Raw genomic sequence first — 288,358 nt, forward strand, 5'->3', positions numbered from 1 at the left:
GAAAAGACGGGGGACATTATGCTAAGGAGGAGAAAAGGAAACAAAGAGATATCTGCAACCCCAGGCATGGTAAAAGACAGGAAATACCATTGGAGAGCACAACACATTGTCAATCACTCTTCTATTACAGGTTCCTGTGATAATCCCCCACTGAGCTGGATCTCTGTGAGTAACCAGTGGAAGTGGAGGATCACATTTCATGATTATGTCTTTGAAATGTGGATCTGTATATAGATCCACATTTCAAAGACATAATCATGAAATGTGATGCTCTAAGTAACTACGGAATGAGGGACTGTAGACAGATTTGGTGAGAGACAGTCATGTGCTATCTTACTGTTTACATGTGTTTACATATGGCTGATATAAAGACAGTGATGTTTGATCTTCCGTTGTGAATGGTGATCAATTCCCCCCTCTCTCAGCCCCGAACACCTATTTACAGTTGAATGAGCATGCCTGGAGGATGTCCTGAGGATATCGTGCCTCGTCTGTTGATTGTAAATTCCTATGTTATTGTAATGTATATAGTAGGCCAATAGGCCTCTCCCATTGATGTCTCCGATGTTCTATTGTTGGGATGCTATTTACGGACAAGAACAGCAATGCATTCTTTGCGTTAGGCCTGTGATGGGCACAATTCTCTTGTGTGTCCATGACACACATAGCGTTAGACTTGGTGGTTAAACTTCCATTCGTTTACAGGTTGTTTATTTTGTATCTATCTTTGAAACTATTAAATGTTAATGGTTAATTTGTTGATACTCTCATTCTTCCTATGTGCCTCAATGTGATGTTGTGCACTACATAAAGGTTCTGTTAAAACAGCACAACATAATCGTGACCAGGTTATCACATAGAGTTCACATCATGTGTAAACTCCTCACAATTAATTTTAACTCACGCATGGTCATAGCATATTGGAATTCTTACTGTAACGTTAGGATCCGCTATGATTGAGTGTCTGTCACACAGTGATGAGCATATTAATATCAATCATTATTAGTCATAACATATCTTTTGGAGTCAGATATAACGTACTGTAATGTTAACTCGTGTTAGTTGGTCATGTGACCACTAGTGTGTAGTGAGTCCGCTTTATCATGTCCATAACCGTCTGAAGTTTAGTGGGGAATACATGTAGGTTCTTTATTCCCAGCAAACATTTGATGTTAAATCAATAACTTTAACATCAACACACCAGGCACATATATGGCTGATATGTCTGGGGAATATGTGTATTAATGTCTTTGGATCAATAAAGATAATTGCATGTTTGGGTTAATGATGTATGACTGGATTGTGGTAGAAAGGAGACGTGTGTGGGTGGGTGTGTGTATGAGAGCTGAGTTGTTAGGGCTGGTGTAAAGGAGCATGCTTAGCGTAGGATGTTTGACTGGGTGTGGGTGGAGGCTATAGAATATACGTATGGGGAATATGATGCACAGACATACACCATACTGTATAACTACAGCAGTTGGTAGCCACCACTCACTGAGAGTCCCATCTGTTGGGTGACGATCCGAATGACTTGGTCAGCATCATCCTTATTGTCCACATTCACAGTTGCCTATATTGAAGTAAAACATAAACAATGTTAAAAAAATAAAAAATAAATTTGAACAGATTGCATCAACAAAACAAAAAATATTCATTTAGGGAAAATAATGAAAGGATTATTCCAGTATTAGTAGTGATAGCTGAGCAAATACTAGTTCTTACCATTGCACTGTTTCCAATGTCCATTTGAACAACTTTCATGTTGACATTACAAGGATATTCCACTTCTTTGGATTTATCGATGTGCCTGTGACACAGTACAGAAAGAACATACAGTACTCTGTGGAAAACATGTACACTATACACTGTATCAACTCTGGCGTCACATTTGTACATAGTTTTGTTTAGCTGTGCGGGTTAATATTATTGTATTGTGCCAGGGGGAATTGTACCATGTAGTACAATTAGGTGTAGGTGTATTGTGTATGGTATTTCATGCCTTACCATTGTAAAGCTGAAAGCCACTTCTCTTTTGCCTGTGACGAGCTTACAGGAAAGAAAAAAATGTCCTCTGTAACACATTTTTATGTACACCTCACAACTGAGCATTCAAATGGGTTGGGGTTAGGGTTAGGGTCAGGGTTAGTACTGTATGATGTACTGTATGATATTAGCTTTACTAAGAAATGTCTCTACAGGGAGAGATGACATCATGTACTTGGGCAACAAGATGTCGTATAAACCATCTTATGGCGGTCTAACTAAATGGTAATTCTATGCATCTGTAATATTGTAAATATAGAATGTCTAAAGGTAGAGAGGAGAGACAACTATGAAATACCCAAGAGTCACCACGTAGTTGGTGATTGGCCATCCAATGACGAAGGAGTTCTTTGAGCTCAGTTTCCTTTCTGCAACCTCCTCCATGCAGGAGGCCAACCACATTTCACACAGCCTCACCCTCTCCTTCAGTTTGAGGCTTGAGGAAGACCTGGTTAACAGAGAAAATGCAATGACAGTTATTGGCACCAATCCACAAAGAAAACAGTCCATTTTGTGATTTCTAAATGTCACTCTGTACTTTCAGGGCAAAACCAATATGTCACTGTGAGATGCTATTTCCATTCACAGTGAAGGTGGACATTCTTGTCAGAGTGCAGCCACTTTGATCACTCACTTTGATTTAGCGATGATGAGTTTGTCGCTGAAGAGGAAGAGGTGTCTCTCCTGGGTCTGGAGGCCAGTGCTGAGCTGCACACGCTCCTCCAGGACACATTCTGAGCTGTGGGATATCAGACTCTGGATCAGCCCTGCTCTTTGGGATGAGACTGGGACACCATCCCTAGAGATAAAAACCACACCACGAAGAGGGTATCAGAACAGCGTATGAGTTGCTATGATATCAGTGCAGAGTCAGCCTCTCCATCAAGTCCTCTTCAAAGAGAATGTATGGGCTGGGATGGTATCACATGGTATGGTATGGCATATGGGGACAAAGAACATTTTCGGGTGAAAAGCCTAGAAGGAGTCTTCAATCTCTTGATAGTGTCAATCATGAAATATGTATAAAATAATATCTTTTAGACTAAAAATAGCTACTTGAAAATGAAAGCTACAGTTTGTGGGCCCTGTAATGTTGCCTCTGAGATGGAAAGAAAATATCAGTGGATATCAAGTTGATGTGACATTAATGACAGTAAAGGTTGTTATGGAACCAGTAAACAGTGTGCTGTAAATATACAGGTGTTTTTCCAATTATGATAATCTTGCATAACTGTACAGTACGTCATTTTAAAAGCTGCAAAAACTGCTATCTATAAGAACCCCTCTATTTACTCTCGCTCAAAAGGCTATCCAAGTTTCGACACTTACAGTAATTGATTCTAGCACCTCAGTACATTGCTGAATGCCTTCATTTGTGTGTCACTGGGAGACAGAACTAAGGACATCCTGTAGAGGCAATCCAGGCATAAAGAATGAAGTGTGGATCAGTATTCCTCTGTTTCTTAAATGGTTTTAAAGTAAAAGTTGAAAAGGTAGACAGAGACTAAATTCTTTTAGTTATTTGCAAGGGCTGAACCGAGATGGCAAGAGCCCCACAGGCCATATTTCACAGGGGTTGTTTATGTTACCCTGCACTATTTAGCTGCTGTTACCATGATAGAGCAGCTCTGAGGCCAAATAAAGGCAGGAATTCCTTGGAGATGGCAGCGCTACAGACCTTGGGACTGTAGTGTGCCGTGTTATGCGTCATTGAGGCTGTGAGCTTGAGCAGGGCTAGGGGGAGAGAGGAGGGTCAAACACTGAAAAATGATAGCCACCGCAGTTCAAGGGCAGAGTAAACATCATCGGCTGAAGCTAAAAGGATATAATTGAGAAAAGACAAATCGGTGCACAGAATTCTTTCATTTCGCATCCACACATTTATACCTGTAAGAGTATATATTTCTGATCCGGTGCTTTCCCTGAAAAGATGAGTCAGAGGCCTGTACAAAGCTGACAGGAGTAGGAATGTGTTACACCGCAGTACAATAACAGTTGGTGGAAACAATTTAAATATTGGTTTTCCTGTCAGATGTTCCATAACTTGACAGTCTGAAATCACAAGTCACGGACGTGAGAGAAATGAGGTTGTTGATACAAACAGCATGAGCAAAGAAGTGTGTGACAAAACACGGGCAGAGGGAGAGATGAGGAACCAGCACTTAATCTGCCTGACCTGTTGTGGCCCTTTGGTTTGCTGAAAGCCTTCGTGATGGCTGACTGGCCCGAATGTCTTCGTTGAAGTGTTGTCTTCATTTTCTGTAAATAGACATTGATTCTCCCATTAGAAATCAGCGCTTTTTCACTGCTTGCAATATTAATATTATTATTTTGAAGCTATTTTGAAGCATTGATTGTTTAAAAAGTCTCCAATGACAACCAAAAAACATAAAGAATCCTCAGAGTGTGTCACGATAAATTGAGAGTCATCGGCTACTAAGCTCTTTAAAGCATTATGTCATCAAAATCTATGGGTACAGTATATATGATTAATTAAAAATAACTGGCTACAGGAAAGAAGTAGCATCTTTAAATAGCTGATTATTTCAAGTGAAAATATCACATTTGTTGAAATCAAAATCTTAAAAGCTCTTTAGAAGTTCGATAGAGACTGGTTAGTCTGTTTACATACAGTGCCTTCAGAAAGTGCCTTCAGACCCCTTCACTTTTTCCACTTTTTGTTGTGTTATAGACTCCATTTAAAATGGATTAAATGAAAGAATTTGCCATCAATCAATTTGCCATCAATCAACATACAATACCCCAGAATGACAAAGCGAAAACAGGTTTTTAGAAATTTCAGTAAATTTATTAAAATTGAAATACAGAAATACCTCATGTGCATAAGTATTCAGACCCTTTGCTATGACACTCTTAAAATGAGCTAAAATGTAAAAATGTCATCAACAAATCACTTAATAAGTTGAATTGAGTCCATCTTAATGCAAGGATAATAGTTCATGTAATTTTGGAATTAATATCTTAGTTTTTATAGGGTCTCTGATTTGCATAGGAATCAATTACACACTGTGTGGATCAGGTTGTCATTACAAACTGAGCAAATGGAGAGGAACAAAACTGCTCAAGAATGTGAGCCTGAGGCCTGGGGAGACTTACAAAAATCTACAAAGATGAATGGTGGAGAGGAAAAAGGACAGTCAATGGGACAACAAAGTCACTCTACAAAATTGGTCGATAACCAAGTGGTTAGCTAATTTGAATAGTGTCATAGCAAAGGGTATGAATACTTATGTACATGAGTTATTTCTGTATTTCAATTTTAATAAATTTACTGGAATTTTCAAAAAACGTGTTTACGCTTTGTCACTCTGGGGTATTATGTGTGGATTGATGGCAAATTATTTTAAGTTAATCCATTTAAAATTGAGTCTATAACACAACAAAATGTGGAAAAAGTGAGTCTGAATACTTTCCGATGGCACTGTACATAGTCAGCCATTTCTTTTTCACCCTCTCAGTGTCTCATAGCACAGTTTTGGAAAAAGGCATATGGATTGGTACATCTGTTTCCTGCTTGTGTTGGGCAGCTGTGGAGAAGAGGAAGCCCACTCCATCCCGTCAGTATTATTAACCTATGGTGATAGAGCAACGGAAGGCTGCAGGGTCTCCAAAATAAACTCAAATGATCACAACATCAATCTTTGTGGTCCGATCCATCAGTCATTTACCTCAATGCAATGCAACCAATCTGAAGTTTTTATTTTAATTTTATTCTCTATTCTCTAACATATATGCATTTGCCTCGGGGGCACTTGGGCTAATCCTCTTGGGGAACATCCTTCGATCCTAAGGCACAGTCAAGAGCTTTACAGTGAAGACAAAGATCCCTGCAGAGTGGTAATTCCATTTAGTGACTCCATCTGAGCATTGACGGGTGACACTTCTACCACTAAACAAAATAAACATGAGGTAATATAGTTGTTGTTGATATCAAAATACGAGCATAATTTACCTCATGTGTTATTACACAGCACCATTGCTCTGTGTGCAAACAAAATGGAATACAAATAAGTCCATGCAGCACTGTTAGAACTGTATGAGTTCATACCACACAATATATCAATATTTGTTGTAATGTTCCAATGAGTCTCATGTACTAGACATCAACACCTTATATGGTAGGAGTTGATGTTTCTTTTAATTATTTGAAATGCAAAATGTAATGACTATAATATGTGCCAATCATATGAAGTTGTGCAGACCAACAGCTTGTTACTTCATTGTATTCAACTCATCATATAGAAAGGTATCTGCAGCTGCCAGTATGGTTCATGTCTTTATTGTCATAATTTGAGCAGACAGCCCAATTATTAATTTTTCAATAATAATATATACATTTTTAATATGTTTTTATTTTTTAGACAGAATTATGAATGCAGGTGCATGCCTGCATTATTCACACCAACACATGCATGTGCAAACAACTTGAACTGAGAACACACAGTGCCATGACAATTTATGATAATAAATCATAATGGGTACTTGCCTTTTCTTTTTCTGGAATCCTTGACTCATCGCTGTTTACTTTGGAGTGGGGGCCAACACTTTGTTGAGGGGTCATTGTAGGCTCAGCAAATTACAAACAAAAATCAACATACTGTAATGTCCCGGTGCACTGCAGTGCTGCTATCCTATGCCACAGAGGAAAAGGATTTTTCCAAACTTTTCTCAGAGAACGTTTCTCAGAGAGAGATAGTGAGCAATCACAGCCAGTTGATGTTACCAAATAATGGGTTTGTGCTAAAAGCACTTTACAGTGGTACTGCCAGAGGCACCCTTTTCCTGCCTACTCCCAAATCCCATTGCTCTCTAGGTTGGGCCTCTTTCCTCCTCCCTGACTAAATAAGGATATTCCAGCCCCGTCTCCTCAAACAGTAGCCCCTGTGCAGCACACTTAGGAAAATGGTATGGACCTTCTCAGGTTACAGTTCATTCCCAAGTCTTCACCCAGGGGGCACTAAGGAGTGTGTTGTCTTTAACAGTGAAACTGACCTCCTCCTGGTACTGGAGGTTTGTGCAATTTGAAGTGCCAGCAATGGAACTACAGAATACATAGTTGTAGTTTACATTTTACATTTACATTTATGGCATTTAGCAGATGCCTTTATCCAAAGCGAATTACAACAAATACATTTGTCCAAGTAAGTGAATCATCTATCCATCAGTCATCATAAGAAAAAGTAAGAAAAAGAGCCCTGGGGCATCCCAGTGGTGTGTCGAATGCAGCAGACAGATGCAGAAGAATGAGAACAGAGGAGAGGGAGGAAGCTCAAGCAGAGTGGAGGGCCTCCGTGACAGTAAGGAGAGCAGTCTCAGTGGAGTGCCCAGCCTTGCTCATTCCTGCTCAGAGAGGAATTGATTATGGTGGTAAGGAATGGAAGGTCTTTGGAGATGGATTGGAGAAAGGGGGAGGGGATAGGATCGAGGTGGCAGGTGGTTGCTAATACATTTGGGATTCAGTGGTGAAGCCTGTTCTTCAGTCTAAGTAAGTTTGTTTAATCTTGTTTAAATTCAGTGTGTTGTTGGTAGCTTGTGTATTTTGCTGTGGCTATCCTGCCTTAAGCTCTGGGACATAGTTTCTATTGAAAGCCATCTGTTTTAAACCAATTGCTGTCAATCTCCAGTGGGAGGGTCAGGAGGCTGTCACAGAGGCTGTCGCTCTACGACCGTCACGATAGAAATGCAGATTCTGTAATTGCTGATGACTAGCAGGGTAGCAGCCCCTCCCACCTAACGATCAGTTAATGACCAGACAGGTGTCACCACTCAATCCCAAATGTATTAGTCCTGGTTCAAGGTGAGCAGGAGTTAAAATAACTTGCAGAATAGGCCCTCCCACTGGAGATTAACAGCAATTGACACAGTAAAATACAGCAAAGTTACCAGCAACACACTGACTTTAAACAAGATTAAATTAACTTACTTAAACTGGAGAACAGGCTTCACCACTCAATCCTAAATGTATTCGTTTATAAACTAAACAACCTTAAAGGAACATTTCACTGATTGTCACCACGACTCAACAAGTTATTAGTGGTCTTTGTTGTCTAAATAGCTAAGAAAAATTAAATAATTTAAACAAAGAAGTGAGAAAATAGCCAATTATTGGACCAGGAAGTAATATGTCCAAATGATTAAGTCCTACGTGTCCAGCTACGGGAGTGTGTCTAAGATAAGATGCATGTTTGTAAACACAATTGATAGATTTATGTGCTAGCATGGTGCTTATTGATGTAAACAAACCAGGCAGTTGCTAATTCGGAAATGATAACTTCACTCTTCCTTGATTTAAAAAAAAACATGTGATTACCCCCAAATACGCCACTCAGGGTAAAATATTCAAACTAGCGATACCTAGTTTTTGATCTACAAAGCTGTTTTCACATGCTCACAAGTTCGTAAGGTTATCTGGACAATGATTTTAAGGTCACAAATCTGTGAAGTGTCCCTTAAGGGCTGGTTTCCCGGACACAACCAAGACTAAAAAGCATCTTTGATGGAGATTCTCCATTGAAAATACGGTAAGATTTAGGTCAGAGCTTGGCATAATTTGTGTCCAGAAACCACTTAAAACGGTATAAAAAATATGTAACAGGATATTTACAATAAAGCTAACAAGTCTAATGCATTATGTTGTGTTGTCATAAGCACATTTGCCCGTCTTATCATATCTTAGTACCATCATGATAATCATCTATCATCAGCCATTTTGAGTAAATAGTTACTCAAATTTACGACCCTAGGTATAGGTAGCTTAGAATTAATTTATCCTAGACACTACTTAACTGACTACACACCCCAGAGCCTAGACACTAATTAATTGACTACACACCCCAGAGCCTTGGCATTACATAACTGACTACACACCCCAGAGCCTTGGCATTACATAACTGACTACACTTCCCAGAGTCTAGACACTACATAACTGACTACACTTCCCAGAGTCTAGACACTACTTAACTGACTACACATTGTGTACATAGTGTAATATATGTCTAGTTCACCACCTTTCATTTGAATAAAATGGAACAACAATGCAGGAACTGTCCAACCCAGGGATAATCAACACTGCAGGTTGGAGGACTCAACTGAGCACACTCTGGGGCTTGACACACACGCTGACATAATTAATTTCCACATTAATACTGCACTCACGCAGTCAGGGAATGCTAGCTTAGTCAGCCTATGTTAAGCTGACTGGTTTTTTAACACAACACAGCACCCTCTAAAACTGTGTGTTGATACACAAGTTGCAGACCCATAATACTCACAATATTTTAACCAAAATGCATATATATTTATATTTTATGTTCATAAGAGGATTCCAATCATTTGAGCAAATTTAAGGTAAAAAAGTGTGAAAATCTGTTGCTAACTGTCTGGAGTGTGGAGGCACATGCAGTGCCACCTTGAGGATAAGCTTTGAATAACGTAATGTTGATAACATGACATGTTAGGTGTTCAAGAATTTCTCAAGTACGTAATTATAATTGGTGGATTTCAGTAGAGTTAGCAAAATATCTAATACCATAATTGTATTCTTTCATTTCATGTTCCTTTCAACCCATTGAGAGAATAAGTGGAAATTGGGGATGATGAAAGGGCCATGATGAGACAGATTGGGATGTTTTAATTGGGATAATTAAACATTGGGGGGGATTTTCAGAAACAGGATCTGCCCTGTGTGCTGCCTCTACTAGTTAAAGGCACAGTGGCCAGTTGATTTTCTTTCCTTTCACAGACCCACAAAAAAGCCTGAAAAATACAGTAGATGAAAACTATATGTTGCTTTTTTTTTATTGATTCCCATTCACTGATTCATGCTCTCTGAATGCCTCCAAAATGAAGACATGTACCCTTTCACACACATATTTTAAATGCTGGAAAGGCTGAATATAGTTGTTCCACCAACGGGGCGTCAGGACAGTGAAAAGCTGTGACCGAGTAGAGCGACTGCTGCATCCACGCAGAGGCGGCGGTGCCAGGCGGCCAGCCGAGGTGGAAGAGCGGAGTGATCAGGCAGGGGTTTGGGGGCTGACCATTGCTTGCAAGTACGGAGGGGCTGTTCCCTTTGCCGCCCGGTAGGCGAGCACCAGGGTCTTGAATCTGATGCGAGCTGCTACCGGGAACCAGTGAAGCTGTGAAATGGATAGCCGTAACCACTGGTCAGAAGTAATGAGTAGATGCCTGCATCGCTCTCTGCTTCGCTAACACCTGTTACCTGGCATCATGTTCAGTGTGAAAGGGGTTTTAGTTGGCTATAAAATACATGTGCCAAACTTTCACATTTGCATGTGACAAAACATCTGCATGCTGTAGGGATTGGTGACAGTGAGCATCATATCTGTAGAGTAACTGATTTGTAATGTATTAAGAAGTTCATTATTGATGCTGTTAAAAACATGATCAACCACCTGTCTCTCTTGAGCAATCTCCTCTTCCAACAACAGCAAAGAGAGGTTGTGGTTTGGTACTTGCCTAATAATTTCAGGGAGAAACCCGAACACTAAGGTGTTGAAACTATAGTTCCACAATATGGTTACCCTGGCTTGAGACTTGAGCCATTACTAATCACTATCATATTCTTACTTAGAGAGGTTCGGCATCAACTGCCATATCCTGATTATAGACTAGACTACAGTATGTACAGTATGTGAGGCTCTCATGTTTTATTCATAATATATCCCTGTTCCCTCATTATTATTCATCTCGCCTAATTAATTCAAATCTGAAGTGGCATGATGGAGTTCCCATTATCATTAGAGTTGATTACTAAGCACTATCAGTGAAATCATGGCTAATTGGTGTATTTCCTGTGTGCCACTACAGCATACAAACAGTTGTATTATTACTTTAGTGAGTATTAGCCGTAGATTTGATTACCATCTGTAGCAGCTTATACTGCTACTGGCAATAGAGGACTATGGTTTGTCTTTATGGGCCTGGGATTTATTAACATCCATAAACAATTATATTAGCTTGCTTTACCACTCTGGTGATGCTAATTATGGGCACTTTTTGCAGAAATATTGATCAACCTGTAGGGGCGGTTTCCCGAGCCGAGGCAGGGCTAGGCCTAGTGACAGAGTGATTTCTGAAACAACGCTTAACTTCTGATTGCTTAGTTGTAGACTATGGAGTCCTTCACTAAAATAAGTAAGAATTAATCAATGTTCTGTATGAGGTTGCTTCAAAAACAAGGGATGAAACACAAATTGCAATTGTTTGTCATAGGGAGCACTGGGACAATCTGTCACATGACACATTGGGGTGGTCTCACAAGTGAAGTTTAAGCTAAGTCAAGAGTAGGCCGAGCAATGGAGGGAGATGAAAAGAAAATGTTCACAATTGTTCATTTGAAATAAAGAAAACTCAAAGCTAACTGTGTAAAACACTGAAAAAAATAATCTGCATGACTCTTCAAAAGAAGCCAAGTAAAAGAAACCCGGAACTACAGTTGGCATGAATTCAACACAAAGGTAAAAGCAGATTACAATGGTTGCCCTCTGTGGTGTTCCCAACATTGCCATTGACTGCCATTGACTGCACTAACCTTAAAGTTAAAGTTAAACCTACCTCCGTCAAGGTCTAATTTAAACCCTAAATTAGTTCTGTATTAGCTCAAACGTTGCACTTTTAAACTGGACTTGTTAAAATTGCATCAGAATTAACCCCTAAAAGCGCAATTTAGTCTAGGATTAGGATCTGTGTCTGGGAAGCCAAGGCGCCTTGGTTTTAGGGTTAGGGTTATAATAATATTTAGAGATGGTGCATCATTTACTGACTTGGTTGGTTTTGGTCTGAGTGTCTGTTTGGGTCTCCTTTTCCAAAGCAGATTTTGGTCTTGGGATCTCGATAGAGTCTTGATTGGTTTCAAGGGCTCTGGCTTTGGTCTGGGTCTCACTGCATCTCTGATTTACCATTATGTTCATTTATGGTTCTTGTAACAGTCATTTATGTTGTTGTTTTGTTTGGCTTGTTTATTCAGCACTTAACAAAGTACTATAGTATGCTGATCTAATTATTTTTCGACAAAAAAACAATGTATCCAATCAACAGTGTCTTGAATAACAGGGCCTTTTTTATTTGCTTTAACTACATACCGTTTTAAGAAAGGGAAGTGAGTGGTATGAGGAAGTGTTTTTTTTTTCTTTTAGGTTAACTGAATTTTCACACTCACACACCCTGTGAAATGAAGCCCTCAGCACATCGAGGCATTTCTGACATATCCACCCCCTCTTACTTTATCAGAGATGAAAAAGTGCTTCAACATTACCAATCTTTGCCGTTACATGAACTCAACTCATGTTGTATATTGAAGATTCAAGATTATTCAAATGTATAATCATGCTATCATTTAAGCGATTGCAGGGAAACAAACAGCTTCAAGTCACCCGCTTTGATTATAACCTGTTATTTGGCTCACCATAATTTTGTATTGCAAAGATAATTACTACGTGCAGTTTTGCCTCTGACATGTTAACATAAACATTTTATAAATAGGCTAACCAGGATAGTACACATTGTAGTGTTGAGCATCAGGCAAGAATCATACAGTTTTGAATGATTTTTCAAACATGCTGCTGGGCTGCTTGGATAACGAGCCAAGGGAAAGGCTAGAAGAAACACGGTGTGACATGGGAGTGAATTAGCAATCAAGCCTCAGTGGTGTGGAAATGAATATGGATCTGTGAAAAACAACAAATTAGCAAAAAAAGATGACTAATGAACTAAAAAAAACTGACTAATGATAGTCAGAACAGTTATGATTAACGATGACAAGGTATCATGCGATGTGCAGAAGGTCTGTGCTCAGTTTCAAACTGCCATCAGCAGCATTTCACAACATGACATGTTGTCACTTTGGTTACAGATATTTCCTGCTAGCTGGCCTTGCAGCTATCTTCCTCATTTGAACTTCCTCTTTGTCATGTCGAGGCTTATTAATGACCAGACGCTTTGTCAGATGTACAGTATCGTCAGCGCTGTCGCCAGCTCTTGTTTGGTCAAAAGAGAACGACCACAGAGGTACAGTATGATGTTATTTCTACATACATGTAAAGGGTCTTTATTACTATTTTATTTGTTGTTTTATATTGTTATATATCTGCCTTAGATGTAAATGTCTGCAGAGAAATCATATTTTTTTGATAAGCATTACACACTTGCCCTGTCTTTTTATTCAACAGGTGCACCATCAATGCCTTCAACTGTGAGAGCAGGCCCCCCACTTAGTGTATTTGACAAGCTGAGTTGGACACTCAGTATGACAGGGTGTCAGTTTGTCAAATACCCCAAGTGAGGGGTCACTTGTCTACTGAGCATTCTCCTCGGCACTGGCTAGGGATCTCTCCTCAAGCCTTCAGTGACCTTTCACTGGCAACCAGGGTGATCTCCCGGAACACTGAAGAACCCCTGTGCACTATGATGAGTAACACCGTTAGATCCAGCAATGCAACAATGTTGCAATGTTAGGCTTCAATGTCTTTAAGTGATGTAAGTGCGTATTATATTGCACATAAAAGTCATGCGTGTCATAACATATGCACAAACAAATGTAAATGTGTAACATAATCTGTGTTAATTGAGGTTTGCTGTTTTACTCGGCTAAATGTTATGCGATAACAACTGGATAACAGTTTATTTGTATGAATTAGATCAAATCACTGGGGACAAGGCTGAAATATACGGCATTTACTGTAACTTTAAATCCACATTTGCATATTATGACTGGAATTATTCCGATTTGTAATGACGTCTGGTGATTGATCATGAGGTCACTAGCATACACTGTATACTGTGTAAGGACCGATGGACAGAAAAAGGAAAATAATGAAATAATGGGATTCTAACACACTTTTCATGGGGTTACAAAGTGTACTGTGTTGGGTGGGTGAGTCCATCCACTGCCGATGAGAAGCAACCACTAGGTTCCTATTGGCTATCATAGTGAGGGATCGTGCAAATGTAGAGCTGGGTATGATGAGATGGTGACAGTGTCAGGGGGCATACTAGGAATGTATCTATAGTGCAGACATGATATTCAATACAACTCTAAAGAACAGTTGGACATAAGAGTATAGTACTGATATGTTGCTTGTGTAACGTACTTGCGGGTCATATATATTTGCATATTAAACAATCTGACATTCGATGTTTCTGTAAGATATCACGATTTATCTGTTTGTCCCACATGTCTTCCTGTACGCACAGAGACACATGGGCCTGAGTAAAAGCGGATATGTGTGCTATCTTGTGATTAGATAGCAGTGAGTAACTCACTGAACAGGCTAAAAATGAACACTGAGCATTCACCCTCCATGCAGCAAGACTGCATTTCAGTTTTGATCAACAAACAGTCAACAGCATGGTCCTAAAGAAGACTCTGCATGGTAGTGTGTCTACATTCATCACTATTCAATCTATTTCTTCCACATTGGGTAGGCCACTTGTGATAACCTATGGTATATTATTCAATATTAGTACACTACTGACAAATAAACAAGCAAAGAATTGCTTAATGAACCAAAATTTAAACTTGAACTTAACAGTATGTGCTCTGCTGGTGTCCATTTCGGGTTTTATGTCTAAAAAATTTACTTAATGAGTTTGAATTTGTGGTCACCCCTTCTAAAATGAATGTAAACATCCCAAAGAACTTTTGTGCCAAATTTGGCACTTTTATCCCCCTTTTACATTCCTTTTTTAAAGGTAATTCATGCAGTAGTTAGCAACGTCTGAATGGTTTACAAGTCAATTTCTGGTGTTTAAATCTTCCACATTGTGTAGATCACTTGATAAGTAATGGTATACTATTGAATAATGTTACAGTACTAATAAACAAGCAAAACATTGCTTATTGAACTAAAATTGTGACATCACCTTCTTGAACTTACTGTGTGTGCTGTATAGGCGGCCATCTTGAGTTTTATGCCCCAAAAATTGACTTAATGAGTCTGGACACCCCTTCTGAAATGGATTTATACATCCCAAAGAACATTTGTACCAAATGTGGTTCTTTTTTCCCCGCCTCGTAACTATGTCATCCTTTGTCGACATAAGGAACCGGACTATGAACACCATTCCACAGCACAGCATCTGTCCTATATTATGAGATAGCGATAGGACATTGCATTCAAAAAGGCCGTTTTTCCTATCATAATTCCCCCGCCGGTATGACGGGAAATCCGACTCGTTTCCAGGTTTTGATAGTGCGCAATTATCAGAAGTATGAGTATGGTACTTAATGGATGTTTTCGGGTGCAATTTAGATAATATGCATTTGTATTTATGGTTCGTAAATTAGGTAGAATTTAGCTAATATGTGTTTGTATCGAGCTAGCTTTATGTAATGTAGAGAATAACTAAAGTATTTATCCAATTAAACATTAGGCGCTGTTCAACTCGATCATTAAAATGAAATCACAAGAGTACATTTTCACGCCGAGTTGGATTTATGCATATGCACTTGTTGAGGTTTTGAGTTATTTTTGCCTAAAATCTTGTCATCAGGAAATTAAATGAAATTAAATAAATTGGATTTAAATCTGAAGATTGACTTGGCCAGTCAAGAACTTTTTGGCCCTGAAAACTCCCTAGTCGCTATGGCAGTATGTTTTGGGTCATTGTCTTACTGTATGATGAAGCGCCATCCAATGAATTTTGAGGCATTTGCTTGTATTTGAGCAGACAAAATGTTTCTGTACACTGCAGAATACATTCTGCTGCTGCAGTCAGAAGTTGCCTCAATTAAGACAAGGTAACCAGTTCTAGTGGCAGCTATAAATGACCTAACATTAACATCCCCTTCGCCATGTTTCACAGAAGAGGTGGTATGCTGTAAATCACGGGCAGATCCTTTTTTCTCCAAACTTTCCACTTGCCTCTGGTACATGATAATATTAATCTTATCTTTCCAGACCTCTGCAGGCTTTTTAGGTACTTTTTAGCAAACTGTAACCTGACCATCCTTTTGACCACTATACTAGGACACTAGTCACTAGTGACTAGTGGTTTGCACCTTGCAGTGAAGCCTCTGTAGTTCGGCTGGTGACATATTCTGCAGATGGTGGTCTCTGACACATTCACGCCTACCTCCTGGAGAGTGTTCCTGATCAGTGGGACAGTTTTTTTTTTCTTTTCTTAATTATAGTGAGCATTCTTAGGGAATCCACTGGAGGCCTACCAGCCCGTTTGTGATTGCTGAGCTCACCAGTGCTTTTCTTTCTTTCTTTTTAATGATGTTCCAAACTGTTGATTTTAGATTTTTCAGCCTTGACTTTCATTGACACCACTTTGGTCCTCATGTTGACAGACACCAATAGCAGATTCCAAAGTCAAATGCAAAGCCTAGAATCAATACTTGACAGCTCCCTTATGCCTGCACAAATAATGTAATGGAACACACCTGACTTACCAGAAACACCTGTCAAGCCAATTGTCCATTACTTTTGGGTACCCTGAAATGGACTATGCATAAAAAGTGTTTTTCTGAATGGTGAAACCAGTATGTACACAAATAAAAGCTGAGAAGCTTCACAGTAATTGTTTGATTTAAAGTAAAAAAAATATATAAATTAAATATTAAATATTGAGATTTTCTGTTTTACTAGGCAGTGTAGAGTGTAGAGCCGAAAGAAGAAAAAGGCTTCACTGTCCCATTATTTATGCAGGACACTATATATCAATGGGGACACAACAAACAACAAGTTAGATCTTAGAATACATTACACACATTTAAGTTGAAAGTACATTATTTTCTCCTGCTATAGAAAATACAACCACTCTGTATGGACACTTGGTGGGTTAACTATTCAGCATGATATAGTTCATCCACGAAGTCCATGCTACGAGTCAGCTGCCCCTGCCAATCACAGCAAGAAAGAGCCTCATTCAAGGTTTCATTCCACCAGTTTATGTTTAAGCAGGTATTTGTTGCTCGTTAGAATAGAATCATTATTGAAGGGTGGCAGATCTTACTATGGAAATTGGCTAAAGATTAATTAGATCAGATACACTATCTAGCTTGTCCCAAATCAATCAAACAATCAATCATATGTATGTGTAGGCTGTAGCTCTTTTTAAAGAACAAACAATAAAAGAACAAACAATATAAACAATAAATACAATATAAACAATATGAAGTCACACCCAACCATAGAACCCCAAATCAATGATTAATTTTATAGAACCTACCTAAGAGTATCGCCATAGATACATTTACGAGTTTATGGGACGAGAAGGAAAAATACAAAGAAAGATAGATGGATAGAATCTGTATTCCAAACAGAAATACTTCTGTAAGGCATTTCAGTCCCCTCTGGGCTCTCATTCAGAAAGGATAGGACTAGTGAAATTGCACTTGAATATCATCGCAATTTTCAGTGTCGAAAACCACGTTGATCTTTTTTTTAACTACAATGTTAGAAATACGAATGTCCACGAACAGATCTGCATTTAGAGTCAAAAGACCAGTGACCAATCGCCTTGGGCGTTACGTGTTGTGAAGCGACAGTACATCTAGGTATGAGCAGTCACACCATCATTTCGTCAATGAAGGAGTGTACCTAGTCTATCACCCTCCTGCAACAGGTATCCGTGTATTTGGAAAGATGTATAGAATTAATAGTTCAGCATACTTTTTCACCAGTTTCTTACTGTCAAATCATTCTTCGTTTTGGAATTTTTCCCTTGATGAAGGAATGTACGCCAACGGAACTAAACATGGGACAGAATCACAAAACTCAACCATAAAGGCAGTTCTAATTTTTGCTTATTCAGTCATCATCGTAATTTCACTTTTTGGAAATATTGTGGTTTGCCACGTTGTAATAAAAAACAAGCGGATGCATTCTGTTACAAGTTTGTTTATAATGAATTTGGCGGTGGCTGACTTAATGATTACTCTCCTGAACACGCCTTTTACCCTGGTAAGTTAGGCTCCGCTGAAAAAGCACACTACTTGTACTGTAATTTTGTGAATATGTTGTCCCAATTGTCAAGAACGTAATGTCTTAAATTGCGCACATACTACATCCAGTATGATTCGCTGACGCATCCTATAATCAACTAGATCTTTCATAGCGCTGTCATTAGGCTAATTGTTGCACCTACACTGATGGAAGCATAGCTGCCGACATTTGTAATGCAATTTGTTTACTCATTTATGTGCGCGTCATTTGTGCCATAATTAACATTTAAATTTAAAAAATCCAGTTTGTATTTTAATTTTCATGTTCGAGTATACCAAATTGAAAATGAAAATCCAAGTTCACTTGATTTCTTTTTTATGTCCTGCCAGATTGAAAAAGATAAAACATAAATCAATGTCCACATTTGTAATGGATTTTTCCAGTTGTAATCGTATGATTTGTGACAAAAAGAAAAAGAATGTTCAATTTGACAATGTTTTTCTTTACACCTACACAATTCAAAAGCAAATCCTAATTGGGAAAACCTATAGCAATAGTCCCAATTGCGATTTCAATTATCCTGACCACAACTAAAACCACTTCCCAATCTCCTTTTGGGTTTTCATTTGGGCAGTTTGACTACTCAGTCACATGCTGGGAGGTGGGTCTCATGGTGCTGATGGTCTTGGAAGTGTTATCTGATGCCCTGGGTGGGCCAGCGTGGCCCTGGGTGACCCAGCGTGGCCCTGGGTGACCCAGCGTGGGCTGGGTCTCAGCTGTGCCATCTGGCTGGTTGGGTCGTATGCTGCCCGGTGTTCTGAGCCTGAGGGATAGAAGCCATGAAGTACCCGGAGGGCAGGGCATGCTAGTAGAGGTTGACGGGGTTGGGCACTGCCTGCTTGCTGGCCTTCCTTTCCATGTACTGGTTGGTGAGGGAAACCTAGCGGAGGCTTGCTCGCTACAATGCGCCCGTTCATCTCTGTTCGTCTCTGTCAGCAGAGGGATGCTGGGTGGTATGGCTGCTTGTGTTTGAGATCAGTATGCCATTCAACCTTCTCCTGGACGCGGCTTCCTGTTGAATTCCTTCCAGTTCATCCTGTTCATCAGCCAGGTTTTGGGGCTACGTGCTCTCTCTGCAGACCCCGGCTGCCTCTGTATTTGCTAGCTACCTACTTCCTGCCTTCAACAAACCCACCCTACCCACGAAACTCCCGCCCACAGTGATTGATTGACAGATCAAACTGTAGAGAGCAAAAATGTAAAGCCAAAAGGAGATTGAGATGTGGTTTTATGGTGCATTCAGCTGGTTCTTGGGAACTCGTAGCTCACAGTTGGTGAAGTCATAACTACCACATGAATGCATTCGAGTGCTTTTAAAGTTGGAACAATTCTTCAACCAATGAGATTGTAGCTACAATGCCCTGTGTAAGTAATGGGACAGTGAAGCATTTTTTCTTCTTTTAGCTCTAAACTCCAGTAGTTTGGATTTGAAATCAAACAATTACTATGAGGTTAGAGTAGAGATTCAACTTCAACTTTTATTTGATGGCATTTATGTACAAATTGGTTTCACCATTTAGAAATAACACTTTTTATACATAGTCCCCGTCATTTAAGGGCACCAAAAGTAATGGAACAATTGGCTTGACGGGTTTTTGGTTAGATACGTGTGTTCCGTCAGATCATTTGTGTAGGCATAACTGTCAATGTCTAGTAGGCTTTGTGTTTTCCTTTGGAGTCTGCTATTGATGTCTGTCAACATAACTGAACCAGAACCAAAGAGATGTCAATGAAAGAGGTGTCATTATTACGCTGACAAATATGAAAAAAACCGATCAGAAACATAGCCAGCACCCTAGGCTAGCCAAAATCAAGAGTAAGGTTTGGAGAAAAAAGGATCTGGCCAGGATTTACAGCCTACCACCTCATCTGTGAAACATGGTGGAGGGGATGTTATGGTTTGGGCATGTATAGCTGCCACTAGAACTTGCTAACTTGTCTTAATTGATGATGTTGACCGCAGCAGCAGAATGTATAATGTACAGAAACATCTTGTCTGCTCGAGTATAAGCAAATGCCTCCAAATTCATTGGATGGCACTTCATCATAGAGTAAGACAATGACCCAAAACATACTGCCATAACAACTAGGGAGTTTTTCAGGGCCAAAAAGTGGAAAATTGTTGACTGGCCAAGTCAAACTTCAGATTTCAATCCAATTGAACATGCATTTAATTTCCTGAAGATTTTAGGCAAAAGACCTCAAAACAAACAACAGCTGAAGAATATCTGCATTACAAGCCTGGCAGAGCATCACCAGAGAAGATACCCAGCGTCTCGTGGGGTCAATTGGTCACAGACTGGTAGTTATTGCATGCAAAGCATTGTCGACCAAATACTAAACATGAGTGCTTAATTTGGACATTATATACTTAAAAGCAGCCAAGTTGATGCTCCTCCATAGCATTCAACAGTGTGAATATTGCACTGGCTATGAGAGTAAGTTTTTGAGTGGTTGTTATTCTTTCTTACCATCATCTGGTTGGGGTTCGCTATGTCCGATCATTCTGAACCCGACCACCTGAACCTGAACACCTTTTCGGCAAGGAAACCAAAGAAGGCCAACCAGACTCACCGACAGCAGTTTTCGACTGCTATGCTGCCGTTAAAGTCGAAGGAAGGGAAAGGACTAGATCCAGGAGGGTCATCCTGAGTGAAGCAGGAACTGGGGGTCAGCCACGGACACATAGTCTTAGATTTCACATAATGCTAGAATGACCTCTGTCTGATCCAGAATGCAAAGGTTAATTCGTCTCTGCACTTAAGAAGATGCAGGGGGACACCAGCAGGTTTGATAAGCCATGGGCTCCCTTCCATATTGTATACTTGTATGTTGTGGTCGTTTTGCTCCAGGCAGGGAGCTACACAGAGCAGAGCCATCCAATTACACCAAGCTTAAATGTATAACCATTTTCATGAAGTAAAGGGTTAAACTGATGTAAGTGTCCTGACTGAAATGCCCTTAGATAAAATCTGACAATCTATACTTTAACTTCATACTAATTGTTTAATTTCAAATCCAAACCTATGGAGTATAGAGCCAAAAGAAGAAAAAATGCTTTACTGTCCCATTACCTACGCAGGGCACTGTAAATGGTTGTGTTAATATTAACAAACAAACAAACAAACATACGATAAACATATGTGTGATTGCTAACAATATGTTAAAATTGTATAGAAAGATGAAACTTAACATTTGTACCATTTACTGTTGAAATCAGTTTTCTGATGAGAAGGTGAAAGGTTAGGGTGGATAGGCCTACGTCACAACTCGGGGATCATCATTATGGTCTGAGTTTCCTTGGACCGACTTGGAGCATCGTTCTAGTGGTTCCCACTAAGGAACTCGTATGTCTGAGTTTCCGACAGCAGCCAAATGCACTATTAGTTGTGACAGGATAATGTGTGAGGAATTTAAATTGCAATTGGGAGTATTGCTACTGTTTTAAGGACACAGCAGAGAGTGGGATTCAATGCAAATGCAAATAGCCAAACCTGAGGGAGGGCATTTTTCAATGAGGCAAGGTTATATCTGGCAGGGCATAGAAAAATACACCTGTTTGCATACACAAACATGAATTAATGCATGAGAAATTCATGGTCAATGTTGATGTTTGGCCGATGCCTGTGCCTTGTCCTTGTCATGTGGTTATGTCTTCATTAGAATGTCTTTGATTATCCAAGCTATGATGCCATATTGTAAGTGAAGACTACCACTTCTTTTGTTTCATGTTAGGAAGTGTTTTCCTTGAAATCCTGAGGTAATTGCGTTATGTGTTTGATGGGTTATTTTTTTTTCAGGCCAGATTCGTGACCAGTACCTGGGTCTTTGGGAAGCCCATGTGTCATGTCAGTCGATTCGCCCAGTACTGTTCAGTTCATGTGTCAGTACTGACCCTGGTGGCCATCGCCCTGGACCGACATCAAGTAATTCCTTGATTTACATTCACTTACAGGGTACAACAAGACACACAGTATCTTGAATTACCTCTGTAGCCTACTGCTCTACAGCGACACCATGGCTTCAATCATGAAATATGCTTTTTTTGCAGGTTGTCATGCACCCTATGAAGCAGCGAATATCTACATTTCGTGGCGTGATATGTATCGTTGTGATCTGGGTGACGGCCTCCTGTTTCTCTTTACCTCATGCCATATATCAGAAGCTCTTGGGCTTTGACTTTGGGTAAGTGTCATTAGACTTTACTGCGGTGTATTCCATCTTTTCAGCTGCCTATATATTATTGAATAATCAAACTTCTTATTTTTATCCGTGCCTCATAATTCAAGTGATCTGCAATACTTGTTATTCCTTAGCTGTAGACATGGAATCACCTCTCTTGATTTCCGAGTTTCATAAAATCCCATTACAGTCGTCAATTCATACGGGACGCAGCCTCTTATCTTGAAGTACTACTTTCTGATATGAAACAGCTACTAGTAATCTGTTTTTCTCTCAGTCACAGAAAGGTCCGGATGGTGTGTCTGCCCAGCTTTCCAAAGCCATCGGATGTGTTCTGGAAGTATTTGGACCTGGCTACATTTTTCCTCCTCTATTTGTTGCCACTGTTTATGATCTCTGTTGCGTATATCATTGTAGCCAAGAAGCTGTGGATGCGCAATGCTATCGGGGATGTTACCATGGCCCAATATGTCGCCCACAGGCGGAAGAAGAAGATGACTCTGAAGATGTTGATGTTGGTGGTGGTTGTGTTTGCTGTGTGTTGGTTCCCTTTGAACTGTTATGTGATCCTTGTCTCCAGCAAGTCCATTGACACGAACAACGGCCTCTATTTCGCCTTCCACTGGTTTGCTATGAGCAGCACATGCTACAACCCCTTCATTTACTGCTGGCTAAATGATAGCTTCCGGGCAGAGCTCAAATCCCTGCCAGTCATTTGCCGTGCAAAGGCAGCAGCTAATCCCTGCTGAAGTATTGCATTTCCATAAAACCATCATGTATCCATCATACTGGGGGTTGGATATATCAATGTTCAGGTGGTGTGCAATCATAATAACATGATGTGTTACTTAGGTCATACTATTCATGCTTTTCAGTTAGGCATTGCATTGTCATAGTGTAGTTGACATTTCATAGCAAAGGAAAAGAATGGAGGAACACAACAGACAAATATGCCATAAGATGAGAGGCAAGTAATCATGTTCAACTGAAAACATATCAGATGTGATTAGACCCAGCACTCAAGGACCGTTGACTCAATTAAATCAGATATGATTTATTCTTTATAATTACATATAACAGAAGTACTAGAAGAGATGTACCCATGACATACAGTAGGCTCTCCGTGGAATAATTAGATTCAAGATTAGATTCAACTTTATTGTCATTGTGCAGAGTACAAGTACAGAGACAACGAAATGCAGTTAGCGTCTAACCAGAAGTGCAAAATAGCAGAAAGTGCAATGAACAGTATTTACAGGTAGTGCAATATATGATCAGTAGTAGTGCAGTATAATATAGTATAATATAAGCAGTATAATATAGCAGTGCAGTATAGCAGTATGTGAGTAGCAGTAGCATTATAGCAGAATAATTAGTTACAGTATGAGCAGTGTAGCAGCATATGAGCTGTATGGGTAATACAGTCTAGCAGTATATATGTATTAACAGTAACTAACAGTAACATGAGGTAGATGCAGAATAAACATAAATATGGAATGCCGTATAAACAGTATAAACAAGTATGTACAGTATGTGCAGTAGTATTAAGAAAATATAGGATATGTGCATTATGTGCATTATGAACAGTATGAACAGGTATGTACAGAAGAGCAGTGGTATTGAGTAAGAGCAGGGGAGGGGAGTGATAGTGCAATAGTGCAATTGTCCGGGTGGGGGGGGGGGGGGGGGGGGGGTTGCGGGGGTAGTAGGTTGTCAGGTAGGTGTAGTGTTCAAGTTCAGCAGGGTGACAGCCGCAGGGAAGAAGCTGCCTCTGAACCTACTGGTTCGGGTGCGGAGAGACCTGTAGCGCCTCCCGGAGGGGAGTGGGGTGAAAAGTCTATGGTTGGGGTGAGAGATGTCCTTGACGATGCTGCGTGCCTTACGCAAGCATCGTTTGCCCTGGACAGCCTCGATGGAGGGGAGTGAGGAACCGGTGATGCGTTGGGCAGTTTTCACCACCCTCTGCAGTGCTTTCCGGTCCGATGCCGAGCAGTTGCCATACCATACTGTGACACAGTTGGTAAGGATACTCTCGATGGTGCAGCGGTAGAAGTTCACCAGGATCTGAGGAGATAGATGGACCTTCTTTAGTCTCCTCAGGAAGAAGAGACGCTGGTGAGCCTTCTTTATCAGGGTGGAGGTGTTGAGGGTCCAGGAGAGGTCCTCAGAGATGTGGACACCCAGAAACTTGAAGCTGGTGACTCGCTCCACCTCAGTCCCGTTGATGAGGATGGATAACAACTCAAACCTGAGTGAATTTACTGAGAAAGGTATTTGTCATTATTTCAGTGAATCACACGACTGCGAAGTGTGGCTCCGAATCAGAAATGTGTGGTGTGCAAGCACCGGGGGGGAGTTGCTGTGGGAGATGATTGATGTGAGGTAAAGGCCAGAGTGTTCCCCAATCTTTGTATTTGGTCCACCAGACATTCTGTTTGGTCCACCAGACATTCTGTTTGGTCCACCAGACATTCTGAGCATATTGGGTTGAAGTGTTTTGGAACAAGATTACATTTATCCTAGACACTGCATAACTGACTTTACACCCCAGACCCCCAGAGGGAAGTGTTGCTTTGGAGTCCTGTCCTGTCAAATGCACTTCCTGCCTGAAGAATATAAAAGAGAGGGGTGTGGCCTGGGCCCTCACTCTCTCTTCGAAGATACTGTATCTCTAGTTTGGCTGAAAGACCAACATTGGACATTGATGGACTAGAAATGTGGGACACCAGTCCCTTCAGTAGTTTTGTTATATACAGTGTCCTGCGTAAGTAATGTGACAGTGAAGCATTTTTTTCTTCTTTTGGCTCTACACTCTAAAAGTTTGGATTTTAAATCAAACAATTACTAATAGGTAGGGAAAGTAGAGATTATCAGCTTTTATTTGATGGTATTTGTGTACATATTGGTTTGACAACACTTTTTATACAAAGTCCCCCTATTTCAGGGAACCATAAATAATGGGACAAATTCATATAGTGTCCTAATTAAGCACTCATGTTTAGTATTTGGTCAACAGTCTTTTGGTCAACAATCATTGCATGCAATAACTGCCTGAAGTCTGCCAGGCCTGTACTGCAGCCATCTTTAGTTGTTGTTTGTTTTGAGGTCTTTTTGTAGAAAATCTTATCATCAGGAAATGAATGCATATTCAGTTGGATTTAAATCTGAAGACTAACTTGGCCAGGCAAGAACTTTCCACTTTTTGGCCCTAAAAAACTCCCAAATTGATATGGCAGTATGTTTTGGGTCATTGTCTTACTGTATGATGAGTACCTAAAAAGTACCTGCAGAACAGCTGTCACGTTCCAGTTCCAGTTCCAGTGTCACGTTTAATTTGAACTTGCTTTTGAGGGTTTCATTAATCCTTTCAAGGTTTTCGGTTATATTATTTAACACAGAAGTCAATGAAATGAAAGTTGTGGAAATACAGTACTAGTCAAAAGTTTGGACACACCTTCTCATTCAATGGTTTTTCTTTATTTTTATTATTTTTTACATTGTAGATTAATATTGAAGACATCAAAACTATGAAGGAACACATATGGAATTATGTAGTAAACAAACAAGTGTTAAACAAACCAGAATATGTTTTATATTTTAGATTCTTCAAAGTAGCCACCTTTTGCTTTGATGACAGCTTTGCACACTCTTGGCATTCTCTCAATCAGCTTCATGAGGTAGTCACCTGGAATGGTTTTCCAACAGTCTTGAAGGAGTTCCCAGAGGTGCTGAGCACTTGTTGGCTGCTTTGCCTTCACTCTGCGGTCCAACTCATCCCAACCATCTCAATTGGGTTTAGGTCGGGTGATTGTGGAGGCCAGGTCATCTGACACAGCACTCCATCACTCTCCTTCTTGGTCAAATAGCCTTTACATAGCCTGGAGGTGTGTTTGGGGTCATTGTCCTGTTGAAAAACAAATGATGGTCCCACTAAGGGCAACCCAGATGGGATGGCATGTCGCTGCAGAATGCTGTGGTAGCCAAGCTGGTTAAGTGTGCCTTGAATTTTGAATAAATCACCAACAGTGTCACCAGCAAAGCACCATCACACCTCCTCCTCCATGCTTCACGGTGGGAACCACACATGTAGAAACCATCCGCTCACCTTTTCTGTGTCTCACAAAGACACGGCAGGTGGAACCAAAAATCTCAAATTTGGACTCATCAGACCAAAGTACAGATTTCCACTCGTCTAATGTCCATTCCTTGTGTTTCTTGGCCCAAGCAATTTTCTTCTTCTTGTTGTTCTTCCTCAGTAGTGGCTTCTTTGCAGTAATTCGACCATGAAGGCCTGATTCACGCAGTCTCCTCTGAACAGTTGACATTGAGATGTGTCTGCTACTTGAACTCTGTGAAGCATTTATGTGGGCTCTAATCTGAGGTGCTGTTAATTTGCGGTTTCTGAGGCTGGTAACTCTAATGAATTTATCCTCTGCAGCAGAGGTAACTCTTGGTCTTCCTTTCCTGGGGTGGTCCTCATGAGAGCCAGTTTCATCATAGCGTTTGATGGTTTTCGCGACTGCACTTGAGGATACATTCAAAGTTCTTGAAATTTTCCGGATTGACTGACCTTCATGTCTTAAAGTAATGATGGACTGTCGTTTCTCTTTACTTAGCTGAGTGGTTCTTGCCATAATATGGATTAGAACAGTAGTCGAATAGGGCTATTCACTGTATAGAACTGTGTACCAACCCTACCTCTGCACAACACAACTGATGGTCTCAAACACATTAAGAAGGCAAGAAATTCCACAAATTAACTCTTGACAAGGCACACCTGTTAATTGAAAACCATTCCAGGTGACTACCTCATGAATCTGAGAGAATGCCAGAAGTGTGCAAAGCTGTCATCAAAGCAAAAGGTGGCTACTTTGAAGAGTCTAAAATATAAAACATATTCTGGTTTGTTTAACACTTTTTTGTTTACTACATAATTCCATATGTGTTCTTTCATAGTGTTGATGTCTTCAGTATTAATCTACAATGTAGAAAATCTTTTTTTTTTTTTTTTAAATAAAGAAAAACCATTGAATGAGAAGGTGTGTCCAAACTTTTGACTGGTACTGTATCTCATAATGTTGAGAGAATCGGTTCTTGATTTAGCAGGACCGCATTAGAGATAACATGAGTCCGAGAGAAAATGTGGCTAGGGCGTTCAGGTTCTGCAGTTTGTGAGGATGATGCACTTGCTTGGCCTTGTTCTGAAAATATAATAATACTTTTTTAATACAGAGTGATTGTTAATTGAAATAACAGCAAAGAAGCCTATAGACTACCACAGGTAGAAAAAAAAGTTATATGTATAAATTCATTTTAAGGCTTTTATACAGTAGATCTCCAATGAGCTATTTGCCACATAGTGAATGAGCTATTTGTACAGGCAGAGAGTAAACCCAGGAATGCTCTCAGAAGTCCTTGTACGAAAAATCCTTTGATGTCGTTTGTGTCAATTTGAACGTTCATTTGATGTACATTGTATATTTCTGTTCATGTGTTCTCCAACAAGCCCTACAAGACGACACACATCAATAATGCAAAATGTACCTTCGGCAACTGGTGTGTCTGTAAATGCATCGCTGGTGGGCGCTTGAGTCTCTGATCACTGTCTGTGTCGGGGGCTTCAGAAAATGATGCACCTGGAGCTGCATTGCTGTCAAGTTGAATCTAATCTAAGTTGAGCGTTTGACTGGACACCTCTCAGTGCCACCTCTCCAATTATTTCTTGAATTCTTAGGTCTAATTGCGAGGCCGCCACCTCCTCCTGTCCTCATCCAGGTCCTCCTCCAGTTGTCATCATGGAGCGCTTCGCTTGGGTAATGAGGTTGTTTTTTGCTTCCATGTTCATGTCAAACCAGTTTCTTTTAAGTTCAGTTACTGCGCGTCCCTCTGCTGACACGGCATTTACAGCATCACAAATGTTGCTGGGTTTTTGATTTTCCTGTAACGCCAGTACTGACGCTCTGGAAAATCCCATGTTTACTTTGTTTAAGTTTATTTAACAGTACGTCGATTTCACTACTGCTGAAGTTCTTCTTCTTAAAGCCTTTTTTTGGTGGCATCTCTCCAATTCTTGGGCATTCTTGGGCATGTGCCAGAGTATTTGCACACGGCACAACACCTGCCCTTATATAGTCAATTTCCTGTATATGCAAATATACTTGGCCAAATAAAAGAATTCTGATTCTGATTCTGTTTAGGGGGCGTTACCTATGCTAATAACAAACAATCGTGTACAGAAATGTCTTGTTTGCTCGAGTACGTTTTGGAAGCAAATGCCTCCAAATTCACTGGATGGTGCTTCATCATACAGTAAGACAATGACCCAAAACATACTGCCATAGCAACTAAGAAGCCTGATGGTAAGATTTGAGTCAAAAAGACCTCAAAACAAACAACAACTGAAGATGGCTGCAGTACAGGCCTGGGAGAGCATCACCAGAGAAGATACCTAGGAACTGGTGGGATCAATGGGTGGCAGAATTCAGGCAGTTATTGCATGCAATGATTGTTGACCAAAGGACTGTTGACCAAATACTAAACATGAGTGCTTAATTATGACACTATATGAATCCATCCCATTATTTATGTTTCCCTGAAATAGAGGGACTTTGTATAAAAAAAACTGTCATTGCTAAATGATGAAACCAATATGTACACAAATACCATTAGTTATTGCATGCAAAGGATTGACTATGTATAAAAAGTATTACTCATGCATTGGCACTGCATTTGGCAGGTTTTGTTGTTATTTCTTGCCAGTGTTTCATTTGCATTTAAATGACACTGTATACAGTATGAGCATCTGTGGTGTGAGTCATGTTGAGCAGCTTGCCGTCTGTGCCACATAGTGAATGAGCTATTTGTACAGGCAGAGAGTAAACCCAGGAATGCTCTCAGAAGTCCTTGTACGAAAAAAATCCTTTGATGTCGTTTGTGTCAATTTTAACGTTAATTTGATGTACATTGTATATTTCTGTTCATGTGTTCTCCAACAAGCCCTCCAAGACGACACACATCAATACTGCAGCGTTATACAGGTGGTGTTATAGAGGTGGTGTAACAGGTGGTGTTATACAGGTGGTGTAAAAGGTGGTGTTTTTGACCAATGGTTTTATAAAATCCTAGAAAAAAAGATCTCCCTCATCCTTCTTACACCACCTGGTGGAGGATTTTGGAAGCTCCCTCACATTCGAATGCAGTCTTATTTAATGATGTAACAGAGCAAAGAATAACCTTCTTCAATCAAACATAACAGAGTGCACAATTATGTCCCTCTAAACAGTTCTTTATAATATTCTTTGTCCATCTGATTTATCCTTTGTCTATTTTGACCATGGATTGTGACGCTTTCAGAGCAGATTTTGTGACTAGTACTTGGAAAGTCAATAAAAAATGATGAGAAAACTCCAGCATTATAAATAAGATCATTTATTGTTGTACAATGTTTACACCTTGCACACATTGTTCTGTCAAAAACAGAAGGCCTACAGTTATACAGTGGTTCTACAAATAAAATGTCAGCTGTACGACAGTAGTGAACAGTTGTATTGCAGAAATACATCAACTTGCTATACAGTACATGTTTTGAGTTCAAATGTGTGTAAATGACCATGTTTTCCTCATTTGTGAAATCTTTAATGGCTTTTCACTAAAACCATATGATAAATCATAACACTGTACCAAAATAATCTATCTGACAATAAGGAATGATATATTCATCAAAGCACCAACATCTGACTGGGAAAAAAACAACACTGATTAAAAGTCATACTAATTCAATATGAAATACTTATTTTACAGTACTTAAAGAAAATTGACACATGCATCATTTTGATGCATGACAAACAAAAATAAATGTAACATAATGTCATATTTACATTCAGACAAAAAAAAACATTTTCATCTGTTCAGAGTAAGAAACTAATATTTACAAATCCGCACCTGAGAGTTTGAGCAGTTAGTTCAAGTTTTGGTTAAGTATGTATACTGATCATAAACTTCCCGAGCTTGGCCCTCTTGGCTGTGTCGTTAGAAGTGTTGTTAGCATTAACAGTTAGCATGTGCAGCCTGTGCCTGGCGCTGGGTTTGGCTCTGCATGGCGTATTCACACAGCAGGCGCAGGGTGTCAAGTCTCTGCAGGAGGTGGAAGGTGTGGAGCAGGTCAGGCACTGTCAGCAGGGTGTAGGAGGAAAGGTACTGAAACACATACTCAAACCCACACAGGCCTTTCAGAACCTCCCTTGGTATGTCAAGCTTCAGCGCCACCTGCTGGTAGTTCTGCACTCCTGGGGAAGTTGGGTCTAACTTCAGAGCCAGACTCCACCAGGGCCTGTGGCAGCCGTGCTAGATTAACACCTGGACATATGAAGTGCCAATGGGCCGATGATGCCATTAGAGCAGGTAACCAGAGCTGTACACAGAGCTGTGTACTAGGCACAGATCGCACCATAGGTACGTTATTGTTCCTCTCCAAGCTATATTACAAAATGCTGAACATTTATTTTAATTTGTTACTAACATTGAGCAAGAAAACACTGGACCACACACCATGTCTGTGAATTTTAAGAGGTAGGTGTGTGGGTTACTAAGAAAGCTTACAGGTACCAATATTGTCATCATTTCTATCTCAGAACTTGTCAATTATAAAGGGAAGGGAATTTTCCCCTCTACTCGAATATTTTGCCAGTGCTGCCAAATGCCTCAAGGCACAATGATTGTCTGTTTCGTCATGTGGCCTGTAGAACAGATAGGCATTGTAGATTTGACTTTGTCTTGGCCAGAATGGAAAAAATAATACAATTTATGGCTCTATTTCGGTTGAGCTAAAATGGACGTCTACAGAAAATGACTGAAACTGCTATACTGCCAGAAGCAGTGAAGATTGATAGCAAGCTCCATTATCTCATATCTCATGTTCGAAATTAATTATAGCTGCATACAGTACGTTGACTGCATTGGCAACTACAAGTGTACAGGCTTATAAGCTTTTGAAGTCTAGTCAAATAAAGAATGGCCTCGTCAAATTCAACATTTTCTTGCTTTGTGGAGTCAAAAATGTTCTTCTTAATGAGTGAAGCTGCCAAGCTGCCAAATTTGTTGTGTTTTACTAATAAAACGTAAAATGACAAGTGGGAAATATGAAATGTGTAAAGAGGCATGTCTTCATCACACTTTTAAGGTACAGTAAGGAACATTTGTTGCAGATTCCTTACATACAGTTTTGTCTTGAGTGTTGACTCTATGGTACATGATATAATGTAAACAGATTAGATCTCATAAGACCACACAGTCTTTAGTTTAAGCCAGGCTAACACATTTTTGCAAAATAAGCTTTTGCTTACAAATGGTATGTAACGGCCAATGCTCTCCAAGGAACGTTCTTTATCATGCGATCTTATTTCTTGATTCCTCCTGATTTATCATTTAGCACTATTTTTAAGCTAAAATCTACATACTGGACCTTTAAGGCTAACACCATATTGCTAAATAAGCCTTTGCTCATGGGTGTGGGGAGGTTTGCCCCTGTCTGTCCAATCAGGTAATTTCTTGACAATTTTTCTGTCTATTTAGGGGACCCACATAGCTCCCCCAGAGGCGTTCCATATAGTCACTTTTAAACTCTTGAATATCAAGGGAGGATATTAACAAAATATTAACAAGGACATGACACCGCATATTTCCAAGTTTCCTTCTCTCAATTTCATCCCAGATGTTCATGTTATTATGACATCCTATGAGTAAATACAAAATCATTCAGCAATAACTGGATTTCAATATTTCACATGAAATAAAACAATCCATTAGTTGCAGCATATTAACCATAGCATATTAATATAAAACCATATGCTTTTGATTTCACTTGATAGTGATCTGAACAGTGAAATCAAGGTGACATTTGCCTGCCTGACTGCAACTTAAGATGTCTTTGGTAAGCAGTTGCTTCATGAGCATCAAGTAGGACTATTTCTAGCGCCTAGTCTCGCTCTCTGCTGAGGAGGTCCTGTGTGTGTGAGGAACAGGTGATGTAGCCCTGTCTTCCCAACTGTAATTACCTCGTGACTACTTCTAAGACTGCTGCTGCTGGGCTGTTGATGGCTGCTCCAGCACCTGTCAGCTCCATCCTCCAGACACCAGCCGGACTCCTTCATTGTTGTCCCGACCCATTTACAGAGGTTCCGTCCCTAATCTCTGACAATGGGGCCATCTCCAGGCTCATGGAGCTGTAGTGAGGGTTTATGGGACAGTGGAGGTCCAATCCTGAGGCTGTAATGCTGTGGAGGTCCAGCTCAGTGCACTCGACAGGGACATGATGATGGCTCTGCTGCTGCTCAGAGGCACAGTAATCCTCACTGCCCTGCCAGGACCCCGCCACAGACTCCCCAGTGTCCAGAGGTAATGCAGGGGGCTCTACTGTGAGGTCCCCGCTGTCTGGTGATGGTGGCTCAGAGGACATCTGAGAGACAAACCCAGAGGGGCAGTTACTGCAGGTTGAGTTTCGCACAAGGGGCTGGGTCTCTAGCATTTGGCTATGATCCAGAGGTCCAGGGTCCGGGTTTACGGAAATGAACCCTGGAAGGACAAACATCTCCACACTGGACGACTGTCTGGTAGAGGAGTCTTGAGAGGTGAAGTTATCACATGGACCTGTGAGATGACAGGATACTAGAGTGTTATATAGTACCCCCAAAACCCTACAGGCACAGACATTCGCAAATTCAATAAATATAAATTATTTACGGAGCCTTTTTCACTGTGTTACACCCATTTCACTGAAAGGTTGATGAACATTTTTCATAAATTGTGGCGCTGCTCTGATAATTACCTGCGCCTCGGCCTTCCTGCTCCGGGGTCAGTGTGACCCTGCTCACGGTGGATGTTGCCATCTCCATGTCACCCTGACTTGTGCTTCGAAGATCCAGGCATCCTTTCAGGGAGAAATCATTAATGAGTTGAAAGCACAGTTTGAAGAGGATTACTTGTACTCGGCGTGCCTACCATAAAAGTGCTTCCGACAAACACACTACCAGAACTCACATTATTACTATTTCTGTGATTGTGTGAGCATTGAATTTCATTGTCTCACGCACTAACACTTTATTAAAGGGTAGATTTGTATGTAGATGGGCAGATACCTTTCAACATTTTCCTGAGTAGGGTATATCTGAAGCATGTAAACATGACTACTGAGAGAATGATTGCCATGGTGGCAAGAGCTACACAGATGGTGGTAGCAACAGCAACATCTGGGGTTGGACTTTCTGGGCTCCAGACTTCCACATCAACTTCTCCAATTCCTGCAAAACACACACATTGAGGTTTTTTTTTTTACTTAACAAAAATAAATAAAAAAATGTTTACACCTGCGCCTCACAGGAGGCTCCAATATCCTACCGCCAGCAGCCAAGCAGCGTTTGCCACTGTGTACATGTTTTGATTAAAATGAAAAAAAATTAGAGCCCAATACAGCATCTGAGGGTAGTAGCAACTCCTCCAAGAGGCCAGACAGAGTGTTTGGTCTTAAGTGAGCAACTCTAAGTGTTTCAACTTGTCTTTACTTTTCTCTAGGGTCTCCTGTGGAGACTGTGACTGCAGAAGACCCTACATATTCAGATACAAAACTGTCCTCTCACACAATGAACCTTTTCATTCTCTAGCGTTGAGCCATGTTTTGTTTTCTGTTGTCTGTGTAGTGCTATTTATTGCCGATGCGCTCACCCAAAAATACATTTTGTTATTGTTAGGCCTACTATAAGAGCATACCCCCTACTCTCAGTGGCGACGTTTCAGCTGAAATTATGCGCTAAAATTCATTATCAGAATTTGGACAGAAGGTCTGAGAGCTCTCTTCCAGGAAAATGTAGTCTTCTGTAAGGGCATTTCATGCAATTCTACATAGTTTTAAGCAGCATTTTTAATCAGCAGTTAGATCGCTACCAAGCCATAACACTGGGAAAACCCCTGTTTACCCACCAGTGTCAATCAAGTCCCTGAACACGTTTATTTACGGATAGGCATTATTAATTGTATTTGGACTGTATGGTCTGTCATTCAAAAACTATTAATAGGAATTGTAAACAGAAATATTTATACAAGCTCCATTCATCATCCATAAAGTGCCGCGCAAGCAGAATGGGATAGTTGGCTAGGATAGAATACATGATATAGAAAAACCAGAGCTAGACTACAAACACGGATAATTAACTACAAACGTGGATAATTAACTTTTACTGCAATAATCAGTGGTTATTTCTCATAGCAATAAGCCAAGCTTTTCTGAGACTTACGGCTGCAGGGCTGCTCAGCGGCGGAGGAGGGACTACATGGCATGCACTCCAAGTCCTGCAGACCATCCACCCGGGTCTTACTGTAAAATCTGATCAGATAAGGCGGAAGCAGACAAAAGTCAGAGGCAGTTGAACAAGTAGACAAGCTCCACCTGTTGCAGATAAATAACGTTCACAGATAAGATGCACTGTCAAGTCTCAAGTTACGTATAAAGCAGGGGAGGCTAGTGGAGGTAGAAATCGGAGGACAGGCCCATTGTAATGCATAGAATGGAATGAGGAATGGTAGTGTTTGAGACCATTCCTCATTCCATTCCATGCATTACAATGAGCCCGTCCTCCGATTTCTACTTCCACCAGCCTCATCTGGTGTAAAGATGACTGATTGATGCAAATGGAATGAAATCATGTACAAACCCTGGTAAACACTCCCCACAAACAGTGTTTCTCCTAGAGTTGCAGGGGGACTTCTGGCGCCTGTTTAAATGTTTACACGACTGGCAAAATCTGCAGTTGTGATGATCCCAAATCTCTTTATAAGTCTTGACACTGCAAGGGACACAATAGGCCGATCGCCCCCTTCCATAACCACAGTCCTGGCCGGAAACATAAGGATAAGTATTCAGTACGAATTTGAAACAGAAACATGTCTCAGGCTTCTTGAACTATTGAAAACTACTTTTTAGTGAAATTGTGACCTGACAGTTATAGAACAAAACATTAAAATAGTATAAAGATTAGTCTGGAAGTCTGGATTACAAAGTACTGTACATACATGACAGGTTCCCCCTCTAGAGAGTGCTGGGGTTATTTCAGGTCATGGTGAAACCACTTCTGGCAGGGTCTCTTACAACAAATGTGAAGATCCGTTCCGCTTGCCAAGTGGACTTAGGTGAACTCAGAACCAAGCTCACTGCCAGTGGGATTCTTTTTCAGTGAGATCGCCACAGTCAAAACAAACTGGTGGCTTCATAGTAATCGCAAATCTGGAACTGTATTAGTTTGTATTGTTGCTCAACTGAGCTGATATAGTACATGGCTGCACTGGACAAGTCATGTGAATCAGTGTCTGTGGACATGGGTGAGGGGTGCCTGTTTCAAATGGGTGTCAGGGATGATCTTATGATCTTGTATAGTACTTTTTATGACATCATCATTAAATACAAACTAAAAAATGGTCACTTTCATGGTATTGACAGATAATTCAGGCAATGTAAACATTTGTAGAATATCCCTTTCTAGTGGCCTTTAATTGTGAAATAACTGTTACATACAGTTGTGGAGTTGAGCACAATATATCCTCAAGTGGAACAGGCCCTGTTCCCCATTACTTGAATAATAACAAAAAAGCGATTACCAGTATGCCCATTAGGCCTACCATGTAATGACAGTACAAGGCCATTCATAAACTACGACGTGAATAACATGTTACTACGATATTATCCCGATGTGACAACAAAGGCCTAAGAAAATGTGATGTCAAGTGTAAGCCCATGTCTAACTAAAAGCTTTTAGGAGTGCCCACCCATCAAATTGCCTGTGAAGCACCATAGCGCCTGTTTTTTTTGTCCTCAAATACACCTAGACAAGTCTCTCAGAAAATATTCCTCTATAATTGCCTCACCTCTGACAGTTCTAGACCTGGTCCACATAGCAGACAGGGATGACAGCCTCCATTGTAACGGTACTGGCTTTCTGAACAATCCATCGGCACAATGTATGAACACCTAGAGAACAATAATTAATATAATTGTAGCTTTGGTAAAGCTGTATGTACTGCCCCCTTTTCACCTCAGTTTATCATACAATATATCAGATCATTTTTTATAAATGTTAATTGAGTAAACATGTTTAATGTATGAAAAATGTAATATTGAAAATTGTCAGTACCACATCAAATTGCATCATAGCCTCCATACAAAATTAAGTGCAGTTTGTGTGCAAGTTTAATCATTTTCAATGTCCTATCACTTGATGTCACTAAAGTGCAGTATAATCTAATCAAAGGCTTTTATTTCATATGTTACTAACTGTAGCCTAAACTGTTTTATTAATGTATGTTGGAAATCAAGCATAGCCCCAAATCTATTTTACTGATGTGTGGATAACATTGATATATGTGATTCAAGTTAATTGTTACCTTGACATGGAATAATTTGGGATGATGAATTGCTGTAAACTACACGTAGAGGCTTATCATCAAATTGTTAAGCCACCAAAATAATGATTTTAGAAATTGCCTTTGCAATCACCAAATGTTTAATCTAGAAAAAGCATGGAAAGCTTCTTTGAATGTTGATGGAGAGGTAAATCTCAAACATGACGTAAAAACACAGTAATCATGCAATACTTTCTCGAACTTTTAACACACATGATAATGCTGGGCATGTTTCATGAAATACCACAAAGCGAAAAAGTGTGGATGGACATTTAACTGACAATATGACCATGACGCACACTGCTACGAGACATGTGATATAACGCAAAACAGACACACCTACTACCCTATTGTCACACTGAAATACTCAAAAGCAAAACTGTTATATTACAGTACCTTAATTGATCAATTTTCCGGAGATACAGAGCACACCTTTTTTAAGTCGGTATTACGAACTTGCGGTAATTGTGCAGCACATCAGACTCAGTGCTACGTCATCAGACCAGACATGCCCTGACATGTCCCACAGGCTGCGACCACAACCAACATCAATAATGAGCACACTCAGTTGTGCGTGCCTAATATACCACTTCGTATTTATCAAAGTAGTCCTGGGATATTAGCCTAATTACATAATCAACACATCTATCTATCTATTTATCTACAGTATTTATCTTTCCATGTGTAGGGGGTTGATAAAAACGTGGAGGTGGAGGGTTTCTAGTGCCAACCAATATCCTACTGACTTTGAGCCACCATACAGGTGGTATGGTGGCTCAAAATCACTATTCACTATACTGCATGCTACTGTATAAGTCTTGAAATTACCCAAACAATTTGCCATACTTGCGTTTCCCATGCAATCATAAAAGAACTGGATTGAATTCGGGACGTGTGGCCCGAAACACAAACTCCCCATGTCAACTTTTGATACTTTCCCCAGTGCACTTTCAGAAAGTGACATTCATTGTTTACTACTAGATTCCATGCAGTGCCAGTCTGACCTGATTACTGCTTGAAACAAGTTATCTATTTCCAAGCAAAGCATTGTTCAGTCTACATAGGCCGACTTATCATCGTTCACAAAGGACAAAGGAGTAATCAAAGGTCAGAGTGTGGGATGATTCATATTACACCCACTTTCACACAGTCCTCCACAGACCCCCCCCCCATAACAAACTTTGGGGTACAGAAAATACATCAATCTCTTCCCCCTGAGATTATGTAAATTGTGGCTATGTGGCAGCACTGAATCTACCTTTTATGTAATTGGTTTATTAGTATTGATTGTGTGCTTTTAAAACCTTAATGGATGATTTATTTTTTTATACCAAGCTGATGAGAGAGAATTTCTCATCATCAACAAATTCCATTTGAAATGTTATCTTGAGAGAACATGGGGACATAATCTTCTGATTTTAGACAAATCGTTTCATGGAAGTTATGGGAAGCAGCATATTGTTTTCCATTGATATGAATGTTTTAGTTGTTGGACAGGTGTTGTTATGTTTTTGTGAGAACTAGAGAGTTCCATCAGACAAGGAAACAAAGATCCCTAACCCTAACCCTAACCCTGCACAATCAACATTAGCCTACACTTAAACGTCATTTGTTAAAATGGGAAGGTTCAATCAGTAAGACAGTTGATTCATACACATTCTCAACTATGCTTTGGTGAATCCCTGCCACTCATTGCATTGTTCCACTCTCTTCACCCAAACTACAAAATCACATATTTGGTTCCTTACGATGAAAGGAGTCTATGGACACGGACAGACTTCAATCCACACATTGGTTCTGTTTATTTGGGCACAGTCACTAACCGCTAACTGATGGCATTTTTTAGTTCGTGTTCCCTAAATTAGAATGTTTTAAATGACCAAATCACCCCAAATTCTCTGAGAAAACTCAATTACTTCATGTAAATATAATAAAACTTCATGTAAATGACTTTCATAAAACATCTTCTTTTGCTTTTAGGTTTTCAAACTACTTCAATCTAGACATGAACTGTCACCCATTGCGCCAACAGCTCCATGTCTTGTCTGCTGTCTTGTACTTGTTTCATTTAACCATGGATTATTTCATTTTGTTTCCCACCAAAGGACACTTACGTATAATACATATGTAGCCATATGTTGCTAAGTCTGCTAAGAAGCATCTCAATCCAACCATGAACATAAGCAAACTAGGGCTGGCCAATTCTGGCCATTTTAACCATGCATCAAAACGTTGTCTGAGTCACTTGGGAAGGAATCTTGAGTGCTAGCAGAAAGCAGTCAATGGTCTTTCACCCAGTACTGTGTACTTGAAGCACTCGTTTTTGTTCCAGTGGGAGCTGGGCCTCTGAAGGCCATGAATGACTGCCAAACACAGACAGGCGGACACAGAAATGCTTAAGATAAGAACCCCGACTGAAACATTTACCACCTGCAGCCAAAGTGGAAATAGTCATGTTTTTTTTTTAAACGCTTTTGTCACTTGCCCCAGTAGCCTCGTTCCAGTTCATCCTCTGCTCCTCATTGTGACAGGAGCTTCAGCACCACAAGAAAAACAATGCATTAGTTGGAACATGGGACATAGTTAGTCGTAGTTGCATGAAGACTTGAAAACATGCTTTGTGTCATGCTGTTCCAAAAGTATAAAAACAGATCATGAATCTCTAATATCTAAGTTAGATTGGAAGGAAAAAAAACTACATTTCATCTCTGAGCTGTGTGGTTCCGCAATCATCCACTGGCGCATTGAACACTTTGACCATCGAAGCGGTTGGTAAATGTTTGTGTGTTCCATCTGGCTACATTCCCCATATTCTTGTAGCTCCATTGCAGACAATGGTTGGCACAAATGTATTTGCACCCTTACACATCAGACATGTTTGATGTGGCTTGGCAGGAATCACACAAAGTTCTGTGGCATATCCCACTTGTTTCTCCTTTGACATGGAGTGGGTGATGGATGGCTACTGGTGGTGGGTGTTAATCTTTAATCTCAGAGCATGGCAGAACCATGGCAGGGCCTAACTGAGGAGGGATGGTGGTGGTGGACCACTAACTACGCACTGCACTGCCTCTTAAGATCAGCCAAACACATGTGCCCTCTGTAACTAGCCCCTGTGTGGTGACCTGTTATACTTGCACCATGATTGGAACTGAGGAAAACTTTAGTAGCCTATTGAACATGCATTTCATTTCCTGATGATAAGATTTCAGGCAAAAATACCTCAAAACAAACAACAACTGAAGATGGCTGCAGTACAGGCCTGGCAGAGCATCACCAGAGAAGTTGCCCAGCGTCTGGTGGGGTCAGTGGGTCGCAGACTTCAGGCAGTTATTGCATGCAAAGGATTGTCCACCAAGTACAAAACATGAGTGCTTATTTTGGACATTTGATAAATCTTCCCTATTACTTTTGGGTACCCTAAAATAGAGGGACTATGCATAAAAACTGGTTTAATTTCTGAATGGTGGAAACCAATATATACACAAATACCATTAAATAAAAGCTGAGAATCTCTACTTTAACCGCATATTAATTGTTTGATTTAAATCCAAACTTTTGGAGTGCAGAGCCAAAAGAAGAAAAACATTTTCACTGTCCCATCACATATGCAGGGCACTGTACAATGACAATTCCCAGAGGAGCTGACCATTTGATCTGAAGTGACCTATATGTGATGAAATTCAAAAGGAGCAAGAAAAAAGCCACACAAGCCTGAACTACTGAGCAATAGACATACACTCACAGAGCACTTTATTAGGAACACCTGTACACTTTCTCATGGTGGAGGCGGTGTAATGGAGTGGGGAATGTTTTCTTGGCATTCTTTGGGCCCGTTAATACCAGCCTATTTGAGTATTGTTGCTGACCATGTGCATCCCTTCATGGCCACAATTTACCATCTTCTAATGGCTACTTCCAGCATGATAATGCACCATGTCACAAAGCAAAAGTCGTCTCAAACTGGTTTCATGAACATGACAATAAGTTCAGTGTTATTCAGTGGCCTTCCCAGTCACCGGATCTGAATCCAATAGAACACCTTTGGGATGTGGTAGAAAGGGAGATTCACAGCTTGAAAGTGCACCTGAAAAATCTGCAGGAATTGCGTGATGCAATCATGTCATCATGGACCAGAATCTCAAAGGAATGTTTCCAACATCTTGTGGAATCAATGCCACAAAGAAATGAGGCTGTTTTGAGAGCAAAGGGAGGCCCTACCCAGTATTAGTATAATGTTCCTAATAAAAGTACAAAAGCTCATTCACCAAAATTAGGATAGAAACAGGTGTAGAAAATACTTTCCCTGCTGTTTTCAAATATGTACAGTACCAGTCAAAAGTTTGGACACACCTTCTCATTCAATGGTTTTTCTTTATTTTTTATTATTTTCTACATTGTAGATTAATATTGAAGACATCAAAAAGTTCTGTAGTAAACATACATAATTATGTAGTAAACAAAAAAGGTGTTAAACAAACCAGAATATGTTTTATATTTTAGATTCTTCAAAGTAGCCACCTTTTGCTTTGATGACAGCTTTGCACACTCTTGGCAAGTTTGTGTCCAAACTTTTGACTGGTACTGTATGTGTATACTCTAGTACTCAGGAATCACGTTCAAAGGTAGGCCAAAATATCATGCTGGACAATATGGAATGTCTCACATGTATATGGATGACAGATTAACACTGTGTTTAACCCAGTTTAACCCACTGAACCCTGGTGGGTTTGTCATTGATATGTATGTGCACTGCGACTCACTCTACAAAGCCCTGATACTGCCAGAATATAATTTTCCCTTTTGAAAACGATATTTAAAGAGGAAGCTACTATCAATGAGCAAAAATGTTGGATTAAAGTCAGAGCCATAGATGGAAAAACTATTTATTACTAATTTCTCTGTTTGTAACCTTGAAAAAAAAAATGGCCTAATGTTTTAGCCTTGGCATTTCTCCTCTTGGAAACCTTGCCCTTTTCCTCCCTCCCTCTCCCACACATTCACTCCTTTCCCCTTCACCCTCTTTCAGCTGGCTGCAGCCTTACAGCATAGAACAACAATCACAGATCAATATTTATTTCATAATACTGTACATGTCAAATGTTTCATAATGATCTACTGTATATTTCGGTAGATACCCTTAAGACACAATGTTTTTGATGCAATGTTTGAATAACAATTGCGTTATAGAATATACTTTCACAGAGAATCTGCCTCGGTGATGTTGACACCTACATCAGAGAGAAAAGTATGCCTTTGAATCGAGTGTAGTTTAAAGAGTTACTTTTGGCTATTCTACCTTGAGACAGTAATGTGTTTTGGAACATGGAAAATTATGAAGAATCTTTAGAAGGGAGGATATCAGTACAGAGATGGCACCAGAGTAGTCCTAATACCTTATCTTCAACACTGTGAGATGTGCATCCTATCTACTAGGATCATTTTAGATATAAAACAGACAGTGAAACAGGGAAGAGTCTTTGGAATTATCTGTTGCCAATGAGAAAAAGTCACGAGGTGAAAATCATGAGCAGTGTTCATGGAACGTGACCACATCCAACACCATGAAGTCAGAAACAAAGCACATGTTTTCATAAACAGACACTTTCCATTTCAGACAACCTGTAATTCTGACAACACCAGTCATGTAGTGCAGCATGGAGAGCTGCTCTCGTGGTGGGAGCAACATCAACATCTGTACAATTAAATTCCTTGATCATTGAGAGCTGGAAGGGCAAGTTGTGGGCGCATAATGAGCCATTTTTGTTAACAGCCAAACACAGAGAACTCCCTTCCTCAAATTCCATTAGTAACTTCAATGGTTAGTTTTAACTGGCCACATGTTGAGTCTCTACATACTGTACAAATAACAGAGTTATGTTGTGAAGTACCAATCATCCATGTTCAAACATGACCTTGTAAATCAAATACACCTGCATTACAGTATGTAATATGAGCTCTAGAACAAGCCTTTGTGAGCAGTTCATTGGCTATTCAAAGCATTACGGTCAAGGTTATAATGAAAATAATATAATTAGGTAGCTAGGGGAGAGAAAACAGGGATGGAAAGACAGAGACATGCCTATGTGACATGGAAGACCCAAGTGTCTACCATTTGGCCAAGAGGACATCCTCAAGATTTGAAGTATCATGCAGGTTCAGTAAGGCAAGGCAAGGCAAGGCAAGGCAAGGAGGATGCACTTTTTTTTCTCACTTTCGCTGATCATGTCACATGTTCTTGGGACAAGCTATATGAGCCAGTTCATGTTAGTTCCCCTATAGCTTGAGCAGTCGTTCGCGCTGCCTGTTCGTTTGAGTTTACTCTTACCGTCACCTGGTTTGGTTTCTTGTTAGCTGGTTAGGTAACTTCGTCATACACTTGTGAGAGTATGCTATCCAATTGGTTGCATTTTCGTCCTACTTTTTTCTAACTCCTCTAGTCTTTCTTGACGGCCACACTGTTCAAACTACTCTGATTATGGTACTCCTCAGCCAAGTTTTGAGCCTTTTCAGGGCACTAGACTTTGCTCTGCTTCAGCAGAAGAAGGCACAACAAGAAGAAGTCTCACCAGAGTTTCTACTTTGGTGAAGAGTGCACAGACTTCAGGCAGCAGGCTTCTGAGTATGCTTGCTGCTTCACTGGTGTTGCTGTACTCATACTGCAGTTTAAACATGGCCAACTGCGCCTCAAGTGAACTACAATTCAGCTATGGGTATTGGCTTATAATATCCTCCATCTGTCCAGTGAGGAGTACTTTATCCAACTTTAGCATCTGTACTCGCCACTTCCTTGTGTTCCCTCAGGGAAAGGTTAGATCAACTGGACGTCAGCTGCATCCAGCACTTTGTAATACTCTGCTCTGTAGTGGTCTTCTGCGGTAGCTGGGACAAAAACTATGGCATTGCCTGTAAAATGCTTAGGTGGTTTCCTGATGTGAGGCCTCTTGATTAGTTCAATACTGTCAGTGGCTGCCACATATACCCAATGAAACCCTGTCATCTGACCTCTTCGCCTTCAATGTTTTCTTAACACAATCCACTGCTGCCAGCATGTCTGTAACAGTTCCAGTTCTACTCTGGAGTGAGCGATTGAGGCACTCAAGTTCATTTAGGATTTCGGTGGCAATGAGAAGCCCAAGCACTGTGTGCCCCTTCTGGAAATGCTGCAGCAGCCCTCTTGCTGTTGTTACTGCGTCAGTGGAGCCAGCTCCCATCTCTTCCAGACTGAGCAACACAGCCTTGTATTGCTGTAAGACGGCTTCAATAGCTGGTTTTCTAACAAGCCACCGGGTGGGGCACAGCGGCTTTAGTATTTTAACATTTCCCTCTTCCGATGTTGCAATGTCCTTGAAAATTACTCTGTAGTTACCCGACTTGTGAAAGAAGACACCGAGTCTCTGTACCAAATCCAAGGCATCGGATACCACAGTGGAGGAGCTGCAGGCTGACTGAGTGACTACGTTCCGATGAGGACCAAAGTGCACATAAACGGCAAGAGGTTGTTGCTCTTTGATGAGTGCTTGAACACCTCTTTTTCGGCCAGACATGTTTGCAGCTCTGTCGTAGGTCTGCCCACGGAGACAGGACAGAGGTAAGTTCAACCTTTGGAGGACATCAGTAGCCATCCGAGCCAACCGATTCACACCTGTTGTTGAAGACCGACAAAATCTTCATGGGGGATGAGATCATGATCCACATAACGGATACATATTGCTTCCTGCTCCACTCCTGCCACATCCTCTGTACCATCAATGATGATGGAGTACTGGAGAGTAGGTAAGCTCCGCACAGTATTTGCCATCTCTGTTACGATTGCGTGGGACAGGATGCTCAAAATCTCATTTTGAATTTGAGGGCTTACAAAATCCTTTGCACGTGTTTTGAGCCATTGCTTTGGTACCTCATTCTTCTGATCTGAGCCACAGAAGATGCCTCAAATTCCCTTCATGGGTCTTGTGGCCACAGAGAGGCATACCCTGTCGTGCAAGGTATTTAACAGAAGCCACTATTTTGAGCAGGCATAACCTTGCTTCCTCTTGCTGCTTTGCCTTTGCTGAAGATAGTTAGTGTTTCTACAATTTTTGCTTGATATGTGTGTTGTTACTGATACTGTGTGCTTGACAGTTTTCATGTGATGAGAAGTTCTCCAATGCTTTCTTCCAGTTCCTAACGCCAGGCTTGGTCTACACTTTCGGAGAGAGGACGGGTCTGCATTTTGTACGCTTGGCATGCAATAGAAACAAAACACACCCCTTACACTGGGGCAGTAGTGAAGCCATGGATACTGCCTGAAAATCTATCCTGGAATTTAAGTGTCTTCTTTGCAAGACCACAATGGTTCTACTGTCTGGCTGATTTGGCTTGGTGAATACTTGTAGCTCTGCCTGGCTCACACTAACCAGCTCTGCACCTCACTCTCGTCTGTCTACTCCTGCCTGTTCTTCCTAGAAAAACCCCAAATCAAAAACGCTAGATGTGCCTGTGAAACTGTCCTGAGAACTTCCCTTATGAATGGTATAATCATAGCCATTGGAGAGAGAGCCAAGTCCTTGTCATTGACCATAAAAAATAGTCTGAAAAAAGAATGACTGCAGTACTGTGTTTCGAAAGCAGGGGGCAGTGTTGAGAATTGTCGATCTCATGGCAATTAGCTAGCTTCATCACTCACCTCAGAATCAATCCTTCTGCCCCTACAATCTCTTTCACTGTGTCCTGCCCCTGACTCAGCCTCACTCTCAGCCTGCTGGATTTGTATAACAAAAGAGGAATTATAATAAAGATTGACTCAATACATTCCCTAACTTGAACTTGCCTAATCATTTAGTCCTATAGCTAGCTAGCTACCTAGCTAACATTACCTAATAGAGCAATACTGACCATCAAACAGTGATAACTTACTTTTCTTTTCTTTGTCAAGAAACTACGAATGTCCATGATTATTTAGAAGGAGGACATACTGACCTAGCCTGGAGACAGTGAAAGAAGGGACTGATCAGAAGACGAACGTTAAACCAAAAGGAAAACCCACTGCCTTCAGCGTTAGCAACAGGCTGCAAGACCAACCGAAGCTCACCTGTCACAAATAGAATTTGAAACATGTAAAAGAAACATGTAAAGAAAACATTACTTTGGGAGGACACTTACTAAGACACTGTGTTTGGTGAAACAACCCACCTGCAAACTAAACAGCGAGCGACCTTCTGGACCCAGACGAAGCAGGAGCCAAAAAACATTTATGTCACTGCAAGCAAGGTAACAGTGAAAACCTGGTATGGATTTTCAGAGAGGTGGATAAACTCACTCAATGCAAGTGGAACGGATTCATCTGACACTTGCTGATTAGGAATGGATAATCACTTGTTTCACAATCATTCTCAAACACTCTAATTCTGATAAGAAAAGAAGAGAAATTCCCATTTCTATATCTCAAACTAATCTTTCAAACTAATCTTCTTTCTTCCATGTTCTCGATATTTGCATGGTCGACCATGGGCAAGTCTACCGAACCATGTTCATAACAGAGGAGGGAAACCCATGACCCGAGGATTTGCTGCTCGTCTCCGGGTACCTGTGCCCCGGACGTATACACACCTTTACTCCTTCCACTTTGGCGCGGCGACCTCAGCAGCTTCAAAACCAATGACATATCAACTGCCACTTTGATGAAGACTGGTCGATGGTCCTCAGCTGCTTATGAACGTTACATTAGGTTGAATTCAGTAGAAATTGTTAAAGCTCAAAAGGCGCTGAGTAATTTTGTTTAGAACGCATGGCAATGGTGCAATAGTTTCGGTACAGTGTATACATCAAGTATGTGATGAAAAGTTATTCTAGCTAGCGGTGGTTGGGCCTGATTTGCGTTGTGGTAGAATGACCAGCAGATTTAGTTTCTATTATTGGTGGGTTCGTAGACGTGCTTGTTTCTAGTGTTGTACAGTGTTATTTGGGATATAGCTTAGTGTAGGTCACATAATGCTAGAATGACCCCCGTCTGATCCAGGTTGGTCAAGCCTGTCCCTGCACATGCGTAAAAAATAAGAATTCCCGTCCCCGCACAAGTGCGGGGGGACACCAGGTGGGTCACCCTGCTAAGCAGGTACCGGTTGTCAAATCGGACACACATTTTTAGTTTCACATAATGCTAGAATGACCCCCGTCTGATCCAGGTCGAAAAAGACTACTCCCGTCTCCGCACGCGTGCGGGGGGACACCAGGTGGGTCACCTGTACTGGCATGCGGGGGGACACCAGGTGGGTCACCTGTACTGGCATGCGGGGGGACACCAGGTGGGTCACCTGTACTGGCGTGCGGGGGGACACCAGGTGGGTCACCTGTACTGGCGTGCGGGGGGACACCAGGTGGGTCACCTGTACTGGCGTGCGGGGGGACACCAGGTGGGTCACCTGTACTGGCATGCGGGGGGACACCAGGTGGGTCACCTGTACTGGCGTGCGGGGGGACACCAGGTGGGTCACCTGTACTGGCGTGCGGGGGGACACCAGGTGGGTCACCTGTACTGGCATGCGGGGGGACACCAGGTGGGTCACCTGTACTGGCTTAGATCAGACACATAGTCTAGTGATATTGGATGGTTCTGCTCTTTTGGGGGTTAGAAGTTTATGGGCTCCCCGCTATGCATATTATATTGTATTATAATGTTGTTTACTTCAGTGGGGAGCTATATCAGAGTGGAACCATCCCCTCACATTTACATAAACAATTTAAGTGTCCTGACTGAACCAAGGATGACATCTAAGTTTATGTCTCTGGCAGGGCTACCTCATCACAAGAGCAAGATTCCAAATCACCTCCTCTACATTCATCCCCTTTGACCACCACTGAAAGACCCAACTGGGTCATGGCAAATATCGGATCATATTCTATTCTATATTCTATTTCAATTGTCATTTGTAAATACTTATTGATAACAAGTGAAACATCTACCTGGTCAGTTTTATATTTTTGAAGGGACAATAACTGTGTATAAATAGAAGATCCATGCAATTCTGTCCATTCTACGATGATGGGCATTGTAATGTAGTTCGGGATAAGCAGAGACAGCGACAATCAACTTCTCTGTGTCCTCAATTTTCGTCGTAACTTGGGTGAACAGATCTCCAGACGGATGACAGCTAGACTGAAGCCCTCACATGTGGGTCATCGTGCAGAGAAGTTTCGCACTCATTTAAATAATATTCAAACAGATTCAACATTTTTCATCACGACGCACAGCCTACTTCACTCGCGCACAACCCCGTCATGCACTATATCGGCTTGTGTGTCTTTCATAGACAATGAATGGAGGCGATATATCGCCCATTCGAAAATGGATCTGGTGGATTTGGCCCGTTGCTAGCGCCTTTCCCCCATTGTTTTCAATGAAAAGGACGCGTTTTGCGTGCTTCTCCACCTAAACGGCGAGCCTCGCTCTGGACACCATCATATTGAATTGTGTTCAACTTTTGTTTGAGCGCCACGCATCAATGTCACTTTGGGCCAAGACACCAATTAAATGAACAGAGGGGCGGACAAACAAACACTTCACAACAAGATGGCGGCTACTTCAGTGGAAAAGCAAGATGTCTTCCACTTTATTTCTTTCTGAAATAAATATACACTCTTTTTGTATGAAACAAACACTCTCTAAATGTATTTTACTAGCAAATATGCCTACGAAGTTTGAGTTAGCATAACCTAATCGTTGCTACCTACCTTGCCACCGAAAGCACTGTATCAGGTAGCCTAGCAACAGTCGCGTTTTTCTCCACTTCCTCTGAAGGCCGCTGTTTCACGTACAGAAGCGACTTTTTGAAGCCAAAGCGTGTTTTTGGACACAGCCTTAATGCAACTAATATTTGGAGAAATAAACGCAAATCTGTAAGAAGCAAGACTGATAATGAATCAAATAAGCACTACAGGTTCCGGTAACTTTTCTGTCTGCAGTTGTAGACCTAACAAATTTGGAATCATTTTGTGAGTGAAGTCTGTTATGCAGCATAATTTAATCAGCATAATTTTGAATTAGCTAACGAATCCAATTATTATTATTATTTTTTTTAAATCTTCCTTTCTTCTAGCATTGTGACTGCCAATAGCAGCTGGTCCTAGCAATAAATTATTTTTTCTTATGATGACTGATGGATAGATGATTCACTTACTTAGTCAAATGTATTTGTTGTTGCATAAAGTAATGAAATAAATAAGTCATCGAAATGTCAATTATTTGAAGTAGCCTATACCTGCATGACATCAACAATTGTGTAAACACTCTTTTTTTCTCGTTGCATAGGAAAATAGACTCAAAGCATAAAACTATGCTGCTTCAAGCGAGCTTCTCTTTGCAGACGTGCCGCTTCTGTATGCGGTCTAACATGTCTCATAGATCACCGTGAGTTGTTAAACTGCACCCACTTGCCTACTGTACTAGTAGCAGTAGGTTCAAATCAACCATACATATGATGAATGAATGCAGTTAGAATCCCCAATCGTAAGTACAGTTATCCTCAATTCTCAACCAATACAATCAGTTGTCAGATTAAAATCATGTATTTTCTGAGATCAAACTGGTATATTCCCTTATGAAAAAAAGGCCATATTCCATAAGACCGTAGACGAAAAGGCCATACTCCGTAAGGCCACAGACGAAAAGACCATACTCTGTGAGGCCACAGACGAAAAGACCATACTCTGTGAGGCCACAGACGAAAAGACCATACTCCGTAAGGCCAAAGACAAAAAGGCTACACTCTGTTAGGCCATAAACAAAAAGGCTACACTCTGTTAGGGTACGAACAGTAAATACTTCCTCTGGTGCTGATCATGGTGAAATCATGTTAAGATAATGTCCTGACACCTGCATCTTGAACATCTCCAGATCCATGTGGTATGAGGGGAAAGGATGAATGCCCCAGAGGGTGACTTTTGAGAACAGAATTAAAAAAGTAATAGTAGTATATTATCCAACATGCTTCTGGCAGGCTAATGAGCACCGCTCTTGGAAAGCGGAGTTCCCTAAGGGGATTTGGTCAAAAAGTAAATAAGAGGGGGTAAAATCATTCATACTCATTCTGCATCCCAATGTTCCACCTTTTTTCCACGCAGAGTTCCATGTGGAACTAAAAATAAATGGATTTGTGTAAAATGTCTAACCCTAACCCATGCGTACATCAGTTCTTTGCTCCATGTTAAATCCATGTGAGGGAGTGCACACTTCCTAAAAAAGGTGGAGAATTAGGAAGGCGCATTGGATGCACAACATGCTTTATGCGGGCATTGCCCCTTTTTCACTGATGGTTGCAACAGTCTCCTAGCAAAACATGCATGCCGAAATAATAGTACAAGGCAACTGTAGCGTGCGCATCTGCACGCTTCCACAAAGCAATACTTAAAAATGATTGAAAGAAACGCTACGTTAGCTTCTGTAGCCCTCTGCTGGTTGCTATTGCCTGATGCGTGCATGCACACACGCTTACCCGGTACTGTAAATACTGTGCAGGCACACGTATCCTAAAAGTGACTGGCCAAGATGGTTGAAGTAAGTATAAGGCCTAGATGTCTTGAAAACAGCCTCCACAAGTGACAATGTCATACCACGCATAGGGTGGGCCTGGAAATGCAAACGTTTGGCTTTTAAATAAAAGTATAGTTTGAACTAACAAGATTCACAGGATGTCCCTCAGGACAGGTTAAAAGGAAAAGCACAATGGCAAAGGACAGCAGGGACTGTCTCAAGGCATGATTCCATGATGTCCATCAAACAGCCAGCATGCATTATAAGGTATCGTTCTTTCATAGAAGCACACGTAGCTTTTCCTATTGATGTTTCATGGTTTATATTAGGATATAGATTTTAAGTCCATTTTACATTTACATTTTAGTAATTTAGCAGACACTTTTATGCAAAGCGACTTACAATAAGTACATTTGTCTAAAGTAGGGGAATCAACAGTTATCATAAAACTTTCAATAAGGACAAGTGCCATTGGCAGTCACGGTGCTAGATAAAGGACGAAAGTCAACAGCATACTGTATCAAACATGTGTTCACTGTATCTCATCAGGAAACAAAAAGATTCACACAAAAGCTTTTCATAGCATTCACACTTTCATAGATTTTCTATTACACAAAGAAATTGTAATTCACAGATGAAAGCCCTTCTTGATCCAGTGGTATCATCATGAGTACTCCCCATTGGATTATTGCCTGTTTTATCTTCTGCACAAATGAGCAGAACCCCCTGTTCTTACCTTTCATTGAACAAAGCGGAGGAGGACTATAAATATTTATAATAATAATAATATATATTAGGGCTATTAATTATTCACCTTACCACAACAATGATATCTGAAAAATCAAGATTCAGTAAAGACCCACACTCTGTGATTATTGATAAATCTTATTATTGTCCCCTGGTGTGGTCAGTAGACAATACAGTACTGGACATGTGAACAGGCACAGCGTGTCAGAATGCACAACAATAGAAGCTGATGTTAGTTTTCATGGGAGCCATGCAGTATATTAGAAATAATAGAAAGACTGTAAATGACCTTGTAAAGTCTTGTTTCATAAGAAAAAAACAATCTCCCTCAAAACTCAATGAAAAGGGAACAATAGTACCAAATTCGTAGACAAAAGAGGATTAAACCAAAACACAACATTTTGTGGTCCACATCATCTTACTGTAACTTTGGTCCACACCAAAAATGTAACTATTCCCTCTTGGGTAATACTGTTGGTTAAGTTGAATCCTGACTTGGCATGGGTAGAATGGGAGATAGCCTTGCTAAGTCTGCAGACAGCCTTGAGTAATAACACTTGTAGGTTCAATGTTCTGTTTCAAGGCTGTCTTTCATCAGACCTGTGGTGGTGTGTGTGTGTGTGTGTGTGTGTGTGTGTGTGTGTGTGTGTCTTATCCCCTATTGCTGTTACGATAAATCAGGTAGGGAGAGACTACAGGTCGGGGACTCTTGATGGTTGCATAAACCCAACCTGCTCCTGAATCCTAATCCAACACTGAACTCATCCAACACACACACACACACACACACACACACACACACACACACACACACACACACACACACACACACACACTCTCACTCTCTTCTGTTAGGTAATATAGATGATACACCTCTATCAAGATGCTATGCCAAAGAGGAACGCATACACACAATGTATTGTAGAACGAGTGAAGGTCATCCTTCCTGTGTTGTTGGCTCTTCATGGACCTTGTTATGACTGGATAGTTACCTCAATGCAGCTTTAATACAACTTCAATGCTGACTCAATTAATTACAGTTAATTGATGACATTTAATTAGAATTGGCGTGTTATGGTAACTCTTCTCAGATTGAGGTGTGAATTGATTGGACACAATTTTCTAATTGGATGATATAGTGTAAATCTGCATATTTAGTCTGTATTAGCCTTGACACAAGGTTGTGTCTGGGTTCAGGGGTTAGGATTGGTGCTATATAACATCAAGACTACTTTACCTGACAATCTGTGTGTGTCTCTCTCTGTCTCTGTCTCTGTCTCTATGTGTGTGTGTGTGTGTGTGTGTGTGTGTGTGTGTGTGTGTGTGTGTGTGTGTGTGTGTGTGTCTGTCTGTCTGTCTGTCTGCCTGCCTCTCTCTCTCTCTCTCTCTCTCTCTCTCTCTCTCTCTCTATCTACTTAATAGATACACCAACAGCAGGGGATTCTTCAAATAAAGTGTAACTGAAAAATGTATTGAAAAATTGAAAGACTGAGATAATAGTATGTTAGTACATTATTGGTAGAAGTTATTACAATAACTTGTATTGTTCTAACTAGAAGTTATTACAAGTTATTTACTCAGCATCTATATATTACATTATTAGCAAGTTATTACATTATTGGTTTTTATTACATTATAAATGTACAATGTATTATATTATTAACAGTTATTACATTATTAGCTAATGTTAAAAGCTGCATTAAAGTATAGTTGAGTAAGTCTGCACCTTTCTTAAGTTGGATTGGTGTGTCTATCTCAAAAACGTGTCTATCTCAAAAACGTATTAAGAAGCACCATTGCAAGCGTATTGGAAAAATTTCAGTTAATACAACTATAAATGCTTAATATCTTAAATATAATATAATAATATCTTATAATTGTAAAAAAAAAAAAAAAAAAATGCTGCATCCAAGCAACGTAAGTAAGGCCAGCCTTACATTGTAAAGTAAGTTTAGGCTGTCTCAATTAAAATATAAAAGAGCAGTAGCATCCGAAAGTGTACCCAATCTATGGACACCATTGAAACCTATGATGCTAATTTAAATGCTTAGAGTCAGAAAGAGTTGAATTAGTATCAAAACGTTGCATTCAGTTTGAAGGGAAGTCAGTCTGCACATTTCAAAGTTGTATTAGGAGGTCTATCTTAAAGATGATAAGGTAGATTGGATTTTAAAATGTGTGTGCATGAAATGTGTGCCTGTATGTGTGTGTGTGTGTGCGTGTGTGTGTGCGTGCGTGTGTGTGCGTGGTGCAGTGACCATTAGGCTCCCACTTTATATCAAAGGTGCAATTTGCTATTTCCCGAGTGGGCACTCAAACTAAACAGAAAGTTAATAACAACAATAATAATACAACTATTACATTAAACCTAGCAGTTGTTGGCCAGCACTTCAGAACAGAAGATACCCACTATTATGTTCACACTTCACAGATTTGATAATCTATTCACAACATCCCTGCTGGAGTTTTACTGTTAGATCTGAAATAATATGACGTACAAAAAAACAGCAAACAGGTTTCACATAAGTGATTAACAGTGTGTGTGTCATTTAATCGTTTTAATGACCCTAAATTTTGAAATGTTAAATATGTTTCACTGTCTAACTAATATATTTTGAATGACTGGCTTTAATCCAAGGAATGTATTATTTAGTCAGGAGGGAAAGGTGCCAAACTCACAGGTTGGCGGCAGAAAGACGCTCAAGGTTTTTGGAAGCGAACTTCGTCCTGCGCAAACTAGCAGCAAACTAAAGCAGCGTGGAGCACTAGTGGATAGACCATCACTTAGTTGTTTGACGATTTATGAAGGGACTTTATTCGTACGTAGGATAGTCTAATTCAACTTGAATTTGAACGTACAGTTGCTGATGGCGTTTCAGTGAACTTCCTGGCAGCGCTTCTCCGCAACGCACTTATCAGATTCGACACAGAAGGTGAGACTCCTCGAATCTTACCACCGCGCACCCTCAAGTCAAAGTCTAACAGCCAAGATATAGCCAGTCGACTTCACAATTCATCACGAATGGACAACTTTCATTTTTTCCTTGGTGGATGGTGAACGCAAATCGGACATGTGAAAGGTTACAGCGCTTTACCACGAATTGCCTATATTCATTGACTTTTTAGTTTATTGCCTCAGCAAAATGTCTATCTAAAATCTATTGATGAAACAAATTCAATTGTCTTTTAAATAAGCCTGTAAGCTATCATTTGAGTACATAGTCAATATATTACACATAGTTAATATCTTACAAACTTCTGACGCAAAATATTATATATATTTTTAGTTTTTTGTTATCAGTGTACTTATAATTCTTATTGATGATTTTGATCAATTTCGTAAAAGGCTTTCTCCTAAACTCTTACAGCCTATCACCGTAAATACCGAGTTGGGACTATGGACATTCCGGTCGGGTTAGGAGGAGTTTGTGACTCCCCTAACATGGTTTTTCGCGGACCTTACCAAAACGTCTTTCATAACGTGCGAGTTGCGCTACCGAGTAATACGACAGACATAGAAAGCTTGGACTTTCCAAGTTCAAAGTACAGTTTCTTACAGAATAAACACCCCTGGGAGATGCGCCAAACTAACCGACTATCACCCCGCAAAGAAATATGGCCAGGTACGCTCCGCAGCTCTGATACCGAAGTGAGGGACAGCGACAGCGTCAGCTACACCAGAACACTTGAAGCGGAGGAAAGTCGTATCCATTTTGCTAAGAGCTCAACAGCAAGGAAAAGCAGGTTCAACGAATCAGACCATGCAGACGCGAATAGTTACGGATCCTGTCGGTCTGGACCGCAAGTGTGCCACACGGAACGACAGTGCTGTCAACCAGCTGTGCCCCATCACGGACAGGACCTAAGTACTCACAGTGACTGTGTGGCCAACAGTTGCTCTAATTCCAACTGCACCACCATCTCAGAAACTGCAAGAGAGCTTTGCAAAGCTGTCTCTGTGTCGCTGGGACTGACCATGGACCCGACCGAGACCAGTGACCTGGGACCTCATCACGCACCATCCGTCGCCAATGACCAAACTCAAGGAAACTATTTGTTTGAGGTTCCTCTGTTGAATTGTTCTGAAACCGGATCAAGCGTCTCTTTCACAGAATACAAGTGCTCTATGGATCGCCATGGCAGATCACTCCAGAGCGATAAACAACTAGTGGAGATGTTCAAAAGTTCCCCCGTCAACGACATGCCAGAGGAGGCACCGACCCTGCAGCATCTCGGCCTCCCACATCCATCCTCCGAGGAGCAGGAGTTTGGACTGGATGAAAAGATTGACGACTTAACTAGAAAAGAAATAGGCCATTCAGTGACTACAGATGGAGGCTCTGCCTCTTGTACTTTTGATCGACTGTTGCCAGAAAACCTTACACACTTCACCCCAGACAACGGCACCTCTCGTCCGTGTTACAAACCACTGGCACATGTCAGTGACATGAGAGAGACTATGGAGGACAAATATGCTGACTACTTACAACAACAGTACAGCGTCAAGATCAAGTCTGAGTCCATTCATGCTGACCACGCCGGGACGCCATGGGGGATGCAATATAGGTACAATGAAAATGACAACACACCATATGGACCATCCAGACAGGCGATGAATCCATACGGCTCAGGACCAGAGCCTACGTTCATCTGCAACCCGTATGAGTATGAGAGAGGCGGGGGTCTGGTCCGTCGAGACCGGCCGGACCAGTGGTACCCGGGTGGGGTGCTAGGAAGGATGCCCTATCCCAACTCCAGCTGCGTGAAAAATGAAGTTGGTGACTGGCTGGATTACAGTGAAGTCAGGTAAGATCTAGGTTCACAGTGAACGTTTTCCCCTCAAGTGTTTAGAATTAAATATACATATGAATCTATGTTATTGATTCTCTTAATACAAATATTTGTCCACAAATATAGGCCTACCACAGAACGAAAGACTGTTTGTGCAATGTTGGTCACTTTCAAAATCCTGTATGATTTAGCCTGTGTATGAATGGAAGTCATTAGTGCAGAGAAAAGGTGTTTTGAAAACTAGAATAAATCAGTTGTCCTATTTCACAAACGGTAACATAAAATTCGTCAAAAAATAAATAAAAAAAAGTAATTGGCATGTTAATCTTTTCATGTCCAAATTTTTTTTTAGCCAATCCAAAATGCGAATACACGTTTTCTATCTTTATACTGGGCATCTGCGTGTGTGGTTGTGAAAAGTATACAGTAGCAGTGTGTGCTTGTTTTTGTGTAACATTAAAAGCACTCTACATTTCAACAGTTTAGAGACCATGGATGTAATTGAATTTGTATTCCTAGAGGAAGAGCAAAGTTTCTTGCGTCAATCACCTTTATATCCTCACGTTAACCGTCCTGGCAGGGGTTCCCATCCTTGCACAGCCTCTCCGCACAGGGATTTTACAGTCAAGGCAACTCAAACTATTTATTTTGGCACCGCTAATGTTGGTACAGTAGGAAGTGGTCTTGCAGACCTACCTGGTCATCCATTTGTATATTGTGTAACTATTTTCACCAGGAGTCTTAGTCTTACCAGAAAACCTTTACACACGAACACACCTTTGTGTGTTACACACACAGTACACCACTACCACTTTGCACATTTTCTAATACCTGTTAATTTCAAGGTTTTTTCATAGTTTTCTCAGTTCCCGTAGCCAGCAAAATAAAAGCTATTTAACCATGTTTATAAATTGTCTATGAACATGGTCATACATACAGTATAGAACTGTGGACCCCTATTCAGTCTCATCTGAGGATGAGTAGAAAACAATACTCTTCCTGTGCCATGAGAACGCATATTAATACCTTGTTACTTCTCATGTTTGAGTTCAGGCTCATATGCAGTTTAATTTATTTTTGTTGAGTATGTTAGATGAGATGTACGGTAATTACATATAATTAGAAAATACATCTGTGACTCATCATCTCGTACAGTATACAGTAGAATCCATTATGATGCTTGTGAAACAATAGAGTATGATACTATGATGGTTTGGCATTGTTATGATAAGCTCCAATCATGATATTAATATAATTTTTGTTGATAATTGTTTTTACAACATTAGAAAATTAGATGTGTATCTACATATTATGGTGCGTATTATTCAGACAAATCCAGCAACTGTAGATTGGCATTCCTCTGTAGCCTGAAACTCACTGTCATCTAACATCTAAAAAGGTTTAGACATGAGACATATTCTGGAACAGTTCTCAAATTCATTCAGTGTCAAATACAGAGACAAAAGAGAGAGAGAGAGAGAAGTGAGATGTTGACCTCATTTCACCTCACTGTGCCTTTTCTTATTAGACAACATTCATCCCCATAATTCTGCAGATTACTATTAACAAGATGTTTGCAAGATACTGTATGACCCATGTAAATACAAGCAATACGTAAAGATTTACAGCCTAGTCTGTCTATGGCTGGTCTATTCTTATTTTCCATACAAAATGTCATAGGTCAATGTTGAAACTACATTAATGTCATGAGACAGAGAAGCCGGTTTTGCATGAAGTAACGATGGTGAGCCCCTTTATTGTCCGTTTGATGGCAGCCTCACAGTGTCCATACTACTTGTCATGCTTTCCAATACCCTAGCCCTACATGGAGGGTCATGGAAATTACATTTTAACGTGGTCTGGTGTATCCACATATCTGAGTCCAGAGTACAGTTGTTCATCGTATTGCCCCATAGACAAATACATCTTAAATTGTTCTATTGGAAAATGTTCTACTGTGCCTCTCCGTTAATATGCATTAGCTGTATTTCAATCGGATAACATTTGGATCACATACGCACGCACACACAAATACACACACACACACACACACACACACACACACACACACACACACAAACACCATATTGAGTTCATCACCATTAATCACCATTCATCTTGAGTCGTTAAATTATTGTTCATTTTACGATTTGTGAAACGTGACTTTAGTAGTCTTGGCTATGGTGTACACTGTACAGCAGTGCTGCTGGACTTGTCTGACTGCCGTCGTGTTATGGGGATGTTACAGGCAGATTCAACAATTCTCTTCAACTTATTTTGTCATTTGTACTTAGGTACCTACAAGAGATGTTGGTCAGTACATTGCAAGAACAATTATTTTCCTGTTAAGAATATTGCCCCCAAAAACTCCAAACAGTAAATGAAATTCTTAAAGTGCTGAAGAGTAAGATAAGCCTTTCAAAGTCTTAAGTCCTATGCAAGGGGTCAATTAAGTTGTCCATTTCTTTTATAGCAACTAAGCACTGTCTGTTGCATAAATAGATTTTTGGCTTACTCAGCAGTCACGGAAACCTAACACCTTTATGTTTGGGTCTGCTCCTCACCTTTAGCTGTTAACACATTGTCATGAGAGGCTTATTTGCATATTTTACACTATTAATGATGTTGTTCATGTAAAACTGTCTCTGGAGTATCTTATAGTTGTCACCCAGGCTGCATAGTGGCTATACGTTCCAGTTTCAACATGAAAATAAGACATTTAGTACATTCATTACTTTCTATTGATTAGTATACAGTACACCACATTTTTTATGTCACAGGGTGGTTATATGCTGATGTTGTGGCTTAGTTGCAGATATTATATGTTATGAAAATGCTTTCAAAGTGCTAAAAAAAAGCATACACAAATACGCAGTATTTTATTCATCTAGTAATGAAAAACTCATAATTGCTTTCATCGTCTGCTCAACACATGCAATCAGGCAACATTTTGTTTTGAAATGTCACATGGTTCTCAAGGCAGGATGTCATAAGAAGTTGTTTATTGCTAATTGCAATGTCGTTAGTGCACCCAATGCCTTAGTATGCCCGTTACTGCATGTGTGTTGATTCCATTCATCCCCAATCAGTGTAGAATTATTAATCCCTGTGGTATTTCATCAGAATTCTCCCACTGTAAACCTTTAATCATCTTTACCGTAGTGGTGTCTCTCCTATGCCCCGCCCTCCCCCCACTGAATTAATAGTGGGCTTCTGCCTTATATCTTACATCCCTCTTGTCCTATTTGGCTGTCCCTTCCCTGGTCCCATGACTCATTACTGTGTTGTAAAACAAATAAATAAAAAAGGATAAATACAAGCAGGCACTTTGTGTCTGGCAAGGTTGTTTTGAATTTGTTGGTGTGTGTGTGTGTGTGCGTGTGTGTTTACCTTTCTGTGTGTTTACCATTGTGTGTGTGTGTGTGTGTGTGTGTGTGTGTGTGTTTGTTAGGTGTGTGTGTGCGTGTGTGATCCTGCTGTTGTATTACAGCGAAGAACAAGTAAAAAATTTTTTTTTATAATTAACGGAAAAGCACAGTAAAACATTTGACAAGAATAGAACAATTTAATATTTATGTGTGTACGTGTCCATGTGCGTACGTGTCCATGTGCTCTCATTTTAAGGACAAACAGCTGGATGCACTAATGGTCAGTAATCTCCACTGCTGATGTTGATGCACTAATTCATTTACTTCCTAAGTGAGGAGGTGAACCAGAGATTCTAAATTACCTCTCTGAATCGCACCCCAAGAGCTCAAGTGCTATGCTAATAACAACTCAGATGTCAAAATCGCACACCACTCACAGTGCAAAATATTATCTAGATTCCAAGGTCTAAAATGTCTGAGTGTGTTACTATAAGAGTTGTTTAAGATCTCGAATGGCTATTAGCTCAATTTGGCTTATGATCTGAGCTTGCTATATCTGGCTAGTTTTACAAGGCTAACAATTCACTCCAGCTTATATCAAATTCATAATACCTTCCTTAGCTTATGTGCAGTGCTCATCTGTCTATATTTACATGCTGTCTGCTTATTTGCAGAGCAAGAACTTTCATTCAGTGGAATTGGGTGACATGGCAAGTCTGTGTCAGAGGTCAGACTGTTTCCTCTCCAACATAATAAATGTGTACTTGTTATACATGTATTTGTTTTTATACTTTTATGATCTACTATACTGTAAGGCTGTTTACCTGTGCCATGGCATACCTATTTATATCCATATCCAGGAAATGACATCAACATATGCCGAGTTGTGCTATCATAATTTTCATAAATTAATTTTTTTAGTATCAGCGTTGTCCCAGAAAAGCTCCTCTCACCTAAGCTGTCATAGTGGAGAGGATGTTGCTCCTCCACTGGAACTCTTGTTTGGAATACATACTGTTTCCCTAATATGGCAGAAGACATATCCTTCCCTGTGCTGATTTTATTGTTAATTTCAGTAACAATAAAATGACTTACTTCTATTAGTGATTCATATTTAATTATGATTTATGATTGACCAGACCCATCCACCACGTTTATTATTATTTAATTATCAGAATGGAGCTCCAGTCATATGTATATATAGTCATTACACTGTGAATGACAACACTGAACACTTAGAGTTGACTGTCCTGCTTGGTTAGAAGATTGGTCCTTGTCTTTGTCCCTCCTGGCACTGCTGTTCACACCTTTCTCACACTCTCCGAAGTCATCACACCCCCTCTGGCCTGCTCTAATGGGAAATCAGACAAATCCTTCACCCGGTGAGGGTTTCACTCTGAAAACTGTGAATCGGAGGAGGGAAGGTGAAAATTATTCAATAACGAGGATCTGTGAATCGAACAAGCTTCTTCTTCTTTTTTTTTCTTTTTTTTCTTATTATTTCTATATAACCTCAGTACGGGAGGGGATACATTTGATGATAATAGTAGTATTGCATCAGGTGAGGCCTCAATATTAGGTATCCAAATTGCCACCCTGAATTACATTTAGTTTTGATCGTGGACTAAATGAAGACCTGCTGGTCCAGATTGAGTGTTGGTTTCTGTGTCTGTGTTAGGTGTTGAGTGTCATTTTGCCTGTTTGCTTAAATGTCACCATGTTTATTTTTAGCAGAAGAACAACTTGCTTAAGCAATGCGCCTTGCATAAATTCATACTTAATCTGAGCCATTGCTCTGTAGTTGTCATATAGATGAATTTAGCTCAGCTGTTACAAGGTGATCATTTTGATGGATCTGAGTGATTACATACATAGTCTTGGATTTGTTATTGATTTCACTTCAATAAGAAATTTAAATGACACTTGCTTTTTCTATAAAGGGTAAAAGTACCTATGATGACCTTAAAATGTCCTTAAGCATTAAATTCATGGTCACCACTGTTAAAAAGCTCAGCAGAGTGTAGCTCAGCAGCACAAGGAACAGGCTGAAATGAAGCTTTTCTGACCTTGTTGGAGGCTAGAGGGACTAAAGGAGCACATGCAGTGTCTTTCCCCACCTGAATCCTGCTGTGCTGTTTTTTATGTTTGTAATGTTTCTGAAAACGTCCCTATGTTTGACTTGAAGGTTCGAGGGCGGCAGAGAGCACATGTTCCCCATGGAGTTCTTCTTCCCGCCCCAGAGGACTTGCCTGATCTGTGCCGACGAGGCATCCGGATGTCACTACGGTGCTCTCACCTGCGGAAGCTGCAAGGTGTTCTTCAAGAGAGCAGCAGAAGGTACACGTAAGAGATGAACCACGCAGAATGCCATCCCAGCACACTGGACACAGAGTGGAGAGAGCATCAGGGGTGTATTACACACTCACCAGCCACTCATTCTCTCTGGAAACATGTTTTTGTTTTTGTTCACATTTATTTGATACACACAAGGCCATTTTACAGATTAAAACTGAAATATGTGGATATTTATAGTGCAAGGAAAAAAGAGCATCACTTCAGCATGAACATGTTTTTTTAATTTACTACAGTCAGTCATACTCTGATTATTAGGGCTCTGTGATCTCTGTTTAGGAAAACAGAAATACCTGTGCGCCAGCAGAAACGACTGCACCATTGATAAGCTGAGAAGGAAAAACTGCCCATCCTGTCGACTGAGGAAGTGTTTCGAGGCTGGTATGACCCTGGGAGGTAAGACAGATCTACTGTCTCTAGTCAGTGTTACCCCTTGATTTAGGGCCATGTCAACACTTTGATATTCACAATATTACTTTCGAAAATATCACCACACACAATAATATTGTTCATTGCTGAAGTGTGGTGGAGGCATGGCAGCTAAACTGCAGTGTATGGCTGGTGTGAAACAAGTATACCAGTATACATGTTTTCACAGCTAGGTGTGCTTTGCCATGCAAAAAGCAAGATACTGTACATAGTTATGCACATATCTGGAGTTTTATGTACTTGTACCGAAAGATTGTGTGTTAGAGAACAATATCACAAAATGCAAAAGATTTCACAATATGGTCCAAATATCACGATATTCCCCTAATCACAAATTATTTAAAATGGCTAGCTTTTACCAACCCCTATTTCTTCAATTTACAGCTATTTTCTTCCTCCATCATTGATATAAAATGTTTTACTGTATAGTATGTGTATTTACATACATACTGTACAGCACAGCATATGACTCCTGCACATTTTCCATTTGCCACAATGGAATAGGAAACTCTTAAATTAAAGGGTTAACTTAGTGCAGGTGATTTTCGAAAAACTGTCTTGAGTACTTGATTTTCTGCTAATGTTGCCTCCTTGTATTACACATCTCAGCCTGCTCTCTTCAATCGCAGCATCACAATGGGGACGACTACTGCTAATCAAGCCCCAGGCTGTGCGGCTAGGCAATTTAGACCTATTCCATTCACTTGGAACATATTAGGGCCTCCAAAGATGGACATGTGGTGGACTATTTTTAGTTAGTGTTCAATTTCCACTCTCCTCCATTTTCTCATTCTGTTAACAGTGAAAATTTTACAGAGAAGCACAGAAGTGACATGAGACATGTGAATTAAAGGAGCAGAAATGCTGGTAATTTAGCCACCAGCCGCTGACAAGCCCACAGGGGGAAGATGCCATATAATGCTGTGATTGTCAGTGAAAAGGCCCCCCCCCCATCGCGGACGTTGTTAAAAAGAGCCCTCTTTCCCTCAGACTCTCCTCTCATAGATATTTAATGTGCTCTCTGCACTTTCCTTCAGGTAAGTTTGTGACAGTAATTTCGGAAGCTCAGACTAAAGCCTCAGATATGAGAGGTTCACCTCTGATTATGGAATAATAATAATACATTAGTTGGATTTGTTATTCCTCCAAAACTGAAGGGAAAAGTTGAGAACAGAATTCCAGATTTCTTTTTTATCCTCGGAATGTGAATTACACCCTTAAATAGAACATGGACATGGCAGTTCGTTTTACAGATCCACTTATGTTAGCTATTTCATTTTGTAGAGGTATGATGAAAAAAAGGAAAGTATTGAGAATATCGTAGAATAACCCGGTGACCTTTCCTTGCTCCTAACCTTTTCATATGCAGATGTGGAAGAAACCACATGTCATACAGAGACAGGATAGTAGACTCCCTGAGTTGGTAGAGGCCTATCGTAATCAACCCTGGGAAGGCTAAAGTAGGAGTTGAAGGTAATTACACCAACTCCAGAAATATTAGAGATGTGCCCCCGCCGCCCCCCACTCCACGCCCGCCTTCCCTCCTCTTGCAAAAAACTCATTAGGACTTCAACTTGAGACTTAAAATCTTTTCCCATATTCTGTCTCTGCTTTAAACACTCCGCTCTGCATTTGCCTTAGTAAAGGACAATTAAAACTCAGGAGCAGTATTGACCAACGTTTGTGGGGAGAGTGTACTACATATTGAAGTGGCTTGAGCTGCAGCCGACAGCTTATTTGATTCACTATGCAGGGAGGAGAACAATGAGGTAATTGATATAACAAGTAGTCTATCATTAACTTCAAGGCATACAGTATACTAGGGTGATTCAGGTTATGCATTAACACTAGAAGCCCCAGGCCCTCGTTACTAACCAAAGTACCCAGAGTGACATCTGGAGACCTCCATTTGTTGACTTTAGTGTAACATTGTGATCTTTGAATTAGATCAATACCATGCAAAGCATAATGAACTGGTTGTGCTTAGTCAGGACTTAAGAATCATTAGAACACCACACATTTAAACTGAAAATAATAATAAGCTGTCCAACACAAACAAGTGATGCTATGTAATGTCATCTGGCCATCACACAGGAATATGTATCTTATGGAGTTGATTCAAGGAATCAATCCCAACTCTGATTGAACTCTGATCAACCCTAAATACTGTCAATCTACCTTTATATGTGCCACATAGTATTAGGCTGTGTTATGGAAGGAAACACATCTCCTGACATGATCGCTATGTTAAGGTCACCTGCATTTGGACACTAAGCACACGCTGTACCCTTTGTGCAAACCAATGCTCAAAACATGACAACAAAATCAAATCATTTTAACCAGAGGGAGTTCGAGCACAATCCATGACCATCAATTTCACATTTACTGTACAGTATTTGTACGTATGGATCTGAAATAGCATGTCTACAGCTCATCTCCTCACTTGAATAATTCTGTCAAGAATTAATAAATTAGTACACTGTCTTTATTGCTTTATTGCTTGCTGAGTGAGTAACAGAGAGCATGAGCTCATGACTTGTATGGGTTCTTTTGTTTGTGTTGGCATCAATTCAAGGGGGTGTGGATTTAAAGGGCAGCCCACCCTGACCTATTTACTAGGTGTTGTGTAAAGATCAGTGCCAAGATAAGATACCCACATTTTGTATATTATCTCAGAATCCTGGATGGAATTTTTTATTATTTTTCTCTATCTGTCTGAATTACCTGAAAGGTTATTTCTTAAATCCAAAATAGAACTATTATGATTTGCCTGCATATAATGACTCAGTCTCTTATTAAGACAATTTTAATCTACATTCAAATTGAGACACAGATGAACAAAAGGTTTAGGACCAACTTAAAACAAATGCCAACTTTAAAGCTAAATAAAGCCTTATTGAATACCTCCGTAGATGCTTCACAAATCATCATGTGGCATGTACAGTAGCCTATGCTATGGGTACTGTTAGAGAAGAGTGATTTGTGACAAGAGGTTTCCTTACAATTAAACAGTGCTGCTTATGACGACGTGCAACGTGGCCTGAAATCATGCCTAGAACGTGTTTAGCGTTAAACTGGATCCATTTGTCATTGCCTAAGGCTACTGTGTTTGATAAACAGATAATTAAGACAGTTCACAATAGGCTTCAATGGGCGCCGTTAAAACACAATTAGACCAAACACATTCAGTCATGGAGTGTTCTCTGATTGGCCAGTCAAGCCCTCACGACACCCAAGACGAGACAAGACGAGACAGTCCTACAACCCTAATGATGTAGCTAAAGTTTTCTTTGCTAGCTAGCCAGATTTCCCTAATAGAATTCTATCTGAGCTATTTGATAGAATTCTTTAAAGATACACTACGAAACTTTTGTCAAAAAAAATATTTTTTTTGCTTGAATGTTGCAGTGAAATTACAGGCAATAATTACAACACTGTAAAAAATACAGTTATTTTATTTCCGCTGTAAATTATAGCATGAAGGTGCTTCCATGCGACATGTCATGCCCTCGGTGCCTGCCAAGTGTAACCTTATCACATTGCTTACTTTATGCACTGTTGCCATGCTACTACCCAGCGTTTCCATGGCCACTTAGAAGCCTACTGTAGGTTCCAGTCCCCACTCGTACTCCTTACCAAGTATCCTTCACAACTGGCATCTTCATTCTATTAATTATCCTTCACAATTGGTAGATTCTCATCTGTAGACTCTTTGGGTCTGCTAGCAATGCAGCTGTCATGAAATCTGACACTAAATGCAATGTCATTTGTCATCCCTTGTCCTGCTTCTGCATTTATCTTAAATGCATCTGCAGCCATCATGGTACTGTTCGAGAGATGTATCTTTCTTTCCTGTGACTGGATTTCTTTGGCTGGCAAGATGATTAAAAAGTTGTCTTATGATGGCAGGCCTGTACATGCGCTTAATTTATGTCATAATTAAGATGACTTTGCCTCTCTTTCAAAGGGGCCTCAAAGTTCAAACTATTACCTATTACAATTTCTGTCAAAAGTTAATTTCATACAAATGTGATATATTAATGTAGGTTCCCCTTGTTGCTTTTATGAGCACAGGCCCAGAATAGAATAGATATCTAGATAGATATCTATTCATAAAAGCGACATGCCAACCTAGAGTTGGAATAGTTGACTTTAGGTCCAGTATGGGAGTGGTCGTACTGGAATAGCCTATCCAGCCCAGGGGATCAATCGTTCGTCTGGCGGGAACGCCGCAAAAGCTAATGGCCACTCGTGGTACCGTTGTAGAGTTAGAGTCATATTGTTCCTGGCCCAAAAATTAGCTCTTTTATAGCCCAGATCGGACGATAAAATAATTTCTCTTACTTCCAATAAACGTCATATGTAAGAGTCTGAGCCAGCCTAGGGCGGGAACGCGCAAGGATTCTATCGAGCATGAGCGAGGCGCTGAGAACACGCATGGAAACCTCGTGAACCACGCTAGACTTCGGCGCGTTGCATTCAGACGTGTTGCAGCAATTGAACACTAACACTGAAGTACATACAATCACATTATGTGTGCAGTATAGGCCAGTGCATCATTCCGTTATATAGTCTCAATAATAGTGGTAACATGTAGCATTATTTAAGCCTTATTTAACACATCAAATAAGACAATTTGTGTTTATTGACCAATCAGGACTTGGATATAACTGAACACCACTTTACAGATTAACACAGTCATTTTGTACGTAGTTATTACAAACTCAAATGTCATGATCATCATTTGCATAACATAACTGGTTATTGAGAGATTTTCATTGGTTGAAACAGATGGTAGAATCACTGTAGCTGAATGAAACGCGCTAGCTCTCAAAACAATAATCATAACCTTCGCCCTCGTCCTCACTTTTTCTTGCAAATCTTGGATAGTGTGTTATCTGATTGCATTCATTTTTAGGATGCGTTAGCCAGCCAAATTAGTAAACTCAGTAGCTAGCTAGCTAGATTACCTCAGGGCAAATCCAGACGATGGATTTACACCAGGGGTGTTCAACCTTTTTTGAACCAAGATCTACTTTTAAAGTTGTCAGTCTGCCGAGATCTACCAGTCCAAATAGGGAGCCTTAGCCATTACTGAACAGCCCTACTGTTACGAACCCAGCTCGCTAAGGGATAGGGAAATAACATAACCAAGGTTAAGGTAAAATAAATTTATTTTTATTTAACAAAAGAACTCAGGGTGTCTTCCTGGTTTCAGACAATGTTTACACTAAATCAAACTATAACAGAAAAGGCCTATGGGCGCTGTTTAAATCAAAGTAATAAATATTACAAAAAGAGCTCTTACTAAAAGGTGAGCTATGGGCTAACTGCCTAACTGAAAACAGAACCCTCGCTGCCTGAACCAGATCGGATCCCCGCTCCAATCAGGAACCGCTGACAACCAGGAAGTGGACGGAGCCTGCTGGACACACACATAAGAAAACAAACCTAAATAGACAGCATTCACCTACACCTACCTACGCATTTAATATGCACAAAACAAACAGAAAAGTCATCCAGATATATCTGGATAAAAGGTAGTTTTCTAAGTTGGAAAAGTGGAAATAGATGTATTTCTCTACGTTTAACCATCATAGTGAAATACAGTTTTACTGCCGCTGTTACTTAAAAATCCCATTCTTTCATACAGGCTAGAGCTGTTATGCATGCAGCCTCATACTAAGGGGCATTCCTTCCTTCAAGGGCCTGCTAAGCCTGGGATCTATGTGGAAGCAGAGTGAGGATGGCATTATAAGCCTTAGCATTATAGAGTCCTTATCCTTCTGATGTGTCCTGCTGAGCCGAACCAAAGTTGTGACCTGAGGTAGATGCACAGGAAAACTCTTCTGTCACTGTAGAATTTAAAAAATAAAAATAACTTAGAGGATGATGTCTTCCATTAACCCCCCAGCCATCCCATTCAGTATTGAATGTTTCATCCTGTTTTCCTATAGGTTATTGATCTGAAGGTTATGAAGCACATTTGAACTCTCTGCCACTCACACCCCCACACAGGTGCCATGGCTGTGGAGACAGCAATAACAGGGTGAACCTAGAACTCCTCTCCTCCAGAGTGTTGGCCTTATCTGGTAGGAAATAATGAGATTGAGTGAATGGTGGGTTATATACTTGTCTAGACACTGACTGTAGTTATAGGATTGGTTAAGGCACAGATTGTTTGCGATATCAGGCAACTTGATTAGCAGGGTGTAATTATTTCACTCGATTTCACTCAGTGCAGGAGATGTATCACTTCGGTTGGAAAAGAGTGGAAGGCATAGGACTTGTTTAGTTGGTAAGTGGAGGGTGTCAAGAGTCAAACATCTGCCATGAGCTGAACAGAAAAACTCCCATCTCCAACCTCCTCTGGAAATGAAGTTGTAGTTTTGTTGCCAGTAAAAGAAAGATCCTTATTTTTGAAATATCCTGTCTGTGAGAAGACACAATGATTCTGTTTCCTTAGCAGTTGTATATAGTTTGGGTGGTTATTTATTGTTGGTGCCAATTTTGTGTGGAGACATCAAGGATATATACCATTTTTGTATTATATAAAGGATATACTGTACCGTATACCACTCTGTCCGCAAATTGTAGAGGCCATAATAGTTCCTTGCATTAGAGGGATTTTCTAATATATTGAAAAAGGGCAGTTTTGTGATGTGTATGTCAGAGGTCCGGTTTTTATGGAACCAACTTAGAAAAGAACATTATGAACTGCATGATTATTAAGAGATGTTTTTCCACCAGATGAGGCTCATATGGTTAAGTGTATTTTGTAATGGCATATAACCCAAAGTGATTTCAGAACTGAAATGGATGTTCCATGAAAACATTCTCCACATGCGTAGTTGCTTTCTGGTAGGTATGTATATGATCTTACTGAACATTCATTTCAGTTCTGTAATCACTATGGATAACACAACAAAAAAAGAGGGGACTGGAACAGTGCGGTCTGTTAATATACAGCTGCAATTGAAATAATACTCAATTACAAAATACACTTCCACATATGAGCCTCATCTGGTGGTACACAATGAAATAGTTTCTAAATGATTTACAGAGAATTTCTCTCTCCTTTCTGTACAGTCTGTATTTATTTGATTTGATGAAGGAGGCCTGACATTTTATCTGGGATGCTTAGCCTCCTGTGCCAAAATAGACTGAATATTTACATTGTATTATCAGAGTACAAATTCATCATATTTCAGTTGTAGTATTTCATTGTAAAAGCCAGAGTGGAGACTTGCTGCATTGGTCTGTGTAAGATAGTGTTGGTGAAATTGATCCTATTAACTTGCTTGTAGTAACATTGAGGTTTACAATACTTTTAGGTTTACAATAGGTCTTAATTTGTCCTCCATATAAAGGCAATGTTTTACTTTGTTTCCTGTGTTCTGTTTATTTCCCTGATAGTTAATGATGCTCTCATCTCAAGCTTCATTGCAGATCTACAGTATACATGCTTTAGCCTGCTCCTTTGCCGTGCCATATCCACCACAGAGGAGTTGGCAAAAACACAAACAAATGTATAATGCATCACAACAGGTGTCCTCCAACTTCATATTTACCCCTACAACTGTGTGTTGTAAGAATGCTCAACTTTTGGTCTTTTAATCCATACAAAGTGGAAGTTTGTGTTTTGGCACATTAACAAAGGTCTCTCTCAAACCCACAAGACATTGCCAGGACCAGAAGCACCAAATCCTGTCTTATGTTTTTATCATAACACAGTGACTAATCTTGGCATCTAAATAACTGTAACAGTTTAAAACTTTTGTCCGAGAGTACCATGACAATTCCACCACAATCTTAATGGACATTACTGAAGTATCTTAATTACTTTCAGATATTTGGCAGGTTTTAACTAGCCTTTTCCAGATCTGTATGTGCTTTAGCCTACTCCTTTGACTACATACATTGTCAAGCCAATGTCATCTTTGGCAAAGCAGTTGGCTAAGCACGTTTGCTGTACTGTATATCTGGGACCAGGCTGTGTTTTAACAGCTACACCAAATGTACCAAAAACACAGAAGTTAAGCCCACTTGTTGGAATGGTCAAATGTTTTGTCATAACTCTATTCATCTACCATACTCAGTTTGTCCTTCACCTTCTGTTTGCATGAAGCACGTAAGCTGAAGAAGATTGGCCAGCTGAAGACCCCGGAGGAGGATGCTCCCACCCAGGGCCCTACTGATGCCATCCAATGCATTTCTCCCAAATCTGGCCTTAGCTTTCACTCCCAGCTGGTGTTCCTCAACATCCTAGAGTCTATCGAGCCAGAGGTGGTGAATGCAGGACATGACCACGGCCAGCCAGATTCAGCCGCCGCACTGCTCACCAGCCTCAATGAACTGGGGGAGAGACAGCTGGTCAAAGTGGTCAAGTGGGCCAAAGGCCTGCCAGGTACGGTACCGTACTGGAGGCAGGAGAGCTGGATTATTACTCAGGAATGGGATAAGTAGCCTTTTTAAAAGTTGAAGTTTACAGCGCCCTCCATAAGTATTGGAAAGAGGAAGCATTTTGTCTTCTTTTAGCTCAATACTAAATCAAACAACTGCTATGTGGTCAAAGTAGAGATTCTCAGCTCTAATTCAATTTGGGTTTTTTCAGATTTCAGTGAAGCCTCTGTAGTTTGGCTGGTGACGTATTCTGTGGATGGTAGTCACTGACACATTCACGCCTGCCTCCTGGAGAGTGTTCCTGATCAGTGAGACAGTTGTTTGGGTTTTTCTTAATTACAGTATGGCGAGCATTCTTCGGTCATCCACTGTAGAAGTCTTCCTTGGCCTACCAGCCCATTTGCAATTGGTGAGCTCACCAGTGCTTTCTTTCCTTTTTAATGATGTTATTAACTGTTGATTTTGGCATGCCAATGGTTTTGGCTAGGTTTCGGTTTCGGCTATGTTTTGGTTTCCTTGACTTTCATTGATGTCTCTTTGGTCCTCATGTTGACAGACACCAATAGCATACACCAAAGGCAAATGCAAAGCCTAGAATCAATTCTAGACATTGGCATGTCTCTTAGGCCTACACAAATTATGTGACGGAACACACCTGAGTAACCAGAAACACCTGTCAAACCACTTTTCCAATACTTGTAGTGCCCTGAAATTGGGGGACTATGTATAAAGGGTTGTTATTTTCCAATCTGAAAAAGGAAAACATTGAATTAAAGCAGAGAATCTCTACTTTAACCTCATAGTAATTGTTTGATTTAAAATCCAAACTGTTGGAGTATAGAGCGAAAAGAAGACAAAATGCTTCCTCTTTCCAATACTTATGGAGGGCATTGTATGATAGATTTTGTCAGTTAAAAAGGATGTCTACTGAACAAGTAGATGAATGAATTGCAATGAATTGTAGCTCCCTGCCACTTTTTTGGTAAACAGCTGAGGGATGGTGCTGGAGAAATGTCAATTTCATAGACAGAGCTTTGGATGCAAGAACTGACCATCCAAAATGATAGTTTTAACCATGTTTTGAAACTACAGTATGTTTAGAATTGCATTATTAACCAACAATATAACAAGCTTATATTTTGGGTTCTGAGTAAGACAGTTGAACTAAGCTCACAAGACATTTATATGTGTATATATATTTATAAGAATATAATATATTCTACAAGAATCAATGGCCATATATCATTCAGGTTTTCGGAATCTTCACGTGGACGACCAGATGACTGTCATTCAACATTCGTGGATGGGGGTGATGGTGTTCGCCTTGGGATGGAGATCCTACAAGAACGTCAATGGCAGAATGCTCTACTTTGCTCCTGACCTTGTATTCAATGAGTATGTGCAGGTGTAAGATACTGAATTCAATTATCTCCGCTGAATTATCTTATTACCACCAGGGCGGCTGACACACTGTTGTCCCCATTACGTTTGTAGAGATTTCCTCTAGTGAATTAGCAGTTGGCTGTCACAAGCACGACAGATGCCAATTTCTCAGTCTCTCACTCTCTCTCTCTCTCTCTTGTACCCTCACAATATGTCTAGAATTTCATGTGCACAAAGGCTTACAGGCTGGCTTTCAGTAACATTTATATTTCATTTTCTTACGTTCTTTTGTCACGTAGAAAGTTTAGAGGAAGATTATTTTTCCCCTAGTTCTATTCCGTATGGTGCAGATGTCAGGAGGAATACCGATATTAGATATAATATTAATCTAAAATATCAGAACTGAATATAAATGCTCAGAAAGTCATTACTGAGAAAATTGTGGGGATATGAATACATTGCTTTGGGGAAATTAATAGATTAATAGATTTTTGGTAATATCATTCTATAACTGGAACTTCCTTAAAATAATGTATTTATGTAAGCACTGTTAGTGCTGTAAGAATGTAAGAACTTCAGCCTTTAGAAGCCTCACATTTTTCCACTGGATGTGAAAGGTGCAAATAAACTTGGAGTAGAGCAGGAGCAATAAGGAATGTTTATGCAACCGACTAAAAATATCCCAAGAAATAGAATTCCATTTAACCTGTTAATGTGAAATTAATTGTGTGTCATGTAGTGGCCCATTCAGTCCTATCGTTGTGTTTCATCAGCCTGTATAGGAAGTCACAGGTTACAACATGTATACGAATATGGTCATATTGATGGAGAAAATAAATTCTCCTCACAGGGGAGGCTAGTGGAGGTAGAAATCATAAAACGGGCTCATTGTAATACATGGAATGGAATAGGGCCTGACGGGCTCAACGTAATACATGGAATAGAGTAATATATCCGATTTCTGCCTCCACAACCTTCTCTTAATGTATTCCCCCTAGAGTCTTGTTCTCCCCTTTACCTTTAATTTGCTCATTGTCATTACACCATTGCTCAGCGTAACCCTCACCGCCCCCGTCTCTCCCCCAGCCATCGGATGCACATCTCCAGCATGTACGAGCACTGCGTACGGATGAGACACCTCTCCCAGGAGTTTGTCCTGCTGCAGATCACTCAGGAGGAATTCCTCTGTATGAAGGCTCTGCTCCTCTTCAGCATCAGTGAGTGGTTTGCTGTACACTGCCCTGAGAGGTCCATTTACAAACTCTACATGTCATGACACATGCATTTTCACCAGATTTACTTAGTAGTTTTTTTTCTCCCTCAATGATAGCAACGATAGCTGTACTGTCCTATGCAGTATACATTGAAAACAATGTATGATAACCCTTAACATTAAGCTATACCTGTGTGGAAACACTATACCTGTGTGGAAACACCTAGTACCACCTAGTTGTATTAACATGCTGTTAAAAAGAAACATTTGAAAATGTATTTTTATCGCACAAGAGTGATAACAAATACTCACTATTCCACTTGTGTAATAAAAACTCAACGTTACTACTGTATGCTGTCACGAAGCAATCACTTAAGTGCAGTACTGTAGCAACATGTTAATGAAGTGATATTACTATAGTACTATATTACTCTATTATTATAGTACATAATTACTATACAGGTATATGAGTATGAGGAGCATGAGATTTCAAATAACTTTTTTTGCCAAGACCCATCCCCATGTAAGAAGTGTCAGGGCAGCAGAAGAGATTCAATATACAGTACCAGTCAAAAGTTTGGACACACCTTCTCATTCAATGGTTTTTCTTTATTTTTTTTAAAATTATTTTCTACATTGTAGATTAATATTGAAGACATCAAAACTATGAAGGAACACATATGGAATTATGTAGTAAACAAAAAAGTGTTAAACAAACCAGAATATGTTTTATATTTTAGATTCTTCAAAGTAGCCACTTTTTGCTTTGATGACAGCTTTGCACACTCTTGGCAACGTGTGTCCAAACTTTTTTTGACTGGTACTGTATATTCATTATATTTTGGAAAACCACGTTTCTTATCTCTGTTTCAGTTCCAGTCGAGGGTCTTAAGAGTCAGAAGTACTTTGATGAACTGCGCTTGACCTACATCAATGAACTGGATCGCCTGATTAACTATGGGAGGAAGTCCAATTGCTCTCAGAGGTTCTATCAATTGACCCGTCTCATGGATTCCCTCCAACCGGTGAGACACTGTATGGATTGTCAATATCCTGATTTGAATTGTTCTGCTCTCATAAGAATCAAATCTACCTGATTACTTGGAATGTAGATTACTTGATCTCAGCCTCATATTAATTATCTCCAGCACCATTCAGTACCAGTGCCTACATATGTGAAAACAGCGATTTTCTACATTCTGTCATAGAAAAGTTATGAAGAAAAAGTCCTATGATGTCATTGGAGGTAATTCAACAAATAATGAATAAGTCACTTTCAAAAAACACAGCTGCAAACACCCTCCCCCTTGGAAATGTTTGGGAATCAGTAAATTTGTTTTTAAATTACCTCCTGACATCATTTTCTTAGGACTTTTTGTTTGTTTGTTTTTATACTACAGAAGACGTAGAAAATCATCGTTTTCACGTATATACAGTTGACACTGTTACGGTGCTGAAGATAATGAATATGAGTTTATTGGTTAAAAGTGAAGTGTCCTTTTAAATTGCATTGTTACATTTGTAATATTTAATATTTTTTATGAAAGCAAAATATTCAAAGAAATGCTTACCATGTAATTTGAATAAAAAAACATAATCAAAAAAATATGACAGAAATTCAACTTGTCTTTTCTCTCTTCTCTACGCATCTCTCCAATCCCAGATCGTGAGGAAACTCCAACAGTTTACGTTTGACCTGTTCGTCCAGGCCCAGTCTCTCCCCACTAAGGTCAGCTTTCCAGAGATGATTGCTGAGATAATCTCAGTCCATGTGCCAAAGATCCTGGCAGGCTACGCTAAGCCAATCCTGTTTCACAAGTAGCAGGATCCGCTGTCATGCCAAGAAAATCTGATCCCATCCAAGCTGCTTTGATGTACTTCAGCTAAGGCCCCTGCTACGTCCGTCTCTCTCCTCTATTTTATTTTTTAAACCAATAGCTCAATGTTCCATCTTAAAATCATTACATCATTACAGTGGTTTTGCCGGTTATCAGAAATAATTGAGATCATTTTCTCAAATCGGCAGCAAGGTTTTAGCATTTATCTCAAGAGTTACAAGGTGTCACCTTGTTGACAGCCCTGTCTTGTATTTTTTTGGGGAAAAAATCACTCACAAGATTGCAGGGTTATGTCAAATGCAGAGTACCACCATTCAACACACCATTAAACACATCGATGCATATCTTTACTTTTGCAACTCTTAACAAGATCTTGCTACGTACATTTCTAATTATATTACTTAAAGGAATGTAGAAATGGTAGTTGAGTTATCCTCCTTCAAATACACACACACACACACACACACACACACACACACACACACACACACACACACACTCCCTGTATTTACTATCTGCTCTATGGTTGTATCTGACCGTGACTATGCAGTGTCTTTTGAGTATTCATATACAGTACATTGCTGTACAATGCATACATGCTTGCTTGCTCATTATTGACAGCTATTCTCGCCATGACTTCATCTGTTTGTGATTAATGTTGAGTAAAATACTAATTCACTTAAAAGTGACTCACAAACTATAAACAGAGAGAGAGAGAGAGAGAGAGAGAGAGAGAGAGAGGGGCAATTTCAAGTGGTTGATTTACAAATACAGTACATTCAGCGGGTCTCTCTATTATGAATTGTAGGTGTAGTATGAAATCTGCTCGATTGGATAAAAGCTGTTTGTCAAACTGAACATACCCATATTAGGCTGTGCTTTCCCTCAGCATTTTACTTTCATTCTGTATGTTATCATCAGAACATACAGAGGTGCATGCTTGTGTGAGTAGTTCTTAAAATATTTGCAATCTTTATTGAAAGCAACGCATGCCAAACTCTCCCTTTAACAAGGTCCCTTTGTAACTGTCAAGTAGGTGTAAAAGTTCAGTGCAACTATGATAATTGTTGTGATCAAGGAGTGCTCCCTCCGTTTTACCTGTACACATGCATGTTCACATTTCATTAATGTAGATTGAAGCTACTCAAATAGTTTAGCATTACAGTACAGTATATGAGATTAAGATAGATGTCTTTTCTTGAAGATTATTTTAGAGCTTGCAATTAGGTGCCAAAAGGGGACATAATTTTCTGTGCACTAGCAAAATGCTTTAGCGCAATAACGTAAAACTACAGTACATCATTCATATACCAAAAGACGCCTTTTCATACAATATACTGCTTTGCTAGTCTAGAAAAAAAAAAAAAAGGAAAAATAAATACACATTCATACACTGACTAATAATGTTTAAACTCTATGAATGTGGTCTTTGTATTCAGCTGTACAGTATAACACATTGGCAACTGGTGCTAAACTATTGGTTTCAAGGATGGCACTTATCAAGAATTTAAATACACAAGAAGTTTCTGTCTTTCATCTGTCAGTTCTGGCTTAAATTGCTTCAAACTTTTTAGACTAGGTGAAAACCGTTAGCATATTTAGGATGTAATACATTTTAGTCCTTTAAAATGTTTTTAAAATGCTGAAATCTTTATGCTGATTAAAAACAGAAAAAACTGCAGAAAGATCACATTTTCATGGCCTTGACATTTGATAAAAATGTGGTGGCTTGAGATTGGATGAAGCAGCGATGTAAAATGGAGTTTGCTTGGAAGCAACTTGACGGTCTAAATAGGCCTGGGAAAGAATGGGTTGTCAGAATACACTTTGCACTTGACAGCCACAAGCACCATGCAATTACTTGCAGGTACCCATTTATAACAACACCAAAGCTACTTAATTAGAATATGTATGACTCCAGCCTGAAATGTAGGCCAGACAAAATGGTTCAGATAGTAATCCATTATTGATTGCTATTATCTACAGTTCACATTATCAACATTGTCCAGGGATAAACCAGCAGAGTTAGAGGACAGTACTGTATATACTTTTTCATTTTGTTGTTTTGTTACCAATAAAGGCAATAACATGCATGATTTGTGACAATTACACTCACTGTCAGACCTACACGATCTGATGCATGAAAAAAATAGAAGCTTTACAACTACATTCTATGCTGGGCATGCAGAAAACAAGTACATTCTTTTGTTGTACTGTTACTTATCTCAACAGCAAAAAAAAAAAAAATTAAACCAAATGTACATTCACATCATGGCTTAAAGTCCTTAAAGTCTACATAATGCATATCATGTCAACTGAGGCCATGGTGATTAACCAAAACATCTGTAAAGTACACATTTTGTTTAAGTGTTGTGACTGTTGCTGGCCTCAACGATTTGTATGAATGTATTGCAATAAGCCACAGGTCTTAATTCAAACAAACCCCATTGTGTTACTCAAGTTGTAGCAAAATAAATTAATTTTTCCATAGTCAAACAAGATGGCAGAATGGTTTTGGACACTGTAAAAACAGTAGGTACTCTACTGTAGACTCCCTTCATAAAATGCTGTATCGGTTTTGAAGAATTCAAATGTTTGCATTCAGTGTAACAGCAGATGTTAATAAAAAAGATATTGCATACGCATTGATACAGTATGTCAGATTTCATTGAATACGGCCCTAGATGACAATTACCTATCTGAAAACATGCTTTTTCTTATTTTATTTTCGTGTCTGAAAAGACATAAACATCTATAAAAGGATTTAATAAAAAATAATCTGATAATCTGACAATTTCTAACAATTTGCGAAAGCCATGAGTACATAATGCATGATGTTGCTGTATTCATTTGATTGGACATCCATTATGCTTAGGCCAGTCCAAAAAAATATGTAAAATGTTTTAGCTTTCTGTACTACATTTTCAGAAGTGAGTTTAATTTGCACAACAGAGTGTCACCAATTAGTTAACACTTGATAAAGACACCGGCTGTTCGGCGGCCTAACTTCAGTTAAGTTCACTACTGTTGACAATCCTGTCTGAAATGTAATCCAGCACAAGTGGCAAAACCACATATTTCAAAATCAAATGTCAATTCCCTCCATCCCGGGACATACTGCTGTATGAATAAAACACACTTGTTGAAGCGTAGTGCACAAAGCTGCTACTGTATCATAGACTCGGCTTGTTGAAGACATTTTGTATCTAATTTTAGGGGAGCCACACAAAGGGGGGTGTAGACTTAGTCTTGTCTGTTTTTAATTTTGTATAAATTATAGAACATTTTTAGAATGTTTCTTTCACTCTAAACATGTCCAGTAGGTTGTGTATATCAGTGGGAAAAAATCCTACTTGAATGTACAGTATTTGGATTCCAGGCTGTAGGGCAAAAAAAGGTGAACATTTTGAAAGGAGGTGTAGACTTTCGATAAGCACTGTATCAAATAATCTTCGGGAGATCTGGGATCCGAGCTTCTTCCCCTTTGATGATTTATTGTTCAACAGATGTGCCTCTTTGCTCCAAAGATGCACTTACAACTACCAAAATTCTATTTGTGTGGTGTAATTGCAAACACTCGTTTCAACTTCTCATGTAAGCAACAATGCAAAGTCTACAGTCACAGAAGCTAAAGTTGTATTACTGTAACTAAAAGAAACAGCCTTGTTTGTGGTCAATTTGTAAACCAAAGCCCAGCGCTTTTAATATCCCTCAGATACAAGGAACATTTTCTTTTTTTAATAAGCTTTTTTTTTGTTATCATGCTACAGTATAAACTGTTTTCCTTTTTTTCAACATGCTTTTAAGAGTCACTTGGAGAACCGCATTGCTCTGTCAAGCAATAAACTATTTGTCGACATTTACTTTGCCTCAGATGTACCATGTCAGAACATTGTTGACAAAATGTACAGTAAATTCAGTTCCTGAAATTGGATATTTTAATACTGTTGTCATCAGTGGTAATGCCGGTTTTGAAGGATTTGATATACAAGTAGATGACATCAGAAGTATTGTATATTAAAGGGATAGTTCACATTTCTGTGAAACCATATACCTTCACACCAGTCGATACACAAGACACTTTTTATGTCAATATCCCGTTTTTTTCACAACATGCAGCAGATACGTTTATAATGAAAGAGGATGGGATCCAGTTTGTGGCCACAAGAGATATGGACGTAAAACATGTATTGGTGTGTCGTTTGAAGTGAAGGTAATTTCACAGAAATTGTGTCCATCCCTCAAAATTGACATTTTGTAGCTGTATGTATTTATAAAATATATTAACCTGGTTCTGTGTAAATGGTACGATGACTGTGTACATGTTACTGATTATATACACATTTTTATGTCTGTTGTTATTGGCTGAACATTTTTCTTATGGAAATCAAATGCTTTTTACTACCTTCTGTAGTATTGACGATTTATGTATTTTGTGACTTGTATTTTTTAATTGCTAATTGCAAAGTTGCATAATTTTTTTTAAGATAATTGAGACGTTTCTGATCTAAGTGGTGTTACCTAATCTATGAGTTTGTAATATTTTTTACAACATATTGTAGGTACAGTACTGTAGTAACTCTTATTGCAGAATGTTTCATTATTTAAGAACTCCCCCATCTCTAAATCTGTAAATTGTCCATTTTCAATAATTGTTATGATATGTGTCAGGTAGGGGATTCATGTAAATTGGGTTTTGTGTGTGTTCCTTTCCATATTATTAAAAACGATCAAAAATATCATGGATGTGGTGCATCACTTCAGAATGACCTGTTCAAGAACGTCAAGAACAATAAATAGCCAATAATCCAAGATGCCTCGATGGCAGTTTGGTAAATGAGCTCTCCAAATGACTCGCACATTGCAAATAATGAGACAATTTCCTCACAGATAAGGTGGAAAAGCAGAAACAAGCCGATGAAGGTGGCGAAAGATATGGTTGGGCGATATCCAAATTCCGTTATTCACAATATTACTTTACAAAATATCACAATATACCAATCACATCATTCACTGCTGAAGTATGGTGGAGACATGCCAATGTGAGCAAAAATAACTGAGCTGCAGCTGGAGGCTGGTTTTGTAAATAGTCTGGTGAAACAAAGAGATATGCTGTTGACGTTAAATGAGCTTTGCCTTACAAAAAGCGAGATACTGCACTTGTATTTCTACACACATCTGCAGTTTTAAGCATGTCTACAGACATGTTTTCTGTAATTAAATAGTATCACTATCCAAATAACCAAATATTCTATAATATCTAATATCGGCCCAACCCTAACTACAATGGCAGTAAAGGCATAGGTACAATAGAAGCAGGAGTGATACAGACACTGGAGCATGATGTACTGTATGTTGCTTGTAAGAAAATAAAGGACAGTAACAACTTCTGTGTTTAAGGAATCTTTTACTTGTACAGTGCCTTCGGAAGGTATTCAGACCCCTTCACTTTTTCCACATTTTGTTGTGTTATAGACTCAATTTAAAATGGATTAAATTAAAAGATCCACATACAATACCCCAGAATGACTGAGAAGTGAAGATTGGAAATTTCAGTAAATTTATTAAAATTGAAATACAGAAATACCTCATGTACATAAGTATTCAGACCCTTTGCTATGACACTCTTAAAATTAGAAAAATGCAAAAATGTCATCAACAAATCACTTACTAAGTTGAATTGAGTCTATCTTAATGCAAGGATAATAGTCGTCTCAAAGTGGTTACAAGAACATGATAATGAGTTTAGTGTTCTTCAGTAGCCTTCCCAGACACTGGATCTGAATCCAATAGAACACCTTTGGGATGTGGTAGAACAGGAGATTCACAGCTTGAAAGTGCACCAGAAAAATCTGCAAGAATTGCGTGATGCAATCATGTCATCATGGACCAGAATCTCAAAGGAATGTTTCCAACATCTTGTGGAATCAATGCCATGAAGAATTGAGGCTGTTTTGAGAGCAAAAGGAGGCCCTACCCAGTATTAGTAGAGTGTTCCTAATAAAGTGATCAGTGAGTGTATATTGAGGCGTGTTTGTTTGTTTGTCAATGACTGATTAGTGTGTGGTCCATTAGTGTGTGGTCCACAGCTGATGTAAACTAAACATGTCAAGAGTTTTCAGCCTGTACTGAACGTTGAACCATTCATGGTCAATATTTGTACAATTCACTCAACCTGAGCATTTGGGACATGGCAAAAGTCTAATTTTAGAAATGACTTCTTGATAAGACCACATAGAATTCTGTATAGGTTATATGCGCATGTTTAAATAAATGTACAGTAGATGCTGGTTCCCATGGATTCAAAAGTAAAAGACAATTATTAAAGGTAGACTCTGGAAATCATGAGAAGGATGTTTGAGACAATCCTGGCCTTTAAATTAGTTCTAGTTCACACTATATTGAATATTCTCTATCACAATTAATGGCTAATGGCCATAATGGCCATTCGATTATTTCAAAGTAAGAACTTAAAAAAACTCAAGACCCAGAACAAGCCCCAAAAGGGAGGTGGGTGTGCTAAGTATATTCTGGCATGTTTGTGGCAATTCACTATATAACAATTATAATTTACTGTGTAATTCTTCAGTAAAACGTGGACGAAATCATAATCTGGAAATTAACACTCATTAACCATTCTGATCAAATGTTCAAACGAAACAAAATAAGACAGAGTGAATTTACCAATGTTTGCCTTTATTTTGTCACAAGGTTCTCTTTACCATGACCATGGGACATATTTTCTGATAAAGCTGTACAACGTATACAGGATGCATACAAGGAAGCAAGACATGTTGGTTTCTCTTTGTTCCTGTAGAATATTTCTTGACAGATAAGCCCAAGCAGATAAAAGCACACAGAAAAAGGAATGTTTAATCCTCACAAACATCAAATGCCAGTTGAGTCTGAAGATGAGCCAAAAACCTCTAATGACAAGATTTTAAAAGTGTTGCCAACCCACAACTTTTAAGTTCTTACCATGATAACAACCACATAGTATATGTGTACCAACCCAGAAATGTGTTTCCCTTTTTCCCTGCTTAAAAGATTTCTTCACATTTAATTTTCACATAAAGACATTCATTTAACAAACAAAACATTCATCATTGAGGACGAGAGGTCGAAGGAGTTATTATGAGTGACATCTTAAGTGCAACTTAAAAGGCCATATAAACATGTTAGTAACAAATACTGTATTTGTACCTTGGTGAATTTTGCTTAAATCATTTTTATGAATAATTATTACAAGGGGTTTTGATTAGGATCTCAAATGAGTAGCAGCACTCATCTGGCTGGCTCCTCCTCCTCCTCCCTTTCATCATCCTTCTGATCATAATATGAAGCTAACCAGTCTTTAAGCTAGTTAGATGGGCCCTTAGATAAGCATATTAAATTGTTAGGGTTAGGCTCAGTGGTATGCCAAGGTATTAGTGAGCTTGTTTCAGCAAGTCCAACTATAGTTATCATGCATAACTTATAAGGCCAACTATTTCCCTTCTTCCTTCTCTACGTATTGACGGTGCTTTGCAGAGTATATCATGTTCTTGTGACTTGTTGAGGGGGTGGACCACAGGCATACTAAGGAATCTAACAAGTAATTACAGTGTAGGTACAGTAGCCTAGAAAATGCTACAAGTTACGTTTTTACAACTGTAATACCTGTTTATTATTCACAACTGTAATACACTGTAATACAATCTGTAATGTACTGTACAGTACTATACTGGAGTAACCAAATGGAAATGGAGAGATGCCAACACACAGGAGAGTTTCAATAAAATGACATTGAGAAAGGAGAAGTGCTGCTGATCCAGATACTCTAGTCTCTATAGTACATTGTAATGGGAGCTAGAACTGTGACTTGGTAGCACACAGTGGTGATGGCATCAATCAGTATGGAACATGATTTGGTTGTGTTTCTCTGGATCATGTCACAGCTGGGATTAGCCTAATTGCCTAATTGTTTAATAAAGGCTCCAACAGTAACATCTAACAAAGTGCCAGAATTTAGTTAGTGTCAGTGGAATGCTTATTGCAATAAACACCTTTTCCTCAAACATTCTCTCAGTTTGCACCTTTGTTCTCAGTTCTGATTTAAGACCTTGGTTTGAAAGAGTACTTAACAGATGAGTTATTTGAGGTGTGTTCATCAATAGAAATGCTACCCTACTGCAGTTGCAATTAATGTGAATTCTACTCCACAGCTACTGTAGCTATAGGGACTTGTTTTCAAGCAGTTGGAAATGTCTTGTAAAACAAATAACTGCATCATAACACAAATAACTGCATCATAACACTGGTACAATCCATTAGCTGGATGCATTTGTTTGCATTAACTACAGCCTTGATCAAGCTGCCAAAGGTTGATCTGGATCAGACAGAGACATGTAAAAGCATCCTAAAACAAACTGAATAATATGTCTCATCTAGATTAGAGCACCTTTATCATGAGCTTACTTAGGGTCCCTTATGGCAAACAAACTAGTGAATAATGACTGACAGGACAAGCATGCTTATCTATCATAATGAGTGCATTAAGTGCTGCTCCTCCTGCTACAGTATGTGTCCAGATGCTCTCCCTCGTCCCACGGGTCAGCAGCAGGAACAGAGGCCAGCGCACAACCCTTAACACCCTCCTCAACTTAGATTCTAAGGAAATATAAAAAATTAAAAACAGACAATTTCTTCATCATAAAAGGCAAAAAAGAAAGTTCGACCAATGACGTCACAAATGCAGACAAAATGACATTTGGATATATTTGCTAAGTGACACACAGTTACACTGTTACAGGATATGAAACCTAATGCGCGTACGCACACAGAGAAAGTCAATACAAAGAAAAAAGCTGGATATCATACCTCCTCTCTCACATTCAGCAATGCAGATGCTGGAGGTGAGGTCGATGAGCTACATCAGGTAAATAGAAGAACATAATGATGATTATTGAGTATTGAGTATTCCATGCAGGAGTGAAATGCCCAGAAATCAACCGATAACAGGTAAAGTAACTGCTTTTCACTGATGGGCTCCACATGAACTCTTCAATGACCCCATGTTAAGGTCAGGTATCACAGTGCAGTAGATTGACAACAGCACAATCTCTCAACTCTGCAATCAGGCTATTTATCAAACTAGCTAAGATCAGGGACGGCTCAGTTTTTGAAGAGCAGGATAGATTGAATAAAAAGGTGGTAAAAAGTAATCTACTGCCATCTAGTCGGACATGCATATTTTGCTGATTTCCTGTGCATAAGGTTTTCATGGGGCATGAACGGGGGAACCAGGGATGGGGGAGAGGGGGGGGAACCAGGGATGGGGGAGAGGGGGGGAACCAGGGATGGGGGAGAGGGGGGGGAACCAGGGATGGGGGAGAACCAGGGATGGGGGAGAGGGGGGGAACCAGGGATGGGGTTTCTCACATACCTTCCAATTTGCCTTGAAGCATTCTCAAAAAACTTGGCTTTGGAGGCAACGCTGAAGAAGAGAAAGATATTATTCCCAGATGATCAGAAAGACACACACACACACACACACACACACACACACACACACACACACACACACACACACACACACACACACACATTTTCTGTCTGATGAACAGCCCTTGCAAAGCTGTGGAAATGTTTCCAAAAACAACTGTAACTAACAATTGAAGAGACGTGAACATAATACAACATGGGTTTTGAATTCTGCAGCTCGAGTCTGTAGAAGCACATTGGTTAAACAATATATTTAAATGTACACACATCAATGTCACCATCTCATGGACATCAGAAATTAGCACTTCAGAAACATTTTGTAAATAGAAAATGTAAAAAATAACATTTGGGGCTAAAATCTATTCTACTGTAAACGGTGCATAAATAAATGGTGCAATACTGCCTTCCTTTGGGGGGTTTGATAAGCCACGGGCTCCCTGCCATATTGTATATCTGTATGTTGTGGTCGTTTTACTCCAGGCAGGGAGCCATCCAATTATGCCAAGCTTAAATGTATTACAATTGTCATGACATGAATGGTTAAACTGACGTGAGCGTCCTGACTGACAGATAACTCCCTCTCACGTGTTTCTCATTCCTTTTCCCAGGAATGAGATGCAGTTGTTAACCTAAGCAAGTCAATGAACTAAGACTTCATATGATATTTCAAGATCATACAATGCTTTCTAACCTCTACATTTCAAGATCATACAATGCTTTCTAACCACTAAAATACAATAACAACGTTATGGAAATGAGTGAACCACACAGACTATGGGGCAACAAATGCAGCCAAATGAATGAGTACGGTGATATTTCAACTCGACAGGAGAAAGGGTAAATTATCCATTAAATTATGAAGACTGGAAGAAGACCAATAGAATGGCTAGCACAGGATTGTGTGACTGTTCCCTTGATTGAGATTTTAATCAGTCTGGATAGAGTGTCTGGGTCCGGCTGAGTTCTAAAGACTACTTACTAGGACGCTCGGGAGTCCTCACTGGTGGTCGTGTTGGGGCTCTTGTGAGGTGCTGCTGGGTATCGGGTGGGGGGGTCAGGGGGTCTGGTGGGGGGTCTGCAGATGGTAGGTTTCTCAGACAGAGGCTTCATTTTGACCGTGCCATCACATTCTCCTGCAATACAAGACCGAATGACTAAGCAAACAAAACCAAGACTTACGCAATCACAGGGATAATCACAGAACTAATAGACACTCATAAAATGCAGCGTTTGTTTGATGACAGGATGATGTAGTGGGGTACAGGGTGATGTAGAGGGATACAGGGTGATGTAGTGGGGTACAGGGTGATGTAGTGGGGTACAGGGTGATGTAGTGGGATACAGGGTGATGTAGAGGGATACAGGGTGATGTAGTGGGGTACAGGGTGATGTAGAGGGATACAGGGTGATGTAGAGGGATACAGGGTGATGTAGTGGGGTACAGGGTGATGTAGTGGGATACAGGGTGATGTAGAGGGATACAGGGTGATGTAGAGGGATACAGGGTGATGTAGTGGGATACAGGGTGATGTAGAGGGATACAGGGTGATGTAGTGGGATACAGGGTGATGTAGTGGGGTACAGGGTGATGTAGAGGGATACAGGGTGATGTAGTGGGATACAGGGTGATGTAGAGGGATACAGGGTGATGTAGTGGGATACAGGGTGATGTAGAGGGATACAGGGTGATGTAGAGGGATACAGGGTGATGTAGTGGGGTACAGGGTGATGTAGAGGGATACAGGGTGATGTAGTGGGATACAGGGTGATGTAGTGGGATACAGGGTGCTGAATTACCTTCTCGGATGACTCCTCGAGTTGGTGGTCTCCTACCCTGGAAGGACAACGCTCGTTTCACATTGACTTCTGCCTCGCCATTGGCTGTCGCTGCTGTTTCTGACCTCTGAGCCCTGTCCTGTAGCTTAGCGACTAGTTTGGCAATGTCAGAGTCAGAGTGTTGATCCGGACGGGAAGGCGGCTTGGGTGGAGGGACTTGCCTCTGAGGAAGTTCCCTGGAGACCCGTGGAGCAGCGGTGACGGATTTGGTCCTCTGCAGGGGAACAGGGCTTGTTGGGGTTCCCCCACTTGCGTCCACACCCTCTGGTCTGCTGCCATTAAGGCTGCTATGTTTCTGCTCATCTGCTTGAGACAAACACATGATAATTCATGTCAAAATCAAATAAAAATATGATGACAGGCCATTGCCTTTCTGAGGTTGGGCTTAGGTTAAGAATAATCCTTCATAATACTGTACATTGACATCATGGTCAAAATAAACAGGTCGCTTTGTTTTCAACTTGAATCGGTCATTATGTAGATATCACCCGACTGAGCTTACCACATACTGTATGGCATACTGCGCTTGCATTAATACAATAAACCACATTTAAACTGTGAAATTGTCTTTCAGTTAGTATTGTCATTCATTCATGCAGAGTTAAATTCAATTAATTATATGTTGCAGTTATACTACAGCATATACAAAGGAAGGATGTATTAAATAATACCAAATATCACAAAGCCTTTATAGTTAGGTAAAAGAGCAGTCATTGATTAAGTGTGTGAACAGGAGACTAAATAAAATGTTTGGAAAGAGGCATGCGTATAACAATGATCTATTCATCTGGGAAATTAAATACTAAACAGACGACGAGTGTGGTGCCGTTTTCATGTGATCCTCAGCCAAGCTGCCGGCCAGGTTTCCAGGAGGACATGCACTATTCAGACGCTGAGCTGGAGTCAGACAGGTGGTAGTTACTTGTCACGCAACACAGAGCTGGTTATTTGGTAACTCCAAGCAAGAACTCAGAGGAGCGATAAATCAAATACCGCACAATAGGGGGAGGACACGAGTCACAGACACTTAAACGAAAGTTAGAACAGGGTATAAATTACATGATTTAACCTGAGGCGATAGCTTCCCATTCAAAGAATGCATCAGACCTCCAACCGTTTCCCTTTAAGGGCGGCAAACAAATAAAATGAACAGCTATAGCTCAGCGTACGGAGAAGCTGGGGTGAGCCAACATCTGCACATGGCATTGGCCATTGTGCACAAACTATGTTTCTCTTTCCACTAAATGTACCCTAAATGTATTCAACAAATCAGGTTTAACTAATAGTGGCTTGATACAATCACTTTTCCTTCAAAGAAACATTTATCCAGTCATGTACTGCATTTAGAAATACAGAGAATGCACATATACTAAACACTACCCAAGCAATGTATATTCAATGTATATTCAATGTATATTCAATGTTTGGTAGTCACATTTAATTCTTTCATTGATATTGTAGTGCCATAAAAATTGTTACCTATAAATTACCTTGGAGATTGCAAGTATACACATTTCCCTGTAATAATCTGAATATAATGATCTATTTCACAGGACAATGTGTGATAATGATAATGATGGTGATGATAATGACGACAAGGATGATGATTGTGATGATGATGATGATGATGATTAAGTCAGAGGAGGCTGATAATTACTCTCAGTGTTCTGGAGCTGGCCATAATTAAGGGCTTGGTAGACGCGGGGCGGCCGCTTGGAGATGGTGATCGGCTGTCGTTTCCTTGGGGTGATCCTCGGAGGAGGCATGGGAGGTGCCGTACTCTCCTCTGGTGCACTGCTGAAGATCTGGAATCACACCAGTAGGTCCACAAGGACAACGATTTCAATTTGGTTCATAAAAAATCTTTATGCTTTTCACATACGGTACACTTGAGAATATGTAATATCTTAGAATATCAAAGTATATACAATGTATTGTACTTGAACGTTTTTTTTGTTCAATGTGGCATCATTAAACCAATCAAGAAACTAATCTTCAACTCTTTGCCATTGAAAAAAAACGTAACGTAGCGTGAGACTCATTTGGCCCCTTTGCCTCTCAGATTCACCTTGCTGTAGTCCTCAATGAGAATCTCGATGACAATGTTCTGGAACTTAATGTCCAGCATGGCCGCCACAGTCTCCTCCTCTGCCCTCATCAGAGTGGGGCCAAAGATCACTCCCATGTTGGAGGGCGTCATCAGGTTATCCCCACTGTGACTGCAGACGCTGTCAACAGAGATAAAAGGTGAGGCGAGACTGTCTAACAGATACAGGAAACAGATACAGGAAAACCATGACCCGTAGCCTGTCACATGTCTACTGTCGCTATTTGGGGAACTGGAACAACTGCTAACCACGACAATAACAGCTCTCCAACTTGTCAGAACATATCCCATATTCATTTGGTTTCTCAATGCACCTTGGAGATGACGTTTGTTATGGTAGAGTAACTACACATTGTGGAGGTCATACAGCGGTGGTTGATGAAAGAATCGACAATAGCTTGTTATGTTGGTGAGGCTGCCATTGGGCTGAAACACATTATTCTTTTATGTCAAGTGATAAATGAGGATGATCAGATAGGTATTGTCCATTTTAGATTTAAATGTCATACCATAAATAGATGCACGAGTCTTCTCTTTTATTAAAATACAACACATACACAACCAACACACACTGTATTATATCTAAGCAGATGCCAGTTAATCCCTAATTGAGCCACAAGCAACACAGCACCACAGATATTCAATGACAACACAAACCCTGAACATAACTTCTGGAACGGCATCAGTCAGGTGAGAAGGCATCAAGGATACAAGGCACAATACTGGCATGTCATATCATGTTTGCTCTTACCTGACCAGGTGTTGGATAAGGAGGGTGAGCATTTCCCGATTCTTCTCAGGGAGTTTGTACGTCAGTGAGTGGATTGCACCAAGCCGATAGTCCAGATTCTCAGATTCTAAGAGACAAGACAAACACAGTACTTTCATTCAGATGTCTTCATATCAATGGTTTTTGGGGCATATCTTTATGGCCGGTTTAACATATTTCGCTGTTATGCATGGGAAAGTTCATATGTAAAGTTTAATTCTTTTGCCAGTCCAAAGATTTTCAGGGGACCAGGTCCACACCTGCTGAAACATTGTGGTGAAATATGAAACGAGGGCCACGGAGAGGGAGACAATAGGGCTCCTGGGAGCAAAGGAGCTTATCTCAGTTAAGAAGATTAGAGTTGTGTTCAACATGGCATTACAATGGGTTTAGCTCTTAATTATGGCATGTTAAAATACAATATGGAGTTTAACACACCCACGATAACACGATGGATCTTTTCAATGGAAAAAACGACCCAAAGCATGTTATGAGGCAGGGAAGCCCCCGCAGGACAACTGAATAAGCAGTGGGGACTGCAAATTGCCTCAAAAGGTCTCGTAAACGAATACGCCTGATGCTATTGTGCTCTTTATCTTTTTTTTTTGGACACACAGATGTGTGTGCGATTGGGTTTTTTTGTTTTTTTCAACTACAAAAAAAAATTAACAAGGAATTGAATTTCATTTGCGGTACAGAGAAAATGGAGGATGTTTTTAGTTTTTTTTTCCTCCCCTTTTATAGCTGTAACCCAGTCTGTTGAACTTGCGAGTGAACCCGCTCTGATGGACTACAAATGTACGATGAGTCAACTCGACTAGAATGAGCATTTGGCAGACATGAGACAAGATGATGAAGTAAACAACCTGTCGCTCAGCTTCTGAAAGTCAAACTCTGCGATGTGTCGAGTTACAATGGCAGTATTCTAAATATGTGTGATGTGTTCAATCATTTCCAGTCGCATGTCGCCACCCCTAATTAATAACAATATCATATGTAATAATTTTCGTAAAAAACTCTTTCATGGGCTGTTTTGGGATTTTAACAGATTTCACTTGAACATGTTTTCAATTTAATTTTGTTTTAAAGGCTACATCCTAATGTATATATGCTTTACATGCCTTAAATGATAAGTGGATAGAGATTTCAATTCGAGATGAGTTGATAACTTCTGAAGTGTGAACACAGCCAGTTAGCTAGCTAGCTATGTGATTTGTAAGACAAAAAGTCTTCATCTGAGCCGCGGTGCCCATTGTCCACGGTGCTGTGCGTGGAATGTGAGTACCTCAAAAATAGAGTGAACTTCGGGAGTGGATTTCTCCAGTGTTCAGTAATACTGTGACTGTAACTGGTCTTTCTCACTCATTATTGGGAGTTGAGACAAACATTTGGCATGGTTAGAAAGCTGAGATTCTCAACAGTTGATCTGAAAATCTGAAAATGATGGAGCAAGTCACCTATGCATATAGGGTCTGAAGTTAGGGAACTCCATATAAAGGATTACCATTTCTTTCTTTTTTTTTAATTAATAAGTAAGCAAATAAAATATCTGGCAATCTTAGAGCAGGTCTGAGTAATTGTTTCCCCAAGTCAATGTTGTTTCATTGCCCATAAGTATGAAAACAGATGTCTTACTTGCAGCTAAGATGAGGTCCCTGTTGAGACCGTAGGTCATCAGAGGCTCCGTTAGACTCCTGTGGACACACACAATCAGGTAAACAAGTGCTGTACAAATACTGAAACACACAACATCATACTCTAAAAAAACACTTTTACACAACTAGCACAACTTACTGCACAAACAAGTACTATTCATACTCAATATATTGAGAGTCAAATTTCTCAACATCATAAATTCCCTTCCAAATCTGAAATGAGACTGAACACTGAGATGTAAAGGCACCAAAGGCCTTGAGTGAGCCCTCAAACAGCTGCTTGGCCTCTCCAAGTTTATCCCTTTCTGTGTAGACAGATGCTCTGTGAGTAAATCATGAGGGATATTGGGGGAAAGGATAAAAGTCTGGCCTTGAGGACAAGAGGCCTTGTCACTGAGTACTTCAAACAGCAAACAATTATATTAGTCTTGTAGAGCAGGGGCAGCCCTCTCATCCCCAGCCAGCTTGTATGATTACAGCTTTTAATATATTTCTAATCATGAAACATAACTTTTATTTTACCATACCGAATACTATTTGTATTAGAGCATGAGTGTACCAGCTGGACAATACTATAGAAGTATATGCTGTTAGCTGAGTGGTAATGTGGATCAGACAAGGCCAGACATAATGCTGTACTAGCTGTCCCAGTGACCTGCTGGATCCTTAAAGAGGACTCGAACTCACCTGAGATAAAATTTCACGGCACTTGTGATGGTTTTAAAGTCCCAGTCGCTGCTCTGGAAATCCACATCCCCCGGGCATGTTGGGTCTACAGGGAGAGAGGGGGCACGGATTAAAAATAAACAAGCAAAAGTAGTCAATGTCTGTATGCTGAGGCCCTTGCAAAAAAAAAATTGTAAAACAAGTTCTGAGAGGAGAAAGTTATGTTTTCTAGTCAAGGTCACTGGCAAGTTCTCTACAGTGACTGCAGCGAATTGAAATATCTTGTGACTATATTTGCTTAGTGTGAGTGGTACTATTTAACTTTCTGAGTTGTTCGCTTGTAGGTGATTTTTCAACACTTCTTTTACTTTATTCGAAAGGTCCCCAGGGTCAACTGATGACTTTACTATGACTTTTAGACTATTTCTCTAACAATATAATCATTATGGATGTCCTCATAGTGATAAGGATATGAATAATGTCTTCCTGATGGAAAATTACATACTACTTATAAGACTAGAACATGTGTCTTATGGACAATGGAAGTACTTAAAGCTAGTCTCTATGGACCAACATTTCAAACAATCAAAACATTTGGATTCTGCTACGTATACAAGACGTAGTGTGACATGTGTGGTGTCTCCCAAACAAGCCCTCTGTTTTGATGCATGAGGCAGCAGATGTTGACTGGGTAATTTCCTCACCAAAAAAGGCATTTAAAAGCTTCTGCACTTGGATGTTGCTGCCAACCGTTCTGTACACTCCCTCTTGTGTGACTCCTGAAAAAGAGAGAGGGAGAGGAGGAGAGAGAGAATGAAAGAGAGAAAGAGAGAAAGAAAGAAAGAAAGAAAGAACGAGAGAGAGAGAGAGAGAGGGTGGGGATGAGGTAAAAAAAATTAAAAAGGGGGAGTTTCCTCCAGAGAAATTCAGTGCAGTGGAAATGTACTGCCTGCTCCTCAGCGCCTCTATGAACTGGAGGTAAAATGGCGATGTAGCAGACAACGCCTTGACAACGCAAGGCCAAGCCATTTCCAAATGAATGACTTGCTTCACTGCTCCAAAAGAGAGCTGGATTTTGCCGTTATCACAACACCCAACACATAAATACAGACTGAGAGTCTGGGGGAGGATTGGGGTGAGAAGGCCTACGGAATCTACAAAAATACAAAATGTTTAAGAAATGGAAGCAGTTGAATGCAGAGTGTCCCTTACCAGTGATTTGTTGCCACATAAAGTTACGTTTGATTAACTACCTATTCTATCCCTTTTTATTTTAAGAAGATAAAATGGTCTTTGTGTACCTTTGATATAAACAAAGTAAAAAAAAAAAAAGGTTAGTCCAGTGAAAACTGAGCCGCACTACAATAAGGAAGTTGTTATCATGAGCTACATGCCAAGGTTCTTACTTTCCGAGCAGAACGGCGTTTTGGAGTCAGTTTGTTTTTATTTACTGCCAACCTCTGGGTAAAAGGCTCATTTAGGTTCGCTGTGAGGCATCAACTTTACTCACTCAAACCACGACTCAGCTCTGCCCTCTACAGGACAAAGAGGTAAACTGGTTTAAAATCTGATTAACATACAATGTGTGGCAAATAATGGAGAAAACTCATGCTAGTAACTTACCTTTAGTTTCAACATAGTTTATGCACTTTCTCACAAACTTGAATCCAACTTCATTCAATTCCACTGTGGAAGACAAGTAACATGAGTAGATTCACACGCATCAGAACAAAATACTAATCTACAGGTTATGGGGATTTTTATAGGGTCACATTAATTGAACCTAGTAAAATTAATCTAAATGTGTTCATATCATATGTTCAATGAGTGAAGATGTAGACATTTTAGTTCACAACATATCACTGCAGTAAACAAATTCAAAACATTAAGAACACTGGTGATGGTACATACTTTCAGCTTGCTTGTGAATTGGGGAATGATAAATCTGGAATGAAAGGACAATGTAAAATAACAACAAACCGTAACTTTTTTAGAGGATTTTTATAATGAGTGAATGACTATAAATGTGCCTGAATATAAAATATAATTTGAAAATAAAAGGATTCAAGATAAGCTGCTTATATCAGAAATGGGAGCATCGTGTCGTGGGCATGACATCTCTCTAAAGCACAATGCCTTTAACGCAGACTAGTCAATGGTCACGTGTAGTGGACTTATCATTTGAATTGACTGCATGTAACAGAGGGTGCTGTGAGACACTCCAGTAGGGGGCAGTAGTGAAACTCACTGGCTCTTTCCCGTCCATGGCCTCAATCCATAACTTCCTGTTCCCCTCCGAAGGAGCCTGGAGCGTGACAGGTGTGTTTCTATGGCAACAGTAACAAGTGTCACTTTACAACAAAGAACGGTTGCTTTCAGTTCATTGGTCACAAGTCTAATGCAACTGTTCCTCAATGATGAGCTGGTTACAGTATAATAATAGTAAAAATATTATAATAATACATGCCAATTAGCTGATGCTTTTATCCAAAGCGACTTACATTGCAGTGAGTGCATACATTTCAGTATATATGGTCCCAGCGGGAATCAAACCCACAACCTAAGCGTTGTTAGCCCCATGCTCTACCAACTGAGGCACAGAGGACCTGAGATTTCCACTGATATGAAATGCCAGTGTATGGCTGGTAACCCTCCGCTGGGCATAGTGTACAAACTGCTTATATAAATATGAGATCATGGTGTTCCCTTTCCCTGAAATAACAGAGTTGGCCATCTGCTTGCAGCAGGAGCCTGCTGCCAAGTGGTTGTTTGGGCTACGATCCATTCTGCACCCATGCTCAGTGTCCTTGTAGACCACCTGTTCACATCACTCTGTTCACATCACTGCTTCAACCTGTTTATCCTACAAGGCATTTATGTTATTATACATTACAAAATGTTTCAAAGCGATACGTGTTTCCACTAACCTCTCGTAAGCTTCGATCTCAAAACAAAAGCGCTTGTCTATGGACTCCGTCTTCCGACGGATGCAGGATTTGAGCTTCAGCTCTGTAGGGCCCTGGAAGAAAACCATGACACAGTGTTGGTAAGAGGTGGGAGAGAGATGATTGCTAAGTGGGATGCTTGGGACAACCCAACTCTGACATTACCCCATTGAAGTTGATATTTAAAACAGTTAGGGGTAGGGGTTAAGATTAAGGTTAGGGTAAGGTCATCCCAAGGATCCCACTTAGCATCTACTGGGAGAGAGGGCTTTCTCTCGATTACAGTCTTGGATATTGAGGAGAAAACAGAAGAGTCCAATAGCCTCAACATACAAGTAATGTGAGGACAAGAACAGTGTATGCTTTTAATCAATGTCACTGGGGTGAAATACCAATGATTGTGACAGATGGTGTTTAGAATCATTATGACGACTTAGCTACCTGTTTGGTTGCAGGTTTCTGTTCAACAGGGACCATGACAAACAGCTTGCTGTCTTTGTGATATTTGCAGTAGTATTTCACCCATGAAACACCCAAGGCCCCTGCATTGGAGACAGTGGGGGGGAGTTTTGGTCCAGTTAGAATTCAACAGTTCAAAAAAAAATTAAGAGAAATGCACGGTTGCATATATATACACTCACACTTCTCCTGAGAGTACAGGTAACCCTCGATGGTTGGCTGACCATGCATTTTACAGATCTGGGATGGGTTTTTCATTCTCTTCATCAGCTCCTCCATCTCCTCACGAGTGCTCTCAAAGTGGTTCCGTGTCTGCAGATCAAAACACACTCAGGGCCATTGTGGATGATGGTTATCGGGAATTCCTATTACAGCTTTGTGGAAGCCTTTCCAGGCCCATCACCATCACAAGGCATCATCATAACATCATGAGGTTCTATGCTTCTTCTACATCATGATCATTCATGTTTTGACTTGCACCATCAACACCACTCACATTCTGCAAGCTCAGCTGCAGCTCCTGCTTGTAAGGCATGAAGTCCTGAGTCATCTCCACTGTCAGATTATTAAGAGTGAGTATACTGTGAAGAAATGCCAGCACCTGTCAAAATAACACACAGATCATGTTGTTAGTCATAGCTGTGCTAGATAGGTATAGAGCATAGTTTAGAAAGTTCATTATCACATTTCACACTCCACATCCTGGGGAGGTAGACAGTTGAGGTCGTGACCCAGAGCGGGTGTGGCGATGACGAAAGGCTTAAGACATCAGTTGGGTGTGTACCAGGTCAGGTTAACATGTCAGTTGGCTTCGCCAGGTTAAGGTGTCAGTTAGCTGTGCCAGGTTAACATGTCAGTTGGCTGTGCCAGGTTAACGTGTCAGTTGTCTGTGCCAGGTTAACATGTCAGTTGTCTGTGCCAGGTTAACATGTCAGTTGTCTGTGCCAGGTTAACGTGTCAGTTGTCTGTGCCAGGTTAACATGTCAGTTGTCTGTGCCAGGTTAACATGTCAGTTGGCTGTGCCAGGTTAAGTGTCTGTTAGCTGTGTGCCAGCTTAAGTGTCAGTTAGCTGTGTGCCAGGTTAAGGTGTCAGTTGTCTGTGCCAGGTTAAGTGTCAGTTAGCTATGTGCCAGGTTAAGTGTCTGTTAGCTGTGTGCCAGGTTAAGTGTCAGTTAGCTGTGTGCCAGGTTAAGTGTCTGTTAGCTGTGTGCCAGGTTAAGTGTCTGTTAGCTGTGTGCCAGGTTAAGTGTCTGTTAGCTGTGTGCCAGGTTAAGTGTCAGTTGGCTGTGTGCCAGGTTTAGGTGTCAGTTGGCTGTGTGCCAGGTTAAGTGTCAGTTAGCTGTGTGCCGGGTTAAGTCTCAGTTAGCTGTGTGCCAGGTTAAGTGCCAGTTGGCTGTGTGCCAGGTTTAGGTGTCAGTTGGCTGTGTGCCAGGTTAAGGGGGTTGGTGATGGCTGTGGTGGACCTCGTGTGTTGGCGAGAGCCGTCAGGGAAAGCAGGATTTATTTTCATGTCTTAAGTTGGACATATTCTTTGGGATTGTTTTGCGTGTTGCATGTATTACCATATGTCACCCCGTGAACAACCATCATCCGCTTGGTTGATGATGCAGCTGGCCCGGGATCCCGTTGAGAAGGCAACTGCCTCCACAGGTCACATTACATCCAACACGGTCAGCATACTATCACGACTCAAGGAATACCTCCTTACCTCATACCTGTAGGCTAGTATACCGAACCACTAGGCAGCTGGAGCCCTCTAGACTAGGCAAGCGTAACGTTGCCTAGTGGTCTTTGTAACAATGTGTTTATGGATAATCATTCCTAATTTTTCATGTCACTTTACATCGCTATGTAAATCACGTCTTACTCTTTGAAGTGAAGTTTAATGATTCAGTAGCCTTGTGCAAAAGACCTCTGGGCGGTCAACACTAGTCATAGATACACGTGTACTATACTGTGGCCTTGCCATTAGTTTGGCCATGACAAATCAAAGGGTGGAACCCTAACTCCAGATCCATATGCATATCTCTGCGATTGATGTCAACGGGCAATGATTGGAGCAACCTCCGTGGATCTCGAGTAAGAATTCTACCTAAAGTGAGCAACTGTTTCCTGACATGTGGTTATGGTAAATACTGTGTGCAGGATATGGGCCTTTCCATCTATTGTGGCATGTGTCACGGTAACATACAATAGGCAACAGAGTGTGCTTGTGAATCTGTGTGTACATGCAGCACACTGGAAGCAACAAAGGAAGTGTGAGAGACAGGGAAAAGGAAAGCACTCACAGGCTCCACCACATCAAACTTCTTCCTGTCCTGCACCTGCTGGATCTGGTAAACATATTCCACCGACGACTCGTAGAAGTTCAGCCTCTCTTTGTCCAGGAGCTCGTCCGCCTGTGGGAGAAAACGGTGATTTAAAAAAGCAGTTTGTTTATGATCAGCTACAGAAAGCTGATTTATCCAGTGATAACCCTAACCCTAACCCATAAAGGAGCACTAAAGATAATGGAACGAATCGATAACTTCAGGTTACGGTATGTAACCCTGGCTCTCTGAAGGAGATGAGTGAGACATCTCACGATGGAACACGCCCTTGTGTGGGTCATTCGTTGAAGCCTTATTCAATCACGTCTAATAGGCTGGAAAGGCGATGGCTTATCCCCGATAAAAGTGGGAGAGGTGTTGTTTGCACAAGATTAGATTAGATTCAACTTTATTGTCATTGTGCAGAATACAAGTACATGTATTCAGTATAGTATAAGTAGTGCAGTGTAAGCAGTATATGAGTAAGCAGTAGCATTATAAGCAGAATAAATAGGTTGCAGTATAAACAGTGTAGCAGCATATGAGCTGACCCTGAGCGGGATGGCAAAGCAAACAAACAGTCGATCACACCCTCGGAACGACTTTGTTCTGTTCGTGCAGATGCGCTGGGCACACATTGGGCATAAAGTGTTCAGACGCTGGGGAAGAGAATGGCCGAGGGGAAGGGAAAGAGTACAGAGAGGCTACTGTAAGTCATAGAAATTACCTTGGGAACTAATTCTGCATTATAGTATCCTTATAGTATGCATTATAGTAACCTTTGAGTTGGCCAGGGTCAAACTGAGGGCATGAAGGATGAACCAAGAGCACATGGAGGTCATTGGCAGGTTTAGCCGTGGCCTAGTCAAGCAACAACCATGTCTTGTAAGATGGAGTTTTACGATCCACGGTCTCTAGTGGTTCGCATCGAGCACTAGCAAGAGTGTTGAGAACCAGCGACCAAGTCCCAGGATGGGAGGAACTGCTTGAAAACTGGGTGGAGATGGCATTTTCCTTTCATAAAACGCCATTTCACCGAGTCAGAAATAGACCAGCTAGACCTTAACGCTGCCCTGTTCCAGCAAGTCCTGCAGGAAGGAGATAACCGCAGTGATGGACCACTGAAAGGGAAACCACCAGGGAAGCCTTGGCGCAGTGCGAGCAGATAGAGGGTCAGCGAGGGCCGCCCTAGCATGGTCAATGCCAAGGAAGAATGCACATGCTGGCAGAGCCATGGAGCGGCCGCAATTGTGAGGGCAAGCCGGGGTTTTAGGCTTTGCCTTCTTTACTACTCGCTCTCCTGTCGACGTAAACAACGACATTGGAATTTTACCTAGCAAAACAAGCTAACACTGGGATGTGATTAGCCGGGGGAAGCGGACTAGCACCGGGCTAGCCAACTTTTTCGCTTACCACCAAGTGTCAACTCATGGGTGTTTCACAAGGAACGTGAAGAAGATATACTAGCAGCTAGCCACAGACCTCAAAAGTCCTAGAGAACTAGGAGAAAAGTAGTAAGGCTAACTGTGACTTTGTTGTAGCAAGGTATCTAGCAACTAATTGTGGTATGCTAAAAGAAACTAGCAATTAAATCAACCTTGTGTTTAGCAAACCAAACTCAAGGGAACTTCACTCGGTATAAATGAAGCCAGAATGAGGAGAATTCAAGTCGGAGAAATAGCAACTTAATGCCTCATGAAGAAGGGTAATTCTTCGATGTAACTGTTAGGCTAAGTCACAGACTTTCTGAGAATGCTGTAAAGGCTTGACGCAAATGTAAGTGAAGAGGTGAAGAATGAGTGAGAGTGGGGACAGAAAGCAGGGTCATTACCTGCAAAGTCCTCTCCAGCCTGTTAGGCTTGATTGAATAAGGCTTCAGTGACCTTCACAAGAGAGTCTCCCATCGTCAGATGTTGAACCGACCCGACTTAAGTGATACTTTACACTCAGGTATACTTTTTGGGCTGTGTAAAAGTGGCTTCCCCCATCACTACATCTATGTCATCCACACCCAGCACCAAAGTGATGATAATGACTCAATTCTAATCATCGAGTTACAACTGTTTATACCTTACTCAGACAATATCTATAGACTAATAGTTAAAGGGATATTTCAACCAAATTACATAATTGGTTCCTTACCCTAAAAGGAGTCTTTGAACAAGGACAGAGTTCAATTCACACATGCCAATTTAGGGTCTATTGACTTCTATTGGTTTTGGTTAAACATGTTGACAATTAGCTTTTAGTAACAGTACACAGATTAACAGAACTGAAGTGCTGATTGAAGTTTGTCCTTGTCCATAGACTTCTTTCAGGGTAAGGAGTCAAATATGTGATTATATAATTTGGGTGAACTATCCTTGGCATGGAAGTAGCTTGTTAAACACTCCTCTTACATTGTATAGAAAGAGAAAAGCTCTAAATGTATTTGTTTTCCACTGTCCTCTCGGTAGGAAATCTAGTTCAACCAACCTCCTGAAGCTGAGTCTCCTTCTTCTTAGCAGACAAATTCAGATGTTTATCTAGTTGAGAGTAATATTTTTCACTCTCCTTCTCAAACTTCTTCCTCCGTTCCTGAAAGAAAGATAGGTGTTCATGAGTGGGATTCAACACAATATTGATTTTCTTTTTTAAATGGGGGGGGGGGGGGGGGGAATGCAGAATCCATGTATATATCTCATCTAGTATGAAGTTGCTCAGATGACTACGGGTATGAGGAAAACCAAACTGACCAATAATTTCCTGTGACGTGTACAGAGCACTGAAACCATCCGGATGATATCCAGACAAGAAACACGAGGCAGCCACAGTTTTCCATAAGGGTCTTTCAAAAACTTGTCTCAGATGATTTCTTTCTCCCTAAGCGGTAAGCCTTTTTCCACTGACATCGACCGGCGCATTCCTCCAGTAATGCGACTACTGTATATTCCATCAGCACACTTACTGATTTCTCTGTTCACTTATTTGAATATTGTTTTTCTTTGTTTTACTCATAGTAAATTTTAAAACACACACACACACACGCACACACACACACACACACACACACACACACACACACACACACACACACGCACACGCACACTAGTTTAAAACAAGTCTGATTAAATATCATGCTGAATAAGTGGGTGTCATGGTGTCACGTAGCTTTCGCTGAATAAGTAGGTGTCATGGCTTCCAGCTGAATGTTCACAGCAAGCAAATCTGGAGAGGATGGTGGAAGAAGGAAGGCTGTCACCTCAGCAGTACATAAGTGTGCTTTTTATGCACCGTCAGATCCTGTTTACCTCCTGCAAACCACCATCACTCACTATTTAAATATGTCAAGGAAGGAGTGCTGCCTGAGCTCCAGACTGATAAGAGGAATTCATGACAGAGTAATCAGAAGTCAACAATCTAATGATGGATTTACTGTTCGTGAATAATAGGTAAAAAGGTGTGTTTTGAGGAGTGTTTTGTTCTTGGGTGCTGTAGCCCAGGGTTGATCCAATAACTAATAATAATGCTATCAATACCTATTATTGCTACAATGCAGCAAAGAAATAGCATGTTTTGCACAATTACTTGCAGATTTGTACAAAGCTGCTGTTACTCTGCACTGTTGTGAAATGTGTTCTGTAGTCCTGAAAATAGACAAAAAACAAACTGGTTCCAGTTGCTTAGTATGATTAATCTATTATCCTTGAAAAAGCTGCTATTAGCATGAATGAAAAGTTCAAGAGGAACTCACTTTTGTCACTCTTATTTGGTCCTTGCGAAACTTCTCAAGTGGCTTGATGAGCAGATCACAGGCATTCTCAACCTGAACATGGAGAAAACACAAAACTCTGTTAACCTTTTGGCAAAAAAACACATTAAATAATCGTATCAAAATCCCACTGTTAGGGAACCTTATGTGTAACATTTTGGAGGAAGGCTCTGCAAGGTGAGGAAATGAATAGAGGCCTAGAAATAAACATTGCATTCCCTTTCTCTCCAGCAGAGGGCATTGCATTCACCCACAAAAAGAACAGCAGCTATAATCAAAAACCAGCTGTGTTTAAATCCATCGGTATCCAGAAACCCCAGTCCAACAGGATCTGCTGCTTTTTAATAATGCAGTGTCATGACATAATCATTTGTATAGCACAAGGTGGGTGGAGTTGCCTCTGGAGCACTGGAGGCAAGAATGGTTCACCAACAAGGAAACTACTGATTGGCAAACAATTGAGGAAGCTCTGAATTCTCTGTACACAAGTACACAAGCTGCTGAGTCAGCCATTTGTGAGTTGACTATATGCACTTCAATGCGGCATGGTTGATGATCGATACAACACAGGACAGCAACTGAGGCTTCATCAATAAAATAAATTATAGTAATTGAATACAATTCAGAACATGTTTTAATCCCATCTATAAGGCCTTCACCTAAATTCGAAAATGTCATTTCTGTTTAATTTCTAACATAAAACAGAGGTTGGTTATGAACCTAGGACTTCCTTAAATGAGCAGTTTACAGAAAATCCAGAAACTATCTGTCTAAGAGGTTCAGGGGGGAAGTTGATGACCCACCAGCATCATCCTGTCATCCTCCACTTCCTGTAGGAGACCAGCAAACTCCTGGAAAGATTCCGCTGAGGACACAGGACACACAATAAAGAAACACCAGGCATACAAAAACTAGCACACAACGGGCATTATAGATGGCAATAGCTGAAGAAATGTTTCGATATTTCTATATGATAATGGTGTCACATTGCATGTATTGTACTACTCTCATTACAATGGTGTGGCCTCAAACTACCCCTGTGTATTGTGAACGTGGGAGAGCACTGGAAGAGCACTTTGCACATCCATGTTTAATGCAATATAGGATAAAGGCACATACTCTAGCCTGTGTATTAAATAGGGGAGGGAGAACTGAGGACGTTGACGTATAACTGAGGGAGTTGAGGTATAAGTATAAAGGCTGTACCACCACTAGAACAATTTCCTGAAGTGAATTACACCTAGCTGTGAGAAACACCCGAACGTCTGTTGTGACTCAAAGTCAAACTGGAAAAACATGTTAGAATGACTGATCAGAGCAGTGTTAACAGCCTGTGTTTGCATCATCACTGTGAGCTTACCAATGTTCATCTCATCATCCGTCAGGGAATCACCAATGAAGTCAAACTGGAACACGCCGAGTGTCTGGGAGAACTTCTGGACTGCCACAGAATATCCTAAAACACATACGACTCATTATCATCAACACATGCTTTTGATTCTGACATGTTTTCATGTAGCCTAGATAACCATGCTGTCAACATTCAAACGCTGACCTAAGAGCAGCCTTGCAGTTCAAGAAAGGCTCTGGTTTCATAGTTAGACTTGGTCAGAGAAACACACATATCCTGTATGAATCTTAATAATCAAAACGCAGGTTGTGTGTTCCACTACTCTTTTAGCTCAGAGAGCAATTACAATAGCACAGATGTGTCAAATGATATTAACCTCAAGGGTGTGTCAAAGGGAATGGTGTCAGAAGGAATAGTCCAGCAACAGCATAACCCAACAAACAATAAAACCATACGGATCTCATGGTCGTAGAAGTCTTCTTCTTGAATCATATATATTGTGGACCCAAAAATGAAATGATGATGAACTTATTTCAGAAGTCAACCTCACTGCAGTTGTTTTTTTTGTCGACCAGATTGCCCTCTTCTTCTTAAAATACTTCTAATGTGGTTAAAGGCTCATATAGGCCTACCTCAACACGAAGTGCACCCTTAAAGTGACTGTGGGTTATAATCCATACAGAATAACATGGACATGTTGTCCATTCTGCATTCTATTCTACTTACAATGACAGTTTCTGTTTTTTCGAGACAAAAAAAGCTTGACATTGGTGAATTGGACTGCGGAATGGAATCTCGGTGGGTCAAACAATGCAAATACTGTTCCGCTCATTTGGTTCTATACCAACAGACGCAGCAGAACTCATGGGCAACATCCCAGAGATGACGTTTGGGATGAACACAGTGTGATTACTTTAGTCAAGTACTGTAGCTAGCCTAAAGCCAGTAAGATCCAATCCAACAGTGTGAAGCATCAACCAAGTTAAATATGGAAATAACATTCCAAATATAGTCCTACAATATCTGACTGATGCGTTTTAAAATGTTGCTTCCTTAATAACTGCACTTGTGATCTGCAAAAGGAGTATTTTCCTCTCTTTATATGTACAATACCACATGTCATTGTTTAGTTGAGAAGAACAAAACAGGAAGGGAACTCTTGGGCCATGGCATAGATATCACAAACCACAACAACAAAACTAGCCTACAAAAAAGTGTGATATGTCTATGACATTGAACTGCACTTGCAGAAGTGCATAGCTGAAATATAGGATAACTCTTAGTCATCAATAGCCCATAATAAACACTGTCATTGTAGTGTAGTGTTCTGTGCAAGTTGCCAGTATGAGCAGATGACCATTACAACTGCTTCTCAGTGACTGACAGGCTTCTCCTTCATGTTGAAGAGATTCATGTTGTTTCTGTAAGCCTTGTTCCCTCATAGACTTACTTCCATAGACTTCAGTGGAATTGCCGACTTTGGTTTGGGGTCATTTACTGTGCAGACATCAGACCTTTTTTTGCTAATCGAAATGTACTTGCCCGAAGAGATTCTAAATTGTCCCTGGATGCTAGTTTTGTCTGGATGTACACAAACCTTAGAATAGAGCAGGAAAAGGTTCAATTATCATCGGGTGACAAAGCAAACCTTTCATATTTTCCCCTAAATTCTCAATCAAGGTGAAAGGAGTGAAAGTACAATTCTGCATTTACAGTTTCAGGACGTGCTGGCCTGGACAAAATAATTGTCCATGTGAGTGTGTAATAAAGCTATTGTATTAATCTGGGTTGTGTAATAAAGTTATTGTATTAATCTGAAGTCATTTCAAGGGATACACTCTTAGAGGAGAGTTTGCACTAGGCCTGAAACTATTGTAGCATCCCTGTATAAGTACACTGTGGCTGGACCTTCATTGCCCAGGTGCTAGTGTGCCACCTGCCCTGTGACCACAAGGTTGCTGGTTCAAGCCCTGCGATCGCTGTACTGGTGGCAGCGGTAGAACCGCTCCTGCAGTCTCTCTGGCTTCTGTTGGAAATGTTCCTCTGTCCGACATGTCTCTCTGTGTGCAACTCTTCTCCACGGTGGGACTAGTCTAGCCTTCTAGAACTAATGGTACAAATGCACTGCTACACAATAAGGGGAACAGTGAAGTTCACATGAAGTTGCTCTTATTCCTGTATAGTAATACTGGTATTACAGGTTACATAGTACTAGTCATAGTAGGGTAATAGTACTAGTATAGTAATGTCACTTATCACATATGAGTAATCGCTATTACTATATATATAAAATAGAAAAAAATAACGTACAGGCGCATCCACAATGTACCATATTAAAGTCGAGATTTTTTTTGTTGTTGGCACAAACACACCCACACTCAAGAAGAGGAAGAGAGAGTATGTGTTTCTACTGATATTTGTTTTCTACTCTTAATGAGACATGACACAAACTGCAAACCAGCAAAACCGTTAGTGTAGCTAAGGCATCTTTAAATGATGCTTTTGAAATGTTTAGAGCCTCTACTCTGACACTGGTCAGCAAAATATATATATATATATATATATTTAAGAACAGTGTTAAGACACAGGTACAGAGAAGTCCAGTGAATAAGCATTGATTTGGAATCATGCAAAAACAATCTCTCTGGAGACACGGTAGATGAAACGGTTTGATTTTGAGGATATCCTCCCCCGGGCACAAACCCTCCAATGGGCAGAAGATGCTCTCCATCTGTTGAGCCACTCATGAATGCTCTGCATCATTTCTGTTTCTTTATATAATCGTATTAGCATGTGCATGTCAAGTGAAAGCTTAGTGAGTCTTTGTTTTTGGAAACAATTGCCCAACCACGCCAAAACAAAGAAGTTCCTCCCAACAGGCTATGCCTTGTGCGAGCACCACCGCAGACATACACTATCCGTATCTCATCAACACACAGCCTAGATAATATCATGCTTACCCTTGATTGCACTGATGACATTGTTGCCATCTTTGATGACATCCTTGAGAAATTTGCTTGTTCTTTCCAATTCTATTTCATAGCATTTCAGTCTTTCTCTGAAATCCGGACTATCCCGATAGCAGTCGCTGAATTCAAGAGGCGGATGCCCCATTGCCTATTTCTGAAATAGCCTAATGCACAGAAGATGTTGGGATGAGATGTATTTCAATTAAAACACCGAATCGCTACAGACCATGTCGATTAATCATCCTGACATGCTTTGATCCGGTTACTTTTCCACGATGAGATTTGCAATGAATGCAGAAGAACCCTTACATCCGTCAAACAGCGATCCTTGAGATCCTAATTTACTAGTACCTTCATATGATGCAAACTTTAGTTTATGGAGGCAAAACAAATGTTAGTAGACTTTTCTGACATATGTGTCTTCCTCTTGCTTATATCCTGGTCCGTTTTTATTTGTCATAAAGGTATTTTCCTTGTAGCCACTTTTTCCTTGTTGCAGTGAGTGAACGGAGAGGGAAAACCAGGCAGGGCTTCGCAAAAACACTCCCTCCTCCTCTCACTCCCTGGCCCAACATTCAGCTCTTAAAGGGGCATGCTACACTACATAGCCAGTGTCGTATTCTATGTAGATTTCCTCTCTTATTTAATTAAATAAAATGCTATATTCGAAATTGTGTTTTTGAACGACTTTTTTTTTTTTTAATTGGATGAACAAAGAGCCGCTAGCGAGAGGAACGACACCAGCGTGACTCTCAACGTCATCAAAACATTCTGGTGACGTTTCATATCCGTGTAGACTGAGAAAATGGCGGAAGTGGATGTGTCAAGTAAACCTTTGGTAAGATAAAGAAGATATTTAATAGCTTTCTTGCAATGTTGCATTTGTTACTTCATTGCTTGTCCTGTGCAGTATACTTGGATATCTGTAGAGCGTTTTGGCGTTAATTGTGTTATTGTTGAATATGAAAGACTTGAAAAATGTCTATCAAGACGGGTCAGCTAGCCAGCTAGTAGCAACGCCACGACTACCTTGCTAACGTTATCTTATCCATTATTAGCCAGCTAGAATCAGATTGAGATTATAGACAGAACCAGTTATTTTTTTCCCCTTGATTTTCCATTGATGTTGGATGTTGTGATGTTCTGTTGGAAGGATCAGCTAGTGAGGGAGGCTACTAGCTATGTGTCAAAATAGTCAGACCTTGGTAGAAATAGCTATCTTTGTAAAAATGTGAATGCCATGTCATTTCTGCAAGGTAGCATATCCATATGTAACTATTGTCCAGTTTGCAGGTTTGTCAGATGTGTCCATCTCAGAGGACATCCCTGTTGAGGGAGAGATCAACGTGCCTGTTGGCTCGCCTGGTCGACAGGATGACGAATACTCCACTCTCGATGAACCTGTCAAAGATACTATTGTAATATTTTCATAATATCTCAAGTGAATGTAAACACGATAACAAGTGTACTTTCCTTTCCACACTTGTTCAATTTGGTTCCACAAACTGATGTAGGCATATGAAACAATCCTTCAACAACAGAAAAACTCTTCCATGTGTCTCATTGCAGTTGAGAGATCTGAAAGCAGTCGGGAAAAAGTTTGTTCACGTGATGTATCCTAAAAAGAGCTCAGCACTTCTTCGGGACTGTGAGTATAGTTTTGTGAATTATGTTTTTGCAACACAATGAGCAGTTGTAACGTTATGGTAACCATAAATGGTCAGTAAATGATATGGCATCACGAAGTGATGATGACTGGAAATGTGTACCAGTACTAGTTGATAAATGTGACAGTAGTTGTAAATGTATCAAGTGTTCTATGTTTTTAACTTCCTTCTCTTTTCAGGGGATCTATGGGGACCATTATTGCTTTGTGTGGCACTGGCTCTGTAAGTGTTCATGTTTTAATGTATTCAGAAATGCAGTGCCCTCCATAAGTACCTGTATTGGGAAAGCATTTTTCTTATTTTGGCTCTGTACTTCAACAGTTTGGATTTTAAATCAAACAATGACTAAGGTTAAAGATTCTCAGCTTCAATTCAGTGTTATTTTCGTTCAGATTGGTTTCACCATTTGCAAATTATAACGCATTGTTATACATAGGCCCCCTATTTCAGGGCACCAAAAGTATTGGGAACATTTTCTTGACAGATGTTTCTGGTTAGTCAGGTGTGTTCTGTCATCCTTTGTGCAGGCATAAGAGAGCTGTCAACTATTCTAGGCTTTGCGTTTGACGTTGGAGTCTGTTATTGGTGTCTGTCAATATGAGGACCAAAGAGACGTCAGTGAAAGTCAAGGAAGCCATTATGAGGCTGAAATATCAGAAAAAAATCTATCAGAAACATAGCCACAACCCTAGACTTGCCAAAAGAACAACAGTTTGGAACATCATTAAAAAGAAAGAAATCACTGGTGAGCTCAGCAATCGCAAACGGCCTGGTAGGCCAAGTAAGACTTGACAGTGGATGACAGTGCTCACTGCAAAACAACTGTCCCGCTTATCTGGAACACCAGGAGGTAGGCATGAATGTGTCAGAGACTACCATCCACAGAATACGTCACCAGCCGAACTACCACTAGTTATCCTCAAAAAGGTTGTTCAGATTACAGTTTGCTAAAAAGCCTGCAGAGGTCTGGAAAAAGGTCTTGTGGACAGTTAAGACGAACATTATCATGTACCAGAGTGATTGGAAGAGGAAAGTTTGAAGCATACCACCTCATCTGTGAAACATGGTGGAGGGGGTGTTATTGTATGGGCATGTATGTATTGATGATGTAACTGCTGAAGGCAGCAGTAGAATGTACAGAAACAGAAACATCTTGTCTGCTGAAGTACAAGCAAATGCTTCCAACATTATTGGATTGCGCTTCATCATACAGCAGAACAATGACCCCAAACATACTGCCATAGCAACTAGGGAGTTTTTCAGGGCCAAGAAGCGGAAAGTTCGAGAGGGGCCAGGTCAACCTCCAGATTTAAATCCGATTGAACATGCATTTCATTTGCTGAAGAGGGGACAAAAGGAAAAAAGGAAAAAAGATGTCAAAACAAACAACAACTGAATATGTCTCCAAATTTCTACTTTGACCTCATAGTATTTGTTTGATTTAAAATCCAAACTGTTGGCGTATAGAGCCAAAAGAAGAACAAATGCTTTCCTTTTCCCAATTCTTACAGTATGGAGGCCACTGTATGTAGCTTAGTGGAATGAGACTGGTTCCACTGGTGTTTAGTAGTGATAAATAACATAATATGTATATGTATGCATGTGTATATATATAAATGATCTTTGTTTTTTCATAATGGGTGCATGAAAGGGTTTTCATTTTGAAAGTATTAATTCATAGGTTCATAGGTTTGGCATATTAACCTATAGTGTTTATGGTTTTGATACTATTTACAGTTACCTCTGTATAGCCTATACTACTAGCATAGCCTAATCAAGTCTCTTGTCATTTCCTCAGAAGCCAATGCAAAGCTATGTAAGGCATATACAGATGAAGCTGTGTTAATGGGCTGTTAATGTCACCCTCCGTGTCCCAGAATGCTGCAGGGGGGCTCAGCGGACAGTAAAGACGATGGAGGGCCTCAATTTGCAGAGGTGTTTGTGATCATCTGGTTTGGATCTGTCATCATCACACTCAACTCAAAGCTCCTGGGAGGCACCATGTAGGTGTTCTTTGAACTGTACATTCAGTACTGTGTTTTACTGAAAGTGCATGGAAAACAATTGTAACACAACTGAACACAATCTGTACTCAAGAAAGTGAATATCAGCCTTTGATTGGAACCCTGAAAATCAATGCATTTAAAAGCCCCGTTTGTCCTTCTGTAGATCTTTTTTCCAGAGCCTGTGTGTGCTGGGCTACTGCATCATGCCCCTGACCGTGGCCATGGTGGTCTGCAGGCTGGTGCTGCTGGGTGGGTCCGGGATGGTCAGCTTCATCGTGCGACTTCTTGTCGTCACAGCATCATTCGGCTGGTCCACATTTGGTAAGCAGCAGTAGTTTTTTTTTTCCTTTTCAGTCCTTTCTAGGCTAATATGTTAAACTTTGTGAGTAATATAAGCAGCAACAAACTACTACCAATATCGTTATCTGAGACTTCCAGTAGGTGGGGATGTTGCACAAAGATTAAAGAGACCTATAAGAAATACCCTTCACAGCATTATAGGTGAATTATCAGACTGCGTCACACTGACATCACGCAGGTTTGAATGTGCATGTTGGTTGCAAAAAGAAAGTCCGAAAACATGTTGTGTTGTGCAGTGGGATTCCAAAATCTAAAAGGTGTTAACAAAGGTCTGAATTTTTACCGAATATCAACCCACGCTCCTTTTAATGCTAACCGACGTCTTTGGCTGCAAGCCCTCAGAAGAAAAGATTGGAACGAGAACCTCATTAAAAATGCCCGACTTTGCAGTGCTCATTTGCAGGGCTCAGGCAGGTCTCCGGTCTCTGTGTCAGATTCTGATGCGGAATCTGTGTACTATCGCTTCAGGTGCCAGTAGTTTCAGTTCTGCTATGTCTTCATCTGTCAGCTCTGAAAACATGATAAAATAAATGTTAGATAACTTATTTTGTTAATACAAATTGCAAACACAGAAATTGTATGTCTTGGACATGACGACAAAGAACAAAGTTGTACTCATCAAGCGACGCTTTTAACTTCTCCCGGGTGTAAACACTTGGAGTGTAGATCAGGTAAGTATGTCTGTCTGGCCACTGAGGGCTTGGCCGTTTCGTTTCGTCGTTTAACCATTGACAGGCCGCCAACGCATATGGGTCTGCAAGGCCTATCCCGCTTCCCAAGGTTAATTTCGTAACATAACAGTGCCCATCACTGGGTGACAAGCTGTTGTAGTAAGCGGAGAACATTTTAAAACTAAAATCTAAAACTATTAGTAATAATAGTTGGCTACATCGGATTAGTTCGCTAGCTGTCTTCCTCTCTTCATTTGTCCTTTGTTGTCCTTAGCAACACAAGTTTTCTGCAAACGTGATCCCCAATGTTTACAAACATATAATTGGCCTATACCTACAGTGTAATACATTTCAGTCCATGTGTTTTTATCATATAACAATATATATGAAACAAGTCTGAATTTCACCAATGTGTTGTATGTGTTTTCTCTTCTTTTTTTTTTCCAGCTTCTACAGCTTTCCTAGCAGATAGCCAGCCTCCGAATCGCAAAGCGTTGGTGGTGTACCCCGTCTTCCTCTTTTACTTTGTAATTGGATGGATGATCCTTACATTCTCACCATCCCAGTAACAACAGACTTCTTTCAGGACGGACTTAACACTATTCTCTTGGAATGAGAAGAGACAAATCGATACCGTATTGTTATTTCTGAAAGCTGAAGATTGAGTGTTGGAATACACTTGATGGAAGAAGTTGCGCATGTTCCTCTGGTGCAACCAGAGTGAAATGGTTAGATATTGACCATAGTGCACAGTGCTTTGCCTCTTTTCTCCATTGTTTTTAAACTTTGCTGAGAAATACAGTGGAGCACAATGCACCCAAAGAGTCAACGTCCCAATATCAGAAAGCCTATCTGCTTGATTAAACAAGCTCTCTGTGTCTCACATGAAGATATGACTTCTTCTAGTTTTCTGCCTTGTAAACTATTGTATACCACCTTAGTTTACTGCAGTCAGAACGTGTTCCACTGTGATGTCCATAATTCATCATATAATTAATCATATACATTTGCAGGAAGAGGACCTTGAGATCTATACATTATATAGGTCATGGTTTCTTGAAATTCACCAATATCATAGAGAAATGTATGATTCCAGTGTGTATGAACTGTACACAGTGCCTCACAAAAGCCTACTGCATTACACGCCATCACCCTATTTTGAACATTGTTTGGAAGATAAGAGAGCTTCTGTTTTACTTTGGAATAAAGGATTGTTTTTCTTTCTTAAGTAGAATACTATCTCATTAACAAATTGGGGTTTGATTATCCAAGAGTAGTAAGAGGCTGTTTTGGGTTATAATATGAGCTATATAAAGATAATGACAATGGCTGTAGTTTACATTCTGCTTTTTTCTTTTTATGTATTCTTCCATGTATTCTTTTCCATGGGAAGGTTATGGTCTAATATATTTATTTATGTTCTGTTCTCTCTTCAATTGAATGTCAAATAACAGAATGCTGTGAAAAATGTTGTCATCCTCCAAAATCTGATGTAGAATAATTCTAAATATGGTTTAAAATCCTATTAAACAGGTTGTCCACATTTCAGTTTGGGGTCTCTGTAAAGCATGCACCACATGAAGAGATCTAAGGGTACATGGGCTAATTCTTGTATGAAGGGGAATTACCTTTTACCACTTTCAGGCCAGACTCTCCCTGACATTCCATAATTTAACATCAACATACCCTCCGGTATATAAACCTTTAAACTTGCGTTTGGCCCTGTCTTAAGTTCATCTGATTGAACCTAAATTGATCTGATATCCGGTGTGGAGACATTGACGTATGACATCATAGATGTTTGTGATGCGGTTTGTTAGAGGAAACGTTCACCTCTGAATTGTAGAGGATTTATGGAATAAAGGTCGATGGTAAACACATGTCTCTGGTTTTAATTCTATTCCAAAACTAGTAAAATAACTCCAAAATGATGCCATAGACAAGAACTCAGGATCTGTGTTTACTTCAGCAGTATAAAGCAGTATCATTTTTAAAACGTATTCTGCTATGTGTTTCCCCTGAAGATCTTGGGAACCCAGATGGCTGTTTTGTAATATCCAGTATCATTCCCCCGTGCATGCCCTGCTATGTCTCACATTTTCATTTGTATTCACTGTAAGTATGACTCCCCTCAGGAGGTGCTTTTTTTTTTTTTTTAACTTTTAAAACCACAGCACTTTTCAAGACCTAGCTTCTCTTTGTAACATTTTCTCAAGCAATGCAAATGTTTCTGCCTTGATCATGTTGAAGTTAATTCAAGACAAGATGTAATGCAGGACAACATAATAAAAAGAGATTCAGCTTGGTGTTCAAGTTTTAATAGACACCTCAATGTGGATGTCTGATGGGTCATGTATTATCTTCAGACTACATCTTAACTGTCCCTCCTAAAGACCTCTTCATCCCCCTACCTCCCTGTACAAGTTTCTCTCCTGTAAAATAAATAAAAAAGTAATTCTTCCTTCTTCTAGCATTGTGACTGCCAATAGCCCCTGGTCCTACCATAGATTACTTTTTCTTATGATGACTGATGCATAGATGATTCACTTACTTAGACAAATGTATTTGTTCTAAGTCGCTTTGGATAAAGGCGTCTGCTAAATGCCATAAATGTAAATGTAAATGTACTGTAGCTAAGTGTTTTGAGACCAATTGAAGAAACTGCAGACCGTACTGTATAATAACTTGGTGGTATTTCTTATTAGTTCATATTTCAGTGATTACAACAGTGTGATTAATCACTAACATTATTTCAAGGACCTCATTTGCCTCCTTGATTGTCTGGTGCAAAGTGATTGGATGGTGTGGAGAGAGGTCCAATTACATATATAATTCATAAGTAAATGTAAGAAACAAATGCAACTTCATACAGTGTATCTTTAAGAATTGTCTGTCAGTGATAGATAACTCAACGCACCTGCACAATTGCTCACAGAACAAGTCACGGTTGAAAGGATTCATCTCTCTCAGGTAACTTTAAGTTCTCTCCAATACTGAGTTCCCCAATGAGCTACTAATCCATTACATGAAATTCACCTAAGCATTTGATGGGACTGAAAAGCACCGACAGCAAAACAAAGAGGACACAGAGCCCTCTTAAGCATCTCAATGTAAATTATATTTCTCTTAATCATCTTGTGTAGTTGTGCTTACACCGCAAGTCTGTCAGTAGACGAGGGCAAACGCATGAGTGGGATCTTTTGGGGAAGTAATTACCTTGGCCCACCAGGCAATAGTCGGATTCTTTCAGAGAACTATAAGCAGGTAAGATTGCCACTTCCCCTGAGTTGATGACAGGCTTACCTGTCTAGCAGATCTTTCTCCATTATATCTGTCAATCACATAACCCTTCCTGAATCTGCTAGAACTCAGCCTCAAAAAGTGGTATAGGAACTGCACTCATACAGCATTCCCCTTTTGTTTGAGTGTGGCAAACATACATTTATTGGCATCCTATAAGACAAAATACAAATAAGCTGTACTAGATGTATTATGACGTGTTGAGGATACAGTAGAATTTGAATGAACGTTGGGAGGGAAACATTGACAAGTGCACTCTCTTGAATTGCAAGTGGACATGGACAATTATAACAAAGCATGAGTGGCATGTAATCTCCGCCAGGTCATTGTGGCTATCCCTTTGACAGAGATCGATACTGTCATAGTGGCTGTCCCTATGATAGAGATGTCAAACTCATCTTTTTCTGCCAATGCCACAAACAATGTCATGTTATAAATGATCATTTTCCTTATTCATCTAGCACATATACAGTATATCTTCTTTGAAACACATTTCTTTGGATTTGTGGTAAAAGTGATGATGATACAGTATGGCATATATGCATACACTCTATTAGGTACACCATGCTAGTACTGGGTTGGACCCCCTGTTGCCTTCAAAATTGCCGTAATTCTTTGTGGAATAGATTCAACAAGGTGCTGGAAACATTCCTCAGAGATTTTGGTCCATATTGACATGATAGCATCACGCAGTTGCTGCAGATTTGTCGGCTGCACATCCATGATGCGAATCTCCCGTTCTCCCGCACCACATCCCAAAGGTGCTCTATTGGATTGAGATCTGTTGACTGTGGAGGCCATTGGAGTACAGTGAACTCATTGTCAAGTTCAAGAAACCAGTTTGAGGTGCTTTGTGACGCGTTATCCTGCTGGAAGTAGCCATCAGAAGATGGGTACACTGTGGTCAAAAAGGGATGGACATGGTCAGCAACAATACTCAGGTAGGCTGTGGCATTTAAACGATGCTCAATTGGTACTAAGGGGCCCAAAGTGTGCCAAGAAAATATCCCCCACACCATTACACCACCACCACCAGCCTGAACCGTTGATACAAGGCAGGATGGATCCATGCTTTCATGTTGTTTACGCCAAATTCTGACCCGACCATCTGAATGTCGCAGCAGAAATCGAGACTCATCAGACCAGGCAACATTTTTCCAATCTTCTATTGTCCAATTTTGGTGAGCCCGTGCGAATTGTAGCCTCAGTTTCCAGTTCTTAGCTGACAGGAGTGGCACCCGGTGTGGTCTTCTGCTGCTGTAGCCCATCTGCTTCAAGATTCGACGTGTTGTGCGTTCAGAGATGGATTCCTGCATACCTTGGTTGTAACGAGTGGTTATTTGAGTTACTGTTGTCTTTCTATCATCTTGAACCTCTCACTGGATATTTTCTCTTTTTCGGACCATTCTCTGTAAACCCTAGAGATGGTTGTGCGTGAAAATTCCAGTAGATCAGCAGTTTCTGAAATACTCAGACCAGCCCGTCTGGCACCAACAACTATGCCACGTTCAAAGTCACTTAAATCACCTTTCTTCCCCATTCTGATGCTCGGTTTGAACTTCAGCAGGTCATCTTGACCATGTCTACATGCCTAAATGCATTGAGTTGCTGCCATGTGATTGGCTGATTAGATATTTGCGTTACTGAGCAGTTGAACAGGTGTACCTAATAAAGTGAGTTTATATTTGGGTACAGTTTAGATTTGGAAATGGAGACATATCGGTTACTGTAGCATTAAAAGTGCAAAAATGCCAGAAACAAGGAATTTCTAAAGTCATAGAAATACAATTCAAATTCTGTTAGCAATATCAAATTGAATGAGTTTAATGACTAACAGGTCCATAGAAATGTTTAGATTTTGTGTGTTAGAAATGAAGACATGGTGTGTGTTATCTTAGACATCTGAAAAAACAGATGAAGAGATGAGGCATAGAAGTATAACACTATTGTCCTTTGTTCTGTTGTCAAGCGACCCACGGTGTGTGGGTATTGCATGTTTCCAGAGGACATTCCTTGGCCAGTACACATTAGGACTTTTGTGCTAACCTAACTAAGCTAGTCAGGGTTGTTTACATTTTCACCCATCATTGAAATGAGTTACTGGGTGCATGCATTTGCTTTAATATCGCTTAAAATCAGAGATAATGCACCCGCTTTTCACTGAGCTTTTTGTTTTGACCGATAGAGACAGAATACCGGAAACTACCGAGCCTCTTTTCGAAAGCCTCAGTGGATGTAGCCTTCTATTTCTGTAGTTTTGGAGTTTACATTATAGGCTACCGTGTGCTGTTTTTTAGGGGCCCCTGTGGCCATAGCCTGAGAGACCAGTGCTCCATTGGTATGCACAAAGCATCCTTTGGGAGCAGCCAGGCCTGTGTTGTGATTGACGGTCCCAAGCCCCACCCATGTCCTCCTGCCTCTCTACATCCTACCGCCCAGCTCCAGTGCTGTGCTGTGGACAGTCAGCTGCCATGCAGGACCCAGCACCTTTGGCCTGTCTTTGACCCCGGCTCCTGGACCTATAGGACCTTGGGACACTTGAACATGGCCTTCTTAAGCTGCTTGTGTTCATTGTTTGGAGGGGCAAAAGTAAGAGGGATCTTTTTTACGTAAAGGGAAAATAATTTGGAATATCATGATATGTTAGGATACTCTGGTCATAGAGAACATGTGAGGGAGAGAACTCTGTTTTTAAGTATAGATTCAATCGTAGGCCTACAGTATTGTATATTCTCAAAAACTGTGTTAATCATTTCAACTTTACATACTTCTTTTTAGAAAGTAACTTTTTGAACTTGAGATATGAAACATTTGATTTGTGATTTATATTCTTTCTATATGTACAACATATATTTGTTGTTTTGATATTCTTGTTTGGAAAGACACATTTGTTTGAGCAGAAGAGTTCTCAAATAACTTTAGCTGCAGTTTGAATAGTAGTGGTCTGTGGAACATGTGAGTGACTCCCAGAGTAACGGACATTCCAGGCAGTTGGGAGTGGGTGGAGGAATGGAGTGAATGCTGTCTTGTTCTCAGTGAACACGCTCTCAGGGAGGTGCTCGCCCAGAGTTACCGCAGCAACAGGATTCAAAAGTAGCCTTTCACTACAGTCCGCTTGTGAAGCCAATCGTGCCTATCTTAGGACATTCTGACATCATCCCAAATGTAGGATCACGTACTGTGACACATACAGTTAACATATGGTTAAACTTCTTAAAGTAACAGTTGGTCCTTTATTGAATACACAGATCGTAGTTTTTTCATAGTATACATATCACTTAATTTTGGTCAGCAAAAACAGTATGGGCTTTTACAAAATTCTCTAACTCTAGATTCAACGATCAAGGGTTTTATTTTTGTTTGGATTGAAATGGATGAGGTAACTCAATTATGCATCTTTTTCTTTCAGAAGATGTCCTCATCATGGGGCTACAAGAATGCCGGTGAGCATAAAAGAGGATATTCTTTTATTCAGAGGAAATTGATTTTTGAAGCGTAGTACCTTTCTTTATATATATTTATTAATAAATCAAATGTGTACCGGTGTCAAAAAGCTCTTTTGTAAAGCTCTTTTGTGTCTGCCTGGGTTTTTGCAGAAGCTTTCAGTATAAAGAATAAGAATAAGACATTACATTTGCATAGTGCATCTCAAGGTCCAAAGGACACTTTGCACAGTAATAAAGTGTTATTAAAACAGACATGCTTTAGTGGGGTGCAGGACCGATATATAACAAGAAGTAGACACTCAAATGCTTCACCATGTACCTTTAGTTACAAACTAGCATTGATGACTACAGTAGCTTCATATTACTTATATATTGTAAAGGGGGGGAAAGGATAAAGGAATTAGGATAAAGAATAGGATATAGAAATAGACAGATGATCCAATTAGGCCTGAACAATTCCTCAGAAAACCTCTCTACAGTGAGGGTTAGGCTGGTTGATGTACCCTGTATATTGTATGCTAATAGGTGTCAGTAATTCACAATGGCAAATTGGTATTGTATGGGAATTTGATTTAGATTATGACCCACCGAGCAGAAAATCTGATCATAGGGCTACTAACATGGACCTGATGTGACTTCAGGCTGTCGAATGAGGTTTCATCAATAATAGATGCAGGTCATTACCACCAGGAGGCCAGAGGCAATAGTGGTGTTCAAATTGAATCCGCTAGGCGTCAGGGCATCACAACGAGGCTACAGATATATTACACCTAAAAACTTCATATCCCACACTCCCTGAGCTAGGCTACGCGTGTCACGTCCTTTGAAATCTCTGAAGTGGAAGGTGTGAATGTGAAAGTTTCAGAAGGAGCTTTATCACCAGAAAAGTAGCGATGAATACGGGTTATCTTGGTCGAATAGAGGATATTTTCCTTTGCATTACTTCAACATATGCGGAAAAGATTATTGGTCAAGTTCCAAAAATCATAAGAAAGTGAACAAGCGACCAAGCTTGGCCGCTGCTGAAAATGGATAGTGGTGAAACTTGTAATGATGATCTTCAATCAAAGTTACGAACTTTTCCAATTAAAGAAACAAGTTCACCATTGCGAAGGAATTTAGGCCAGCATCATTTAGCAGGTAAATTGTGGATACGTTTTTGGTCGTTTTTATTTATTTATTTACCATGCGTTTCGTTATAACACCGTCATATCCTCTCATTGGTCTACAAGACAAGATTTTTTTTCTCATAAGGGCGAGCTGATATGTCGATGTTTAAATAGGCCTGCTTTAGAATTAAAATTACATTTAATTATCAGTATATTTTTCAGTAATTCTGAATACGAAATAGCCACTATTAGTTACAAAAAGGCTATAACAGTTTTAATATAGCTTTTTGAATAATCAGTTCCCCCTTTTATTAGTGGGAAACAGGACCCAGTCAGAATGTCTCCTACTCAATTCTTGGAAGTGTGCGTGCATGTATTCCAGCCCAGCACTAAAACCCCTGATTTAACTCCACCAATCATGCTAAGTCAGGACCATGATTACTTGGATCAGATTTAAACAATATGCAAAACATATTGCAGTTGATGATAAGGTCTGCATTAATGAAAGTTAAGGCTGAAGTGAATAAATACATGGGAAATAACATGATACACTCTTCTCCTGTGTGTGGATTATGTATCACAGCTTGTTTTTAGACAATACCCAAGCAGCCTGACCAGCAGCCTTCCTTAGTGAGATTGTTAAAATAGGAAGCTTCCAGAGGCATTGGCTCTCATACGAACTCCCTGTCTCATGATGGGTTTGCTGTGGGATATCATGTGTGTTCTGTCACAAACAGGATGACATGTTTCTCACATTGTGAAACGCAATTTGACCTTCAGTGTACAGTGTGTTCTGCTGTTTTGTAATACATTTGTCATGAACACTTTTTTCCCGACCCTTTTCATTTGAACCCACCAACAAAAGAGAAATCTTATTAAAGCAACAGCTGCCCACATATTTCAGGCTTTCCTTGTTTCCAAACAAGGTAATGCTCTTATAATGTAGTTGTTGTTGAAACCTCACTCTACAGTCAAGCCAATGACTTTGATTACATCTTCTGAAGAGTCATTGAGCTATTGTTTGAACCAGCAAGATATTGTACCAACCACATTGATGCAATGCTTTGGATGGTTGTGCAGAGGAACAAGTACATGAGTTGGTACTTGCAAAGGAAGTACAGTAAATGCACTGCACCTTGAGCAGATGTGATCACCAGGCATCTTCATGCCAGTTGATTTCAACCAAGTCTCAGAAGCCTGTGGCCTATACTGTGGCCTATACTGTGCATATTTTGTAGTTTGCTTTTTGCAGGTGATGCAGTCGATTATGAGAACTTTAATTCTGAGACAAGTGGCTTTATATGATTAGCACTTCTACAAAAGTTGAAATGGATATTGCTTTTTTGAGATGTGAGAACATAACTAAAGCTAGGTCAGCTGCATCAACACACAGCCTTTGTTTTGAACCAGGCTAAAACGTAGCAGTGTAGCGTTGAGCGCAGCCCTGACATAGTAGAATCAGGACAAATCTTTCGGTCTTAAGACAAGGTTACGCAAGTAATTGGGGAATCATATAAATGTGTGTATGTTGCAATGTTTTTGGGGATTGAATCACATATTTAAAAGTGAAATAAGAGTATCATTTTGAATTGTTTTAACCTTAAGTAGATTAGAATGACCAAATGTGGAGCAGGTCATGTGTTTGGGAGAACGGTAACATGTTTTACTCTCCCAGCCTCCACTAACAACCCATTTCTTGAGAGGTCAGCTCTTCTGAACCACACCTTTTCCCTTTACATATCCACAGGAGTTTCCCATAGGGCCATAGCTCTCTCTGAACTCATCTGCTGGCTCGAAGGGAAATATCTGTCATGGAAAGGAATTGGAATGGGAAAAGACAGGATGTTTTAACATGACCTTTAATCTGATCATTAATATTAACCCTCAGTGGCCATAACCCGGCTATATCTGGCAAGATTAGACATTTATGACAATTCATAATCAACATTATTGGTTGCTGTGTTTTAATATGGTATAGGTGGTCCTCTGTGGCTCAGTTGGTAGAGCATGGCGCTGACAATGCTTAGGTTGTGGGTTCGATATCCGCTGGGACCATATATACTGAAAAATGTATGCACTCACTGCAATGTAAGTGGCTTTGGATAAAAGTGTCAGTTAATTGGCCTATATTATATTGGCCTATTAAACATTCAAAAGATAATTGGCCTACTTCGGCCTTAATTAGGGCTACTGTATGCAATTTCAGAACTTTCAGAATCAGAAAATCAGAAAAGCTTCTGATTATCAAAGAACCACTGCTAGCTTCTGATTTTAGACAAATTTGAGATGTCCGGATGATGTCCAGATGTCCGGATGGTTTCCCTGTTGTAGAAGACAGCGTTGTGTCATTTGTTGTTCCCTCTTTGTATTTTGGCTGTTTGGCTTGTTTCAACAGGTTCAGAGCTCACAGCCTACAGTACCTAATGTTTGGGTTGAAAAAACATTTGTGACAGGTTTAGCATCTAGATTAAAGAGTACATTTAAATTTAGTTTTTGGAAATGTCTTGGATTTTGAACGTGTATGTGTTTCCAAAAACATATACATTTCTTTAAAAGTAAGCTTACCTGTTGGTTTAAGCTCTCAAGTTCAGTTTCACACTACTGCAAAATCATTTTGACAATTGATCATTAGTATTTTTTTAGATTTAAATTATGTAATGCAGGCTTACTCTGTAATAGCCTTTAAACGTATATTTAAAAGTCAGTCAGTGATACAGTATGAAGTGTACAACAAGCTATCGGTTATTTAAGGAAAGGATTAGCCTCTATATTTAGATTTTGGTTTCAAAAAGGCCATGCTGGAGTATTTGAAAGCCTGTTCACCCCTCTATGTTGCTGAAGTGGTATGGTCTTCCTGAGGGGGGTGGGGGGGTCTGAGGTGGGACAGCCCTGGAGGGGGGTGGGGGTGTCTGAGGTGGGACATTTGTTCAAGAGGAACCAGATGGTTTTCAGCAAAATGGGGTCAGGAAGGGCAGGTTCTGTTAGGCTGGTACAGTTGTTCGCAAATTGAAAAGTGGCCATAACTTTGGAATCCATGACTTCTGTTGCTTTGCCTGGTTTTCCTTTGCCTGCTTGAAATGTTCATGGATTATTCTAACAACCCTCAATCACTTATGGAATATGTAAAGTGTTGAGCTCTACCAGGCTACTATTAAGTGTCTTGGGCTTCAATGCCCTGTTTTATTTGTTAATGAGTGGTCGGAATACATATCAGCAACTGCTCGGGAAAAATGGTGAGTACGACACCCATTCTGAATAGCTGAACTTCTTTTTGATTTACAGATACATAGCGAACTGACCGTGTGAATGATACTGTACGTTTCTTGTTATTTAAAAAAACAAAACATGAACAGTTATTTATAAGATTCTATAAGATTACAATTAAGAACTTCATGTAGTGAGATATTTTTTCAGAAAGCCCATTGTGTACATTGTGCCAATGTATCCCAATTTATGTCTTCAAAAGAAATACGCTTCTGATAATTATTTGACAGTGTCATGCTTATTTATTTTCAGTACTGTCATTTTCATTTAATTATTTCATTTCATTTAAAAAAAAATAATAATATTGTGAGATCATTACATTTTAGATAATGGTTAAACAGATTATAAAGTCACAGAAGCCTAACCCTGATGTTAAAGCTGTCCACTGTGTAGAGTGAATGAGACCTTTGAACTGTGTTCGTTGCCTGATGTCACCACACATGCTCAATCCTGCTGGAATTTTAATCAAATAGAAATGTACAGTAAGACTTGTTAGTCGTGTGGGCTTTGAACCCTTGGAAATCAATGGCTCACATTGTAGGAGCTTAGATTTCCACTGTGAAGTTGGGGTTTAAACAATGGCAGCCTTACATCTCTTGTGAACAATAGAAATTATTCAGTTTTGAAAGAGAAAAGGGAGAGCAGGGGTTTGTGGTTATGGCCTGAATATCCCCTCTCTGTCTTGTGGCCACATAGTTATGCTTGTGTACTGTAAAGCACTGATAATGTCATTTGCATTCAGTGAATAGTTGGAAGTTGGAAAACTGAATTAGGCTACGGTGAGTTACACTAAACAGAGAGCTGTTAGACATTATGAGAAAAGAGCCATAACTATTCATGTCTCTTATTTAGATGCATTTATGTGACATCTGAGAAAGTTTAAATTACTACCGTAAAGGCTTTGTAGGCTGTAGGATACACAATGTTGTTAGATTTACCCAGGTTCTTTAAGTGGTTCTCAGGAGTCAGAGAAATAAATTATTATAAGATGCCCAAGTAAACGATGGGTTGTATAATAATTGATGCTCTTGGCAGCACAGAGGACAGACTTGATCATAAAATATGCAGAGCCCCTCAGGACACTCTGTGGTATAAACATCTCCTTTTGTGTCAACACTCCCTCCCGGTGCTGGGGATTTCCTGTCAGCCATTAGCATCCCATCCACCCCACCCCACCCGACCCCACCCCACCCCACCATGGCTCTGTGGTGTCAAACCATCTGCTCCTCAGCTGAGGAGATTCAGCAGCAACACCTCCACCTCCAGAGACACACACGCAGATCTTTCATGCACACAGGGTGACGGACATCCATCCCGCCCCTCTCTTCACCTCACACCCTGACCTAGAGAGAGAAGGCTGAAGAAAAGAAAAACGTCACCTCAGAAAGAGAAAGACAGAACTGTCCCTCAGAGAGATGTCTACATGTCACTTTGTGTCTAACCTCAATGTCACCCCAAACAGACAGGCAGCCCTTCTGCTAACCTCTCCCTCCACCCAAGATGCAGCTACATTTACATTCACATGACACAATGCAGTCATAAAACTCAGTAGGACGTGCCTGGTCAAACCTCTCCCTGGTCAAGTCAAGCATAGCAAAGTCAAATAAAAACAACTTTTTCCCCATGCCCTTAATTCAAGGTCCTCAATGACCTCTTCTGTGGTGAACATTTGATTCTTAAACACATTGATCAAAGGTTCAGACGCCTGCAACCAAAATAATTCCGGTCAGTAACACCATCTTAGTTTATAACTGATTCATGTTTCTATGGTGTTTTGAAGTGCGATTTGCAGAAATGTAGCAGCAGCACTCTTGCTTTGTAAATATCTGACACTCATTTCAGTTGCACAACTTCAATCATCAGTGTTGAAATAGAACTATTGAATGGCATCCAAGTTATATATTTCTTCTTCTTTTGGCTGTTAAGACTTCTACAATACTATTTGAAGGCACTGGCTTGTCAAAGTCTGCCCATGTGAGGAGTTTTGAAGACATGTTAAGAGCATCTCTCAGCTGTTGTGGCATTCTGGTGTCAAGGTTCAGAGGACAACTTCAAGACTCAGCATGAGGGAAGGACTAGAGTCCAACAGGCGGCTGAAGTGAACCCTGTAGAGAACCAGATGGTGGCTTCGGTCAGGATGCTGCACTTGCCCCAAGGCCAATCTGTTTGAAGTTCCAACAGCCTTCCAGCTGCTTCTCTGGTTGATTACAGACCAGCGACAGTAGGTCTTCGCTGATGGGAGCAGGATATGGAATATCCTTGTACTATTATTGCATGGAAGGAGCTCTCTTACATACCAACGTGTCGCGTAAAATACTGCATCAATATACAGTTAGTTTATATGTACATTTTAAGAGTACTTTTTGAACACAATTGAATATGGAGTTGTTGTTTTTTTATAAACGTCAGTCATTGTAGTAGATTGTGTTCTTTGGTTTTGAATTTTCCATAGGAAAATAATCATGTTGGTCATCAACCTCATTTGTTAATGTTAAAGGAGCATGTAACTGTTCATTAGTTTCAATGAGCAGTTTGTGCTGATTTATGTGTCCTATGAGTAATACGGTAGTCAGCGCATACAACAGGGTTTTCTTGGAGCCAGTTTTGCTGTAGGGCAGTGCAGTCAGGTTGGGGTGGTGGTGGTGGGGGGGGGGGTCTGCATGGGAAGGAAGCATTGCTTCCCCGGGGGATCACCAGTTCATAGCTCACTTAGTGAGGGTTTGAGCAACTCAGAGGCTCACAGTCATCTCAATTATGATACAGGGTTTTCTGATTTTGGTTCACAATTCCATTTATGGAAGTTGTGTTCTGTATAAATACATTGACTACAATTGAGCAGTTGTTTAGATACAGTACAGGTCTTTTTCTGTGCCATGTGAAAGTTGATGTTATGAGGCGGGCCTCTTTCACAAATTTCCTATTGGAGTTTCAGAGTGGTGACCATGTTTTACGTGGGGAAGAGCACAGTAGGACTCTCATGGTGCTTGAGAACACAGACCTCCAGTTATGATATCCAGTCAGAGCTCAGGGAGCGAGGGAGTTAAGGAATGTCGTAAGTAGGAGGAGTCCCACAGAGAGGAAAAGAAGGGGCCGATTTAGAAATGAGTCAGACCTATAGTACAGTAAACTCATGCAAGGGGTTTTTGTGTAAAGTGGTCTTAGGGTTTGGCCATGTATTACCTGTCAGACACACTCTTCTGTTCATAAAGAGGTCAAATCACTCACATTCTACTAGTTATCAACATGGTCCTCTAGGTTCAACATTACACATTTAATTGAAACATTTACTTAACATGAAGATGAATGGCTTTGTGATAAATGTTCAGTTTTAAGCATGTTCAGATATTACAATTGGTTGTATTTAATGAGTTTGCCACATAACGTTTCTTACCCTGACCAACCATATGGCCAAAAGGCCACAATGATGAGCTTGGTGAGGCAGTGATGTTTATGCTTCAGAATATTCCACCCAGTTGAGGTTTTCCAGACCATGTTTAGATTTTCTATGAATTAATTTTATCCTTGTCAGGTCAATGTCACGGCCCACCAGTGACGGCACTGTTAAACTGGGGAAAATTGTCAAGCCAGGTCCATGCTAAAGCAACATTACAGATACGCCTCTGTTTTGTGCATTCATTGATGTCTTTCATGTTGTCCTTACCTCACCAATGCCTGCCGCCAGGCTCTCTGGATATGGTACAGTGTAGAATGTAAAGTGGGGGTATTGAACATGTATGAACTGTAAATTAACAGTGTACTCCAACTCTACTTCAGGGTTTAAACTTTAAACAGTTTGATTAGTGTGTACATTCAGTACAGTACATTGTTGTGAGTTGAGGTGTCTCTGTGTGGGCGAATATCTTCAGTACATGTACTGGAAAGCAGTATAGAATTGAGTCTAATGTGTAATGGAAGTTTTCGTTCCATTGTCACGTGGAATGACCCTGACCCTCAAAAGAAGCAGTTTTGTAAGCCTTTATGACACTATAATGGAGTCACATGTCCCATAGGTTATGACTGAGTACTGCATGTGCCTTGGTGTCATCATTATGTTCCTTCTTTCTTTTCTTTCAGAACTGGAGGCTAAAGAAGCTTGTAATTGGCTACGGGCGGCTGGATTTCCGCAATATGCACAGCTCTATGAAGGTAATGAGTCCATCTCATCTCACTGTGCAGTGCTTGTATACAACAAAACAAACAGCCCACTCGGGTACAGAGACATGTCTGGTTACAAGCATAGATGTGTTCAGCTCCTACAGTACTACAGTCAAACATCTAACTAGGTAGGCAATTTATTCATCTCTTCGACTAGCAAACTGGCTGATGCAATCAGAAAACAGGCTGATGCTTTTAACTCCAGTGTGAAAGGTAATTTAATTGTATTATGCACTCCAATTATTCTTGTCTGAATTGCTCTCCCTCAAGTCGTTGGTTACCCCTACGGTAATAATTATACTGCACAAAAAAATACGAAGCTGAAAATTAAGATGACAAGTAAATCATAAACCAAATTGCTGGCAAATCTGAAAAGGGAAAATTACATGTAAAGGGAAATTATAGTTGCCAGCCACATGAATCTAGTGGAAGAGTGAAGGTGTTACTGGCACAACACTTTAACTTGTACTAACTTTGCACTCTGAAATGTTGATTAGTGCCAGAAACATGTTTGTTAAGCATCCACACTCAAATTGGTTATCACCTGTCAGGGCTTGAGGTTAGAGTCAACGCCAGGACTCAGTATTCAGCCAATGAAAGGGAAGTACCATCACCTTATGGTTCAGCCTCTCAGAAGGGAAGTAGAGAGAAACAAAGGCTGGAAATGGGAAGCCTCTGGAATGTTGTGTGACAAACATCTTTTTGTAGCCTTTTCTAACCCCTATACACATAATAGCTACTACACCCTGTATGTAGCATATACATGGTTCAGTTCGATCTCTATTTAGTGGTTTTTTATTAAATAATAATAATAATAATAATAATAATAATAATAATAGATTCAACTTAAAAGCGCCTTTCTCAGACTCAAGGACACTGTACAAATAAATAAATAAATAAAATACAAAAAATAAAATCGAAGTCAAGATCAGATAAGTAATTAAAAAAAAAGAAGAAATAAAAACAGCTCAGGCAACTATAGGGAACAGTGGTACTCAGGACCCATGCTGTGCTGTAGGAAGGCGAGTCTGAACAGATGGGTCTTGAGCCTGGTGTTGAATGTGTTAAAAGTATCAGAGCATTGGATGGCTGGTGAAAGGGTGTTCCACAGCCTGGGTGCAGCAGCGGAAAAGGCTCGGTCGCCAAGTGTGCGTCGCTTGGTGCGGGGTATGACGAGGAGGTCAGTGTCAGAGGATCGGAGACCACGTGCAGGGGTGCAGGGGTGCAGGGGTGCAGGGGTAGAGTAGGTCAGTTACGTAGGCAGGAGCCAGGCCATGGAGTGCCTTAAAGGTGAGGAGGAGGACCTAATTACAGACCATTTTAGTCAAACAAACAGTGCTGTGTACATGAGATACTTTTGGGGATCAGCCAACAGCATGTAGTCATGGGATTTGGCCTTCAAGTTGATCAGACATGTGAAAGCTTGTTAATGTTTAATAAACCATATTCTATACAACTAATGTAAGCAGTGCCAGGGCTGCATCACGTCTGTATGCTCTGTGCACATGTTCTGTTGGCATGGATCTTACGTTGGCCTCTGCCAAAGGCTGCGTTTGATGCTTCAAAGAGGGAATATTTTCCTGATCTGAATCGATCCAGATTTTTTTTTTAAACCCAATCAAGTCAGTTTGAACTGCAAAAAATCATCAAACATTGACACATATTGACACATAAATTTGCTTTTATTCTGAAGGGGTTTTTTTTTATATAAAAGAGAGTAACTTCCCTTTAATATATGCCATTTACCTTATGCTTTTATCTAAAGTACATCAAACCCACTATCTTTGTGTTGCCAACACCATGCTCTACCAACTGAGAGGACCATGACGTCAATTCCCATACAGTAACCTACATGAAAATGTCCACCTCTTTTACTCTACAGCGGCACTGTTTCCGTTAGACATCTCCTCTGTGAAAAAAGATCACGAATTTCTGGATCAGGATTCATTGAAGTCACTATGCAGGTAAGCAGACATTAACATTTGTGTGTGTGTGTGTGTGTCTGTGTGTCTGTGTCTGTGTCTGTGTCTGTGTGTCTGTCTGTGTTTCTGTGTCTGTGTGTCTGTCTCTGTGTCTGTGTGTCTGTCTCTGTGTCTGTGTGTCTGTCTGTGTGTCTGTGTCTGTGTCTGTGTGTCTGTGTCTGTCTGTGTGTCTGTCTGTGTGTCTGTGTCTGTGTCTGTGTATCTGTCTGTGTGCGTCTGTTTGTGTGTGCCTCTAAGGGCAGTTTCAGAGGACTGAATTGCCTATGAAATGCACTAAAGCACCTGAGCTCTGAGTCACTGCATTCTGTTTGATTTTCTTCAGTGTATGAGCCCTATGTTTACTAGAAAACAAATAGCCTGCTGAAAATCGAGGACAGCTGTTCAATCTAAGAAATGTATTCTGTAATGAAAACGCACAATTTATGACGAATCAAGCTTATTATTGTGTTAATTATAATTAATTAGCTATGTGTTTAAGTGCGCTCTTTAATCTTGATAATTTGTAGAGCATTGTAATATGTATATCTTGGCTTAGGCATTAGCATAAATGATAAACATTAAAAAAAAGAGGTGTCCTTGCATTTGTTATAATACTCCATTGGCAGTATCTATTATCAATTAATACACTGTACTGTAAGGATCAAGTTAAGAAAGCTGTTGCCCATATGTCCCTATCTCTAACTGTACCATAACACCAATCAAGCCAGAGTGGAATTGTGTCAAAGCTTACTGTAGACTCCCAGACGTTACATCATCTTGTTTGGCAAATCTTAAATAAACCTGTTAGGGAAATCTGACTAGTGTTGCATCAAAGACTCATCCGAAGCTCTGGTGCAGGAGTTGACATGAGTGAAAATGTACTCTGAAGTAGAGTGATGTAAAAATAGAGCAGCCTGGGCATGAGGCCTGCATGACATATTCTTGCCCTAAATTTAATTACATGCCATATATACACACGAGTGATGCATTTGGATCCATCATTGAATTCCAACTTTGGGGATGTGAGGTTGGCAATCACATGTGATATCTCTGTTAAATCGCCATGAAGTCCTCACTCTTCATATATATCCCCAAATAACCAATTGCATGTAGTGATACTAATGCAGATGGTGTGCATTAGAAGTTAACCTGGTCTAAAACAAAACTAAGGGGGAAGGTTGCTTGAAAATATTGACGTTGTTTTCTCAAAACATTGTTTTTGCAACACTTATTGTCACTGTCAAGGCCTACCAGCAAAGTCTTTTAAACTGCATATTCTAATCTATTCTCCGAGACAAAGTGATTATTTTATTCCAAGATTGGTAGATGAGACGGATATTGGGTTGGATAATGGATGCTGCAATTGATGCTGCTTTTGGTCCTGGACATTATGTCCTTGGAGGTTTCATGTTTGTTGATTTGACCCCTCTTTTGTCCATGTAGGAGGTTGTCAACCTTAAACAAGTGTGCCTCGATGAGGCTGGAGGTCCATTTTCAGTGCAAACAGGTAGGTAAACCCTTACATGTGAACTGCCAATCTTAGTTTATGGAGTCAGGCACTGATATATCCAAAGAGGATATTACTAGCATTGCTTTTTACTTAAATCCCCTATTTTTCACCCTTTATGTCATTATACCTAACAGTCTTGTTGTATATTGCTATTGTACAGTATACAGTATATTGCCATTGTCTTTGCTCTTTGTAAATAATCGAGTCATCAAAAGGACTTGAAACTTGACAAATCTATTTCGATTGTCAAGATTGGAGGGTCATTGGCCATGGAGTGCACATGCTTTTAACCCTTCATCATGAGGAAGCCAGCTCTTTTATACACTTTGCACAGTTTTTACTAAGCAATTGATATGCTATATGTTACATACTGTGTCTTCTGTGTCTGTGTCTGCCTTCTTGGCCAAGGCTCACTTTTTTGGTTAAAGGATAAAACGTGTAAATAAATAAATAACTGTGTTCTCTAAATTCTCTTAATGATCCAGAGTGAGGACTCTGAGGAGGACGATCTGTGTGCCATCAGTGATCGCTGGGCGTTCCAGAGAGAGAGTAAAACGTGGTCCCGGCTGCGGACCCTCTCGCCACACATCTCCCCGAGCGTGGAGGTCCTCTCCTCCTCCACCATGCTGCCCATGAGGGCGTCAGCCAGCAGTGAGAGCATCCTAAGTGACTTCAGCAACCTGGAGGTCACGTCCACCCACAGCAGCAGCAGCCTGAGTGTGGAGGAGAGTTCCAGGGGCGTCAACACGTCCAGCAGGGGAACGACCCCCTCTGGTCAGGTCACCACATCAGACCTCTTCTCCCTCACCCCCCATGGGTCTCACCCTTCCAGTGAATCCAGCCTGAGCAGGGAGGAGCAGCCCTCGTCTCCAAATGACCAGGTGATTTCTGTCAGCAGAGAAAAGACAAAGAGGTGTTCTAAGACCTTCCTGAGGAAAATGGAGTCGTTCAAGAGAAAGGACAAAGAGAGGGAAGCAGCCAAAATGCCAGATGGCCAAAGTGTGCCTGCACAGCAGCAGCTCCGTCTAACCCCCTCCAGCTTGCACTGTACTCCCAATGAAAGCCTTCCTGGATTGAAAAACAATACTACAGAAAAGAAGGTCCATTACAGCAAAAAGGCTCATACTATCTGTCGTACGACAGCCCGTAGGCCCCCAGAGGAGAGAGGTAAGGCCAGAGGTAAGACCAGCTGGCTTTATCTGGAGGACTATGAGATTGGGTGGATGGGGTCTAAGCAGGGGAACCGGAGGAGCGGCAATAGAAATGGCCTAGAAGGTTACCTAGTTCATCTGCCAATGGACCACATGCCAGGAACCTTCCCCAAATCCCTTTCCATCGAGAGCCTTAGCCCCACCTCCACCTCCCATGAGCTAAGCGGATGGCAGATGGAGGATGTCAATCTCTCCTTAGGGAGTAGCAGTGAGTCCCAGGACTTCTCCTCCTCCATGTTCCCCAGAAGGAGGAACTCCTGCAGCTCCATGGGGAGCATCTATGACAACGTGCCTGAGGCTAGTGGCAGTTCGGATGAGCTCTTCAGCTGTGGTGGAGAGAAGGTGTTTGAGCACCTTGATGACATCCTCCAACATGTCCATGGCCTGCAGCAGAACATAGACCAGTGGTCCAAGAAGGTGTGTCAGGAGATCAGTGACAGGCATGAGGAGGAGGAGGACACACAGGAAACCAGAGAAACAACGTTTTCCTCCAGCCTCCATTTTGAGGAGCAGTCGATATCGGACGTAGGAACGACAGCCAGTGACTACGACAGCACAGGAAACTCCTTGAATGAGGTGGAGGATGTTGAAACGAGAGAGAGGAGGGACTCAGGAGTGGGCGCTTCCTTAACCAGGCCCAGCAGGTATATGTATATGTACAGTGCCCTCCATAAGTACTGGAAAAAGGAAGCATTTAGTCTTCTTTTAGCTCTATACTCCAACAGTTTGGATTTGAAATCAATTACTATGAGGTTTAAGTACAGATTCTCAGGTTTAATTCAATGTTTTTTTTCAGATTGGTTTCACAATTTAGAAAGTGCAAAAAAAATGTTAACATCCGCCTATTTCAGATAAAAAAAAATAAAGCACTCATGTTTAGTATTTGGGCGATAATTCTTTGCATGCAATAACTGCCTGAATAACCAGATGCTGAGTATATTCTCAGGTGATGCTCTGTCAGGCCTGTACTGCCTTCTTCAGTTGTTTGTTTTGAGGTATTTTTGCCTTAAGTTCCTCTTCAGCAAATTAAATGCATGTTCAATGAGATTTAAATCTGTAGATTCACTTGGCCACTGTAGAACCTTCCACTTTTTGGCCCTGAAAAACTCCCTAGTTGCTATGGCAGTATGTTTGGGGTCAATGTCTTGCTCTATGATGAAGCACCGTCCTATGCGATTGGAAGTATTTGCTTGTACTATTACAGACAAGATGCTTCTGTACACTTCAGAATTCATTCTGCTTCATCATAGAGCAAGTTACATACAGTTACATCATCAATGAAGAGTGGCAGCCATACACGGCCAAGGGATATTGGGCAAGACCTTTTTCCAGAACTCTGTATGCTCTTTTAAGTCCAGTTTCTGTTGCTAACTAGTGGTTTACACCTTGCAGTATAGCCTCTGTACTTCTGGTAGTACTTTGGGGTTGTTCTTAATTATGGTGAGCATTCTTCCATCAACCGCTGTAGAAGTCTTCCATGGCCTACTAGGTCGTTTCTGCTGTGCTCACCAGTGTTTTTCATCTTTTGGATGATGTTCCAAATTATTGTAGTTGGCAAGCGTATGGTTTTTGATATCTTTATGGTAGTTTCTTTCTGTTTTCTCAGCCCAAAAATGGCTTGCTTGACTTGCAGTGACAACTCTTTAGTCTTCATGTTGACAGACACCAATAGCAGACTCCAAAGGAAAATGTAAAGGCTAATCAATACTAGACATTGACAGCTCTTTTATGCCTGCACAAATGATGTGACAGACACACCTGACTTACCAGAAATGCCAAGCCAATTTTCCAATACTATTGGTTCCCTGAAAATAAGTACTTATAAAAAGGGTTGTAATTTCTTATTAATCTGAAAAAAGAAAACATTGATGAGAATCTCTACTTAAACCTCATAGTAATTTATTTCAAATCCAAACTGTTGGACTATAGAGCTAAAAGAAGACAAAATGCTTCCTCTTTCCAATACTTATGGGCACTGTATATTACTGTGCAGTATATTAGCCAATTGTAGTCTACTGTCGTATTGTATTTGTGTGATTATTATTGTTTTCTTGTATCTTTCTTTTATCAATCTCTAAAAAATACTCTGTTGTAAAGTTTGATAACATAAATAATTAATACATTTTGCTCCAGGCTTTATTCTGAAGCCTTTATTCTTTATTCTGTTGAGGCTTTTTAATATTTCACCTAATCGATGGCTCCCGAGCTGACAGAGTATTATAGTCAAACACATAGATGGATTAAATCATCTGTGATGTGTCATAACTGCACCTTATAGCACATAAACTGTATCGATCCAAATATTCACCCTTTATTCATCAAGTTTTCCTTCTCCCCTCTTTCCTCTAGGAAGCTGAGGTGGCATAGTTTCCAGAACTCTCACAGACCCAGCCTGACATCAGCATCTCAGGAGATCAACCGCCAGTCGGCTGCTCAGCTGAACCTGCTGCAAAAGTTTTCAATGCTCAGGTTGACTGCCATCATGGAGAAGTACGATGAGCCCAACAAACTGGGCTGGAGCTGGTAGGTGGAGAGCCCTCAGACACACTGATTGCAATTACCACAAAAGTACGCTATATTCTACTGTGCTTTTGATTGCCATAGGAATTTGTCCAGAGCAAGTGCTATATTTATTGGTCAGGAAAAAGGTTGTTTTGATTGTGATTTTTACAATTCATCATTTCCTAGAGTAACCATGGCTGATTTAAATTGCACATCTCATGGATTTTGATGGAACATAAAAACATAATGCATAATAAAGGAGGCTGTCAACTAAGTTAAATTTGTCTCTTATTCCGGGCTTTCTAATGTGACTGACTCATTCTTGAATGAATCATTTATTTACACAAAGAACCTATTATTAGCAATGTTTTCCTCTGACCTCTGACCTCTGTCCTCAGCAGTCAGTCGTAAAACCTCACCAGAAAAGGTTTTATTCCTAAACCAAAAAAAGATCATATTGCAACCAATAAGGTTCTGATTATGTTTATGATCTTTTCTGTGTAGTTTAGTGATTACATTTACACCCACACAACATAATCTGACATGCTATAATGTTATAAATGAATATAAAATGTAATACATTTTTTCCTCTGTTTTGACAGGTCTATTCCTAAGTTCATGAAGAGGAGTAAGGTCCCTGACTACCGAGGCAAGCATGTTTTCGGTGTCCCGCCGATCATCAACGTCCAGAGGAGTGGGCAGCCACTGCCACAGAGCATCCAGCAGGCCATGCGATACCTCCGCAGCCAATGTCTAGGACAGGTAGCACCATTTTACCACTTTCATTTGAATTAATCCTTTATTTTACTAGATAAGTCACATTGAGATTTACATCTCTCTTTCTAGTGAGCCTTGGTCAAGAAGGCAGCATACATATAATTGCTCTCTCACTTACTATAGTAAATACTGAAGTATGTTTTCAGCTCAAGATCTTTATATTTTATGTAACGAAACCGGTATACTGTACCAAATGTAGAACGATGTAATGTGCTTGGGTATCATGTAACAAACAAAATATGTTAGGAATGTCATGCCCAATACACCAATGTTGTAAGTAGTTGTTCTTCTCTCCTCTCCTGTCTAGGTTGGCATCTTCCGTAAGTCTGGGGTGAAGTCTCGGATCCAGACCCTACGGCAGCTGAATGAAAATTCCCCCGACCATGTGAGCTACCAGGGCCAATCAGCATACGATGTGGCCGACCTGCTGAAACAGTACTTCAGAGACCTGCCTGAGCCCGTCCTCACCACCAAACTCACAGAGACCTTCCTGCAGATCTACCAGTGTGAGTGGCTCCAGTGTTCTCCCTTCACCTTTCCTACAGAGAGGCTGTGAATCTTGAATTATGTGCATAATTCTTCAAATTGCCTCTCGGCATAAAATATACAGATGTAAACCATCCACTGGTAGTGTCCTCTCAGGCGTCATTCATCTTATTGAGAGGTACTGTACCAATGATATGTATTTACTCTAGCTCTGATACGACACTCTATAATTTCATGAGATGTCTTGAAATTGGCTTGGTGCAGCTCACAACTTAATTAAACCATGAGTGCCCTTACCTGGTACAGCATCACTTATCCCCGTTTTGAGAGTATCCACGAACTCTCCATCATCTGGGATTTTCATTGACCTCACCAAATATCCAAAAGGCTATATCCATACAAATTTACTTTATACCCGTCATTCCGTCAAGCCGCTTCACCATTTACAATTATGACTTCCTTCTGGTTTACCTGCACACTATGTGGAAATGCGGAGTGCCATGTTTGTGGTTTTCCACCGTGGCTTCAGGTTAATCAAGTGATGCCGAAACAGGCAAGGGCACTCATGGTTGAATTAAGTTGTAAACTACGCCAAGCCAATACCACAAAACTCCATCTCATGAAATTATATAGAGTGTTGCGTCAGAGCTAGATTTCCCCCCAGCTTGAATACACAGCAGGGGCTTATAGAATAATTTTTAATCTGCAATTCAAAGTTTGGTTTAGTTAGATTTGTCAGCTCCATTCACTGTTTCTTATTTTTGATTCCGATTACTGTTCTAGATGAGCATTGATCAGTGATGTGATGAGTTTGACCCTTGTGACCCCCAGGTGTTCCAAAGGACCAGCGTCTTCAGGCCGCCCAGGCTGCGGTCATCCTGCTGCCGGACGAGAATCGGGAGGTCCTGCAGACGCTGCTCTACTTCCTCAGTGACATCGCCTCGGCCGAGGAGAACCAAATGACTGCAGGGAACCTGGCGGTGTGTCTGGCCCCCTCCATCCTCCACCTCAACGTTTCCAAGAAGGAGGGCACTTCCCCCAGGTATGCATGGCATTTGACTCGCCATGACATTGTATGGATCTGATCCTAAGCTATTAGTGGTCAGTTTCCAGAAAGCTTTGTAGCTTAAGTAAGTTAATTTCTCACGACAACCCTAGACGTAAAGCCCGAAATAGTTACAATTGTAAAACAGAATGTTTGCAGCTCAATCTGCTGTGTGTGAACGAAAGAAATTAGCTAAATAAAGACCTTTGCCTGGTCTAGGAGAGGATTGGGAATAAAGTACTACTTTAGCTATGAAGCTTTCTGGAAAGGCCATTAGTTCTGGGTGATTGTGGACGAGGCCCTGAGTTCCCTCTGGCGTGCTCTCTGGCACACCTACACCTGTCTTAGTAGAATGACACAGGTGCTCGGGGCCTCGGCCCATCCCTCTGGATTTATCCTGTAACACAGAGCCCCAAACCAAGCTGACAGTGTTGGACTTTTACTGTTTACAAGTGGACTATTTTCTCGTTTAAATGCTACACAACTGTATTAGGGTCAAAGTCAAAGCTGAAGAGGATGATTGTGATGAGTGTTTCACCCTTTCAGACTGATCAGCAGAAGGGGGGCAGGGAGCAAACCAGACCACAAGGATCTGAGTGAGAACATGGCTGCAACTCAAGGGCTCAGTCACATGATTGTGGAGTGCAAGAAACTATTCCAGGTAAAATATCAAGTACATGCATAAAGTCCTTGAAATAAATAATATCTAATGATATTTAGCAGGGGTGATTTGGAATCATGCTTGCGAGATGGGTAGCACTGCCTGAGACATGCCATCTCAAGTGTCGCCCTCAGGCCTTGAGGCTGTCCTCTTGGTCTTGTGGTTGATGCTTGGGTCTTCCATGCAGGAGACCCTGGTTGGAACCCCATCTGTCACAAATATACACAGAGATTTGTAGGGTATTGCACTATGCTCTATGCCAGAATTTGCAGAGTAGTTTTGCCTTCTAGACAGTCCAGGTGTTTCAGGTGTTCATTTCAGAAAGCAATTACTTCTTTTACCTCTCTTAAAGCCCATAGGGTAATTATGTAAAACTATCGCTTGATGTATCGTCATGGTGGAATAAGATATACAGTGCCTTCGGAAAGTATTGAGACCCCTTCACTTTTTCCACATTTTGTTGTGTTATAGACTCAATTTAAAATGGATTAAATTAAAATAATTTGCCATCAATTCACACACAATACCCCAGAATGACAAAGCGAAAACAGTTTTTTAGAAATTTCAATAAATGTATTAAAATTGAAATACAGAAATACCTCATGTACATTTATTTCTGTATTTCAATTTCAATTTTAAATTGAGTCTATAACACAACAAAATGTGGAAAAAGTGAAGGGGTCTGAATACTTTCCGAAGGCACTGTATATGTCTGTCTCCCACTCTATATGTGTCTCTGTAATTATTGTAAAAATAAACCTATTGCCCTCTTATTTGGTGCAACAGATCCCACATGAGATGATGCTACAGTCCCGGAACTCCTATGTTGCAGCAGATGCACAACCACTCCCCCTCCACGCTCTGGGTCTGAACTTGAAAGGCGAGCCTGTGGATTATCGGGCCTACCTAGACGACAACATCCAGTGTCTACTGAAGGAGCCCACCGAGAAGAGCAAAGGATGGCACAGCGCCCCAGGCCCAGAGAGCACAGATCTCTCCTATAAGAAGGTCAAATGTTCATAAAACATTGCATATTAGCCCTCACTATTTCTTCTCGAATATAGATAGATGGATGGATGGATGGATGGATGGATGGATGGATGGATGGATGGATGGATACATAGCCTGTATTGTCCACATAATTGACGTTTGCCTTGTTCTGGTCAGCACCAACGTAAAAACATACAAGTCCACAAAACAACACATCAATCACAAACTATTTCAGGGGCATATTTTGACAACATTTAATGTTGCAGAGAATTTGAGCTTTATTGTAGTAATTTATAGGCTCTACAGAGAGGGTATGGTTGTTGCAGCATACAGTATACTCACAGTCCAATCTCTGCAGGTGGGGGACGGACACCCCATCCGCCTTTGGAAAGTCACCACGGAGATTGAGGCCTCGCCCCAAACCGTGCTGCACAGAATTCTACGTGAGCGGCATTTGTGGGACGACGACCTTCTTCACAGCCGTGTGATCGAGGCTTTGGAGAACAACACAGAGGTCTTCCACTATGTGACAGACAGCATGGCCCCCCATCCTCGCAGGGACTTCGTAGTTTTGAGGTACGAGCACCAATATTAACTGGTCAATCTGCACTTGCCTTGGGTCTATGTCCAATTCAAGGCCCTCATTGGTACAGTGAGAGGCATGATCTAAGAGCTGATCATCAACTACAGTATGTCTGCTATTTCCCCTGTGGTGATTCATTCCAAGATTCCAAGATTTATCTTTGCCCTGGACAGTTTATTGAATCATTGTTTTGGGACAGTAGTAATGACCTTGGTTGTTTTTGTTTCCCTTCTAAAGGAGGTGGTGTAGCAACCTTCCTCGTGGGCAGTGTCTGTTGGTGTCCTCCTCCGTGGACCATGACAACGTTCACCTGGAAGCCGGCCTACGGGGGGTGCTGCTCACCTCACGCTTCCTGATCGAGCCTTCCGGGTCGGGCCGATCTCGGCTCACACACTACTGCAGAGCCGACCTCAGGTGTGGACAACGGCTATTCTTATGAATACATTTGATTTAATTTGATAAGTACATGTTAATGTTGATTTAAATGGCTCATTCATTAAGTCAATTACTTCAAACATTTTTACTTCTAAATGACATGTCATGATGCTTTGAACCTGAATGTCTTTTAAACTCTAAAATTAAATGTTGTCAAATGTTATTCACAATATCTTCCATGCTGTTGAGGTGTGTGTGTGTGTGTAGTAATGGGACATAATGTTTTCATGTGACCTTGTTATGTAATTTCCAGGGGCAGATCACCTGAGTGGTACAACAAGGTGTTTGGCCTTCTCTGTGCCGTGGAGGTTGCTAGGATACGGGGCTCCTTCCCCGTGCTGACACCTCGGGGAACTGAAACAAAGCTCTGAGACCGACCAGACCAGAGACAACACGTGCTGTCCAAGCTTCAGAAGGACTCAAATTAGGAGCAAATAATGTGTGGTGTCATGTTGCATCTGGGGGGCAGTTTGCAGTGTCATCATCAACAGGGGACTGTCAGGATGGAGACTCCCTCTCAGATTGATGCCTCATGAAGAGCCACTGAGGAGATGGTCGCATGATTGTGTCATTGTAAATCTATTTGTGCATTAACTGACCCCATACTCATTGAAGTTAAGAGCATTCATCAATGATATTTAGTGGTAAAACCTTAATCATCAGAAATGTATCCTCAGGAAAGAAGAGGTCATATAAGGACACTTGTTTTTAATAGCTTTACTTATGTTACTTACATATCATTTACCATTTTAATGCTGCTGTTGAATGAACGAGACTAAGGCTACCAAAGTGCCATGGAATGTTTTTGAGGTGCAACCTGCTTTTCACAATAACTCAGGAGAGCTCTATAGCAACCATCAATGTTGTACTGTATGTTATGCAATTTTCTCATGATAAATTCACAGAGATAATATATTTTTCCTATTGTGAATAGATGTGTCTCAAACTTGAGAATGGCACCTTACTGTTCAGTATCTCGTCCCAATATTGCCATGATATTTCAATATCTACTTAGATGTTTTGGCTAAAGGCTTGTTTACTGAGGCACCTTAGTGGGTCTAGTGTAGGCTAGTCTGTAAACGCTGTGCTTTTTCAGCCTTTTGCTTGGGTTGTTCATCTGCCTAGTCTTGCCAGGCCAGGCGTGTGTTATCTTTTTGCAAGTCTGGCATGCGAGATTCACCTTTGCCTAAACTGTTTTCTAACACTTAGATCTTTATCACCACATATTGCATGTAAAGTGTTATTAAATGGTTAACACTCACTAGCTACTGCTGAGACCAAGGGATCCTTCTTTTTCCTTAGATCTCTTGATGTTCAGAGACCGAACCATTTGTAAAATGGGCAAATAATTTCCAAGGGCCAGACTATGACATAAGCGAGGAACTCAAACATTTGCATAAATCAAGCTTTGATATCCGTTGCAGATTGACACATTTAAGATATTGCATTATGATATTCTCCACAAAGGACAGCCTGTGGTTGATGCCTCAGCAGTGAAGATTAATGAGTTACTGTAAGTGTTTTCAATGTAAGTGTTTTTATTGGATTTCATTATGTCTCAAGTGTTTTATTTATATCTTTGAGTCATTTAAATGTGACAATTATGTAAATTACATTAAGTGTATGTGCAGATTCTAACAATGGATATATCTTTCAGTTGGGTATTGTGTACAGGAATAAGTGTTATTGTTAATGTTAATTAATCTTATCTAATTTGAATTATGCAATGGGTGGCAGTGCAATGACTGAGTGCATTTATCTTTTTTGCCAATGTTTTCCGATGCCATTTGTAAATGCTTTACATATCAGTTCCCCTCGCATCTAACGGCAAGTTTCCCCATTGAATAACAAATGCAGTGAACATAATTTAAAAGACGTGGGAATAAATAGCCATAAACACAATTACATTTTTGGAAATGACAGACTAGAATAGCATTTTTTGTAACATGTAACAGACCATTGTACTTTGAAGCAGTAGTAAATTAATGTTTGCATTGCATTGCAGTCCAAAGCAACGTCTTTGTCTCATGTCTATCTTGTGTATTAGTTGTTACTCCCGTTTACTACCTATATGTATTATGCTGCTCTGAGTACACAGAGTACAAATCAATAAACCTTTTTGAGTTTTTCAGTTATGGTTTTATAAACTGTCTGTTCTCTCTGTCGTCATTTTACTCTTAGTGACCACTTATTTTTTCTTTTCTTTTTCTTCTTTTCATCACACTCAATGAAACCCAAAATCGTTTGATTCAATTCCATCATTCAATTTAATTAATTGACATTTTTTTCTATCAGATGCAATGGGTGCAATATAATCCGGGTGGCAAAATAAGTTGTGATCTGTTTTTACAGTGACGTTATTCCAACCAAACATTTATCAATACATAGTAGTTCTCTGGCTAGTAAAGAACGATTACATGAACACACATCTCTCACCATCAAAGGGACAGAGAGGTTATTTTTTTGGAGCTGCGGGCTGTTGATGGATCTCAGAGACGTTTCTGGAAGCTTCCATCACCGCTGCCTGCTTGCAATTCATCTTTAGGCAGAGTTTGAATCTTTCTTGGAAGGAGCTGGTGGTGATTGTGTACAGGATAGGGTTCAGGGCACTGTTAATGGGCAGAATGAAGATCACTACCCATAAGATGATTGTTCCTGCAGGAGGAGGCCACAAAGATTAGGCAACTGATAGTAATTGAATACGAGAAATTATGTAACCCCACATGTCTGCCAATACTAATACCTGTTATTTCCACTCTTAAGAGAGAAATGACTTTTAGGATGAATATCGGCATCCAACACATAGCATCTGTGAAAACGATGAAGAAGAATCTCTTAGCTATAGAGACCTCCTTGTTATAGATGCTCTGTCTTGCCGTTTTTGATGTTTTATGGACAGAATAGAACATGCTGGTGTAGGAGAAGACAATCATGATGAATGCAAAGAGATTCAAGCCTGAAAGACAAAATCAAGAATACACACACCTTCTTTGAAAGAAAAAACGGTGAGAAAAACTCTTGACTCAAAGACTGGGATCATTGGAACTCAGAAAATCTGAACTAACATCAGAACTATCATCAGAACTAACATCAGAACTATCAGCAGAACTAAGATCAGAACTTAGAATATCAGAACTAACATCAGAACTATCAACAAAATGTCATAACTAACATCAGAACTTAGAACATCAGAAGTATCACCAGAACTAAGATCAAAACCATCATTAGGACTTAGAACATCAGAACCATCATCAGATCTGAGATGATAAGATTTTGTATAGCAATTCCATGTCTGCTCAGACCAATCAAATATCTCCTCAATCTTTATTTCTAATATGATGAATCACTGTCATCAGGCTCATCACCAATGCTCCTCTTACCTAGAAATATTCCAGTCGAATAGCACCGTGCCCCTGGTTTCTCCTTCTCATCTGAGTGAAGTGGAAAACATACTCCATTTCGGCCGTAGTAATTCCCAAACGTCTGCTTGTCCCAGAAGGGAATGACTGCGATCATGAAGCCTAGGACCCAGATGAAGATGAGGTAGCAGAGCGTCTGTTTGCGTCCAGCTCTGTAGTTGTGGAAGGGGAAGACGATGCACAGGTACTTCTCCACAGTCATGTAGGTCAACAACATGACGGACACCTCTGTGGACAGCATGGCCAGGCAGCCAATGAGCTGACACTGCAGGCTCTCCATCCACATCTGGGCGTGTCTGTTGTACTGTCCGCAGTATTTTATGTCAAATGACCCGATGAAGAAAAGGTAAACTCCCATTAGGCAGTCAGCACCTAACACATGGACAAAATTAGAGAAATACTGTACTGTATATTCATACATTTACATTACTTTTTAGTAATTTAGCAGATGCCTTTATCCAAAGCTCCTTACAATAAGTGCAAGTTGTCTCAAGCAAGAGAATCAACTATACATCACAGTCATCATATGTAAAACTAGTACCACTATAACATAGCTTGCATATTTTCTTCCCGCAGGAAGTATATTCATACACTGTGCAATTACACACTGTGTGAACAAATGAACAGTAAGTTAAATACTAGATTATGAAAATGCATAATAAAACGCATACTATAATTATACTCACAGCAGAGGGATATAATGGCCATGGTGTGATGCTGGTTCTCGGATGCAATGCAGGACCGGAGGCAGATCACAAAGACATTGCCAAAGCAGATGATGAAGGCCACCACCCACACAAAGACACGAAGAATAATATTTGCCAGTAGATTCTCAAATGATGAAATCCCATCAGTGTTTGGCTTGCAGCTTCTCACAGTCGGAGAGTAGCCACAGTACTCAAACTTCTTAAAATATCTGTTTTCAAGAAGAAAACAACAATAATATCATTAACGCCCCGAACTATTTAGAACAAGCTGGCTTTGGTCCACATTCTAAAGTGTACAGTATACTGTAACATGAGGACAGTTTTAGTTTTGGTGATAGTGTATGCTTTCCTAAAAAGCCTGGTGAAATCCTTTGTAGAAAATAGCTACAGTGGTGGAAACCCATTTGAAATTAGTGGCGCCTCGCCACACATCAAACCAATCAAATATAGACTAGATTTTGTGTGTAGATCACACTTCTGACAAAACATAATTAATTGTTTCTTTACTTCCATTTTCTTCAATGTTCTCTGCAAAATAGTCCTACCCGGTTGGAAAAGAGTCAAGACATCTCACATAACAACACGCAATCATCTACAAGCATGTAGGTGAGGGTTCTTGGAATGTAACATCCAATGAAATTGCGAGCACATTCTCCCATCGCTCCGTCCAGGTTAAATCCAAGGCAGATTGGCTCATCTAAAATTCTCCAGACCTCCACAGGAGTCGTGAGAACAAAGCAATTTGGAGGGATGGCTACGTGAGACTAGTTGTCCACATACTTAAGCAATTAGACACTCCGCTTCGCATCAGGCAATAACAACACCCCTCAGCTGTGAGTTTATTCACGATAAAGCACGGACTCAAGTGCCTTATTGCTTTTATACAGTGGTTACAAAACAAAATGGAGAATTGTGACCAGAAAACAATGCAACGTATTTATTGCATATTATTGAGAAATTGTGGTGGTTTCTGCCCTGCGTTTAGAAATATAGTTCTCAAAAAGACCACTGTTGTAAAGGTAACGTGATAAACAAATCTTCGCAATTCGAATGTTATATATTACTGTACCCTATGGTAAAAAGGGAAAAAAACCGCATCATAGCTGTTACTTTATGAGGGAATAAAGCATGGCTTTAAACGTCTCTCTTGGCCAGCCACAATTCTTGTTTTGATCAACCCGTTGTATAAAAATAAACAGCATAATATACTCGTTTCGCTTGTATGCAACTCAATAGTCACTGGTTCATTATTTCTAGCTGAAGAAGCTTACAAGGCACTGCCACTAGTCATTATCAGAGCCCTGCATGTACTGTAAGCATAACACGCCATGAATGAATTACTTGTTGGCAAAGTAGGTGACAACATATCACTGTTGTTTGCTCATCATTATTTCCACATGTAATCATTTGCCTTGTGTAAAAAAGCTATTTTGCCCTCATCTTACTCTAGCGTCTTACTCTAGCTTAGTGGCACAAAACTAACACTTAAAAAGAGATATAACTCTAACTCTAAAGTAATTTTGAATGTGTTCTGTAATTGGGGCGGAAATTACAAACATTGGGATAAACAGGAATGTAATAGTGGATTGGAGAAGCAATGTAAAATTTAGCATAGGCATCAGCTAATTCAGGTATTGCTAAAGATGGTGGCAGTTTATTTATTGATTTATTAAGTATTCCTTTATGGTATAACATTCTAATGTGTCCACTGGATAGTAAAGTGTGATGTATGAAAACAAAACATATCATTATGGAAATCTCGCTTTTCAGAAAAGCATTATCGGAATAGTTCACCCAAATTTCAAAATCACATATTAGATTCCTGAAAGGAGTCTATAGATAGTCTATATATATTAGATACCCTGAAAGGAGTCTATGGACAAGAACAGACTTTAATTCACACTTTGGTTCTGTTTATCTGGGCAGTGGGCAGTGGGCACTGTCACTAAACACAACGGTTAGCAAAAACCAATGGGAAATCAATAATACCTAGCATGTTTGAAATTCTATGACCAAATCATCCCAAATTCTCTGAAAAGACACAATGAGATGATTTAAATAGCTTTGAGATAATGCGGGCATGAATTTCAAACACGCTAATTTAGGTAGCATTACCACTTACCATTATTTTTTGGTTAAAAATGCTTACCGTTAGCGTTTATTGACAGTGCCCAGGTAAGGAGAACCAAAGTGTGGATAGATGTCTGTCCATGTCCACAGACTCCATTCAGGGTAAGGAACCAAAGGTGATTTTGCATTTTAGGTGAACTATCCCGAACAACAAAATGTATGGGGCTAAACTAAAGTAAAGAAACACAAAATCTCCCATCTGAATCTGTTTTACAAGCAGATTATATGAATGGAAACAGATAATATGTACTCACATATGTGATAGGTTGTTAAGAGAGCGAAACATCCTAATGCTGATGTTCGGAATCTCAATTTCCTCCATACTCCTGAGGGGAAAAACACAGTTGTATTTATTTCCAATTCCCCAATGCGAGTTAACTATTTTCACTATCAGGTAAAAACGATTACTTACAGTGATTGCAAATTGACAAATCTGTCAAACTGATCATCATAGATATGAGTTATTGGGTTACTTGAAATGTTCCTGAAACAAGAGCGTAACACATCAATACAGAGCAGCTTACAATATTATTACAGTATGGCTTTGATTCATTGCCCCCCCTCTCATCTCATCTGCGACCAAATCAATGGATGCCTCATATCGTATTGCACCCCCATCCCCGTCCCCTTCCATAAATCACGGCCCTGAAGTAATAACAGTAAGTGTATCTTGAGTATATGCTCAAAGGTAAGACTCCTCTTTTAATCCATATGTGGTCTTTTATTAAGCAAAAATCTGAGTGAAAAATCCACTATACTGTAAGTGCTGTTTTAAGTACATCCTTCAAAACAGTGGTTGTTCAAATTGTGATTTCATATACTCACAGCTGCTTTAGGCTTTGAAGATTTTGAAATAAAGATGGGGATATTTCCTCAATTTTGTTTACAGATAGGTCCCTGTAATGACATGGCTCATGAAATAAATCCAAATATTTTCAACAAATATTTTATCATCTCTAAAATAGGGCAATCTGATCATCACATTGAAAAAACATCGACCTTATCATGCTTCATCTATAAATACAGCAGCAACATCATGGCCTATGTAGGGTCTCTCTGTTAGCTTAAGCTAAAGTTGACTCACAGGTCTATCAGGCTTTGCATTCCATCAAATGTCCCCTCTTCAATGGTCTGTACTCTATTTCTGCGAAGAGCCCTGCAAAACAGATTTTTCTATGAGTGATCGTAACCATTATTGAACAGCGCAACCTCAGGGTCCTCAGGTCCTCTGGCACTGGCCTTAATATTCCAAAGCCAAGGACTAAGGGCCATGGAACAGCCTGCCTGAGAACCTGAGGGGGGTCGGACCTGTGGACATTCTTCAAAAACATCTTAAAACATACCTTTTTAGCCTTGATTTAACTTTGGGTGCTTGTTAGTCTTTTAGTCATTCAGTTCTTTTAGCTCATCAGTGTTGACCATGCATTAGTCTCTACAGTTCTCTACAGTTCTCTACGGTCCTCACTTGTTCCTTGCTCCCATGGCTGACATACTTTTATTATCCTGTGTGTTTTTGTCTCGTTGTCTTTTTATTTTCTCTCTCAATTTTTACTTATTTTTCCTGTACAGCTGATTGTATTGCATTGTATGAACAGTGCCCTGCATAAGTCATGGGACAGTGAAGCATTTTTTCTTCTTTTAGCTCTATATTCCAAAAATGTGGATTTGAAATCACACAACTGCTGTCACTGTAACTGCCATCAGAAGTTACAGTACATCGTAAATTGTAGCTACACAGGCCCAAACCATAACACCTCTTCACCATGTTTCACAGATGAGGTGGTATGCTGTAAATCTTGCGCAGATCCTTTTTTCTCCAAACTTTCCACTTGCAATCACTCTGGTACGTTATAATATTCATCCACAAGATCATTTTCCAGACCTCTGCATGCTTTTTAGGTACTTTTTTAGCAAACCATAACCTGACCAACCTTTTTGAGGATAACTTGTGGTTTGCACCTTGTAATGAAGCCTCTGTAGTTCGGCTGGTGACATATTCTGCGAAAGGTAGTCTCTGACACATTCACGCCTACCTCCTGGTAAGTATTCCTGATCTGTGGGACAGTTGTTTTGGGGGTTTTCTTAATCATGGTGAGCATTCTTCGGTCATCCACTGTAGAAGTCTTCCTTGGCCTACCAGCCCATTTGCGATTGCTGAGCTCACCAGCTTTTCTTTTTGTCAAAACAGTTATGTGACGGAAGATGTGACGGAACACTTACCAGAAACACCTGTCAAGCCAATTGTCCCATCACTTTTGGTGCCCTGAGATAGGGGGAGTATGTATAAAAAGGGTTGTCATTTCTAAATGGTGAAACCAATATGTACCCAAAGCTGAGAATTTCTACTTTAACCTCATAGTAACCTCATTGTTGTTTGATTTCAAATGTAAACTTTTGGAGTATAGAACCAAAAGAATAAAAAATGCTTCACTGTCCCATTACTTACGCAGGGCACTGTAAATCAAGTTTGATTTGATTTGATTTGCTTAGACCACCGATATTACTTTAAAACTACTACAATAGTTTACCTTACTATCAATCACTGCTTGTAAGCTTGTTACTGTACCCTGCGGCCAATTCTAATGATAGTTTAGCTTACCCAAGAACAGGGATGAATCAGGAGAACTGGCATTTCTATTAAGGAATTAGGTATACTGTACACAATCTAAAACAAATGCCTCCCTTGGATGTGAATACATGTCAAATGCTATTGGTGTTACCTGTCTCATGTAATTTGATTTATTGATTTCACTCGCCCTTAGCCAAAATAACTTGTGCTCTGCCTCAATAATCTACTTTTGTTCGCATCAGAGAATACATCCACAACCACTCAGGGGTCGATGTGTCAAAGGCAATGAGAGAGCTTATACTTCACAATTATTTGAAATTGACATTTTTTTCCCCTGACTTCTCTCATCATCAGACATGGCCTTAGAAGCAATCACCAGTGATAGAAACTGTCTACTTCATCTGTGGCGGCTCCAGTGAGACACCTTGGACTGAATCTGATTCCCAACTGCACAGGAGTTGAGATGCTTTAGCATCATCTCCACTTACCATTCTGAGTGATCTACACCAGGAGAGCCATGGGGTTGTTATTGGGAAAACTCATGTCTTCTTTTTTTTTAATTAACAGAGCAGAGCTTAACAAATATCTTCTGTCATTACATTAAACTTCATGATGCCGATGTGATGCAGAATGTAATTACAAATGCAATTAGAGGCACACATACATTTACCGTACCAATGGCTAAGTGAATCTGGCCCATCAACACAAACTAATAACCTAAAAGGAATTCTATGCCAGTGATATGGCATATAAAGTATTACAAAATATCATAGAATATTGCAATGGTCTACAAAGGACATGAGGAATGAAATGATTGTTTTAAGCAAAACTCACAATACTGTCAGAGTGGTGCACTCTTGAAAGCTGGAACCCCAAAGGGATGAGATCCTGTTTCCCTCCATTTCTCTGTGAAAAAGATGTGTCAGATCTCTGTGGCAGTTACTCTACGATATCACCCCCCTCGTTGCAAGTAATTGGTGCTGTCTTGTGTCCCCAACATCGTCACTGTCCAACCGTCTCACTTATCTTGCACTATGTCACTTATTGTCTTGTCCTACCTCATTGCACTACTGCGTATTTGTATTACTTGTATTATTTGTATTGTATGCTGCATTGTCAAGGAACCGAGCCCAAGAATTTTACTCCCTGCACTCGTGTATGAGACGTAACAAATAAACTTGAACTTGAACTGGAAATGCCTATTGGTGCTTTTATAAGGAAATATTATGTGTCAGGGAACAGATATCATTATTGTTGTTAATTGTTATTATCACAAACAACATACTGTAAATACTGCAGAGTTATAATGGCAAACAACATAACAAATGATAGGCATCCTTATGAGAAAACATTTCTGACAACAAATCCTCACTGGCTACTGTATATAGTTTTCTCTGGTTAGATTGTTACTTACAGCCAGTTTAATCTTGGCATTTCCAGGCAGAGTGATTTCTTGGGGATGTATTCTAATGAATTGTTCAGCAAAGACCTATAGCCAAATCAGATTTGATTTAAACACACAAGCACAAACACACACACACGCACACACACGCACGCACGCACGCCACGCCACGCCACGCCACGCCACGCACGCACGCACGCACGCACACACACACGCACGCACGCACAGGCACACACACACACACACACACACACACAAAGGACAATTGTTTAAAGATGTGACCGTTAATTTAACTGTTAAAGTGATAAGTGGTCTGTAAGTGATACTTACAGAAAAAATAATGATTTGAGCCCTTCAAACAATTTCTGCCTCAGGGATACTATTCTATTTTCGTCGAGAATCCTAAAAGCAGAGGAAATGAAAGGGTAATTGTCCTTTGCACTGAACATATTATAGCTGAAATGAAAGATTAGTACAGTGCAAACTACATCTACAAGTGTGGTTGTGTTATCATCCATGAGAGGGTAAATTGTAAATAAATAAAACAGATACATCTAGTGAGGCATCAATCATCTTTAACTCCTTTAGTGCCACGGGTGAATAAAGTTGTCCAAATTGTCAACATTCTAGAGTGCCAAAGGTGACTTCATTCATCGAAAATGCATACATTATGATGCTTCATTTTGTGGCCAATCAAAGTACTGTTGCTAGGTAAACACCACATAGAACACTTCTGGCACTCTAGGTGGTGAGTGTTCCGGAACTCTTTGGCAGTTGGTGAGCTAAGCTGACTGAAAACATCCCCCCCATCACGTCACTTACAGCCACTCCAGGTTCCAAAGGTCCCTGAAAATGCCAGCCTTCAACGAGGTAATTTGATTCTGACTGAGAAACCTTATCACAGCATGACAGTATTACAGGGAGAAAAAACAACAGACTTCAAAGCATATGATGGCATCACTTTAAAGATGAAACGCCTGATATATATATTAATGTGGGACAACATACAGCAAATTTACATTATTGATTCTCCAGGGACACACATGTTCATACGTACACAATTAGACACATTCCAGATATTGAGCACTTATATCTAGAGATAGCACTCCAAAATGATCAATTATAGTATATTGGCAAAGATAGTGATCTAGGATCTATCCCTCTGACATTATTCCTGACTACAATACATGTTAATCTTGGATGACTTAGATTAACTGTGGGTTTTACATACTGCATGTACCTCAGGTCAGAATGTGGTTCCTATACCCCCAGTACTTACAGCCTCTTTAGTGAGTAGAGTCCTGAGAATGCCCGCTTGGAGACGGTTGCAATCTTGTTGTTTTCCAGGTGTCTGTACAGTACAATAGTAACATATAGGGTTTGAAAGACCACTGGTATATCATGGGATATGAACATCACAGAAATATACATAGAAAAATCTAAACCTAAATCATTTGTGTTTCAAAAGGTCGGTGGTGATGAGGTTCTTTGGGTGAGCACTATGGGTGTCTAGAAAGACGCTATACAGTTATAAATCTAATCAATTATTATTATTATTATTAATAATAATAATAATAATAATGATAATAATAATAATGATATAATAATAATAATAATAATAATAATAATAATTTCATAATTAAATACTTCTCCACAACAGGAATAAGCAGGAATGCATTGTCTTTTCATATAAATAAAAATAAAATGAAATAAAAAACACCTTCACAATCAGGTGGTGAGCAGACATAGATGACCTATAGGCCAACCTCAAATGTGTGTGTTATTTGTTGTCCTGTTTTTTCTTTTGTTTCCTTTTTGTCTGACTGCTTGCTCTCAATAGTCAGACAATCTGTCCTCTTCTCGATTCCTCCGTCCTCAATACCTCCGTGACCCGAAAACCAAAGACTTTAGGCATATTTAATTAATTAATATGTAAGCATATCAATTATCCAACAGGTGGATTCCTCCCTGTCCTGGCCTCCTCAAGGAGATGCCCCGCTGAAGGGTAGAAGCTTGTGTGGGAGACTTAGACACGTCTACATATCTACAGATTAACCAAAAGGAACTGCGCTTCTTCTTCTTTTGTGATTGCCTCCATGTGAGTGACAGCGTGTCAGCCACCACCAGAGGGTAGAGATACAGATAGCAGATTAGTGTTAAGGTCAGAGCTAACAAAACCCAGGCGGGAACACAAGTCAGGACACAAATATAAAATAATATGGTATTTAATGAGGTAATAGCAGGGAACGGGAAAAGCAGGGTGAAATGGCAAACGGGGTAGGGCAGGCAGGCAGGTAGGCAGGTAAGGCAGGCAGGCAGGCAGGCAGGCAGACAGACAGACAGGGCACGTAGGGCAGGTTGGGCAGGCAGGGCAGGTAGACTAGGCAGGCAGGGCAGGCGGGTAGTGCGGGCAGGCAGGCAGGCTGACAGGCGGACAGGCAGGCAGGAGGATAACCGGGTCGAGGTCCTGAAGCATAAAGAGATAATGATCAGACTGCGTACTAAGACACTAGGACTTTAGAATCAAAACGACAATCAAACTTGGAAACGACAAACAACGATCTGGCGAAGTGTGGATGGGAAGCCGGGGTTTAAATACAGCGAGGTGATGAGCAGATGACCAACAGGTGAGCAGAACGAGCAGGAGGAGATGATGAGTGACAGGGAACCGGAGCCTGGCCACGCCCACACACAACACAACCAGACAGACAAAGACAGACAGGAGAGAGGGAGGCACTGGCACAGACTAGGACGAAGTGGAGGGCGTGACAATTAGATAAACAAAAATGTATCGCATTATTTATTTTTTTATATCGGAACCCAGTGAGATTGCATTATTTTTACATTTCTAGCATTAGAAGAGCTTGAACCTAAGGCTCTACTGGGGAATTGGAGGCAAACGTGCATTAACGAGGGGTGGAGACCTGTAACGTGCTTGCCACACTCCCAACCAGTCAACAGACAACTCAGAAGGGAACAGCCAACCGTTTTCACAGATACCCATGTGGGTGGTGCTCTAACAACCGAATTCCAGGAAAAATTAAACCACTTCAGCAATGCACATTTTCCAAAATAAGTCTTGTTGGCTAAATTGATGGGCTAACACTCACTAATTAGCTTTTTTCAAGAGTAACGAAAAGGGAGAGGGGGTTGTGGTTTTCAAGACATCACTTCTACTCAAAGCCAATCAAAATGTGACCTCCAGCAGCCAGCGCTCCATTCAGACAGAATGGACTAATAACAGTGTGAGCGTGACGTATTTCCATTCATCTTTCTATATGTGCTTGACCACAAAATTAAGAGACTTAAAACAAAGTAAGGGGGAAAAACGTAAAGTCTGCAAAAAAGATCAAAGACATCTTTGACATTCTTGTAGGCCTATTTCACATAATAACATGGCGACATTGTATTTACAGCGTAAAGCCAGAGACAGAAAGGTCAACGGAAGTACTCTCACTCACAATCTCTCCAGGTGTCTGTATCTGATGAACTGGTCTGGCAGGAGATATTCTATCTGGTTGCTGTTCAGCTCTCTGAAGAAGACAAGTCTGTTAGATATCATCATGACATCATGTCATCGTAGCACCATTGAATTACACCATGAATGATTGAGACATCCTGGCATTTTGGTATCAAGGACATGCTGTCATGTTGATGTCAGAACAATGACCAGCATGCCTTGAAAAAGGCAGAATCTGAAACATCAGGGCTGCCTTAATATTGAATTTAATCTATCTCTTCATTTAATGTCAGAACAATTAATAATTTAAATATCTAGCCGTGCTAAGACCGATCACTTTGGTCCAAGAGGCATTCAGTACTCACAGAGCTGTTACATTGGAAGACACAGGAGGGACATGAAGGAGACCCCTCTTGTTACAATTTACCCTTCTGCTTCTACAGAAACACTCCTCTGGGACCACATCCAGCACTGCAACACAGTGCAGTAGACAGACAATCACAAACACACACACACACACACACACACACACACACACACACACACACACACACACACACACACACACACAGCAGCACGCACACACACACACACACACACACACACACACACACACACACACACACACACACACACACACACACACACACACACACACACATTAAATCAAACCTCCAGTAGTAATGTATGATAAGCAATATCTTTGCTCCACATTGCCACGTTCATTTCATTACATGGTATATTCATGAGCCTCTGAGTGCAACGTAGGTTTCAAGGTAGGTTTCAATGTAGGTTTCATCATGTTGAGACTAGAAGGTATTTCTCATATCTGTGAAGATTCAAATTCTAGGTTTCCTATAATGCTTTATTAGGGTTGATGTAGGCCTACATACAGTATGTTTAGTTTAGCTTCAGAACTAGACATCGTACATAAATAGAACTTGAAATGAAGTCGAAACTCACAACATTCCTTGGACTGTTCAACATTTGTCTTCATAAAGGCATCAAAGAGGTGTGGCCATCCACTATTATCCACTGTAGGGGAGGACAATGGAGGAAAGTTATTTGCATATTATTGGCATCTCATTAAAAATAATCTTGGTTTTCTTTCATTTACGCTTAATTTAGCCTTGTCAACATGTTGGGTCGGCAGGGATTGCACTTGGTTTGACAGGGATTGGCTACATACATGCATGCACGCACCCCCCCCCCCCCCCCCCCCACGCCATTTTAAAGACCCTAACCATCTGTTACCCTTCTGGTAATGCTGTGGTTGAAGACTCACCACAGTTCTCCTCATCAGCTCCATTAGCACAGTCCTGGACACCATTGCAGTGGCGTAGCTGGGGCAAGCACACAGACAGGTTTCCACAGGGGAACTGACCCAGTGGGCACACATCAGAGCTGGAGTAGACCCTGTCTGCTGATGATGATTCTAAAAGGGAACACTAGGACATCTCTGATTCAATCCAAAAAATGTACAATCCCAGAGTTTGACCTATTTTAGAAAAAATCTATGGATAGATGAACGTTGAACAAAAATAATAAAAACAAAGGCATTCAAAAACATCAAACCAAAACCAAAGAATAGCCCAATGATCTGGCATGGCCTGCAGTAGTGTAGCCCGATACTGCAAGTGAGCCTAAAGTACAGTCATATTTGATTTGGAGATCAAAGCTTTTACAAATAATGAATGAATGATTAATGGGATTTCAATTGGTCAGATGAATCTTTTGTGATACCAGAAAGACAGGATCAAACCAATCACTTTCAGTTCCTGGAAATCATAATAATGCTGAAGGAGGATATGTGTGTGTGTGTGTGTGTGTGTGTGTGTGTGTGTGTGTGCATGCATATTTTTTACGTATTAGATCGTTTTGTTCATCTCCAGATGTCTGAGTTCGTGATGCTGCTGGGTCACATGACTGATGGAAACTATTCTGCAGAACTCTGGCTTATCTGCCACCACTCGTGTGACCTCACAGCCTCAAGACTTTGCACAGGTGAGCAGAGCAGGGATGGAGGCGGAGCAGCTGTCGGATCGGGATGAACGGTTTTCATGTAAATCATCACAACAGTTAGTCATTTTGAATGTGCATCCCAAAAAAACGTTGTACACTGTATGTACTGTGACCGTGGTTATTTGCACAACTATTCTACTAACTGTAACTTTTCAGATACACAAGAACACCATCACTTGATAATCGATTGGATCATGTTACACATCATTTCAGCTGATAATGTATTTTTTGAAAGGCTTCATGTCCATTCGGTTTAAAGAACTGGCTCAATTTATTGCTTCAATTCAGTGTCATCCATGTTTGAAATTCATATTCATGGCATGTTTGAAATTCAACACACGATCAATGTCTAGCCCTTCAAATGGTGGGGATAATTTCTTGATTGTAGTTTATTACTCTAGCGAAAGGGATTTGAGACCTGATTATGGTCACTCCCAAAGCATAACTCTTACTGTAAATGGTACATTCTACAAGTGATTTTATTCTGTGTGGTCTCCATTTAAAATATTTGAAATTAAGCCATTTGTAAAATGTTTTTTTATTTTTTTATTGTATTTATTTATTAATGGATTCATCCTTTATTTAACTAGAGAAGTCACATTGAGATGTACATCTCTTTACAAGTGAGCCGTGGCCAAGCAGGCAGCACACACACAGTTACGCAGACATAAAAGACACAACACAGCTTACAACATATACATAAAAAAAAAAGGTCATATCATTTCTCGAAAACATACCAGACAAGGCATTCAATTTTTGCTAAATGTTTTACACTCTGCAATCACCAAATTGTACAACAATATTGTTCTGCAACCAACAACAGCAAAAACATTGACCATGTACAAGCCAAAGCAAACAGATTTAGGATATTGATTTGCATAATATTCAAACATTGCTGCCAATGCTTTTCTTACACAAGTGCCTGCTTGTTTTAACACTACCCTGGTGTACTAGGTAACCACTGATGTACCAATGGTTTTGTTATGATATTCTGATAAGTAATTCATATTGTATTGGTCAGGATATACCTGATTTGTCCAGTTTTTGTGTGAGGCACTGATAATACCCCCCCCCCCCCCCCCCCCCATAGCCTAATTTTTTCATGCCCTCACTGTAACTAAAGCTTGTCATGAAAAGAAAGATTAGACTCAGTCACTGTGTGTCTGAGTTAAGTTAGATGAGTTACAATTGAAAACAATGCTTTATCCCTTACTGTAGGACAGTAAATGGTCTCACGGTGAATGCAAAAGTGTGAGACGAATCATGAATTTGTGAGCATAGAGGTGTTCCAGTGGTGACCAGTATCTGTTCTAAAAACAAGTGTACTGTACGCAGACGCATCAATTATGGGCGACTTTTGAATCGATACCCTTCACGGTATGTCTATTGTTGTTGTGTTAAGTACTGTCAGCACTCATGCAATAACCATGGTGATGAGAAAACTCACCACTTACATTGAGAATCTTGATTAAACCTTGATGTTGAAAAGCACCATTTTGTGAGAGATTGTTATCCGAAAGTCTAATTCAGTATGGCAGTGCCCCCATTATACTCAGGAGGGAAATTCATACATGATTTAGTACAGACATTCACAAGTTCGACCATCAGTATGCGTAATTAGCTTCAATGACAATCAATACCATCCAATCACAGCATGTGAATCACCTTTTCCTAATGAGAATGAAGTGCAGATGACTCATAGAAGCAGGGTAATCATTGGTTGTGGAATGACTGAATCATTCTCTATGCACAAAATTAAATGGCTTACCTATGACTGCTGTCAGAGAAAGATAAGAGAGGATGCATAGATGTTGCATGATAGGAGCCGTAACGAGGTACATTTCTAGTGCTGTTTAATCCTGATCCTAGGAGATTGCAAGCGAGGTTCCACTACACTGACTCTCCACCAGCGTTTGCCTGTCACATACATCCACTTGCACTTGTGCGCACACACACAAAAACACATCCCTTGTCTCTCTCTCTCTCTCTCTCTCTCTCTCTCTCTCTCTCTCTCTCACACACACACACACACACACACACACTTTCACTCTCTTTCTCTCTCTCTGTCTCTCTCTCTCTCTCTCTCTCTCTTTCTCTCTCTCTCTTTCTCTCTCTCTCTCTCACACACACACACACACACACACACACACACACACACACACACACACACACACACACACACACACACACACACACACACACACACACAATATTTTCTGATCCAAATTGCCAATGTGTCAAACAAGAAAGTATCCTGCCTCAGCATTATTATTTAGTTGCTGATCCTTTGTTTCAACTGAAATTATATTTAATTCAAGTTGATCACAAAGTCTTAATTTTTCAGGAATTATGTTTTTGGGCCCTCAAATAAGTAAAGCACAGGGCTAGAGGCTTTCTCTGGTATTCCTCAAACACTGCCCTCTGTAGTGAGTGCTGTATATTGCACCGTATTTGTACAAAAAATATGTTACAGAGCTATATTACGTAGTTTCTACGTAATCATTCATCGACAAGGAAGCTCGCTAACACACACTAGCCAAATACACAGATAGCGAGACAATTTCGATTCATTTTCTTTGTAGATTATAGTAAGTATGCCGAAGGTCGTTTCACGAAGTGTTGTTTGTTCAGACACCCGAGATCGAGAGGAATATGATGACGGAGAGAAGCCTCTTCACGTGTTTTATTGTCTGTGTGGGCAAATGGTTTTGGTCCTGGGTAAGTACCTAGCAACTTAGCAATGCGTAATCATTTCAAAGTGTATGTGATTGCGCGCATCGTGTGTGTTTGATACCGTTCAATGTGGAATCTGAACGCTCCACTCCATTCCAGCAACTACAACTACTCCGCAGTGTCAGAAGTCAAGGTGGTATTTGAGGTTTAACAGCCAATAACCCAGACATGAGAAAGCTTTCAATGATTCCTTACTGTGTACTATTCGTATGTGTGTGTTAGGAGAGAGCGAGTGTATGTTTGTGTGTGGTTGATGTGCAGAGAGTTAGTGCAAATAGTTTTAGGTGCAGGTGGGCAGCTAGAGTTAGTTGTTTAAAAGTCTTATGGCCTGAAGGTAGAAACTGTCTCGCAACTGTCTGGCAGAAATGTAAACCACAAAAACAAGACAATCGAGGTCGAAGACTTTTTTGTAGGCAAAAGCGCTTAGTGGAGACCGAGGCATATAGTCGTACGAATTTGGGAATAATATTTTGAAAAATCAATGCAAATCTGTAAGAAGCAAGAACTGATCAACTGATCAAATAAGCACTACACGTTCCGGTGACTTTTCAGTCTGGCTACGAATGCAACTGTAGGAGTGTAGCCCTCTGTAGTAGGCATATAGCCTTTATCAATATGAAAACCAGAGTTGTGTAACCTACGTTTATAGCCAGTCGCATTTATAACCAAAGAATTTGGCTGTGCAAATATTTTGTCTTTAAATAAAGTGTGTTTGAAATAAAGCCGTCTTATATCAATAGTTTGTTCAATAGTAGCCTAATGGCGCTCAAATATTGAAGGTGAACCATAGCACTACAGAAGATGATTGCACCAAGAGAAAAGTCCTCCCTGTGCACAAAGGGGACACAATACTGTAAAACACAGACAACCAGAGTGTCTTAGTAAAAAAGTTTATGAATAAACGTTTTGCTTCATTCTATCACTCTCCTTTTATAGAGGGGCTCTACGTCATTCGTGGGGGACAACATGTTTACTGTACACTTGTTATTACAGACTGTCAGCTGGAGAAGCTGCCGATGCGGCCCCGGGACACAGCGAGGGTGATAGACGCAGCCAAACACGCACATAAGTTCTGTAATGTAGAAGATGATGAGACTGCTTACATTAAAAGGTACTGAAATAAAGCAGCCCTCCAATCAATGTGCTATTGATATAGTTGCAACGGCAACCCGAGTTTGCCACACACTTGGGTTGCATACAAATACATAGACGAAAACAGAAAAACACACCGCAGTGTGTGGTAATACCTCTCTACTCGAGGTAATAAAAACCTGCTTCAAGATATCCTACATGTTTATTGTGTTGTTCTTTCTTGCAGAAAATTCTACTCACCAGAAAATATTTTTGATCTGTTTTACCCTGTGGCTGAGGTGTAATCCGATTGCCGGCTCATGCAAGCGCACCCTTTCCTCTTGTCGCATATTGAGGGCAAGGCATGTGCTGGCATTAGCCAGGACCAGTAATACACCACTGCAACAGGAAACTGATGAAACATCTCTTCAAACATCTCTTCTTGTGACTTCATTTTAACTTTCCACAATAAGGAACAACACAACAAACCCGCATCAACATATTTTACTTGTTTTTATTACCTCTAGAGTATAGAGTGCAGCGGTGTGTTTTTCTGTTTTCGTCTATGTATTTGTGTGCAACCCGAGTGTGTTGCAGACTCGGGTTGCTGTCGCAACTACTAAGGATACTTTATTCAAGTGCTCCTTGGAAATTCATAAACTCTGACTGGGAAATTGGTGTTACTAGAGATGTGACTGAACGCAGCACTAGAAATCATCACAGGTTTTACTGATAAGCCTCCAAAACCAATAATCCAAAATGTTATTACTTAGTTTTCTATTCCCATCCAAATGTGTTGGCAAAGGGCTGTGTTGAATTAGGCTACTTAATTTGGGTTGGCAAGTGTCTTTCTAAAAATAGGAAAAGCAGACCTAACTGAATTGACTTATTAATGTGTTTCTTTTTTCGTTATAGACCAGAGGGAATTGAGAGGCAGTATCGCAAGAAATGTGGAAAGTAAGTTTGGATATTGATTTCTGGGTGTTTTTGTTCTCACAGAGAATCAGCAGTACTCTTCAAACAGGAACATAGGCATTTGTCTTACAACTGAAGTACATTTGCATTTCGAGAAATATAGGACAGTGCTTAGCTTTTTTTTCTTCTTTTGGGTTGTCATCTTTAACACAATCATTGAAAAAGCTCACTTGGAAATTAATATATGTATATAATGTGTGTGTGAAGTGTATTCTTCTCTCCAGCTGTTGTGTGGCCCTCATCTAAAACCTTTTTGACAGCGTTTATCTGGACCACTTTGAGACTTGTCTATTCTTAACAGAAGATCTTGACCTTTTAGTTGTTCTGCATCAACAGGTGTGGCCTACTTCTCTTCTATCAACATCAAATGAAGAACACCCCTGTTATGTTCATCGTTGATGGATCTGTTTGCAAATTTGGTCAATTTGGGAACACAAGTGTCTACAGTCAGAAGCCAGAGGCTCCCAAAAAAGTCAGGGTATGTGACACATTGCCTCAGACTTTCAGTTTTTCAGTAATGCTGATTATTTGGCGCTATTGCATTAAAATATGCATTGTAAATGAAGACATTGTTTATGTTGCAATTGCAGTATCGTGGTATGACAGTCATGCAGTCACAAATGATCCTATGATAGTAAATAGTCTCCTGCATTCTCTCTGCTTGCTTCGTCCTTCAGTGTTACACATTCAGATGAACATGTTGCTTTGATTTAGTTGTGCCCTTTGCTGTACCCTACCAGGTAATGATGACGAAGCGGACCAAAGACATGGGCAAATTCAGCTCTGTGACTGTGTCTACCATTGATGAGGAGGAAGATGAAATTGAGGCGGTAGGTGTTATATTCATGGTTTTCTATTTTACATGCAACCATACTAGGCCATCCATTGAGTTGGTTGTCATTCCTCTGAAGTTGGGAGAACTCAAGTCTTGGGATCGACTTAATTATCCACAATCAAAGGAACAACAATTACAAAAGAAGCAGAGAAACCTTTGTGTGCATCAGTGTAAAGTGCTTATCTCTGGTTGTGCTGTGGTTGGTTGGTTAAAGATGATTGGAGAAGGTCAATCTCTTTTGGTCAATGTTCCTATTGACATAACATTACCGCATGACAGCCAGAATAACCTTGTGGTTCTCTACTGTTGCAGAATAACTAATAAATAGTCATACATGTCCAACGTTTTTAAATAGTAGATCAATGTATTTATTTGACAGAAAGCAAGAACATCTGGTATGAAAGAAAGTGCAAGTTTATAAACGTGAAAGTTACACACTCCCTCCAAATGCGCTCGCTTTGGGAGGAGGAGATGGAGACAGTTTGATAGACAGATGGATTAAGGTCGCAAAACAATTGTGTATATATACACACAAGTATTGGAAAGAGGAAGCATTTTGTCTTCTTTTAGCTCTATACTCCAACAGTTTGGATTTGAAATCAAACAATTACTACAGGGTCAAAGTAGAGAATCTCAGCTTTAATTGTGTTGCGATTCTCTACTTTGACCCTATATATATATAAATACTCAGACCAGCCCCTCTGGCATCAACAACCATGCCACGTTCAAAGTCACTGAAATCACCTTTCTTCCCCATTCTGATACTCGGTTTGAACTTCAGCAGGTCGTCTTGACCATGTCTACATGCCTAAATGCATTGAGTTGCTGCCATGTGATTGGCTGATTAGATATTTGCGTTACCGAGCAGTTGAACAGGTGTACCTAAAGTGGCCTGTGTGTGTGTGTGTGTGTGTGTGTGTATATAGATATGGAAAAACATAAGAATGCAGAGACAGTGAATATGATATACATTTTGCCATAGCACTAAAGTGAAAAAATGTGGGTTCTTACGTTTCCTTGTTAGTCACCACAGATAATTGTTTAAAAATACAAGCTTTGTTATGCTCTATACTGTATGTATTTAATTTTTTGTCCTTGACTAAGTGGTGTCAGACAGAAATCAAATTGCTGCAACTTGCAGAGTGACATTAATCTATCATCGTCATCGTCAGCCTGTTAATTGGATGCAATTCATTTTCTCACCTCTACAATGATTTATATTACAGGTTATGAATATATGAATAACACAGAGATTATATTTTTTGGGGGGGGGTTATTTTTTATTTCACACAGAGAGAAATTGCTGACTCGTATGCCCAGAATGCTAAAGTGATCGAGAAGCAGTTGGAAAGAAAAGGGATGAGCAAGAAGAGACTCCAAGAGCTGGTAAGGATGTTTCTCCTATCAGGTGGTGGAGCGCTGCTACATGGATGCACTCATGAACTGAGGTGCTCTCGAGTCGAGAGAGAAAAGGTTTTTGCTAATAAAACAGTCTCTGAGAATGACAGTCCTACTTTATGAGTTTTATTTTGTCATATTTATTGTACTGCGCACTTCTCTTCTGGTCATGTTACTTACTTCCATATTGATATCTGTCCACAGGCTGAACTGGAAGAGGTAAAGAAGGCCAAGATGAAAGGCACCCTCATTGATAATCAGTTTAAGTAGAGAGATGTGGATCTGTGATGAGAGGACGGTTGTACTGTACATATTGTTTTTTGTAATCAAACTTTCATAGGGTGTTCTCTGTGACCCATTTGAAATCAATAATGAAGCATTTTTGCTACCTTTTTGTACAATTTCGGCAGCACGTTATTTTATGGTACAGAAATGACCAGGTAAATTACATGAACAGATGTTATTTACAACAATAACCTACACTATGTTTTTTTTGGGGGGGGGGGTTTGGAATTTACTTACACAAGCACCACTGCACTGTTGCCAGTACCCATTGTTACTACATAATAACCTTGTAAATATTCGGTCAATACCAATTTGAAACAGTGCTGTAAAAATAAAATGGAACCACACATTTCTTGTAATGTTAATTTTTAATTAAACGTGGAGCCCAATGGCTATTTGTGTGTTTTCTTCCTGTTATTTTAGCTGTTTAGATCATTTCCAAGTACTTATTGAAGTATGTATGGGCACTGTAGCAGACAAAGTGGTATTTATACTGTAACAGTAGAGGTCACCCCGCCTCTTATTTTGGTAAACAGCTGAGGGGTGGTGCTGGAGAAATGTAACCACTCTCAAATTCAGCTGCACTATGGATGCAATGACTGACCCTCCATGAAATCCAAATTATAGTTTCAGTCATGATTTATGACACATGATATCATATAATGTCATTCCCTTCTATATGGTGACCTGTATGACTGGGAGCAGGGGCATGGGTGTGTGTGGGGGGGGATATGGGTCATGACTCATGACCCATAAGCTTATATTTTGGGTTCTGATGTGGTAAGACAACTAAGCACATAAGGCATTTCTAAATTATATCCTTTAAGATTCAATGCACATTGCTAATTTAAAAGTCCAAAAATGGATGTACCAATCCCAGATTTCCCCTTTTAACAGAGAATTAGGGTTGCTGCTCTGCTGTGTACATTTGATGGTCCCTGTGCTTTGCGTGATCGTCGATAGTTCCAACTGACAAATACCTTTGCCTTCATAAGGTGGAGTGCACAAGCACATCCCTCCCGAGACGGACATATTGATTTTCCTGCAAATGTCTTGTCGGTCCATTAAAGCTCACAAGATATTTCCTTATCGATCAAATGTTATTAAAAGCCCAGTGGTTCTGATCTTGTATGAAAGCATCAGAGAAGAATGAATGAAGTTCACTGCACAAAGACTCAAGGTGTTACAAAACAGTATGCTGTAGTCCCTACTCCCTACACTTGTATGCACTTCTTACAGCCCTGTCCTCTCTGTGCCATCCTTCAGCAGCAGAGGCAATCAGGAACAGACCTCCTGTCATATAAAATACTATTCAAGTGTGTTTCACACAATCAAATACATGTTGTTTATTTGACTGTGCACGAGAGAAAAGTGGTGGCACATGTACACATTGCCAGATCATAGCATTGAATATAAGGTCTTAGTAATTCATCTTACTGAGGATCAACAACAATGCAACTGAGGTGAACCTGTAGGTGGTTTCCAGACATGTCTATTAATGAGCATAAGGCTGATAAAAACCATACTCCCTAGGGCTTAGGCAGGTTTCTACCAAACCTATTGCATGCATTTTAAGTAACTTCTCTGCGTGAGAGGAAACGGCCCTTGTTGAGTGGCCATTGTTGTAGGAAAAGGTTATCCTTATTCCAGCTGGGCTAGACCATTTTAAATAGCAATGAGGATATGAGGCTCAGAGGAAACCACTCATGCACAGGTAATGAGAGCAGAGGCGGCCACTGAAACAGGAACATCTCCGGGGGATTAGTCTAAATTACAACACTACACTAGCTATTGTATTATTAATCAGGGTTTTACACTACAAAAACGGATATCTAAACAAGCCTAAATATCTTGGATCAACGCAATAAATCTATTATTTCTTCTGGTGAGATTAATTATTGTATCTAGCATTTTGTGCACAAGATTATTCAGCTTGTTTTAAGTGAACTGGTCTTGAGTTCACGCCATCTTAGATATAATGTCTAATTCTAGGGAATTTATGACATAAAACGAGCACCATGATGCAAAAAAAATCAGTTTGACAGCAGTATTTCGATTTACAATGTGTTGGGAAAGAAGGACAATGCACTCTGTCGAAAGAACTTCACTTGCAGATTAGTTTGTAACACAGTGACCACTACTGTGTCCATTATGAGGGCAACGGTGGAAGATCTAAACAAGAGGTGACTGCAATGGCAAAGCAATGAGTGGAGTATTATCCAACGCTTCATGACAGTTCTGTTCATTGTGATGCTTGGGTGAGTGGCTGTAATTATGTAAATATCTGTAGACTTAACATTAATTTTGTCATTGGAACAATCTGGTATTTTCTGGTTACCTCATCACATTATTTGGATAGGCTAAGTGGGATTTGGGGAAGAAGTGTCAGATAGAGTTGCTTTGTATTTCTGTTTATTAAACAAATCAATATTATGGCTTGTCTCAGTGCTAATGAAGTGAGCCCAGGACACCCACACTCCTCAGCAAAAGAAAAGACGCATTGTCTTTGCATCAGGAGACACGACCTGCGAAGAAACAACTGAAGATTCATGGGACATTGATTCCAGCGCTTCCACAATCATCCTGGAATGGTCTCCCTTGAGATGCAGCACCCCAGACATTCAAGAGGAATAGCAGGATTGTGGTACAGTTGGTAAGTATATGAACATTAATTGACAGCCGATGGATGGATGAATTTATTTGTTAAAAAATGTAAGTAACCGTTTTATAAAAGCAATAAGGCCCTTGAGACACTTGTGGTATGTGGGATATATAACCTTGGCTAGGGATGTTCCAGGCACCCTGCTGGTATACAGTGCCTATAGAAAGTCATCATACCCCTTTGAAATAGTTACTATATTTATATTTCTTGGGTGTAATGTGACAAAAGGTAAAGATTTCACAGGGTATGATGAATTTCTATAGGCACTGTATATCCCACATACCATGGCCTCACAGGCCTTATTGCTTTACTGTGTTATCTTATCTTTATTATCTAAGACATCTACAAGAAACCAACGCTGAGCGAGGTTGCAGTCATTCATCTCCTTGACCTGGAGTTTGAAGCACGGAGGGCGTTCATCAATTCTAATACCATGAAAGGACAGGACAGACCTGCAAAGGCCCTGGAAGCAAAATAACTGGATCATATAAGTCAACGGTTAAAGTTACTTGATAATTGACATTTAAATGGCATGTTTGATCATGTTTAGCTGTCAAGTCCTTAACAGAATTTTTTTGTGTGTGGTGGTGGTCATGGATGAGTTACAGCGACAACCTGAACTATATCAGTCAAATGAAGAGCCGATGGAACACTTTCTGCGCCAAAGCCCAGTTTTATGGTGTGATGAAGAAACTCATGAAACCACCAATGACAATGGATGAAGGTAAGCTCTGACATGGCTTTATTCCTCATAATCCATTTATACAGTGCATTTGGAAAATATTCAGACCCCTTCACTTTTTACACATTTTGTTATGTTACAGCCTTATTCTAAAATGGATTCAATTAATTTTTTTCCTCATCAATCTACACACAATACCCCATAATGACGAAGCGAAAACAGGTTTTTAGAAATGTTTGCTGATTTATTAAAAATAAAAAAACGAATATTTTCTGTCAGTGGGATTTTTATGTCTGTCGGAGTCTTCTCTGTCTGTGGGATTCTTTCTTCTCTGTCTGTGGGTGTCTTTATCTGTTTGTGGGAGTCTTATGTCTGTGGGATTCTTTCTTATCTGTCTGTGGGAGTTTTATTTGTCTGTCTGTGGGAGTCTTCCATATCTGTCTGTGGGAGTTTTTCTCATCTGTCTGTGGGTATCTTTCTTCTCTGTCTGTGGGAGTCTTTCTTCTGTCTGTGGGAGTCTTATCTGTCTGTGGTAGTCTTTCTTATCCGTCTGTGGGAGTCTTCCTTATCTGTCTGTGGGAGTCTTTCTTATCTATCTGTGGGAGTCCATCGAAGAAGGACATTTTGTAAGATCAGCCTGGGAAGGGAGAAATTATTCTTGTCACATTGTGTGCAGTAATCATTCAAATAGAACAGTAAAGAGTTGAGCCGTGCTCAAGTGTGTTATTGCTTTTATACATTATACGCAATTATACTCGTTTTGAGGATTATACAGCTAGCTAGCAACAATCCAGACTAAACGTTAAGTCAGCCCTCTCGTGTTATTGCTTAAGAATAACACAAGCACTTATTTGTTTTTGTTGACTATGTTAGAGTAGACGTGATGATACTCATGCCAAAAATACTCATCAGCTCACATGTCTGCTGTATTTGTTAGAATCCTATCTGCAATGTTATGAACATTTTGCCTACTGAATACAGCCCTGGTATTCTTGCCCTGTTTTAAATAAAGTTGATGCATGGCATCCTGTGTTTGATTCATAGCTTTCTGCAAGTGGTCTTATATCTAGTAAAAAAGGGTTAGGTTTAGGGTAATCTTTGTCTTAAATTGAGCAAGGGCTTCTTAATTTTTAGCTTTATTTTGAGAGATTTACTCTAAAATTAAGACACACACACACAGAAGCACTGAAATTAGAATAATTCACTACTTTTAAGTTATTCTGTTATATTATTGTGCAACTTCACTGAATTACCAATGCTTATATCTAGCCAAAGCTGCTTTAATATAAGATTTCAAACCAAGATAAATTTGCTAACATCATTGGCAGATAATTCTGCTTATTTCAAACATGTTTTCTTAAATTGAGTGCTTTTTTCTCATTTTGGAAGTGGGATTTTTTTGCAGTGTATGCATTTCATCATCCTCCGGTTTTGATTAGCCATTGCAACTTTTTATTAAATAGCTGTACAAATCTATTCAGGAGGGAAGAACATGAAGATAATTGATTGTGATGACTGAGTTTGAGTGTGGAGGAACAAAACACCTAAAGTGACCTCACATTTTAGTTATTAAAAAAAGTGGCAATGTCTTCTGCTGTCCCTCTGACAGGTGTGAAGTAAACTGTGTTAGAATCTATCAACTGATCACCAGGACACATCCTTGTGCCACATCATTCTCTAAAACCTTGAAAATGTACAGGGCCTTCAGGAAGTATTCAGACCCCTTGATGTTTTCCACATTTTGTTGTGTTATAGACTCAATTTAAAATAGATTAAATTAAAAGAATATGCCATCAATCCACACACAATAATACCCCAGAATGACAAAGCGAAAACATGTCTTTGGAAATTTCAGTAAATTTGTTCAAATTGAAATACAGAAATACCATACAATACAAAATGTGGAAAAAGTGAAGGGTCTGAATACTTTCTGAAGGCACTGTACATGAAACCCACTGAAGTAGACCTACAGTAACTGACATGTCAATGATGAGGCTAATTTTGTGTAATCGTCAGATTTCAAAGTCAAGAGCCTTCAAAGACTGATTCCTGTATAGAACTTGTGTGGAAGTAAAATTGTTCATCAAATAGCTTATTAGCAAATAGATTTCCCCATGCATTGCATGTCTTGATTCAGTTGACAGTGACGTGGCAAGTACAAATGAACAATGTCCATGAGCAGGATTGCCATCTGGTGGAGAGCAGAAGTACATCCCTGTCCAAATTGACCGGCGCTGCTATTGTGACATCTGATTGCGCACTCCATTGCTGAAGTAGAGGCGTTTCAGTGTTTTTCTGAACTGCATTGGGTTCACTTCTACACCAATGCACTTTGACGTACGTATGCTTACACCTCCCATGCACTTCCCTCATCTCACTTTGTGCCGGTTTTGAAGCTCCTAATATTGAAGACACACCTTGCATTTGTGATTAGTCAAGTTCAAATTATGACACATGACTTTCTCAGTTGTGTTCACTCTAGGTCACAATTGAAGTGATATTTGTCCAGGCGTAATGCAGGATATGATCGCCTGGGTGCAACGTTAAGCAACATGTAGAAGCATGTTTTTCAACATCACTGAAGGAAATGTTACTTAATGTAATGATTTCCTCAGACAAACATCAACATTTAGCAAGATTTTAGCACCCTTATTATCTAGGCCTACATACGAACAACACTTAGTTTCCCCCTGCCCCAACCCTAACCCCAACCCTAACCCTAACCCTAACCCAACCCTCCCCTAAAAGGAAAATTGTAATTTTTAATTCCACCCTCCACCCTTCAATTGAGCTGTGATGTCTCACCTAGTTCCTGGAACTCTAAATTCTCAGAGCCTGCAACAGATTCCAAGCCAAAAATGAATCTTTTTGCTAAAAGTGTGATTATGTTGATTAATGATTGTCTGTCACGTCTGACACTACGTCACCCAATAGTGCCTTTTGTAAGGTTATTTATAGATGAATATTGTTTTTCGCCAGCCATTCCTGAACCCCAGGCCAAGTCAGACACAATGGGGTAATACCAAAACAGATGTTCTATTGCTTTAGTTTCCTCATTACAAAATCTGCATAGTGGCGATTGTTCAAGCGTTATTTTGGTTGCAATGGTTATTTTATACAGTATTTTAAATTGAAAAAAGTGTAGTGATGAGTCAGTTGTTGTTTTATATATTGATTTATAAACCAGTTGCCATGGGATAGGAAGGTGAAATACCTGTTCCCAGTATTCTTGCATCCTGTAAGTGCTTTCGATCTTAAATGAAACTGGTATACTGCTCTATTTATACTAATCTTTTTCAGCCATTTTTGATTTCTAATGTGAGGCAGACAAACTAAATCCTTCTACAAAAGAGTGCAAAAAAAACCAACACTTTTTTTGCACTAGTGTATTATACTATTAATTCTGTGTCTTGAATTATCCCAGCAACATGAGTTTAAGCATTCAAGGAAGAATAAATATCTGTCGTGTTCAATACTTACAAGCTATGTTAAAATTGATCCGTGTATGATAGACAGACTGAAGAGGAAGAAGCACAGTTACAAACGTAATTTTGTATTTTTTTGCATACATTCCTGATATTACCACCAGATGCGCTGCCTATATATATATGCTATCTTTCTCTTGTAAGTTACAGTCATTTTATTTTAATTTTTAAAAAATATTTGTACATGAGAAATACCACTTGGTGGCAGTATAATGCCATATTTGTAGTTCATCAATGATTACATTGTGTGAGGGGAGGAGTAGACTTCCTCCAGTCCATTCACTCTAAGTGGTCATCATGGGTTATCTAACAAAACCATTAAAGAATTTTGAACTTAGATTGAATTCTTGAGGCATGCACTGAAAAAGTAGATAAACTAAAATGGTTCACTAGAGGCCTTGTTACTAATACTGTACCATGCAATGAAATAAAGTAAAAATGCCAGTACATTGGTAACTTTATACATTTGAAAGAACATCAGGGCTAACCAACAGTGTCGTCAATCCTAAATGGCAGGGACATTTTATTTTCAGGAGCCCGCGCAATCAAGACCTAGCAGGGTGTCCTGTTACAATTACATACCCAGAACTGGCATGCCTGCAAATTTCAAAACACAAGCAGGTTATAAACAACATTTAAGCTTGAGTATTTTCTAACTTGTTTTGATTGCTTGAGTAAAAGCACTGTTTTGTTTTTTTTAAAAGTAAGTTTCTAAATTCTTTCTATAAACAAGGAAAGGGAAACATCATTTTTGGATCAGTGACCTCGATTTAGCTTTGAAAAGCAAATGTTTTTGGGATGGTTGCTGAACCAGTGCACATATGTTTCATAAAGCAGTGTAAACTTGATTCATAATTCAACTTAATCTGATGATATGACAAATCAAGAGGTTGCAAACCGTCTGTGTTGCATTTTGTAAGTTTGAAAGTTGCATTGGTGTGTCCAATAGTGAAGATTATTATCAAATAAATTAGAGATTATTGTCCTACTTTGATTACTTTGGTGACATATATTACTGCTGTACATTAACTATGACTTTTCGGTCAGTAACACTTGCTCTGCTAACTTTCATGTGTACGTTTATGATCTTTCCCACAGGAAAAGAGGAGTTATTATATTCATCCTGTGTTACAGGAAATACTCTGGACTACATGAAAGTCATCGATGTGGAATGATACTGCAGTGGCTTATTGATAGGGGGTGATTTTACTGCGTAATCTGATACTACAAGGAATATTGCCATTATGAGCATGCGTTACATACAGTGCCTTCAGTAAGTATTCACGCCCCTGGACTTTTTCCAAAATTTTTTGTGTTACAACCAATTCATTTGGATGTTTTTGTCACTGATCTTCATAAAATACCCCATAATGTCAAATTGTTTTTTTTGTTTTTTTTAGAAATGTTCACAAATTAATTAAAAATGAAAAGCTGAAATGTTTTGAGTCAATAAGTATTTACCCCCTTTGATATGACACTCCTAAAATTAGCTGAAATGCAAAAATGTCTTCAACAAGTTACTCAATAAGTTGAATTGAATCCATCTGAGTGCAAAGATAGTAGTTAATGTGATTTCTGATTGAATAAACACACCAAATAAACACATTTCAAGCCAGTTTCTTTGCTGCGCTTCAATTCATTGTTGCAAACACATTTATTGATGTGAAATAGATAGATTTTTTCATTAAAGGCTTATTTTTGGCCACTCGGTTATAGACCAATATTGAAGAGGTTAGATGACTGGAATTATGCTTTTTCCTCTCAGCCATTCAACTTTGTAAATGTTTTAAGTCTCCCCAGACCTCAGTGTAGCATTCCTGAGCAATTTCTTTTTCATAGACCCTACAAAAACAAAGACATTAATTCCAAAATAACATGAACTATTATCCTTGCCCTCATGGATGGACTCAGTTCAACTTATTGAGTGATTTGTTGAAGAGATTTTTGCATTAGCAGTGTCATAACAAAGGGGGTGAATACTCATTGACTCACTTTTCTTTTAATTTAATTAATTTGTAAATATTCCTAAAAGATAATTTTCACTTTGACATAATGGGGTATTTTGTGTAGATCAGTGGCCAAAAAAATCTGTGATCTAAAAAAAGGCTGGTTGTAACACAACAAAATGTGGAAAAAGTCCAGGGAGTTGAATACTTCCTGAAGGCTCTGTACGTATGGGGAATATAATGACTTGCTCTATCAGCACCAGCACAGTTGGATGAGATTACATGAACACAGCATGACCTCCAAAGGTTGAATATCAGATCAATTCAATGGGGACTAATGCAGCAGGTTATGCCATTAATATAGGAAATGATCGCATGAAATGCATTATTCACGTTTGGTCAATGGAGTGTAACTCTAAACCACGGAGCTGGACGTCCAGCATGTCAAGTAACAGGAGACTGAGACCAAATGAAGCTTTTGCCTGAACCTTTGTTTTCACTCACTTACAAATTGATTTTATACTGTGAAGAAATATTAAAGTCATACCATACATTGATGTATGCTGATTTTGCATAGCATGTCAAATCTGCACGTAGAAAGCTAACGCGACTAGGTGAGCGTAACAAGTCGCAGAACCATGTTCTATACTGTCCTTGGGGTTGGGGACCTCTCACTGCCCTGCCGGGACAGGAGCTCATTGATGTGGTGAACGGCACCGTTCTGTCTGTGTGAAAAATGGGGCATTTCAGTTGTGGTGGAGCTGTCCAGCGCTGAGCGCATCTCAATCAAGCGAGAAGGGCACCTTGTTATGATACACAATTAATCCTCATTACTCCTGTGATCAGGCCTGCCCTACCGAGTGCCCTGCTTTATGATCTGATTAGAGAGCAGTAATTGGGGGAGGGTAACGTAGTCTTTTGTTTCACTGGGAGGGTGAGTTCCAGGTTAACACCATCACACACTATCAAAGCCATGTGGCTTTGGAAGCAGACAGAGATGGGGAGAAAGAATGGCAGTGAGGTCAATCATTGTATTCAGTGACTTGCTACACATTTTTGTATGTTACATGAATCTGGAAACATTGCGTGGTACTTTCTGTAGCTCCCGAGAGAGATTGATAATTGACAATTTAAAACCCTGTAAGAATTTAAGGAACTTGTTGGATATCTCTGTGTATGCTGTATGTACATTTTGTACCTTTGCAAACATCACAAGTTATTTGATCCAAAGTTATTTCTTCCATTTGAATCTCTTGCTGTTTGTATGTTGGGGATTCTCATGTCTCTTGTCAAGTCTGTCTAGTATAGTAAATGATTTCTTTACATGTTAGATATTTTCTCTTGTCTCTGCATCAAATATAAGATGCAAACAATTTAGATAAACAATTGTGTCAATCAAAACATTATGCTCTTACATTTCTAAAAGTACCATGAAAATGTAAAATCAAAAGAGAAGAATGAAAGCCTTTCAGATGATAATCTGTATAGCAAACACATGAGAGGAGACCATCGCTGTACGTAGACATAGCAGCTGTCTCTTCAGGTCCCTATGGGACATTTACTCATCATTGATTTACACTCTTAAGTTCAAAAGAGCTCAGTGTTACAAGACGATAGGTTGAACATAATTGCTGATCTTGAACATGCTGCTGACCTGTTAACCACTCAGGAATGGACCTTAATGACTGGAGGTTCGCCCAATGTACATCGCATGTCCTACCATGCATAGGTTAAAGGGGCAAACTGGGATTCAAACAATAACGAAGCAGTTTCCCCGCCACTTTTTTTTGGTAAGCAGGAGGAATGGGGCTGGAGAAATGTTACCACTCTCAAATTCATAAAGGGACCTATGAGTGCAAGGACTAACTACTGGATGCGATCAAAATGATATGTTTTGAAACGTTATAGTGCTTGTTTACAATTACATTATTTACAAACAATGGAGTAAAATAAGTTTATATTTTGGTATCTGCTCAATGGCTATATTTCCAAATATGTCCAAAAATGTATGTATCATCCCCAGATTTCCCCTTTAAAGGTCCAGTGTGTAAATTTGAGCTTCAATATAGTGCTAATGGCCATGATAAATAGGTAACAATCAAGGAATCAATGAAGAGCACGTGTTGAGGTTTGGCACTGGCCTCTTCATATACCTTGTTTACAAGGATGTACACATATTTGTCACTATTACATGTACGTTTTTACATTTTCAATTCTGACCAAAGAGGGCAACAAAGCGCAAAACGACTACTTCACCTTAAAGATCAGTATCAAAGCATTTCTCTCGCCCTCACGACTAAATCAAAGGCTTTTATATTATGCTTACCAGTGAGATCCCCATAGAGCCATGAAGCCTGCCTCCAAGCCCTCCAGGACATGAAATACAGCAAACTATAAGTTTGGATAGTGGAAGAAGAAGCCCATGCCGTCATCCATTATCTGTCCCCGTAATTAATTAGTCTGCTATGGTTTCTCAATGCCATGAAATACCCCTGAAATTAATTTGAATGCCCGTCTGCTGCATCTCTTGCTCCTTAATTGTGTTCACACTGCAGAACAGATGGGTTTATCAAACCGTGCTCTTTGTAGGTATTTAGCCCAACATGCTGCCGGTACTGATGCTAATGTAAATAACGACGGCCCACTCTGAACGATTAACTGACAACTCTCTATTGTGACCAGATATCCTATTGCACTGTACAGCCCATATAATATCCTAAATGGTGCAACTTCTTTAAAGATAGCCCGGCTGGAGTCTAGAAACCAAATTGGTTTTGTATTGTAAAGAGAAAAATGTTGTCACATTATTTATTCAAACTGATCATTTAAGTATAGTTTGGATTACATTTGGCATATGATTTGACTAGATTCATATACCTTTAATAGTGTTTTTGCTCATTATTTTACAGTCTCTTCAAAACAAAGTAGCTTTTCTGTACTAGTAGCCATCTCCCAATGAAGTTGAGGCTAATGAAACAAAAAACATTTGAGAGCGACCCTGCTCAGAACTCTTGCGTAAGCAAAGTGTTTATTTGGAAGTAAATAGACATGCAAGTTTGGGATTACAAGTTCAAGCGGCCGGCCTTTTGTGCTCCCCATTGAAGAGCATTCACGTGGAAATGATGCTTCCTGACATTGGGCCCACATGAACTAAGTTATGTGAAATGGACCTCATCAGCACCAATCATATCAGCTCCTCTGAGACAGTGGGAATGCAAGCTCTGCTAGCGACCTAGTTGGGCTCTTAAAGAGACAAAGGCCCATTTTGTTCAGGGAGAGAAGAGACCATGAGACATCAAGCGGGGATTCACATTTTAAAAACTAGGACACTACATACATGTTTGCACCAACACTAGATAAGAAGCAGCAGCACCATGGAATTATTTGCCTTGTGCTTTAACAATTCCCTGTTCCAAGAGACACAGCCATTTCCTTGGTATCCTGCTGGGAAACTGCGATGGTTGGCATTTAGACTGCCTTGCCCTTATGGGAAACCTTTACCAAGGACAGCGGACTCCCATACTAAAAGCCACCATTATTCCATTCTTACTGACAATGTGTTTGTGAAATCTTAAATTGGGACTGACATGCATCGACCTGCAGCCATGTCCTCGCCTTCGCTGCTACATGACATCACCTTTTCATTCCTCTTGAAGTCATAGCTAGTAATAGCATTCTGGCTCCAGCTTCAGACTGTCCCTGTGGCACAAAAAAGGAATTATATGAACTTAAAAACAAAAAGAAAACCTTCCCACTGAGTATGTAGTCAAGATAGGAAACACAGCCCCATTTTGTAAGAGCTATTCAACCGTTGCAATTATCAAACACTAACGCATAATGATCAGTTTGCCTGGCACAGAGCAAACAGCTTTTTCTCGGCACATTGCCAGTTCTGGAGTTAGAGTAACTGTATCCAGTACATGTCTAGTTTTGACTGTTTGGTACAGGAAATTCAATAAAACCAGCAGTAAGCACATACTCCTTAAAATGTGATAATCTTAGAATTGTCATAAAATGTTGTGTAAAATGTCCATGGAATGCAACATGCAATTGAAAAGATCATAATAAATTATCACACTGCAAAGTGACTTAATACTATGCTGCCAAATTCCCCATATAATATGATCATTTCAGTGTTTTAAATGTTGCTTTTACAAGGTTCGTAGTGGTTCATGACAGAGCATTATACAATTTAATACTGTCATTTTATATTGTAATAATAATACTGTGGTGTGTATCAGCTCCCTGAGCTAATCCAACAATGGGATGTCAGTTGACAGGGAAACAACTGCTTGCAGCCAAGATCTGATCAAGATGAAGGAATGATAGGATGAGATGGCTCCACTAATGGATTGTATAACATAATCTCCCTAAATTCTGTATGTAAGGACATTCATCTTCCATAGGAACATGAACTAAAGAGTAACGGCAATCAAATATGAACAAAATACAGACAATTCTCCAGTAACAGGAGCAATGTTGTTATTTCCATAATTTCTTTCTTGCATTTCTTTCTTGCAGGGTTTCTTGCAGTACAGGTTTGATTGAATGTTTGCCTCAAAGTCAATAGAAATGATAAGGGCATGTATGCTTGCATTTGATTACTGTATGATCAAAGATAATCATAATCTGCTATATGTATATACAATACCCTCCATGAGTATTGGAAAGAAGACGCATTTTGTCTTCTTTTAGCTCTATACTCCAACTCAATTTGGATTTGAAATCAAACAATTACTATGGGGTCAAAGTAGAGATTTAATGATTAACATGTATCAGAGTGATGGCAAGTGTGGAGAAAAAAAGGGAAAAAAAATAAAGGTGCCAAAAATCCCTGGCACACCACCGCATCTGAAATATGGTGGAGGGGGTGTTATGGCTTGGGCGTGCATGGCTGCCACTGGAACTGGCTCACTTGTCTTTCATTGAAGATGTAACTGCTGACAGCAGCAGCAGAATGAATTCTGAAGTGTACAGAAACATTTTGTCTGCTGAAGTACGAGCAAATGCTTCCAATCTCATCATACAGCAAGACAATGACCCCAAACATACTGCTGAGGAGGGAATTTAAGGCAAAAACAAACAACAACTGAAGAAGGCTGCAGATACAGGCCTGGCAGAGCATCACCATAGAATATACCCAGTGTCTGGTGGGGTCAATGGGTCACAGAGTTTGTTCGCAGGCAGTTATTGCATGCAAAGGATTGTCGACCACATACTAAACATGAGGGAGAATAGGGGGAGTGTGTTTAAAAAAGGTTGTACTTTCTAAATGGTGAAACCAATCTGAAAGAAAACAACATTTAATTGAAGCTTTGACCCCATAGTAATTGTTTGAATTTAAATCCAAACTTGTTGGAGTATAGACCAAAAAGAAGACAAAATGCTTCCTCTTTCCAATACTTATGGAGGGCATTGTATACTGTATAAGTACATGTTTTTGCAGTATAATGATGGGGAATCTGATACAATCTAATATGCAATATTAATTACAATTTACAGATATCATTTGAAGCAACATGTTTTCCCCCCAAAATCTAATTTAATCCAGTTAAATTGCTTTCAAATGTACTGTAATCCAGTTGCTTTCTTTATGGAAAATTTAAAAACTTAAATAGGAAAAGGTTTGTTAGGAAACACTTTACATTGTTGCTCTATACCTGTGTATTAATAACTCACACTCGTACATTGGGGTTAGGGTTAGGGTTAGTTACATTGTAACAGAGTTAACCATGTATATTACCAAGCATTTAGAAAATTACTACACAGGCATACAATAAATTTCAAAATCTAAAATATTGGCTGTTAGTGTAAAAATGTTTTAAGCATAACAAAGTCAAAATTCTTTATCAACTGAACTGCAGAAAGAAGATTATTTTTTAGTGTTCTGACGAGTGTTGTATGATAAATCCTTACACTTGCTAGAGGTGCCTTGTGTCCGTCCCGCTACCACCGCCCTCTCGCCAATCTTCAAAAAGGACATGTTTTTTTTTTAGGTTTCTCACCCTCAGGGCAAGATTGAACTTTGCGATAAATGGGTGCCATAATTTCTCCTTGTACCTTTGTGTTTTCAAATGCATTTTTTCCTTCAGCAGACATGCAGCCTGCATGACCTCAGTGCAGCAGCCACATCTGCTTGGTGCACTTTACACTTGGTAGAGCATGCTCAGAAGTGCCCCTCTTCCCCGCTCTGACCCAAGGCCTTTTATGTCTCACTCATATTCTGTCAGGTCTCTCAACGGAGCAGGGGTCCAAGCACTGCCAGCCGGCATCATGAGTCTAAACACCAGTGAAGGGTTATTTGGGAAGTGGAGTTGAATCTTCAATTCATATTTTGTAGTTATTATTATTTTATTTTTTTAACTCAAACGATTATGTATTTCAGTTAATTTAATTGTGTCTCCCCCCCAGTAAAGTGGCTTGCTTACTCGGACACAAACATTTGAAAAGTATAACAACCGTGCACCTCTAGCAAGTGTAAGGATTTATCATACAACACTCGTCAGAACACTAAAAAATAATCTCCTTTCTGCAGTTCAGTATTTTTGAAAAAAGCTTTTGGATCAATAGAGCACAAAATATAAGCATGCTAAAGCAAACACATTTTTATTTGGATTAGATTATGAAAAACTCCATGGAATCAGTTTGTTTTTCATTGTGTTTTCTTTTCTCGTGTTACGCTTCTTTTGGTTTTCAGTGACATCGGAACAGGATATCGTCTTTTTCTTCCTTTCCCTGTTACTCTCTTCTTCTAATCATACTTCCTAGTTTCTGTTGTATGAAAGGAAAGCAGTTTTGAGAAGACGCGCCACAACCTAATGAATGCCGCCTGGCCTTTCTTTATCTGCTTGGCAATATAAGTTTGAGAGCCGTGTTTTAATTTGTATTGAATAAACAATATGGGATTGTATATGCAATAACGCTATAATTATACCCGCGGGTTGTATTTCCTCAAAGGAAATTAAGCAGGCATGGCATCCTAAATCCCAAAATGCAATGGAAATTACTTCCAGATTTCACTGCATCTCTGGGGTTCATGGTCTCGGACCACGCTGAACAGTTTTCACAAAGGTTTGCATCACCCTCCGCAGATTTATTCTACCCTTTCACAGGGGCACAGAGAGGTTACATGGAAAACTGTTAAAACAGAATTCCATACTGCCATGAATTTGCATACTCTGTGTAAAAATGGCTCTCTGGATTTCATTGATGTTGCTGACCCTATAGGGCTCTGGAGCACGTCAAGGCGTGGCAGTCGACTCTGGATTGTGAACTCCCATGTTAGTCTTGGCATGCGTGATGACCACAGCGAATAGGCTTTTCTCTGCCCAGGGGTTCAGAGCATATTTAGTAGTTTGGTTAGCTGTCCCATTCCTCTTAAAGCTCTCTGGATTTTATTAACTATACTCCCACAGCATGTACTGCATTCTGGTATTGAAATTAATGTTTTGATGTGACGACGTTCTCTGTTACAGAAACAAAGCAAAATGTTACACTTTAACAGCTTAACACTTAACATGTACAGTAAATTTGATAGGATATTTAAATTGCGATCAAAAATCACATAGAATCCCACCATTTGCTCAATACAAAAATATTCGGGAATCCTGTCCAAAAACATTTCCATCTTAGACCACAGAGGAGACATTTTTGAGGGCTCACTGCTGGTGTTGAAACCAATTGTGTCAACAGAAAGATAATAACTTAGGAGTGCAATCCAACATAATACTCCAACATACACTACCACTCCTACTCAGGCCCTCTACAATAAAACAATCCATCGTTGTTTAAAGGAAGGGAACTTTAATTCTGTTTGAGCTGGGTAATCAGGGTGGAGGAGTGATTTGCAACAAGCAAAACAGACAAATACTGTACAAGTCCTTGTTTCAGAGAGCAGAGTTAATCTCCTGGCTCAGTTACCTTGTGTTTCTAAATTTGCTTAACTGAACTTGTTATGCATCCAGTGCAGCAGAGGAATAATGATGCTACAAAGAGATCTGACATATCAATATCATCAGGATTATCAACAGTCAATTATTTGTCTGATTTTTTGTCATACTGTGTGTGTTTAGTTTGTGTTTAGTCTGTATGTTTTATCTGTTATATATAACTCTCACCACAAGGGGTAGATGTGGTCATGCAATCGTCAATCTGCTCCTTTTAAAATCCAGTATTAGCCCCCTGTGTGTCAATAACTATATTACAAAGCATTGAAGGTAACAGCAAAATACCCATTTGAACGTTAACCTTAGGACCGGCAGATGACTTTGACAAAATCATTGTGATGATTTGCTTCTGCAAACTATACCACATCAATGGGATCTTTTTTTTAATCTCAACATAAATCTCCTCTCTTTTTAAGCCTCAAAGTAGGGAATGATGTCTGAGTACTTGGCCCTACAATTACACCATAGGTGAGATACAATAAGCTAAGATAATTTGCATGAATTATATTAATACAGAGCATCAAGAGAGAATGGGGAATCCTTATCAGCATTCATGGATAATAGTATGTTAATAGAGATGACTCATTAATGAGTGTTACCATTTCTTTTCTCTACACACGATTAATAGAGTCAAAGAAAGACAGGAGACGGGGCCATTCTGGTGTATCTCCATAAAGTAGATTGTCTCACAGGTAGTGACGACATGTTGGAGTGACCTTGGTACAGTATTTGGCTTTTTAAAGTACTTATCTATTACCTAAATAAATAAAGGGGCTTGGGTTGTTCTCAGACAAAAAAGATATTCCCTTACATCTATATTCTTGTGTTATGCTAATCTACCTAGCCACCGTGAGACTCCATTATCAACCCCTATACACCATAAAAAAGTAGATTCCAAGGTGAAGTCACTGCAGTTAGTAACAACTTTCAACCCGCAGATCACTGGTTCAAATAGTGCTATGGATCACAATATTAGCTAATTATTGTTGCTGATGCTCATGCCTTCCCCTGAAAACTTACCCCAACCATAAATACTTGAGGTTAATGCCTAATACTGCCTAACTGCCAAGCAATTCAAAGTTAATAAAGATTACCTTCTTATGCGAGTCACGCAAATTCACTTCCCCTCGCATAGCGTGTCTTTAGTTGTTGACATCTCTTATATGCGTCAGCCAGAACGCACAATTAAGAACGCGTTGGCTACCATCATGTATAGGCACATGATTTAATTAGGAGACTGTGTTGGGAAATACAGTATAAAATTGAATGTTTCATCCATGCTCTAGACATAAATATCATAGGGAAGAGGCTAGCTCTTACAGAAATAACTCAAGGTCTCTGAATTTCTCCTGGACATGGTGTGATGGCTTTTTACAAAGGTGTTTTATGCAAAGCTCTTGTCACATCTTCCTGAGTGCACATTTCAAGTTGCCACTTTACTGAGGTGTTGGGTTTAAAGCTTCTATTTATTGGGTCAAGCAACCTGTGACCTGTCAAAAGGGTCAGCCACACATTTTTTTCATTGTAAGTAACGTATGCTGAAGCTGACACCAGACATGGATTTGCTATTTAACTTGTTTTAAGAAAAAGATGGTTTTCTTATGGAGTTATTTTTAAGGGTGTTAGATAGAATAAACTGATGTGTTGGCGTGACGTACATCCTGTCCCAAACTAACGTTTTCAGAGGGGGATTACTATGTATGAATGTCCATTAAAGGTCTTGGCAAAGTCGAGTCTTTGCTACCACTACAATTATGGAAGTCAACTCCTAATATTGAAATCTTGTGGAATGCCTACAGTATATGTTTTAACATAGCAGGCGCCCATGGCCAGACACAAGTGGAAACTTTAACACAAAGTGACAAAGGAGCAGGACATTAACAAAGGCCCTTCTCTTGTTATAGTTCTGGATGTAAATAATATTCTGTCAAGGTCTTTATAGAAGGATACAAAATTACGGCATATTCGTTATTATGTCAGCTAATTGATCAAATAAAAAAAAGCTTATAAAAGCATGTTATTAAGAGAAGAGGTTTAATTTAATTTAAGGGTAAATGTTTTTTTCCATTTCCCCCTTGCTGTTATAACAGGATTAGACTGTGAGACCATTAGAGAATACTGTACTCTCACATGTGCAGCATTCTGCTTCATTCTACTGTCCTCTCTAACAACATGTCCATGCAACAATATTTCACACAAACATATAATATTATATATTTCAAGAACAAGAGCAATTAAATGTATATACAGAACAGGATCTATCTGTTATCTCAGGAATACCCCAGCTGACATTCTGCAGTAATGGTTTCCACTGCAGGTGTTCAGTATCAGTGAGTCATCATAAGATTTCATTGATCTGTGATGACATTCCATTAACTTTAACAGCAGAAGATCAAAATGAAATGAAAGCCATCACTGACCATGCATTTCATTAATAGTTTTAAAGTGGCATAGCTTCCAAGAAAGGCAAAGCCACTCAGCTAGGATCATGATCATGCGTTCAAAACATCAATTTCCAGGACATTGGGACAAGGGTGATATGTACACTTATGTCTATTCAATCCCCTTGTAGGTCTAACCTTCACAGCCACTGGAAAGCACTGCACAGCATCCATGGCTCCTGTGGGATCACATTTCCTCAAATTCTTGATTGATGAGATTTCTGCATGAAAAGTGACTTACCTCCATTTACAAATGTACACATGTAATACTTATTAAAGCAGGCATCTTTTCAGAATGTGTATGCGACTACTGAGTTGAGCATGTTTTCTTGTACTCTGATCATATCAGTTTCAGGCAGTGTTTGTGCATTAAAGGAAATTTAGCCAGAGGGCCAAACAAATGCCCCAGATGTAGGACTTTTTGTTTTAGAGAGACTTTTTACCATTACGTCTACATCAGTCATTATGTATAAATATGACTGCAGTGCCTTCGGAAAGTATTCAGACTTTTTCCACATTTTATTGTGTTATAGACTCAATTTAATATGGATTAAATTAAAAGAATTTGCCATCAATCCACACACAATACCCCAGAATGACAAAGCGAAAACGGGTTTTTAGAGATTTCAGTGAATTTATTCAAATTGAAATACTGAACTACCTCATGTACATAAGTATTCAGACCCTTTGCTATGCCACTCTTAAAATTAGCTAAAATGCTAAAATGTCATCAACAAATCACTCAATAAGTTGAATTGAGTCCATCTTAATGCAAGCATAATAATAGTGTATTATAGTGTAATTTTGGAATTAATATCTTTGTTTCTATAGGGTCTCTGTTTTGCATAGGAATCATGTTTTCGCTTTGTCATTCTGGGGTATTGTGTGTGGACTGATGGCAAATTCTTTTAATTTAATCCATTTTAAATTGAGTCTATAACACAACAAAATGTGGAAAAAGTGAAGGGGTCTGAATACTTTCTGAAGGCACTGTATAGCAATGTATGTACACCTGGAGGCATGTGTCAGAGCTGGTCCGTCACTGCTTGCTGCTTACCCAAAATATTAAAATATACAGTGTGAGGTATAATCAGTGTGGCTCAACATGTGATTTTGTTACTCTGCGATGCTGTTATTCTGTCTATTTTTTTCTTTCTATTTTGTTAATGCGAACCATAGCTCATAGCAAGCATACCATAGAATATCATTTCCTAAGCATTTCATTTCATTTCCATATTGAAGAACTATTATCATTATATATCAGTGATGACCAATAATGACAATATCAGCACCAACATATGTGTTACTGTACATCTCTGACAACTAAACGAAAGCTCACAACACTGGATTGACCCAACATTTTTGCAGTATAATTTAAGTAATTCATGGAAGCTATAATTATTCTGATACCCTCTGATTTTGGCTTCAAAGTGCTGATGGTAGATACAATTTTATTCTGAAAGCATTTGATCCAGACCATTCTCCAGCAGTGACTCAGTTATGGGCTGCCTTTGATGTACCTTTAAACAGTGGTTTTGACTGCACATTTAATTTCAACTGTTTAATAGGCTGCTAACACTTTTATATGCATCTTTTAAAACAGAAATTGTATCCATCTGGCACACACTGAATTATTGATCATGTTAAAAGCACAGTGTACTTTAGTTTTCAATGAGCTACTGAGACCATCAGGAGGTTTAGCACCAAAATGTCTTCCTGAAATTCAATGCAGAAGTGTAATTTGCCCAATGAAGAAATAATGTGTAAATGACACCATTTATTCTTCCCTAAACAACAGGGCCTATGCTGTATTAATGTTGAACGTCAAGTAGAATGTAGAATTTTTTTAATATGTTATTATGTTTTTATTCTATTTTCAATAGTATCAGGCATTATTCATAAAACAGATTTATAACAGTTAAAAATGCAATAAATTCAGAATATACTCTATGACAACTACAGTACAGACCTTTGTGTCTTCAACAGAGCTTCTCCAGAAACAGGTGGTAAATCTACCATGGTGGTATAAGGTTTGTATGTATGACCTCTGATTACTTACGCTGTGACTCTCCAACTGAGACACAGCAGGCAGCGCTGTCATCATCCTTCACCTAGACTCTACCTCAGCTGTCGGTGAAATCTAGGAAAAATGTTTTTCCTACGAGTAAAAACAATCTGTTTGTTTTTAAACCAACAAAATGAGAGGGCTCCAACTCACAGTATTGTAGTCATGACTAGTCAGTTGTCGTTCAGCAGAGCAGTTATCATCATGTATTGTCCTTTCCCTCTGTGGTCCATGAGTGTTTTGTAGGACACTAATGGAGACATCCCTTTGGGCCCATTACCAGTGGCCTGTTTGCTGCTTTGATGGGTAACAGAGATTCTCAGAGATCTCCAGATCAATAGGGTGTCTGCTCAGCCTGCAGATGAGCTATTAAAACACACAGAGAAGAAAAACAAGCTCAGAGTTTGTCAGTTATAGGCAACATACACACGTTGCACTACTGAGTTCAAGATATGTAAATCTTCAATCAAAAATAGTGTAAGGCTGATAATAAGAGTGACACTGCGACTTCAGTAGCGACTCAGTGTTTAATTTTGGACAGCTACACAACTTGTTGGGGAACTAAACACTGGCCACAAACCTGCTGTGGGAACATCAACATGTTGCACTACCTTTCTATATTCACTGTTAGCCCATTGCAAGTAGTGTCTATTGAGCCAGTTAATGTAGCTGCCATACTGTAGTTGAGAAAATGGTCCAAATAAATTTGATTAATTCATCAATTTATAGGATGATATATTATTATAATTAAGGGAGGAAATCATTGACAAACATATTTTTTCTTTATGGCCTGACTGAAGTTGTCCTTTAGGTCAGTGAAGTATGGTTGCTCTAGCTAGGCTATTAGGCTACAAACAAGCAAACGCTGAATAGCCATCTATTGTCCACGCCTGTTTTGCGTGAGTAAATTACCAGGGAAATAGATTGAATGGTAAATCTTCTTGCCTGGTTATGATATTGTTTCTTATAAGCAATGCATGTTTTACTGATGTCAAAGAGACAAATAGGTCTATTTGAGCCCACTAATGCAAGACTTATGTGAGACTAGGGTTAGGGTTAGGGTTAGAAAAAGTTGTAGGAGTAGTAGCACTTGGAAGAATTGGAATAATGCTTTAGCAATAAGTATGCCGAAGAACAATAGTTGGACTTTCTGAAGCAAGCCCATCTAATAAGAATAAGTATGAGCAATAACAATAGTTGGACTTGCTGAAACAAGCCCACTAATTAGCTAACAGCTACGATAGGAGTAAAGTATTGTGAGTAACTAAAAGCCATACAGTATGTTTTATGTCCTCGGAGGTTCAAGTAGTCTGTGTGTCCTTAGGAAGTGTTGAAAGCATTCCAAAACACAATACACATAAATATTTGGGTCTACAGTAAAAACTAATGTAAATGTTCTCATTGTTAACACATTGGTCAAACAGGAACATCCCAACCCCCTTCTTTTTATGAGTTGGCCAGTGTCCATGATAGTCCTATCCTCAAAGAGAGAGTTAGCCAGTGTCTATGATAGTCCTATCCTCAAAGACACAGTTAGCCAGTGTCTATGATAGTCCTATCCTCAAAGAGAGAGTTGAAACGTATGTGCCTGTAGTGTAGTTTTGTATATGCATCTTTTGTATGTACATATTTTACAAATTGCACAGCTTTGAGCAGTTGAGTTTACAGACCGTACAAGCACACATTTATTTTCCGTGTGATGACAAGCTAAGGTAATGGTTTGCTCTGTCTTTGTGATTTACTGAAAATGAGTAATCCTTGAAATTGCAGTAGCAGTTGACACTGGACAGAGATCAATCCAAGATTTATCAAGGTCTAACTCTTCAACTCTTTGTTTTTTGGTAAAGTTTCATTTATCCAATTAACACAATTATCACCCTGTGCTGCCTAATGATCTTTTGATAGCTCTGCTGAGTCAACAAAGTACCCATGGCCAGACGAAACAATGTCTTGTCAGATAAGATTGATTTTCATGCCTCTCTCTCCCCTTCTTGCGCTTCGCGAACTGAAGCACACAGACCATTATAAGCTCCAGTTTGCAGACTTTCCTAAAGCCCTGCAGCAATGACTCATTTTTTGGGTTATCTTGTTTGCTTTGCTTACTTTGAATAGATCAGGGTCATGGTGGTTGGGGGCACAAGAGGAGCAGGCGGTTGCTGCAGGACAGATGTAACATCCCTAATGGAGGGGCCGGTGTGATTTTCCAGGCCAACCTTACAAACAGCTAGTCAGTTTTTGTAAGCTTTTCAGTTCTGCAGATACCGATGTCAATAATTGATTATCGTTATTGGTTATCCTGTATGCTTAACACTTGCACTGTGTATTATTGGTAGTTTAAGGCACATGCCAATGGGTTTGGCAGTGTATAGATATACATAGTATGCTGTTGAACTGTTTGAGGCACAAACTGTTGTAAGCCACACGTTGGGGGGGGGGGGGGGGGGGACTAGTCCTAGATTAATCCAGACCTTGATCCAGGGGTCTAAACAGTCCCACTCTGTCAGACCAACAGTCAGTCCAGAAGGATTGGTTTGGGGACAAGGACACATCCCAGCCGAGGGATGAAGAGGAGGGAGGGCCAATCATTATCATGAACGATCTATGACACACCAGTGATATATACTAATCATAAATGTTGCTGCTGTCATTGCCAATAGCTCAAATGGAGTCATTGACATAATGTTAGTGTAACTGTGTCAGTCATCTTGTCTTTTATCTGAGGGGGACTTACAGAATTATACAGTTAGGTCCGGAAATATTTGGACAGTAACACAATTTTAAGAATTTTGGCTCTGTACGCCACCACAATGGATTTGAAATGAAACAATCGAGATGCAATTGAAGCGCAGACTTTCAGCTTTAATTCAAGGGGTTAAACAAAAATATTGTATGAAACGTTTAGGAATTGCAACCATTTTTATACACAGTCCCCTATTTTCAGGGGCTCAAATGTAATTGGACAAATTTACATACAAAAAAATGTTCATTTTTAATACTTTGTTGAGAATCCTTTGCAGGCAATGACTGCCTGAAGTCTGGAACTCATGGACATCACCAAATGCTGGGTTTCCTCCTTTGTGATGCTTTGCCAGGCTTTTACTGCAGCTGTCTTCAGTTGTTGTTTGTTCATGGGTCTTCCTGCCTTTAGTTTTGTCTTCAGCAAGTGAAATGCATGCTTGATCGGGTTGAGATCGGGTGATTGATTCGGCCATTGCAGAATATTCCACTTCTTTGCCTTAAAAAACTCCTGGGTTGCTTTCGCAGTACGTTTTGGGTCATTGTCCATCGGTACTGTGAAGTGCCATCCAATCAACTTTGCTGAACTTGGCTGAATCTGAGCAGACAGTATATCCCTAAACACTTCAGAATTCATCTTGCTGTTTCTGTCTTCTGTCACATCATCAATAAACACTAGTGACCCAGTGCCATGCATGCCCATGCCATCACACTGCCTCCACCGTGTTTTACAGATGATGTGGTCTGCTTCGGATCATGAGACGTTCCAAGCCTTCTCCATACTTTTTTCTTCCCATCATTCTGGTACAGGTTGATCTTAGTTTCATCTGTCCAAAGAATGCTGTTCCAGAACTAGGCTGGCTTTTTTAGATGTTTTTTGGCAAAGTCTAATCTGGCCTTTCTATTCTTGAAGGCTTATGAATGGTTTGCACCTTGTGGTGAACCCTCTGTATTGGCTCTTGTGAAGTCTTCTCTTTATGGTAGACTTGGATAATGAAATGCCTACCTCCTGGAGAGTGTTCTTCACTTGGCTGGATGTTGTGAAGGGGTTTTTCTTTACCATGTGAACGATACTGTGATCATCCACCACTTTTGTCTTCCATGGACGTCCAGGCCTTTTTGTGTTGCCGAGCTCACCAGTGTGTTCTTTTTTTCTCAGAATGTACCAAAATGTTGATTTGGCCACTCCTAATGTTGCCGCTATCTCTCTGATGGATTTTTTTAGTTTTTGCAACCTAAGGATGGCCTATTTCACTTGCATTGAGAGCTCCTTTGACCACATGTTGTGCGTTCACAGCAACAGCTTCCAAATGCAAATACCACACTTGGAATCAACTCAGACTGTTTACCTGCTTAAATGATAAAGAAATAACGAAGGAATAGGCCACACCTGTCCATGAAACAGCTTTTGAGTCAATTGTCCAATTACTTTTGGTCCCTTGAAAAAGATGGGGCTACATATTAAAGAGCTGTAATTCCTAAACCCTTCCTCCAAATTAAAGCTGAGAGTCTGCGCTTTAAGCCCATATTCATGATATAACTGTAACTTGAATATGTTTTGGTAAACAGCTAAAATAACAAAAAGTCCAAAGAGATATGGACCTAACTGTATGTATGTAAAAATATGTCAACCATAGGACGTTATCCCTCGTCTATAGACCAGAACATATCTGAGATTGTCCTAGTGCATGAAGGACACAGCTGAGAGTGGGAGCAGCCATTTGCTTTTCTCTCTGTGTCTCCTTTAGTGCTGAGGGCAGGCTGCATGAATGAAGCTGCTGCCACTCCCCCAAGCTCCTGAGCTCCTCAACCGGGAAGCTAATGACTACATGCTCCGTCCTGTCAATCACCTGGCCAAGAGAGGAAGTTAACTCAGTACTTATCTTCTGGGTTCCCTGTGGAGCACAAGGATACACACACACGGCTGGACAGTCTTTGTTTCGGTTTCTGCCTCACCTCACAAGTTCACATCCAGCCCCTGTTAGTGAGCTGGGTTGACTAGCGTGGCCTCACCCATAACACTGGTGCCTTACTATCTCATTTAGTGGCAGTGGCAAATGTCGGGGCAGAAGTAGGAAGGTGGTTACCCTAAAAGATAATGGTTGTTTCGAATATATTGAAAAGATGTATGAAATATTGGGAGCATGCCTCTTTATTTGTCACCATTTGCGGTGAAAGTATTACACAGTGGGTAAGGGGACACTCCCCCATCCTGTGTGAAAAGTGATCACTTATGACATTACCTTGGCATTGAAATGCCAAACCTCTAACACTATGGATTCTAAGCGCTCACCAGAGAGGGGTGTATTGAAGTACTTTAGTTTCTCTCGCTTGTATTTTTAGCGCTGCTTGACAACCTAACACCGGAGTTGTAAAGTGTTATTGTTATTGTTAAAGCTTGTGTTTACCTTTCCTTGTTTCGTGTACTCAATGTATCATGCTATGCGAGCCTTGCTACTCTGCTTGGATAAGCTTGATGAAATGAATGCAGAGGTAAATAAGATAAAACATCTACCCAAGACTGCTGTGTTTTCTCTGTCTGTATTTATGACAGATACATTATTTCTTCACAAAAGGCTATTGTCTATGCAGGAAAGCACACAAAGATGTAAGAAGGAAAGTACATTAACTGTATTTGTAAGAGGGAAATCGGGATCAAGCAGAAGCTATTACTGGATGGCTTCAGTAATAGATTCATTTACATACAGTGTAGTAGTTGTGCCAAAATCAAGACTAAAACATTAATTCACACCCACTACGCCTTCATCCAACATTACCTGTCTCAAAGGTGGCTTGTCTTGTAAGAAAAGTGTGCAGCGCATGTTTTTTGTCACATCAAAGCATTGATTGATGTATTTATTTCACATTTGTATGTTTATTCAGAGGCTTTGGAGTTGTATATATTTTCTGCAACATTACATACATATAGTATATAGCAGAGATGAATTTAGACAGTTCAATTAAATAATAAAACAAAAACACATTAAATGCTTGCTTGCACTTTCACTTGCACAACAATAGGTCAGAACACAGCTCAACCATGAATAAGTACAGTAGAACAACTTAGCCCAGCTTCCAGCTGAGCTGGGGCCTGGCCCATGAATGCCTGTACAAGCTAAGGGAGATGAGATGTCCTCGCTGGCAGCCCATGTGCCATAAACAGTCCCAGCAGCAGGAGGGTTTCATGAAGCGAGATTAATCAGTTAGTTATATACAGTTTGTAAATATTATGAAACAAGGTTTTTAGGTTTGCAAGGAACACTCAATTTAAGTATGAGTCAACTGCAATAGCAATTCTCGATCGAAAAAAAAATCAACCTTTTAAGGGTGATGGCTGAATGGATTATTCGCAAACATTGTGGGGCTTATTAGGAAAATACACAGCCACTGAAATCCATGTGTGTACAGTGTGCAATTTACTTTTTGGCTTGTCACAAGTGCCACTGATATACCCAATCTCCCTGTCTGATCTGAGACCAGGTGGCAGGCTGGGACTCCTGCTAGCCCTTCTAGGACTCAGTGGCTTGAGCTACCACAGCCTCCTACCACAGCCAGGGCATAATGGAATGTTGACTCTTATCTAATGTGGTATGGGCCCAGGGCCAGAGAAGCCCAGCACAGCAGCTGCTTTGAGAGGCCTGCTGGCACCAGATTCTCAGAGGTCCGCGCTGAGGGATGGCTGAACATAGACATGGAGCCTAAATCATCTACGGGGTGGGGAGCATTTAGACCCCCATCAGAGATTGGCTATAAAGAGCTGGACAATGCTTGTGTTGATCAAATCATTATATGACAGCATTAACATCCAACAGAGGGATGATGTTGAATCCTTACTGTAATATGAAAAGTCCACAGAACTCTACCATTAGTCTGTGCACCTATTGTCATTCGGTTTGTTAATTGGAATTCATGCACTGCACCTGGTTACTGGCGCTGACCCAAACAATGCATAAGTAACATCTCCAACAGATATTCTCCAGCTCTCTCCTGGCAAAGGTCATTCTCAGAAATCCAGTTTCAGAGAATGGAATAACAAGGTTTTTACAAAAAATATGATATGTAATTCTGATTCAGTTGTATTATTCATTGATAACTTTGTGTTGATCCTTATGGTTGGCAACATCTGAATATATGTAAACTTACTTAATTTCAAAATTACGTATTTGTTTCCTTACCTTAGTCTATGTACAAGGACAGACTTCAATAAGCACTTTGGTTCTGTTTATCTGGGCATATTTTAAATGTCATGCCTGAATCATCTCAAAATAATTTAAATCAAGCCATTGAGTCTTTAAAAACATTTTAGGATGATTTGGGCTATACATTTGAAAAATGATTTTGCTATCTTAGTGTCGACTTCCGTAGTTTTTTGGTTAAAAATGCTAGCAGTTTGCAACGGATGTGTGGATTGAAGTCTGTATTGAATTCAACTGTGAGTTATACTTTCTGTTCCATGTGGTAAAATATGTTTGTAATAAATGCTGGTATCCAATCATGCTACCATGAACAGTTCTTGACAAGAAGGTGGAATGCTCTTAAACCTGCACCATGTTTTGCCAGAGTAATACAGAGTACATTGCCGCTGTTGACCCAGATATCTGTCTTGTGCTGACATTGTGCTCAGTGAAAATGTGCTGATGTTCCAGTATAAAAGCATCCCTGTAGTGTTTCTAACCTCCAACACTGTTCAGCAAACAGGCCTCACCCTGTAGTCTTTTGAAAATACACCTTAATACTGACATGTTTTATGAAAGAAATAACATGATTGGGTAATGCCAGGCATAGCAGAATGAATCATTGTTGCATAAGGCAAAGCTTTCAGGTTAGAATTACTGAAGATTTACAGTGCCATCATATCCAAAGCATTTGGATAGAACCACTACAGTATGAGAGCCACAAATCCTCGCCATTACCCAACATTATTTATTTGGTGGGGTGAAAGGTGTTGTGTATGTTACAGTTTCGGTATTGAAACTTCATTGGATCTCAGTTGTACTGACCACACATCTGATGCCTCTCTGTCGCAGTAGAGGGCATGGTGCCCTAGGGCTGTTGCACAGTATTATTAACCAATTAACTGACAGGTTATAAAATGTTACCACCTACAACAAATCTCTCCATACAAAGAGTTAAAAAAGGTAATGGTGTGCAGTCCAGTACTTTACTTGAAATCCAGCAAATCTGTGAGATCAAAGTGGCCCAGCTGCAGTTCCTGTTTAGAGGAATTGTCCACAGCAAGGTCTCTTATGAGACACAGCTGAATAATCACCTCACAATGAGGAACAAATATTTAACTTTCGTGTGGTATGTTTGGTAGAAATACAATTGAACTCCCAGTACTATAGCCTAGATGTACAGTACCAGTCAAAAGTTTGGACACACCTTCTCATTCAATGGTTTTTCTTTATTTTTTATTATTTTCTACATTGTAGATTAATATTGAAGACATCAAAACTATGATGGAACACATATGGAATTATGTAGTAAACAAAAAAGTGTTAAACAAACCAGAATATGTTTTATATTTTAGATTCTTCAAAGTAACCACCTTTTGCTTTGATGACAGCTTTGCACACTCTTGGCCAGTTTGTGTCCAAACTTTTGACTGGTACTGTATTTTGCTGTAGTAGATATTGCTGGGTTACTGCATGAGTGTTATAGTCCACTGATTCTATTAACATTTCTGTTCATATTGGATGTAATATGGGTTAGACATTTTTCAGAGATGGCTAAAGGAAGTCTGGTAAGTACCAACTTGCAGAATGGGATGAAGGTTTGTTAAAAAGTTTTGCTCTCCACCCTTCATGGTGTTTCCTTCCCTCTGCTGTTTCTGCTTACTCTGCAGCTTGAGTTTGTCACGCTCCGTGTGCAGGACTTTAATAACACCTTGGTAAAACCCTTCCCTCTTATCACACAACACACACAACCCCACTGAACCTGAGACTGCAGCTGTGTCACTAAATTAATGTTCATGCTGCATATATTTGGTACCTTTCCAGTTCACACGACCGAGAGACGTTATGGTCCAGTTTAGTGAAAGGTTCGGGATGTGTTCTAATTAACTCAATGGCAATATTGAAAATTCTAAATTAACCCAAGTAGAAATTGATTAATTAGCTGATTACGTTTTAAAAGAAACAAAATGGCAGAATAAGAGACAAATAAGAAAGTACTTCGTTAAAAAAAAAAAAACATTAAGTACTATTTCAGGATTCCGAGCAAGGGTACACATTCATATTAACAACAGATTCCAAACTATGACCTTGTGACCCCAGGGGGAACAAAGCTGTTTGCAACACCACCCCATAATGATCTGTGAAGAGACAGACGTGATATCACAAAGGTCCTAGCCACAAATGATTCCAGTTTTCCGTGCAAAAAGACTAAGAAGTGAACATGTGGCATGAAGCTTACACAGTTGAAGGCCTTCCAGAGTAACTTCATGGTATTTCTAAATTGTTCCAGGGAGCCTGTGAATTTCTAATGCTACCCCTCTTGGGGGAAGTGTGAGCTGCAGCCAAGCGAATCGCTCTTCTGATGACTTCACTTCCTACTGGCTTTCTGTAGGGACATTTTTTTCTGTCTTTCATTTCTTTGCCAAGATGATGATATGTCCCCCTCCTTCTCCCTTAAGACTGGCAGATCTTTATTGAACGTGATTTTGGGGACATGTAGATGCAGTAATGCTGGAGCAGTAATCAGAATAGATTACTTTCAACAGAGGCAAGGTGTATCACAGAACACCTTTGGCCAGAGAGAAAAGTCTTGTGCAACACTGACGAATTATGAATAAAAACCTCAACTTCAATTGGCCGATAATTGTTTGAAATGGTTGACGGAGCTTATTGCAGAAATATTTTGGTTTGCTTGACAGCCAAGCATATACACAGGTACTGTACGATGCCTCTGCAAATCTGGATCTAGGCATACACTGAATAGATAAATGGGAGTGAATAGGAAAAGCAGCCATCTCCAGCGATCTAACATGGCTCGTTTCATTCTTGACAGAGACATTGTCAGGGCAAATGAACTGTGACTCCATTTAACACAATCATAAATGCCTTGCCTCTCAGTGTGTAGCCCAGCAGCACAACTGCATTGGAACATGTGGAGGGTTAAAATTCAGTGTTTAACCAAGATGTTTCCTCCTGATTCTGAAACATCCTGTGTGGCAATGTAGTAGTTGTAATTGGCTATGCTGAAGTTTACTCACAATACTTTTAGAGGATCTTCCTGCTTATGTTACTGTAGCTTCCTCAACTGCCATGAGCTAAAATGTGGGTGTTTATTTGGAGGTAGACGAGCTTTTGTAAGGCTTATTAGATAAATATTTACAGAGGGAATTTTTTAAGGGAAGTTTCATTCAGAGCTTGTGAACAAAGTAAAAGGATAGTGGTTAACTCCGCATACTGAAATCCCTAACCCTGTATACTGAAATTGAGAAATTGCAGCTTCACAACAAATAGTGCTTCCCTTCTTCAAATGAGGCATCAGAGCCTAAATGCATTTCTACATCTCTTACGCACACAATTCACCCCACCAACTCAGAAATATATTTATGCAACATGGGAGAGTGAGTGTTATTAAAACCTTTTCTAAATGCCCATTGCACAGGGCATTTAGAAAAGGTTTTAATAACACTCACTCTCACATGTTGCGTGTCTGGTGTTTTCTTTACATTCCCCACTTGTAAACTGTGATTTAAAGCATGCCAATAGAATGTGACCATCTCCTCTCTACCCTGTCCCTGTAAAGAGCAGCCTGAGTAGCCTGATGCCAGCACAGCTGTGGCTAACAACTTGTAACTGATCCCTAATGTGGACAGCTGTACTCGCCTTTAAACTCTAATGAGAGTGCATGTGAGAATGCTACACCCAGTTACCGACTTCAACAATTTTGGCTTGTGAACAAGGATTTCCCTCAGTGATGAAACTAGGTATCTAATATGCCACTGCTACCACAGAGTCCCATCTCATTATGGTGAGGTAAAAGTATGCCACTATAAGTCCAGAGAGGGATATCAAACTCAAGGCAGGAGAGGGTGAATGCAGGCCTATAATGCTCTGAGGATTTATTTCTGTAAATGGTTCCTGTCTTTGTACACAACATGGCACTCAGAAGGGTTTCTCAGTGATAGAGTACTTGCATCACAATAAAGCGTGGGTATTCACACGTTCCCAGCAGATCCTCCATGCATAACGTGAATTGCTGTGACATTGGTTTCAGGCCGTACTTAGTGAATGATTGCTCCACAGAGAAGAAGACTCACTGCCTTGCAGTTCAACAGGTCTGTCTACCGACAGAGCAGTCAAGTGAGAGGAGGTTCTGGATTGATGTAAGAGCAACAACAGCAACATGAAAACAGAATAGTCAGGAATCTGAATTGCTATCGGTTTGCCTTGGTTTCTCCAGCTCCCTCACAATTCATTTGTGTGGCTAAATATGACAATGCTGGCATGTAACATTCCTTAAGTCCCTGTTGTTGCCAGCTGTGTTCAGCTCATCTCCTTGTCTTCTCATGCTGGTACTCTGGATGTCTGTGACATTGCCTCCTCCCCACATTTATGTTCTACTCTATTAATTTGCATGCTGGGTAATTTTGAAGGTTAGAATGTACATACAGTGTCCTGTGTAATTAATGGGACAGTGAAGCATTTTTTCTTCTTTTGGCTTTTCTTCTTTTCTTTTGAATTCGAACAATTACTATGAAATTACAGTAGGGATTCTTAGCTTTTATTTGATAGTTTGTGTACATATTGGTTTCACCATTTGAAAAATAACACTTTTTATACATAGTCCCCCTTTTCCAGGGCACCAAAAGTAATGGGACATATTCATATAATGTTGAAATAATTAAGCACTCATGCCAGGCCTGTTCTTCAGTTGTTGTTTGTTTTGAGGTCTATTTGCCTGAAATCGTATCATCAGTAAAATAAATGCATGTTCAACTGAAATTTGAAGACTGACTTGGCCAGTCCAGAACTGTCCACCTTTTGGTCCTGAAAAACTCCCTAGTGGCTATGGCAGTATGTTTGGGTCTTAGTCTTACTGTATGATTGAAGGCATTTGCTTGTACTGCACATCGGAATACATCCTGCTGTTGCTGTCAGCAGTAACATCATCAATTAAGACAAGTTAGCCAGTTCTAGTGACAGCTATACATGCCCAAGCCATGACACCCCCTCCACCATGTTTCACAGATGAGGTGGAACAGTATGCTGTAAGTCTTGGGCAGATCCTTTTTCCTCCCAACTTTCCTCTTGCAATCACTCTGCCACATGATAATATTAGTTGTGTCTGTCCACAATACCATTTTCCAGACCTCTGCAGGCTTTGTTAGGCACCTTTTTAGCAAACTGTTATCTGACCATCCTTTATGAGGATAACGAGTGGTTTGCACCTTGGCCTACCATGCCGTTTGTGATTGCTGAGCTCAACAGTGGTTTCTTTCTTTTTAATAATGTTCGAAGCTGTTGTTTTTGGTAAATCTATGGTTTTGGCTATGTTTCTGATATTTCAGCCTCTTAATGGCTTCCTTGACTTCCATTGATGTCTCTTTGGTCCTCATATTGACAGACATCAATAGCAGACTCCAAAGGCAAACACAAAGCCTAGAATCAATTCTAGACTTTAACAGCTCTCTTATGCCAGCACAGATGATGTGACAGAACCATGAAGAACGCTCTTCTCCTGTTAATTCACTGAATGAACTTCTCCTGTTCATTCAATGACCTACAATAGCCAACAGTATGTAAAAGTAACCTCACTAATGCCAACTAATTATTTCATAGCATTATGTGGACGTACTCTGAAAACAGTAAAAAGAAAAAAAAAGAACTGTAAAAAAGATCCACCCTGCTACTGGTTAGTTACAATATCACCTTGGATAAACATGGTTGCTTTTTTGGTTTGAAAGTGGATTCAGTTCCATGACTGACTCGGGATGTGTCCTGATGTGGGTTGTTCAGGAAGCTAAGCCACGAATGAGTTCAGAGACATTCCGAACAGGAAATTGTTCACTCTGGAAATGAAAACCACTCAAAAAGTCATTTCAGAGAGGAATGTCTGGCTTATGGAAGATTTCCTATCTGCCCTACACATTCGCTTCATTCCATTCAAAACAATTTACGTGTCAGTTCTATAATATATGGTGTGGTGTCATGTTTATTTAGGCCATGCAAACTTGAGCAATTGTTTAACGGATTTCATTTTGACAAAAGTGAGGTGAACAAGCGAAAAAAATAATACATAGAAAAACAGCATCAAAGTGGTGTATGGATATCCAGCTTAAATGGATAAACATGAGAAGCATGAGAAATATTGTGCTTCATTTCTGAATTATCTATTATTAGTCTGATTATTAAACACATTAAGATAAATGAATTTGGAGTCCTTAGGCTGAGATCTTAGCTTAAGTGTTTTCGTTATGGAAAAGTGAGACAGTTTGTAATGACCTCATTATGCTATTTATTGTCATATGTATCCACATCCAGGGGGAAAGGACAGGACTATGGCTTTAATAAAAATGCTGCTATTTAAACATCGGCCATGTTTGACCTGAAACCTTTAAAGCATATTCAAATCTGTAGTTTTTCATTTTGTTAATCAGATCTTACCTTATATATAAATGTAAACTAACTCTGAGATTCCTAACTTTGAATTCAGCTGCTGTGCTGTCGCGCCAACGGTTCGCGCTGAAGCAGTAAGCACCCCGAATTTTTGTGTTTTTTCCTGGTGAAAATAATAACTAGGAAATAATCAAAAATAAATAGTTTAATTTGAACTTCACCCTAAAACAATGCATAAACCATATTAATAATATTTTTCAGTAAAGTGAAGACACATGGAAATTGGACATATGTTTTGCATCTGACTACCCTCTGATTATGGCAGATGACACCCCCCATTGATTCTCAGAATATTCTTAAATATTGAATAATTCTCGGAGCTTTAATTGACATCATATCAACCTTTCTTGGTGGGACGTATTTTTGCTATACCCATCTGAAACATGCACCATTGCACTATTGCAGAGGCATTCTCACATTAATGAGAAATACCTTTCAATAAGAATGTATAAACTAGTCTAGTTCAGCATTGCAATGCACAAATATTTCTGAGAAACTCTTCCACTAGTGGACCATTTTCTGTAGTCACTTAAACTATATTGATGTGTTTGATCTGGGGACAGGGGTGTTCTGAACCTAATTACCACCAAAGGAAATGCATTACGACTAACTTGCCTGTCTCAGGGGTAGCTCATAGCAGTGATTTAAAATGGCTAACCAAACATCACATTGGCATGCTGAAGCTTTAGAACTAAAATACCCAAATGAACATTGGTTTGATCTCAGTGCAGCTTACAACTTACTTTAATAGCCACTTTAAAGATGACTTCATCAGGAAAGTACGATATGTTGATGTAAAAGAAGTTATTAAGTTATTAAAAGAAGAGAACTAAGAAGTTAGTTCTCTTTCTCCTTAAGTTACTCTGACTGCATATGAACACAAATGATTTATGGCCTCACGTTCCCTCTCTTGTGTGGTCAATCACTTGACAACTTCACAAATTACTACTGCCATCCAAAAGTAAGGAATAAATACGATTTGCAGTTGTTCCAGTCCAATTAAGTGCAATAACAGTAAACATTAAAATCAGAGTGAACACTAACGCTTTAAATGGCTCATGTCTCTGACTAATGATATGTGCCTGGCAATGGAAAAGAAAAAAATAATTTAATTATTACACACTATTATTTTCCTGAACTGCAATTCACCTCAACAACAACAACAACAGCTATTTGACAGTTATTGTATGCTCAATTGTACTTGATATGAATAATATAATATATTGTGTATTCTGATGTATTTGTCATCCTCTCCATTGTGGAGATTGTTTTAATTGGCATTTTGTGTCATTTTGTTTCAATCTGTATGGACAAACCATGTATGTTGTGCTAAGTTCTCGGTGTAGACACATACAGTACAGGCCATGGATACAGACACACCTGTGTTTGCATTCCGATGATATTGGGGTATGTGTGACATTTTATCATCTATCAGGGTCATGTGTCAAGACGCTCCTGGCTGTTCTAAAATAAGACAGAGATGCTTTCTTCAACACCATACACGTTGGCAAAGGTTGAGATGCTGCCTTCTTCTTCTTAGCATAAGGAATACCAGAGGATGTTCAAGATAATTGGATTTTTGTGGCCAATACAGTATTCATTTGACACATATGTTTAATATTCTCTGGCTTCTCTACACTGCTGTGAACACTAGCTAGAGACAATCATTCCTCACACATACTAAAGCCCAGTCCACCACATCCCTCTGCATGTCAGAACCAACACATACTAAAGCCCAGTCCACCACATCCCTCTGCATGTCAGAAACCAACACATACTAAAGCCCAGTCCACCACATCCCTCTGCATGTCAGAACCAACACATACTAAAGCCCAGTCCACCACATCCCTCTGCATGTCAGAAACCAACACATACTAAAGCCCAGTCCACCACATCCCTCTGCATGTCAGAACCAACACATACTAAAGCCCAGTCCACCACATCCCTCTGCATGTCAGAACCAACACATACTAAAGCCCAGTCCACCACATCCCTCTGCATGTCAGAAACCAACACATACTAAAGTCCAGTACATCACATCCCACTGGATGTCAGAACCAACACTGTGTGCAATATGAAAGTACAATACATCTCACTGCAGGTAATATAGTGCTTTAATCTCTCAGGAAAAATACTTCTTGCCAAACATGGTCAAAGAGGAACATGAGATTGATTAGGGGGGAGGGCGGCATAATTGTCATTATGAATGTAAACATTCAAACGGGCACTTTTGCAAACTCAATAAGTAATTATGGCCCCAGCGATCTTCCCACCTTAGCATCTAAAATGCACACATTCAGTATAGCTCGATGCCGACTTGATTATTCCTTGTTGTACTGTGGAACATGTCAGATACTCATACAATAAATTGGAAACAACAAACATGGTCAGTCCTGGATATTCCCCAGGGATTTTAAAGCATGTCCTGGGTTGGAATCGTCTGATTAAACACGTTTCTGTTTTTCCTGGCTGAGGACACTGTGGTTGGTGTGTCTTTGCAGAAATGGAGTTAATCAACACAGCAAGTTGACAACATAAGAAAATAACGATCAAATCTAATAATCTGAATGCCATTTTTCTTCTCTCCAAATGAAACTCTTATAAGAGTCTTGTGAGTTAATCTTAAGAACAATAAGTGCTTATAATTTGGTCCAAAGACTAATGTAAAACCAATCTGCTAAGACATGGCATTGAAAAAGAATGTGTCCCTCCGGTAACTCATTTTGTGAATCTCAAATGCACCTGAGCAGTTGATATTTCTGAGAAGCCCTGAGAATATTTTCCCCTTACTTTGCTCTTTATAGAGGAAAGGAAAAACTGCATATCTGAACCCTGTCCCATCTTAACTCAGAGTATGTACAGTATTCTGCACTCACAGCGTTTTTTACTTTTGTCAGACTTCTGATATAATGAGGTGTCAAGCTACAATCTCCACTCAAAGGCCTATAGGAGGCAAAGTATTGCCTCTCTGAAGAGACGTATAACCTATGTGAAACTCTGGGATATTTTGGGAGCATATTTACCAGTATGTGTTCCTTTTGACCTAAATTCAAGATCTAGAAATCCATCAGTTATTCATAGAGACCAAAGACAAGGTAAATACTGTATCTTTGAGTACTGTAGCACATGCAGGTCAGTTTACTAAAGACCAAGACCAAGGAACTTATTTCCTAAGCACTGAGCAGCTACCTTGATTACATGAAATCATCAGTGTTGTGCAACTTGCTATGAACACATCTTTTTTTCTGTAGCTCTATGAGTATGTGCAATTCAATAAAAAAAAAAAAAAACACTTGGTGAAAAACCCATGTCATACAAATGCACATGCAAGTAATTTAACACAATGTCCAATATGTCGTTTTGAGCTTTAAAATGAATTGCTAGTGATCAATGAATGAGATCACATGATAAAGCATATTCAGTGAAAAGTGCTGTTTTGGTCCAAGTACTGGCCTTTAAGTACATACAGTGTTTTACGTTGTATTTGTTTACAAGGATATGCATGTTTGCTGCCATTAAAAAACTGTTTTGTATGTTTTCCAAATGTCAGTGTGGCCAGAGGGGGCAGCAATGCACAAAACTAAATGCTTCACCTTTAACAAAACTACATGCTTCACCTTTAAAAAAACGACATGCTTCACCTTTAACAAAACTACATGCTTCACCTTTAACAAAACTACATGCTTCACCTTTAACAAAGCTATATGCTTCACCTTTAATAAAACTACATGATTCACCTTTATCGAAATTTGTAGCGAGGGAAAAATGTTAGATGTCCGATGAAAAAAGAGTGGGGGTAAACAGTCAAGTGAACACAACCACGTGCAGGGCTGACATTTCTTACTTTGATGATTCAAAGCCTTTTTTTGTATTTACTGGAGCAAAAGACAGGGCCTCTGGACCCTCTCTCTCTCTAGCATCTACCTATCATCATCATTGCATCATGTGTATTCCACTCATGATTCAGTAGGTGACTTGACAGTATGTAATGTGTTGCAGGATGTGCAGTGAAATTACATAATCAGTCCGCATTAATCTATTCTCTGGACCGCATTTACCCATCTTGACCTCAGTGAACCCTTTCATACCTGATCCGCTAGATCCAAGGCCTTGAACACCATTTTAAAACTGAAGACTGAAATAGTCATCAAGTGTGTAATGGAGTCAGCCAGCAGGTAAGCTACTGGAAAGAAAGAATCCCTGTCTCTCTAGAGATTGTGTAATTATATGGTCTCTGGTTATATGAGAAAGGGATTCTGTCCTCAACCCAGAGTTTAATAGTGTATTACCCACATTTCAGTGTGTAAAAAACGGAATTATCTGAATTTCACAGCCCTTGCCCTGCGTTTCACAGTTTGTTGAACAATGACTCAAACTTTGAGTCTCAAAGTGGTTATGTTTGTTCTGCAAGATTGGCTTCCTATCACACTACCTGGAACAAGATGCTAATATTCTACAGTATATTGGGCGATAGGCATTAGTACTAGTATGGCTTCGTTATGCCTACCATTGAAAATGCCACATCGCCTTGGATAATTTCTCAGCCGTTTGACCAGAGATTAAGCCATTTCGTATGTCTGCTCACCGTGCCAATGTCAACACATCTCCTGAATATTGTAATTCAGCCATTTTAGTTAACCTTAAAAAATGTGCGTACAAAGTGTCCTCGTTCCTTCTTAGAGACAAGAGAATTAGTGACGCGTGCGACAGGTCGTGGTGACAGTGATGGAGAAGTTTTTAAAAAGGAAAAATGCAAACTCCGAACTGGGCCCTGGACAAGATTCTGACCCAGGTGAAGTACCAGGCCCTAGTATGAGTGGTGGTAAAAAGAAAGCAAAGACGGTGAGCTCGAGGCAATACAGCGAAAGCTATCTTTCGTTCGGATTTACTTTCACCGGAGATGAGACGACACCGACTCGATTATGCTTGGTGTGTGGCGAGAAGCTGTCCAACAGCGCCATGGTGCCAAGCAAGCTTAAACGCCATCTCCAAACGAAACACCCGTCGCTTCAAAACAAGCCGATGGACTATTTTGTTCGCCTGCGTGAAAACACAGAGAAACAGGCAACTTTTATGAGGAAAAACCACAAAGGTAAATGAGAAAGCCCTCAAAGCTAGTTACCTAGTTGCTGAACTCGTAGCTAAATCAAAAAAGTCCCACTCTGTGGCAGAGACATTAATACTACCTGCCTGCAAAGCCGTTGTCAACGAGATGCTCGGCCCTGACGCGGTTAAAGACACAGCTAAAGTCCCGCTCTCAGATAACACAATTGCCAGGCGTATTGATGACATGTGTACAGACATCGAAAGTCATGTTTTGGGAAAGATACGCATCAGTAGGAAATTTGCGTTGCAACTTGATGAGTCTACGGATATTATTGTATCAGGCTACAGAATGTCATTTTGTAACATTTTTGGTTGGTGGTGTACCGCAAGATTCTTTCAATGTAAAAAATGTGCCGTGGCTCAAAAAAGGTTGAAAAACACTGGCCTAGAGGACTATACGGTATGCATGTGAAAGCTAGGTAGTTCATTATAATGCCCTTGCTGAAAGGGGTGCCTTTGCTGGGATAACAGTGTATGCCCTAACGTTAATGTAAACCAGAAATCTAGCTTGCTATCCTCTGCATCCCTGCTTAAGACACGGCTGAGGAAACACTGATGCAGGTATATGTTAGGTGGTTTACACACATCATTTATTTGTATATCATAGCCTATCCATATTCTAATCGTAAAACAACCAGACTATGGCATTATTACGCTATTGTATTATTAGCCTACTTGACACAGAAGTGATGGCTATCCAATGATCTGAAAAAGTACTATGGTATTTTAAGGAAATATTTACAGACCATGTTTTTTCTTTGTTACACAGTGATTGATATAACAGGTCCAGGAAACCTTTACACGATCTATGGATAATTATGGGAATCTTTGTGGTATTGAGCTTGATATCACACAGGTAAATGTTTATAGACAGGAACACATATTTAAAGCTTCTATAACCTTATACTGTCACAAAGGTATGTGTCTGTAGCCAAAACATTACCACTTAACAGTGAACAATGACAGGAAAAGGATCCTGTGTTACATGGACCGAGTGCAATCTACAGTGCATTGGACTTAATTGCCTTGTCTGACTTCTATTCATTGCAGTGTATGTCAGTGAATGTAGACTTCCCCACCAAGCTGTACTGAAAACAAATTCCACTAACCTCTAAGAATATGAATTAGGTTGTAGCTTTGAATCCTAAGCAACCTGAGTGAGTACATGTTGTCTGAAGTATAGTAGACCAACATATAGCACGATAGCAGGTATCAAAGCTGTGTGCTGGAAAACCTTCTTAGTGCATAGGTGAAGTTATGGGTGGCAGCGCTCATTGTGAATTTCCTGTCTTTTGCGGCTTTTGGCAAGCTATAACTTCTCACTTAAAACAAAGTTTTTGGTCATTATTAGAATGATTCACTCCATACTCCCTAAGGAGTGATCTGAAGAGCTTTAGCTGCACAGTGTGATTCAACGTTAACTTCATAAGGCAAGGCTACTGAAATTGTGACATTGTGCCGTACCTCATTGTGATAATTGAATAAGATTATATGAAAGGTTTGCTTTTTGGTGACTAGGCAAAGGAGAAAGTGAAAACATGACTCAACTGGTCAGAAAAGGGAAAATGAAGTCAATGCACCTGGAGATTCCGATGTACATGTGGAAGCAATAATCTAGCCACAGCAAAAACAAAGTGTATCGAGTCATTATGCCACTTGAAATAGAGTAAGGAATTTTGAACCTGTGGCAGAGGCCCATGGGGCCACTGTCCTTTTTGGAATGATCAAGGCCACTGCTCTTTGATGCACTCCTCTGCATTAAAGATGGCTTCAGGGAAGGAGTCACATCAAAAAATAATCTCCCGGCTATTGCAGGGAGCCATCCATGTCTGCACACGCCCCCACACCCAATATGGAAGATATCGTTACCTGACGAAATATTCTGTGGGCAGTTGGTAAATGTTTTTTCCCCCCATTATCCTATCACCAAACCAAATACTGTCAATACCCCACAGGCAATTAATTAGACATAAATCAACATGTCAAATAATTATTTTGCTTAAGTTATTTTTTATGAAGGTTGCTCCTGGCTTCTAGTTATGCAAAACTCCCCATAAATTGTCATCTTCTATGCTTAAAGGTAGACTCAGGTAATGTGAGAAAACGTGTTCTTTATTTGAAGGAGAAGACAAACTACTTCTTACTTTTAGCTATTTATTTATATGTCAGAATTCTAGGCTTGTACAAGGACCACTTTTGGCGAAGAAAATCACAGTCAGCAAGCTGTTAATCTGTAACCAACCTTCCAAAAATGGATACATTCAAATTGTCAAACAAAGCATTTTACAGTAAACAGAATGATTATGATTGGCTATTTGGTTGGGGAGGAGCCGCGGTTTAGACTTGGCTCTCCTCTCGTTGGTGTTTTAGGCTAGTCCTAGCCCCTGACACTTGATCCGTTCCAGGTAGAGATATCGCCGGTCCGTTCCCTCTGGGGAACGAGTTGACCTGCTGAAGAAAACATATACCTACTCTGATTTGTCCTTTCCTATCCTAGTATTTTTCCATTACATCATTCTTGTGTTATGCGTGTGTTGCAACATCTTGATGACCTCACCCTAACCTCTTCATGTATTAATCCAATGTACCATGGAACTAATGCTTGATTCATCTCTCATTTATCAACAGGCCATCACATTAGTAAATTTCAGATGATTAAAAAACATATTAATTCAATTGATTTGCATATGGAATATCAAATACAATTAGTAAATTGAATCACCCTAAATAAAGAACTGAATAGCTTTATTTACTCGTCTGCTATTGAGCATTATAATGTTTATAATGTTAACTGTTTTTATAAAAAATAATTTCTAACAGTAAACTGTAATTCATGGTTCAAATTATTTAAATAGCCACTAACTTCAACTAACTTTAGCCATAGCTAACATTGCATGGCCAAATCAACTCAAATTAACTTTCTGGCTTGGTTGGTAGTTACTTTGAGGTGATTTGGCAACAAATATTGAACATAGTCTACTTGCCCCTACAGTATCACTCCCATTGTTTTTTTTGTTAGCAGTGACTAAAACTTATCTTAATTTAGTAGTGGCTATTTAATCTGTAAATTACAGTTTATCCTGGCCCATAGACTAAAGACTGTATGTAAAATAGTGAATTATACCTTTAAGTCAACATTACTCTGTGGTCACACATTCCATTATGTGCTTATGAGATAAAACATGATAATTTTCACAGTTAAATAGTAAAATAATAATTAGGGCTGTGTCAGTAAGTCAGTTGGGCGGTTCCAGTATGGGTGGTTCCAGTATGAGTCGGTGTTGGAAATATACCTCAGGGATGTCCTCTGGGCCTGAGTCTAGTCTGAACCATTCAATCAAGTGTGAGCAATACTAAAAGCCTTCCATGAGTTCCATGATTATCATATGAAAAACTATATGAATATTTCATAACTTGCTAAATGCCATTCAGGGTTAAGTATTGAATTGTTTTCTGTTTGATGATGGGAATTTGATCCTGAGAGGTCATCCTATCATCCATCACCTGTGATGGTGAGAAATGCAAAGAGGTCTCATTATGTTATAAAGCTGACTGAACAAAGTCCTGGCAGGCAATTAACACTGGGACATGCCATTTATAGAGGTTACAGGTAATGTATAATCTAATGAGAAGGTCCACACACACACACACACACACACACACACACACACACACCAGGAAGGAAATTCTACCTCTACTGGGCACCAATGAAACCTCATATCTCACCATGGGACAAGGGGCTGAGGGGTTATGCAAAATAGTAGACGGAGAGACCAAACCCTAATTTGAAAGACAATTTGAAACAAGATTTACAGAATGAGAAGACATTACAGGAACACAACAATCTTACAATATAAATGGAATATAAATGTTGGTGTCCTTTATGTTCTGTGTTCATAATCTTAGAGGAGTAGTTCACTGTAGGGCCTAATAATTTCACAACTATACAGGTACACTTTGGTTTGGTACAACAGAATTTACCAGAGGGTAGAAGACCAAAATAATGTTGTAATGTACTGTAGTGCAGTGAGAGATTTCAGATGTGTATGTTATTGTAGCACAGCATTCTCAAATTAATTTACATTGATTTATTCAATCTGTACCAGATGTTTTGAGTGCAAGTATATCAATATTCAACATGTAAAGAGTTGCCCCATTAACTTTTAAATCTTTTGCTTTTCAACACACACAAATGAAGTGTCTTTCTGACTTTCAAGACCATCTACAATCAAAGACATCAAAACTTGTTTAAATCGATTTAATCAAAAAAGGAGAAAAATAATCGGTGTTACAAACATTATCGCATGTTTGATTCTCATCCCATAATCCTTAGAAAGAAAGAATGTATTCATTTGTATGAAAGCCATTAATGTGGGATTACATAGCTTAGAAATTGTAGGGATTTGCTTTTTCATTTGTTTAAAACATATGAGGGGACCTGTAATCAAGAGATCTTACATGCTCAGGGGAGTGGAGCCTGTAGCCTAAAGTGGAATTTTCCATATCTCACCGCAATTGTAATGACTGGCGTACTTAGGCAGAGGACTCAAATGCATGACTCGGAGACAAAAACTTAAATCCAATAGAATAGTCTTTACTATCAAAAAAGGTTCGGTACACAGGTAGGCAGTCAATGGGTAGGCCGATAATCCAAAAAGAGGTCCCTTCTCCTTAGGCCTAAACAAGAAACTCAAAGAACACATGTTCTGTTTCTTCTTAAATAATATCCCAACAATAGCACATCAGATACATCCATGTGAGAGGCCTGCTGGCCTATACTATATACATAACAATAGAGGAATTTACAATGAAGTGTTATCAACAGGAAAGGTGCAATATTCTCAGGACGTCCACCAGGCATGTTCATTCAACTGTAAATAAGTGTTCCATCCTGAGAGAGGGGGGAATCGATCACCATTCACAGTGGAAGATCAGACGATGTCTGTGTATCAGCCACATTTAAACACTTAAATCACATGGCAGGCCCCACCAAATCCTAAAATACCATTCCTCATTCCATTCCATGAATTACAAGCCCGTCCTCCGATTTCTACATCCACCAGCCTCCCCTAGTTCAAGGCCTCCAGTACCCCAGGCAGCAAAACAACTCCACAGCAGTATCGAACCTCCCCCACATTTGACTGTAGGCAGGGTGTTCTTTTCCTTGAATGCTTCATTTGGTCATCAGGAAACATAGCGCTGATCTGCATTGCCGAAATTAATTTAGTTATTAGATGCCTGTGCATGATGACAGTGTTGTCAAACAATCTTAATAACATGCAGTACGCCAACAGGCACAAGTATCATTAACTTCAACATCATGATCTTTTTCTGCATGACCTACAAAGATGGTTGACAAGGTGGTACAAAGGTGGTACATTTTATTAAATGTTATATTTTCCACCTCCATACATCCTCATTGCAATCCACTACTCCAGTATCCCATGGGTTATGTTGTGATATTCTGCTTGAATTGCACTTGGACGATTCTGCCAAGGCTGAGCGCTCCAATGGTAAAGAATGAATTTTATATTCATTTTCTATAGCGACAGACTTTGTTGCTATACTGTAGTTTGTTGCTGTTGATTCTAATGCAATAAAAAAAAAAGTCTAACTAATTCCCTGATAGTTGCAATATTAGATTTGTCTTTTTTGATCATACTATCATTAGGCAATGTACTTTGCTTAGATATTATCCAAACATTGTGCACAAGATTAATACTGGGTCTGCCAAAAAAAAAGTAGCTTGAAAAAACCCACTCTCTACTTCTTCCCTTTCTCTGTGCACTGAGGTGAATCATTGTGCCTGACTGTAATCCTTTAGAGGACTTGCATTCCCACAAACCCCAAAAAATGCCAAATATTAAAACATAGCCCTGCAATGTGATGAGACAGACACATGTGAACCATGGTTTTGTCTGGGGGGGATTACCACCAGAGAGGTTGACAACATGAGCGATAAAGTAGGACTTTAATAATGTATTTTTTCTTAATGCAGATATGCTGCCATAGTGAAGATGAGGTGTACACTTACTGCCCCATCAAAGACCATCATCGATACACTGTGGTAATTAATGCAAATTGGCTGCACAAAAATGAAATATTTGAGGTATCCGGTCGCACTTTACATTACAGCTCGGAATAATTGAATAATAACATGGTAAAAACCTTGACAGTAATTACCTGTGGTTACCAGTAACAAATGACCGTATTATCTAAAGGTGAGTTGGATTGTAGTCTCCAGTTTAATTATGTTGCATGAAAGATGCTTGAACGGAGAAGGTAGTCACTCAGGGAAGGCAGACACATTTTTTCACAGGGGTGCGGCTGTTTAAGGAGATAAATACGTTTTCAACAGATCTTCAACAACAGTTTGCTCTTTAGGCATGTCAATCCTCGTATCCACCTTTCCATTCCGATGAAGTGTCATGTTTTTAGTAATGAAACAGCCTGTAATTAACTTCAAACAAACTCCTTCAACGAGGAGAACAGAGTTACTTGCTGACGACCTAGTAAAGCAGTTAACTGATGATGTTAATAATAGACAGCACTAACAAAGCCCAGCTATCTGTCTTCGTCAGATATTTCAGCAAGGTAAAAGGGGAATTCTGTGAAGACTTACTGGGCCTGACCCCACTCCCTGGCCACACTAGAAGAGAGGACATTTATGAAGCCATCATGCAGATGCTTAATGAAAGGGGAATTGACATCAAGACTGTTGTGCCCATTGCAACAGACGGTGCTCCAGCCATGATTGGGAAGGACAAGGGAGCTGTCCAGCGTCTGAAAGAGCACCGTCCAAACCTGCTGTCATACCACCCATAAGAATACTCAGATGTCATTTCTCAGCTTGTGAACTACCTGAGAGTCTCCTCTGCCCTTCAGGACCGTCTTCCCCTGAGCATTTCTGACTGAGGTGCGGGGAGTGTTAATCCATTTATGTTTTATTGTATTGTGGGTATAAATAGGATGTGTACTGCCGTCCACAGCGAAACCGCAGTACTGACACTGTTGGTCAAAATTGAGTTGTGACTATCATCAGACTTCTGGATGTCCGTTTTATGTTGTGTGCAGCTTATGATGACTTACTCCTCCATAACAATGTGAGGTGGCTGAGTAAGGGAAGGGTCCTGGAGAGATTTTGGGCTGTCAGAAAAGACCTGGAGATGCTTTTGTCAGAACAGAAGAATGCCAAAGCCAGGCAGTACTTGGATTTTCTGCAGGATGACGACAACATGGAGCTTGAGGCTTTTTTGGTAGACATAACATCTCATCTAAATGAGTTCAATCTGAAGCTCCAAGGCCAAGGCAACACAGTGTGTGACCTAATGGCAGCAGTACGCTCCTTCGAAAGGTGGCTGGAGACCTTCAAGAATGACATCACCGAGGCACATCTCCACTTTCCAACTCTTCTACAGCAGACTAATGGTAATCACCATCATCATCATGTTTCCTTCCTGGAGAGGCTGACTGAACATTTCAGATATCGCTTTGTAGGTAGGCAAGTGCTGCTCTGCATTGGATCTCCATTTCTGGTGAAGAATGTTGAGGAGTTTTCGAGAGAGGCCAAGAGCATTTTCCCATGGGCAAGCGCTGCATCTCTGCAGACAGAACTGATTGACCTGCAGGAGAATGTGGCTTTGAGTGAATGAACTGTGACCCTGTGACCTTCTGGACAAAGATGGTTACAGCAGCAAATTCTCCCAAACTCCAGAAGGTGGCCATCTTTGTGCTCACCATGTTTGGTTCCACATATTGGTGTGAGTCTGCATTCTCCACAATGAATGTGGTGAAAAGCTCATATCGCAGCAGCTTGACCAATGAACATTTGGATCAGTGTCTCCGTCTGGCAATCACACCTTTTGTGCCTAGGTTCAAGCAACTGATTGCAGGCAAACAATGCCATTTCTCCCACTAGGCTCAAATGTATTTTGACTACCTTGACTGTCTTGAATTTGAATATATGTTGCTTAAAAGTTATAAGTGAGCTGAGTAAATGTTATTTTGTTATCGCCAATCGTTCCGGACCTCTGACCTTGAATAAAAATCTGATTATCAGTCTTGCTTCTTACAGCTGCTATTATTTGAAGACAATCCATGGACTTGAGGTCGGCTGAAAAGTTACCAGAGCTTGTAGTGCTTATTTTATTGATGTCCAAGTATTTGAAAGTATCATTTGAAAACAGCCAATTGGCCAAAAGACGCAGTCTGAGGTGCGCTCTCCTCTTTGCTCCCTAATATGACGTTTTTAATGATAACAACCCATCACAAGATGAGTCGGCGTCACCTCGAAACTCCTAACAACCTGTATGGCGAGACACATCATTCACAAGTTCCGTCAAAATTGTCCCAGTGGTGCATCCTGCCATACAGCTGGTCAGGTCACCAGTAAAGACCCTGGGCTGGTCAGGCACCAGTGGTGATGGGGGGCCAAGAAGGGGGGCCAGTGAAGGCTCTGTGTGGACTATAGGCGGCTTAATGAGGTCACCAGGAAAGACTATTATCCCCTATCACCGATGAGGCACTGGATGAGGTGACAGGGTCGTCCTGGTCATTTTTAGCTTGCCTCAATTCACTGCGATGCTCCACATAGGCACAAACACTCCACATAGGTACAAATGAAGAGCGCACGATTGCCGCATCGTCACATGCAGTTTATCTGGTGAGGTGTGGCTGCAAAAGTGAGTCCCTCTGTTCCAGGAAGTGTCGATGCCAGGGTGCCTGATTACAATGCACTGCATTATGCTATTGTGCTTGCACTTGTGACCCTGGGCAATGATGAAATGGTTCAAAAATGAAAGCTAAAGGAACATAAGAGATGTTATTTGACATATTGTAATATTATATTATGATACTTGGACTTAATGAAGTCGTTTGAATAGCACTCAGGATAATTACAATATATTTGGGCGGGCATATAGAATTTTCCTTTTAACTCGCTTCAAGTTGCGGATAAAAAATATTTTTGCTAAGGCACCAGACTATGACTGATGGTCTAACCATGGTAAACATGGTCTTACTTATCAGGTTAATATGGGACACATGGGTAGAACAAAATGGAAATATGTAATATACATACCATATGGAAATGGTGTAACAATAATATGGAAACAAGCATCTTTCATGGAAAATAATTCAATGGAAACTACAGTCCGCCTTACCTTGTAATAACAACATAATTAGTAATTACTGGTAATTACCATGGTTATTAACATGCTATTAACATGCTATTATGTTATTAACATGCTTTTTCCGAGCTGTAATGTAAAATGCTACCAGATAGGTATTCATGGAGTGATATTTCTAAAGTGATTAAAAAGAGACCTACAGTCTCACACCTACAGTCATGCAACAGAGGACAGCGGGTGCTCTAACAGGGTACGGTCTGTCGAAGGGGAGGTTCACTATGAATAATTGGGCAAGGTAAGGGCATTGGTGGAACATGTGATATAATTAATCACTGGAGGGTCGCCTGTCCGGGCGAGACATTGCCCTAGTTCTTATGTACTGTACTGTAACCCACTCCACAGTGTGCTTGACAGACAACAAGCACAAACAGACTAATGGTCAAAAACAAACCCATGCTAAACTCAAGATTATTTTTAACTGTAACAAACAACAATTCAACTACTGTGTGACCTATGCACAACAGTAACGCTAGCAAATGTATTAAGCATGATTAGATTTGATTCACTTTTACGTTTACTTTGTCACATATTGATATTAACTGTAATTTTACCAGTGTGGTCTGGAGGTCACTCTCATGATGTGGGCGGAGAGGGAAACATGACTGGCCTGGGGCCCTCCCCACACCTTCATTCTGCCTGGGGAGACAGGAGACCTCAGCTGCTGTTCTGGAGCTACAGTAGAGTGAACGAGTTACACAACTATGAGCCTTGTCATGCTTGTCTTATCTACAGAATATACAGTATATTTTTTTTATTGCTTCAGCAAGTCCAACTATTGTTCTACAACATACTTATTAGTGGGCTTGCTTCAGCAATATATAAATATATACAGTATATATATATAGATAGATAGATAGATAGATAGATAGATAGATAGATACACAACACACACACAAATACATAGATAGAGAGATGGATACATACATACATACAGAGAGAGAGAGAGAAAGCGCTAGAGATAGATGATAGACACAGATAGACAGACAGACACACACACACACACACACACACACACACACACACACAAACAGGCAAAGAGAGACAAAGAGAGAAACAAACAGCCAGACAGACAGGTAAGAAGAGAGATAGCGATAGATGCTCTTTCATGGTTAAGACAGACAAACAGATAGACACACTCAGACATACAGACAGACAGATTGACTGACACACACACACACACACACACACAGTAATATAAGTTATTTATTAACTAATTATAAACCATTTCTAAACCCTTTACAAATCTGACCTTAATGTAAAGTGTTACCCGTAATCCTATAAAAGGCATAACATACTGATATTCGCTGCTTGCCGCTATATTTCTTATCAGTGGGCTTGCTTCAGCAAGTCCAACTATGATTAATGCTCATTCTTATTGGTGGGCTTGCTTCAGCAAGTCCAACTATTGTTATTGCTCATACGTATTATTAGTGGGCTTATATATATATATATATAGGGTCCTTATATCTATCTAATATTTCAATTGCCTAGCATCATCCTTTCTTCCTTTCACCAGTCACTATTGTTTCACTCAGTATAACTTAAATTGTATTGATCTTTCTATACCTCCCCTCTCTCATCCATCCATCCTCTCTTTCATCTATCCATTCATCCATCCAACCAACCAGCCAAACCATCTTTAACTTTATCCACTACCATAATAAGACTTTCTTTCAACTACCCAGCAAATCTACAGTATCAATCTATTGTCCAAATCCTCTTAAACTTTTCTACTAACAAAATAAGACTTTGCTAGCCCACAAAATTCCTTCTGGAACTTATTTTTCTCTTTTGTATGTGTGTCTGTGTGTGTGGTTTTGCGTGCGTGCGTGTATGTTGTACTGTCCAAAAGTAATCCGTTTTGGACAAACGTCTTTACCATATCGCCATCTCCAATGCTGCATTCTCCAAAACATTCCTCTCCCCAGGTTTTCATCCACTCCTGAACCTCTCTCCAATCCGCTAACTTCCATCCTATGTGAGTGTGGTTTCATCCGTGGTTTCTTTAAGCACACTGTCTTTTATACATTCAGTGGCAGCCAAGCACTCATCATCTTCACTCTGCCCCATCTGGCTTTGTTATGGCAGATCCCTCCACGAACACCCGTGACCCACTTTAGGGATGACAGTATTGGAGAAAACATACAGATGAGCTAAAACCATATAATTGGAGATTGTGTGTGTGTGTGTGTGTGTGTGTGTGTGTGTGTGTGTGTGTGTGTGTGTGTGTGTGTGTGTGTGTGAGAAAGGTAGTCTTGTGCTCATACCGACACAGCTGTTGAGACCGCAGCTGTGGAGGCCTGTGCAAACCAACTTCACCAGTGGAATATACACTCACTGATCACTTTATTAGGAACACCTGTACACTTTCTCATGGTGGATGTGGTGTAATGGTGTGGGGAATGTTTTCTTGGCACACTTTGGGCCCATTAATACCCAATCATTCATCGCTTGAATGCCACAGCCTATTTGAGTATTGTTGCTGACCATGTGCATCCCTTCATGGCCACAATTTACCCATCTTCTAATGGCTATTTTCAGCATGATAATGCACCATGTCACAAAGCAAAAGTCGACTCAAACTGGTTTCATGAACATGACAATGAGTTCAGTGTTCATCAGTGGCCTTCCCAGTCACCGGATCTGAATCCAATAGAACACCTTTGGGATGTGGTAGAACGGGAGATTCACAATGATGCGTGATGCAATCATGTCATCATGGACCAGAATCTTATAGGAATGTTTCCAACATCTTGTGGAATCAATGCAATGAAGAATTGAGGCTGTTTTGAAAGCAAAGGGAGGCCCTACCCAGTATTAGTATAATGTTCCTAATAAAGTGTTTGGTGAGTGTATATTGCCTTTCAGACAGTGCATTTGGAAAGCATTCAGACCTCTTAACTTTTTCCACATTTTGTTATGTTACAGCCTTAGTCTAAAATGGATTCGATTCATTTTTTCCCCTCATCAATCTACACACAATACCCCTACACAAAAATAGGTTTTTTGTTTGCTAATTTAGTAAAAAATAAAAAACTGAAATATCACGTTTACATAAGTATTCAGACCCTTTGCTATGACACTCGAAATTGAGCTCAGGTGCATCCTGTTTCCATTGATCATCCTTGAGATGTTTCTACGACTTGATTGGAGTCCACTTGTGGTAAATTCAATTGATTGGACATGATTTGGAATGGCACACACCTGTCTATATAAGGTCCCACAGTTGACAGTGCATGTCAGAGCAAAAACCAGGCTATGAGGTCGAAGAAAGTGTCCATATATCTGTGTCGAGGCACAGATCTGGGCAAAGGTACAAAAAAAATTCTGCAGTATTGAAGGTCCCCAAGAACACAGTAGCTGCTATCATTCTTAAATGGAAGAAGTTTGGAGCCACCAAGACTCCTAGAGCTGGTCGTCTGGCCAAACTGAGCAATAGGGAGAGAAGGGCCATTGTCAGGGAGGTGACCAAGAACCCAATGGTCAGCTCCAAAGTTTCTCTGTGGAGATGGGAGAACCTTCCAGAAGGACAACCATCTCTGCAGCACTCCACCAATCAGGCCTTTATGGTAGAGTGGCCAGATGGAAGCCACTCCTCAGTAAAAAGCACATGACAGCCCGCGTGGAGTTTGCCAAAAGGCACCTAAAGGACTCTCAGACCATGACAAACAAGATTCTCTGGTCTGATGAAACCAAGGTTGAATGTCATCCCTACGGTGAAGCATGGTGGTGGTGCTGTGGGGATGTTTTTCAGCGGCAGGGACTGGGAGAGGATCGAGGGAAAGATGAACGGAGCAAAGTACAGAGAGATCCTTGATGAAAACCTGCTCCAGAGTGCTCAGGACCTCAGGCTGGGGTGAAGGTACAGGACAACGACCCTAAGCACACAGCCAAGACAATGCAGGAGTGGCTTCGGGACAAGTCTCTGAATGTCCTTGAGTGGCCCAGCCAGAGCCCGGACTTGAACCCGATCTAACATCTCTGGAGAGACCTGAAAATAGCTGTGCACCGACGCTCCCCATCCAACCTGACAGAGCCTGAGATGATCTGCAGAGAAACTCCCCACTCCCCAAATACAGGTGTGCCAAGCTTGTAGTGTCATACCCAAGAAGAGGCTATAATCGCTGCCAAAGGTGCTTCAACAAAGTACTGAGTGAAGGGTCTAAATACTTATGTAAATGTGATATTTCAGTTTTTTATTTTTTAAAATGTGTAAAAAGTTAAGGGGTCTGAATACTTTCCGAATGCACTGTGTAGATAATCTCTCAGAGATTAAAATTTATTGTTGTGTGATGAGTGGTACCTCAAGGTATGGTAAATATTCAACAATAATTACATTTTTGCATTCATTGAATTACTGGTGCATTGTTTGCTCAACCCTCTTCAGTGCAGGTGATGAGAAATCACAATGAAATTATTTCCACATTTTGAGCCAACAGACTGCCAAGTTGAATTTTCCAGTTGGATTTTGCACCAATGTGCATATCCAGCAGGCCTACAGATAAAGAAACACAACTAGTAGCCTACACATTATGACCATCCATTTATACGCTTCTGCTCTTCCCATGATCCATCTTAACAGCATCTTTTTTATCTGGTCAAGCGGCTGCTGTGCTTCGTGTGGCTACAGCTCCAAGGCCTCTCTGCTGTGCACTAATGGGATTGTTTCTCTTCTACAATAGCGCACTGTCAAAATTATATTGTTGGGTTATTTGTTTCCCAGGGGAATCCACCTGCACAAAAGGCATTATTTGTCACCCTATAGTGTAACAAAATATTGTTTAATAGTTAGCTCATGCAACAAAATATGTTAATATCAGTTTGAAGCAAAAAAAAGAAGAAGACAAATACATGGTGGATGTGCTGTATGTAGAGCCCACACACAATATGTAGACCCAGCCTTCAACATGAAGACCTACATGTTAACTTCCTTCTCAATTTCCTATGAAGCCTGTTGTGATGTCATCACTAGACTTTGTAATGGCAGCACCCATGAAGCTAATGACTCTGTCCACTTTACAATGAGTCAACAACTGAAGCACTGTGGCGAAAGGCGAACGAGAAAGCAAAAAAAGGGTTTCTCATACGAGAGCGACTTTAGATCTGTGTGAAAATACACCTTAATGATAATAGTCTTTAATAGCTATTTTGGTTGTGATTTCAGCCATCAACCTGTCAGACTACCATGATTAAAAGGCCAATTAACTGCCTCAAAACAATTACCTGTGACAGTGTGTTTTAATGGGCAGAAGTTTGGGGTCATCTAGTCAGGTGACCCTGCCTAATTGAGATTTCTGGAAGCACTTTTCATTTTCCATATAGTTCAAAAGAATTATGGATGAAATAAATGTTTAAGACTTCATATAAGCTAATCGCTATCTCAAGATTTGGCTGAACACATGCAAGGCACGATGAGGTAAAAAGTATCCTTCCACCAAGCTACATGGCTTACTATCACAGTCAGGTCTTATAGGCTAAGCATAGTGTCATGTGAACGTGTTGTTTTATTCACTCATTATATAATAATGAATGAAAACATCTCAGATGAGAGCAGTACAGCATACTGTACCTCCCTGTGAGATTAGAAAAGTCAAAACATTCTGCCCTCTCTTTGAAATCCCTGTTTGAGATTAACATAAAGTCCTGATTGAGTGTATAAAAGTTTAACCACGCTTGCAATCACTTGCATTCCGCTGAGGCATTGACATGCATACAAAACAGTCACTATTGCCAACTGCTTGTTATCAACAGACATTATTGTCCAATTGCAGGAGCAGAATGTTGCTTCTCAATATATTTCCAATCGTTCAACATTAAGCATTAATTTCACACCTCAATAAACATCCACCTTCCAGCAACATCATCTTGCAAGGTTATAATAGTCGTCATTTCGCAAGCCATAAATACAGTAATGGAACTGGAGTAAGAGAGAGTGCTGCTATTGTGGGTTTTGTCTAATGTGTTTGAAATAACTCCATCATTTGACAACATCTAATTTGTACAGCAGGAGATAATTCTGAAAGCATCTCAATCTACCCGTGAAAATGCACTTCACTAGTTCTGAGTGCTCAATACAATTGGTGTCACTTTATAACATTGCATGTTAGTACATGACTTATAGGACGTGTTAATGTTATGTGAGTCATTGATGTATTATCATTGATATTCGTAACTGTCAGTATTGTATTTCAAGTTTTTCATGCAGATATCAAGTACCAATGAGTAGAATATCATTAGAAGCAACTCAAAACATCTTGGATACAGTATCAGTGGTGACCACACCAATGGTGAATTGGAATTTTTGAAGACACAGCAAATTCTCCAAGTCGATTCTAAAGAATGAAAACAAACTCAAAAATGTATTATTTCTGGTCCTAATCAATCTCCAGGTGGACTTGGTAAGCTTACTAATGTCTTTCATTTTGGTGTAGAAATCAGTTACAGGTCGACAGTTGCATCAAAATATCTGTTCTAATATAATATGATCATAATTTGTCTGGGGATAGGATTGGGATTTTAAAGCGATTCAAATACATACCTTTCTATCCTTTGGCAGCTTTATGCTGTGGGTTCTTTTCGGAAGTTTCACCTGAAATATCACCGGTCTTTTGATGGGTCATTTTCTCTATCATTAAACAAGGTCCCTGATACCCAGAACGGCCATATATTTGGTGTGAGATATTGCTTGAATTGTATAATGGCTGAATCGTTTCACATGACGAATTTTATTGAAAAGCAGTTCGTTTGGGTTAGTTGAGGACCTAATGATGACAACCATGGCCACACAAAGCAAGAGACTCTGGGGGACTGCAGGTAGACTGCTCACTTGATATAACCATGGCTGGATTTACAGTATCACAGAGAATGTGATCTGAGAGTCAAAGTTTCACCTTCTCAAGCTCTTATATGAGAGTAGGCCTACTGTTATTTACTTTATAAAATACAAGTGATTATCTAGCAAAACACTTTCCTCTCATAACAGCTACTGTTAGCTGTTCTGACCGTATTAAGGCAATGCAGTATTACAGTTACTAGATGTCTACAGTACTGCATGTACGACTATAGAGTGTGTGTAGCAGTGGAGGCTAGTTGAGGTAGAAATCGAATATATTTTCCTCATTCCATTCCATGCATTTCAATGAGCCTGTCCTCCGAATTTCTCTCTCCACCAGCCCATGCTGGTGTCCAGTGTACAGTAAGTTTGGATGAGGCACAAACCTAGAGGACCAGAGACAGTCAAGGCGATGCTGAGTCAGATGGCATAACCTCATTCTGCCACGCAACTGCCTGGACCCTCTGTTCCAGAATGACACATTTTCCTCTGAAATGAAGTCGGCAAGAAAGAGCAGAAATCAACCTTCAACCCCCAGTTAGTCTGTAATCAGACGGGCGAACGCTAATCGTCCGTCAGGGAAGGGCAAAGGCCCAGATGAAAGCCGCTTGCAATGACAATTTAATTCCCTTCCATCAGATCAACTTGTACATCCAATGGAGTCACTTGTGGGGGCAGCCGAGTGCAAAGCTGGACGAAGGCTTCTGGGTAGCTCTGCCAACCAACAGCGATGCAGTGAGCGCTCCACCCTCAGCCTGGATATCTTGTAAACAAACCACTAATCCTTTATTAGAAATAAGCAGCAAGCAATTATTCATTTTGCATGTTTTTCTGTGATGATGTAATGAGTTGTTTACTAAATCTGCTAACTGAGTTAATCTCATTTGCCAACAGTACATTCTGTATGACACGTTTTCCCCTCTTTTTTTCTCTCAGTCATTCCGCTCCCTTAAAACCTTCCTAAAAACTAGGTCAATGCCCTCTAAAATTGAAAATGGACGTCATTACTGGGGATCCAGAGGGCTTTTCAGAGATTTTCCAGTCTGTAGATGATTGAACATTAACTGTACTGATTGTCTCACTATCTGGTTTTATGAACAATTTCTATGAATAAATCGGGAAAATAAGTCATAAGTCACTTTTTATACAATTGATCTGTAATAAGATGTTCACAAAGAGACTTAATCCTACATATCCACCATGACATAATTGTTAATCAATCATTAGGTGTTAAATAACATATGATTGTTGATGAACTGGATTCTAGACACCTCTTTAAGACTTGGTATTCATCTGAAGTAACATTGTCAATACAGAATTTTAGTTGGACAAGTGGTATTCTGCACATTCAGTACATCATCTTCCCTTGTAGATGAGGTACTGAATGTGCAGAATACCACTTGTTCATTCACATGAGTTCACTATGCCTCAGTAGAAGAGGATATCACATTATGTCTCATTACATGTAAAATGACCTACATGATATTTATTTGTGTATTATACTGTACCTGGCATATAGAGGGCAGTATGGTTGTTGACTGGTCCACCTGATTGGCTGTTTGAACCAAGCAGGTGCTCAGGCCCACACCAGAAGTAGGCCATACTTTATACATTCCAGGGGTGACATATTTGTCAGTGATCATTCCAGCAAATGTTAACAGTGGCAGTAGATAATATGCAGAGCAGCAAAATATAACACATTTGTCATTTGAGTTTGAGAGATGAATTTTGTAGTCACTGATCCGCCTCTGAATGAATTCCTTACGTCCCAGTGTGAATTGGAGTCTGTGATATTTCAGTCTCCAGGGCCTGAAGCTTCCTCATTGTTATTGCGCCAGATGAGGGATTGTGAGGGAAGCCTGCTTGAGCTCGTTAATCTTAATTAAAGCTGCAGTGAATCTCTCAAGTCTTTCACCCAGACAGATCGAGTCCAGGCTGCAGACTTCCCAGGTAGAGCTTACATGCATTCATCATTCATGTTGTAACTTTTAAGCCACAATGTCATTGTTTTCTAGCAGTCACTAGAGAATATTGCAACACAATATTTATTTTCTGTTTTGTAGGCTACATGGGTTGTACGCATACATTACTCAATTGCACAACTATGTTTGTCATCAATTGTGTATGCAGTTCCATTTAGCATACTGTAATATTCATCTGAGAGTGTGGGTGGCTCAGGAGACTTGATTAGCAAAATATTTCCTAGAATAATAATCAAACTAGGGCTGTGTAACTACAGAATATCTTATGGTAACAGGTTGGAGAGGAGTGTTGATTGCTATGTTTTCACATTCATCCATCATTGAATCCATTACCGGATCCCATTTTCTACACAGAGGTCAGCTTGTAAGCCCATACGTCTGAGGGATGTTGATAGTCATAAATCAATACCTGTTTTTCAGAGGTTTTGTAAAACATGTAGGGCATTGTGACTGGGAGAGTGAAATGCCCTGTGTAACAGTATGCTCACTCTGGTAGAGTCCGAGACAGACTATGTTTGTGTCTTTAGAGGATAGAATTGAAACAACATATCACATTCACTCCAACATTTTACACTAATGAAACGGCAACACTATTGTGTCCGGCAATGATGCTTTCATTTCAGTTTCATTCCGTAATGTCAACCCAACATCCACCATAACACGCCTGATATAGTCGCTTGGCTGAAACGTTGAAGCTGAAAAAACCTGCTTTATTAAATTTGCCACATTTCACAAATGTAAATCATTCACAGGGCTGCTTTGCAGCACTGCCAAGCTAGAGATCAGGGTGCTTGTGTGGAGCCAGTGCTGGTGCTAAAGCGCATGGCTAAAAGAGAAACCGAAGGTAAAACCTTTAGAAAAAGTCCACCTCCATTACCTAAAACAGAAATAATTAACTTTTAGCAAAACGTATACAACCTGTTAACGTATACTGTAATAATACAATAATTTCACAGAAAATCCAGTTTTTTAGGACAGTTACTATGACTAAGGAATGTTCAACAGTAGTGAGAGGTTAGGGCTGTTGGGGCATAACAGTCCATTCCACACACTAGAATTTCCCTGCTTAACAACCCACCACATGTGTTTTATTCAGTTGTCTTGACAACTTCTTTAATTAGTCTAGAGGAACGATAACACAGAAATTAGGTGTGCCCTATAATTGCTTTCAGATTTGGCCCAATAATCTTTCACCACTTCTAATAGTAATGAGGCCTTGGGTTGTGACTTGCACAATGACACTGTGTTTACGTAACAGGACTAGCAAAACCAATTTACCTGAAATTCGACATAACTGCAACCAGATGCATCTTTAAATGCTCCGTATCAAGAACACCAGGGCCAGTGCTTTGCTTTAATCCTCAATATTACGAATTGAAATGTACACAATATGACACGCAACCGTGTTTATGTGCCACACTTAATGAATTAAACTTTTGTTCCTGAGTTAAAAACCTCTGAAGATGCGGTTGGTAGTAAATAAGGAGGTTGTGTAAGGGATAAAGTGTATGTTTAACTCCTTCAAGAATAGAAATATATAAGTAATGACCACTTTACTATCACGATACATACAGTATCAGGCCTAAATACCATTGAGTATCCACAAAATATACAATTTGATTTCATAGGTTTCCATAGTATTATTAGGGACCATGACCCGAAGAATTTACTGGTTAGAAGAAGTATTAATTGACAACATAAATCCCTTACAGTCTCTGCATCAGACACTGAACTCACATGTATTGTCACACACATGTGTCATTCTAAAAGACAGCATCAGAGACAAGGACCCTTAACAGGATCAGACTATGGTTTTGTCAAGTATGAAACAACATCAATAACATCAGTTAATCTGAATGGCACATTACACTCCATGCATGTGTCAGCCAACAAGGTATAAGACGTCCTTAAGGTTGGTGGGGGGCATTGAAAGTAGATTGAATTAGATCTCAGTTGGCTGTAAATCAAATTGTAGTGGATACATTTACCATTGGTCCTGGATTTCCCAGGATCAATAGCTCAATAGATTTTCTGAAATTAAACTGTGTCCAAAAGTTTAGATTTCTGTAGATGAGCAGGGATAACTGCCAACATCTGAATATTGAGCCATAGGCCTATCTCCAAAAAAATTATGCATGGAACCCTGAGTGATGATTAGCATTAAAAACTTGACAATGACAAATCTAGAATTCTGCTGATAACCTGTTCATAGGGTATGTGGTACAAATTAAGGCCAAACTCTGGATCTAGGGTTAGGACTGGAGTGAGGGGTAGGGCTGGAAAGGGAGTTAGGGTTAGGGTTGGATCTAGGGTTAGGACTGGAGTGAGGGGTAGGGCTGGATAGGGGGTTAGGGTTAGGGTTGGAGCTAGGGTTAGGGCTGGAGCTAACTTTGGGCTTATGCTTATGGTTAGAGTGGGGGACTGAATCTGAATCTGCCAGGTCCATTTCTAATACCACTTATTTGCTATGCTTTCTGGTGCCCAGCAAGGCTAGTTTGAAACATGAAGATGAAATACATTAATGAAGGAGTTGCAATAGCTGCCTCTTGTCACTTTTTAGCCATCCAAAGAAACACTTTAGCATGCAGGTATGAATTGTTGTGGCAGTTAGAAACCTTCCATGGGATGTCTGGAGTAAATGGAGCAATTGGGTTGCTTTATGCACTGGTCACAGCTCACTGACCCTGCTGTGGCTATTATTCACTGGACTCTGGTTCAAATGGCTGACTATGGGCTATGTTAACCGGAGCAGAATTCCCTTGATCTGGGACACAGGGGCAGAAGACTCCCTGCTCAACGTGGCATGAGGGATGTTTGGTATTCACCTACTTTTCTTTCTTACAGATAATGCAATGTATTGCACGTTCAAATTTCTCTGAACTTCACAATTTTTAGCAATGAAGTGCATTGCAACATTGTTTCTTAAATGATGCAATAGTTTTTACCTGGTATGCCTGGTAGTTTGTCACCATATGAGTGTGTGTGCAGCTCATTCAGTACAGTACAGGTATTCGCAAAGTTAACCTGCACTCCCCTGGAAGACAATGACTTTCAAATTCAGATTTTCACCTCTAGTTACTTTTTATTTATTTATACCATTTTAGTAGACTCTATAAGGTCCACCCCCTATGGAGATTCTGTCAAGGCTTTTAGAGACAGAGATAAATGGCTTAGCCTGATCTAATTGAGCACTCCACCGGTGATATTCTGCAGCACTGTCAGTGCCGTTCTAATGTCAACAACCCGGTCTTGAGGTAACAATTTCGATAGCGAACTGCAACATGTGTAGCCAGTGATCATAAGTACCTCTCCTATCGCTTCAACAAATAGATAATTAGCACTATTAGGGTGCAATTTGATTCCAGAATAGACTGCAATTACTTCATTGACATCTGGGCTGTTTGATATCAACTGTCTTGTACTACTGGTTCTCATCATGAGACAACATGAGACAATAACTTTTATTTTGCTGCTAACTTTATTTTTTATTTACCCATAGGGCTTTCAAATTAATTCTTAAACATAATATATTTGAATAAGACAGGATGATCAGTCATCATTAAATAATAGCCACACATTTCACTATGACCTAAACAAGGCAAAGTCAACCTTGGCCAGAGAAAAGGTCATACTTTGTCTGGAGCAACATCTTTGACTTGCTCTTTAATGTCATTGGTTAAAAAAATGAATGAAAGAAAACTGGAAAGGTCATTTTTTTCTCTCCCCAGAGCCAATTATTTGACATTTCATCGAGTCAGGCCTGTCCAGTGCTCTGTTATATATATATATATATATATATATATATATATATATATATATATATATATACACACACACACACATGTATTTCATGGGAGGGTCAGTCTAGGCGGGAGAGACAGAAAGAGAGCGCTGCAGATAGGAGTTATGCCATCAGAAGGCTTTTAGCCTCTAAATGGATTCACAGAGGGAGATTCAGTGGGGATCAGTGGAGGTGCTGAACCTGAGTGCCCTACAAAAGGCCCACTGAGTATTCCACAGGCAACCACTCAGAGTCTGCAAGGAGCCCAATGGGTGGGACAGAATTCAAGTCAATCCCAAGGTATTATCAAATATAATTTGTATAAATTGTATGTAGATTGCAAACTGCAATGGTCGAATTAAGAGATCAACCTGGAGTGTGACCTATTCCACGTAATTTCATATCAGTAATGTTTTTTCTAAAGAAAAATCAACAAAGAAATGTTTGTTTTTGTGACATCATCAAATTGAATAATCATAAAAGTAGATGAGCAATGAGATTTTGACTGAATTGATCTCCAAACTCTCCCCTACACTACACAAAATGGCACAATTAACAATGTCCGACATCCTTCCCTCACATGGGCTCAAATATTATAACCTGGGCTCACTGTAAGTGTGCTTACTTTGGACCAACATAGGAGCATGCAAGACAAAGACAAAATGGAAACATGACATGGGATGTAAAATGTGGGGCACTCTATGTATCACGATGTCAAACATGTTAGAGACATTCCCCCTCCAAACAAACGTGAAAGAATGTTGGGATAAGGGAGAGTCAGTCAGCCAGCCTGGGGCGAGCCCCGAAAAACTGCTTATGTCATTGTATTGGGTTTCCATTGTAAGGGGGCTGGGGGTGGGAGTTGGCCAGTGGCAGCATTCTTGGGCTTTTGCTGTCAGTGTTCACGGTCTGGTAGGACTGCTGACAGAGCAAAGCCATGCCAGCGGCGCCTCAGCGGCGGCTAGCGCATCGAGTAACAACAGCTCTGTAGCCCATTCCGCCTAATGTACCCAGGAATGAAGCCTCAGTGGATCGATCCAGTAATGTACTGTAGCAGGGCAGGAGCAGCAGGCTGCATCAACGTCTGACAGGCACGTCAGAACTAGACTCAAAACACTGTATGAATGGATGAATGTATCGATTCAGAAAGTTACATTTTGGGAAAGACCATATTTGGATGTGGTTTATTTATGGATATGATGATGATATCTGTGATAATAAGAGTTGACTTAGCAGAGATGTCAAACCCAACTCTGTGTTATTGACATGTTCAACTCCTGTTAGATTACTCTTCTCATCTCTTTGTGGTTAGTAATTTATTTTTCACTAAATAAATGTTTTTTTATGCATGTATTTTTCTTTTATAACATAACTTCAGTTGATCAACTGAAACCTTGAATTTAAAACTTTTAAAACACTTCCCTATATTTAAATGGTTATACAATTCACACATTCACAATGTTCCATTGGCCTACATACTAATGGGAAATCTGCTCTAATTGGCAGTGGCTGGTAAGTTGTGGCACAACTTACTTTAGAATGGATTCCTCATTAATGTGTTGAGGGGTAGATAAATTATTTAATGAGGCAACCCATCTTAAAATCTCTTCAAGCATGGTAAAAGTCATTCATAATGAATTAGATACAGTATGCACTCACCTAAAATAGCAAAAGTGAAGCAATAGTTTATGGGTTAACGCAGTAAACAGATATGACATGAATGGTGGTACTGGACTTAAATTCTGTTAGGCTGTTAGATCTGTGTAGGACCTAAGGCAATACACACTGTATGTACATGCAAACAATAACACACAGGTTTATGTGTACATTCATGCATTTGAGTGTTTGTCAGGAAAGGCAGCAATTAGAAGATGATGAATTGCTCCCAAGTATACATGTTGTACAATTCATCCATTGGACTGTCTCTCTCTTGAGAAGAGAGGACGTTTTTTTTTATAATTGGTGGCCTAGATTTTATAAACAATTTCACAAATAAAAATGCATTTTAAGGACAGTACAACATACACACGCACGTAAGCATGCATGCACGCACACACACCCACCCACCCAGTATCAAAAAGATTTGATCAGATATGTTCATCTGTTGTTTTTGTTACATTTTGCAGTTGAAATGGTGTGAATAGCTTAAAAGGTGTAGGTGTTTCAAAAGTTGCATCTTTTGGTTTCCATAGACCTCTATGTTAAAAAGTGCACTTTCAAGTTTGTATAGTTTTAAAAACGTTATAGGTATCAAAACCTAAAACAAGTTCACTAATAACTAACTAACTATTTTCCTCACACTGCAATGGGAAAATGAAATATTTTGAATATTCAAATCAGTGTCCCATCCCTATGAAACTGAATTTAACTAAACAATGTGCACTATCCTATTTCATTCCAGGTTCACCCACCACTACTTTTGCAACTGCAAGCATCTTATGGCCACTTGACAAAGAGCTCAATCAGCCATTTATAGTTTTTCCTGTGTGACTACATCGAGATCTCCTCTTTCAGTTGCGGAACCAGCTGTAATTCCTCCACAAATCTGAATGCATGCTCAGTGGTCAGCAGCTCCTACAGTATGTCAGTCATGTGATGGTCACTCCAGAGGCAAGGTGTCCTACACCTCAGTTTCAGCTTCTCATGAGATTAAATGACACGTGTGGGACAAAGGAGTGTTGAACACACCATTGTTTGCCTCTTAAAGCATTTTTATTTTTGCAGTCCCAGCCTCCTCCTCCTCCCTCTCCTTCAGTATACCACAAGACTGAATGCTTGCTTTCAGCTCTTTGGTTTTGTAATTATCTGGATTTTTCTTGGCAGTGCAAAGTGTAGTGGTTCAGTGCATTTTTACAGCATAGTGTGTTTGAAAGCCCCATGATTCCCATGATACAGTAACTACAGGGGCTGTTGTGAAGGCTGTGTATGCACTGTAACAGTTTTCTTTAATGAAGGTTGTGTCGACTACTGTGGTAAGCACTAAACACAAATCAGTGCTGTACAGTTACAGTGACTTTTAAAATGAGACTGTCACACTTGTTGCTAAATGAATGAATCAGTTATGGAGTACTTTTATGAGTGAGGGAATGAGGAAACACCATTAGGAAAGAGATTTGAATTCAGTGGAATATTAAACAATTGAATGGAAATATATCTGGTTAAAAACAGACATTATTCTCCTGATTTGTTCACGAGCATTCAGTTAAAGTGCTGTACAAAGCTAGAGAAAACGAAGAAAAAGCAATCTGTGCTTTGATTTGTTAACCCTAGGGGGCAACCTCAGACATCTTCGTTTAAAAAATATGTCAATAAAGAACACACAAATGTACGTTTTTGTAAAACAACTGATACAGTGACATTCCTTTGGTGCTCTTTATGAGTTCTTCATACGTACGTTCTCCGTTGCTGTTCTTTCATTTTTCTTCACAGAGGCATTAAAAGCCAATTCACAGTGGGGTTGGCTCCAGAAGAGGAGCATTCCATCTCAGCTCCACTACACACCTCTGCCAACTGGACTAAACTGTCACTGGCCTGTTGTTTTGGAGGAGGTCCTCACCCCTCCACAGCCTAACAGACTCTGACATGTGTCTTCGGCTTTTTGATTTATGAACCGATATTACAGCATGTCAAAGCACCCACAACACACATCAAACAATCCTCTGCAGATCCCTCTGAACTCCTCTGCATGCACAGGGACAAGGGCGTTTGTAACCTCTCACAAAGACTTCAGCTCCACATGAAGTGGGCAGAGTGTAGAGTGTTTCATATCATTTTCCATCTACAGTTATTGCCCTGAATGCTGTAAGTGCTTTCATTGACAACCTGAACCATGCAGTGTGTAATTGGGTGGGGGAATACTTATTGACTCAAGACATTTCAGCTTTTCATTTTTAATTAATTACTTACATGCCCAAACCTAACACCCCCCCTGCGTCATGTTTCACAGATGAGGTGATATGCTGTAAATCTTGAGCAGATATTTTTTTCTCCAAACTTTCCTGTTGCAATCACTCTGGTCTATGATAATAGTCATCTTATCTGTCCACAATACCCTTTTCCAGACCTCTGCAGGCTTTTTAGCAAACTGTAAGCTGACCATCCTTTTTGAGGATAACTAGTGGTTTGCACCTTGCAGTGAAGTGTCTGTAGTTTGGCTGGTGACGTGGATAAAAAAAAAAATCTTAATTACAGCAAGTCATCGGTCATCCACTGTGGAATTGCTGAGCTCACCAGTGCTTTTCTTTTTAATGATTTTCCATTCTGATGGGTTTTTTTCAGATTTTTCAGCCTCATAATGGCTTCCTTGACTTTCATTGACACCTCTTTGATTCTCATGTTGACAGACACCAATAGCAAATTCCATAAGTGAATGGAAAGCGAATGGAGAGCCTAGAATCAATACAGCTCTCTTCTGCCTACACAAATGATACACCTGTCAAACCAATTGTCCCATTACTTTTGGGTACCATAAAATAGGGAGACTATGCATAAAAACTGTTGTAATTTCTGAATGGCGAAACCAATATGTATACAAATACCATCAAATAACTGAGAATATCTACTTTAACCTCATATTAATTGTTAAAAAAAATAATAATATTAAAAGAAAATAATAATAATAATATATATATATATATATATATATATATATATATATATATATATATATATATATATATATATATATATATAAATGAGAGAGAGAGGGTGACAGGTGATTTCAGATAAAAAAAAAATCTATTTTATATTGCTGTCAAACAAACACCTTGGGCTATATTTTTAGACGGCGCGAAAATCTGTCGTCTTTCAAAAGACAAAAGCGAGATGCAGGCCCCCTAATGACTATTCCCTGCCTCCCCCTTATCTTCAGTGGAGTAATGAATTTTCTGGACACCACTTTTTATATTTGCCTACAGCTCCAATTATGTACAGCCATGTATGAGTCTAGCTGCGTTTTATTAAATGTTTTGATCCCTTTTTTGGAACAGCTGGCAATCACCAGTTGGCTGGTCTTTTGAAGCATGCTGCCAGCTCCAAAACACTTGTAAGTTAAAGATTTTTGAAATCAGATACATATCCCACAATGTTTTATTCTGCAGCCATCACATGAATTCATAATGTCCCTCTGAATGCAGAATAACACCTGTTTATCAGTACCTTCAAGAGAAAAGAGCATTTAAGGCAACGGCAGGAAGATGCAAGGGCTTGAATTGATTCCTTTCAGAATTCAAGAGGAATACACAACAGTTATTTTAGTAGCCATGTTCCCATGTTCATACTGTGAACGCACATTGTGTTCAGACATGACATGACATTTTTGTAGTGTACTGTAATTGTTAGCTTTGTAAATACAGTTTCTGATTGAAATTGTCAATAGCTGCGGATGCATGGAAACATGTATGCCAGGGCGATTTATGAAGCATACAGTATCTCATGTTAGTAGACCCGAAGTGTTTTCTAATTCTTATGTATGTCCTTATGAGTTGTAAATATTAGTGTGACTTGTGATTCTTGGGGGTTACCCCCCTCAGAAGGTAATACCACCATTTTGATGGTGGTGGACAGCTTTTCCAAAATGGTACACGTCATCCCCCTGTCGAAATTGCCGTCCGCCAAGGAGACGGCAGAGGTATTGTTATTTCATGTGTTCCGAATCCATGGTTTCCCGAAGGATGTTGTGTTGGACCGGGGGCCACAGTTCATCTCCCAGTTTTGTGAGGCTTTCTGTTCCCTCCTCGGTGCCACCGTCAGCCTCTCCTCTGGGTACCACCCCCAGCCCAACGGCCAGAGTTAGCGGCTCAACCAGGAGCTGGAGACCTGCCTGCGATGCCTCGTTTCCCAGAATCCGGCCACCTGGAGTAAGCATCTCATGTGGGTTGAGTATTCTCACAACACCCTGCAGGGCTCTGCTTCCGGCTACTTCCCCTTCTCCAGTGCACCTACGGGTGCCAACCGCCGTTGTTCCCAGACCTGGAGGCAGAGGTCAGCGTCCCATCTGCTCAGGCGGTATCACCGCGTCTGGAGCCGGGCCCTTAGGACCTCGGTGTGGTACAAACAGGTGGCACACCACTGGCGAACCCCCGCTCCTACTTACCGGCCTGGGCAGAGGGTCTGGCTATCCACCAGAGACCTTCCCCTGCGAGTTGAATCCCGCAAACTGGCTTTCCGGTTTGTGGGTCCCTTCCCCATCTCCAAGGTGATCAATCCAGTGGCTTCGACTCCCCAGATCCAGGTTCACCCCACCTTCCATGTGGCCAAAGTCAAACCAGTAAAGGAGAGTCGCCTGGTCCCCGTCTCCAAGCCCCTCCCACCCCCCGGTTCATTGATGGAGGGCCGGTTAAGCGGCTCCTGGCTGTTCGTCACCGGGGTCGTGGACAGCTGTACCTGGTGGAATAGGAGGGGTACAGTCCTGAGGAGAGGTCCTGGGTCTCCACCAGGAACAATATGGATCCAGGTCTTATCCGGGAGTTCCACCAAGCCCATCCTGATGGGATGTCAGGTGCCGTCCCTAGAGGGGGGGGGGGGTACTGTTACGTCTCGTCTTGTTCGTTAGTTTGTTTGTCTTTATTTCATGTTATTCAATTTTTCTTCCCTGTTTATTTTTGTCTCTTACCTTATCTCTCATTCCAGACACCTCCTGTGTGATCGTCTACCCCGCCCTGATTGGATTCACCTGTTCCTCATCGTCATTCCCTGTGTATTTAGTCTGTGTGTCTCCCCTGTCTCGTTGCCAGTTCGTCTTTGTGCCTTAGTGTCAAAACGGCCTAGCGATTTTCATCTTGATTTATTGTCTTCCTGGTTTTTGATCTTTGTTAGGTTTTCCGAGTTTGCCTTTTGCCTTTTCCCTGTTGGATTATCCGCCTCCTGTTTGTCTGACTACCTGTGTACCATACCCTGCCTTGCCTACCCCTTTTTGGTTATCTGCCTCTCTACGAATTGTCTACCTGTGTACGAAACCCTTTTTCTGGAATTAATGGATTATTCTTTTGGATTAAGCTTTTGTCCCGAGTCGTGCGATTGAGTCCTCTTCTTTGGTCTACAGTCATTACACCCACATGACCTCAAGTAAATGTGTCTAACTTCTTGTAACATCTTGTTACTGTCCATTTATTACAAATGTGTGAGACAAAAAAACATGGCTTGAGTCTAAAGATGACAGCTTTCACCTTGCATTAGTGGTGTAACTGCAATCAAGTGTGATATCCAGTCAAAGTATTCTCTACGGCCTTTTTTGCTCACAGCTGGTGAAGCCATTTCTGCTTCTTTCCAATGCTTCTTTTCTCCATGCAGAACAGATGCTGCAATAAACATCACTTGGGCCACCTACATACTTTCACAAAGCTTCAGATTTATAGGGTAAACTCAGGGCAACGTATGGGCCATGCTGCTGGGCATGCAACCCCTGCTGCTCTCGTTATTTTTAGTCTCATAAATGCTTGAGTCAATTTAATTGTCAATTTCATTGCACTTGGTTTAGGGGGAAGGCACATAAAAAGGATAGTATGTATGCAAAGCCTCACCACGGATCTGGAGGTTCATTCATTTTGATCTTTCACTTTTATGGATCTAAACTCTTGATCTATGTCAGTGATATGTCTCTGCATCAGTCTAGCAGAACTTCAAGCATTTCGAAACCTCCTCTCTACTTGCTCAGCATATTAGCATGTAAATAAAATGAAATGATGTGTGCAAAGACTGGCAAACCGCGAGTGAGACTGATGTGTTTTTTTCCCATTACACTGTAAAAATAACCTTCCTCGTCTCCATAAAGAAGAGCAGATGTGAATAGGTCACTGTTTGGATTGCTTACAGTATGTCTGTGTCAACGCAAACACATTACTAATGAATTTGACCACCGAAGTGCTGACCAGAACAGGACTGCCAGCACTGGTGCCCGAGCTTGTGAATATAATGGTCTATGCAACTCAGTCAGAAACCCATGAATAAAGAGCAAATAGGGCTTTGTTTTTATCTCTGTCATTTTGCATATCGCATGACAGAAATGTGTTGTCTTAGTCCACTCGGTGACCTGGATATAAGTAAATCTTCAACAAATGCCAGGATACAGCAGGGCGCTGTCATCTTTGAAGTAAGAGTCAAGCTGAGCAGTGACATCTGTCCTCTCATTTCTTAGTTTACTGACATTCTGCATATTAAAAAATGGTTTTATAATACTTAACAACAAACACCTTTCTTGTGTGTAACTAAGAGCCATATTATAAAGCATTTTGTGCAGTATTCTGATCCAATTACTGTACCTTCCTGTTTGTGTAACATTTACATAAATCACCTCAAACAACCCAACAGACTGACAATGGTGCAGCCAAGCAGCCTGAGCAGCAGAGTTGCATATCAGCAACTTAATTCACATGATGCTGTATGTCCTGTAATGAGTGAGCTAATACCTCATTCTATGATCATTTTGTTCCTAAACTGAGTACTGTAGATATTTTTCAACTTATGCACTCATATTTGAGAGCTTAGTTTGTCATGTTGGATATACGCATATTTTATGAGACCATAAAACAAAAATCATAAATCAACAGTGTGTAGTTGTATCAGTTTATGCTATAGAGGAGACATAATGTTATAAAGAAATGCATTCATGGTGAAATTCTGCTCTAGAATTCGCTCAGTGAATGTAGGCTTTTTATTCTCTTTACATAAATATCACCCATGACTTCAGGTGTTCTGGAACTTAATAGCCACAAAGAGATTGTTACATTGTAACATTTTGTCATTACACCCTCAGAGAAATATTTTCTGTTTATACAGAGAGCAAATTGCAATATCCTATCAACCTGTGCATACATTTTCAACAATGCATCATTGTTTTTGTTCTTGCTGTATCCCAGATTAGAGGTCCAGAAAACATTCAAGAAATGAGCCGAATATAATAAGCACCCTCATTTCCTGAATGGCAATTCTTGTATCATTGCAAATTGTACTCGTTTCCACAAAATAAGCAGGCACACTCGCATGAAAAAATGCTAAAATGCAGTATTGCACACGCAAGCCGAGACGCTCAAAGAAAATCAAATTGAACCAACACTTTAATCTCTGTATGCTAGATTGAGTCCACCTACACATACAGTATAAGCAGTTTGGGAGCCAACCCAGTCTAGGAAAGCTGCCACCAAGCCATCAGTGATTTAAAATGGCACACACACGTTCCATAAAACAGCCTCTTTCACTCTCCCTACCTGGCTCTCTCAAACAAAAATTGCAGCATGCCAAAAAACTTGGCACCAGTCAAGCCAAACAACTTGGATCTGAACTAACCCACAATTAGAGGAGGAGGTCCTTATCAGAGAACACAAATTGGCATGTTGCGCCCTGAAATTAACTAACAATGGTGCCAGTAATTTAAAACACCCAGGCACCCTTGCACTGAGAATCATTTTGTTGTTTATATGCAAAGGAAAAATCTAATAAGATAATCTTTGATTTCCACAAAGTGGTGTTGTTGAAGTGAAGATTGAAATTGTGCCTCCAGGGTCTAGGAAACATAATGTATTTGTCCTCTCTTACAAAGTGATTGCATTTAGATGCCACAGTAGATAGTAGGAGCCTGGAGCTTTATGGATCCTGCAAACCAGCGGAACTGCTACGAGCATTAATCAACTGTTATAATTAAATAGAATCTCTTGAAGTCACTTGGACTATTTTTGAGTTTGAGGCTTCAGTTGCAACACAGTCGTCTAGAAAAACATGCATGCAGTAACTATAGTAACTATAGTACACGGCGACCATGACATGCTCATCTACACATTACTGTAGTGTGGAATCTGCACATTTCGCACTTCTAAAGGGTTAAAAAAAAGTACTATGTTAGCAACACAGCTACGTACTGTCGTACTTTGACTTACGCAGAGGTTAGGTAGTATTCGGCAGTCACTTTGAGTAGTTAAGGTAAGAGTTATGGTTAGGGTTAGGTTAGGCATTAACTTTGAGTGGTTAGGGTTAGGGTAAGTTGTCAGATGAAGGCATTAGCAACATGAATTATAAAAAAAAAAAAAAAAGTTTGGATTGCAAGTCTTGGTTATATTTGACATTTAGCAGACGCTTTTATCCAAAGCGACTTACTTTAGACAAATGTACTTAAGTGAATGATGTAAGTGAATCATCTATACATCAGTCATCATAAGCACAAATCAATGCTAGGACCAGGTGCCATTATAAATGCACTTACACTCACCGGCCACTTTATTAGGTACACCTTGCTAATACTGGGTTGGACCCCCTTTTGTAGCCCATCTGCTTCAAGGTTCGACGTGTTGTGCATTCAGAGATGGTCTTCTGCATACCTTGGTTGTAACACGTGGTTATTTGAGTTACTGTTGCTTTTCTATCATCTCGAACCAGTCTGGCCATTCTCCTCTGACCTCTGGCATCAACAAGGCATTTTCGCCCAGAGAACTGCCACTCACTGGATATTTTCTCTTTTTCGGACCATTCTCTGTAAACCCTAGAGATGGTTGTGCGTGACAATCCCAGTAGATCAGCAGTTTCTGAAATACTCAGACCAGCCCATCTGGCACCAACAACTATGCCACGTTCAAAGTCACTTGAATCACCTTTCTTCCCCATTCTGATGCTCGGTTTGAACTTCAGCAGGTCATCTTGACCATGTCTACATGCCTAAATGCATTGAGTTACTGCCATGTGATTGGCTGATTAGATATTTGCGTTACCGAGCAGTTGAACAAGTGTACCTAATAAAGTGGCCGGTGAGTGTATAAATGCTTTAAAAACTAACCCTGATGGGAAATCATGCACAATTATTTGCAATGGTTGCACAGTTGGTAAAGTTATTACCTGAATTGTGGGGATGATTCGGCTGGCACCAAACCGATTCAACACATCTTTACATACAGTACAATGTGAAGATCTCCCAAAGTACAGTACAGCTGTCATCATGTTTTTTAAGCCATGGCCCTTGAAATCCGGACATGTCCTTGTCAACACATTCCTCATTTAAACATGTCCACCATGCAGGTTCACAGATTTTTTTTGTTGATATATCTCTCCACTACTTACCCCTGTGTACCTCTGTGTTCACCAATGTGTGGTTAGTGCTCTGAGCTGGTTTGGGTATATCAATGAGTAGACCACATTGATAATTAAATCACGTGAGTACTCTTCTATCCTGTGTACTTATGGAGAAAACCTCTGACCATATAAGAGGTACCAACATGTATAACTGATGAAATGTCACACTGTTAACCATTTATGAGTTTCATTTATTTATTACTGAGTTATCAACATTTATAATTGATACAATGTGACCTTAATGTAAAGTGTAACACTGTTGATCATTTATGAATGACTTACCAACATTTATTAATGGCTTACCAACAATTCTAACTAATGAAATGTGACCTGTAAAGTGTGTGAAATGTAAAGTGTAACACTTATGAATGAGTGACTAGTAGCTTTACCTTTCATAATCAATTATGAACAGTAATGCATGTTTATAGGGGTACTAGAAATGATGATTGGGGGGATCCAGGGGCACACAGGAGAACAACCTCAAGGATCTGTTTGGTCACATGACATTTTTCAACAAGGCTGAACTGATGGCATCGCTGCTATCCCTACAGTATTGTTAATGCATGAGATCACGCTTGTGACTGAATCACTTGTTTTTCTACGCTCCCTTATCATGACCTTTCCCTACCAAACACAAAGAGGGGGAGCTGACAAAATGGCCTCTCGGCCGTTCCATCAGGTTTTGTTATTAATGCACTGTTTTATCTCTTTAACAGGCTGTTAGGAAAGAATGTAGTCATTGCAGGTTCTATAAGATCCTACAGATGGGATAGTCATTTGTCTCCCATGCATGGGAGTGGGTATAGCTTACGGCTAAATGCACCGCACGCTGTCCTGATCCTTCTCTTCCTCACCATAAAACCCACGCTTCCCCTCCTATACGTGCTCCTCCACCAGTCACATCTCTTTCTCCGCATCTGATGACTTCCATGTGTCGTCCGTTTCTAACTCATTGTCTTCGTGCCTATGCGCCGTTTGCCTTCTGGACTCCTGACATATCCTAGCCAAGACGATTCTGCCACTGTTTCCGCTTGTCCATGTGGCCATAGCTCATTTTAGATCCACATCTTGATCTGGAGTCATGGATCATTATTCACTTCTTCAGCAAAGAGTTTGGTGTGAAGATGGTCACTTCTTAAGTCTGTAACCCCATGGTATACAGTAAGTGGTGTTAATGTTGAGTGTTATGTACGACCATAATTTCTGCCATGCCCCTAATTTAAGATTGTCTACTCTACCCGTAACAAGTTTGAATAGAAGCTTTTTTTTGCCAGAGCTTTTGCAGACTTTGCAGACTTGGCTTGCCTCTGGCGTCCTCCAGACTAGAAAATGTATTTATCACAGTGGTGGAGCCTGCAGAACCTGCGGTGCTTCATAAGCTTCATTTTAATTACTGAATCTCTGCCGTAATGGGAGATATAGGGAGTGTCCATTTCTTTAGGGCAAATAAACACAAAGCTCACTGATGTCTCATGAAGTTGTGCTGCTGTAACTTGAAAGTCTGTAGCCTAGGAGGATATAATAAGAAGTTACAAAGTAAAGTATGTGCAAAGTGCATTGAGTAAAATATATATAGTCTTACAGTGTTTCTGTGTCATGGTCTAGGGAGTTCCTATATAGACGATGGCCTAAATATGTTTCCTTGACATTGCATGTGTGCTTGCATCTGCCTGGTTATGTCGCTAGTACTGTATGTGTACAGTACCTTACATGTGGCAGGCACATGTACAAATATGCAAAGGGCACATTCATACACTGATGTGAGTGTGTGGGTATTATCAAAAGATTGTCACAAAGGTGCGATTGCTTTAAAACTGGTAGGTAATTTATGAAAACAACCTTAAGGTTTCCACAAAAAGTATCCTAATGAAAGTAATAACTGGGTATTGTATGGTTATGAGTGATATCTATGGTCATATGTGTGTGCACCACATGGCGCCTGTGAAGACTCATAAGAAATGCTTTTGGCACTTTCATCTAGCGAGATGTATTAAGTGCATGCATTATGAAAAGCTAACTCCCATCTGTTGTTTCAAAGGTGGTAGCCTTAAAGTGTCTTCCAGTGGTGTGAATAAAATCCTTGATGTACAGTAAATCAATCATTTAAAAGCTCACTCTTCATTTTATGTTGAATCAAAGTATAAGGAATTATCCAATTCTAAACAGTAGCTGTAATCATTCACCCTTCAGGTGAGGTGCTCATGTTTTCATTTACATAAGTTGTGTTCGAATGGGAAACGGAGCATCATATTCTCTCAGGTTCACTCATATTCAGATGAGTTAATGCTTCCTTTTTCAATTGGCAAAAAAAAGCAACGCTCTTCTCCAGTTCAGATGCTATCTCCTGGGTAGATAACCCCCTCTAATGGGAGGTCTGCTAAAGTCATCATGTGTGATACATGATATCACTTAATCTCAGCCACATGTTCTTTTAATTCCACCCCTGCTTTGTGTCCCAGAGCTGAGTGCTTTGGGTTGGTGTGAAGGTTGATGAGTGCCAGAAACTCTGATATGAAAACTTTTCACAGCTGCATCGTAGAGCTCTGCCACAACAACTCTGATAAGATATTCCATTTATTGTACCTTTTTCTTTTACTCAACTGAGGAAGACTACCAGAGGATAAATCACTTCCTCTGTTCAAGTTTGAGGCTCATATTCTATGACACTTCAGGTTGAGTTGAAGTTAGTTAGTAACCATAGGAAGAATTTTAAAGTGGTACAGAGAAGATAAGATACAGGATTTTACCGGGCAACTAATGACTAGGAAAAGCCTGGGAGACGATCATAGTAATTCTTCGGGGAAGACCTCAAGGAATTATCCCATAGCTTTCTACTTCATGAATGTCTCATGAAACCTCATGAGACCTAACTATTGATACTATTCATCTGTGAAAGTGTAGGGCAGCAGAACATATAAAATGAGCTTTCATAAGAGATGGTGCTCCCTGCTGTATTCAGAGGAGGATCATGGATCATGCCAGGGCTTGACACAGTGGAGAGGAACACCTGCTTGAGTTTAACAGGATGCTATAACTCTTTTTGGGCACATATTTACTGTGGTGATTGCCTCTTGCTTTTCACCAACATTTTTTGTTTAATAAGGTCATAGTTGACTTATCAATAGACAGGTCGACTTTGAAGGGACATTTTGTTTGCATATAAAACTGTCAGTGAACTTTAAAACAGACTCTTTTTATTTTCTCTCTATGAAGTTATACACGCATTGCACATTGTCAATTGCAACAAATATGCAGAATAACTTTGAAACCAACAGCTAAATCTTGATTATGATTTTTCGTGCTAGCATTCCATTATTCCATTCCATATAACTATCATCAATAATGGTCAGTTAATACAGTACTTGTGCATTTTACCTCTAGAATGTGAAATAAAGATCTTGTCTGCGTTCTTGGAGGGTTATATGCTGAGCTCTCTCATGCTAGTGTAGAAGGAAGCTATTTCTGGCTCCTGTATATAGATAGCTAATTTAGAACACATGGAGACAGAAGGAGAACAACAATGACAGAGCCTCCACAAAAAACATATTGTAGCATATTGTAGTGAATTATGTTCTACATCACAGGTTTTTGTTTACTAAAACACTCCTGCTGTTTTCAGCCAAGAAACCAACACAACAGCATGACATGACATACATTGCTTTCCCTCTAATTATTGAAAACGCAAATGGTTTTTGCTTCTGCTAGTATATAAGGAAATTGTTTTGTACATTCTAATTTGACTTTCAAGGTCTCACCATAATGGTAGAAGCATTAAATCAAGATAAATACACACATCACATAGAAATGCATGTGCACAACCTATTTTGACTATTCATGTGTCAGGTCTCTAAGGAGAACGCTTGGATCACAGTATTGTCTGATGTTACATTTACCCCCGTGTGTGGGCAATTATAACAGGAGGTGGGGCCAAATGTAACACCTTTAAAACACCAAATAGACTGAACTCCAAACAAAATAAGGAAGACAAAATAGAAACCCACAAAAGCTCCATTAACACTAAGATAAGGATTTTGTGATGTTTTTATGTGATATCTGCAGCCAAAAATGCTTGATTTTGCTGAGGCTTTTCAGAAATTTTACAGGCAATTTGCTATGTTTTTTGTGTCGTGTGTTTTCATAATGTTTATTTCACTTAAAGCAATACAATGTAATATGCGCTCAGTTCTATTAAGATTGACGACCTTCACTTGTGTTCCAGCACTATGTTGCACAGAGAACAAAACAACTTGACTCGTGTAAAACACTAATAGAAATAGTTTTTAGCTGATATTTGTGTAGGAAAATTAGATAGATTTGTGTCCCTTGCTCTGCATGTCAGTTGTCTACCATGCAGTAAAGTGTGGTGGTTGGTTGAAATAGCAAGCCCTCACAAAATACACAAAGAATGGCTGATTTTGCATTGAATTATGCCATCGCAGATCACTAAATCCTAGAGGGACTAATGGTAACATTGTTTTTAACCATGGCGGATCCTCGTCAACAAAAAAAATCGTCATTCTCTGAGCACAAAACACAAAATGACATCTTAACTAGACCTCATAAAGCCTCTAGTTTAAAATAACCCGATGCCCAGCCACAGACTGATCTGTGTGATTCACAGTGGTGGCAAATATAGCAGTTACTCCCATCTGTACAGTCCTTGTGTACCCAGGACTTGCTACATTTACAACATTACAATATAAATTACAACATTACATTACGTTACATTTGCCCCCAGGTAATTTTAACACTGTGTTTTATTTGCCCCCAACCCTGTAGCTGACAACAATTCTGACACATTGTCAATTTGTAGCCAACAGAATAGTAATCATGATACAAGTTAGGATTCACTAACTAAACCTTAAACCTTAAGACAGCAGAAGACAAATACAGTTGATCAAAATAGTAAAAAAAAAACTTTTTCCAGTAAAACCTGCAGATGATGAGATTTTTCATGCAGGGAGTAAACATAGCTGTGCATGTACTCTCTCAAGTTAGGCAGTTTCATCTCCCTAACTTGTTTCTGATTGGAGAAACGCAGGGTGTTACAATTGACCCCTGTTACATTTGTCCCTAATCTCCCCTATTCACTCAAAAGATGAATATAATTGATTTTCAGCGCCCTAGAATTAAAAGGAGAAAATCTATCAATGTCCCTTGCAGTTAGGGTTAGAGTGAGAGTTAACATGTTTGCCTGCAACACTCTTATGCTGCTCATGAAAGATCATGAAATATGCACAAGGAAGGAGGCATAATGAATCCAGGCGCAGAACACAGAGTAACGGGAAAAGCAAGGTGGAATGGCAAACGGGATAGGGCAGGCAGGCAGGTAGGGCAGGTAGGGCAGGCAGGTCAGGTAGACTAGGCAGGCAGGCCAGGCGGGTAGGCAGGAGGATAACCGGGTCGAGGTCCTGGAGCATAAATAGTTAATGATCAGACTGAGTACAAAAACTCCAGGACTAAGAATCAACATGAGACTAAGCAACCGAGACCGAGATTAACTTGGAAACAACAAACAACGATCTGGCGAAGTGTGGATGGGAAGCCGGGGTTTAAATACAGCGAGGTGATGAGCAGATGACCAACAGGTGAGCAGAACGAACAGGAGGAGATGATGAGTGACAGGGAACCGGAGCCTGGCCACGCCCACACACAACACAACCAGACAGACAAAGACAGACAGGAGAGAGGGAGGCACTGGCACAGACTAGGAGGAAGTGGAGGGCGTGACAGCAGAAACTTTTTGAAGCCCCATATAGCAAGCACTCTTATAGACCATGAGGACAATACAACACCTGTGAACCTTTCATTCACACGCAGACAGTCACAAACACACACACACACACACACACACCTGGCACTTTTAACTAGTGTCACAGCACATTTGAGAACAGCTTAATTAAGTGTCAATCTGATCATACTCACCATCAACTGAGTGGAACCTTTTTTGGCACTAAACCATTTCCATGTGCCTTGATGTGTTGGGTGAAGTCAAAGTTGCTGTTTCAATGCAACAAATGATGCCAAAAAGAAGACTTTCTTTTCAGTGCACATTCGTTTACTGCAATCTATCTAAATACGTGCAGGGCTACAGGCCAGAACATTTGACTAACAAGTCCATTTGGACTCTGCACATTATATATATACTGCACATTACAGAATATACTGCACATAAAACACACACTCAAACATTCAAACACATCCACACACTTGCACAAACACGCCTACTCCACAAGAATGCTCCAGAAGCTTTCCTGCCCTAAAATTGGGGCTCTAAAAATGGCACATTCTTCTTGGTCTTTTTTTTTTTTTTTTGCTCTTTCTCCTACACCATTCATCTTTCCAAAGCCGCTTGATAAACGTTCTGGTTATTTGTCTTAAGCCAAGGCTATTTCATTCCTGTCGAAAGGAGGAAGGCAATATTAAATCTGACAATCCCAAACATCCTCCTCACAGTGTGTGTGTGTGTGTGTGTGTGTGTGTGTGTGTGTGTGTGCATAGGTCATGCATAGCGTGCATGTGCTTGTGTGTGTGTGTGTGTGTGTGTGTGTGTGTGTGTGTGTGTGTGTGTGTGTGCATGTGTGTGATACAAAGCAATGGCACATGGAAACATTTTCATAAACTGCTGATTTTTTATCTTATGTTAAGTATACTATGTATTGCGTAAATTTGCCATCGCAAAAAAAAAATCTCTAACAGGTGCTAGAGGGTTGAATGTGCACTGGGTGTCCCAGAACCTCAACGGTGTCTCTTGGCAATGGAGAACTCCCTTGAATAAGCTCTGTGTTTTTTTACTGCAGAGAATAAGTGCAGGATATTTAGCTACTGTACTTAATTCCTCAAAAGCCAACGAAAAGTCTTTTAATTTATACCAAATGTACCAAAATCCCCAAAAAATTTATTGAAATGGTTAGGCTTATTGAACGGCTTGGCTCTGTAGCTTGGGAATGTCAGAGGTCATGTCTAATTGTCTGCAGATGTGAAGTCACACAGGGTACATAACCATAACCAAAAACCAAAATAATACTGTTGGTTTTTAGATGCATTGAAAAGTCTCTCTCTGGACATTTGGCACGGCAAAATAGTTGCTTGTTTAAATGTGTAAATTAATTTTCAATTAATTTAATTTACTTAAATACTTTACTTTTTATTTAATTTAAAGAACACAATTGTGTTTTATGAACATTGGTTTGTTTGTTTAATCATCTCACACACGCCAACTGTAAATGGACAACTGTCTGACAGATTAGACCGCCACTGTACGGTTGACTCTCCCAGAAAAGCTTACTGTTTGGAGTGTATTGCAGCTTGTTTAAATTCTCTGAATAACATGGCAGTTGACACTACCAGCAAAGTTGATAGGATTTCTTGGGATGTGTACTTTATTGTCAGGTGATTTATCATGTACCATAAACACTACAATTCCAATGCAGCCTGCAACAGACCTCCCATCTGCACACAAGTATTTACACAACACAGTCTCCTAGCAAAAACGTGCATCCAGTAACAATAGCACAAAGCCACCATAACACTCATCTTCACTTCCATGAAGCATCACTAAAGGGTAAAAAGTTAAAAAAACTAAAACAAAAAAACACTACGTTAGTTCAGTCAGGACACTTGGTTTAATAATTGTTCAATGAAATGGTATCTTAATAAGTTTAAGTTTGGAGTAATTGGATGGCTCTGCTCTGTATAGCTCCCTGCCTGGAGTTTAACATCGTAAAATACAAAATAAAATAAAGCAGGGAGCCCATAACTATCAAATAAATACTGAGCGACCAAGTGGGTGGAGGCTGGGGCAGTGGGTACTTAAAGTGTCCTGCCTGAACCATTGTAAACTTCATCAACACAACTATGTAGTACTTCAACTTACGTTGCGTTTAGGCTGTATTAGGCATTAACTTCAAGTGCTTAGGCTAAGGGTTAGTTGCCACAGGAAGGTATTAGCAAACATTAGCATTAGCAACAAGAATTAGCAAATAAAAACACTAAAAGCACCTTGTTCAAGTTGCAAGTCTTAGTTATACACCCTCTCCCAACCTACCACCTACCACCTAGAAAATATATTTTGTAGCCCTCTGCTGGTAGCTATTGCCTCATACTTGCATGCACACACACGTAGCTGGTAACCCACTAATGTACACATGCAAATGACTGGGAGAGAGACTGACTTTGTCTTTATTTTACAGACTGACTGGGGATGATCCACGTGAAATTTTGAGAGGACTCCATATTGTTACAATTGTTTGAAGGCAAAAACTGAATAAAAAAAAGAAACTGAAACAGTACAGTTAGTGTCACACGAAGATCATCTTCCCCCTCTCTCCTTGTACAGTATGTCAGGCAACGTATATGGACAACAATATGAATTTGAATGTACAATATATGTTTCGTACTAAAAAGTACAATATTGTAGGAGCACATCATAAGCAATACATGCTATATGCTTTTTAAATTGCTATGGTCTTTGATCAGACCATGACATTTTATGTATGACTAATACGGCTATATTAAGAGGCATAGAGGCCCCTTCCAAAGGCACCGAGAAGCACAGTTAAATGGGCAGCCGTCCAGGTCCTAAAGCTATGACTGTGCATGATATTCAAATTACCAGTTCCCTCTGCTCTCCCTTAAGATTCAAGGATAGCACTGCTTAGCCTTAACCCAATCTCTCTGTCTCTATCTCTCTCTGTCTCTCTCTCTCTCTCTCTCTCTCTCACACACACACACACACACACACACACACCATCTTTCTTTTTGTTTTCTAATTAATGTTGCAATGTTTGTGCCTCTTCTCAAGGTTGTCATTGTGAATGAGAATTTTGTTTCCCAACTGATCCCTACTGGTTAAGTAAAGGTTAAATAACACACACACACACATGCACACACAATTTCCTGAAAATCCTCACTAAATGGTTCCAGTCCTACGATAGAAAACATCCTAAGAGTAGATCCCAGTGTAGATACAGGAATATATAATGACATATTGAACCCAGAGAAAGGAGTATTTTCTTGAATCGGGGATATAAACGATTTAAACCACACTAAGTACTGTATGTGTTTTTCACACATAGAACATGGAATCAACATGTTATGGGCCTATTATATCATCTTCCATGGAAACAAAAATGCAAAAGTGCTGCAAATGTTATAATTTCCAGTCAAGAAAGTAGGCTAATGTTATAAACTATGTAGCCTTTCTCTTCGCTGTTGCATGTAGGCTACTTGTTGTGACATCGTCAAATTAAGCATCACGTCATGAAGTTGGTCATTTTTTATAATAAAACCAATTAGAAATTACAATGTCATGGTCCCAAATTTATTTGTCAATGGTTTTAGCCTAGAATACCCTAGGCCGATGGCACTAAATGCAACGTAAATTACATTAAAGACATTATCCTGAGGGATATTTGGCTATGAAGTGTGGGGACTTTTTTGAAAATGTGCAGGCATGGCAGAAGGTTTGCCCAATGGGCAACGATGGGGGATCGCCAGCCTATCTTGGATATTAAAGAACATGAAGAATTCGCCCAAGTAAGCATCATGAAGTTAGATATGACAATGAAACCAAAGAGAAATGATCACATTATGTCAGAGTCCCAAATGTACTTTTTATTGCTTGTGTTTGCATAGATTCTAATGTTGAGAGCAATGTATTTGAGGCATCTATGTTGCACGATGTGTTTCTGTGTTGTATACACTCATCGAAACACTTCATTAGGAACACTATACTAATACTGGGTAGGGCCTCCCTTTGCTCTCAAAACAGCCTCAATTCTTCGTGGCATTGATTCCATCTGGTCCATGATGACATGATTGCATCATGCAATTACTGCAGGTTTTTCAGGTGCACTTTCAAGCTGTGAATCTCCCGTTCTACCACATATTCCAAAGGTGTTCTATTGCATTCAGATCCGGTGACTGGGGAGGCCACTGAAGAACACTGAGCTCATTGTCATGTTCATGAAACCAGTTTCACTTTTGCTTTGTGACATGGTGCATTATCATGCTGGAAGGAGCCATTAGGAGGTGAGTAAATTGTGGCCATGAAGGGATGCACATCAGCAACAATACTCAAATAGGCTGTGGCATTCAAGTGATGATTGATTGGTATTAACAGGCCCAAAGTGTGCCAAGAAAACATTCCCACACCATTACACTGCCTCCACCATGAGAAGGTGTACAGGTGTTCCTAATAAAGTGTTCACTGAGTGTATATTCCTCTGCAAATATCTCTTCTAAAAGGCACCAGACACTCCTCCATCTACAGGTACATATTACTTTGAGGCATATCAAAGCCCTGAGACCTGCTGCCAGTGCTCCTCCGGATCCACCACCCACCCAACAGCACCACAACCCTGCACCCCCCCATCACCACTGGACCCCCCATCACCACTGGACCCCCCCATCACCACTGGACCCCCCATCACCACTGGACCCCCCCATCACCACTGGACCCCCAATCACCACTGGACCCCTCATCACCACTGGACCCCCCATCACCACTGGACCCCCTCATCACTACTGGACCCCCCATCACCACTGGACCCCCTCATCACTACTGGACCCCTCATCACCACTGGACCCCCCATCACCGCTGGACTAACCCCCCCCCCCTCCACACACACACACACACACACACACACACACACACACACACACACCACTGGACTTCCTCCCCCTCCCTCCGTGTTGTATGTGTCTCTCTGCCACACTGGCCTCCCTCAGTGCCGACCTTCCCCTATCCCCTGTACTGTTATTGTATCCTATGTACTGTTGTTGTATCCTATGTACTGTTATTGTATCCTATGTACTGTTGTTGTGTCCTATGTACTGTTGTTGTATCCTATGTACTGTTGTTGTATCCTATGTTCTGTTGTTGTATCCTATGTTCTGTTGTTGTATCCTATGTACTGTTGTTGTATCCTATGTACTGTTGTTGTATCCTATGTTCTGTTGTTGTATCCTATGTACTGTTGTTGTATCCTATGTACTGTTGTTGTATCCTATGTACTGTTGTTGTGTCCTATGTTCTGTTGTTGTATCCTATGTACTGTTGTTGTATCCTATGTACTGTTGTTGTATCCTATGTTCTGTTGTTGTGTCCTATGTACTGTTGTTGTATCCTATGTACTGTTGTTGTATCCTATGTACTGTTGTTGTATCCTATGTTCTGTTGTTGTGTCCTATGTACTGTTGTTGTATCCTATGTACTGTTGTTGTATCCTATGTACTGTTGTTGTGTCCTATGTACTGTTGTTGTGTCCTATGTACTGTTGTTGTGTCCTATGTACTGTTGTTGTATCCTATGTACTGTTGTTGTGTCCTATGTACTGTTGTTGTGTCCTATGTACTGTTGTTGTGTCCTATGTACTGTTGTTGTGTCCTATGTACTGTTGTTGTGTCCTATGTACTGTTGTTGTATCCTATGTTCTGTTGTTGTATCCTATGTACTGTTGTTGTATCCTATGTACTGTTGTTGTATCCTATGTACTGTTGTTGTGTCCTATGTTCTGTTGTTGTATCCTATGTACTGTTGTTGTATCCTATGTACTGTTGTTGTATCCTATGTTCTGTTGTTGTGTCCTATGTACTGTTGTTGTATCCTATGTACTGTTGTTGTATCCTATGTACTGTTGTTGTATCCTATGTTCTGTTGTTGTGTCCTATGTACTGTTGTTGTATCCTATGTACTGTTGTTGTATCCTATGTACTGTTGTTGTGTCCTATGTACTGTTGTTGTGTCCTATGTACTGTTGTTGTGTCCTATGTACTGTTGTTGTATCCTATGTACTGCCCCAATCCACCCATTACTGTATGTCTGAATGTGTGTATGTCTTTATTGTATATGTGTAAATGTGTGCAGGTTTTTATTTGTCAATAATTTGTAAATATGTTCATTATTCATTCATTTCATACATTTACTTCATTTTTTTCTCTGTGAAGTGTGTTGAGGCTTGCGAAAATGCACTTTAAAATAAACTTGACTTTGCAGTAATGATGTCCTGCAGCACTGGGGAAAGGGAGAGCTGAAGGGGGAGGCTGTTTATCTGCTACTGAGGGCAAAATTGAAGAATGAACATTTTTCATTTGCCCACTATTCCACTGATCACATCTGGCATCAAGACTGATTACTATTAGGCCTACATACATTAGGATATTCTTTTTGTATGTATTTACATTCTAAAGACATTATTAAATCAAATATGACCGTACATTTCGAATTCAAACTATCTCTTGAAAGGACCGTGCTGGAGCTTGCGCGAGAATCAGCATACAGACCGCTTAGTGAAGTCATGAGGTGAAGGTTGAGAGGCGGCCCTTTTCATGTCACAGAAAGTGGTTTATTTTCCGTTCCAGTCGCAGCACAAACATTCATGATATGCATGAGAATCCCCAGCGATGGAAGAGATCAAACACTCCCTCATGCAAGGAGAGAAGGGGGAACTATTTTTCCTCATGACATGATGCAGTGCAGAGTGTCTGCCACATACACTTGTCCCAGAAAAGTAATTTCACTGTGAATTTGAGCACCGGTCTGACAGCACCAGTCAGATAACCAGAATTTGTGGGCAGAGTGTTATCTCTGCAGGCAGTGTTGGGAAATTTACTGCTGAAGACGTTCATTGGGAATACATTTGTTGCATATGGTCATTCCTAAAAGACGGTTTTCCCTCCTTGCAGACCAAAGCTCTGTTACCACCTTAGTTTTATGCACTCATCAAAGACATAACACAGCATCCTAATATAGTCTTCCATGTGCGTCAACATGGTGTAAGCTTCAGAGGCTGTTGGGATATGATCCGTCAGATGGCACAGCAAGGCAGCACCACAGCGAAGGGAACTACGCGGCGTGCACTTCTGAAATAGAGACCGAGCATTTGTTTACACACTTGACAGCCATGACGCAGAGCCTTTTGACAAGAGGTCTGTTTTTCACCTCAATGCTTGCACAAGCCGCAGGCAATTAAAAAGCAGTGTAAAGGGTTAATGGCAACCAACATTCTGAATGGGATGACCATAAGCTGGTCTCTTGTTAAACCTATACCTAACTTCAACCTATGGCAGCGCATCTCAACAAGACAGCGGCAAACGTTGGCTTTCTTGATTCTTGTGAAACCATTATCTGAAGGTTTAGCCTACTATAATATTAAACTGATTTGGTTTACTGTGATATGCACAGGATCAACGTGATGGCATCACATTATGAAATCTAAAAGTGATCACAATTTGCTATTTATTTATTCGTTTTGAACACTGTGAATCCCCTGGTGTTGTGCTATTTTTTTTAGAGATGTCCTGCAATCTCTCGAAAGCAACATGATTAGAAGCCCTCCTCAGAAAATTTGTTTTAAAAGATAAAGATCTCTGTATTGTAATTCCCACACTGAAGTACAGTAAGCGGATAGGACAGGTGGAACCCTTTGATCGAAGTCTACTGCCTTACTGCATCAGTGGGCCAGCCTTCCAGTCTCAGGCTAGGCTGTTCCTAGAGGAGCAAATTAAAGTAGCAGGATGGAGAGGAAGGTTTCCCAAAGTTAGCTGCGTCAAACATTCATGGGGCATATGGAATGATTTGTTCCCACAAGAACAGTTTTTTTTAAAGCAAACATGTCTATTTTTAATATTCATGACTAGATTTTTGCTGACAGTGGCTCTTATGAAAGTTTTTGAGAAGCCAAAGAAATATGTGCTGAACTCTCACAAACAGAGAGTGTCTTGAATGTTGGTGATGAAATGTACAGTATATGGGGGAGAGACTTTGCTGCCAACCAGTCCCCTTGTTGCGGCTTTGAGAATTGGTTCAATATCTCATATAAATATCTGGTACTGTAAGTCATATGATATACTATATACAGCAGCAATCAGTGCATTTGAACGAAAAAATAGGTGAAATAGAAATGATTTAACAATACAAGTACACGTGGAACATTCGCCATCTTGGATCTCACCAAGGATGGTTCTGCTGGCTAATATATACTCACCGAACACTTTATTAGCAACACCTGTACACCTTCTCATGGTGGAGGTGGTGTAATGGTGTGGGGAATGTTTTCTTGGCACACTTTGGGCCCATTAGTACCAATCAATCATTGCTTGAATGCCACCGCCCATTTGAGTATTGTTGCTGACCATGTGCATCCCTTCATGGCCACAATTTACCCATCTTCTAATAGCTACTTCCAGCGTGATAATGTCACAAAGCAAAAGTTGTCTCAAACTGGTTTCATGAACATGACATTGAGTTCAGTGTTCTTCAGTGGCCTTCCCAGTCACCGGATCTGAATCCATTAGAACCCCTTTGGGATGTGATAGAACGGGAGATTCACAGCTTGAAAGTGCACCTGAAAAATCTGCAGTAATTGCGTGATGCAATCATGTCATCATGGACCAGAATCTCAAAGGAATGTTTCCAACATCTTGTGGAATCAATGCCACGAAGAATTGAGGCTGTTTTGAGAGCAAAGGGAGGCCCTACCCAGTATTAGTATAGTGTTCCTAATAAAGGGAGGCCCTACCCAGTATTAGTAGAGTGTTCCTAATAAAGGGAGGCCCTACCCAGTATTAGTAGAGTGTTCCTAATAAAGGGAGGCCCTACCCAGTATTAGTATAGTGTTCCTAATAAAGGGAGGCCCTACCCAGTATTAGTAGAGTGTTCCTAACAAGAGATCTAAGAGATATATCCAGACCTACATGTTATTACATGACCCCCATCACTGCCTCTAGCCATTGATTAAATAAATGGTGCAACATTGAATAAATGTACAATAAAACATGCTCTGTCTCTCCTCATATCTCGATCTCTCAGGGTTTAATGGTGACTAAGAGAGGCAGATGAGCTTATCCATCCCCAGGCTGTTGCCTACTGTACAGTATATTGCATTGCTCTCAGATGGAGGTTTAGAATCAAATTCCAGGCATGCTTTCGCTGTGCCACTCCATGGTCACGAGCTGTCTGTAGTATCTGAGTTATTGAATCCAAGCACAGGGCAAATAACATTTGTGCTTCATATTGGACTCAGTCAAGTATTCACTTGACGTGTTGCATGTGAAAGGGAAGAGAGAGTCCATGAATCAGGCTTTCTCTAAACATATATTTAAAGAAACAGTGATATCCCTTTGTGTATTTTCCTCTATTAAACATTGTCTGGATAGCTACCGTCTACTATACTATGCTACTATTGTCAATGTTTACCATGTTTGCCGACCAATAAAACCCAATGTCATTAGTGCTTTTCCAAAAACAGATTCTATGCGGTTCAGTGCAACCAACAATTCAATCACTTTGAAAATAAAAGGCAACACAAGATAAATTCCATAGGAAAAATTTATTTATCAATATGCAATATCAGGTTTTCAAACTTGGCTCATGGAACTTTCATCCCATAGTAACTGGTTATGTTGAACATGGGTTGAAGCTGCGTGTGAATGAAAGGCGAAAATATATGAACAATGGAGCAGATACAAAAAAATACAAATGCACTGGGATTGCATACATGTACATGGAAAATAATACTGTATCATGAACAGAAATAAAACAAGGACAATAATGACTTGGCGAGGCAGAGGAAAGTGAACAACCAGTCACACTGCTTCAGGTGTTTCTGTGGTGAGCAGGAAAACCAATCTAACGGATTAACAAACGTTTCTACCCAACTCTTTGTGTTGTTTAAACTCACACTCTTTCTCCATTATGTCGCTAGGCAATGCTGTGATATTATTATTCCTTTGTGTGAATGGCCACCTCACACTGTAGAGGCTGGCTGAACCCAGCTCTGTGGCTGATCGCTGAGGAAACGTCTGGGGGTTGGGGTGCTTTCTCATTAGAGAAAACCAGAGATAATATTTTGATAATCTGCGGAGGTCAAGAGAGCGTCTCCATTTCGCCCTGAGGGCTGACGAAGAGAGTGAGATAGAGCCATGTATGCTGGCATTATTTATTTCTCAAAGTTGCAAGCTCAGCAGAGAGCTCCAAGAGAGCTGTTCCTTCTTCCCCTCAGATTATTATGACTGGAAAAGAAATTACTGTATCCTTTCTCTATGAGACCCGTCAGAAGGTTTGAAAGATGTCCTGATTTCTGTTGATTCAAATTTGCATAATCCAAATGAGTTTCACCTGTGAAAAAGAGAGCTGGGGGCATTTTCATACAGTCAGACTTATCTTGATCAAAACATCAGGGCATCAGGTATTTCAACTGGTTGTTCACCTACCCTTTTTAAAGTCCAATAACAGTTCCATTGATTTCAAGGGGTGACTATGTCAGAAAAAAATAAATTGAGTGTACAGCTAAGTGTCTACCCTTTCCTAGGTTTCTTATCCAACCCCACCCATCCATAAACAAACAGTCTTTGACATCAAAAATGAAACTTGAGGGAACAAAGGTCTCTCATGCTGAATGTATGTGATGAATGAATGTTAAGATTTATTTTCCTCCTTGCAATACCTGGCACTTGAACACCCGCTCTAAGAGATTTGTGTCACCTATTCTTCGCTATTAAAAAAATCAAGATTTATACAAAATGTCTTTTTAAAAAAAGACATCTATTTACAAAATTCTGCATTAAAAAAACTAATCATATGTTCATAAATGGGGCTCTATTAAATGTCACTTTTAAATGTAACTTTTTTTCCACATATTTACATTATTATAGGCCATTGAACTACCATATTAAACAAAATCAAACAAATAATAAAGAAGCAGTAAAAGGGACATCATGTTAATTCTAGGCTCAATTATAAAGAACATTGGGTGCTGTGATTGTGTTACTTGGAGATCATACAATGGTGTATACATTATCCTTAAATAATTGTGAGTGTTATCATTGTGTATTCAAATACGTTTACTCAATGACAAACCACACTCAACAACAATACAATGTGTTTATGGGTTAGGGTTCCATGTCTAAATCATTTGGATTCTGTTTGTCTCCCACCATTTGTCTTATTCTCATCAGTTTTGAGTTGTGCAGTATAACTGTTTGAAACAAACAAGCTACATATTTTCAAAACGTTCAAAATGTAAAAAAAAAAAATTGAATTCAAAATCAGTCATGAGTCATTTTTGCATGGTTTTCAGGACACTGGGAAGGCAAACAGTTTATTTTTTTAGGCCCTTTTCAAGCAAATAAATTTGAATGTATCTCAACCGATTCCAATTGAAAATGCATGTGTATATTCTAGTCAGTCATAATTATGGTGAGTCTGCTCTCTCTGAGGAAAAATGTCAACATACTAGTGACTGCTCAGCCTCTTAATAACTTAAAATAATCTCAATGTTAACAACATGAAAATAAAATATTTCCTAGTAACTTCTAAATACATGACAGTTTCTATCTATTGTTTCAAAATCAACACGCTTGACAAAACAATGGGAGCCACTTCAGTACATGTAGATAAGATATTCAGAGAGAAAACATAAGTGTATGTGATGATTGATACTGAAAACAATTTGGTACCAGGGTAATCTTCACTGATCTTTGAGGTTGTCAAGTGATAGGAATGCTAGGTCATAATTTATCCTGAACACACAAGAGACGTTTCAACAACAGGTTCCCTTCTACCAAAACAGCAATGAATGTTAGAAAAGTCAATGTGAATTTTGTGAACTCATTGTGGGAAAATGTAGAGGTTTACAGACATTGAAACTGTGGTAACAATGTTTTACTGTTTTATGACCAGGAACAGCATAAGATATATGTATTGTATAAAAGTGTGTGTAACAATTTGTATGATGGAGCAAATTACATTTTGTCCTCACAAATCTGTTGTTATCTTACAAAAAAAAGGGAATGGAGTTGGCTGCTAAGCTCTTTCCATTATCATCTGTTCTCCTTTTTATGGATATGTACAACACATATGTTTGATATTACCTGCACCCAGCACTACTCATTTGGAGCACACAACCATCCAAGCACCATGTCTCTGCAATTATGAATTCAGACTATAAGAATGTAGCATCTCATGTATTCCATTGTCTCTTGAAGCAATACTATCTCTACAGAAGAAATACCATCAGGTGAACACAAATCATTCCCTCAGAAGCCTTCCAACTCCTCTGAGAGCACGGACTTGAGGTGGGAACGAAAAGCTCTGCCCCTTCGATAACATCTTAATTGCTTCCACACTTTTTTTTTGCTCATACAAATTTGATCTTGTTATTCTTGTTCACCGAGGGGAAAGCTCTGGGCTAATTTAAAGAGGAGAGAGTTAATATGGAAAACCCCAGAGGCTATTCAGACACAGAAGTGACCTGTCATTTTGAAACATAACCTTTATGTTTTCTTTAAATTGATTTCAGTCATGATGACCTCTCACTGTGATTAAGTATGAGCTATTTGTCTTTCATTAATTCATATCCAGGGTGAGACACTCTGTAGGCTCTTTTTCCCCCAGAGTTGCATACCTGACTTTGCCTGTTCAGACAAGCTAAGACAAGCAGAGTAGGAGACATGTATTTAACAGAATTATGTGATCTAGGCTAGTATAGGTGTTAATTGTTTTATTAACAGAAAGAGTGGGCAACCTAAACATAGTCATGAAAGCCCAATATTCCCTACACGTGGCAAACTATCAGTAAAGGATACATGAAAAATATTAACATTTACCGTAGTATAGTATGTATTAACTAGATATTCAGCAGAAAAGAAATACAATGTTGAAGGAGCAGACACCGGTGAAAAGGGGGGTACAGTAGGTGAATGATAAAAAACAAACCAATAGTGCAGGTAAAACAACACATTCTTGTGAAAGGGAAGTGTGTTATGATATGTCGTCACACTGCCTTTTGTTCTGTTTGGGAGCAAACCATGGAAGCCCCATGAGTGACAGCCCCACTGCAGGGTCCTTTCTTGTTTACTACTGTATACCCTGTTTGTCTCCATAGTCAGAGGCTTCTCTACTCCATAGGCTTGACCATTTTACCAATCTCCTTTCTGACACATAGAATAGCAAAACTCAGATTATTTTATATTTCTAGCCCCCTCCAAAACCTGCCTTTGACCTATCGAGAAACATACAAAATGTTTCAACTACTGTGTCCATGACAACCTTTTTTCTCATTTCTGTTATTGTGTCACTATTTTTGAACATCACAAGTGTCTTTCAACATCAGACGGACAAGGTAGTAGAAAGGTAGACCAGAGAATTCCTCTCTATGAACACACAGCCTAGAGAGACGAGTATCTGCCTCAGACCTTGTAGTAAATGTTGGCTGGGCTCTGCGGGGGCATCTCCTGAACTATATAGACGGGATGGCCGTAGTCCCCGCTCACCTTCTCGTAATGGGGACAGTAGTTGTTTTCTGTAGTCCGTAGCGGGATGATGATGTCGCTGGGTTCCGAGCCAGCGTTGCCAGAACATTTGGGGCCGGCCAGCGTGCTGAGTGACAGAGCTGTCGTCCTCTGCTGGGTGTGCTTCCGGTTCCTCTTCCGTAGCTTGATCAGCAGGACAATGAGGATGATGATGATCAGGAGGAAGATAACACATCCTGCTCCAATGGCAGCAAAAAGCGCTGGTTTGGAAGTAAAGATACCCTCTGCCGAGTTGGAATTGTTTTCCTGGTTCATGGTGTCTGTAGGGGGGAGAGAAAAGAATATCTTAGTGGCAGAGAAAGAACGCAGGTCTACTTGGCAACCTGTCAGAGAAAGCTGCAACTGTTGCTGATCTGGCAAATAATTCCTATTTTCTCATGATACTGTAGATGTGGAACCCTGCGATTGGCAAATGGGGAGTCTCAATGAAGAGAAAACGAGGCTTCTATATTTCCCCCTGAATTGACTGAGTAGCTTGGGGCTTCCTGACTGTGTGGCATTTGTGAACATGTGGGGGTGTCGGTTTTCCACACATGATAGCTCATTTCTTCTTGGCATGCATCCTGAGAGAGAGAGAGGGGAGGATTAAACTGTGTATGTTTAGCCATATGTTAAAACTCCACATGAGGGTTAAGGAAGAGAAACTGTATAAACGTATGTTACCGGCTGCAAGGGAAAAGAAAACACCAGTCTCTCATTAGACATAGACGATGAGGACTGAGTCCAATTAGAGTGGCATGCCGATTTCCTGTGTGGTCCTGAAGCTCCCTCCCTAACCCTTCCTCACTATTTATACTCCCCTGCATCCCAGTCAGGGAAGGCTGGTGGAGGCAGAAATCGGAGGACAGGCTCATTGTAATGCAAGGAATGGAATGAGGAATGCTATCAAACGCACGTTTGACACCATTCCTCATTCCATACCATGCATTATAATGAGTCTGTCATCCGATTTCTACCTCCACCGGCCTCTCCCGACCAGTGCTGTGAGCCCAGTCTGTTCCCTGCCCAACATTTGACTCTCCAGAATTATGCACAGCTTTTATTTGTTTCATTTTGCAGTGTAAGACGACCCTGAGGGGAAAAGGAGGAGAGGAGATGAAAATCCCATTTCAAAGTTGACAGCTGGAAAAGCAGCAGATCTTCCTTGAGATCAGAAAGCCGAATGTGTGTGTTGAAAGCCATGAGGCTTCGCCAGTCTCTGCCTGTTTTTGGTTTTCGGGTTTATATACTGTACTTAAGAAAAAAAAAGGTTGAACACAGAGTTGGACACAGCAAAGACCCGTTTGTTCCTCCGACATGAATGAAGCCAAGACCACCTGCTATTTAATGACTGAGAGAATGTTAATGTCACATTGAACATTGGTTTTCTTCAAGATTGGTCTGTATGATGTTAAAACAGTCAAATTATTCAAATGACTTTGGCTGCATTCATTTTCTGATTTGCACCTACAATACTGTATTCCCATGCCAACACTTCTGAATGTCCTGAATAATTTATCGAGATCTATTCTGGCCATCTAACACAGTTTAATTTAGATGCTGAGCATGAGTGACTCTACGTGTTATTTATAATGTGTTTTCCTCACATAGAGACTCTTTAGGCTTCCAAAGAGCTTAATGGCTCAGTAAAAAAAGTGCATACAAATTAAAAATAGGTATTACCTCTTTGTATTACAGAGGCAACACACCATTTTATCTTGATATCGACTCAATGATTGGCAGAGGGAAGCAGTTTCTATAGATAAAAGCATTTCTCTGCTACATTGAGCAGATACAGATGGTATCTGCACTCCTGTGTCAAGGCGTAGCAAAGCCTCTGAAAAACAAAGAGCAACCATTGTACAAGGGTAGCTCACAGTATCTTTTCACTTAAGCAGGGGGATAAGCCCTCCCAAAAGTATCCCCCAAATGTTTCAATGTTGAAGTATTTGTAAGTTGAAACATATCATTTTGGTTCTGCTGGCAGCTCTGACCATAATCCCATGCATATTTTGTCTGCTGTCCTGATTGGCTAGCCAACATTCAGCTGTGGAGCTGTGCAGACAGGCATGATAAACTGTGAACCTTTATTACATTCCTCTTCACCCAAGGTATGAGAGATGTGGGGAAGTCAGACCCAACAGGTTGTTATGGAAGAGCGTTCCCTTCATAAAAAGTTAAAGGAATACGACAGAAACAAAAAGTTCAAAGCAACACACATCAAGAAAAAAGGACTGCCAAACCTTTGCATTGACAGAAAAACCCACTGTGGGAGACTTTGGCAGTTTTCCAGGATGAGAGGGAAGGCCTTTTTTTTCTTTCTCAGAACATCTGATTTTATTTTGTCCTGCAGCAGATCCAAGATCTCTAGGGCCCAAATTACTTTCTAAACCTGTATAAACTCCCCGACAAAAATAAAATACTGTTCTGGTGACTGAAACCCAAGCAAAACAAATACAAATGGATATATCTAATGGGCTGAAACCCTGCTGACTGGTTTTATAGTCTCTGATAATCTTAACATCTAAGCTGAGTAGCCATGGTTTCAATTTTTCATTACCACACTTGAGTACCATGTCTATCCACATTACTACTCAGCATAATTAAAAAAAGTGTAACTTTCACAAACCAAACCAAATCATGTATGTGTGTGTGTGTGTGTGTGTGTGTGTGTGTGTGTGTGTGTGTGTGTGTGTGTGTGTGTGTGTGTGTGTGTGCGCGTGCGCATGCAGCTGCACATGACTGTTTGTGTGTGTCTGTGTGCGTGTGTGTGAATTGCAGAAAGAATGCAGTAACATTGGTTTCAGGTTGCAAAACCATGGCATTTTGGCATTGAATGTTCCAGTCAAATCTTGAACATCAGTGATGAGTGAGAGTAGAGCCCAGGGAAACAGCCTTCAGTATCCTCACCTGTGTTGCCTGGCTCCATGGCGCCATTCCTCTCCTTCTTCTTAGATGGGCTGGTGGTTGTTTCTTTCTCCGGGTACGGCTTGTCTGTTATCACAGGGTCCGGTACAACCGTGTTTGGGTCTGAAATTTTGACAATGAGAGGCAATATAGTTATTTAGTGGATTCCAATGTGAATACTGTCAATGCTGATGATCCTTTAATACCTTTTAACAATACATTTTTTAAATGGGGGATTGGAGTGGGGGCTATAAAAAGTAAATTACTTTGGCCCCAAGTAGTCAATGGCATACTTTCATGATGTCAAACTATTCATGATGTCATTATTACAACCAATGAATATAAATTCATTCAGGACACTCATGTCAGTTTAACCATTTACTTCATGAAAATGAAGCTTGGTGTAATTGGATGGCTCCGCTCTGTGTAGCTCCCTGCCTGGAGTTAAACTACCACAACATACAAGCATACAATATGGCAGAGAACCTGTGGCTTATCAACCCCCCCCCCCCCCCCCCCCTGTAGGTAGGCTACATACAGAGTGAATGAGCAGATGGAGGCTGGGGGTGGTGGCTGGAATGACCACAAAAACTTACTCTCATAGCCAGTGCAATATTCACACTGTTGAATGCTATGGAGGAGCATTAACTAGGCTGCTTTTAAGCCTCTGCCCCTTTGAACATTTGATGATGTTTTTACACATACGTGTGAACCAGCTGTTCCATCACCTGACAGACAGCTGCAATGTAGAGTGCCCTGCCTGAACTAACGCGATGCTCAGTGACAATCTCTGCTATACTTTGCCAAATTAAGCAATAAGAAATAAATATAACGTGTCCCCACATTAGTACCTTTTTTATGGTTCCCTGCATGCCATGTGGAGGTCTATGGGTATAAGACTGAGTACACTGGCATTAAAGGCAATGCCATCTAACTGGCAAATCATTGAAGTGTACATATGCTTTACTGCCTCTCCTCAGAGAACCTGATGATCACTTTACTATCACTCAAATGTAAAGGATAATTAGAAGATATCTGTCACAATTGTTCTATGGCTGACCCTTTTTAGGGTTTACAGTATGATCTGAACATTATCAGGGTGATTTTCAAAGAAACTTAAAAGCTGATGAACGTGCACATTTTCCTGCACCCACACTGTGCCTATGTACAGTGCATTCTGTAAGTATTCAGACCCCTTCACTTTTTCCACATATTGTTACGTTATACAGCCAGTCTGAATACTTATGTAAATGTGATATTTCAGTTTTTTATTTTTAGCTTTTTTTGGCTTTGTCATTATGGGGTATTGTGCGTAGATTGATAAGGGGAAAAATTTGAATTTAATCCATTTTAGAATAAGGCTGTAACATAACAAAATGTGGAAAAAGTGAAGGGGTCTGAATACTTTCCGAATGCACTGTATATACATATATACATATAATATTATATTTTTTGGGTCGCATCTTTGTCTGCCGATAAAGCAATTGAAATGCCATTTTACCCAAGTATGGTGTGCCACATCCCACCCTGGTGCAACTTTTCCAGGGATGTATGTGCATACATCTTGAGGCATGAGGTGCAAATATCATACAAGCATATTTTCTGAAAACGACAACCCTCTCTGCGAGCCAGGCGCAGTTGGAGCGAAGAGGTGTTTATGCACCATATCGTCACTTTTGAAATTGGCCAAAAGCACAAGTCGGGCTCAAACCTCATATTACGCTTGCGTATTAACTTCCGCCCGCTTGAAAATCACCCTGTATGCCTTTACATGAAGCAATGTGTAACATAAAAATTCAAGTTTGGCAGTTTGATAATAGTGAACAGACCTTTTTGGCCAGACTGCTAAATGCTGGTCACTAAAGCGCAGCACACCATGGGGCTGTCAACAACCACTGAAGAATCTTCGTACCCCAAAATCCCCCAATTTCACAAGACTTTAACTTGACAGATTGTTTTGTGAAGACATTCTATCCACACCCATACTGTATCAACATACAACTTGAAACTCAATTCACATGCATTTTAACAGTGGACACTGAATTTTTTGCTCTCAAAACAGTCTCAATTCTTCGTGGCATTGATTCCACAAGATGTTGGAAACATTCCTTTGAGATTCTGGTCCATGATGACATGATTGCATCATGCAATTACTGCAGATTTTTCAGGTGCACTTTCAAGCTGTGAATCTCCCGTTCTATCACATCCCAAAGGGGTTCTAATGGATTCAGATCCGGTGACTGGGAATACCACTGAAGAACACTGAACTCACTGTCATGTTCATGAAACCAGTTTGAGACAACTTTTGCTTTGTGACATGGTGCATTATCATGCTAGAAGTAGCCATTAGAAGATGGGTAAATTGTGGCTATGAAGGGATGCACATGGTCAGCAACAATAGTCAAATAGGCTGTGGCATTCAAGCGATGATTGATTGTATTAATGGGCCCAAAGTGTGCCAAGAAAACATTCCTCACACCATTACATCACCTCCACCATGAGAAGGTGTACATGTGTTCCTAATAAAGTGTTGGTCAGTGTATATCCAGATTGGTCTTATTCCTCATCATTTACATTTTTGTAAAAAAAATAAAAAATAAAAAATAATAATCGTCTTTTACCGGAAAAGCTTTGTTAAAGATTTTGCATTATTTCAAGTTGTTGTGGACTTTGCATTGGATGTGTCAACATAATAAAGGCGTTGAGACCTTAGGCAAACACGCAACTGAATGTACTTTGACCATATTATTTGTGGCAACAGAGCCAGCGACCAGCCGAGAATACGAACCAATCCTTAGGCAAACACGCAACTGAATGTACTGTGACCTTAAGGTTGTGGAGTCACTGCTCCAAACCCTGAAGAAATAAACCTTTGCATTCCAACTGCAACTGCCTGCACGTGAGAAATCAGTTTATTATGTATCTAATCTTTTTACTGTTTCCTAGCTCCTATTATAGTCCCACCCTGTATATTGAACATAGCTTAACACTAACCCTAACGAGTCTTGAGACAGACAAAGGGACAGTCCAACTATTCTCATTATTATCTCAAATAAGCTATAAAAACAATCCCGTCTAAGCGGTGGAAGGCCATGAGAATCGTATCGGCAGTCCCCTCCCTTTTGTGCTGTGTTTGTTTTGTATGTGTGGACCCTGACGAAGGGATTCAGACCAATCCTGACACTCCGCCAGGCCAAACAAAGGTCTCTGTAGAGACCTGTGTGAGTCGGCCAGTATAAGAGCGAGGGGTTTAGCAGAGCGAGAGTGCACGTGATGAGTGATGGTATCTATATGGAGGCCTCCAGTTTTTTCCGGCGGTCTCATCTGTTCCACGCGGCCGACCGTGCATGCCGCTATATGTCTCTATTCCTTCATCACATTGATTTCTGCTGAAATGGTTTCGCGTCGGCCTTGTAATCCACTGTCAGCTTGGTAATTTATTGAGACAAATGCGTATACATGTTGCACAGTCTTATTTATAAAAGCCACTCAGGGCATGCCATGGCAGATTAGACAGCCTGGGAACCCTTGACCCACTTATCTCGATGCATTGACATTCTCTTAAGCAGCACTCGAAGGCTGCTGGCTCATTTGGATAACAATGTCAACACTTATTTGAGTTTGTGACAGAGTGTAAGAGACTATGTTTCAAATATGGTTCAGTGAGTGAGAGTGTGGGAGATACCTGGGCTCTGCAGCAACGTTATCCCATTCATCTTAGATCACCTTCAAAATCACAATAACAGGTACTTTAACGCTCCCCGTAATGCATTGAATATTTCTACAGACACTTTCATTTTCTCAGCCTACAGTTATTATTATGGTATGTGTGAGGAAGTGCCTCAGTGCGTGTCTGTCTGTACTTGTTGAGGAGTTATTTTCTTTTTTATCTTTCCCCCTCTCAAAACTGGCGAAGTCTGAGGCCCTCATTTTACGAGAGATGAAGTCACTGGGCGACTCTCCACACACTGTGAGCGGCTGAGTGGAGTATCTTCAGTAAAAAGAACCCACGCCCGGGGTGTCTGTCTTTATGAACAATAGCTCATGAAATGCTCCTCTTCTATCTCAGCCCCATACAAAGCTTCCATTATCACTCATCCATCCTGCCTGCCTCTATTGTGAGGGCATTTTACAGCTTTTTTTTTTTTTTTGTGTGTGTGTGTGTGCATTCCAGCCGACCCTCGCTGAGAGACGCTGACGACTCACCCTGGCCCACTTTCATGATGATCTTCATGGAGAGGGTGTTGCAGACCCCCCCCTCCCGGTTCTCCAGCCCCTCCAGGGTCCCATTGGAAGTCGCTGTGATGAGAGACAGGAAATAGGGTAAATGGAACATAAATAATAATTACAGCCACTCAGAATTAATGTACAGCGTGATTGTTCATTCATGAGGAGAATATTGTAATTGATATATATATATCACACATGCACAGATATATCAAAATGATTCAATAGGATCACAAAAAAAACCACATCAAAAGTTGGTATGAAGAAATTAAGAAATGCAATGTCATCTCAAAAATACTTGTTTAACCCCATAATGTAAGTATAGTTGTTGTTGCTTACAAAAGGTTTACATTTTTTCTAAACCAACACTGGAAATGCCAGTTCAGGCTTGTGCTTGCATTAGCACCATAGAAATACAAGGCTCTATACATTATCCTTGTGTGTGCTGCTTATATCTGTACATGGGGAAGGAAATGGATGATGAAAAACCCCTTGAGTGGGCTCTCCTCTTACTAAGACATGGCTGTGATAGTAATCTGATCCCACGGGAATGCGGTGGCTTTCAAAACACTGCTGAAATCATACATGTGGAGAGGGAGGTGTACACGATGCATAGTCCAACATTTTTATGTGTGGTAATCACATTTTACCCCAGCCCCCCACCTCTCTTTCTCTTTCCCCTCCACCCCAGTGCTTAAAGAGCTTTTTGTTCTTTCCTTTTTTGCTGAAGAAATGTACCAAACATTTGGCAAGGCAAGTTATGCCAGAAGCAATTACGTCGAGCTGCAAATGCCAGGGGCTTAGCTTTCTCTTTGGGCATGCCCTGTAATTAGAGACTGGGTGGCACAGTGGCCTAAAGCCCTTATCTCTGAGGGACTTTCCTTCAAATCAATATCCACTCAGAGGAGCTGAAGAGGGAGAGGCGATGGCCGGTAGGGCCTCCAGTAGGGGGGGATGGGGAATGACACTCTATTCTGAGTTGGGACAGAAAAGAGACAAGGAATGTGAATATGGATTGGGATCTCCATAATGCTTTCGGTCCATAGATACGAGGGGGGCGTTTTTTTCCATGCCAGTGAAATCTGGTGCCCCGCCCAAGCCTCGTTTGATTCTTTTCAGACCCACTCCATGGGTATTCTCACCTCAAAAACCTCCGCTTTTTTTCTCCATCTGCTCCATTCTCCCACTCACAACGCACTAAAGGGAAGGCTACCTTATTAACTGGTCCAGATTCCCCCCTCATTAAGAGTCATGAATGAGTTGCCGTGTAGGAGAGTGTTTGACTAATAAGGTCCCTCTCCAAGAGAATCAAAGGCCCCTCTCAGTGGAGCTGAGGAACAATGGCGGTGGGCTGGTGAGAATGGGCAACGTGGCGCTGCTCCAGCCAAGGTATCCCACCACAGCAGCGGCTCAAATCCCCATCGCTCCACAACACAGAATGGGAGGCCGGTAGACCTGATTTTCCCTCTTTTGTACACATTTTGTTTTTAATTTGTCAAGGATGCAATTAGAAGACAGCGCCCACAAAAGCTGGGTTCAAGACAAACAATTTCTGATGGATTCATTAAAATGGAGTAGCCAAACAGAACAAAGTTTGAATTGGGATAGCTGTTTTACAGTCAAATTGAAGAGCCTACACCCAATTACCAGCAAACAATTTTCTAATGAAAATCCTGAATACAGTATACTGGCAGCTTAAGTATGGCCAATCAAGAAACGTTAATTGTAAACGATTCATTAAGGTAAGGCGCTTGAAAGGTGCAGTGAGACAATCTCATTGTCTATTCGGCCATGTAGGGATTAAGCAGTAGAAGCCAGCCTTGTCCACCCACTGACCTGAGCTGATTCCATTACCTGCATTACCTCCTTCAGATTGCATGGTCTACCATGCAGGGGGGGATGACGGCGACACAATTCATTAGTCTCTTCTTATTGCATTAGCCATGAAGTAGACTGTCCACGTTTCTATACACCTGCCGTCTTCAACATCCTAATGCTGTCCTGTATTGTCCACCGCTTAGACAGGAATCCCTCTCACTCGATCGATTAATTCAAAACTTTTAAGTCATTATGTTCAATTGGAAAGGCTGTCATCGAATGTGTGGGCTTGTCTCATTACTTTAGGGCACTCATGAGTACGGATGTGAGAGAAAAAAACAAAAACAAGAGCAATCAATAGCTCACAGCACTCAACCCTGAGAACAAATTGTGTTTTAGTTTTCCGAATGGATCCTTAACGCTCTATTAGTGGAGGGGGCAGGCGGGGAGAGGGAGAGAAGCCTGCTGCCCTGAATGATGTCACAACTATTAAGATGCATGGGCCTGGGAGAGGTGCCAGGCTCCGTCCGAGTCGTCATGCACAATGCGAGCGTGCCACCGTACCGCGCCCAACTCTACAACTCTATCCAACAAGGTCTCAGACATACAGCATGAGCTGATCTGCTCTCATCAGAGTAATGGCAAGGCTTGTTTATTAATGTTAATGTTGTCAAAGAAAATCACACTTTCCCTCTGAGACAGATATCAGAAGACAATCAAACATTAATTTTATTTGTCTGCCGATATCTACAAATCTGTAAATTAATATTACTGCAGCGTATACTGTAGATGTACTGTTCATGTTCACCATGGCGTGCAAAAGAGTAACTCTTAGTTGTTCCAGCATTATCAAGTCCAACCTTTGAACTGGGAAACATTTTTTAAGACAGGATATGAAACAGGGTGTTGGGACAGGGTCATCACAAGTCTCTTCTACAGCTGCTGAAACTAACTTCTGTTTTCAAGAGAACTGGGGGTCACATTTCAGAACATGTGGGGGCTCAAAGATTTCTTTGCCTTGGAGTAACATTGGTCATCCACCATCAACATAGCTACTACACATGCCATAAAATGGAGTCTGGAAAAAACAGTACTCTTCTAATGTAAAAGTCAGAAACAATACTGAAATGATGCTAATGAAACATATTCAAGGACAATGTATTTGAGCAGGTTTCTGAATGTTGAACCCAGCTTTACCCAACAGGTCAATATTATCAGTTGATAAACTGTCTAGCCACAGAGCTACCCACAGCCCCCCCCCCCCCCCACACACACACACACACACACATTCTGGAGTGCTGATGAGCTTAAAACAATACTTACATCTGAGAACAAAAAAAACATAAAATCTTATCAAGATATGTAAATGTTTACTTATATGAGAGAGTTGGGACTCCTTAATATATTGTACTTTAAATAAGAATGCCTTAGCTACCATGAGAAAAGGTCACCAATTATAAAAAATCCCCTTGAGAAACTGGAGCCTTTCTGTTTGAATCATAGCATGGTTGTTTGGAGCCTTACCACTGGGGGAGGGAGGCAACTGGCATTAGCACATCATTAATTTGCCAAGAATACGCTCTATATGCTTTAGTGTGCGGCTCAGAGGGAGGCTTCTGTCATGACCGTAAAATAAATGTACTGCTGCTCGAGGTTTCCTCCTTTAGCACCTAATTAATTCAAACATGTTTGCTGTTGATTATTATTATAATTTTTTTTTTTTTTTTTTACTTCTATTTTTTTTACGAGTACAAAACGTCCAACACAAACATGCAGGATCTAGCAGGCTATCGTACTTGCATGCAACATTAAATGTTCTCCTAAACCTTAAACCTAAGAGAACATGGAGTAGACATCTTTACTCATTGTTAAGCATTGTGGGTTTGGCTATGAAACACTATTTTGTTTTCCTGACATTCTTTGTGGTTTGTCCTCATTCAAAGAAAATGCAGAGAGTATCTTCAAAGTTAGATATAATAACTGTTTCACTCTGTAGGCAGCTATGACTTTTCTATTGTGTAGAGCCAATCCCTCATACACACAAATGCATGCTATGCTATTTACAGTAGAGGCTAACAAATTCTCCAAAATGTTTGCCCTTTCTGCACTAAGTAGACACACCCCTAACACTGAAACAACATTTTCAGTTAAATAACTTAAATTTTCACTCATATTGATTTACAAAAAAAAACATGATTGCATAAAAATATAGACATAAGATAGGCTTTACTTCTACACAGTTATGCAGAGCCACATGTGTTCACTGAACAATGTTCACAATCATATATGCATGAATCAACATGTGCATACAAGGCCTTTAACAAACTGAACACGGAAATCTGCGCTGCGAAACCCAATGTATTCATTATTCAACGTTTTTATTCCATATTGCTATACTGTAACAGTAGCCATATCTCAGAACTCTCCAGTACACTGAAGCGATAATGTTTTAGGCCAAGCTACTGCATTCTCCTCTGTGACTTAATGTAAATACTAGTGGCATCCTTGCCCCAAATACAAGGCGATGCATCTGAGCTTCGCCCCATCTGACAGAAACCCAGGTAATCGGTTTCAGTGGTGACAGGACCTTCACCGACCCACCGCTCGCTTTAAACCTCGGGACAGACGGTAAGGGACGGCACAAAGGAAACAAAGCAGAGCAAACACGCCAAAGCACCTTTAAAAGGCCTCGATGACTGATAGGCTTAGGGGATAGAACAGGTCATTGTAAACTAAACTCCAAGATGAGCACTGACACTGTGTTCCTCTAGCAGCCCCCCTGACAGAAACCGGAGTGGTATTCAGCATTCTGAGACAAGGACACGGCTACTCACCGACCCACATCATACATACTGAGACACAGGAGACACTGGGACCTTTGGCAAGCTCTACACCCCAAAATACAAAATATGAATCTCTGGACAATTTAGAGTTTGTTATGTAGTTATAGAAGTATTTAAATGAAATATTGGTATAGGTACTGTACAACTAATATCAATGGCTGAGAAAATCAAGCAGTGAGTTCAGCGGCTCAGTCTTACTTTACCAGTGGGGAGATTCAAGATTTTGCAGTGGGTAAGCTCGTAAGGATGCAACGGTTTTGGTGAGGAAGACATGGTTGTTTTAGAGATGTGAGGGAGGGTGGTTGTGGCCCAAAGCTGCTCCATCAGATCAGGCACAGTTGACCAGCCTGCTGCCAAATTAAGCTGAGGGGCTGGATCGAGGATTTCAGCGTTGCTGCGAGATTACAGCACACTCAGCTCCGGCAATGATATTAAGGACGACCTTTAAATCCCGGGGGCCAGCTGCACCATGGGAGCTGGACCAGGAGGGAGGGAGGGGGGGTGCTCAGTCCTGCAGCAGCCTCTCCAGCTCACATCAGAATGAGACCACACTCACTACTCAACATCACAACCAAAGCCGGGGCTTTGACAGAAATTAAGGGAGACGTTTTTTTAAAAATAATTTCTCCCACTGAACCTGTCAGCAGGCTCCGTGAGGGTGCCCATGCAAGGCGGCTGGAGGTGTGCAGAGGGCGCCTGTGGTTGAACAGACAATTAAATACGGGTTATGAGTGTTGTCTTTTAAGCACATCCGGGACCGGGAGGCCTGTGTTCAATATTTCCACAACAGTGTTCTAGATGAAAATAAACACTCCAGCATGGCAGCAGTAATGAAAGGTCCTCAGATCTGTGTTTTTACTTTTCACAATTGAAAAGTCAACATTTATATCAGCTCCATTTGACTTCATTCATGTAGTGGGTTTGTTGTCTGTGCTTGACAGGGACCAGTGAATAACTAGTTTTGCCCAAAATCCCTCGCTAAATGGGCATGTATGTAATTACATACAGAACCCAGATCAAAGCTGTAACCCTAAAATATGATGCACAGGCATGGTAATTGTTTGCCTTTGGGGAGGCAGCATTTCTGACAGGAATAGTGAGCTGGAGAGATCCCTGTAGACTCGTTCTGGGTCACTCTCCAGCACTGTTGACTGAAACCCAAACTCTGGTGCTGCAGAATGACAGAAGAGACGTTGCCTCTAAGGATCCTCCTGCAAGCTGGGAGTATTTCATTTCACCTGAAGGAAACTACAGAAATAATATACAAGCCTTCAAGAGACACCAGAAAGGTTTCAATGGAAAACTACTGAACTCAACTCACATTTGATACTGCTGAACATGGATTTCAAAGACTCTTTATTCTCAAGGTCATACTAAAAGAAGGATTAATGGAGAATATCATGGTTAAGGGATGTTTTCTTTCATTCTTGTTCAAACTGATGCATACAGAGTGGGATGCAAAGAGCTTTAGTAAAATATTAAAATGAAAAGCTAAACGTGAGAAGAAAATAATGGTGACATATTTATCTGACCTTTTCAGTTGGACAAAAATGTCAGAAACACATATCTATTTCTATTATGCATACCATCTCACAATTCATCATCCTTTACAAATGAAAACTGACAATGAGAACTGTTATTTATGTGTGCAGAATTGAGGTATCCACAAAAACCTTTGAATTAGGCAGTGTTCCCCATGGCATACATTATATATTTTTTCTTTACTTCTTTGACTTTTCCTGCATAAATCTTGGCGCAATTGTAGGGATGGAAATTGCATGTTACGAGAATGGTTTATCCTCGCATACTGTATCCCTTTTCTTCCAGTGGTGAGAAGCTGCCAGCATTCCAATACTGGGACTGAAGTGTGTTAGTGTCCATTCAGTCTTCCTCCCATAGGCAGATGTGATATCTAGTATACTGCCAGCTGGATTTTATATTCTCTCTTTTTCCATGGGGACAACTCAAAACTTAAATCCTCCAGCCTACACGGCCTGATGGTAGCGCCATCCCTCACCACATCAAGTCATGTGACCATACTGTAGGGTAGTCTTTGGTGAGAGGCAAAGCAACAAAAAAAGTTTTTTTCACAATAATGCTTCTCAATGTTACATCAATTTGGAGGGGAAGGCAAGACGACAAAATACTCTTACAGGGCACACACACACACACACACACACACAAACACGCACACGCAGATACTAATACTGCACTTAATCCACCAATACACAGCTTCCCCAAACATTTGTGTCTGCCCTCGCTCCCCAGCTACTGTGCTGAGTGTTTTGTAATTTGATATTTGAACTTGAGCAAATTGTCTCTGATGGGAAACACATAAAAGTGTCATGTGGTCCCCCACCCGGCAGGATGTTCATTGAACCAATAGACTCCACTAATTTCCATAGACAAATCACAGCCTCCCAGCACTGGTCCTGAATATACGCTTATCTTTTATTTATGTTCAAGTGATGGATGTTTAAATGAGAAAAACGGCATCTTAACTTGCACCCTGTGAAGTCTCACCATTCATTTTCGACAGGATTGACAGCGCTGGGACTAAACAGCTCCCTAAAAATCCAATAGATGCCAGGAGAATTTATGGATTGGAGCAAATGGTGCAATGAGATAACAGTGGGACACAGAGGCTGAGATTGCAAACCTTATCAGGTCCTTATACTTTGGAAAAAATGGAGCTGCACCCAAACTGGGAAAGGGAATACTGGTGTATAGAAACACATTGTACTTGCGTGTGGAGGTGGGGATGGTTGATGTTTTTCTTTCCCTCAATTTCTTTCTCTTAATATAACCCTAACCCTTTTTGAAGAAAAAAGCAAACCATGGGCAGTATCTGCTAAAAAGACAAATAAAAACCCCCACATAAACTGAACCATAAAAGCTGTTCAAAGCGTAATCCCACAGCAATCTCTACAGGGCCTCTGAGGACATTGTATTGAGGACATTGTCCAACAGTGTGGGTGGTACACAAGCCTGTCCCCATCGCACAGCCTAAGCAGAATACTTGACATGGCATCTTTTCCAGCACACAAAACAGCAGGAAGCGCATGATGAAGCGTACTTAGACAATTATCTCAGAGTTACTCTTGTTTCGGTGACTCTGAGGTCTGAGCAGACATATTCTCCAAAGGACTTGCAATCATCTACTCTACAGGGACGTCAACACTCTGAGCTATCGTACCAAGACCGAAGTCCGTCCATCAACATCAAATCAACAGAAACTCCACCTTAACACGTTCACATGGCTCTTCATGTCATTTTGTTTCTACAGATAGAAACAAAATGGCCAAGTGTCCCCCGAGAGCTTATTTACAGCTAACCTCAGGAGTAATTATAGGAGGAAGTCAGCAGAATATATTTCTATGGGTCTGTGGACATTTTGGACAAAAATTGGACATTTTTTTTATTGAGACTCGATACCCACTTTAGCACGTCTACGGTACAGTATTTGTTTTGAGCAACAATAGAGAACTTTGGATTTCGGGGAAAAACACCCTCCAAGCTGTGACTCTTTGATGTCTCTCACCAAAGATAAATGAGAGAAGATTGGGGTGTGCCCTGTTTTCCCCCCCCTGTGCTCCTTCTCTGTGATGGATCTGACAGTACTTGCACTGACCTTTTCATAGTGCCCTTCTGATTCTATCGATCAAGGCATGGTTTAAAGTCAATAGTGGCTTATGAAACCCAACCACATGAAATACATTTCACAACAACAATCCCTTTTTTTTGCTAAGACTGAGATGGATCGTTTACAAAGAGGAATTTCACATCCAGCAAAAATCCATTAGTGGCCACACACTTTCCCCTGAACTGATTATGATTGCTCTCATTTATCTTAATGATATATAAGTGAACACAACTCGAGCAGTCATTTTCAAATTTCAGATCACAATCTACTATTATTCAAAATGACAATGTTCCAAAATAATTCAGTGTACCATTTATAATGGTTGAACGTGTTCTAAGGCTTGTCCAAGCAATTTGATTAAAAGAAAAATGTCTGGTTGTGTTGGACAGTTTGTTGGACACTGCAAGCTTGCCCAAAGAGTAGCTCCTTTACAGGCAACTCTCATGGGTATGAGAGCAGCCCTGAAAAAGGTAGCTAATTGGTGTTAAATCAGTCTTCGTTTCAGCTTTACGCAAAGGGAGCAGAGGCATGCTCATTACCCTCCATAAAGAATACCATCCTCATGCCTCACACTTTGGCCCCAAAAGGGTAGGGTAGGGATATTACTATGGCAACAGGTGTACGTGTGGATGACCAGATTGTACTGACCAATGAGGTCAACTTTAATCATCCCCCAGTTCCACACAGGAATCTCATGAAAACCTAAACAAATCTAGTCTCAACTAATCAGCCCTTCATCCCTACAGGACAAATTTAGAAAGGGGGTAAAAGTATTTCCCTAAAACAATAATTAATCCCATGAGAACTGCTCTACAGATTAGTGTCTTGAAAATATTTTTTCGGATTGGAGCCATTGTAAGAAATTCAAGCTTTAAATGAAGTCAGTTCATAAAAGATAAAATAATAAACTGATCTAAGAGTGGATGTACAGTATACCATGAAAGCTGAGGCTTCTGGAAAAAGGCAAGCTTGGTCTACACTCTTGAAGGCACCTATGTTTGCAATTAGATAGAAAATCAAAAGCATGTGTAGCAACTACTTTGTCGGAACACCAAAGCATGCAATTAAATGTGTTGTCTGGAGAGTGAACAATAAATATGCTCCTTGTAACCAAAACGCCCATGACATTGACATCAAGGGAGTAAACATGTCTACACAATAGGGAAGTGGAGTCAGAGTGATATATTGCTACTTATAGCACTCTCAAAATTATTGCATTATCAATTATCAGTCAATTGACTTATTTACATTAAGGTGTTTCACATTCTCAATAACTATTTCCATTTTGTTGTCAAAAGAAAATAAGTAAATAAATAAAGCTTATTCACTTTCATCAACATGGAAATGTGTCTGTCTGATCCAATTCCAGCATTTAAACTATTGGTCTCAGTGTATCTAAGATTATATTATTTAACACCATAGATTTAAGAGTTTAAGCTCAGTGCTGCTCATATCATTTGAATAACATAATTCAATATGTTCTCATAGTTATCCCTGAATGGGATGTTCACAACACAATAGCGACCACTGTGGAAATCCCCTTGGTCCCCACCTCAGGGAAATCTGACCTATGAAATGGCGGTCGCTGTGAATTCCTTTTTGGAAACCGGTAATTCTCATTCTTCATCTGTGGCATATGAACAATTTTGGCTAGGGCCAGCTCCAAAAACTGTGGCTGCACATCAGTACATCAAAGCCAGGGTTATGTCCTCAAAATCAGAATCACATGTTCTTTTCCAAAGTGACCGTCTATTCAACTTCCTTATGCATCCCAGTCGGCTCCGGAAGAGGTCTGTTCTCACCCTCAAGGTGCAGTCTAACCAGCAAAGACTATCAATAAATAATAATCTGCTCTTGGAGAATAAAACATGCCCCTAGATAATTAACACTAGAAGCTCCAGGCCCTCATAACTAACCAAAGTACCCAGAGGGATGTCTGGAGACCTCCATTTGTTGATGTTAGCCTAACAGTGTAGTAATTGAATTCGATCAATACCATGCAAAAAATAATGCACCAGTTGTGTTTAGTCAGGACTTTAGAATCATTACAATATCACATTTTGTATTTTAAAGAGCTTACATATTGAATAACATATTGACCGACATAATTGTACATAGCCTACTGTAAAAAAATAAAATAAAACTGTGAAGCGCCAGTGCCAATGCTTGATAAAAAGTGAAATAGAAGAAACACAAATCTGAAGCAATACTGACATGAAATAAAATATAATTCTACATATTTGCAAGAAGGTCTATACACCAGTCATTTGCTAAAGTAAAAAAAAAAGTAAATGTGGACACAATGGCTTCTTCTTTCAGTGGCTATGTGCTTTATGCAAATGCATCAGTCCACAGACAAATCTGTCGGCTCTTATGCTCCATCATGCTAAACCACACATATTGTTGTCTCCTGCCAACAATCGAATTACTCACAAAAATGTTCCAAATGTCTGTAATCAGGGCGAATTTGTCCGTCTCCCTACGTGGATATCGTGCCCTTATCAATCAGACAAACATACCTGTAGGCTACTGTAGCCTACATACACTCATTGATCATGCAAATAACTGTTGTTGTCTTTCTGTCTATGTGTGCGAGCCATTATGGTTAAAATGGATAAGCCATCCATAACTGGAAGGTCAGTTTCGATTCACCATGATGAGGATAAAAGCTAGTTTTGGACCATGGCCATTTGTGCCTTTTGGGAGCAGATGTTAATAGCAAAATCATACAATATTTCAACTAAATAAAAGCAGGGTGAGAAAAAATAGAAAAGAATAATAACAATGATATAAACCCGTAACCCTTTAAAGTCTGATGTTGCATATAGGCAACAATGTCTTTGAACACCTGGTAAAATGTCTCTAAGCGATTAATTCATAAAAGGAAAGTACTGTCTTGTTGTAATTATATCAGCGTATGTTTTCTCTGAAAAATTACATGGTCAAAAGGGTGAGTTTGGCAAAATGCCATTTTTAGAGACATTAATAAATGCAACATTGCATAACTGTTGATATGAGTGTTGACTTTTTTTTTTTTTTTTTTTTATGTGTTGATTGGGATCTCCTTGTCTCAGTCAGGGATCTCAGTCATAATCACTGCTTAATGTTCATGCAAGGAAAACTGTGTCTGGGTATCTAAGGGTTAAGACATGAGCACAACCTAGATCAAAAATGTTCAATTAATAAATCTGCAAACATTCTCTTGAAATGGCCTATGGTGACCAATGACTATAATGACCTAATGTGTGGTATATCTGTCGCTGGTTATAAACCGGAGTGCACTGCAATATATAGCATCCAAGGATTTTAATGTGCTAGTGGGAACATGCATGTATAAAATAAAAATTGCATAGTCAATCACAGGTAAAATTGTCGCTTGGACTATCCATTTCCTATTTGCGTAAGAGAGGCAGGACTTGTTCCTATAAAGAAAGACGAGTCTGATTGTAACTTTTTAAATTAGATTTTCTATACGTAATTTAAAAAAAATATCATCATCAATATATATACCTAGGTATTTATAATGAGGAGCTTGCTCAATTGGGGCACCAGCCAAAGTACATATGCATAACTCATTAGATGCATTTTTCTGGAAAATAACATATACTTGTTTTTTCTTGGATTAAGTACCAATTTCAATTTAACAAGGGCTTCCTGAAGAGTAGTAAATGCACTGAAATGGACTGAAGCTCAGAAAAAGGCTGTCCAACTGTAGGGGCAACAGAATATACAACAGAATCATCAGCATAGAAATGGAGGTTACAGTTTTGTACAGAAGACCCAATATTGTTTACATAAATAGTAAAAAGGACCGGACCACAAATAGAGCCTTGTGGACCACCTTTTGTTATATCCAGAAAACCTGATTTAACACCATCAGAAGATATACGTTGCATTCTATCCATTAAATAGTTTTCAAACCATCTACACGAAGCCTGGTTGAGACCTATTTCAGATAACCTCTGGATAAGTTGGTAATGATAGCTTATCAATAAAGATTTGGAATGATTCCTGATTAAACAAACCATTAGGCGTATCCTGGGACCAGTTGAACTTGCGATAAAAAAATAACCTTTCAACTGTAAATTTCCTGTTCTTTATTTTTCAGCTTTTCCAGCTTTTTAATACTTCTCCAGAGAGCATGACATTGATGTTTCCAGGATCATGCTTTTTACATTAACTTCTCTCTTAAACAATACCAGACCCTTTTTTTTCTTTTAGTTGTCAATGTCATGCTCATCCATTCCTTTTTCCACATACACGCTTTTTACATTCAAGTTAAAGCCAATTTAATTTAGGAAAACAAATTCATTATGAGCCAAATCATTGTACAGTATGTACAGACATGACACACAATCCCAAATGCCTCCAAAGTTTTACAGAAAGACATTCTGATTCCTCCATGGCCTGCAGCTCATACTGTATGCATAGGAGGGGCTGGCCCACTTGATTGTCTCACTGTATCTGGGCCTGTGTCCGATGAGAGGCAGTAATTGGCTCGTAGACGGTGGATATGTCATGGTGTGTCAGAGGTAAGATGGAGAGTGGCAGATGACATCATTCTTGGGGGCTGTGCTTAAGATTAGAGTCAGCTGTCCGAGGAGTCCTCCATGACAAATCTCCCCCTTGCTTTCCCTCCACACTCACTGTGCTCTGAGGGCTGTGGTGCTATATCTGGCCCAATTACAGAGCTGGATTGCCTCCTCCTCTGTGACAAGGCTCCTGCAGCTCTCAGGCTGCTTCCTGATTAACCTGATATGAAGGAGACCTCCAGAGGGGGTTAACACTGGCCAGGTCAGGGAAGAGAAATGAACAGAGAAGAATCAAGAAAATGGATGGGAGCAGTAAGGGGGAATACAATGTTGGTGCAGCCTGTCATGATAATTCAGTAATGCCTGCACAGCTGTTTGGCTCTGTTTGTGTTTGACATCCGTTTCAATTAGCAGAGGAAGGCTTGTGGGTCAAGCCCAGTTAGTGAGCTGGACCAGTAACAGAGACCAGCTAACTAGATAAACCAGTAACAGCCTGGTGATAGAAACCAGCTCACTGAGCGAGTCACCAAGCCTAATAGACAAGAAGCCAGTAACTGTACACAACTGACCAGGTTGAATAATGTACATCTGTACATTTTTTGTTCTGATATGTTCACAAGGTAAGAGTCCTATCACCAAGGTTACCACGGTAACATTTTCAGAGAAATCACGTCAGCGAGAGATGATGCTATGCGGAACACGATGAAAGAGTTTTAATTGTAATCAGGCCCAGGTTTGGACATCTTCAAAGTTACACAGGATTCTGCAAACACAGCTTTCTGAGCTGAATGCAGTGGAGAGACTAAGGGAAAGGCAAATGGTGTGGGAGAGCCATAGCAAGAAACAGCTCCTGAAAGATGCTGGGAAGGCTTTGTTGTGCTGTAACAACATGAACCATACTGAATGACTTGATAGACAATGAAGACATAACTATTCACATGTCAAAAATGTAAAAATTTTACTGTACTGTATGTGTTGTCTGAAATGTTACTCATTGTTTGGGTACAATATGATTCTCTGATAAGCTTGAGCGCCTCATTCATGACACTTCTCATTTAGGTGCAATGAAAAAAGTCGTGCTTCTTTAACATCTTCTCTGTTTTCCTTGTTTGAAAAAAAGTAAGACGTGGTGCCAATCAGACCAGTTTACAGAGATATTCAGTGGATGACGGCCATTTCCTGCCAACAACCCACACATATATGCATGTATATACATATGCATCATGCAGTTGATGCACACACACAAACACACACTGGCCCACCACCCCATCCCACCCCACCCCACCTCTTCTGAAACACGCTCATGGGCCCCCAGTCCCCCACCCAAACTGGAGTGGCAGCTGTCACAATGCGTCACAATCAGCCGTAGCGTGGTTACAGGCAATCAGTATGCAGCTGAAAAAACAGCCAGACTGGTCTAGCATAGGCTGTCTAGATTAGAAGAACAGGTCCCCCAGATTAAACATGTATGTTGAGGGGATGTGTTGTCTTATTTTACAGTAAAGAAGACCATATAATTAGATTAGAAGAATCCATGGATGGATTTTTGTTTTGGGGATTCTTTTCTGTGCGAGTAATCACTTCAATATGTGTTCTTCCTCCTCCCCCCAGCCCTGTGGTCTGGCCCTGCCAAATGGTGGTGAGTCTAGAGTTGACATCAGCGGGATATCACTGACACCCCTCCTGCTGAGACTCGCTGACCCTCTGCACAGGACACATGGGAAAAGGACCAATAAGGGGGGGTGGGGAGGTTAGAGGGGACAGATGACCACAGTCCCATACTGGTCACACTGTTTACTGTGGAGACTGAGTATGCGGTGCAGCGCGAGAACGGCTCCAAACACACAGCAGGAGACCACGCTACCAGTGTGTGTACAGTCAACAACGATAATCCTCTCCATGTCCATGTAAACAATGTGAGGAAAGCATGCCAAAGAGCATATCTTTTATTCTGAGGAGAGGGAGATAAAGCTAATGCTAAACCCCTGCATGTGGAATTCTTCCCCCATCACTGGAGCCTAATTAGAGGTATTATCTCTGGTCTGACAATGTTTACAGAGCAGTATAAAACTCTGATAAAGAATTATGGGTACTCTGCCCACAGACCAGTAAAATATGTGCGTTGTAGAGCAACACATTACTCTGACAGGGCAACTAGAGTGCTCAGAGCTGGAGCAGCCGGCTCCAATTGCCTCGAGACATTTATATAAAAGCCTGAGAACTGAATCTTATCAGCAGAGTGATACCTAATAGATACATCTTAAGCCTAGAGCTGGATTGAAACATTCTGGCAAAACAATTGAATAAATACTGTTGAATGATGAATCTGTGCTGTCTGAGGATTTTTCATGGTCAGCTGTTTTGAGTCAAAGGAAACAAAGATCTGACCTCAATAGAGAAACTCTTGAAGGTACTTTATTTTCCCCAACGTCATAAGAACTACTTGGACTCATAAAGCAGCCTTACATGACCTTAGTACAGCCTCAATGTACACTCACTTTAACACTTTATTAGGAACACCTGTACACCTTCTCATGGTGGAGGTGGTGTAATGGTGTGGGGAATGTTTTCTTGGCACACGTTGGGCCCGGTAATACCAATCAATCATCGCTTGAATGCCACAGTCTGTTTGAGTATTGTTGCTGACCATGGGCATCCCTTCATGGCCACAATTTACCATCTTCTAATGGCTACTTCCAGCATGATAATGCACCATGTCACAAAGCAAAAGTCATCTCAAACTGGTTTCATGAACATGACAATGAGTTCAGTGTTCTTCAGTGGCCTTCATGGTCACTGGATCTGAATCCAATAGAACACCTTTGGGATATGTGGTAGAGCGGGAGGCTGTTTTGAGAGCAGAGGGAGGCCCTACCCAGTATTAGTATAGTGTTCCTAATAAAGTGCGTGGTGAGTGTATATCCAATGATCTACCTACTCTTTGTGAAATAAATAGGCAGTATCAATACACACTGACAAGTACTAACTCTGCTCAAATATGGATCTAGAGCAGGGGACATTTCAGCGCATAAGAACAAGTCTTTCTCTTGCATTCCACACAGTAAAGTGAGAAGGATGTGCTCCTCAAACAATGTGTCTGACATCTACACGCTCAGCAGGACACTATTGATTAGGACATCAAAGTAAGAGACACTGGGACACTCGGCAATGGAGATCCTGCATTCTGGAAAAGATTACTTTGATTGAGGGGGAAAGACGTGAATCAGCAGTGCTCTCTGCCTCTGATGTTCACCACTAATCTATCACTGCTGCTTAGTGGCTCAGAGTTCACAAATTAAACAAGCCCTTGAGCTCATTTGCAGTTGATCGTGAGTGTTCCAAAAACAAAACATAACACTGTTTATCAAAAGGAGGTCGAAAGGACAAATCAACATTTTTGTAAATGTGGTAAATTTACTGATCTAACGGAACCACATTATAAATTGCACTTTTGTAAGAGGATTAAAGAACATAAGAGCAAAAACATTTACTGATTTCGTTGAAGGATAACAAAAAAACAGTGTCAGTTCATTCGTTTTGCAGCAACGTTAGTATCTGCTTGCTTTCCGGAGAAGCAGTAACACTAAATATGTTTTATTTTCTTCATCTCTCATTCAGAGTGTTAAAGGGGCCATTCATGTAAACAGTTATAGAACAGCTACCAGTAAGACATCTAGGTGACATTGATGTTGTGGTGCCAGGTCTGTGACTGAGTAGGGCAAAGAGCCTTTACACGGCAGTGATGATCTAAAGACATACCGTCTGGATTAGAGGGTTAAAGAAATGCAGCCTTGGGCCTGTGGGCCTGTGGAGTCGATTATGTGCTGGTGTTAGGGTGTCAGAGCCAATGGGCTCGGCTCAGCGATGTGTAACAGAACAAATCAGCCTTGCTTGACTGGACCTGACCCCTCTGCCACTGAGTTTTAGTGTTATTGCAACTGACCGGATCTGACAGAAACGATTTTGCCTCGGAAAATTCAAGAGGCGCTTCTGTGTTTTTTAGAGTCACAAAGAGTATTGAGAGCTCGTGGTAGGTGCACTTAAACACAACGGGTCAAAATATACTGCTATTCTTGTCTGTATGACCAAGGACAACCTGATTACACCAGGTTTTCATTCAGCTACTATACAGTCAGATTACTTTAAAAAAATGTTTTATCGGGTAGTGCAAGAGGTTAATGGGACTGATGATTTCCAGCTCAGTAGAAGAAGAATTAATTACTATGGTTGATTTTAGACAGCACTGCAATACCCATTCTAAACTCTTGAAAAAAAAGCCTTTACTGTATGTCAGGACCTTGTAAAAGTCTACTCCCTATAAACATATCTAATAAGCTTTCAACAATCTACGGAAACATTTAAAAATGTGTCAAATTATACACATGATGACACTCTGTGATGAAATGCCAGGTACTCACAAGTGATGTAGTAGTTGATGTTCTTCTTGAACTCCAGGCCCATGTAGTTTGGACTGAACTCCTGGAACTTGATGGTAAATTTGATGTCCTTCTCAGGCTTGTTACAGTTGACCAACACATTGGGGTCCATGATGGTGCTGCACATTTCCGCCTGGTCCTTCTTGACCAGGTACAGTTTGTAGAACTCATATGGGCGCCCCATGTCTGCCTTGGGGCAGATAATGTCCAGCTTGTCTCCTATCTCTGGGTACATCACCAAGCCCTTCCCAGCCTGAAATCTGCAACAGATAAAACATGACAGAGGACCATTAGCACACTTCAGCAGTAGCCATGCAGAAACCTTTTAGTATACTCATACGGTGCCTCATCATCTCTATGCTACCATAGTCATATAACTGTTCTCTGCGTCTGGCTGGTATCATGTGTGAATTCACTCATAAAAAACTGTTAAATGGAAACAAAACATGGCCGTTCTGGAGGACAGCTACGCAACACACACATTTACACACGATGATAGAAATATACAGATAACAGAGAGTCCATGCTGTCATGGTAAACACGTGAGTTTATTTACATGAATGGTCTTTCATTTAAACAAAACAGACATCCCTTTCTCGCCCATCTTTACCTTAGCAAACATTCAGCACATTACCCAGGGCAGATGTCAAAGGGAAATCAGCATGACACCGCCTTGCCTGGACCCTGATTAAGCTTAATCTGCACTTTTTTCCGAAGGGAGAGTACAGATAAACACATAGCACTGATGCACAGATGGCATGCATGCGTTATCTAGATGCTCCACGCCTTATCGTCCACAAATTCATATCCCCTCTCTAATTCAAAGCAACAGGCTCTGCTGAATTCTATTTCAGGATTTAGCCTAGCTGATTGCCTTCGGTGCGTCATACTTCTTGAGTGGTTTCTTTTTTCCTTTTACTTTTGATAACAACCCTTAGGTCTGCCGACATGCTTAATCCGATGCTCGATCCAAAACGGCTGATGTAGGCAGTTTTGATCGGGTAGAAGTCAAACAAATCTGTTTTGTGGGTTTTTTGTGCAGCTTAATGTATAAACAACCTTGTCCTAGTTACCAGAGAGACGATGCTCAGAGTTTGATGTGTGTTTGGTTACAGTAGAGACGGAGAGGGACAATCTGATCCTTATTTACATTTTTATTTGCATACGTACACACATTTCAGCATGGTTTAATTGACAAGAAAAGCACTCATGACTCATCCAATGCCCTTGCGGATAGATGAGGTCTGAAGAATTCCTCTTGCACTAAAATAAATCAACAGCATGCAATGTCTGTTTGGGAAATGGTACCTGGTTCGACTTCAGCATGCCAGTCCAGCATGGTTCATTTAGTCTCCAACCTGCACCGACTCTGTTCCCCTACTGCTGTTATATTAAATAATTAGAATGCCCCCACTACTCCCTTTATCATTCTACATGGATGTGTGTTCTTCCTTTGCTATGCATATTAAGACTCCAGATGTGTGACTAACAACGTTTCACATGGGACACATTATGCATTATTCCCCATACAGTATACAGTATATACAGTCGAACTGTACTATGGCATACCGTGCCTAAAGTCACAACAGAAAGCACAGCCTGGAGTCGGCACGCCTGCGGTTAGACGAGATTCGTTATGTTTTTGTTTCACAGACACTGGGTCCTCTGTTTGGCTCCCCAAACCTGTTTGATTTGCCCTTATACTCTGGCCTTATAAGGGAGTGATCAGGTGTCTGGATTTAGTTTCCTTATTGTCTCCCAAGTGTTTCTGAGCCAATGGAAATGCATTCTTCAAAGTGTGTACATAATGCTGCTCTGTTAGCAAACTTTCTCAAACTAACACTCAATCCTCCACAAAAGCGGCAATGCACTCTCTGTTCTAATCCTCTGTATTTACAGTCATGGGACCAGGGGAGGAGAAGGTAAGCAACCAGAGGCCAGCACCAGGTCATGCGGCTCACATAGGTTCTCTGCATTTGACGTTGCCGACTGGCGGCATATGAAAAATAATCTCAAACTACTTTACTAAATTTCATACAAAATATTGTTTGTTATAGACCAAGAATATATGATTCTGGGCACTGGATCATTCCGTCATCTCTCAGTAGCCCCCTCTTCACTTCATGGTTATGGTTTCACAAAAACACAATCAAATGGACCACAAGCATATAATACTACTACAACCACAATATGTATTTCTTGCAACTTTAGTTGATGTTTGGCCAACTTGCAAGGGTCAACACAATGATCCAAAAAAACACCAACATAGTCAGTATTTATTTGAAGAGATCTCATTCCCTGATCACTATCGATTAAACATAGTCATTACAACCATTAGGAAGCGTTTATAAAGCGTGAATGTTACTACATACTGGACCTTCAGCTGAAAGTACAACAATATTGAGCCTACCTTGCAATTTTGGCAATGAGTCAAATTGGGGTCTGTACCTTTAAAAATCACTCAAATGTCTGTCTGCTGCTCTGGGCTGATTAGGACATCTCAGGTTCTCTGAATCTTACACTGTGCCTATTGTTCCCCCTTCAAGCCATTTCTCAAGCGTTGTCCAAACAGATTCTCCATTCCCTTTGTGCTGATCAAACAGGGCTCTTGCTAGGAAGAGCTGGGAGGCAGAGAAAAGGCAGTTGGAGAGAGTGTTCAGATTCCAGACTGAACAGTAGAAATTACAGGTCATCTTCACGATTAGGGCACTGAGCTTTAAATATACATGATCCCAACATGATCTCCTTTCCATAGGAAATGTGGTTTAAAGAGTGACAATTTGACATAGCAGGCAGGTTTTTTTTCTTCCTCATCACTATTATTTTGCGGGACAGAAATCAGCAGACACAGTGGGGTATTATGTGTGTTTTAAAGCGTAATGAATATGAATGAGATTGATTAGCATATTCATTGGGGGTGCTCAATGATTGCCATTTCATTCACTTTGCCATCTTACAAATCCTTTCATGTCTTTTCAATGGTCATTTTTCATCAGAGGAAGAATGGCATTATTACAGCTTTCTTCATGGTTAGTGGGGTTTTAAAGGGGTGTTATTTGCACATGCAGCAAGCACACTAGGATGTTTTTGTGAAACATAAACATTCAGCTAAGGATCCATGGTGATCTGGAAATCAAATGTATTAGTATATGTGCACAAGCAAGTATAAGCATGTCCTAATCACCAAGACTTATTGTGTTACAACATGAAGATTTTAGAATAGGCTAAATCACATTTACTCACATTTTAATAATTAAACAGTCGTCAAAGAAAATATGAGTGTGTTTCTTAGCGCAGATCTAATGACACTCACAGTACATATCAACATAATTGATATAATAATAATAATAATAATAATAATAATAATAATAATAATAATTAACTATTGATTTCTGGGTCTTCCAGGCGAAGGAAAGGGTTCGGGTTAGCAATAGCAATATTGCACTGAGTGCATTTGTCAATCAGATCAAGGGTAAGATTGGATTTGATTTCAATATTGAGCTAATCCTCCATAAGCTGGTTGCCTCTCCACTCCTGCCGCTCGCTCCCCGAGCTTGACGGGCCGAGCCCCTGGGATTGTATTTAACATAATTAGGTACTCGACCAACACCTTATCTTCAGCACACATAAAAAAGAAAAGTCACTGGGGTCCAGCAGTGGTGCAGTCCCAAAGACATCTGGTGACTGCTGCTCTTAATCTCAAGACACAGACCCCCAAAGTCAATAATCTAGTAAACATTAGAAAAACACCAGTTTAAGACATGAGGGAATGATTACTGGTAGATAAGGGGCGCAAGATTAACCCAGCTTCCGTTATCGATTCACAACACTGTTATCTTAATGCTTCACCGTTATTGGGTAATAGTGACAAACCAAATTAATGCTCCTTCAAACCAGATATATCTGCTTCTCTACAAGAAATCAAAGTTTAAAAATAATAAAAGTCAATGTTTTATTTGAATCTTGAACTGCATTCTCAGCAGTCAACATATTTGCTTTAAAAAAAACTTCCAAAAGTTACAATCCCCAGTCTGACGATCGCCTGCTTCATGCCAGGAAACTGACAACGGCAAACACTGAATTGCAGACATTCCTTTCAGCCCTGTCAATGAAGATGTCAACTTCTGTCAACTAATCACTGAAGCAGCAAGACTTTGCTTGAACAAACCACGTAGGGATCAAATCAAATGCAAATAGCAGTATCTTTCCCACTGCTAGGAAAACAACTTAATCGAATTGTGTAAAATACATCAGGTGCAGGGAGAGATAAACTAAAGCAATATGGGTAGACTTGAAGGAGCAAACTCATCTCCATTGTCTGGGGGTGCTCATTATCAAACTCTGAAAGGCTGCCCTCCTTTGTTCTTCAGTGATTTGGGCCTCCTACACACTTAGAGCCTGGGCAGCTCCATTCAGGCTGTTGAGAAGACAAGGCCTCATTCTCTTTCCAATCCGATTTACAAGATGCACCAGATGGGCATAAACAAGTTGCCATGGAAACGTTATGATTTCTGCAATCTCTTTCTCCTCCTCTCTCTCTCTTTATGTTTGCATTGTTGTCTTAGATGCTTTAGTTCTTGATTATATTTACGAGCCGTGAGATTATTTATTCACACCATCATTATTGCGATTAACGTGTCCCTCCCCCTCCCCCCAACTCCACCCACCATCCTCCCTCCCGAAGCCTCTTCCCCACAGTGCTCTTAGACAACTTTACAGTGCATCATTATCACAGCATTCTGCTTTTGTTATGTTAACATGAAGCACATGGCTTATCTCCTCTCTCCCTATCTCTCTCTCTTTCTGTCACCCACACCCACACCCACACCCACACCCACACCCACACCCACACTTGCAGGTTTTAAACAACTGAACATGGATTTAGTCTTGACTTGAATGACTTGAATGCAACCAATTAAGAACCTGAATTATGGGGTCCATGCAAATTAAGTTTCTTCCTTCGCATGGCCTCACAATGCTACTGAGATCTTCACAGAGGGAGAAAAAGCCTCTGATGAGTGGCATCGCCACACTCGCCCCGCCCGCCCCTCCCGTTCTCACATTCCGAGGGGGAATTCAAGCACATGACTTGGCATACCCCTTCCATCCCACAATGCCCCTCTGCTGGATCAGTTATCCAGTGGAACAGCGGAGAGGGGTGAACTAGTCTGGGCTCTTAAGCCGTCACCATTCACACCTCCCTCAATAGGCTTCAGGCTAGCAAGAAGGCAGGATACACTGACAGCATTCCATCATGTGTACTTTGCATATTTACGTTTTTAACAATTGGATGTAGTTATTCAATGATTTGGGTTTAAATTTATAACATAATTGAAAAATACAAACACTCTATTATTCCTTTCTGCAGCTGAAAGTATGATGATGTCTGAAAAATGGCCCTATTTTCAATGTTGGATAAAGATGCAGATTGGCAGGTATCGTTTTCCCTCATGCCTGCAAATCATTAACAAACAGAAAAACATCTTCTTGCTCTGACAGTAATTTGAGGGTAAGGGAACCACAACCCAAACTAGCTGTTATGCTGAAAGAGCAGGGAAGAAAAACAAATGTCTCGGGAAAGAAGCAAAACAACGCGCTCTAAAAATTACATAAAATCTAAAAAGAATAATTGTACTTGCTTGCTGATATGTGACTACTAATCATAACTAAAGCATGACTTGGGTTAAAACACAATATTTCATTGCCATTTCATCTGCAGCTGAAACAGTTGTTGTAACTTTTAGCCTACTGTTAAAAGCCTACTTATAAAGCAGAGGGGTACAGTACAAAAAGGCATGGGTTACCATTCACCTGTAAACCAGTTATTTGGTTAAGGTTGTTCAAATACAAGCTGGTCATTGTCTTATGAGTTCAGTCTGGAATAATGGCTTTTGTATCAACGGCCTACAGTCTGATTTACAAAAGCAACTTGCATCACAGCGCTCTGCCTTAACTATCACAGCAATTTCAACATACTGTAATAAGGCAGTTTCCCTCTATGCTGCTCTATAAAGCAGGGTACAGATGATAGCCTAGACCAGACCTGGTGGTTTTAGAATGCAGTTGTATTGATCTGAACTACCCAGTTTTAGAAGCCTCCTTTCATCTCCAAGATTCAACATGTCAAATCTTAGCTTTCAGTCTTAAGCTGTCATAACAATTTTGTTAAGTGTTAGCTTGTTATAACTAGCTTTCCTGCTAATTGGATCACTTAGCTAGCACATCAAGTGCACTGTTGGTGAAGGCAAACCCCAGATAGACTGTTTGGCATGTGCTGAGGAGACCTAGGGGCCAAGGAGACATAGGGGCCTATGGACATGCAGTGTCAGACATTAGCTGTTGTGTTTCTGTATGCGCTCACAATTCGAAGAGGCAGCCACCAGAGACAGAAAGGCGCAAATCGGTGAATCCACTCCCCTAGAACACCCCTGGCTGTAACAACATGTTGATATGCAAAGTGTCGGGTAGGATCATCCATTTTAGAAAGTGTTCAGCTTTGATACCTGCTATAGTGCTATAGTGTTGGTCCACTGTACTTCAAACAACATGTTCACCATTGAGCAGGTTGCCATGGATTCAAAGTTTCTCTCAAACAACCTAATTCATACTCTTAGAGTATGTTTTCTCCCAAGATAGTGATTTACATTTTGCATAACAAGACACAAGTTCCATTTATTGTCACACAACTTAGGTTAATGGAATTTGTTTTCAGTACAGCATGAGAAACTGTACATTCACTGACATGCACTGCAATGAATAGAAGACAGATAATGCATAGATTGCACTCAGATTGCACTCAGTCCATGTAACACAGGATCCGTTTCCTCTCATTGCTCACTGTTACATAGTCATGTTTAGGTACAGTCACATGCCAAATAGGCACTTGAATACGTATGCAAAAACATTATCACATGTTCAAAGGGACAGAGGCTAAGTAGCCGGTTAATGCTCCTCCATGACATTCAACAGTGAATTGCACTGGCTATGAGAGTATGTTTTGTGTGGTCATCCCACCCACCACACCCACTCACCCACTCCTTCCTATGGGGGTTGGATAAGCCTAGGGTTAGGGTTAGGGCTAGGGTTAGGGCTAGGGTTAGGGTTAAGCTCCCAGCCATATTGTATGTTGTGGTCATTTTACTCCAGGCAGGGAGCTACACAGAGATACAAAATGTGATCCCATCACTGTTTTGCGAGACAATCAAGAACTAAGCTTATTCATAAATAGGACAGTGGCTGACGTGTGGATAACAACTTTAGCCACCCTAGGCCAGCAACATTCAACAATATAGGACGGTAGTGAGATAGCGTCAAATGTCATCTGTAAGCTGAGGGGCTGGACCTACACTCACTGAACACTTTATTAGGAACACCTGTACTACCTTCTCATGGTGGAGGTGGTGTAATGGTGTGGGGAGTGTTTTCTCGGCACACTTTGGGCCTGTTAATACCAATCAATCATCGCTTGAATGCCATAGCCTATTTGAGTATTGTTGCTGACCATGTACATCCCTTCATTGCCACAATTTACCCAAATTCTCATGGCTACTTCCAGCATGATAATGCACCATGTCACAAAGCAAAAGTCGTCTCAAACTGATTTCATGAACATGACAATGAGTTCAGTGTTCATTAGTGGCCTTCCCATCAGATCTGAATCCAATAGAACACCTTTGGGATGTGGTAGAACGGGAGATTCACAGCTTGAAAGTGCACTTGCAGGAATTGTATGATGCAATCATGTCATCATGGACCAGAATCTCAAAGGAATGTTTCCAACATCTTGTGGAATCAATGCCACGAAGAATTGAGGTTGTTTTGAGAGCAAAGGGAGGCCCTACCCAGTATTAGTATAGTGTTCCTAATAAAGTGCACAGTGAGTGTATGTAAACACACCCAACTACAATGGGAAAAAGGGTGGGACAAGGCTGACCTATTGTTTTGCAATGTTGTTCTTTTGTTTGAAAGAGTGGGTTTATTTGGTGTGAGGTATGGTTACAGCGCTAGCCTTTTCATTCTTTATTAAACTGATTAATTCAAAAACTTTTTTTACATCCATTCTTGGGTATTCTCTTTTATTTTATCAATTGAGTTCGCTAGCTAACTAGCAGCTACCCTGTCTGAAAACTAAGTGAAAACAAAGCATCAGCGGAGTTTGGACCGTAATGACGACCAGAAAAATTATCTTCTCATGGCCAAGCAGGTCAGATAACATTACCAGTGTAAATGTTTGTGGGTGAGCTTCACAGTTAACTACCTGAACCTAGCTACTGCACTACATCACAGGCATTGCAATTGAATTGGACATTTGGAGGACATTTTATGGATTATTTACTGCACATGATTGTCGCAGAGGAGCATCAACGTTTGGACAGAACAGCAGTGAGCCTGGGCAATAGCTGGCCACCTACTGTTTGGATCGCTAGGCGGGAGGGACTCTCCTCCTCCTCCAGAGGACGCCAGCCTGATATGGCAAGATTCAAGATTCAAGATTCTTTATTTGTCACGTGCATACAAGTATACAGTGAAATGCAAAAGTGACAGTGCCACAGAGTAGTGCAACAATACAATAAGTTTTAAAATACAATAAAATAAAATAGAAGTACTAAAAAATATACAGTATGAACAGTATAAACAGTATAAACAATATGAACAGTATAAGCAGTATAAGCAATACAAACAGCAGATGGATGATTATGTGTGTGCATATGTGTTATGATGTCATAATGATCTCCAGAAGCACACTGCCATGGGTAGCGAGCTTATCTTCAGGTTTATTGGGCATAAATGGATGTTAGGGCATACATCGTTATCCTATCAAAGACAGCAATGTCATTATGATTGCATTAAGATTTCATCAAGATCATCACGACTTGAAACTTGGTGGTGAGGCAGCACATTCAACAGCTGTCACAGCACAGAAGCCAGCAGCAGTGTTGTTTATGGCTGTATCTTGCAGCAGCTTAATTAGAAGCTTAATCACATTAGGCTAGCATTCATCAAAACAGTTAGCATTTTGGTCTTCACAATACATTATCTACATTTTACACATTTAATAAAAAAACTATATTACCTACGAACTTAACTCAGTGTCAATGCACTGCTCTGAGACATTTCCTTGACGGGGCCTGAAAGTCGTATCTTGATCTTGTGTATAAATTGCTGTCGGTCTGACTAAGAAAACTTGTTAATTTTTATGCTAGTTACCTGGTAAACGAAAATGGCTGAACTAATTGTTTCAATATTCAATGGATGTGTAGGCATTGGTGGCACGGTGAGCAGTGAACATGACGAAAGGGCATAAAAATGGGTGGTGAAATGGCTGAGGAATGAAAAACGAGTGCTACAACTCTCTGACGTCCATACCCTCGAGAGGGAGATTTCCTACTCGTTGTCATTCTCTCTGAGACAGACGTCCTTAATGCAATAGTAAGAAACAAATCAAGGTATGTAAATCAATTCATTGGCTACCATACAGCTATGGTCAAACATTTTAATCATGTGGTTTGCCAGCCAACTTCCAATACTTGTTTAGTTATTTGTGTTTAATGTCTCTGTGTAAAGGGTCAGACAACCATTGAGGATGCGTTTCAGTCTAGGACTAGGCTTAATCTGTGTCTGGGAAACCAGCCATGTTTACAAAGTAGTCTCCTAAATACTGCTTACAACTCATGCATGTTCTGTTTCTTTTTCAGTCTCGCCATGGGAAGGGAAGGTAATTAGCCCCTTCACGTCCACCAAGGCAGCACAATTTGTCTTGCTCACGCCCGGAAGCACAGAAGCAAGTCCTTGCTGGTAATAAGTCTGAAGCATACATATGACCTCAGGACAGTTCCCTGTATGCGAAAGCATGGTAACAGTAGCACAGGACAAAACCAGACAAGCAAAGATTTAAGATCTAGTCAAGCAAACTATGGGAGGTGTAACGGTTGTATTTGTTCTCTACCCTTTGAAACAGTGTTCAATATTTATCTTTCTTTGTTAAGAAATGAACCATCACAACTCTTTGTCAACCTTAACTTGGACAAGCGTGCATTCCAAGTAGCGGTTCCCCAGATACGTCGCCCTTCCTCTCTCACTTCTGCCCACATTCCCATCAGATTGGGAGAGAAAATGCCACAGGTCAAATGCATGAGATGATGATGCTAGCTTGTTCCCCCTTTAGCTCTGTCAGGAATGTGTGATTGGCAGCTTCCTTTATGTTTCTGACGAGAGAAAGAAGTACAGAGAAAGAAGCATAATACATTGTGACTCATTGTGATGACTCCAGGAGCAATGAGTCACATACTACTTCAAACCCAAACTTGTTAGAGGGAATCGTAAACAATGTTCTCCAAATAATATTTTTACTTCATCCTGAGGTACTGTTTGTGACATACCGTAATTCATTCACTGATTTAAATTGTATTTGTATTAACTCTTGCACCCAGTAGGCAGGTGTCATGTTTGGTGACTTAACTTAACTACCATAATCCACCTACTCTATCATGAGTCCCTGTTACGGAGTGTTCAAAGATGCCTAAAAAAATATACTAAAAAAGAAACAATCATTCTAGTGTTGGTCGTGCCAACATTTACGTAAACAAAACAACACAGTGAACATTTCTAGTGTTGTAAACTCTCCACATTTTCTATCTGAGCATTTCATGTGATTAGAGGCTGATCTGAGTTCAGTGGAAATTCCCATGCACCGTACTGTTACAGGAACAACTTAATGAGGATCTGGCACCACTCTGGCGTTGCTGATCAGGTTACAGAATGAGAGCTGATTACTCTTTTACCAACAATGTGCTAATAAACAGGTTTTACTGGACAAATGCATAACCTGAGCAGCCTGAGAAACAAATGATTGTTAAGTACAAATGTCATATGAATCCATAAACATGAGCCTGCCCAATAAATCTTTCTGACTTGGATTTACAATACTGTGCGACGGAGGGTAAATGTGATTAGTGGTTTGCTGAATGGGCTAACATGGCATGAATGGTGTCCGCTCTCTTGTAGGAGAAGGAATCAGGAACGCTAGCTTCCCATTACTGAAGACATAACTAATTGATATGACAATAGGAGCTGATGAAGCTGCTGTGTGCTCTAGATCTAACAACCCCTACAGTATGTAGACAAGAATGTGACTGTTTTAACCATCGCCTCTCTCAGGCTGGCAGGCTCACAAAACACCTGGCTCAGAGCAAGTTGAAACATCTATGACCCAACAACTATTTGATTGTCAAGACTTGCCTCAGGATCAAGGGGAGGCTGCATTAACAACATATAAAACACAGACAGTTGTCTACAGGGGCATTGCACCACTTCACACACTGAGCCCTGCAACCAAAAAGTATTTCCAACGGTTTAACCAAAAACCCACCAAATGCACAGCCAAAATCTAAATCAAAGTGCATGTCTTGGCCTGACCAGATTGGCTGCCCTAACTACAAAACCAAAGACACTCCTTTCCGAGTCAAGTCGGAGATGAGAAAAGAACATTGAGTAATACTAGACGAGACAACAAAGAGGACCCAATGACAGCCTGTCATTGGGAAAGACAACTCAATCTCAGATTGCTTACTTCAACAAGACATAACAGTCACGCTGCTGGCGATCACAGTCAACTAATATGTGTATATGTTATTAGAGGGCAGGGCCTCTGACACACCATTTTGGTAAAGGACACATACCAAAGTCTAAAATTACCTCTTTGTATCACAATTATCTGTCACGTCAAACTGGATAATGGTTAGAGATACAGAGCCAACCCCCCCACCCCCATCTTTAAAAATGCAAATGATATCCACCCAGCATGCAGGAACACTCTGTTTACTGTCAAGGATTAGGCAACATACTGAACTTTGACATTTGTAGCACTTTGTTTCCTTGTCGCACTAGTTGTTAACTAGTTAGGTCTGAGTTTTAACGTAAAGACAGCGCACTTTAAACATCGCCACTGACTGGAGGAGCAAGGGGCCAATGAATCCAGAATCATGGGATC

General features: G+C 40.2%; 10 protein-coding genes across 16 annotated transcripts in view; 5 read left to right on the forward strand and 5 right to left on the reverse strand.

The window, feature by feature from the left end:
- arhgap20b (Rho GTPase activating protein 20b) overlaps positions 1 to 6,775 on the reverse strand; it is a 16,609-nt gene extending 9,834 nt beyond the window's left edge. For 3 of the 4 annotated variants that reach the window (XM_083688012.1, XM_083688011.1, XM_083688010.1), the window contains exons 1-7: positions 6,551 to 6,775; positions 4,220 to 4,302; positions 2,678 to 2,842; positions 2,342 to 2,491; positions 2,005 to 2,046; positions 1,723 to 1,807; positions 1,496 to 1,570 (exon numbers count right to left, since the gene is read on the reverse strand). In XM_083688012.1, coding sequence (XP_083544138.1) covers positions 1,496 to 1,570; positions 1,723 to 1,807; positions 2,005 to 2,046; positions 2,342 to 2,491; positions 2,678 to 2,842; positions 4,220 to 4,302; positions 6,551 to 6,625 — 675 coding nt within the window. In that variant the 5' untranslated portion in view covers positions 6,626 to 6,775. Of the gene's footprint in view, positions 1 to 1,495; positions 1,571 to 1,722; positions 1,808 to 2,004; positions 2,047 to 2,341; positions 2,492 to 2,677; positions 2,843 to 4,219; positions 4,303 to 6,016; positions 6,023 to 6,550 lie in introns of those variants that run through there. The other variant, XM_083688013.1, reaches the window with a different exon arrangement.
- A 10,990-nt stretch (positions 6,776 to 17,765) lies between these two features.
- On the forward strand, positions 17,766 to 22,966 carry gpr83 (G protein-coupled receptor 83; the record flags this gene model as incomplete). The annotated part of the gene is made up of 4 exons (XM_083665307.1): positions 17,766 to 17,993; positions 21,836 to 21,961; positions 22,087 to 22,220; positions 22,501 to 22,966. 4 exons carry the CDS (start codon positions 17,766 to 17,768, stop codon positions 22,964 to 22,966), a joined length of 954 nt encoding a protein of 317 aa, XP_083521433.1.
- Positions 22,967 to 32,361: 9,395 nt separating this feature from the next.
- Positions 32,362 to 36,209, reverse strand: eda2r (ectodysplasin A2 receptor; the record flags this gene model as incomplete). The annotated part of the gene is made up of 5 exons (XM_083665308.1): positions 32,362 to 32,861; positions 33,040 to 33,141; positions 34,502 to 34,590; positions 34,919 to 35,097; positions 36,126 to 36,209. 5 exons carry the CDS (start codon positions 36,207 to 36,209, stop codon positions 32,362 to 32,364), a joined length of 954 nt encoding a protein of 317 aa, XP_083521434.1.
- Positions 36,210 to 54,313: 18,104 nt separating this feature from the next.
- On the forward strand, positions 54,314 to 79,416 carry ar (androgen receptor; the record flags this gene model as incomplete). Its single annotated transcript, XM_083697487.1, has 8 exons — positions 54,314 to 55,722; positions 61,261 to 61,412; positions 61,707 to 61,823; positions 69,985 to 70,263; positions 71,510 to 71,654; positions 72,729 to 72,859; positions 73,729 to 73,880; positions 74,519 to 79,416. The coding sequence occupies 8 exons, from the start codon at positions 54,314 to 54,316 to the stop codon at positions 74,675 to 74,677; spliced, it is 2,544 nt and encodes an 847-aa protein (XP_083553613.1). The 3' UTR covers positions 74,678 to 79,416.
- A 1,952-nt stretch (positions 79,417 to 81,368) lies between these two features.
- On the reverse strand, positions 81,369 to 105,490 carry ophn1 (oligophrenin 1). Of its 3 annotated transcripts, XM_083665433.1 has the most exons (25): positions 105,345 to 105,490; positions 104,985 to 105,157; positions 102,034 to 102,129; positions 101,477 to 101,538; positions 100,656 to 100,727; positions 99,398 to 99,499; positions 96,902 to 97,012; positions 95,110 to 95,214; positions 94,796 to 94,925; positions 94,596 to 94,696; positions 94,137 to 94,228; positions 93,458 to 93,536; positions 93,121 to 93,154; positions 92,833 to 92,895; positions 91,914 to 91,988; positions 91,231 to 91,315; positions 90,524 to 90,582; positions 88,871 to 88,976; positions 88,081 to 88,240; positions 87,670 to 87,817; positions 85,974 to 86,318; positions 85,156 to 85,309; positions 84,118 to 84,168; positions 83,553 to 83,601; positions 81,369 to 83,342 (listed from the first exon to the last, which is right to left on the reverse strand). In XM_083665433.1, exons 2-25 carry the CDS (start codon positions 105,136 to 105,138, stop codon positions 83,331 to 83,333), a joined length of 2,445 nt encoding a protein of 814 aa, XP_083521559.1. In that variant the 5' UTR covers positions 105,139 to 105,157; positions 105,345 to 105,490; the 3' UTR covers positions 81,369 to 83,330. The 3 variants fall into 3 exon arrangements, with proteins under 3 accessions (XP_083521559.1, XP_083521560.1, XP_083521558.1); XM_083665434.1 differs by having other exon boundaries at positions 85,974 to 86,315; positions 104,985 to 105,490; XM_083665432.1 differs by having other exon boundaries at positions 104,985 to 105,490.
- Positions 105,491 to 105,794: 304 nt separating this feature from the next.
- Positions 105,795 to 111,245, forward strand: yipf6 (Yip1 domain family, member 6). The gene is made up of 7 exons (XM_083693530.1): positions 105,795 to 105,831; positions 106,280 to 106,411; positions 106,563 to 106,641; positions 106,840 to 106,882; positions 108,538 to 108,663; positions 108,830 to 108,987; positions 110,145 to 111,245. The coding sequence occupies exons 1-7, from the start codon at positions 105,799 to 105,801 to the stop codon at positions 110,264 to 110,266; spliced, it is 693 nt and encodes a 230-aa protein (XP_083549656.1). The 5' UTR covers positions 105,795 to 105,798; the 3' UTR covers positions 110,267 to 111,245.
- A 6,146-nt stretch (positions 111,246 to 117,391) lies between these two features.
- On the forward strand, positions 117,392 to 139,266 carry stard8 (StAR related lipid transfer domain containing 8). 2 transcript variants are annotated; one of them, XM_083688779.1, is made up of 14 exons: positions 117,392 to 117,583; positions 124,891 to 124,962; positions 126,854 to 126,935; positions 128,376 to 128,439; positions 128,928 to 130,297; positions 132,003 to 132,176; positions 132,758 to 132,917; positions 133,240 to 133,438; positions 134,250 to 134,460; positions 135,010 to 135,124; positions 135,911 to 136,132; positions 136,473 to 136,690; positions 136,935 to 137,111; positions 137,386 to 139,266. In XM_083688779.1, exons 1-14 carry the CDS (start codon positions 117,472 to 117,474, stop codon positions 137,501 to 137,503), a joined length of 3,294 nt encoding a protein of 1,097 aa, XP_083544905.1. In that variant the 5' UTR covers positions 117,392 to 117,471; the 3' UTR covers positions 137,504 to 139,266. The 2 variants fall into 2 exon arrangements, with proteins under 2 accessions (XP_083544905.1, XP_083544906.1); XM_083688780.1 differs by lacking the exon at positions 117,392 to 117,583 and adding an exon at positions 120,524 to 120,785.
- Positions 139,267 to 139,587: 321 nt separating this feature from the next.
- On the reverse strand, positions 139,588 to 154,658 carry rxfp2l (relaxin family peptide receptor 2, like; the record flags this gene model as incomplete). The annotated part of the gene is made up of 18 exons (XM_083665309.1): positions 139,588 to 139,787; positions 139,876 to 140,088; positions 140,513 to 140,923; positions 141,238 to 141,467; positions 143,643 to 143,714; positions 143,801 to 143,872; positions 144,214 to 144,285; positions 144,473 to 144,544; positions 146,792 to 146,863; positions 147,372 to 147,446; positions 147,690 to 147,761; positions 148,182 to 148,253; positions 148,639 to 148,710; positions 150,821 to 150,892; positions 151,185 to 151,290; positions 151,783 to 151,854; positions 152,105 to 152,254; positions 154,610 to 154,658. The coding sequence occupies 18 exons, from the start codon at positions 154,656 to 154,658 to the stop codon at positions 139,588 to 139,590; spliced, it is 2,154 nt and encodes a 717-aa protein (XP_083521435.1).
- A 696-nt stretch (positions 154,659 to 155,354) lies between these two features.
- On the forward strand, positions 155,355 to 160,533 carry steep1 (STING1 ER exit protein 1). Its single transcript, XM_083685966.1, has 7 exons — positions 155,355 to 155,559; positions 156,568 to 156,685; positions 157,561 to 157,602; positions 157,957 to 158,098; positions 158,361 to 158,450; positions 159,749 to 159,841; positions 160,058 to 160,533. The coding sequence occupies exons 1-7, from the start codon at positions 155,436 to 155,438 to the stop codon at positions 160,121 to 160,123; spliced, it is 675 nt and encodes a 224-aa protein (XP_083542092.1). The 5' UTR covers positions 155,355 to 155,435; the 3' UTR covers positions 160,124 to 160,533.
- An 87,496-nt stretch (positions 160,534 to 248,029) lies between these two features.
- Positions 248,030 to 288,358, reverse strand: part of efnb1 (ephrin-B1) — a 51,375-nt gene continuing 11,046 nt past the window's right edge. The window contains exons 2-5 of the mRNA XM_083684865.1: positions 276,352 to 276,629; positions 259,077 to 259,169; positions 254,874 to 254,993; positions 248,030 to 252,244 (exon numbers count right to left, since the gene is read on the reverse strand). Of these exons, the coding sequence (XP_083540991.1) occupies positions 251,862 to 252,244; positions 254,874 to 254,993; positions 259,077 to 259,169; positions 276,352 to 276,629 (874 nt within the window). The 3' untranslated portion in view covers positions 248,030 to 251,861. The remainder of the gene's footprint in view (positions 252,245 to 254,873; positions 254,994 to 259,076; positions 259,170 to 276,351; positions 276,630 to 288,358) is intronic.

Source organism: Argentina silus (genome assembly GCF_951799395.1).
Source record: "Argentina silus genome assembly, chromosome: 2".
NCBI classification, from domain to species: domain Eukaryota; kingdom Metazoa; phylum Chordata; class Actinopteri; order Argentiniformes; family Argentinidae; genus Argentina; species Argentina silus.

Bases quoted from the DNA above. Each gene is read 5' to 3' on its own strand.
- ophn1 (XM_083665433.1), bottom strand. From the start codon at position 105,138: ATGGGGCATCCGCCTCTTGAATTCAGCGACTGCTATCGGGATAGTCCG. The intron at 101,539-102,033 runs GTAAGCTCACAG...CTGTGTCCTCAG, and splicing joins GGATGATGAGATGAACATTG to CGGAATCTTTCCAGGAGTTT. The intron at 93,155-93,457 runs GTGAGTTTCACT...CTTTCATTCCAG, and splicing joins CCATGGACGGGAAAGAGCCA to ATTTATCATTCCCCAATTCA.
- yipf6 (XM_083693530.1), top strand. From the start codon at position 105,799: ATGGCGGAAGTGGATGTGTCAAGTAAACCTTTG. The intron at 105,832-106,279 runs GTAAGATAAAGA...ACTATTGTCCAG, and splicing joins ATGTGTCAAGTAAACCTTTG to TTTGCAGGTTTGTCAGATGT. The intron at 108,664-108,829 runs GTAGGTGTTCTT...GTCCTTCTGTAG, and splicing joins AAGCTCCTGGGAGGCACCAT to ATCTTTTTTCCAGAGCCTGT.
- stard8 (XM_083688779.1), top strand. From the start codon at position 117,472: ATGGATAGTGGTGAAACTTGTAATGATGATCTTCAATCAAAGTTACGA. The intron at 132,918-133,239 runs GTAGCACCATTT...TCTCCTGTCTAG, and splicing joins GCAGCCAATGTCTAGGACAG to GTTGGCATCTTCCGTAAGTC. The intron at 137,112-137,385 runs GTGTGGACAACG...TGTAATTTCCAG, and splicing joins TACTGCAGAGCCGACCTCAG to GGGCAGATCACCTGAGTGGT.
- steep1 (XM_083685966.1), top strand. From the start codon at position 155,436: ATGCCGAAGGTCGTTTCACGAAGTGTTGTTTGTTCAGACACCCGAGAT. The intron at 156,686-157,560 runs GTACTGAAATAA...TTTTCGTTATAG, and splicing joins GAGACTGCTTACATTAAAAG to ACCAGAGGGAATTGAGAGGC. The intron at 158,099-158,360 runs GTATGTGACACA...GTACCCTACCAG, and splicing joins AGGCTCCCAAAAAAGTCAGG to GTAATGATGACGAAGCGGAC.